Raw genomic sequence first — 288,358 nt, forward strand, 5'->3', positions numbered from 1 at the left:
AGTCGTTTATGTCTAAGCTATCTAGGACAAAAGCATATTTAGTAAATGCACTTTGTTAAGTGGTAAATTTTATACAAATCATAAAAAGTTAGTTTTGCTTTCAAAGAGAAGATCATTTAACTTTAAATAGTCACATGACTTTGCAATGGATTATTTACAGAAGAAACATCATACTCATTTGCAAAGAGAACACAAGGTGAGCATACAATTGCAAGAAAGATAGAATGAATAGAAATGGATACCATCAGTAGATATAAAGATAGAGAAAGGAGGTGTAGCACAGAAAATGAGAAGAAAACAGTGTTACAGCAGCTCAAGACCCTGTGCTTGCTAAGCACATAATATACAAGTAGGTGTATATTCCTCTGAGGGAAACATTTGTATCACAAGAAAAACTAATGAAAATTATAGTAGTTTCATATATATACCTAAATCTGGTAATTTGTAAGTGTGTCTTACGACAAATGATTAGTACAAGAAAACATTCACTTTTTTCCAGTGAAAAGCCTTTTTTCCGACTTCAGATCGTTTTGTGAAGTATCTCTACCCTTTTCCCTTCATAAATAATCAGCCTTATCTTTTCAGACAGGTGTTATATAGTGTGAGTAAGCATACATCACTATATCACAGTTATTTTCCATGATTTCAATATTTTTACCATCCCACCATGTTTTACTTCCAAAACCATTTAATGCTATTAGTATTTTTCTCTTAGTTATGAGAATCATAATAAGTACATTATCAATTTTCAGTTCATACATAAAAACCTTACAACATCTCCACACAGCAAAAATAAATAAACAATATTCTGACAATAGCATATCCATGTATATTACCCAGATTAAAATTTGTCAATATCTGTTTGTAGCTTTTGTCATTTCCCTCTTACGACATTGTTTTCAAATTTTACCTGTGTGGCCAGAAAAGCACTTTTCTCTCTCACATTCATCTCAAAAACTTGGTTGGGATGGATGAAAGGCTATTTAATATGACCTCAGGTTAATGCAAAATACTCTTTATTGATTCAGTTTTTCATAATAATTCTGTTTAAGTGCTGACAACAAACATAATAGACCAGTTCTGACATTGTGTAATTCTATGAACCCAAACAGCAAAGAATGACATTACATATCAAAAGTATTTTAAATGTACATACTATAAAAAGTTTAAGTTTAGTTTGCATCTGCCTATATTTTTCTAACATATGAAACATGACATAGTTTAAAGAAAGCCTACCAAAAAATTCTGCAGCAATATTTCTCATCAAAAACAGTTAATTTGCATATTCTGTTCCAAAATTAGCATACTATTGTTTTAAGTAATGATAAAAATTTATTTCCCAAAGCATTCTCACAAACTAGACAGAATAAGAAGCCATACCACAATATAACTAATTTTTTTCCTACAAATCACAAAAATCATGGTATGTTTTATTTTTTACTACTAATTATCCAAAAACATAGTTCAGATCATGGACCATAGACATAAGAAAAGCAAAAGCATTAGATAATCACTGTACACAGCAACCCTACCATTTTGCAGATTCAAATATTAGTTCATCCACAAAGTATAGTCTGTAGTATCACCCATTTTCTGTCATTTCATTTCTCTTTTAGCGCAAATGTTTATGCATAACTGCACAAGTGATCCATATGGGTCAAAGACTTATCATGACTGTGAGAGATGTATTATCTCTGACTCGTGTTATAAAAACTCTGTGGATATAATGGGGGAACATTAGGTGTACAATGGAGTTACTTACTTCAGATTTAGAATTGTGGAGAGTAACAGAACTGTAATTAGCAGCATTGTTGTAAGCTGCCATTTTTAATACGGAATGTAATTGGATTAATTATACTAACATTTCATCTCATATAAGTAGATGATGTATACTGAATTGTAGCTATGGAAATCATTTTATGAAAAAAATGGCATTACAGAAACACCTGATTACCCCTGTCTGCTTTGACCCCATGACATCATCAATATAGCAGAAATGGCTACTTCCGGCATATTGTTGAGTGGTACTTAAGATAGGTAAATAAATTAGTAAAATCAGTGTGAAGTGAAGTAGAAATTAGAAAATAAATGAAAAACTTAGTTTAGTTTAGAAGAATTACACACTGGCAAACAGCGGGCAAAGTAGCAGTGGCAATAGCCGGCACTTGCAAGTCATCGAGTTCAGGAGAAGCCATCGCCCTTCCCACATAAGCAGAAGCTGTCGATTCAGCTGTCAGGGCATTGCCCAACCGGCTCACGTGTTTCTCAGTTGTCACATGTGATCAAAGGCCCTCGTCTACATTCCAAGAGCTGCCGATTCAGCCGTCAGGGCATTGCCCGACCGGCTCATGTGTTTATCAATTGCCACATGTGATCAAAGGCCCTCTCCTACAGTCCAAGAGCCAATGACCGACGTTAAGAAGATTCTTCAAGAAGCTTTTCAATGTGACAGAAGAGGCAGTGACCATGAAGTCGTTCACCTCCAGTAAACTGAAATGAATAAATACACGAGACACAGTAGACCCAACAGGAGTAGTAGTTTTCAGTTCAGTTTCAGTGCTGAAGACCGTCATACAGGAAGAGACTACATCGTACACAGAAGCACCAAGTCCGCCGCTGTGATGGAATAGCAAGCCACAGCCTCACCGCCAGAAGACAGAAGTTAAAAGGTATTTGAAGACTGATTTTTACGTACCCGGGTGACTCGTGAGGACGGGAAGGAGACGGCCTCACATCAGCAGTCACCTGTGAGCTGGGATGAAGATCTGACAGCCAAAGACTGGCAAGCTGGAGTCTGTTGTTCAAGTCCAGGACTCTGGCCTTCCCACGCCGTGCCGTGCCGCGCCGCGCCGCGCCGCGACGCTCCGCTGGCCGACGCACAACACTAACACACATGGCTGCCTAGAAAAGAGAAACACATTCAAGGTATCACCATCCGATTCATGACTTCGTACTCAATAATTAAACGTGCCACAGCACGATGCATGTCTCCAGTCAACTGGGCGAAACTGTGACATGAGATACACACTGCCAGGCGTAATCAGACGCTGCCACTCACGCAGCATGAAGGCTTCACAAACGACAAAGCTGCCGCTCTCCCAGCCAGAACAATCTAGTAAGAAAACCATTGTACAAATCTTCAATAAAAGTTATCTTATGTAAAAATGCTGTTTCATTCTACCTCAGCCAAGGAAGAATCCACCCTGCCCACATGTTGTTAAGAGAGAAAAAGTAATTTATTTAGTGTTTTTGCCCTGACATAATGCTTTAGAATCAAATGCCCTTTGCAGTAATGCTCATCCTGACAATTGACTAGCATCAAAAGAGAAAACCCAGTTACAATATACAAAACGACAACAATTATGTCTCTACATATACACGTCAACAAAATGCGAACAAAAATAAAAATGACACAGTAACGTCTCACTTCAAAAATAAAATGAAACTAACAGGACAACCACAGAAAATTGGGGATTTATGGCAGGGTCAAGCTAAATATACAACAATAAAAAAACACAGCACTATCCCAAAACAAATAATATCAAACAAAAATTTTAATTAGGGATTCTGATAACCAACAAAACCACAGGAACTGGACATTTTCCTAGACCTACATAGCTCAACCGCAGCTACCGGTACCAAAAACCAAACACCTACAACCCCAAAAAGTTGAATCGGACATTTCCCTTGGACTATACAACTCAACTGCAGCTGTCAATACCAAAAAATCAACACCTACAACTCCGAAAAATTACATTAATTAAAACACAACTGACCTACCACAAGTATACAACATACAAAACATTACAATTCACACATGCTCACAACACCACATCACAAACGTGATACCTAACTTATTCAGCGATAAGACCAAACATCCGCAGAAACTGTATGGCAGACATATCATCATCACCCATCTCAGAATGTAATGATACATTCGTGAACTTCATTGTCACATCTATACCTATAGGAAAAGCAATAAAAAAAATAGCTATCTTTCCACACAACAAACACCAATCAGTCCTAACAAAAATGCCAAACACATAAACAAAAAAGAACCTTAATCACTCACTGAAAACACTTTCAAAACCCATGTTACTGCACCAACTACCTAAACTCAAAAACACATTAGCACATTGACAACCAAAACTCAAATGAACCCAATACCTCAAGTTAAACCCAGCATGTCCACATCCACCACCAGAGGGCACCATAAAATACAATAACATGACACCCACATACACAACCCACTCAAAAGCTCAATGCCATAATGATGTCTCAACCATCCCATTAGGTCATTGGTCAAAGCAGATGGGTAGAATCAGACACTTCTGCTGACCCAAAAAAATTTAATTTCATGAATGGGAAAGGTATGTTCAGTTCTTTGGTTTTTTAACTTCTCTCTCATCTATGGGTCAGAGCATTATTTGATGTGTTGTAGCTCATAGGGAACTTTGTGTCCTGCGAAATCAGCAGAGCCTGTACCACAGTCTTTATGCTCTATTATGAGAGATTAAATTTTGGGTTTTTATCAAAATTAATATATAACTTAGACACTGATTCCCACGCTGGAAGCTGAGTACATCATAGAACCCAAGACAGCTTCCCCATGGCATACAATTGTGCCTCTGATTATTTTAAGAATTTTCAAAACCAACAATCATCGGAATTTTGCAGAGCCACAGAAATTTTATTCCAGATACTGACTTCAACATCTAGGGGCAGACAGAGTATGATGATGAGCTGTATCTTCTGATCATTTTGTTTTATAGACTTGAGAATTAAATTATGAGGAATTAATTTTGTACCTGGAAATGTGGGAGTAGATATTATTCAGTTATAATACTTTAACTTCAGTTTCATGGGGAAAGAACTTAAAAGCTTAACAGGTCAAGTAAATATTCAATAACAAAAAAAGTAAAGTCTTTTTTACTGTCTGTGAGAGGCCTTTTTTTTTATCATAATTGCTTCTCTGGAAAATGACTATCAGGGGACTGCTTATACTTTTTAATTAAAAGAAACTATGGTACTTTTAATTTTATACACTACTACTAATCTTCTCTTTGTGGTTGTTCTTTCACATATGCTATGTAACTTTTGTATATAATTTAGTACAGCTTCACTTTCACTGGTTACAATTAATCTTTTCATAATAACAATTTTCTGTTCAAAATTGCTATGATTTTGGTCAGCATCAATCAAATGTTTGCGTAAAATAATTACAACACTATCATAGCATTGTTACAATGTTGTTCAGAATTATTCCTCCATGATGTTTGAACAGACACTGAAATTTATGTGTTCCAATTGTAAATTTTCTCATCAGAATTGGTGAATTTTACATTGTTTATATCATTACCACAAGTTTGTAGGCTAATGTTTACAAATGTACAAAAAAAATCATTTTGATAAATTATCCACCAATTAAGCTGTAACTGACTGCAAAATTGTAATAGCCTTCCTAACAGTCTTTACATGATAAGTTTGAAACCTCTTAATGGCAAAATTCAGGTAATGTTTCATCTCAGGCAGAGGCTTCACTTCACCATCAGTACAATCAACAACAGTTCAACTCTTTGCATTCTCTCTAATCACAAAGTTGTCTTTCAAAACACAAAAACAATTAACTTCTTCATTATAATTAACTATTTCATTCAAGTCATCAACATTTTCTGCTTCATTAAATGAATTAGTTGCACATGTACTCTCCACATTCTGTTGTTTGAGAAAATTATCTATTTTTACAGAATCATCATCAAATGTTGTATTTTCAGCTTCATCATTACTATATCTTTCTTCAAATTCAGCTATCAATTGTTCAAAAGATCTATCAGATTGTGTCTCTCCAACACCAGGTATACATTCACAAAATTCTGACTTTAATTGTTCAAATGATTTATCCTACTCAATTGTTACATTTAAGGCTCTACATCTGACACTTTTTCACTATTCCCTACTATTTTGCTATTATTTATTGTCTCAAAAATGGCCATTTTTGCTTATTATTATTGAGACGAATGTAAGATAAATATCAAAAAATGAAGTAAAAAATTACTACTTAACTTCAGGTGGCCACTTGTATTTTTTGTTTCAATTAACAATACTTCTGTTTTCCTTGATTTTCTGCACCATACATATCATTTCAGTGCATATCTTTGTTTATTTCTCTCCCAGACATGGAGGCCCCATGTTGTAAGCCACACCATGTTCTGTTAACTACAATAGTCATCAATTAGCATACTTAACAAACTTTTGACGTTTCATGCATTTGGACAATAAATACATAACGGTGCAGGTATAATAATCAAAGCTTATTATGATTACTTAAATTTGTGCTGTTTGAAGTTGAAATTGTTGTTTGGCTGTTTGTTTAGGTGGTAGATTCTCCTTCTTGTGAGATATAGTGTCTTGTACCTAGTGCTTGCAGGAAGATTTCATATGTCTTCCTGGAATAGCACATGATCTTTTTTTTTTTTTTTTAATTTTATGTGGCATTCAAATGAAACACGGTCACTAGTATAAAGTAACGGTAATGATTTTACTAACTCAAAAATGTAGTTATACACAGTATACATACTCAAAAATAGTCGCCAAAACTGTTGACACATTTATCCCATTACGATGCTAACCAGTTGATTCCATCCTTGAAGAAACTAGTAGGCTGCTGTTGGACCCAGGCCTGGACCCAACCACACACTTCATCATCTGTTGCAAATCGATGTTCACGAATAGCTTGTTTTTGAGGTCCAAACACATGAAAGTCACATGGTGAAAGGTCGAGACTGTATGGGGGATGTTCCAGATTTTCCGCCCAAAACTGCTGCAATGTCATCTTCACCACATTGCCCTTGTGTGGGCGGGCATTACCATGCAGGAGGATAATGCCACTGGACAACATGCCTCGGCGTTTCGACCTGATGTCTCATCCAAGGTTCTGTAAAGTGGCTTGATAACGTTGGGCATTCATGGTGGTTTCCTATTCCAGGAACTCAACAAGCAGTGGGCCCTTGTGGTCAAAAGAGAAGAACATCATGACCTTACCAGAACTGATGTACACGGCCTTTGATTTCTTTGGAGGTGGTGAATTCGCATGTTTCCACTGCTTGCTCTGATGCTTACTTTCCGGTTCAAAAATTGTGACGCCACGTTTAGTCACCTGTGACAATACGTGATAGAAAGCTCTATTCCTCCTCATGATAATGTTGCCAATGACTCAAAGACAGTGCCATTCGCTGTTTGCCAGTCAGTTGGTGGGGAATCCACAGCTCACAGATCTTTTTAAAGTTCAAGTGTTGATGCATTATGGTGTGAACAATGCCCACACTAATAACCAGTAACCGATGGATCTCATCCATGGTGACTTTGCAGTTGTCCAAGACTAAAGCATTCATTTCTGCAACCATTTCCGGTGTGATGACATGATGAACCTGTCCAGGAAGAGCATCATCTTCCAGTGACGCGCGCCTCTCAAGGAATCATTTGCTCCATTTCACAACATTTGAACAGCCTTCATCCACTGATACATTTCACGGCCGGCAACTCCCTCCACCGCCAAAAATCAAATCACTCCTCGTTGTTCTTGCTTACTTGTCTACATGTTCAGTAGTGGACGATAACTTGTTTGACCACCTTCTCTTCACCTGAAACCACACAGGTGCTATGCAACATCAAATGGTGTGCACATGTCAGTCTCTGTATACCAATAGATGGCGCCACCATACCTGCAGCTACATGGTGCCATCTTACATCTAAGGCAAAGACAGATGCACTGACCAGGTTTATTTGGATGAACATCATAGATTTAGTTTGTTTGTTAACATCTTCTGGATATTATGATTGCCCATAACTAATCTTTTACAGCTGGTCTTACTATTCAGTACTAGCTAATAATCTTCTTCACTGTGCTCAGATCCTCTTCTCTGAAGATTTCATTAATTTACTGGAAATAGAGCTCGTTTCTCTCCTCAAACAACAAAGTATTCATAACTGGAGTTCCTCATTTCAGCAATATATTATCAAATTAACATAAGTTCCAGGCTGCTCCTTCTCTATGGTCCACATACTACAGAATAAGTGAAATACATTACATTTTACATAACATTCATTCCTAATACTGGCTCTTTGGTTATTCCGTGGTGGTCCACCATAACACCTTCCATCAGCAGCTGCACGGAATAACACATACAGCACAGCAAGTGACAACTTCTGTTTACCACTCATGCCCACAGGAGATGCAACTCCTGCATACATTTTTGGCTCTGTGTAAATAGAGGCCTAGTGACATTGTTTTGCTGCACTCTAGTTCAATTGACTTAAAATAATAGTTTTTCTCACTACATTCACATGAATATCTTTCATTTCTCAAAGGGCCTAAGAGTGCATCATGGCATTACCTAACAAAAAATCATGTTGCACTACAATAGTTTTGTTGTAACTTGAAAATATGTATGTTGAAATAACATTATGATGCAGATTTTCTTCTTCACATCAACTTTTTAATGAACATCAAACTTATTCCGTCATTTCTCAGGTGTACATCTGGGATATTTTTAATTCATGTTATGATATTTCAAATGACAACTTTTCAGCCATTCTTATGGTGAGCTGCACACCTGGAAAAAGATACAATATCTTATCCACTGGGAAAATCTCTCAAGAAACACAATATCAAACATGTTTAACACCAGGTAACACACACTGTACCTTTACAACATTTTTAGTTCACAGATTAAATGTTCTAGCTCCACAGAGCAACCACAACAGACAGACTTATTCTATCACTGCATGACAGACACACTCCAACTGCTTGTTGACAATTCCAAAGATATACTAAGTTTGCTTACAAAACTGTATATGTAAAGTTGATGTAATCAATGTTTCTAAACCAGAGAGATACAGTAAATTAATATTTCATAAACAAAAGCATAATCTACCAATTATAACTTTTTGAATAATTATGAAAGCAATAAGTATTATTAATATACTGAATTTAATCAGTCATAACTTTAAATTAAAGTGTATCGGCTACTTAAATACTTCACAAAAAAGATGTGTAATCAGCAGTTCCGTTAAAAAGCGACACAACTCAGATAGAACTAAAACCAAACATAGTGAAGAACATGCAGCCAGTTAATAGTATGAAGGCTTACTTAGCACAGGAAGGATACAGTATAGAACTATCAACAAAAATGAAGAAGACAAGGAGGGATATGTAGTGGCTGTGATGAATATAGAAACTGGAACAGTCAAGGTACAGGCAGAGATTGAATTGCAGAAGTCAAAATTGTGTCATTTCTCAAAAGCTGTACCAAACTTGCAGAAACCTAGCATTAGTGCTCGTTGTATTAAAATTTTGGATCCAGAGGGATCTAAGACTGGATGCAGATAATATTGCCACAATAACACTGAACAACAAATTTGAAGCAAAAGTGTGTAAATTGCATGATTTTTAGTTAGTTATGTTTATTTCAGTATAAAATGATACAAAATTATCATCTTCATAAATATTTAGCTCTAGTTTTTTTTAAAAAGTAATCTACATTTTTGTAGTAATAACTCGACAACTAAATATGCATTCATGTTCCAAGATTCTAGAATTATGTTATGTGTTATGCATTGATAAATATTGGTGCCATTCTGGAAGTTCAAAAGTAAAATATTAAGAAAAAATGAAGATAATATTACATGAATGAAAATACTTTGTAAGTCTACTTTGTACCAGAACTATGTAAAGCACAAAAGAAAATATATAAATTAACTGGTCACAAATGTATATAAAGGATTACAAATGTTAAATATCCATATATACAGTATATACAATTACGTATTTTGTTCAGAGATAAATTCAGAAGCTGACTGTTTTAGTTTGGCTTGACATTTATACACATACTCAGGAACATCCCTTATGACAGTCCAGCAGTAATCTGCTAAAATAGTAGGGCTCCACTCTCCATCATACCTCTTCTCAAATGTGGCAATATCTTGATGAATTCGCTCCCCATGTTCATCACTTACTGCACCACAATCTTTAGGGGAGGAGTCAAGATGCCTATGTAAGAAATGCATATTCAATGACATGTTGCAACCAAGTTTTCATAACATGACAACATGTTATCTACAGTCTCCTTGTAATTTATTTCTTGTTTGTTCCTTAAGAACTGTAAACAGACTGTCTTAAAACATTCCCATGCATGCTTCTCATTGCCTTGTATGATTCCATCTAAAAGTATGGTCTCCAAAAAGCTCTCGAATCTTTGGGCCTACCGAGATGCCCTCCTTTAATTTGGCATCACCTAAGTAAGGGAATTTTTGCCTTAAGTACTTAAATGCATCACGATCTTTGTTCAATCCCTTAACAAAGTTTTTCATGAGAACCAACTTCATGTGCAAGGGCAGGAGCAGAATGTTTTTAGGGTCTACTAGAGATTCACTCTTAGTGTTCTTTACACCTGGTTGAAGAGATTTTCTGGTGGGCCATTCATGTTTACTGTAACGAGATGCACAAACTTGGCTATCTCATTCACAGAGAATGCAGCAATATTTAGTACACCCTAACTGTATACCTAATAGCAGTGCAACCTCTTTCAAGTCACCATAAATCTGCCATTGAGAGTCATTATACTTGGTGGTTCCTAGTAAAATTTTCATATTTTGGTATGACTGTTTCATATGCACACTATGCCCAATTGGAATAGAAGGAAGCTCATTACCAATATATTAAAGCACTGCTTTTAAGCTCAACTTTGATGAATCAATAAAGAGTCTCTACTCATGAGGGTCGTAATTAATTCTGAGAGTCTTCGTTAGACCATTTATGTCCACACATGCCGCAAGACCATCTTGCATGTTAAAAAAAAAAAAAAAAAAAAAAAAAAAAAAAAAGGAGTGAATTGTTTGTCTCTTCTGTGGTAGAATGAAACATTTACATTGCTTTCCAGAAAATTGTGCTGCTGCAATCTTGATGCTAAAATCTCAGCCTTAGCTTTAGAGAGCTCCAAATCTCTAATGACATCACTTAACTCATTTTGAGATAATTTTTGTGTATCATCAGTTGATGATATATTTGGAAGAAACTCTGGATCTTGTGATGTTCATGGCTCAGGACATTCAGAATCCCCATCAGAAGTAATCTTGTACTCTGTCAGTGGTTTAGGTATTGGCAATCCTTCCCCATATAGAACTGGATGTATGGCAGTTGGAATGTCAGGATAGATCACCATCTGCTTCTCCCTCTTCTTAGATTTCCCTTCTTAATAGGAGGAATCATACAAAAGTAGCAGTCACTGACATGGTTAGTTGGCTCATGCCACATCATCGACACTGCAGAGGGAACTGAACGTCCTTTCCCATGCATCCAAATCCTGAGGTTGCTGGCACAAGTGTTTCAGATCACATCTGGAGCCCAGGGTTTATCCTGATCACCTATTTTGCACCCAAAATAATAACTGTAAGCTTTTTTAATCAATGGAGTTATTTTCTGTTTTTGTGAAGCAAATGTCACTTCTCCACACACATAGCAAAATGTGTCAGCACTGTTAACACAAACTCATGGCATTTTTGTTCACTTCAATAGCAGTCAACTTGAACAACTGGTAGTTAATCTGGAAATAAATGTGCAAAAATTATTACATGCATTAATAGAGTCACTGAAGTTGAAGAGGAGGGAGACAAAAAGATCACTAAAATTGGTATAAAATGTTTCTATCCAAAATATTGTACACAAGTAAGACAAGGACAATAATATAATCCACTGTTACTGGTTAATATGTCTTCAACAATTATTATAATATTTGATTTTAAACTTATCATAAAAATCCACATCTAATTATCTTACCATAATATAACAGTGTACAATGAAAACTAGAGCTAATTTTTAATTTTATTTGTGATATTTGCTACCAGCACTTTAGAATTGATAGGAATTGGCTATTTTCATTCGATTTACATTTTCATTGTTCCGCAGTGTAATTAGGAAGTCTAGTAAAAGTGGTACGGGTACCGTATGCAAGTAGCAAGAGGCAAACTTTATTTGATCTAGCAGAAAAGCTATCGATAAGTGTCTTGGAACAGGATTTCAATGAATATCTAAAAGAAATTTGCAGCAAGAAGAATAAGGCTAAAAGTGATAGGTCAGAAATGAACACTGTTCTGGAAAGTGCACAAAATTAGATAAGTTAAATCACACATTCATACACGGTAGTGTAGCTTACTTTTGCTGGAACAAAGGGATGAACAGAACAATGGACCAGCTGACATCATGGCCATCACACTGAGAGTGGTTTAGCAGTCAGTTATTAAGATGTTTAAGGTGGTATATTTTTATTTATTGTAATATGCACTCCTGGAAATGGAAAAAAGAACACATTGACACCGGTGTGTCAGACCCACCATACTTGCTCCGGACACTGCGAGAGGGCTGTACAAGCAATGATCACACGCACGGCACAGCAGACACACCAGGAACCGCGGTGTTGGCCGTCGAATGGCGCTAGCTGCGCAGCATTTGTGCACCGCCGCCATCAGTGTCAGCCAGTTTGCCGTGGCATAAGGAGCTCCATCGCAGTCTTTAACACTGGTAGCATGCCGCGACAGCGTGGACGTGAACCGTATGTGCAGTTGACGGACTTTGAGCGAGGGCGTATAGTGGGCATGCGGGAGGCCGGGTGGACGTACCGCCAAATTGCTTAACACGTGGGGCGTGAGGTCTCCACAGTACATCGATGTTGTCGCCAGTGGTCGGCGGAAGGTGCACGTGCCCGTCGACCTGGGAGCGGACCGCAGCGACGCACGGATGCACGCCAAGACCGTAGGATCCTACGCAGTGCCGTAGGGGACCGCACCGCCACTTCCCAGCAAATTAGGGACACTGTTGCTCCTGGGGTATCGGCGAGGACCATTCGCAACCGTCTTCATGAAGCTGGGCTACGGTCCCGCACACCGTTAGGCCGTCTTCCGCTCATGCCCCAACATCGTGCAGCCCGCCTCCAGTGGTGTCGCGACAGGCGTGAATGGAGGGACGAATGGAGACGTGTCGTCTTCAGCGATGAGAGTCGCTTCTGCCTTGGTGCCAATGATGGTCGTATGCGTGTTTGGCGCCGTGCAGGTGAGCGCCACAATCAGGACTGCATATGACCGAGGCACACAGGGCCAACACCCGGCATCATGGTGTGGGGAGCGATCTCCTACACTGCCCGTACACCACTGGTGATCGTCGAGGGGACACTGAATAGTGCACGGTACATCCAAACCATCATTGAACCCATCGTTCCACCATTCCTAGACTGGCAAGGGAACTTGCTGTTCCAACAGGACAATGCACGTCCGCATGTATCCCGTGCCACCCAACGTGCTCTAGAAAGTGTAAGTCAACTACCCTGGCCAGCAAGATCTCCGGATCTGTCCCCCATTGAGCATGTTTGGGACTGGATGAAGCGTCGTCTCACGCGGTCTGCACGTCCAGCACGAACGCTGGTCCAACTGAGGCGCCAGGTGGAAATGGCATGGCAAGCCGTTCCACAGGACTACATCCAGCATCTCTACGATCGTCTCCATGGGAGAATAGCAGCCTGCATTGCTGCGAAAGGTGGATATACACTGTACTAGTGCCGACATTGTGCATGCTCTGTTGCCTGTGTCGATGTGCCTGTGGTTCTGTCAGTGTGATCATGTGATGTATCTGACCCCAGGAATGTGTCAATAAAGTTTCCCCTTCCTGGGACAATGAATTCACGGTGTTCTTATTTCAATTTCCAGGAGTGTATATTCCATAGATCCACTTTGAATGGAATCAGTCAAAACACTTAATGCATTGCTATGTTTATATCATTAATGACCACAAAAAAGATTAAGAATACAAAACACTTGTAAATGTGGACGGCACTCTTGGTGCTTCGACATCTTCCGCCAAGGGCAAAAAGAACGAAGTAAGGGGAGTAGGTAAAACTGCTCAATTTGTTCTTATTAATGGGCCTACATTGTTTTGTGGCGCGAGGTTTAATTTTTCTTTAATGAAAAGTTCTACTTCTTCGAGTTTAGGTAATGGATGGATAACTGTTGCTTTCGTTGCATGTAACAGTGCAGGGAGAGCTGGTTTGGAATCATTTGAAACTCGTGAAATTTTGGCTTACCATACTATACCTGTATCTGAGATTATTATTTCAGGTGAGGGTTCTTACCTTATGGCACATGGTAGTTTGTCTTTGACTTGTCGTAGACGTGTAAAGATAAATTCTGATTGTAATATTCACTTATGGGTTAAGGCCAGTGGTTCATCCTCTTTGGAAGATTGTCGCATTGTGGGTGACTGTACTCTGTATAACCATTGAAAGCAGTCCTCAAAAAAGGCCCTTTTAAGGGCCACATACTACACATTGATCTTGCCAAAAGCCGAGAAGCGATTCTTCTTGGTGTTGTAGCTCTCTGGGGCACCCTGGGATGCCCTCTGGGTAACTCTCTGGGTTGCTCAATAGATGGCTGCACAGTAGACGCTTGACCTTGAATGTGCGAGAGAAAATAAAAAACACGATCAGTAAGTTCCAAGTACGATCACATCAGAGGTTAAGATACAATTTTGAGGTATTCTGAACTGTTATTTATAAAGCAAAAAGACCATCTACTTGACTTACAATAAACAGATTAATGAATTAAAGCAGCAAGATACGTTAATGCAGGAATACACAGAAATAGATGGGAATGTCTATCCCTGCTAAGGAATTTGTCTAGGGAACAGAAAATTTTTTCAAGGAAGAACTCCTTTAGCTTGCTTGCAAATAGAATATTATTACCTTGCAGACACTTATTTTTACATGGAAGCATATTGAAGAATTCTGTGCTTGTGTATTTTATACCTTTTTCCACCAGAGATAAATTTTTCAGTCACAGTGTATGTCAAACTTCCTACTTGTGTTATGATGCTGGTATGAATTATTCATTTCATACAGGACTGTGAAGCATGTATGTCATGATTGAAAAAAAGATATTGTGAGATAGCAGTTAGTATCCCTATTTTCTTAAAATGATTATGGCATGCAGTTCTTGGAGGCACTCCATACAAAATTTGGACAACCTTTTCCTGACTTGCAAATACTTTTTTTCAGCAGCAGTGAACTGTCCCAGAAGATAATTCCGTAACACATACACTGAGACAACAAAAGACAGTGGTACTTCCTAATATCATTGTGGACCTCCTTTTGCCTGTATAGTGCAGCAACTCAATGTGGCATGGATTCAAGCAGTTACTGGGAGTCCATTGAAGTGACATTGAGTCACGCTGCCTCTGCAGCCATCCATAATAGTGAGACTGTTGCTGTTGCAGTTCATGCATGAACTGACTTTTCAATTATGTCCCATAAATGTTCAGTGGGATTTGTGTTCGGCAATGTGGGTGGTCAAGTCATTCACTCAAATTGTCCAGAATGTTCTTCAAACAAAACACGAACAATTGTGGCCCAGTGACATGTTTGGGAGGTTTAAGTTCATGAATGGTTGAATATTGTCTCCAAGTAGCCAAGCATAAACATTTCCAGTCAATGATCAGTTCATTGGGACCAGAGGGCCCAATTCAACCCATGTAAACACAGCCCACACCATTATGGAGCCACCATCAGTTTGCACAGTGCCTTGTTGTCAATTTGGATCCAGGGCTTAATGGGGCTGTGCCACACTTAACCCCTACCATCATCTCTTATCAACTGAAATCATGACTCATCTTATCAGGTCATGGTTTTCCAGTCATCCCAATATCATCATGAGCCCAGGAGAGCCACTGCAGGTGATGCTGCCTGATTGCAAAAGTACTTGTGTTGATTGTCTGCTGCCATAGCCCATTAACTGCAAATTTTACCACACTGTCATAAAAGATAAATTTGTTGTCCATGCCAAACTGAATGCTGCGGCTATTTCATGCAGTGTTGTTTGTTTGTTAGCACTGACAACTCTAAGCAAACACTGCTGCTCTCAGATATTAAGTGAAGGCCATCAGCCACTGCATTGTCCATGTTGATGTTGTTGTGGTCTTCAGTCCTGAGACTGGTTTGATGCAGCTCTCCATGCTACTCTATCCTGTGCAAGCTTTTTCATCTCCCAGTACCTACTGCAACCTACATCCTTCTGAATCTGCTTAGTGTATTCATCTCTTGGTCTCCCTCTACGATTTTTACCCTCCACGCTGCCCTCCAATGCTAAATTGGTGATCCCTTGATGCCTCAGAACATGTCCTACCAACCGATCCCTTCTTCTGGTCAAGTTGTGCCACAAACTTCTCTTCCCCCCAATCCTATTCAATACTTCCTCATTAGCTATGTGATATACCCATCTAATCTTCAGCATTCTTCTGTAGCACCACATTTTGAAAGCTTCTATTCTCTTCTTGTCCAAACTATTTATCGTCCATGTTTCACTTCCATACATGGCTACACTCCATACGAATACATTCAGAAATGACTTCCTGACACTTAAATCAATACTGGATGTTAACAAATTTCTCTTCTTCAGAAACGCCTTCCTTGCCATTGCCAGCCTACATTTTATATCCTCTCTACTTCGACCATCATCAGTTATTTTGCTCCCCAAATAGCAAAACTCCTTTACTACTTTAAGTGCCTCATTTCCTAATCTAATTCCCTCAGCATCACCTGACTTAATTCGACTACATTCCATTATCCTCGTTTTGCTTTCGTTGATGTTCATCTTATATCCTCCTTTCAAGACACTGTCCATTCCATTCAACTGCTCTTCCAAGTCCTTTGCTGTCTCTGGCAGAATTACAATGTCATCGGCGAACCTCAAAGTTTTTATTTCTTCTCCATGAATTTTAATACCTACGCCAAATTTTTCTTTTGTTTCCTTTACTGCTTGCTCAATATACAGATTGAACAACATCGGGGAGAGGCTACAACCCTGTCTTACTCCCTTCCCAACCACTGCTTCCCTTTCATGTCCCTCGACTCTTATAACTGCCATCTGGTTTCTGTACAAATTGTAAATAGCCTTTCGCTCCCTGTATTTTACCCCTGCCACCTTTAGAATTTGAAAGAGAGTATTCCAGTCAACACTGTCAAAAGCTTTCTCTAAGTCTACAAATGCTAGAAACGTAGGTTTGCATTTCCTTAATCTTTCTTCTAAGATAAGTCGTAAGGTCAGTATTGCCTCATGTGTTCCAGTGTTTCTACGGAATCCAAACTGATCTTCCCCGAGGTTGGCTTCTACTAGTTTTTCCATTCGTCTGTAAAGAATTCGTGTTAGTATTTTGCAGCTGTGACTTATTAAAGTGATAGTTCAGTAATTTTCACATCTGTCAACACCTGCTTTCTTTGGGATTGGAATTATTATATTCTTCTTGAAGTCTGAGGGTATTTCGCCTGTTTCATACATCTTGCTCACCAGATGGTAGAGTTTTGTCAGGACTGGCTCTCCCAAGGCCAAGGTCTTTCAGTGCTCTGTCAAACTCTTCACGCAGTATCATATCTCCCATTTCATCTTCATCTACATCCTCTTCCATTTCCATAATATTGTCCTCAAGTACATCGCCCTTGTATAGACCCTCTATATACTCCTTCCACCTTTCTGCTTTCCCTTCTTTGCTTAGAACTGGGTTTCCATCTGAGCTTTTGATATTCATACAAGTCGTTCACTTATCTCCAAAGGTCTCTTTAATTTTCCTGTAGGCAGTATCTATCTTACCCCTAGTGAGATAGGCCTCTACATCCTTACATTTGTCCTCTAGCCATCCCTGCTTAGCCATTTTGCACTTCCTGTCGATCTCATTTTTTAGACGTTTGTATTCCTTTTTGCCTGCTTCATTTACTGCATTTTTATATTTTCTCCTTTCATCAATTAAATTCAATATTTCTTCTGTTACCCAAGAATTTCTACTAGCATTGTCCATAGTGAGAGGTAATGTCTGAAATTTGGTATTCTCCACATGCTCTTGACATGGTGGACCTTGGAATATTGAATTTCCTAACAATGTCTGAAATGGAATGTCCCATGTATCTAGCTCCAACTACCACTCTGTATTCAAAGTCTGTTAATTCCTGTTGTGCAGCTGTAACCAACTCGGAAACTTTTCACATGAATCACCTGACTACAAATGACAGTTCTTCCAATGTGCTGCCCTTTTGTACCTTGTGTTTGTGGTACTACCGCCATCTGTAAATGTGCATATCACTATCCCCTGAGTGTTGTCATCTCAGTGTAAGTGAATGGAATTAGCAGATGTAGGTAGATTTTGAGACGTTGATTTCTCCAATTTTGGTAATTATCTGGGTGGCAAATGTTGCTGAGCTAAGCCTTTTCAGGGTTTGGGAATGTGGTGTTCCCAATTAAGCCTGCTATCTGTATGGACACATAAAAAGTTTGAACACTGCACTCTCAGTATCTGCTGGCTCTCATATGTAATTTTTATCTCCTGTGGGCTTTTGTGATCAGAATAGAAATGAATACAATTGGTTTTACTAAGGTTTATTGATAGAAAATTTACTGGTTCAAAATATATCTGCAAGTTATTGGTTGGCATCTAAATCTAGGTCAGTGGATGTTTTATTGTCTATCACAAAACTTATGTCATCTGCAAACATTGTAAATTTGCTTGCTTTGTTTGAAGACAGAGATACGTCACTGATGTATATGAGAAAAGCAGAGGACCCAGGACAGAACCATGTGGAACTCCATGATGTACTGTTCCCCAGTCAGACTAAATACTTCCTACCTGCAAGCTGTTACCACCCAACACTATTTTCTGTCATATGCCCTGTAGATGGGTTTTGAGCCAGTTGCCCATTTGTCCTCATATTCCATAGTGGCGTACTTTCTCTATAGTTTTCTGTGATCAACCTGGTAAATGAAAATAAAGCTTCAGTTGTTGAGATACCTGCTCTGAAGTCAAACTGTTTTTTACTAATTACTGCAAAATTTTTTAGGTGATTTACTATTTTGGCATTTATTAATTTTCCAGGGATGTTGGAAAATGCAGTCAAAAGAGAGATGGGACAATAGTTTGTAGCATCTAAGGCATCACCTTTTTTTTGTAGAGGCACCTTACAATAGCATACTTCAGCCTGTCATGGTAGATATATCATTTGTACGGGCAATGAATATATGAACTAGGACTTTACTCAAATGATTACAGCAGGCTGCCAGCAGTTTGAAGGAAATATTGTCAACACCAATTGAATTTTTACTACTTAAAAAATATGGTTTTTCTTACTTCTTGTGCTGTTATATAGGGTTACACCTATCTGCTATAAAGAATAAGAATTTTCTAAGGAGCTATTGTGTCCTGTTTCCTCAGAAACATTCAAAAAGTTCTCATTAAAGATTTTTGCCACAATCTCTTGATTTTTTACTTGTCCACCTTCATTGCTGAGAACAATGTATTTGGCGCTACTGGTCCATTTTGCACCAGTTATTAATTTTGGAGCGTAGATAAAAACTTTTTTGATATCTGAATAACTTTACGCAATATTTTTATGGTGACTTAACTGGTAGAGGTTGTCTGAATTTTTTGAGGCAATGTACAGTGCTCCACTTTCGAATATCAGTGCCACTTCATTACTGAAAATGTTGTATTGACATGTGGCATTATCTAAATTATATACGTATCTCCAGTCTTACTCTTGGACATGTGATTTAAAAGTCTGGATAATTTTGGTCTTATTCTCTACCTGTGTTTCAAAAAGTAGAACCAAGAATTAAAACACAAAAGGCTATCATCTTCCTAATTTGGTATTTTCTGTGTTGATTTGTATTCTTTTATTTTTTTAAGGAATGATATATCACAATGTGGACATTTCATGTATGCATCACATTTATGTCTGTACATGTCTGAACATAGCTACACCTGCAAACATTATCCAATAAATTAATGACACATGATATATTTTCCAAATTTAAAACTAATGGTGTAAATAATTACCACCCCATCTTGATGTTTTCTTTATTTTTAATTTTGATGGATATCAATCATTACATTAATTTCTATTTACCTAGTAATTTGTATAAGATATAAATGACACAAGACACCACTTGGGGCAGCACAACTGTGATATTTCTGTGCAGGATGTATCACAATTATTAACAACCACTCAGTATGTAGACTATGCATCTACATCCACTGGCACTCAAAAACAGTTAACCTTTCATTTATTAGTGTCGCTTTGGTTTGATGGAAACTCATGACACATAATATTGCAGAGTTGATAAGGCAAGTGCTCTGCTTTGATGAAGTGGCGATAAAAATTACAGAAGCTAAGAGATGTCCTAGGCTATTTTTTCATGTTGGCGCTGCAAAATTCTTGACTACTACTTTCTTTACATGACCCAGTTCTCTTGATTCCAAAACACCTCCAGAACCTTATGTGAAATGTTAAACTAATTAATGTATCATCAACATAAGTAGTAACATTTTGCAGTAATTGCTTTCACAATACCTGGTCCAATGCATGCATTAATGCTGCCAACAAAACTTTTAATCCAAACAGCAACCTCTTGAATTGTTAAGAAACATGGAGTACCTTTTACTCTCCAAATGCAACTATAGCAACCAATAACTGTTAACTACGTCTAAACTAGTTAAATATTTGATCCCTTTAATTTCTTGTAGAATGCCTTTTAGATGTTTGGGTTGATCCTTTTTGACAGAATAACAGTTCTACAACTCTGATGCAAATCATGATTTAACATTCGTATTCAGAGTGCTCTATGTTGGCTTTATTGAACATGAGATGTATTTTTTCATCATCTGCCTTCCTCTTTGCTGATACAATAGGATAATTCTTGTTATGAATGGCGCACACCCTCTGGTCCATAAACGACAGACATTTCCTTTTATTAAGTCATGCTCCCTTGAATTAAAGTCCGAATAACATTTTAATAATTCACCACATTATTCCTTCTTTTCTATAAATAAGTCCATCTTCAAATGGATTACAATGACAGTGTTTTCACTTATTTCTTTGTCTGATTCTACAGCTGAACTCCCTCTTAGTGATATGCCCTTAACGTCCTTTAAATCCTTTAATTCAAGTCCGCATTAGTGATATCAGTGTATCCTTTACAACACATTTTCTTATTGTTATCCCACATACACATACATCTATGACCCAAATCTAATCTGTCAGCCCATTAATACCGTATATCATTCTCACACTTAAATATTCCATTATCAAAAACTTTTGTTGAAACTCTTTCATATGAATCTTTAACTTTAAAGAGTACTTGTCCTTGAATTTGTCACAAAAGTACTACGTTGGCAACAACCAACCAGTTAAACAGCTTTGTTGTGCCTTCTGTTTAGCTTGCCATTTTCATATCATGGCAATGGCACATGCACCACCCATCTGCTGTGCCAGACAGGCTAGCACATAGCAGATGACACACCAACTGATTCACAGAGAATCGAAAACTATATGTAGCATGACCCCCCCCCCCCCCCCCCAATGAACCATGGACCTTGCTGTTGCTGGGGAGGCTTGCGTGCCTCAGCGATACAGATAGCAGTGCCGTAGGTGCAACCACAGCAGAGGGGTATCTGTTGAGAGGCCAGACAAACGTGTGGTTCCTGAAGAGGGACAGCAGGCTTTTCAGTAGTTGCAGGGGCAACAGTCTGAATGATTGACTGATCTGGCCTTGTAACACTAACCAAAGCAGCCTTGCTGTGCTGGTACTGCGAACGGTTGAAAGCAAGGCGAAACTACAGCCATAATTTTTCCTGAGGGCATGCAGCTCTACTGTATGGTTAATGATGATGGCGTCCTCTTGGGTAAAATATTCCAGAGGTAAAATAGTCCCCCATTCGGATCTCCGGGCTGGGACTACTCTGGAGGACGTCGTTATCAGGAGAAAGAAAACTGGCATTCTACAGATCGGAGCGTGGAATGTCAGATCCCTTAATTGGGCAGGTAGGTTGGAAAATTTAAAAAGGGAAATGGATAGGTTAAAGTTAGATATAGTGGGAATTAGTGAAGCATGGTGGCAGGAGGAACACGATTTTTGGTCAGGCAAATACAGGGTTATAAATACAAAGTCAAATAGGGGTAATGCAGGAGTAGGTTTAATAATGAATAAAAAAAATAGGAATGCGGGTAAGCTATTACAAACAGCATAGTGAACGCACTATTGTGGCCAAGATAGACACGAAGCCCATGCCTACTACAGTAATACAAGTTTATATGCCAACTAGCTCTGCAGATGACAAAGAAATTGAAGAAATATATGATGAAATAAAAGAAATTATTCAGATAGTGAAGGGAGACGAAAATTTAATAGTCATGGGTGACTGGAATTCGGTAGTAGGAAAAGGGAGAGAAGGAAACGTAGTAGGTGAATACGGATTGGGGGTAAGAAATGAAAGAGGAAGCCGACTGGTAGAATTTTGCACAGAGCACAACTTAGTCATAGCTAACACTTAGTTCAAGAATCATAAAAGAAGGTTGTATACATGGATAGATTATAAAATGGTAAGACAGAGATTTAGGAACCAGGTTTTAAATTGTAAGACATTTCCAGGGGCAGATGTGGACTCTGACCACAATCTATTGGTTATGAACTGTAGATTAAAACTGAAGAAACTGCTAAAAGGTGGGAATTTAAGGAGATGGGACCTGGATAAACTGAAAGAACCAGAGGTTGTACAGAGTTTCAGGGAGAGCATAAGGGAACAATTGACAGGAATGGGGGAAAGAAATACAGTAGAAGAAGAATGGGTAGCTTTGAGGGATGAAGTAGTGAAGGTAGCAGAGGATCAAGTAGGTAAAAAGATGGGGGCTAGTAGAAATCCATGGGTAACAGAAGAAATATTGAATTTAATTGATGAAAGGAGAAAATATAAAAATGCAGTAAATGAAGCAGGCAAAAAGGAATACAAATGTCTCAAAAATGAGATTGACAGGAAGTGCAAAATGGCTAAGCAGGCATGGCTAGAGGACAAATGTAAGGATGTAAAGGCTTATCTCACTAGGGGTAAGGTAGATACTGCCTATAGGAAAATTAAAGAGACCTTTGGAGAAATGAGAACCACTTGTATGAATATCAAGAGCTCAGATGGAAAGCCAATTCTAAGCAAAGAAGGGAAAGCAGAAAGGTGGAAGGAATATACAGAGGGCCTATACAAGGGCGATGTATTTGAGGACAATATCATGGAAATGGAAGAGGATGTAGATGAAGATGAAATGGGAGATATGATACTGTGTGAAGAGTTTGACAGAGCACTGAAAGACCAGAGTCAAAACAAGGCCCCGGGAGTAGACAACATTCCATTAGAACTACTGACAGCCTTGGGAGAGCCAGTCCTGACAAAACTCTACCATCTGGTGAGCAAGATGTATGAGACAGGCGAAATACACTCAGACTTCAAGAAGAATATAATAATTCCAATCCCAAAGAAAGTAGGTGTTGACAGATGTGAAAATTACAACTATCAGTTTAATAAGTCACGGCTGCAAAATACTAACGCGAATTCTTTACAGACAAATGGAAAAACTAGTAGAAGCCAACCTCAGGGAAATTCAGTCTGGATTCTGTAGAAATATTGGAACACGTGAGGCAGTACTGACCCTACGACTTATCTTGGAAGCTAGATTAAGGAAATGCAAACCTACGTTTCTAGCATTTGTAGACTTTGAGAAAGCTTTTGACAATGTTGACTGGAATACTCTCATTCAGATTCTGAAGGTGGGAGGGGTAAAATACAGGGAGCGAAAGGCTATTTGCAATTTGTACGGAAACCAGATGGCAGTTATAAGATTGAGGGGCATGAAAGGGAAGCAGTGGTTGGGAAGGGAGTGAGACAGGGTTGTAGCCTCTCCCCAATGTTATTCAATCTGTATATTGAGCAAGCAGTGAAGGAAACAAAAGAAAAATTCGGAGTAGGTATTAAAATCAATGGAGAAGAAATAAAAACCTTGAGGTTCGCCGATGACATTGTAATTCTGTCAGAGACAGCAAAGGACTTGGAAGAGCAGTTGAACGGAATGGATAGCATCTTGAAAGGATGATATAAGATGAACATCAACAAAAGCAAAACGAGGATAATGGAATGTAGTCGAATTAAGTTGGGTGATGCTGAGGGAATTAGATTAGGAAATGAGACACTTAAAGTAGTAAAGGAGTTTTGCTATTTGGGGACCAAAATAACTGATGATGGTTGAAGTAGAGAGGATATAAAATGTAGACTGGCAATGGCAAGGAAAGTGTTTCTGAAGAAGAGAAATTTGTTAACATCCAGTATAGATTTAAGTGTCAGGAAGTCGTTTCTGAAAGTATTTGTATGGAATGTAGCCATGTATGGAAGTGAAACATGGACGATAAATAGTTTGGACAAGAAGAGAATAGAAGCTTTCAAAATGTGGTGCTACAGAAGAATGCTGAAGATTAGATGGGTAGATCACATAGCTAATGAGGAGGTATTAAATACGATTGGGGAGAAGAGAAGTTTGTGGCACAACTTGACTAGAAGGAGGGATCGATTGGTAGGACATGTTCTGAGGCATCAAGGGATCACCAATTTAGCATTGGAGGGCAGCGTGGAGGGTAAAAATTGTAGAGGGAGACCAAGAGATGAATACACCAAGCAGATTCAGAAGGACGTAGGTTGCAGTAGGTACTGGGAGATGAAGAAGCTTGCACAGGACAGAGTAGCATGGAGAGCTGCATCAAACCAGTCTCAGGACTGAAAACCACAACAACAACAACAACAACATGTAGCATGAAGCAGTATTGTGCTCGCCTCTTCGCAAAGCATGAGGTTTTTCCCAAAAAGCCACTCAGTGACAGACATTCTGCTAGGCAGTAGTTCGTACAGAGATGCTTAGCAAATTGCATGACAGAGCACCCACTCCAAAGTTTTGTTAGAGACTGTAAAATAATTTCATTCATGTGATATTAAACATTTAAAGGCTATGTGTGTGACTGGTTTGGGTTCAAACCAGAAAATGACAAGTGGGTAAGCCTGGTTGATAAGGTGTGGCAATATATCGGTGAACATCATTTGTCTATGGAAAGCTGGTGCTAGATAAACAAAGGGCTCTAGATGATTTCATGTGGGAAGAAAAATGGTCACCAAGGACTTAGGATTAGGTCCATGGAGGACTCTAGATGCATGCAGAAAAATGCTCGCCAGAGACTGAATTACTTGCAAGGAACATCCGATTGTTGGAGCTGCTGAACTGAACCAATGGTACAGATTCCATTCTAAATCTTGTAACAGTTGGCAAAGAGACAACATGGTAACACATACATATGCCTGCTGTACTAAGTAGGCACCTCGATGACTGCACTGGACAATGACGAATTTAGAAATATAAAGACTAGGAATAATTAATAGCAAAGTAATTTGCTGGACACTATTTCTGAACAATATTATTCTGTGAACAGTATCTAGAATTTGTGTATTAAGGTCAATTAATTACATTGATCATAAAAATAAGAGATCAGCAGTTCCATGTCAGTGTTTATTTCACGACTTACAGGATTTATGAGTTACATAATGCTCAATATACGGTGCTAAACATTTACTTATTCAGAATTAACTTGGATTAGTATTGTCAGCATCAAAGTAGCCAATGTAACAAAGCTGATGGCTCCACTGCACACATTCCTCAGGCAGTATGCACAGTTCATGCCAAACAGCACTGGTGCTGTGCACACTACATCTTCCCTGACCTGGCCAGTTCACGCCATGGTCCACCTACTGCCTTTCAAATCTCGGGACCCCTGGCTGTGGTTTGGCCCCACATGAGCTATTCTTGCAGGCTCTTTGGTGACTAACAACACTAACAGTTTGCTCTGAAAGTCATATAGCACATTATTTTCAACTGAAGAATGCAACAATATGTAGCCCTCATGCTTCTGCAACATTGGCACATTCTGGCCGAACCCATTAGAATACCAAATAACCTGCTGCTCAGGAATTCACATGCAAACCTGCCTACTGTCTTCTGTATGGCACTGGTTGTGCATGACCACCTGCACGTTGATGTGACAGCCATCATTGCCAACACCGTGTTTGAATTATTTGGCACCCTTGCTGTGATCGAAGCTATCCTCAACCCTTACCCCCTCCGATGCCCCCACAGATGGTGCAGTCATGAACTGCACGACATGGAGATGGCCAAACTCACCACCACCCTGGTATGTGCACACCAATCCAACCCCTTACCATGTCTGACACTGCACTTTAATCTCAGTGACTGGCATGCCTAGTGTGACATGCACACCTTCCACCCGCAGCTGCCAATAAATATGCCTGCCAGTCCAGTCATGTCCCCCACCCTCCAACTAGCAACAAACAGAGTGATCCGGATGCAAGTGTCTTGTGCTGATATCATGAGTGCTTCAGCAGCAACACTGCTAACTGCCAAGCACCCTGCACATGGCATCAAACTCTGGCAGTAGCCACCAATAGGTGTGCACGGCAGGTCAGCAGTTTGTGTGTGATCATGGTAGCCCATTCACCATGTCACCCTAACTCCTCCACACCAGCTCAGGCCTCTCTGTTTACCCCTGCTGGTCATTGCCAGCTGCTGGTCACCAACCACCCTCTCCTCCTCACTGCAACAAATGGCTCACCAGTCTCCACTTAATGTTCCCACACCCATTCCATTGACTTTAACATCAACAGAAATTTTGCATGGAACTTTACTGTGGCCGACGATGCAGATCCCATCCTTGGTGCTGATTTCATTACCCACTACAGTCTTCTCCTTAACCTAAACCCGGCAAACCACTGTGCCATCGATAGCACTTCCCACTGCTCCATGCCCTGTGAATTGCCATGTCATCGGCAGCATTTCCCAACACTCCATACTCTATGAGTCCCTCACCACCACCCATTTTGCCCTTAAACAGTTATTCTATTCTGGCCCCTTTGCTGACTCCTCTCTGAATTTCACTCTCACACACCCTCCCACCAGCACTTGCGAGGTATGCCATGATATGCTACACCACATTGCAATGACCCTGGGTCTCCCAGTTTTCTGCCACTCCACAAAACCTCCCACCTGTCAAATGGCATGGTGCACAGGCTAAAATCAAGGCAGCCATTGCTGCTGGGGTGTTATGCCCTCCTTGGGCTTTCACCTTGCACCTAATTCCCAAAAGAACTGGGGCTTGGTGCCCATGTGGCGACTCCCACGCCCTCAATAACAGAATAGTTCCTGACCATTATCCAGTCACACTATTGTATAGCTCCAACGATAGCCTGTTGAGTGCAACTGTGTTCAGAACATTAGCCTTTGCAAAGGCTTTTACATTAATTCTGGACGCCCAAGAAGATATGGAAAACATGACAATAATCATGCCTTTCAGTCTATTTGGAAGTGTCTTTATGCCATTTGGGATGCAGACCTGGCAGTGTTTCCTTGATAACATCCTGTGAGACACCTTGGGTTGCTTTGCATACTTGGATGATGTTCTCATTTACTTGCACAACCCAGCTGAGTACCATTTCCACCTCAAGCACATTTTCTCCCATCTACAAATGGCACGAGTTATAACCAGCCAGGAAAAGTGCATTTTAGGTGTTCCAGAAATGACTTCTTGGGGCGTAGAATATTACCTACTGGTTCCTGCTCACTACATGAGAAAATCCATGCTATTGCCAAGTTCCCACTCCCCAAAATATTTAAGGATCTCCATAGATTCCTTGGGATGGTGAATTTTTACTGAAGCCACCTAAGGAATGCAGAAGCATCCAGGTACCACTCACTACCACTCTTCGGGGCAACTGCGCCAAAGGCAACAGCCCTATTCCCTAGACAGTTCAGATGACAGCTAGCTTTGCACTAACAAAACAAAGTCATCCTGTTGCCACTCTCTTAGCACACCTCCACCTATTTGCCCCACTTGTGGTCACTGCAGATGCCAGCCGACCAGTCGCACCATTGCTGCTGTCCTCAACATGTTGAAGGATCTTGACAGTCGACAGTATTTTTCTCTTCAAAGCTGTCTGAACCGAAACAGCTGTGGGCTGCATACAACCAAAAACCTCTTCTTGTGTATGAGGTTATAAAGTACTTCCGCCCCTCCATCAAAGGGCACACCTTTACAGTGTTCACTGACAACTGCTGCCTTATCACGTTTCTGTCAAAAAGACATCTGCCAAACTTCCCCTTGGCATTACCAGCAACAACAATACACTGCACTATTCATGACTGAAATATGACACATGGTAGGCATCGATAATATTGTCACCGACTGTCTTAGTCGCTCCAGCACCGTTACAGCCCCCCTTGACTACCTCGCCCTCACAGCCACCTAGGCAGCCGATCCTGAATTACAGAGACTGTGCAGCGATCCCAACACTCAGCTCAACCTTTAACTATATACAATCCCAGGTGTGGTCTTATACATTTGGTGCCAGTCCCTGCATGTGTCCTCACCATCCAGATGGTTCTAGTGATCACAACATCCCTACTTACACCCTGACTTCCACCAGCCAACTTTTGAGCACCTCCACAGTTTGTCTCACCCCGGTGTTCAGGCACCTGCGACTCTCATACAAAAACACTTTGTACGACCAGGGGTACTATGGCATTATGGCATTGCACCACCTGGGCACACACTTGCCTTCCATCCAGCATGCCAAAGTAGGTCTACACTTCACCTCTTTCCCTCTGGTTGACCTATGTTTCTCCCATATCCATGTTTACATCATTTGACCCTTCCCATCATCAAATAGCCACAGGTATTTACTCACTCTCATCAATCAGTTACTGGTTAGCTGGAAGCCATACCACTACCCAACATAAAGGGGGATACACTGTTTACAGCTTTCGTGGATACTTGGGTCTCACATTTTGAGTGCTCCCACCACATAACAGCAGACTGCAAATGACAGTTTGCATCAGGCCTATTTAAAACATTAGCTGAAACATGTGGCATACTCATTCATTTCATGACCAGTTACCAACCTGCCGCAAATGGCTTGTTGGTGAGATTCCACAGAACACTGCCAGCTGCCCTCACAGGCCATAATACAACTTGGTTTACCACCCTACCACTGCTTCTCCTAGGTTTGTGTGTGACTTGGGAGAATCCAATGCCGAAATTGTTTATGGTCAACCACTTATCATCCCAGGAGACTTCATCAAGCACCTGCAATGCTGAGCACCAGCCAAGCTTTCATTCAACAGCTCTACAACAGCATTATGTTCCTTCATCCAGTACCCCCTGCATCACCAAGGCAAGCACAAGTCCCTCAAGCACAAATACCACCATGTGTGCCAACCAGCCACCCCTCTGCTCACAGTATTCTGGTATGCACCTGGTACTCAAGAGAGTTACCTTCATGGTAACCCCACCACAGTCCCCACTGACTGTCTACAGCTGGCACTGGACCTTCCCTGCCCATATGCACTATCCAACAGCAAGATAAAGCTAGCTGCCCATGATACCTGCTACTGCCACACCCCAGATGCTGCATCCGCACACTACCAACCTATCTGAGTTATGAGGTGCCTGCACAATGCACCCATCACAGAGTGATGTGTTATCAACTCCGTGACTCCATCCCATGCAAAGGCGACAGCACGTGACCCATCCTCCTGCCAGGAGGTTGCAACAGCCTGTGGCACTGGCACATGATTGCATGTGTATGGGATGCATGGCTTGTTTCCCACCTTATACAACCTACCCAGATACCAGCAGACTGCCATGCAGTCCACAGCCCATCCAACTCCTCTAGCCGGCTGTGACACTTAGATGTCCCCTTCCCCAACTGGTGGTGCAATGTGCAGCCACCCTTAGCCCCAGCACCAGAATATATTCCAGAGGGTGCCTCGTACAGCACCACTTGCATCTGCTGTCACGTGCCTTAGATGCTGATCAACATCAGCTGTGGTTACCATGTCAGTCAGCTGACCATTACCTCTTGCAAGGGGAGAACTGAGAGGCATTGCGCAAATCCATTTTCGCACATGCCAGCCATCTGCTGTGACAGACGGGCTAGCACCAAGTAGACAACATGTAAACTGGCACACAGAGTATCACAGACCATGCATAGCATCAAGCAGTAGTATATCTCACACTCACCTGTTTGCGAAGCATGGGGTTTTTCCCAGAAAGCCACATGGCAGTAGGCATTCCACTTGGAGGCACTTCCTGCAAAGATGCCTAGCAACACACATGACAAAGCATGGCTTCCCAAGTTTTGTTATTGACTATAAAATAACTTTGTTTGTGTGATATGAGACATTTAATGGCTTGGCATGTGATTTGTTTAGGTTCAAGCCAGAAGACGAACAGTGGGTAAGTCAGCTTGACAACACATAGCAACATAGCAGTGCACAGCATTTGCCTGAGTAGAGCTGGTGTCAAATAAAGAAATGGATCTAGATGATTTTATGTGTGCAGAAGGGATGAAGGATTACATCTACAGAGCATCCATTTAATCTGTTGAACTGAACCAATGGCGCTAATTGAATTTTAAACCTTGTATCAGTAGGCAATGAGGCATCACAATAACACACTTGTGTACCTACTGTACTAAGTGCGTCCCTCTATGAATGCACTGGAGACTGATGAACAGCCACCTTATGGACTGGGAATAATTAATAACCGAGTGATTTGGTGGACACTATCTACTGATCATTATTATTCTGTGAACAATTTTTAGTAATTTGTGTGTTAAGGTCAATTAACTACATTGATACTGAAAACAAGAGATCAGTTACTACAGACATTGCAAGAAACCATTACCCAACAAATGTAATCTGAAGCATTATTAACAATGTTGTTTTTTTTCCCAGAGTGAGACATAGCTGTTCCACACCAGTGGTTATTTCAGAACTTATGAGATTTTCAAGTTACATATCCTTTCCTATATGGTGCCAAACATTCGCTGATTCAAAATTAGATGCAGATAATTACTGTCTGCATCAAAGTGACCACTGAAACTTATCTTTTAATTGAATAAAAGATTTTTTTCTGATATGTGGTAAGTTGTTATTTGTGACATATGCCCTGGGTCACTCTATCCCATCCATTCCTGTGCAACATTTATTGTTTGTAAGACAAACTTATGTTGCAGTTTTGGATAATATTTGCACTTATGATTAAATATTCTTCTAATTAAGTTATAAGTGCAATCTGAAGCTTTAATAACCCAGGAAATGCATTCAAATTAATGGCCATCTTTTCATTTCTTACAACCAACTCTATTATTAATGTAACTGCAACTTGAAGATTGCAAACATGGAAGTGACAACCACCAGTTTCAATGTCTCCAGTACCATCTAGAAGAAAGACAAGTAATCTGAAAATACATGGTTTTCTTGAACTAAGAAGGAGCATAGCTGAAGTTATGTAAGGTGTGACGGCAGATGCTAACTCCAGTCAGGATACCAAGCTATTTTCATATTGGTGCACGACCACTATACATCATTGCAGTAAATGATAGATGTCATTATATGTTGCAGAATGCATAAAGAAAATGTGTACACATTTTGAACTGTCATAAAAAATTTATTTTGTGGCCTAAAAGGTTAAATTTCCAATAAAAAAGTAATGTTATGTTTCCACATTTCCTCAACAGATGGCAGCAGAGTTAATGATCTAGCTGTGAAACCCAGTTAGTGTCACCAGAGCAACATCAACATGGCAGATATATGTTTGAGCTTTCAAGTGCAGAAGCAGGTTGTTTAGTGGTAATGGAAGTTGGAGAACATTTCTGCTGTTCAGAGACAGTGGAGAAATGAGTATGGGACTGATATGTCATCAGGGTTAATAATTATACACTATGTGATCAAAAATATTCGAACACCTGGCTGAAAATGGCTTACAAGTTTGTGGCACCCTCCGTCGGTAATGCTGGAATTCAGTTTGGTGTTAGCCCACCCTCAGCCTTGATGAGAGCTTTCACACCCACAGGCATACAATCAGTCAGGTGCTGGAAGGTTTCTTGGAGAATGGCAGCTAATTATTCATGGAGTTCTACACTGAGGAGAGGTATCAATGTTGGTTGGTGAGGCCTGGCATGAATTCGGCGATCCAAAACATCCCAAAGGTGTTCTATAGGATTCAGGTCAGTCCATTACAGGGATGTTATTGTTGTGTAACCACTCCCCCACAGGCCATGCATTATGAACAGGTGCTCGATCATGTTGAAAGATGCAGTCACTATTGTGTCTCACTGTTTAAAGGCACAAAATGCATGGGTGTTTTCAGCTCATTACTAAATGCACATAAGTAGGAGGCCGAGTTGATAGGAGCTGAAGGATTTCCAGGTTGCAATAATATGCAGTATGGCCCACTGTTAGAGAGAAGGATTATTATTCAAGAAACACACAGTACAATGAAATTACTTGCCTTCAGTAGTTTGTAGGACTGCAGCTGCAGCTATGAACTGACAGTCTCGTAACATGCAATACCATGAACTAATACAACATATTCTCAGGGACTAAGCCTGATGGGCCCTCCTCAGAGAATCAATGCAAACATTACAGAACTGGCTGAGGGCCAATTATGAAATGGCGTCTGCCTAGGTTGAAATCTAGCTAAGAAGTGAACGAGGCACACTCCAGTTCCGCCAAGCTGCACAGCCCGCTAGAGTGCGCTGTGCTCGACAGACAACGGGCTGCCAACCTTGTGTTGGTGCGGCATTGTAGTAGTATCTATGGCAATGATACTACACCCCAAAACATCGCAGTTTTGTGGAATAAGGCTTGCGACATCAGGAGGAGGGACCCGGGGGTGGTAGAACTGAAGGGGGGGACAGAGGGATTGCCCGGGATGACTGCCTGCCCGTGGTCCTGCATTCACGCAAGGCAGCGAGGGAAAAACCCGGTACAAAAACCTCCTCAGACCACACACCACCCCCAGGTAGTCCCGAAGGGGAAGGGAAGAGCTAGATGTTCATGGGCAACGGGGATGACGCCGCGGCGGCGGCGTGCAGCAGAGTGACTGGCGAGGTGGAAGCTTCAGCCAGCGGCAGACATAGCGTCACTGGCGGAGGCGGCGGGGGCGGCGTCGGGGGCGGTGTCCGGCAGTTGGCCAGTGTGGAGGCTGTGGTGGATGGCCGACTGGCGGCAGCGGCCGCTGGTAGCAACAGCAACGGCAGCTGAGGCGCATGTGCAGGAGGGGCGCGCAGGCCACGCGCCGAGAGGGAAGGCGCATGCGCAGTGGGTGCACCAGGGGAGTGTGCCAGCCACAGCAGCGGCGCGGACTCCGAGGCGGCTGTGTGATGTCAGCATCTGCCGACAAAGAGGGGGCGTCAGAAATCGGCGCAGGCGGCACAACCGTAGCTGGTTCCTGTGCCGCTTGACCAAGCCGGACAGACCAGAAACAAGATACAGAGTGCGGTCGAGCAAGCGAATGATGTGCCCCTGCTTCCAACGCCTCCTGCTCGTAAAAACTCTGTAAAAGACCATAGCGTGCGGCATGAAGCTGGAAGGAGGTAGAAGCAGCAGAAGTGAGTGGCGAAGGAGGCAGCAGTTACCTGTGGGCGCAACCATGAAGCAATTCAGCTGGGGAGTGAGTACCACATGGCTGTGAGCGGTAGGACAACAAAAAGGTCCAAAGAGCATGCACATGAGAATGCGTAGCATGTAACTTAGTCATCTGTGACTTGAATGTTCAGACGAACTGATCAGCCTCGCCATTCAACTGCGGGTGGAACGGGGCGGTAGTCAGATGGCGAATGCCATTGGCAGCACAAAATGTTTTAAACTCCTTGGAGACAAACTGGGGGCCATTGTCGGAGACAAGCACTTCCGGCAGACCCTGCAGACAGAAAATCGACGTTAATGTCTGAATGGTACTCACTGAGGTAGTGGAAACCATCAGCAGAACAAAGGGGAAGTTGCTGTAAGCATCAATAACAATCAACCAGTGGGCATCCCAGAACGGACCTGTGAAATCAACATGGACATGCTGCCAAGGAGTACTAGGAGTTGGCCACGCAAAGAACTGTTGGTGGCAAGCAGATTGATGCTCCGCGCAAGACTGACAAGTAGTGAGCAAATCTTCAATGTCGCGATCAATACCAATCCAGGCACAATGACATCAAGCAAGCTGTTTCGTCCGCACAATACCCCAATGACCAACATGGAGAAGGCGGAGAATTTCCGACCGCAAAGAACGAGGTACCACGATACGGGATTGATCATTTTCCGTTTGGAGTAATAGAACACCGTGGTAAACTGACAAACCATGGCATTGTACAAAATAATGCCGAACCAGGGGGTCAGGAATTTGTGAAACAGACAGCGGCCATTGCGTATAGATGTACTGTAAAACTAGGCATAGAGAAGCGTCAGTGGCCGTCGCGGAAGCAATACGACAGAAGTTGACCGGAAAACCATTGACAAACTCCACGTCTTGCAACTCAACATAGAGACACAACACTTCGGAGGAGTCAAAGGCGTCGTCTGGACCAATAGGAAGAAAAGACAATGCGTCGGCATTGCCATGTTGAGCCATAGGCTGGTACAAAATTTCATAATTTTAGTCGGACAGAAACACTGCCCAAAGTTGCAATTCCTGCACCATATGGGCTGGAACGGGCTTGGATGGGTGGAACGACGATGTCAAAGGCTTCTGGTCGGTAACCAGATAGAACTTCCGACCACACAAAAAATCATGGAATTTGGCGATTCCATAGACAATAGCTAGAGCATCCTTTTTTTATCTGAAAGTAGTTTTGTTGCACCGAATCGAGCAATTTGAAGGAAAATGTGATCGGACAATTGACTGAATGTACGCGGTGCCAGAGAACCACGCCGATGCTGTGCAAAGATGCATCGACAGCCAAAACCACAGGCCAGAAGGGATCAAAAGGAACCAAACATCGATCACTGAGCAACGCAGATTTGAGCTGGTGGAAAGCAGCGTCACAATCCGGAGACCACACAAAATGCACATTTTTACGCCGGAGGTGATGCAAAGGTGCAGCTATCTGATCAGCATTAGGAATGAAGTGAATATAATAAGTAATTTTTCCCAACACAGACTGGAGTTCCTTCAAATTTGTAGGTGCTGGCAAGTCTCTGATCGCACGGAGATGCGAAGGGGAGGGGTGGATACCCTGTCCATTAATCACATGGCCTAAGTATTCTATCTCAGTCCGAAAAAACTTGCACTTGTTCTTGTTACATTCGAGACCAGCCTGTGAAAGGACACTAAACAAAGTTTTCAAGTTCTGCAAATGTTCTTCAGGGATGCGACCTGACACTACAATATCGTCTAGATAATTAGAGCACCCTGGAACCATAGCACACAATTGCTGCTAATATAACTGAAAAACAGCTGGCGCCGAAGCACAACTGAAAGCAAGTAGGCGAAACTTGGACGGTCTCAAGTGAGTGTTTATGACAAAGTAGCGCTGCGAAGAGTCGTCAAGCAGAATCTGGAAGTACGCGTCTCTTAAATCAATCATAGAAAAATATTTTCCTGCACCCAACTTATCAAATACATCCTCAGGGCACAGCAAAAGGAAAGGTAGCAACAGCAGTCTGGGGATTCACCATGGACTTAAAATCTGCACAAATGCGGAGCCGACCATTAGCTTTCTTAACACACACTATCAGTGATGCCCAGGGTGCGGCAGACACAGGTTCTAGAACCCCAACGTCTTTCAAATGCATGAGTTCCGCAGCTATTGCGTCGCGTTGGGCATGCGGTATCGGGTGAGTACGCCGGTACACAGGTATAGCATTGTCTGTAACTACAACATGTGCAGTGAAATTAGAAGTGCAGCCCAAGCCGCCAGAGAAAAGTTCACTAAACGACGCACAAAGGGAGTCAACACTGTCATTATGGTCACTAGCTGAGACGGACTGGACATTGTCTAGCACCGAGAGGCCAAAAAGTTCAAATGCATCCAGTCCAAAAATGTTTGTAGCATCACGCGATTGAACGACGTGGAAAGTCACTGTTCTGATGGTGGTACCGTACATGGCCTGTACACTACACACACGAAGCACCGAAATTTCTTGTCCTGTGAAAGCAGTCATCTCGGAAAGCAAGCGGCGGAGCGGCAGTGAGCCAAGTAATGCATATGTCTTGTGATTCAATAAAGAAACCGAAGCACCAGAATCTAACTGCAAACACACAGCACGTCCAGCAATGCGGAGAGTCACAAACAGTTTGTGTGCACCGCGCTCAATGCGATTGAGAGTGTCTGAGGAAGTGTGGCTAGGCACTTGACTTGTGGCAGACGCACGTGGCATAGAAGCCTGTTCAAAAACGTCCATAGGTTGTGCAAATTCAGTTCCACGGTGAGAGCCGTTGCGGTGATGCCGCTGCGAATTACGCGAAACTGACATGTGTGTGTGGAGTGAGAGTTCCATTTAGAACACACGGCTAGAACATGACCTGTTTTGTTACAGAGACTGAGCCCAATGGGAAGGGCACTTACCCGGGGATGAGCACTAAAACACTTAGGGCAAGATTTGAGTCTAGGTGCGGAAGCATGGTTAGCAAATTGTTTACGCGCTTGCTTGTGGTGTGGCGGAGCCGGCCACGGCGAAGCGGAGTGTGCGGGCCTGTTGTGAGAGGCACTAAACCGTGCACATGCTTGTCATTGCATCAAACATGGAATTTGCCCTGTCCAACGTGTCCTGGCGATCCAGCAAATCTAACACTTCTTGCAAAGTAGGGTTCGTAAATTTGAGGATCTGTTCCCAGAGGCAATGATCCGTCACATTTTGCGTGATAGCATCTCTGACGATGACATCTGCATAGGACAGTCCGCAGGCACACTGAAAGTCACAGTCAGATGTAAGCCCTTTCAAGTCTGCAATCCATGAGCGGTTAGTCTGACCAGGTTCATGCCACAGGCAGAAACACTTATAATGCACAGTGACGACATTGACACTGTCTTTGTAATGTTCATCCAACTTGCGGAGCACATCGTCATACAACTGTTCTTCCAGGCGGGAGACGGGAAAGAGTTTCATTAACATGCGATACAGTTCCACACCAGTGTGGGCAATAAGGAAAGGTAGCTGCGCATTACCTACAATTTTGTAGGCCTCATAGTGTGCTTCAAGCTGCGCCCAGTACTCGTCCCAACGTTCCGTGTCAGGGTTGAAGCGTCAGAATGGCGGTGCTGGTGTTGGTGGTGGAGGGGCCGGGGGTGCCTGTGGAGTCGTCGTGTTTGCTTGTGCCGCTGTAGTCTGCATGACCACTAGTCCTAGCAAGTAGAAACTACCATACCGCAGACGAGGGCAAACCAGAAAAGTGAGCAAGCAAGTGCCCGCAGGGCGAAAGCACGTCGCCAACCCCTAGGTGAAATGAAGTGGACAAACACGGAAGCAAAGAACCAGAATTGCAGCTAGTTTAGTGAACTCGGAAATAAGGGATCAGACTCATTGCCATTTTATTTATTGTGTGTCACTGTTTAAAGGCACAAAATGTGTGGGTGTTTTCAGCTCATTACTAAATGCACGTAAGTAGGAGGCCGAGTTGATAGGAGCTGAAGGATTTCCAGGTTGCAATAATATGCAGTATGGCACACTGTTAGAAGGATTATTATTCAAGAAACACACAGTACAATGAAATTACTTATCTTCAGTAGTTTGTAGGACTGCAGCTGCAGCTATGAACTGACAATCTCGTAACATGGAATACCATGAACTAATACAACATATTCTCTCTGATGGGCCCTCCTCAGAGAATCAATGCATACATTACAGAACTGGCTCAGGGCCTATTATGAAAGGGCGTCTGCCTAGGTTGAAATCTACCTAAGAAGTGAATGAGGCACACTCCAGTTCCGTCATGCTGCACAGCCCGCTAGAGTGCGCTGTGCTCGGCAGACAACGGGCTGCCAACCTTGTGTTGGCGCAATGTTGTAGTAGTATCTGTGGCAATGGTACTACAATCACCATCCCCAAATTGCTCTACAACAGTGGGGAGCAAGAAGGTGCTTAAAACAACAATGTAGGCCTGTGCTGTGATAGTGCCACACAAAACAACAAGGGGTGCAAGCGCCCTCCATGAAAAACATGACCACACCATAAAACCACTGCCTCTGAATTTTACTGTTGGCACTACAGACACTGGTAGATGACATTCACCGTGCATTCACCATACCCACACCCTGCCCTTGGATCACCACATTGTGTACAGTGATTTGTCACTCCACATAATGTTTTTCCACAGTTCAATCGTCCAATGTTTACACTCCTTACACCAAGTGAGACATCGTTTGACATTTACCGGCATGATGTGTGGTTTATGAGCAGCCACTCAACCATGAAATCCGAGATTTCTCACCTCCCACTTAGTGGATCCTGATGCAGTTTGGAATTCCTGTGTGATGTCACTCCACATAATGTTTTTCCACAGTTCAATCGTCCAATGTTTACACTCCTTACACCAAGTGAGACATCATTTGACATTTACCGGCATGATGTGTGGTTTATGAGCAGCCACTCAACCATGAAATCCGAGATTTCTCACCTCCCACTTAGTGGATCCTGATGCAGTTTGGAATTCCTGTGTGATGGTCTGCATAGATGTCTGCTTATTACACATTACAACCCTCTTCAACTATCAGTGGTCTCTGTCAGTCAACAGACGAGGTCGGCCTGTACGCTTTTGTGCTGTATGTGTCCCTTCACGTTTCCACTTCACTATCACATTGGAAACAGTGGATCTAGGGATGTTTAGGAGTGTGAAAATCTCACATACCGACATATGATACAAGTGATGTCCCATCACCTGACCACGTTCGAAATACGTGAGTTCCGAGGAGCATCCCATTCTGCTCTCTCACGATGTCCAATGACTACTGAAGTCGCTGATATGGAGTACCTGGCACTAAGTGGCAGCAAAATGCACCTAATATGAAAAACGTATGTTTCTGTAAGTGTCTGGATACTTTTGATCACATAGTGCAGGGCTTAACAACTGGCTGGTTTTGAGCGCGAGTACTCGCGTCTGCTCAGGCACGTGCTCGCGAGCAGGTGCAAGGTCGCGGAGTAGGGAGGGAGGGGAGGTAGGGGAAATGCACGCGCACGTTTGAATACGGCCGCAGTGTGCCTATTGAATTCGCGCCGACTGTGTAACATTTAAAGTACTACGATCAGTTCTAACAGTCACTTCGCTCGTTAAGAATCATGTCAAGTCACCGTTGTGTAACCCCAACTATGCTTTCGCAGTTCAACCCCCATTGGGAGGAATTGTATCTGTTTGCAGAAAAAGAGGGTGTTGCAAAATGTTTAGTATGTCACAAAACGCTGAATTCTTTTAGGAAATTTAATTTTGCAGCGACATTATATGTCGTACCACGCGAAAGACTACGGAAGTCGAAAATGTGATGGACCACATCGTGCACAGGAAGTTATTAAACTTAAAAGGAAGCTATCCGAAGAAGATCTGGACGATGAAGAATAATCAACTGAGGCAGCTCTCAGAGTGAGTTACAAAATTGCTTTGCTTTTAGCAAAATCCCTGCGCCCCTTCACTGATGGCGATTTAATAAAAGAATGTTTGGTAGTTGCAGCGGAACATTTGTGTCCATCTCAAGTTGAACAGATTCGGATTGTGCCATTATCTAACATGACCATTACGCGTCGCATACAGGACATGGCAGACGACGTCCAGAGCCAGCTTGCAAATATCTGTAAAGATTTTATGGCGTATTCTCTAGCTCTGGACGAAAGTGTTGATATTACTGGAACAGCGCAGCTTGCCATATTTATTAGAGGTGTTAATAGAGATCTTCAGGTGAGGGAGGAGCTCCTCGATGTAGTAGCCATGAAGAACACTACAACCAGAGGTTATATTTTAAGTAGTGTTGAATAAAGTGTTGAAAATACAGGATTGTCGTGGAATTCTTTAGTTTCAGTGTCTACAGACGGTGCACCAGCTATGACAGGGAAAAAAATCAGGTTTTGTTGCGCTGTTGAAGGAGGAAATGCCAAAACTGACCGTGCCGAATGAAATAATGGGCGTTCACTGTGTGATCCACCAGGAAAACTTATGTGCAAAGAGTATCACGCTAAAAAATGTGATGAGTGTTGTTGTTCGTACAACCAATTATATAAGGAAGCATGGGCTACAACACAGACAATTTAAAAGCTTTCTTGAGGATGTAGAAAGCCAGTATGGTAGCCAGCCTTATTACAGCGTCTGCTGGCTTAGTCGTGGCGAATTATTAAATCGATTTTTTTGCCTATTAGATGAGATGAATATGTTCGTGGAAATAAATAACATGTGTGTTCCTGAATTGAAAGAGCCTTCATGGAAATTTGAGCTCTCGTTCTTGGTAGATTTAACTAGCCATCTGAATGCTTTGAACATTTCACTACAAGGTAAAGATCTGCTAATTACTCATTTCATAGATCGAATACGAGCTTTTAAAATGAAATTGACACTTTGGGTGAGTCAGCTGGAAACAGGAAGTCTAGCTCATTTTCCTAAATAATCATCCATGCGAGATGTTCACAAAGACTGTGAACGTTATTCACATAGTTTAGTTGCCCTTAAGGAAGAATTTGATCAACGCTTTCAAGATCTGACAGCACTAGACAGTGATTTTGATCTGTTCTCCTCTCCATATTCAGCGAATATTGAAGAGATTTGTCCTGAGCTGCAACTAGAAATTATTGACCTGCAGTGTGACAGAGAATAGAGAGAGAAATTTCAGAACAAGAAAAACATTTTGGAATTCTACAGACAGTTCCCTCAGGATAGATTTCCTCGTTTGCACAAACTGGCGGCTACAATAGTATCAATGTTCGGTTTCAAGTATGTTTGTGAACAACTGTTCTGTGCAATGAAATGTAACAAGACGCGCCTGAGAAACGCATTGTCTCATCGAAATTTAAACTGCACCCTGCACCTACAATGCACAAGAACCATTACTCCGAACATAGACGCAATTGTAAAGGGCAAAAAGTACAAGATAACCAAGAATCCCACACTTCAGTGACAACTGTGATTGTGTAACAGTTCACAAATTAATACGAATGTAGAGCCATACACTAAGCTAATAAAATTATGTGGCACCTGTACATTCTCCTTTATTTGTTTCATTTGTCGCAGTAATAATTCGCGAGTGATATCCCTGCAGGTGGCCTCAGATTTACATTGACTGGTGGCAGCTGTTGTGTGCCCCACGTGACTCTCCCCACTCTCCGCTCTGGTCCGTTAGTGGGGGTAGCGTGCTCGCGCATCTCCGTGCTCGCGCCTTGCTGCTTACAGCTTGCTCCGCGAGCACGTATGTTGTGAAGCCCTGACATAGTGTGTGTCTACAAGTAAATTAAAGGTAAATAGAATGGTTTGTGATGTGGATGAAGGCTGATCAGGGTGACTCTGCTTGTCTATAAATGATGAATTTTCAGCTGCAATGCTGGAACACTTTCAAGAGTTTACCAAACAAATCTTTAAGGTAAAGCTCACATGAGAGTGGTGTAAGTGCTGGTAGTATTTTATGGATTGTGAAGGAAGGAAAGTTGTTTGTGTACATTCCAAGGCTGATGCAACAGCTAAGTGACAATGTCCCAGATCACTGAATACAATTTTGTGAATGGATCCTGTACATTATTACACATGCACCATATGTGCCCTGTGGAAGCGTATGGTACATAACTAATGACTATGTACATTTACGCTTTTCTACTAATGAGGTTATTTCAAAATTCTGATACAGCTTATCTGCCAGTGATAGTGGAAGTAATGCAGGAACCAGTGCAGGAGGATGAGATTGATATAGTTCCACTGAGCTTGAGCTAAATCTATCACAACTTGCTCAAATGGAAACAGAATAAGCAGGACTAGGTCAAAGTGCAGGCAGCATTTTTCCATGGTGGGACAGACTACTAGAACAAATTTTTAAAAGGAAAGATTTGAGAAATAGACAGCACAATTTCAAACACACTTTGCCAAATGGATAGCAAACTCTCAAACAACCTCTGGCAAGTAGACAATAAAGTTTCATTAGTGCATAAAGAGAGTGGATAAACAAGTGACAGGATATCAAAAGAACTTAGTCAAATAAATAACAAGATTTCAAAAACAAAAAGTGAACTGAACACTTAAATTGCTTAAGTCAAAAGTGAGCTAGGAGACTGGTAACTACTGTAAGTAAAAAGTAGACAGTTTGAGTGAAAGACTGAATAAGGTACATGACAGGTCAAGTTCTACAGCATCCAGATTGCAATCCTTCGAACTGGAAGTGACTGTAGTGGAGTCTAGGTTTACAAGATGAAATTTCCTCTGTACACTCTAAGTTAAAGTGTCAAACTGAAACAGTCAACAATCAGAACAATATCCATGTTAATATTTTACATGAAAAAACAGAAAAGATAAAGAAAGTCATAACTGATAATGACGACTAACGTAAAAGTGAAGTGTCAACTTTGAGAGAAAATGTTGATAATGTTCAAAAAAGTACAGTAATTGCAAGAGGCAGTTTGCTGAAAAAATATTTTTAATAAGAGGTATAACATGTAGTCTAATAAGGCTGTGAAAAGTTTTCCAGGGCCTAGGAATTTCCCTATGTGGATTTTGTGCAACACTGCAAAGATGATTTGCTTCATGAAATGAGTAATAAAGTAAAATTAAATTTGTAATGTGATTACTTGAGTGAGCCAAAGGAATCAATCATCAAAATTTTACACTTGATGAGTCAGAGCAAGCCCAGACAAAGAGTGAATTCCTGAATGGATCACACTACAGGGAGATGGGGAGAGGCATGAAACAATTTTGCAAGGCTCAGTTAAAATGACTAGTTCATTTGAATCAATTGTTTCCAAGTTAACACAGACAGATACATTAATGACAAGGCAGCATGAAAAAGTACGGGGGCTTGGTGTGTGGATCAGATGACTCCACTGAGCAGTTCTTGAAATATGTAAATAAGACGGATAAGAGAATTTCAGACAACAGACAGACAAAACTTTGACTACGGGAGATGAAATTGGCAGAATAATGTTGTGTACCAAGCAAGAGGTACAAAACAAGTATTGTGAGAGGCTGCCTCCACACGTGCACAACCACTTGCCTTTCATCTCTCACTTCTGTGCAGCAACCTCCAGATGGCACTCACACACCCAGACCTTTTCTTGCTTCTTGTCATTTCCTTCATCATATCATACACATCCGCTGATAATGTGAACGGCTGACAAAGGGAGCACTGTCAACTGCACACTATATTTCTTCTACCTTGTAATGGCAGACATGGAATTCCTTCAGCCAACTGACACCAAAACAAGAAGTGTTGTGGACACGCAGACAGTTACAAACAGCAGTTCAACTGTTAGGTTCAGTGCATGCAGCCAGCACAATAATGTGTTCTAGACTACGTTACAACACACCAGTCACTATTTACAGAGTAACTGGACTACCAAGAGTACCTCTAATCACTGTTATCAGGTGATAGCCAGGAGACAGCAAAAATTATTAGATTTCGTTCTATTAGGTTTAGTGCATCAAGATCCACACATCAAATTGTACCAAAGTTAAGTAGCATTTTTTAACATACCCTTAATAAATGTTACTTGTTGTTTCTTATTCTGTTGCCACATTTCTATTATAGTGATACAGTGTCTCACAAGTATTTAATCAGGAAAGCATACCACCTTCAAGGAACTATAGCAGAGACATGCTTTTCTGGTACCGTCGAAGTTTGGGCTGAATTAACAGTTGCATTCAGTTACTACATTCACATCATATAGTAACTGTAAAATGAGTAATAACAATAATCAGAGGAGGAGAGGTGGCTACAACTGCAGCAATTATTACCTAGAACAGGGACCTGTGCAAGAAAACCAGGACTTCATTGAATACAGAAATGTAATAGAGCATCTGAAGGGAGAGGCAGACCGTAGCCAGAATATGGTCAACCATAACAACACTTTAGACCTAATGAGGGAAAGAACAACAAGTTAATCTAAGGACATCTCTGTTGACAGTTCACAATTTGAGAGCATATGATCATTTCACTGCAGGAAACACTGGTAAAGATGAATATTTAATTCAGAACTGTGATGAGAATGATAACAGAGAAGTGAAAGTGATCCAAATAATTAAAACTCTGATTTATAAGGGATTTTGGAGAACAGAAGTTGATGAGTTTTGTTTGAATGAAGGGGAATTACAAACACTGTTCACTAAATTGGTCCACCTCTGGCCCTCATGCAAGCAGTTGTTTGGCTTGGCATTGATTGATTGATAGCATTTTTGGATGCAGTTGGATATTCTCCTGAGGGATATCATGCCAAATTCTGTCTAATTGTCAAGTTAGATCATCCAAATCCCAAGCTGGTAGGAGGGTCCTGCCAATAATGCTCCAAGCGTTCTCAATTGGGAAGAGATCCAGTGACTGTGCTGACCAAAATAGGGATTGGCAAGCACAGAGACAAGCAGTAGAAACTCGGCCATGGGCAGTAGGGTATTACCTTACTGAAATGTAACACCAGTATTGCTTGCCATGAAGGGCAACAAGATGGGGTGTAGACCATTGTCGATGTGTCACTGTGCTGTGAGGGTGCTCTGAATGACAACCAAAGTGATCCTGCTGTGAAAATAAATAGCAACCCAGATCATCACTCCTTGTTGTAGGGCCATACAGTGGATGACAGTCAGGTTGGTATCCCACCACTGTCCTGGGCATCACCAACCACGTCTTCAGCCTGGAACCTCATTTTCTGGAATAGAACTGTCTTCAATGATGAGTTCCCCTTTGAACTGAGCTCTGATGACCAGCAAAGACATGACTCATTGAGTTGCTGACAGGCATGACAAAAAGACTATTACATATAAGAAGCCTTCTAAAGGAAAGAAACACACTCACAAATTCACAAAAGAAAGCACATCTCCCGCCCCCCTTTCTATCTCTCTCTTTCCCACACACACACACACACACACGCAAAAAAAAAAAAATCCAGCCGGAATGCAACAGAAACACAACATATGGAGACAACAATCCAGGTGGGGAAAGAGGAATTAGTGTGTCAGTAAGGTTTGTGACAGATCTTATTTTGGTGTAGCCATAAAGTATATGTCATTTAGTAAGTATTGGAACACCGTGTGGGACAAAGATGCAATATAAACATTCCTGCCCCTAAAAGAGATATGTACGAAAAGAAAGATGAATGTATATCTGTATTCTAATGTTTCATTAAGCTGATATCAAATTTTTGACACTACAACTATCTCTCTCTGCCCATCCACGATTCTGGGTGGATGTATTGCATGTATGTCAGAAAACAATATCTACTTATGTAAAAGTTTTTATAATGTATCTTCTGGAAATGGAGGCAGTTTCTTTCATTTCTAAATTGCTTCACCCTGAAAATTATACCTGGATACACAATAGCCAGAAAACTTCAGAAAACATGGCAACATTATTTATGATTGTGTTATACTGCATTCTTTATCATGGAGGTGGACAGTGGATCCTTTTCTTCAAGAAAGAAGAGGTAAATATTACTCTTTTCAAAGGAGAGTTGATACATCAATCAATTTAGATTGTTACAGTGGTAATCGTAGTAAGAGACTGTGGAGGTGAGAAATTAGAAGCATGAGTTGCTGCTGGTGAAAGTATGCACCTGCCACACACCTCAAATTAATCCACATTACTTGCACCTCCTTACAACACCAGGACTTAACACCAGTGTAACTGGTGAACATAAAAAAGACGGTGTCAGGTACAGTTAACTGAAATTCATAAAACATGTAAAAATTTTCCCTGTCTGGAAAAAAAATTGTGAAACCCATCAAGAAGATAAGAAAATTCTAACTTATAACCTGCATGGCTGCACTAGGCAGTGCCTCATTTGAATCTAATAATAGACTAAGTATCCACCAGCCACACACCTCAAAATAATCCACATTATTTACACTTCCTCATGGTGCCAGTACTTAAACACCAGTATAAGTTACTAACTTCTAACTAATGATCACCAATTATATCCTAACACACAACTAATTCTCCTTTGAAGGTAAGGTATACAAACAAATCCACCACACAGCCATGGGGAACCCCCATGGTCACCACCTATGCAAACGTGTTTATAGACTTTCCAGAGGAAACCTTCCTGGCTGCCTTCTCTGTTTCAGGTTCGCTGATGATATCTCTATGATCCAGAGTCACGACAGACACCTTGTCCTCTTTCCTTCACAACTGCAACACCTTTTCCATCCACTTCAACTGGTTTCCCTCAACCCAGGTTGCCACCTTCATTGGCAATGACCTCCTCCCCTCTTATGGCTCCATCCACATCTCTGTCCATATTAATCCCACCAACCACCAACAGTTGTTGCATTTTCACATCTTTCATCCCTTCCAAACCAAAAATCCCTCCCATATGGCCTGGCAACTTGGGAATGATGTATCTGCAGTGTCAGGAGCTCCCCTACCCAGTATGCTGAAGGTCTTATAAATGCCTTCACAGACAGATGCTAAATTCAGACCTAGTAAGCAAACAGATTTACCATGTTTTATCCCCACAAACCCCCAAGCCCCCCACTACCCTCAAGAACTAGCAACAAAGATGTGTCCCCCTCGTCACTCAATACCATACCACCCCGGACTGGGAAACCTGAGCACGTCCTTTGTCAGGACTTTGATTACTGACCATCATGCCCTGAAATTAGGAGCATTCTACCCAAGATCCATCGCACCCCTCCTAAAGTGATATTCCCTTGCCCCCCCCCCCCCCATCTTCCAGAACATCCTATTCCATCCCTGAGCCACTCCCAATCTCAACTCCTTGCTACAGGGATCATATCCCATTGCCAACTGTGAAAGCAACCTTGTCATATATCAGCAATGCTGTGAACACTGCACAGTTTTTATATTGGTGTGACTACCAACAAGCTATCCATCAGCATGAAAGACCACCACCAAATTGAGGCCAAGTGGCAAAATTGACCACCCTGTGACACAACTTGTACCTGTACATAATGCACTTGATTTCAGTAGTTGCTTCATAGCCCAGACCATCTGGATCCTCACCTCCACCATCAGCTTTACAGTACTGCAGAGATGGTTACCCTTAGAACACATTCTCCACTCCCAAAATCATCCTTATCTCAACCTATGGTAACATGGCACCCCACATCCTCCACCCTACTGTTTCTGTGCCATCTGTCCTGTCACCATTTCACAATTCACCTCCCTTCACCCTCATAGTGTGCTGCTCTCAGCAAGCACAGCCATAAGTCTTTTCTCCTCCTCTACTCCTCACTTTCCCCTCCTCTCCCTCCTCCTCCTCCTGAAACAGACAGATCTACATAACAGTGATGGCCTACTGTGCAAAACCTTGTGGAAAAGCCCCAAGGTCTACCAAAGCTCAATGAAGGCCAGATAATTGGGTAAAAAAAGAAGAAAGGGAGACAGAGAAGGAAAGGGAGGCAAGGTGCCCCATCTACAGAGCAGCCAGAAGCCCCCAAGACAAGAATGCAATGAGCAGACATACACCGCCACCCATCGCCAGAAATACCCCACAGTACTCAGAAATTGCCTAGGAAAGACTAACAACACGGACAGGGCAAGAGAAGCACAGATAGACATAAGACGAACAAGTTGAACAGACCAAGCAAGAGGAGAAGGGGGGTGGGGGGAGGAAGAGTAAAAGAGGGCAGGTAGGGTGAAGGCCAGGATGGTCCACCAAGTCCACACAGCTGCAGCCCAGTCTGGGCAGAGGCAACAACAGTGTGTTCCGCCAGCTCCTCAATAGGTCGATAAAGTTAAGTGGCTGTCCCTTAAAGAGAGTGGTAAAAGACCCTTCCAGCATTGTCTCCTCATATAGGCACAGCGAGTCAGGGAGATTAAGTGTCCGCTGCAGAGAAGCTAGGTTGTGACAGTCCAGCAAATTGTAGACCAGCATCAAACGTGAACCACAACAACAGAGGGGTGGGTTCTTGTGACAGAGGAGATGACCATGAGTCAGCCAAGTATGGCCGACATGGAGCTGGCAAAGGACAGTAGAGTCCTTGAGAGAGGCCTGCATGGAGGACCTCCACACATTACTAGTCTCCTTTATCATCCATAGTTTGTTTGGTGAAGTTGGAGTGTGCAGTTCTGCATTCCAGATCCTTAAAACTTTACCAATTGGAGGTCTGTTTCCAAAATACTGTTCACAAGAGTCAGCTTACTCGTAGGCAGTTTGGCTCAGTTATCGAGTTCATTCCCAGGGATCCTAACATGGCCTGGGGTCCATACAAAAGTCACTCAGCGTTCACATTGTTGAAGGGCATACAGGGGATCTTGGATAGCCATGACCAACAGATGGTGAGGGTAACACTGGTCGAGAGTTTGCAAATTGCTCAAGGAGTTGCTGCATAAGAGAAAGGACTCACTGGTACAGAAAAGGATATGCTTCAGGGCACGAGAGATTACTACCAACTCCACATGAAAACATTACAGCCATCTGGCGAGGAATGCAGTTCAGTATGTCCCATGTGAGTATAAGCAAAGCCTACATGACAAGCAACCATCGAGCCATCAGTGTAGACTACTTCTGAACCCCAGGATACACCATGGAGGAGAAAAATTGGTGTCTGAGGGCCTTGGACTGAACCGAGTCTTTTGGACCATGTGATACGTCAAGATGAAGCTCTGGCCAAGAGATGCACCGCAGAGGTGTATGGGAAAAGCCAGGATGACAATTCTGATGCTGAGGCTCAAGCATAATGCAGAGCAAAATATTCGGCAGTGGCATCTGGGTCAGTGCAGACAGCACCATTCGATAGAATACCATGTACACCTGCAGGTGCCTGGTGTCCGTACAGGCGTCTGATCTTCACCCAAACCTGTGAAGGAGAGATAAGTCGTCCAATGTTTGAAACACACTGTTCCCACCATTCTCATTTCCATCTTTAAGAAGGTGGACCCTGGCACAGAGCCACTTAAAAGCAATGAGGTGCTACATCGATAGGTTCCGGTTACGGCACTGGAGAGCCCACCTATGATCTCTAAAGGCGTCTGTGACTTCTGTCTTCCGTCGGGGCAGGTCCAAGGAACAAAGGATGGCTATAACAGCTGCAAGAAGAAATGCTGTAGTTTTATTGTGGACTGTCTCATCAATACACCCATGTGGCGTGGAGCCAAGGGTAACAGCAGAGGCAAAAGCACCCCAGTCAACACTGTTGAGAGCCCATCTGGGCCAGCATCGAGAGAAGCAACGCTGAGGGAGGGACAGGAAGTTTGGAAAAGTGTCACTATCACGCAGATCATTGTGGGACTTTCCAGTGGACAGATGAGAGGAGACAAGGGCTGCAGATGGAAAGTTCCGTGTACCACACTGAAGTGTGTGGGGACACCAGTATTCAAGAGGCAAAGGTCAAGTTTTTGAGGCCTTGACCGCAGCCAGCAATCATGGTTCCACCCCACAGAGGGTTATGGGCATTTAAATCTCCGAAAATTAGGAAAGGTGGGGGAGCTGAGAAACCAATGCAAACAAAATGCTCTGAGACACTTCACCATCAGGAAGGTGGTAAACATTGCAAATGGTTATATTTTGAAATGCCCTTATCCAAACTGCTACAGTCTCCAAGTGTATGAAGCAGCACAAATTTGCTGTATACAGTGTCCAGAACATACGTTCAAACACCTCCTGACACCCTGCATAGGTAGCATATTCTTATATTATGCCCGGTATCCGTGGAGGGCCAGTGTCCACATTGCTTGAAACAGTCTCTTGAAAAGCAATGCAGAAGGCATGGGAAATGCTTAAAAGATGTCGTAGCTCAGCCAGGTGGTGGAAAAAGCCGCTGCACTTCCACTGGAGAATATTGGCATCTATGTACTGAGGCCATGAAGGGACCATGGAGAAACATTGTGTTTTGGAGTCAACTGCTGCCACGGGTTGAGGAGTTCAAACATCAACACACGTAGGTTCTAGGTTTTCTCATGTGGTGGGACTGGGCCCCTCAGGGGCTGCCGGAATCTTCACCTCGTCTGGTGGCGTGGGGACCAACGGAATCTCCTTCTTGGAGAACTTTTTCTTATTTTTCCTCTACTTAGAGGATTTGAATGATTGTAAGGGCTTTTCTGAATCAGTTTCAGATGATGATTGCAAAGCCCTGCAACCAGCAGACTATGGCTCCTCCAGCCACCGGCTGGCATATGGTTGTAGACCAGCAGAAGCCTTGGAAGGAAATGTCCCGAAGGCCTCTTCCTGGTGAGAAACACTGGAGGAAGATGATTTTTATCTGGCTGGGAATTGGGGCCCAACCCAACCATCAGGGGGGAAAGCTTGATTCGGCTCTCTGGTCCCATCGTAGCAGGTCTAACAGGTGGGAGTACCATTGCCAAAGGAGGTGGCAAAGATATACCTGCCGCATTTGACACTGTTGTGTATATTGGGTGCCACCATTCATACTACTACTTTGTCTCTTGATAAGTTTGTTTGTCCAGAGTCTTATGTTCTTTATTTTCTTCTTGTTCTAGGAAACAGTGCAATCTAGCAAGTAGTGAGAATGGTGCTTCCCACAGTTGACACATAAGGGGGGAGGGCACAAGGAGCATTTGCATGCTGCAGCCATCCACAACTTCTACAGCTGGCGGCTAGTGTTGCGAAGACATGTGCCTGTTTCAAACACTTGAAGCACATCACAAGGAGGGGAAGGGGTGGAGGGGAAGGAGACAACATATGTCTTCAGGTCGCATTGGTGTGTCATCACCTTAACCTTTTCTGGCAATGAATTGCCCTCAAAGCCCAAGATGAAGGCACCAATACCAACCCTATTGTCCTTTGGTCAGATATGTACACAACGGTCAAAGTGTACATCCCATCGTTCCAAGACAGCGCATAGCTCATCACCAAATTGCAAGAGCACATCTCAGTGGAAATTTATGTTATGAATCATATTTAGAAAACTATGGGGAGTGACAGAAACTGGTATGTCACCCAATTTGTTACAAGTGAGCAGCACCCATGACTGGGCATGCGATGCTGTTTCGATCAAAATCCACTTTTCATTTTAGAGATGGCTGCCACTTCCCCAAACTTGTCTTGTATGTTCTACACAAAGAATAAGGGCTTTGTGGCCAAGAAGGAATCTCTTAAGTCCATTGTGCAAACAAAATATTGCGGGGATTATTTCTCTGCTTGCCATTTAGCTTTAGATTCCACCCTATGTAGCCAGGGAAGGGAACATTTTAATGTCATATCTCTGCATTAAATGAGGACTTTCCTTCCCATTTGCCATGGTGCCACCCACTCCAAATAGGGGCTCTCCCCATGGGTACCACCCAATGCTACCTGGCCAGTAAACTTTTGTTCAGAGTCCTCATGTCCCAGTAACAACACGCACATACTCCTTGGCCTACATGGGGTGCGTTCAGCTCAGGCGCGAGGAGTGCAATCCTTGCATGGTCAGGAGGCTACCATCATGCAGGTATTTGTTGACCTCCCTCTCCCCCCCAAATGGAAGGCTACTGTGCTGGGTTTTAGGTAAAGGGAAGGGTGCAAAGATGGAAAGGCACAAAGGTGGAGCATACACCGCATTGAGCAACCTTCCCTGCACAATCTGCACTTTGAATTTTGAAAATTGGTGGCAGGTCAAACTCAACAATGGGGACCATGCATTTATTTAATGAAAAGTTGTAGGAAACACCGGAAGTGGAAACTCGAATTCCGAATTATAACACAGGTCCAAGCAGAGTCTGCACTAAGAAAACCACCCGATGGAAGGGCATAGGGGGACAGGGGTAGTGGAAGCATAAGCTTGCAGCACGGAAAGGAAATAATCATAGCCCTGTCCTACCACTTCCAGTCCCTGCATGCTCTGCCAGGCAGCATTGATTCCTCTTCTCCCATCCGCACCCTGCTAACCCACCCCCCTTCCCCGTAACACTCCAGACTGTTGCACCTGTTTGACACATTTCTGTTGCATTATGTCCACGGAAAGTGGTTCTGTGTGCGTGTGTGGGGGGGGAGACTCTGAAGAAGGCTTTGGCCGAAAGCTTATATGAACAATCTTCTTCTCGTGCCTGCCTGCAACTCAACATGTAATTTTTACAGTGAGTAGCAATCTATCCTTTTCATAATATTGTAAATTTTTCACTATTACATAAAGTCAACCAGCCTACAGAGATCTTTGCATAGGGTGCACTGTCAATCAGTCTGTTATTGTGAATCAGGCATATTCATCCAATTTCTCTTGTTGTTCCAGCTCCATGAACAAATTTTCTGAAATCCTGCTTAACTGTACCTAGCATGTATCAGTACCAATCCCTTGTACACTGACACTGCAAATGCATTGAGACTCATCCATTGTTGCCCTATTTCACACAGTAAACAACTTATGTCACATTCAGATTAATAATTTATGACAGTAAGTCTCAAGGCCTGTAATAAATATATTCTCCGGTTCATAAGTTTCAGAGCAGTCTCATCCAAAACTACTCAGTGATCCATAATGTCTCTCTCTTCTTCACAGCTGTTCTGAATTTTGATTTGAAACTATTGTCACATTCACACCATTCTTCTTCTAATGCTTTAGGCTGATCAACTACTAGGTAAATTCCTTCAGTGTATTTGTGCTGACTTAAAGCTAACTAATACTCTAACAACAACAATAATTTTGCATTAAAATAGCCACAAGTTCATCATCTTTAATCCTTTCATTCGAATAAATGTTCCACTCCGAGTACCTTTGAAGAAATTCTTCGATCACACAATGCATAATATTCGGTATTAGCAAGGTTGACAACACAGTACAGTGTTGTTCACATAACCAATACTTATTAAGAAAGACAATTTTCAAAGCATTTGAAATTGTAGAAACTGTATATGACACGTCTTTTTCATATATTCATGTCACTCCACATGTAACTCACACATATGCCTACTGCTTGTTACTCCAAAGAACACATTCTCAAACTGGTTAATAAATGTCACCATGTGGATTGCTTTACTGGGTTTCATTTCCTGATAATAACAAGACACTTATTCTCTTATCCACTGGTGAGCTTGGAATTAAGAACGAAAATTCATGACACCCATATTTCAGGGCAGAATCAATTTTATTACATAAAAGCTCTCTAATTTACTCTTGTGAACATGTTTCATGCTTGATAGTCATCTCTTGAATTGTTGTACAGTTGCTTCCAAGATAACATTGTTATTGGACACCACTAACCAGTTATTTTACTATCCTTATTTTGATCATAATTGTCTTTTAAATTAACAATTTGAGCATTGCGATTTTTCAGTAGATCAAATAGGTTTTTCGATCAAGTTCTGTCTTTGTTGTTGATAATATATCCCTCTCTCCTCACCGACAACAGAAATACTAGTTACGAAACCTAGGTAATGAGCTCCTATTACTTTTAGGCACATCTACAGCAGCAATGTACATTTTTCCTCCAGAAGTAAGTACTGTTCTAGCAATTCTGTGTCATAATTTAACATATCAATCATTACAAACCAGCGTATGCAAGTAATTTCAAAAATATTGTTTCTATTAGCAGAATAAAACTCTTCACCAGAATGAACAATTTTCCATCACAACTGTGAATAAATAACCAGCAAAATAAAGCAAATACATATAAAAAGTTATGTAGAGATTGACATCATCAATTATTTGTGAATATTACAAAACTACATCTTACTTCTGAAGACCTAATAAACACTTGTTTGCTGGACAAGCTGAATTTGAGTAACAGAAACATTAACAAGCATTACAAAAATTAGAGGAATTAATATATTTCTGAATAAGGAAGAAGGGATGAAATGAAAACAAATCAAGAATCTCTACAATATAGTGTAATGTACTCTCAACTTTATTGATAATATTTACATATATACAAAATAATACAGTTATAGCACAGTGCCTTCAAGAGTGTTTTTTTTTTTTTTTTTTTGCTAAATAAAACAGCTGTTCCAATAGCATTAACTTTACCTTCCCTTCAAATCAGTTTAAATTAATTGTAGATCTCTCATAACTGAAGCTCACAACAATTTTGAAAGCATAAAATGAAACAATATACACTGACATTTAGCTGACACAGAACAGTGTAAAACGTACATATATCACACAGAAAACTATATACAACAAAATTTCCAACGCAAAACAAATCATAACAGCCTATGTGGTTCAGAAAATATCATTCAAAGGCCAAGAAGAAGAGTAGCAGCAGACGTGCTTTGTGTCTGGGATGCAACTGTTGCTGGAGCGGATGCCTGACGAACACTCATCTCCCATGTATCAAGTAACTGTGACACAGAAAATCGTCCAGGCAGTTTCAGGATGCGTGATGCCAAAGCTTCTCGAACTGCTGCCAGGAACCCCGTGGAGCCATATTCATGTGGGGCCATATGGCATCTAGGGGGTGTTTGGGGATAATCCTCAGGCACTGATAGTGATACAGGTGGCACACATGGTAGATGTTTGTCATCTAGCCAACACAACAACTGCACTGCTCGTGAACCTGGTTGCTGTGTTGGATCAAGGCTAACCTGATAAAAGATTCAAAACGAGTTGTTTTCATTTCTCTTCATTGACATTTTGCACAACTATAACTAATATTAAAAATATTTTGCACCATGTTTATTCTCATCTGTCAAATGCAATGCTATAAAACAAACCAAACTTTTCAACTACATATTAATTTTATTTTTAGAAGAAAAACCACATACTTTCCAAAATATATTTGCCGTATTTTTTAGACCAACAGGCAGGATAGTAGTAGTAGTAGTAGTAGTAGTAGTAGTAGTAGAAGAAGAAGAAGAAGAAGAAGGAGAAGAAGATAATGATGATTATGATGAAGAAGAAGTAGGAGTAATTATGAAATATTTGCTATTAATGAAATCATGACAATCAGGCAAATAATTACTCATAAAACTAGTGTGGGTAGTGAAAATGCCGTTAAACAAATTTGCTAATACTTATTAAAAAAAATTAAAAACATCTAACATCTGTGTCTTCAAATGCAATACTGTTATCTTCTCTACATGTCTGAGGACCAGTGAAACTACCAATTACCCTCTCATATGTGCAAGTAAAGACTTGTAGATACATACATTATTGCTGCCTGGGTCTAAATAACTACACAAGCCAATCAAACTATATTTTTTATTATTACACTGTGTTAGATAATAGCTTAATATCATGGTGTTTTGGACAGTAAATTGATATCTAACATCAGATTTTTCCTATTGCGATTTTGTTATGAACTTACTTCAGAATTAGCAAAACTTAAGTAACTGGAATGAAAAGTAACTTAATTTTTCAATATGACCATAGGTGATAGTGAAATATAAAACTTGGAAACAATTCTTTTTTTCGAAAAACACAAAAATCAAGTTTCCATTGCATTACATTTCCTTTCACTCTACTCCCAAATGCATATGCCACAGCTTTTTCTCTGATGAACTGCTTATTGTAGGTCTTCATTCAATTTAGGTTCTGTCAGTCTCAACCTTGACAGATGACTGAACATCTCCACTACATGGTGAGCAGCAATCTATCCTTTTCATAATACTGTCATTATTCTATTCAGGATTTTCCACAGTTTAAATCTACTGATGAGAGTGCCTACACTATATTTATTCATCCTCATCTGGACCATTGCTCCGTGGCACGAGATGTTTACTAGATAGAATTGATGGAGGAGATGAAGAATTGATGGAGGGGATGAAGAAGTTCAGAGGAGGAGAGCTCATTTTGTATTTTCACGAAACTGGGAAATGAGCATTACAGAAATGATGCCAAACTTAGGATAGCAATCTTTAAAATACGGCATTTTTCATTAAGGAAAAATGTTTTCAGAAAATTTCAATCACTAGTTTTCTCCTCTGAATGCCAAGACACTTTATTGACTTCCACCTACATACGGAGAAATGATAACCATGATAAAATAAGAAAAATCAGATCTCGCACTGAAAGATTTGGATGTTAATTTTTCATGAGTGTTATTTGAGTGTGGAACAGTAGATAAATAATCTGAAAATGATTTTTTGCACTCAGTGCAATATACTTATGTGTGAATTGTAGAGCAATTATGTAAACACAGATGTATATGCAAAACAAATGACAAATGGACACAAAGCAAATATGCTTTGCACATTCAACGATAAACACTCCCATCCAAGCAAAAGTGTGGTATATTTTACAGGCTTTCTTACAACTGTTTTGCAACACACTATAAAATCAAGATAAAATATCTTATCTGATGGCTCTCCATGAGTAAATTACAGTAAATATCTCCAACAAGGTCAGGCACGAGCTTAAGAACATCAACATTACAAAAACAGAGTAAATGTTATGAGACACTAAAAAAATTCAAAATATGAAATATCTCAGTTGTTGCTGTGACTGTGTTATTAGCATTTTCCATTTCATATCAAACGACATTAAAAAAGGAACATTAATGTCAAAAGTGACATGCAATTTCCATCTTAATAGTTGGTTCACTTTAGGGGCAGTCATACAAATTACCAGCAGACACAACATTGAACTCCTGTATCAACAATTAATTATTCTTTATCCTCATAATCCTTATGTAACAAACAATGGAAAATCCACCATATAGCGGAGATGCTGAGTTAGGCACAACAAAAAGACTGTTAAAAGAAGCTTTTGACCGAACAGGCTTTCATCTGCGCATACACACACACACACACACACACACACACACACACACACACACACACACACACAAGACCACAGTCTCTGGCTGCCAAGGCCAGACTCTCAGAAGATTCAGTGTGGTCTTGGCAGCTAGATACTGTGGTCACATGTGAGCGAGTTGCATCTGAGGGGTGTGTGTGTGTGTGTGTGTGTGTGTGTGTGTGTGTGTGTGTGTGTGTGTTTTCTCTGATGAACTTTTTGGACGAAAGCTTGTTTGACAGTCTTTTTATTGTGCCTATCTGTGACTCGGCATCTCCGTTAAATGGTGAGTAGTAACTTTCCTTCTCAGAATATAATCCTTATTTAAATTTCACAAAATAAATTTACATTAACTACAAATAAAAAAAATCTTTCGGAAAGACATAAACCTTAAATCGTTGGTCCAGTCGAGCAATTTCGCCCTGCAGAACATCTGGTATATCATTTGGCTGCTCTTCCACTTTCTTCTTCTTCAATGGTGGTGGCATCATCCTGCAGAAATTATACACATTGTTTCATTCACTAGCAGAATAATTAAGTCAATTGCATAGGAAAAAGAAGATCGTATTATGAACAAATTTATATTTTGCAGTACTATGTGTACACCAAATAATCACTTTAAATGAGTGAAGCATAAAATATTAGTGAAGCAACAGTGCTTTCTGCAAAGTTGTACAAATTAATGGGTATGTGCTAATACAAAATGGAAAAAAATCGTTTTCTTTTTATCATTACCATACTTGGCACGAAAATATACTGTAATAGAGAATGTACTAAATTCTTGTCCTGTTTGCTATGATGTAACAAATATTTTTAATAATTATCTGCTTTCTGTATGCTAACAGAAAATTACAAAATACGTTACGAAATATAACAGTTGCTCCCATATATTCTGAAAGTAATTTACCTGTCAACAGTTCAGTTCTTTATTCAATCGCTTACACACAGCTATTGGTGTGACTGCACTTATAGCTTCCAGTGATCCTAATAAATTATGCACAACATGATACTCTATATACTCAAAGAGACAGGGCAACACACTCACTTCAACTACGGACCACAAATGCTGAGGTCCTCAGAAGACATATTACTAAGCACTGTGCAGGGAAGATTTCATGAAGGTCATATGTATGTATGTGCAGGGACCAGCCACAGATCTACACTCAGCGTTCATCACACAAGCAAATTCCAGTTTAACACAACAATAAACAGTAGCGATGTCATGTTTAGCTAGAAGCCAGCACCAATAATTTTCCATCAAACATCCAAAGAATGTATGCCTATTGTTCAGGCAGTGCCCCTATGTATGGGACTGTATACAAATGGACCTCTATTATCTGTCCACATGAAACTCTGGCTGTGCAGATCTTCAGAGACATTGTCCCTGATGGTTGTGTGTATCCTAATGCTAAAGCAATAGGAGAGCTAATTTGAAGCTGTGCTGGTCTCTGTAGGCCTCTGCCCCAGATCCTTACTGCGCGAATAGGAGATTTGCAGGAAAAAAAGGTGTTCGCTTCCTATAGGTCTCACTGGCATCACCATTAACAGCATCACACATAAGTGTGTTATGGCCCACTCCAGGTACCCATAATTGATACTGATGTCACCCGGGCTATACTAAACTGACATTTCTGATTTTCGTATTAAATGTATATTCTACACTCAAACACGTTTCTTTGTGTGAAGCTCTGTTTTTCATATTTTCATTCTCTTCTTCTTCCTCCTCCTCCTCCTTCTTCTTCATTCAGTTTGTCCAGTTGTAGGCCAATTTATTTCAACCCAGTCTTTCCTCAAGCTTTAACTTGCACCCATGTATTACAACAAATGTTTGCATTTATTTCATGTGAAGTTTCTTTTTCTTCAATATCTTGCCAATTTTCAACTTTGGCTTTTCTTGGAAATACTGGTGTATTTCAGATTCTTTCTTGAAAAGGCCACAATCCTGGTTGTCTTCATTCATGATCCCCACTACTTGACGAACCTTCCTAACTTCACATTTGTCAGATCACAGGAAAAAATTCTACTGTTCATTTTATTCTGGATCATTCATCTTATGTTAACATAGAATGTAGTCCTCATTTTCCACAAAGTGTCAGTCACTTTCTCCACATACAAATGCAGGTCTTTGTTATGCCACCTTCAGGACAAATGAGTCTCTCATCAAGCGTAATACCTTCCACAACATATTTATTTACTTTCTTCTTACCTTCTTATTCAGACATTTCCTATTCATCACAAAGCAGACTGCTGTGTACAGAGCCTCTAGTCAAATGACTGCACAAAAGCAGCTGAACTTCACAAAAAAAAAGCACATGGGATTGTTTGTCATAAACACCTATAGTCAGCTGGTACATCTGTGTTCCTTTCTTTATAATGTCATTTTCTGTCCAGCTACCTAGGAATCATCATATTTGCCTTCCAAAGAAACACAAGAACACTTCTATCATAAGCTGCTTGACCACTGCCACTGATCTCATGAAACTTATCAAATCTCAAAGGCCTAGTTAAAAGCCAAAAAAATAATAATGCAGTAACATATCACGACAAGTGTTTCCTGATAATGCAAACCAACAGATTTCCTTTTTCACAAGACAGCATTTATTGCCCAATTTTCTGCTGATTTTTCACTCAAAATCTTTCACTCACTCATTCTGGTAAGTTCCTATGGGACCAAACTGCTGAGGTGATCGATCCCTAGGCTTACACACCACTTTATCTAACTTATGCTAAGGACAACATACACACATACACACTCGAACCTCCGAAGGGGGTAGCGGCGTGAAGCGTGGCAAAGCCCCTTAGACCACATGGCTACCCCACGTGCCCCCCCCCCCCCCCCCCAAACCCCCTAATGCATGCACATACAGACAGACAGACATCCACACCCACACAAACAAAAGGATGCTACTTGAGTAGCCATGGATACTACATTTAAAATAAACTTAACTGAAACAAAAAATTATATCAGATGTAAGCACTTACTTAATCTCTGGCCCATACAATGCTTCTAAACATGGGCCAAATGTTCGCTGGAGAGTGTGATTTGCAAAAGAACTCTGTAAAGTATTGCTAACTGCCTCCAACAAAGGGTTGAAGAGACTATGCTCCTTCAAAGCACTTATGTGAGTTGGAGGAGGAAGAATTCCCTCACCCTGTAAGAAAACTTCCATTAAGTAATGCACACTTGATTCCATCATGTTTTCAGATTCTGAAAGTACTAATACAAAAAAAAGGGGGGGGGGGCTATACTTAAAAGCAGTTAAAGTGAACTTGGTTTACTTAAACCAAGAAGTAAATATACCAGTATTTGACAATGAATAAAGTGTCAAAAGTACCATGAACAAAAAAATTACAGCAAACCTAAAATGAGACTAGATTGTAAAGGAAGAAAAACATTATCAACAAAACATTTTCATTAGGAACAATCAGATTGGGACCATACACAGTGAGAAAAACAAAGAGCATTATCCACAGGAATAAAATTAAATTACAACTTTAACAAAACAATCACAAGAGGTAGAGTAACAGTAGTTTGATAACAACACTTATGTGAACATAATGAAGTCAAAAGCAAGTATATTTTTAGTGATAGAACTTGAGCACTTCTCAGCTGTCCTTTTCTCTAACACTGCTTCACTGCACCTACCATGTGAATGTCAAAAGTTGTGTATTAACCCTAGAAGTGTACACCAGGAGCTTTCTGTTTGTTACTGTGCATGCACCACTGCACGTACCCAGCCTGCTGTCACCAATATAAATTCAACATTGAGTCAGATCTAGTAGAGGACAGTCATTCGTAGTTGTGAGACATTTTTGTTTAATTAATTTGACTGAAATATTTTTTAAGAGTCACTGTGTTGACACACTGTGCAACTGTTCTGTCACTTAGTATGACGTTCATTTACATGGACGTGGTTTGTGGGGAATGATATTTTACTAATGGAACAAGCTATACGGGGAGCATAGTTGGTGGATCTCAACTGTGAAAATGACATAGATGATTTTCATGATGAAAGTAATTCTGAAGCTGATGCTCCAGCAGCTGATATGGACAATGGTGAAACTGAGTAGCCCGCCGAATCTTCATACAGCAATAAGAAATTACTGTTGTCCACAGTACAAATGATCATTGCTGTCTGTAAGAGAAGGGGCTGGCCTACTGCTGATAACATTGTAGCCTTTATTCCAACAGTGTGGTAATAATGAATGAATCAGGGCGTATACATGGACCAGGAAAAAAAATTCTAGATTTTTTCTGGATTTCCCGGATAAAAAACACACTTTTTCCCGCATGATGATACAGTATATTTTCCCACGGAACTGAAAACTTACCAATCCTTTGAATGGATAACGTTTTATACATCATCGGAGTAGCACTTTCCACTGACACTTTCTGACTAGATTACGAAAGTGTAAATTCGAATTCCACCAAACACAGCACGTTAGTTCCCAAAGAATTGAAACTGAGTTTGCGATGCCCTTTCGTAAGCCAATCATAACTCATGTCAAGTGATCTCACCAGCCAATGACAGCAGATATTCAGAGCATAAACACATGATGTAGTCAGCCAATAACAACATCACTGTTAAGTAGTGCGAACACACAAATAGGAAAAATTAATGGTTTAAATTAATATACACAGTGTAGCTATGAGAAAAACTAAGCTTTTACTTATAAAATAAGCTACAAGAGAAGTTAATCTTTCACACGTAATATTGATCTCTTCTGTGTATGTTACACTGTAAGGTGCATCACACAAATGTGCCAGTAAAATTTAAAATAATGAAATGCGTGTCTGGTCTTCTGGACTTGAAATTCTTCTAAGTGGCCAGACCTCAAAATGTTAAGTTGTAAATGAGAGTCAAACGCTCTGTGGTTTAAGAACTTAATCGCACATTCTCACACTCAACATAAAAGAAAATTTACATTTTCAACACTTTTCAAACCACCTGAGACCTAATGGAAATAGGTTCATTTCAGCAGTTGCCAGAGAGCGCCAGAAAGCAGGCGTTACTGCACTTGCGCAGCTACAATAGCGTAGAAAGCCCATATGTTTGTACATACAGGGTGTTTCAAAAATGACCAGTATATTTGAAACAGCAATAAAAACTAAACGAGCAGCGATAGAAATACACCGTTTGTTGCAATATGCTTGGGACAACAGTACATTTTCAGGCGGACAAACTTTCGAAATTACAGTAGTTACAATTTTCAACAACAGATGGCGCTGCAAATGATGTGAAAGATATAGAAGACAACGCAGTCTGTGGGTGCGCCATTCTGTACGTCGTCTTTCTGCTGTAAGCGTGTGCCGTTCACAACGTGCAAGTGTGCTGTAGACAACATGGTTTATTCCTTAGAACAGAGGATTTTTCTGGTGTTGGAATTCCAACGCCTAGAACACAGTGTTGTTGCAACAAGACGAAGTTTTCAACGGAGGTTTAATGTAACCAAAGGACCGAAAAGCGATACAATAAAGGATCTGTCTGAAAAATTTCAACGGACTGGGAACGTGACGGATGAACGTGCTGGAAAGGTAGGGCGACCGCGTACGGCAACCACAGAGGGCAACGCGCAGCTAGTGCAGCAGGTGATCCAACAGCGGCCTCGGGTTTCCGTTCGCTGTGTTGCAGCTGCGGTCCAAATGACGCCAACGTCCATATATCGTCTCATGCGCCAGAGTTTACACCTCTATCCATACAAAATTCAAACGCAGCAACCCCTCAGCGCCGCTACCATTGCTGCACGAGAGACATTCGCTAACGATATAGTGCACATAATTGATGACAGCGATATGCATGTGGGCAGCATTTGGTTTACTGACGAAGCTTATTTTTACCTGGACGGCTTCGTCAATAAACAGAACTGGCGCATATGGGGAACCGAAAAGCCCCATGTTGCAGTCCCATCGTCCCTGCATCCTCAAAAAGTACTGGTCTGGGCCGCCATTTCTTCCAAAGGAATCATTGGCCCATTTTTCAGATCCGAAACGATTACTGCATCACGCTATCTGGACATTCTTCGTGAATTTGTGGCGGTACAAACTGCCTTAGACAACACTGCGAACACCTCGTGGTTTATGCAAGATGGTGCCCGGCCACATCGCACGGCCGACGTCTTTAATTTCCTGAATGAATATTTCGATGATCGTGTGATTGCTTTGGGCTATCCGAAACATACAGGAGGCGGCGTGGATTGGCCTCCCTATTCGCCAGACATGAACCCCTGTGACTTCTTTCTCTGGGGACACTTTAAGGACCAGGTGTACCGCCAGAATCCAGAAACAATTGAACAGCTGAAGCAGTACATCTCATCTGCATGTGAAGCCATTCCGCCAGACACGTTGTCAAAGGTTTCGGGTAATTTCATTCAGAGACTACGCCATATTATTGCTACGCATGGTGGATATGTGGAAAATATCGTACTATAGAGTTTCCCAGACCGCAGCGCCATCTGTTGTTGAAAATTGTAACTACTGTAATTTCGAAAGTTTGCCTGTACTGTTGTCCCAAGCATATTGCAACAAACGGTGTATTTCTATCGCTGCTCGTTTAGTTTTTATTGCCGTTTCAAATATACCGGTCATTTTTGAAACACCCTGTATAAGGCATTAAGGTGTCTTACATTACGTTATAAAAGAAACAGAATATGAGAGGATACTCCAAGAGCATCGGAAGTTCATAAACATCAGAAGTTCGTAAACCATAATAACTTGTATAATTCAGCTTGAAGTACACCGTAAATTTTCTTGGAGTACCATGTTTGGTTCTTAATTATGGCAAAATGCCATACGTGCTAGAAGTTGAAAATGTGCACCTGAAATTTAGCGAACAGTAGGGGAATGAAACGCTTTGTTTCAAATAAATGGACTGCCTCAACAGAAAAGTTTAATAAAAGCCAAACTTCCTTAGCAAATCAGCCAAAATAACTTCACTGCTCTGCCATGTGATTACTGCTTGACTGCCAAAAACATGGAAATGAAATAAAATCAGAAAACTGAAACTAATAATATATTTCAGCCTTCCGTAATTACGTGAATGTATTTTAATTCATTTGATAGCTCACGGCCACAGAAATCAATTTTGTTTTCATTTGGCATGGGAGCTGTACACGAAGATAACACAGCAAAATCACGAAACGTAAACAAGGGTCATGTGGAGACCACCCCCTCCTACTACAGCTCAGAACGCTCTGAGCATGCGCGAATCTGGCAGCTTGGGCACACCAGAAAAAATTTTTCCGGCTGGCATGTGGCTTCAAGTAGCCAGAGAAGCAGGAGAAGGTACTCATCATATGCGACTGAACTGCACATGCGTATGAGCAAGCTGGCAACTGCTCAAACGAACCTAATGTAAACAGTTGTGACGTCACACTCATCGGAAGCAGTCTATTGTTAAGAAGTACTGCTGCATAGTCTTCGTCCTAAGACCTCCAACACAGTTTGCTGTTGACAGAGGCTTGTGGGTGCACGGTGTTCTGTTGTTGTAAATAATACATTTACTTTGCAATTAAAGTTTTATTTTTGTATTTTTCTCTCATTTATATTTGATTGCTGCGGTATTATTCCGCAGTAGTCGGATACAGTAATATTCTTTGTTAGAGTATCAGTTCTGAACAGCCAAAAAAATAAATAAATAAATAAATAAAAAAACTGAAAATTGAAACCGTGAAAAACTCCTGGAATTCCACATAATTTCCGGGTTTTTCCCAGTTTTCTACAGGACGAAAAAATTCCTACATTTTTCCCGGATTTCCCAGTTGTCCCGAGGCATATACATCCTGTGAATTTATCAATAACTGAGAACACCTCAAAATATTTGTGTAATATATATACTTCATTAAATGAATACCATCTTCATCTAATTAAACTGCAAATAAAGTCTTTAGATCCAGATCATTTTCAAGTATCTTCACTGAAAAGTTTCCCAGACAGTATTTATTTAGTTTCAAATTTTGGATGCATTAACACTAATACTGATTTAAAAGTACACGAGAGACATGAAACAAAATGAGTTTAGTACATGAGAGTCCAATTTCATAATAAAATATTCTATTTTCAGGCAACTTCTCCAATAAATAACTGACGATCACTGTTACTCTGGTACACACTTCATATGACAATTTCAGAGGTCTACAATACTAGGCTTAACTGTTTTGTGATGGGTACCAATCCAACACCCTCAGTGACTCTGATCACACCATAAATGGTACAAAGGGATATGACAGAGGCTTCAGTCACAATATTATGAAAAGGAAAGTTGCCTCTCGCCATATAGCAGAGATGCTGAGTCACAGATAGGCACAACAAAAAGACTGTCACTTTTAGCCTGTAAGGCCTTCGTCAAAAACAAATGACACACACACACACACACACACACATACGACTGCAATCTCAGGCAACTGAGTGTGGCCGAAGATATCTGAGACTACAGTCATTTGTGTGAGCTGCGTTTGCACGAGAATGAGTGAGTGAGTGTGTGTGTGTATCGTCTATTTTTTACGAACGTCTTACGGGCCGAAAGCTTTATTTGTGAGTCGTTTTTTCCTGTACCTATCTGCAACTCAGCATCTCCGTCATATGGTGAGTGGCAATTTTCCTTTTCATAATATTGTTACATTTCATCCTGGATTTTCCATTGTTTACTTTTTGCCAGAGGCTTCAGTCCAGATTTTCAACCAGAATAGGGGAGCTGTCAGAAAAATCTCTTTCAAGGCTGGCATTGCCATGGAAGAGAATGCAAGCAAGCTTGATAAATCTCTTCAAATTTTCACATCCACTACTATTCCCAATGATCTTCATCCACAGTCAAACAACAGAATCATGATCCTCATGAAATTCTTTGGCTATTTCCTTTACTGAACTGATCTCTAGATCATAGGTGATGGCATCAGCCTCATGACAACCAATGCAATTTAAAATGTAAGATGGCGTCCCTGCTATGCCTAACCATCCAATCGCAAACTCAACAGTAACTGGCACTACTGGGACTACATATGTGATGCCCTTTCATAAAGGAATAACACAGTCTTCATAAATGGAAGGCACTCCATCCTGAATTCCAACTTATCTTCTCTTATAACTCACATTGACCCTGGCCATTTTTGATTTCATACACAACGTACACTTTCTAGGATCACTGCTGATTTATGTCACTCAGATCTACACTCCTGGAAATGGAAAAAAGAACACATTGACACCGGTGTGTCAGACCCACCATATTTGCTCCGGACACTGCGAGAGGGCTGTACAAGCAATGATCACACGCACGGTACAGCGGACACACCAGGAACCGCGGTGTTGGCCGTCGAATGGCGCTAGCTGCGCTGCATTTGTGCACCGCCGCCGTCAGTGTCAGCCAGTTTGCCGTGGCATACGGAGCTCCATCGCAGTCTTTAACACTGGTAGCATGCCGCGACAGCGTGGACGTGAACCGTATGTGCAGTTGACGGACTTTGAGCGAGGGCGTATAGTGGGCATGCGGGAGGCCGGGTGGACGTACCGCCAAATTGCTCAACACGTGGGGCGTGAGGTCTCCACAGTACATCGATGTTGTCGCCAGTGGTCGGCGGAAGGTGCACCTGCCCGTCGACCTGGGACCGGACCGCAGCGACGCACGGATGCTCGCCAAGACAGTAGGATCCTACGCAGTGCCATAGGGGACCGCACCGCCACTTCCCAGCAAATTAGGGGCACTGTTGCTCCTGGGGTATCGGCGAGGACCATTCGCAACCGTCTCCATGAAGCTGGGCTACGGTCCCGCACACCGTTAGGCCGTCTTCCGCTCACGCCCCAACATCGTGCAGCCCGCCTCCAGTGGTGTCGCGACAGGCGTGAATGGAGGGACGAATGGAGACGTGTCGTCTTCAGCGATGAGAGTCGCTTCTGCCTTGGTGCCAATGATGGTCGTATGCGTGTTTGGCGCCGTGCAGGTGAGCGCCACAATCAGGACTGCATACGACCGAGGCACACAGGGCCAACACCCGGCATCATGGTGTGGGGAGCGATCTCCTACACTGCCCGTACACCACTGGTGATCGTCGAGGGGACACTGAATAGTGCACGGTACATCCAAACCGTCATCGAACCCATCGTTCTACCATTCCTAGACCGGCAAGGGAACTTGCTGTTCCAACAGGACAATGCGCGTCCGCATGTATCCCGTGCCACCCAACGTGCTCTAGAAGGTGTAAGTCAACTACCCTAGCCAGCAAGATCTCCGGATCTGTCCCCCATTGAGCATGTTTGGGACTGGATGAAGCGTCGTCTCACGCGGTCTGCACGTCCAGCACGAACGCTGGTCCAACTGAGGCGCCAGGTGGAAATGGCATGGCAAGCCGTTCCACAGGACTACATCCAGCATCTCTACGATCGTCTCCATGGGAGAATAGCAGCCTGCATTGCTGCGAAAGGTGGATATACACTGTACTAGTGTCGACATTGTGCATGCTCTGTTGCCTGTGTCTATGTGCCTGTGGTTCTGTCAGTGTGATCATGTGATGTATCTGACCCCAGGAATGTGTCAATAAAGTTTCCCCTTCCTGGGACAATGAATTCACAGAGTTCTTATTTCAATTTCCAGGAGTGTATTTTGAATATAGCCTGTTTTTCCAAAACTTCTAGTCTGATGAATTTTATTGTTAATTCTCTCACAGCAGAATGGACGGAGCTATAGAAGAAAGGAACTAAGAGGGGTATCTAACTGAAATGTAGTCCAAAACTGCTCAACCTGAGCAGCAATAATCTAAAAGACAAGCTGAGCTCTCAACATCTTGTCCCTCAAAGACTTGCGCGATACTTGATAGCTATGACTCACAGGAATTCCTATAGTGACCTATGTTCAGTTTACCCTTCATGTATCTTTCAACATTCACTAATATTTTTCAAGCTCAGACTAAAACCATTTTATTTTCCACCAACCTAACCTGACAGCATAAAACTTTCCTGTGCCTGCAATAGTGGTGAAATCAAATTGGCAAGAAAAAACCTCTCAGAAAATGAACAGGGTTTAAACTAATGTTAGTACACTGTCTTAACGGCTTAATGCACTATATGTTGGCCACATGTCCCGAGTCCAAAAGCACAGGATCCTCTGGATTACCCTCAACTTTATGCTTGCTTTTCCGTTCTCTTAAGAATGCTTTAATAGCATTACAGTCATCCAAGGACACCAAACAATTTAACTTTCCAGATTTACCTCAGATGGGGATTAACAGTCACAAATTCGTCAACTAAACATTTTGCTACACTAGTTCCCAAAACAATTTGAAGTGAAATACCTACTCAAAACTTAGCTTCACGAAGTATCACAGAAATGTAAACAGATCCATCTGCTGTTTTGGCTAACCTTATTCAAAACTTAGTCAAACACAATTGCAACCATGTCACATACAGCAATATTACCCTGTAGTTGTCAAGCAAAAAATGGCCCCAGTACAAACACAATGATGTAATTTATTCTTGACCCTTGAAGTTGAACTTTGGAGGCTATGACACTGTCTGGAAACTCATCCAGTAGAATACTGACAAGGCTGCAAGTGTCACGAGAAAACTGGTGTCCCATAACAGCAGGTGCAAACAAATCTCTGCCTTCATAATGGCATCCCTCTGTACATCAACTAGCATCGTTGACTGTTCCCCAGAAGTTCCTGCAATAGGTGCCTGATGCTCAAAGCGACTGCCTTGAGGTGTGACCTGACTGATGGGATTACACGCAATAAAAATGCACAAACTTATTATAAATATACTTTTCTTCATTAAAATTGGTAATTTTATTTCCCACATCGGTTTTACCCTTTTTATCATCACAGTAGACGATTGGTCAAGTGCATCCAGCACTGGCAGGCAGCATTGCAGAAGTTACATATGATGCAGGAGGATTGGAGCAATGGCTGTTTGCGGCAGTTAGCATGGATAAAGGCAATCTCATCTTCCTAGCAGCCTCAAGCCAAGTGTGCTTCTTTCCCCTTGTATGACTGGACAAGGCCTGCTTGCCCATACTACTGAGGGAGAAGCTTGTTTTACACAGCTTGTATTAAAAATAGAATTTCTCAGATGTGTGTTCTGCGAACCATAAAAATTCTGGATCCTCAGTCCAGCGAACGCTGAATGTACAATTTCAGTTCTTTGAGTGAAGCCGAAGCTAATATAGGCATTATTTATATAGGATCACAGCTAAACAATATAGCAAGATGTATCTAAGAGATCACGAAGACAGAAAGCCACTAAAAAATTTCGTAACCCAGACTACTTTCTTTCCTGTGAGCAACCTCCACCCAACCCCACATTTAAGTCCCTCATAGACTAGGTGCAAAGGAAGGCAACATCTTTCTTGTGTGTATGTAAGTGAAAGTAGTTTACAGAGAATATGAGCCACAGCAGCATCGGAAATGTCAGTGAGCAAAGAGAGAAACAACACATGGAGCTGCCCGTACTGCCTACAATCCCCACTCTCCCTCTGGCCACCTGTGTTGCACTGCTCCCATTGCAGGTGTAAACTCAACATTAACACAACCAATCACCGCATGCCGGAAGCCCAAGACATGCTTATTAGTATTCCAATGACATTATTTTATGCCTACCACTGGAGCTGTATAATAAATCTTATTCGCCCAAAACAGACTCAGTTCTGGCTGAATGTACATACTTCAAGGATAAAGGAGACCACTCACAAAAAAAAAAAGCAGAAGTGTTGAGTTGTCAACAGGCACACACGAAACAGAAAGAAAAACTTGCCGAATTTTGGTATAAATTGAACAACAAAAGAAAAACACACACACACACACACACACACACACACACACACACACCTGTGCCCCTAACAGTGTTGGCTAAATGTGGAGTGTCAGGATTGCTGTTCGACACATGGAATAGGGCGAGGTGGGGATAGGACAGAGGAATGAGAAACTGTTGGGTGGAATGTGCCACTTTCCTGGACATTGACCTCCTCCTCTCTAATGACTTTATCCACATCTCTGTCCATATTAAACTCAGAACTCCCTTGTCCAGTATGCTGAAGATCTCATGAGAGTCTACACATACAAGCACTGTCTCCCAAATTTAGTCCATAAACAGATTTACCATGCTGTATCCTCACAAACCTCTAACCAACCAATCATCCCACGAATCAGCCACAAAGGAACACCCCCCCCCCCCCCCCCTCCCTCCCATCATCCAATATCAGCTTGGACTTTAACCACTTCGCCAAGGTTTGATTATCTATCATCTAACCCAAGATCCTTTCCATGCTTCCTAAAGCACTTTCCATCACTCATCCAACCCATGCAACATCCTTGTCTGTATCTACACCATGCCCACTTCCACTTCCTTGCCAGAGAGATCATATCCCTATGGAAGACCAAGGTGCAATAACTGTCCAGTCCATCCACCCAGCACCTCCTACTCCAGTCCTGTCACAGGCTTATCTTACCCCACCAGCGGCAGGGCCACCTGTAAAAGCAGCCCCGTCATATACCAACTCTGCTGCAATCACTGAACAGCTTTTTATGTAAATATGACAGCCAACAAGGTGTCTATCAGAATGAATAGCCACCGCCAAACTGTGGCCAAGGACAAAGACGACCATCTGATGGAACAACACGCAGCTGAAAACCATCTGCTCTATTTCAATAACTGCTTCACAACCCGAACCATCTGAATCCTTCCCTACACCACCATATTTCCTGAACTATGCAGACCTTCCAGGCATCAATCTCCATTAACCCTCTGTCACCACAAACTCCACTCAACAGTTTGCCCTTCTTCTATCCTATCACCCCCAACTAATTCATGTGTCTACACCACCTTCATTGTGGACCACGCCCCACCAGCTCTGACACCCACGCGCCTAGCTTGTGCACCTGCCACCCCTAACTCCTGCATTCGCCAGCAAACTGGCTGTTTGCTTCTGAGCCATTAGCTACCCATCCCCAATACCTATTCTCGCCTATCACCTCTCTCTACCTCTACTCTACCCAACCCAACCCAACCCAACCCCAGTCCATCTATTGTGTTGAACTGCAACCCTGGCATCGTGCATCCAGCCGGCACGACATAAGGGCAGAGGCGCAGGTGTGTGTGTGTGTGTGTGTGTGTGTGTGTGTTTTATTGTACTACTTTGAGAAAGGATTTCTTCTGAAAGCAAGTTTGTTTTTTTGCCAACTCAGCATTTCTGATTTTCAGTGCATGGTCTCCTTTACTGTTACTTAAAGTATTTACAGTGATCAGCTTAACAACTATGATAGTAATTTTTTAGTATACATCTCAAAAGTGTACTGTAGGCAAACCTATCGTGGCTTATCCTGGTTAAAAATAAATGGATTCAAGGAGTCCACAGACTCCCCTAAAAGGACATATCTGTCATCACATTGTCCAGTAAACAAATCAATATTTACATTTGCACAGGTGTAAATGTAGACCAGATTAAATACACTTCACACAACTTGCTGGTCACACTGCCTCACAAACTGACAAAACAGCAGCACAACAATAAACCAAGGAAGTGTGGCCAAGGTGCAGTGACAGACGTACAAGCAGTCCTATGTCCACAACAAACATTTGCTCAGTTTCATTCGGCACACTCAGTTTGGCCAGTTACAGCCAGAGTGGGCTGGCTGCCTGCTGCATTGGAATGTGCGGGCAGAGGGGATGGGGGATGCCGAAACACTAGTGATGAGTTCTGGCACAGCTCTTACAAGGAGAGGTCCCTAGTGGTGGGATCAAATTTTTGAAACCATCTATACACTTATGTAGGTTACGATCCCAGGTAGGCCCTCATTTGCAAACAACTGACCAAAAAAAAAAAAAAAAAAAAAAAAAAAAAAAAAAAAAAAAAAAAAAAAAAAAAATATTCAGAATTTTGCGTGACATTCAATAGTGTTAAAGAAGTTGTATTACATTGACTGGTTGCACAGTGTAACCCAGTTGGGGTAAGGGCTTTACATGTAGGAGGTCGTGGATTTGAATCTTGTCGCACGCGTTAATTTTTTTTTATTTTTACATCTTTAGCAAAATGACTTTGATCATTTTTATTCAATTAATTGATTTAAATGTAGTTTTTCTTATTTCTATTCCTCTGTCGCATCATTTCAATCATAATATCAACTTCTTCATTTGCTCTCATTTTTCTTCCTATCATACTTTTTCGAGTTGAAATCTGTACGCATTTTTAATTAACTTTTTGTATTAATTTCAGTATAATTTCTTTTGTTTTTATCGTCCTATTTTTTTCATCCAGGTTATTGCATTCATTATATCTATTTCTCATTTTGCTTGAATTTTGTTTTACTTATAAACCCTTCATTCATTTAAATCTTTATCTGCAGTTTTTTGTCCATAGTGCAATAAAAATTTATGCTACGTTTTAGATGTTTCTATGATGATTATCACATAAAAAAATTGCCCATCCTGTAACAAAAAACACATTTCTCACACCACTGCACAGTCAACTAAAATATATTATTTTGTCTTTTGTTTTTTAACCAACAAATCAGAATTTTCAAATGACTGAATATTATAGTATATAAATATAAATTCACACTCACAAAAAGTCCAACTGGAAAAAGAATGATATAAAGATAAAATGAAACAAATGAAAACGTTCATACGGTGATTAATATGTGACAAAGGATAAATATAAAAAATTACATTTAAACCAATTAATTGGATAAAAATAATGACCAAAATCATCTCGATAAAGATTTTAAAAATAAAAAAAATTAACACACCTGACGCGATTCAAACCAACAACCTCCTCCATCAGAAACTCTTACCCTACCCATTACACTGCACAATCAGTCAATTTAATACAACTTTTTTAATCCTGCTGAGCATCACATAAAATTCCGGAAGTTTTTTGGTCAATTACTCTCCAACAAGGGCCCACCAGGGAGAACTGCTGCTGGGTGATACCTGGGATCTTAATCTACATCACAATATATTTGGTTTCAACAATACAATTCCATCGTTGGGGATTCCATCCTTGTTAGCCGAGGGTGAATATTGAACACAATGCTGCACTGAGCCAAGCAGAAGGTAAACAAATGATTCAGCCCAAAATCAAATCAAGTGCTGTGGCTTTCTGAGGCCTGGCACGGAAAATGCAAAAATTTCCAAAGTTTTCCAGAATAAAAAGTTTCCCAATGTTTTCCAGGATGCTGGGATACTTTGTAATTTACCACAGGATACAAACATGTGAACAAATAATAAATATCTTAACATAAAAATCAAAAAATAAAATTAGGAATTATTCACTGAAAAGCTCAAAATCCTTGTCCACCAACACAAATTCCATAGCATTGAAACTTTCAATATTACGCTTCATTTCTAATCACCATATTTTGCATCTTCCACCCTGGAAACATGAGTAATTTATTCTACTCTTTTTGTGTCTACATTTTTCCTTCTCTCCTGATTTTTCACAGTATTGAACAAGGGAACCATCAACTATGCATGTTCCAGTTTTAACTAGTTTTTCTAGTGTTACTGTTGAGCCTGAAATATATTCTCTAGCTTTAGATGGGAGAAATGTAAACTGTGTTACCTAACTAATCAGAGTGTTAACACACAAATTGTGTTTAGTTATACTTTCACACTTTTGTCCCTCTACAGTAAATACAAACAATATTTTTCCAGAATATATATTACTTCTTACCCTCTTAAAATCAAGCTTCTCTAAAACAACTTCACACTTCAGTAGTGTTTCTAGTGGCATTCGCTTGTTAGGATTTGACAATATTTCAAGGAGCTTCTTCATTTTGCTCAACTTTTCAACATCTACAACAAACAGAAACAGATGATATAAAATTTTTCTATGAAAATGAGAGACTATGGCTAAAAATAATTTGGTGTTATTATTTACTTGCAAAAACAAATACCACAGCTGTATACTGATGATATAAAATTAAAGCAAGTTTGCATAAGAGGTAGTACAATTTGTGAAACTTTCAAAAAAAGAACATTCGTTACAATTCTGAACAACCACACAATGTGAGTACCTTTGCTTTTCCGAACACGTGCATCTGATCAATTCAGAACTTTTGTATTTATATTTCATTCTGCTTTACTTTGCTTTTTATTTTAATATTATTTTCTTATTATTTGTTTAATTATTTTATTCCACACACATTCAACTTATTTACAGAAAATTGCAACATAATAACTAATACATAACTGCAAAGTCTGTTTCTATGGATTATTTCCACAAATTATTTTCAATTGCAGTTAATACAAAGATGATATAATTTTACTACTGAAGTCATGTGAGATTTATTTCTTTATTCTCTCAATATTTTAATGAGAAAAAGAGTGTAGAACAAAAGAAAATAGGTCTTTTGGGAGCAGGAGTTACAATGGTGACACAGTTCATCATTCTATAGAATTCCAAATAACTGCTGCAGTGTTTCAAAAGAGATTATTTTTTTTAAAACTACTATTGCATGTGTGCATATTAGGTAAACAGCATCATAGAAGAGTTTTTGTCTATAGCATCCTATCCAAATAATTCATAAAGATGAAGACTGAATGGGATTTTGCTTCGTAAAGAAATAGTTTTCCCATAATGAACTGACTGAAAATTTGTTTCAATGATAGCACCTGAAATATATAATTTTTGGCTCACTATGGTACCAGTATGGTGCAGTATGTCAAGGAAATACAACATGATGTGTGTGTGTGTGTGTGTGTGTGTGTGTGTGTGTGTGTGTGTGTGTATATATAAAGCTGCCTTCAGAATGAAATTTTCACTCTGCAGCGGAGTGTGCGCTGATATGAAACTTCCTGGCAGATTAAAACTGTGTGCCCGACCGAGACTTGAACTCGGGACCTTTGCCTTTCGCGGGCAAGTGCTCTACCAACTGAGCTACCGAAGCATGACCCACGCCCGGTCTCACAGCCCTACTTCTGTCAGTATCTCATCTCCTACCTTCCAAACTTTACAGAAGCTCTCCTGCGAACCTTGCAGAACTAGCACTCCTGAAAGAATGGATATTGCAGAGACATGGCTTAGCCACAGCCTGGGGGATGTTTCCAGAATGAGATTTTCACTCTGCAGCGGAGTGTGCGCTGGAAACATCCCCCAGGCTGTGGCTAAGCCATGTCTCCGCAATATCCATTCTTTCAGGAGTGCTAGTTCTGCAAGGTTCGCAGGAGAGCTTCTGTAAAGTTTGGAAGGTAGGAGACGAGATACTGGCAGAAGTAGGGCTGTGAGACCGGGCGTGAGCCATGCTTCGGTAGCTCAGTTGGTAGAGCACTTGCCTGCGAAAGGCAAAGGTCCCGAGTTCGAGTCTCGGTCGGGCACACAGTTTTAATCTGCCAGGAAGTTTCATAAAGCTGCCTTGTTTTTAAAGTAAATAATGATTCTGGTGTTATCCTGTAACACCTTTTTTGTCAACAGTCAAGTTTTCCACTTAATAAAAGAGTCTCTGGTGGTAACATAACACACAAATGGATGGATTAATTTACTTACCTACGTCAATCATGAAGAGAAATTAGTTACTCACATCCAAAAATATATGGAATGTTAGAAAGACATTAAAATTCAGGGTATTTCGCATTAAACAAGGTAGCACGTTCTACCTCAGGGGTTGCCTCGTCACCTGCTACAGTGTATTATAAAAGATTAGTTGTAATTTCGTCTGTACAAAAATAACTATACAAATGTTGCCCAAGATGATTTTGTTCAGTGTAAACTTATTTCATAAATAATTACTTGTAATTCTTACTTTTCACCATGCTGTGATAAGGAGTAGCAATGAGACTCATTTCCACATTCAAAGGTAATTGTTACTCAGACGGTTCCAACAACGACGACACTACATCAAAAACATTATCTATAAGTAACGTCTAAATTGGGTACTCAACTGTTTTCTGGAAATCATCTTATTTCATTAATTATCTCATTTTATGCTTCTAACATGCTTTTTTCCTCTTGAATTTCGGTGTTATTTAATAAAAAGAAACACAAACAAATTTCAAATCATTTGAATGCCCTTTAAAATGCTCCATTTGAGTTGTGTGATGTCTGTGAAATCACCGGCTGCTTGCTGTTCCTACAGCCATAAAGCTCAGTCACAGTGATAGCTTGTTTCCGAATTTACATTTCAGGAAATGGTTTACAAATAGTGTCTAAGCACACTGTACAAATACAAACACAAAAACTCCTGAAATATTGTTTTTGAGTGTTCCAAAGAAAGAGAAGATGTGGCTGCAATATACCTGCAAAATGATACCATGTTGATGCACTAATTCCCTAACCAAAGATTGTCTTGCACTCTGAAGTTAACATTAATTTATCTCCAAGCTATGCTTTCCCACTGTTAAAAGCACATATGGTGTCATTCAATGAACTTAAAATTGCAGAGAAAATTGGGAAAAGTTACTGTCATTGTATTCAACATTACATGCACAATTCGGTAGTTCAGTTGGTAGAGCAGTGGACTATGACAGTTTATAAACAGCTATCTATTGGTCATTGGTTCAAATCCGGTTTAAAAGAAAATTTTAAGTTATCTGTTAACGACTCAACACCCCTCTTTTGAAAACCAAATCACATTTGTATAATTTCACAACACTGATTAGAAAAATAGCATTGTTGAGTTTTCCCTGCTTCCATTTACACGTGCTCACATTTACCATCACTGTTCACATGTGTAACCTTCATGAAGATTTCTAGTTAAGGTGATCCCATACTTTTTATTTTGTTGGAAACAATCCTTTTTTATATCTTCTTACTGTCCAACTGGCTTCTTACTGTTTAAAGCTTCATCGTCTTACATAAAGATGAAGCAAGTCTCCTTCACACACTGCCGTTTGTTTACACTCACTAATATCCCCCTCCCATATGTTTATGTTACCTAAACCTCATCACCCTACAGCTCCTTGCAATGTGAGCATTTATGTGTATGCAAATTAAATGTATTTATCCTCAGTTGCCTATTCCTCTGACAAATTATTGCCAAGTTATTGAAACAACTGCCACAACGAATTCTTTCTAATGCTATTACCATATTTCATGTAACACTTTTAAATTCTATGACCTTGCAACTTTTACAAATTCATGATGTCATCAGTATTTAAATATGGAATCTTCTAATCCTTAGTAAGATGTGTTACTGATTGCGCCACAGACTTGACCCACATTGAGTTACCTGTGCTAATGTTCTTTAACACAAGGAAATTTTCCTCTGCTTTGGATCATAGTTCATGAATGCAGTGACAATGAACGATGGTTCATTTTATAGGTCAAACTATTCTTAGTTTCTGACAGTTTATTCCACATGAATCTGATAGTTGGCAATCTACATGTAAGATATGGGTCCACTTTTTTAGCGAGTTTAACAATGTTGGGTTTAGCAGCGAAAAGAAGGCCCATCCTTCTACATCTATATCGATACTCTGCAATCCACTTTATGGGGCCTGGCAGAGGGTACCTCATACCACTGCTAGTCATTTCTTTTCCTGTTCCACTCACAAATAAAATGAGGGAAAAATGACTGTCTATATGCCTCTGCATGAGCCCTAATTTCTCATGTTTTCAAACCCACCAGTAACTAACAAATTTAGTAGCCCGCCTCTTAATTGCTTTGATGTCTTCCTTTAATCCAACCTGGTGCGAACCCCAAACACTTGGGCAGAACTCAAGAATAGGTCGTACAAGTGTCCTATATGCAGTCTCTTTTACAGATGAACCACACTTTCTTCGAATTCTCCCAATAAACCAAAGCTGACCACTCATCTTTCCTACCACAATCCTCACATGCTTGTTCAATTTCATATCACTTTACAATATTGTGCCCAGATATTTAAATTATGTGACTATGTCAAGCAGGACACCACTAATGCTGTATCCGAACATTACAGGTTTGTTTTTCCTACTTATCTGTGCTAACTTACATTTTTCTACATTTTGAGCAAGCTGCCACACACCACACCAACTACAAATTTTGTCGAAGTCTTCTTGTATCCTCCTACAGTCAATCAACATCAACACCTTACCGTACAACACAGCATCATCAGCAAACAGCAGCAGATTTCTGCCCACACTGTCCACCAAATCATTTATGTATACAGAGAAAATAGTGCTCCTATCATACTTCCCTGGTGCATTCCTGATGGTATTCTTGTCCCTGATGAACATTTTCCGACAAGGACAACATACTCGGTTCTGTGACTTAAGAAGTCTTTGAGATACTCAAATATCTGTGAATCTATTCCATATGCATGTACCTTTTTTAACAGCCTGCAATGGGGTACCATGTCAAATACTTTCTGGAAATCTATAAATGTCATAACTCTAAATGGGTAGAGCATTAACATATCAATTTTTGGGATGTTCCCACTATAAGTGTTCACAAAATTTCTTTACAGTGTTTCTTTGAAGTTGTAAAAGCATTTTCCATCACTAAATAGCTAAACAGTTTACAGAAAAATTCCGTAAAAACACTAACACTTAAGTAACAGATGTTTAGCTTCATCTTACACCTTGTCTGTGATGTCACCAGAGCTTCAGCCAATAACAGAGGTTTTTGATCATCTAACCTAAACTTGAAATTAGATTACTTTTAAGCTTTAACTGCATAAAAATAACAGGTATTTTGTGACAGCCTTGACAAAAATGCTATTTGGGTGTTATAATCATTTCGAACAACAACAATCCAAATAATATTTTTAATATAAGAAAATAGCCAAATGTTTTCTAGAGTTAACCCAAGTGACAGTCAGGTACATAAGTACGGCATCAGAATACCTAATACAACACTACTATCAAAGCATTATAGATTAAAAACAAGCAGGTTCAAATACTGAAACATTTAACAACTGTCGCTTTTAGTTTGTTTATCACAGACAAAAAAAAAGAAGCTATAACTACATCTAAATGGTTCCACCTAATAGCGGATACATTTTTAGGTAAGCACTAAAAGTGAAGTAGTTCATGAGAAAGCTCACAGCCATCTTCACTAAAATATGTATTTGATTCATAATCTTGTGATTGCTGAAAACTACAGAGAGGAAGATATAACAGATAACTAATAGTATACCATTAGTATGTCGCAATCAAACAGGTGATATTTGGAAATCCAGAATTATTGTATAATTAATGTGGCTGGGTTTACAGAGTAAAAGTAATTAGTGCCACCACAACAATTAGTAACTCTTTAAACTTAATATCAGAATCTGACAGTGTTTAATATATAGGAAAGGAAAATAGTACAGACATACAAGGGCATTGGCAGATAAAAATTCGGACTGAGGTGTCCATTAATTACAGAAATATTAAACAATTACAACTGGTACTTTAATTGCAAAGAAAGAGACATGGGCACAAAGAAAAGGATTCAGAGAGATTCATCCACTGTAGCTGTTGGGTGGCAGGATCAGTAACCTGGCTTCAAAAGGAGGGGCAGCAGTGTCTCCACAATGTGACTGACAGCAAACCATGCTCACCCACGGAAGTGTGATAGGACTGCTACTATTCTCTAAGTACATAAATGATTTGGCAGACAGGTTGGGCAGCAATCTGTGATTGCTTGCTGATGATGCTGTTGTGTGCGGTAAGGTGTCGAAGGTGAGTGACTTTAGGAGGATACAAGATGACTTAGACAATATTTCTAGTTGGTGTGATGAATAGCAGTCAGCTCTAAATGTAGAAAAATGTACGTTAATGTGGATGAGTACGAAAAACAAATCTGTAATGCTTGTATACAGCATTAGTACTCTTCTGCTCGACACAGTCACTTACTGTCCTGCTTGACACAGTCATGCTCTCTAAATGTCTGTATTTAAGGTTGCAGAATGACATGAAACGGAACGAGCATGTGAGGCTTATGGTAAGAAAGGCAAATGTTGACTTTTGTTTATTGGGAGAATTTTAGCAAAGTGTAGTTCATCTGTATTGAAGAGCATATTGTCACGTAGAAGAAGGTGCAATTAGATGAACGATGAACACTAACTTCACTTAACGAAGGTTTATTCAGCACTTGCACATACTAGAGTGCGGAGCGAACTGTCTCTGGGCACAACACATACGGTATATATACAATTACAGAACACTCCAGTACAATGATTCTTGACATATGTGGATACTTCTAGAATGTACTCTAAGTGAATATAGGAATTAAAATTTTACAGCTCAGGTGAGTTTTGAACTCACATCCCTCCATGCAACTGTCTAGTATCGTAACCACTATACCATGGTGACTGTGCTACTCAGCCACTCCTGTGACATTGCTCCCTCCTTAAGAGAACAGCATCTCGGTGTTTGTCCTCCTAGTCCGGGAACGAGTCACCGGTCCTGCATACGACAACTCCCAATGACTGACGTTCGCACTGGCGGCGATCTTCTTAGAACTTCCTTTGCCGCTAGGCTCTTCGTCACCTTTCCGATTGTTGCTTGTCATCAGAACTTCGAATTTACCCTGGGTTGCAGGATCGTTATAGGACTTCATTCGAAGGACGTGGACCGAATCTCTGATCTTTCATCGTCTTGAGTTGGGGTCGAAATCGTCAACTTCATAACTAACATCAGACAACTGTTTTACAACCTTATAAGATCCGAAGTAGAGCCTGAGGAGCTTCTCAGAGAGACCAACCTTCCGGAAAGGAGTGACGATCCACACTAAGTCACCATGCTGGTAGACAACAGGGCAGTGGTTCACGTCGTATCTTCGGTGATCGTTTTCTTGAGCCTGCAGTGTGCAGAGTCTAGCTAACTACCGAGCTTCATTCAGCTCTGATTAACACCTGGCCGATGTAGTCGTTGTCCACATCAACAGGATGTAACAGAAACACAGTGTCCATTGTCGTCATCGAATCTCATCCACACACCAGGAAAAATGGTGAAAAACCTGTGGTGTCTTGTTTGGCAGTGTTGTAGGCAAACATCACGAAAGGTAGCACCTCATCCCAGTTGCTCTGATCAACATTGATGAACATTGATAGCATGTCGGCCAAGGTCTTATTAAGAAGTTCAGTAAGCTCGTTAGTTTGCAGATGGTAGGCAGTCGTCATGTGATGAGTAATGATGCACCAATGGTTTATCTCTGCCACAAGATTCAATTGAAAACCGTTCCCTTGATCCATAATTAACAACCTTGGGGCACCGTGTTTTAATACAATGTCTTCCACGATGAATTTGGCTACCTCGAATGCTTCGGCTGTTTTCACGGCTTTTGTAATGGCATAGCGTGTCAGATAATCAGTGCAAACAATAATCCATCTATTGCCACTAGCAGACGTTGGAAATTGTCCAAGGAGGTCAATCCCAACACGATGGCCCGCCAAAGTGGTCGAGCGGTTCTAGACGCTACAGCCTGGAACCGCGTGACCACTACGGTCGCAGGTTCGAAATCTGCCTCGGGCATGGATGCATGTGATGTCCTTAGGTTAGTTAGGTTTAAGTAGTTCTAAGTTCTAGGGGACTGATGACCTCAGATGTTAAATCCGATAGTGCTCAGAGCCATTTTGAACCCAACACGCTGGAAAGGTGCTTCAGCTGGTGGAACTGGTATGAGTTGGCCAGGTGGTTTCTGAGGAACTGCCTTTCACCTCTGGCACTCTCAACAGTGCAACACATAGTGACAGACACTCCTAAATAAACCTGGCCAGAAAAATCTCTTGCGGATCTTATCGTATGTCTTAACAAATCCTAAATATCCAGCCTTAGGTGTGTCATGGAATTTCGGTAGAACATCTAAGCACATGTGTTTAGGAATCACTGGTAGCCTCTTTCCAAATGGACCAAAGTGTTTCTTGCAAAGTAATCCATTAACTACCTTAAATTGTCCTTTCACATCCCCTGACCGATTTAAGGCAAGCATAATTTGAGATATCTTGGTGTCCTCCTCCTGCTCAGCAGAGAGATCCTGGAGTGCAGCGAGACAGTCACTATCTTCATCAAAGTCTTGATAGTCTTGCACAGGGTTTCTTGAGAGACTGTCGGCATCTTGGTGTTTTCTTCCACTTTTGTACACTATGGTAATGTCATACTCTTGAAGACGTAGTGCCCACCTGGTGAATCGTACTATTAGATCCTTAAGACCTGTCAACCAACAAAGTGAATATTGGTCTGTAACAACTGTGAATGGCCTCCGGTAGAGATACTGTCGAAATCTGCACATGGCCCAGATCACAGCAAGACATTCTTTTTCTGTAGTTGAGTAGTTCCTCTCGGCTTTTGTAAGTGTCCTAGAAGCATAGGCTATAACCCTCTCTTTTCCATCCGAAATTTGCACAAGAACAGCACTGATACCATACCCACTAGCATCCGTGTGTAGTTCTGTAGGTGCTCTCCCATCATACAGACCAGGTATACGGTCAGTCATCAGAGCTATTCGCACCACATCGAAAGAATCTTGCTGAGCACCACCCCAGATAAATTTAGCATCGGCTTTTAACAACTCTTCGAGTGGCCTGGCTTTGATACAAAAGTCTTTGATAAAATGACGGTAATAAGAACATAATCCGAGGAAGCTTCTCACATCTCTAATACTTTTAGAAATAGGAAATTCCATTATAGATCTCACCTTTTCTAAGTCTGGCCGCACACCTTTGTCTGACACAAGGTGCCCAAGTATTTTAGTTTCTTTTGCTCCAAAGAGACACTTTCTCAGATTAAGTTCCAGTCCGCCTTGTAGGAGACACTTAAGAAAGGCCCTCAGTCTTTTTATGTGTTCATCAAATGTCTCTGAGAACACTATAATGTCATCTAAATAACAAAGTCACATCGTCCCCTTCAGGCGCCTTAGAAAATATATCCATCAGCCGTTCAAAAGTTGCTGATGCATTACACAAACCAAACGGCATTACCTTAAACTCATACAGGCCATCAGGGGCGATGAATGCAGTTCTCTCATGATCAGCCTCATCTACTTCGATTTGCCAGTATCCCAAGTACACGTCTTTGATTGAGAAAAACTTAGCCCCCTTCAGACAATCTAGGGTATGGTCAATTCATGGAAGAGGGTAAACGTTCTTTTTAGTTATATTATTAAGCTTCCTGTAATCAACACAAAAGCACTAACTGCCATCCTTCTTCCCGAAAGAACCACTGGTGATGACCATGGGCTCTGCGAAGGCTGAATGATGTCATTCTTCATCACTTTCTCTACCCCATCATGAATTATTTGACGTTCCGTTGCTGACACGCGGTATGCTCTCTGGCTTTTTGGTTGACGGACTCCAGTGCTAATCCAGTACTTCACCGTCAATTTGCCTAATTTGCTCTTCACCTGTGGATTGAAGCATTCAGAGAACTCTTGAAGAATTACAAGTAGCTTCTTCTGTTGTTCCTTAGTGAGATCTGGTGATAGACGAGCTGGAAGATCTTGTCTCGTAGTGGTAGTGCTAATTTTGCCCACCAACTCGGCATGGGAGGTTTCTATGACGCTCAGCTGTTCTGCAATTAATGGCTCAGCATTTGCTACACACATGCTCGAATATTTGGGATCTATACCAGGTAGTATTAAACGGACACATTGAAGCTATTCAGAGGTGAGCTACTAGATTTATTACTGGCAGATCAAAACAACAAGGGTTACAGAGATGGTTCAGGAAACCAAGTGGGAATCGCTGGAGAGAAGTGACATTCTTTTCGAGGAACACTACTGAGAAAATTTAGAGAACTGGCACTTGATGCTGATTGCAGAACGATTCTGTTACTTCCAACATACATTGCATGTAAAGCCCACCAAGATAAGGTACAAGAAATGAGGGCTCATACGAAAGCATATAGATGGTCTTTTTCCCTCATTCTATTTGTGAGTGGAACAGGAATGGAAATAGATAGTAATTGTATGGTGTACCCTTCACCATATGCCATATGGTGTATTGCGGAGTAACAATGTAAATGTAGATGTAGAATTATGTCTTCAAGGCACTGTAATGTACATGCAAGTTTCATTTGATTTGACATGCACTATAGGGCAAGATAGTGCATTGGTGATCGGGTGATTGAACCAGATTGCTAGTTTAGTTTTCATTTCTACTCCCGCCCCCCAGGTAGCAGCAGCCTCCTGTTAAGATTCCAGCCATACTTATGCTGGAGATCAGGCATTACTCTTGTCAATGAGGTGTAGATGGTTACTGCACCTGCCTGTACACAGGAGACCTGGGTTTCAATCCCCACCTTGGAACAAATTTTCATTTGTCGTCAGTGAATTCTTTCAGTGCCCAAAAGTGGCAGAGATCAAAAGTCTCCTTTCTGAACTAGCTTTTTTGTCCAACAGTGGAAATGAATATTTATAAATGACATTAAAGTATTCACGCACAACAAAACTGAAGTACGCCAATTGATGTTCGAATTTTATTTAGATTCTCTTTATTTCACAACATATTCTGCAATTACAGGATGAGTCTACGCAGGCATGTAATTGTGAGAGTCAAGTTAAGACCAGTATTCCGGATATTATTTCACTGTGACAGCAGCAACCCACTGGTCATAGCTGGCATGTTTACCTTACTTGTAGTGCAAAAAGTGTTTCACCGTATTTCCTTTAACACAATTTTCAGGGCTAGATGGTAATTACAAAGTGCGCAAAAAGACATGACACTGTGTTTTGTAATTAAAATTATAAAGTCAAATTAAGATTTGTAAATAATATTAAACTGCATGTCATCCTATGGCTGGCAGGGTAAGGTGGTTCTCATTTTGGAGGAAGGTCGAGGCACAATTCTTCCCAAGGACCCGCACCTAACGAAGCACTTGTACATTGAATCAACCTCTACTTTTTCATATCTGCTCATTTTAACCGGTTAGCATAATTTAACAGTTGTTAAAACCACTTAAGAAAAATGTAGCATATCAATTAGATTTGCAAGGTTTTTTTTTTTTTTTTAAGTGCTGCTCACATTTAAGCTTACACAGTGGAACGAAACTCTGTTGAAGACTATAGTTTTGAAGAAGAATTCAAACCATAGTGAACACGCAAGGTACACAAAGGAAACGCAATATAGTGCCACAGTAAATCTTAAGCCCCAGTAGAATCAAACATGAACTCCCTGCCTTATTAACCTAACACTTAATCAAAATGAGCTACAAAATCATGTTTTATCACTATTAAAACATTCATTTTAGTTTACAAGCAGACTTACCATCATTTCCCATTTTGGCAATCATCCTGCGAAGTGGCTCAATATATTTACTGAGTTGACGTACTTTCTCTATATAAGCTTGATCCTCCTGCTGACTGCAGGGGCTTGGGGTAGGTACTGCAGGGCCAGGAGTGTTTAAGGAACTACTTGGCGAGGGTGCCATTCCTGTGGGAAGGATTTAAACGGAACACTGATATTATTAAACAGAAATGAACTGATATCCAACTATATTACCTTCCTCCCTTCCTTACAGTTATATACATACACTAATGCATACAGTTATATTTATCAAGGGGTGTATGCAATTTACATATTTACATTAAACTGAATGACAGATCATAAAAGCTGTGAAAATGGATACCTCAAAAACTATTTTCCAACAACAAAAAATATTAGTTATTACAAAACAGCAAAAAATTAAAATACTTCATTGCACTCTTGGCCATATTCTTTTTAATAAAGATTGCAGCTGATTAAACATAAAATTAACTACACTGTAATCTCTCCATTCAACAGACAAAGTGAGAGTTCAATATTCCGCTGTCATCAGAATCTGAGGAATGGAGCACTAACATTTAACTGAAGTACTCTCGGAAAACAAACCTGATAGCTGACGAGTATTTGAACTGCCCCAAATGAAATGGAATTCCAGCATCTTAATTATTATCCCATCATACTCACTCTCATCAAAAATTACGATCCAATCAGTAACATCGTAATCACAAACAACAGTTAAGCAATTACTTAGCTTATACAAGGATTGGGATCGAAACAGAGAATGAGCTTGTTTAAGCAATCTCACCCTTCCATTATCACATCCAAAAATTAATAGTCCAGGGAAAGAAAGCACTAAACGAATATACATCACTGTGCAATAAAACCATCTTCGCCACAATAGATGAACTATATAAATAACACCTACCCCAAAACTGCATATAATCAGCTTCTAAAATTAAATTCATTCTCCCCTCATCACACTATTCGCTCACACACAAACGCGCGCGCACATGCGCACGCACGCACACCGCCATAAACATCGACAAAACTTCAAATCTGTGTGCCACATCCACAAAACCATGCCACAAAACAAGTGAACACTACACAGTCACGACAACACATAATAGTGGCGAGATAACTGTTTGGCAAGAAATTGTATAAAATGAATGTGTAATGATAAAAACAAAAGAAATAAGTGTGATATCCAGACACAAAGACACCTCAGCATCAAAAAAAGCTTTACGTAATGCACCAAACAACATGATACATAGTGATTCTTGGTCGGAAACACAGATAAACAGAGAAATAAAATAACGTTTCACTTTTAGCAGATGACAAGCTGTAGAGTGTGTAGCAGACCTAAATCTACAAGCACAGAATCCAGTAGCTCGATGTCAGCTATGTAAACAAATGCATACATCCACTTTATTTCAAATGTACCACAAAACTTGAAACTTTAGACCTATCGTAAATAAACAACACATAACGCCCCAGGTCAGTAATATACGTCTACACTCTGTACTGTATGCAAACTAATGTAAAAACATTTGATAATAATAGCCCATTTTACAAATGTAAGTATTTTGTACCAAAAGTTTCTTTAAAGATTAACACGTAACAGCTTTGCAGAAGGAAAATAAACGAACCCACTAAAGATAGCAAAAATGTGCTGAAACACGACAGGGAGAAGAAACTATGAAGGTGTTTTTGTAAGGTGGAATTCCTCCCCAATTACACATATCTTTCACATCTGTTTTCACAGAGGATTTCAGTCTGAAACCTACTTTATGCTGATTGTTGTTGTTGTTGTTGTTGTTGTTGTTGTTGTTGTCGTCGTCGTCGTCGTCATCATCATCTTCTTCAGTCCAGAGACTCATCTGATGCAGCTCTCCATGCTACTCTACTCTGGGCAAGCTTCTTCATCTCCAAGTAACTACTGCACCCTACATCCTCCTGAATCTACTTACAGTGTTCATCTCTTGGTCTCCCTCTACGATTTTTACCCTCACGTTGCCCTCCAATACTAAATTGGTGATCCCTTGATGCCTCAGAACATGTCCTACAACTGATCACTTCTTCTAGACAAGTTGTGCCACAAATTCCTCTTCTCCCCAATTCTATTCAGTACGTCCTCATTAGTTACATGATCTATCCATCTTATCTTGAACATTCTTCTGTAGCACCACATTTCAGTAGCTCCTATTCTCTTCTTGTCTAAACTATTTATTGTCCACTTTTCACATCCATACATGGCTACACTCCATACAAATACTTTGAGAAAACAACTTTTCCTGACACTTAAATCTATACTCTATGTCAACAAATTTCTCTTCTTCAGAAACACTTTTCTTGCCATTGGCAGTCTACATTTTATATCCTCCCTACTTCAACCATCATTAGTTATTTTGCTCCCCAAATAGCAAATCTCATCTACTACAAGTGCCTCATTTCCTAATCTAATTCCCTCAGCATCATCTGATTTAATTCGACTACATTCCATTATCCTCGTTTTGCTTTTGTTGATGTTCATCTTACCTCCTCCTTTCAAGACACTGTCCATTCCGTTCAACTGCTCTTCCAGGTCCTTTGCTGTCTCTGACAGAATTACAATGTCATCAGCAAACCTCAAAGTTTTTATTTCTTCTCCATAGATCTTAATTCCTACTCCAATTTTTTTCTTTTGTTTCCTTTACTGCTTGCTCAATATACTACCCTTGACTGTTATGACTGCCATCTGGTTTCTGTACAAATTGTAAACAGCCTTTCACTCCCTGTGTTCGACCCCCTGCCACCTTCATAATTTGAAAGAGAGTATTCCAGTCAACACTGTCAAAAGCTTTCTCTACGTGTACAAATGCTAGAAACATAGGTTTGGCTTTCCTTAATCTATCTTCTAAGATAAGTCATAGGGTTGGCATTGCCTCACGTGTTCCAACATTTCTACGGAATCCAAACTGATCTTCCCCAAGGACAGCTTCTTCCAGTTTTTCCATTCGTCTGTACAGAATTTGTGTCAGTGTTTTCCAGTAGGGACTTATTAAACTGACTGTTTGGTAATTTTCACACCTGTCAACATCTGCTTTCTTTGGGATGCTTACTCTAGCAAAACCTGTGACCCGACACTAACAGAACCATATGACTGGTATGTGAAGGAAAAAGAATCAGATACCACTTTTACAATTATGCATTTGTGAAGCCCAATGAATTTGGATATGATGAGAACACCATAGCGGTCTTTCTTCAAATACATCCCACAAAATGCAGAATGATGACACTACAATCAACTGGCACCACAATCAATGCCGTGTCATACATAACTTTTCTCTCACTCTCTCTCTATGACTGAGTGCGACTGACTTCTTTGAAACTATCTATATGGTGATGCTTAAGATCCCATCTATCACACACTGAAGCCATTCACCCTAGTAGGCCCTCGTTTGCGAGTGACTGATGAAGAAAAAATTCAGAATTTTGCATGAGACTCAATAGCATTAAAAAAGTGGCATCATGTAGTCTGATTGCATGCTGTAATGGATAGGATAACGGCTCCGCATGCAAGAGGTTATGGGTTGGAATCTCTTCAGACGTCTTAAGTGTTTTATTATTATTATTATTATTATTATTATTATTAAATCTTTATTGAAATGACTTTAATCACGACTTTTTCAATTAACTGCTTCAAATGTAATTTTTTAACTCCATTCCTTTGTCACATAATTTTAATCATGATATCAACTTTTTCATTTGCTCTCATATTTCTTACTATCATTCTTTGTCACTTGAGATCTCTATTCACATGTTTTTCATTAATTTTGTGTATTACTTTCAATTTAATTTCTTTTTTATTATCACTTCTTTTTCATTCACATTTTTGTCCATTATACCCATTTCTCATTCTGTTTGAATTTCATTTTCTTATGAACCCGTCATTCATTTAAATTTTCATTTGTGTTATTTTGTCCACAGTGATAGGTATTTAGGTTATGTTTCAAATGTTTGTATGATGATTACCATGCAAAAAAATTGTACATTTTGTAACAGAAATACATTTTTCACATCACTGCATAAACATAACAAGACTGTTTCGCCTTTCATTTTTTAACTCATAGATCAGAAATTTCAAATAATTGAATATTATAACAGATAAATATAATTAAATTCATATTCACAAAAATTCTGATTAGAAGAAGACTTATTTAAAGAAAACATGAAACAAATGAAGTTCATAAGGTGACTAAAATTATGTGACAATGGAATAGAAATAAAAAATTACAGTTAATTGAATAAAAATAATGATCAATGTAATTTCGATAAAGATTTAAAAATTTAAAATAAATAAAAATTTAAGCACCTGACAAGATTCGAACTCTCAATCTCCAACAAATGAGCTGTTATTGTCTCCATTACATCATGCAACCAGACTATGTAATGCAACTTTTTTAATGCTATTGAGTGTCACACAAAATTCTGATACTTTTTTGTCAATTACTCGCAAATGAGGTCCATCACAGTGAATGGCTGAGGTGTGTGATACCTGGAATCTTGACCTACATCACTGTACAGATAGTTTCAGAAAGTCAAGTGCACCGCTAAGCTAAGCCTGAAAAATAACCAGAAACTCTTGACAAAAACAGGCAAACGTCGATTCAAATTTTTCAGTTAAGGGGATTTAAAACTGCTTTCCCATTGTCTCAATTACTTTTAAAATTATCTATTTGTCTGTCTGTCTGGCTGTCTGTAAGAGCACCATTATTTATTGTGGGATTTCCTATAGGGTGTATTTGCGGACAAGGAAAAAAAATTCCCGGATTTTTCCCAGATTTCCTGGTTAAAAAATACAATTTTTTATCAGTAAAAATACACTTTTTCTGTGTCAAGTCACATATACATTCTCTCGGAACTGTAAAACTTATCAATACCTTGAATGGTTACGCAACAAACTGTTGCCTCATCAGGAAAGAGGGAAGGAGAGGGAAAGACGAAAGGATCAGGAAAGAGGGAAGGAGAGGGAAAGACGAAAGGATGTGGGTTTTAAGGGAGAGGGTAAGGAGTCATTCCAATCCCGGGAGCGGAAAGACTTACCTTAGGGGGAAAAAAGGACGGGTATACACTCGCGCACACACACACACACACATATCCATCCACACATATACAGACACAAGCAGAGATTATATATATATATAGACACACACACACACACACACACACACACACACACACACACACACACACACACGTATAAATTCAAATTCGACCACACTCAGCACGCTACTTTCTGAAGCACTGAAATCGAGATTGTGATTGTAAACCAATCATGGCTCATGTGACGCAATCTCATCGGCCATTCACAGCAGAACACATGATGCAGTCAGCTAATAGCAACATCACTTAAGTAGTGTGAATACACAAATAGGAAAAGTTAATGGTTTAAATTAATGTACACAGAGCAGGTACATGAAAATCTAAGCTTTCACGTATAATGTCTGTCTTACTTTAAGATACATCACACAAATATGTCAATAAAATTTTAAATAATGACATAAATGTATTCTGGTCTTCCAGCCCCAAAATTCTTCTAAGTGGCTGGTCCTCAAAGTGTAAAGTTTTAAATGAGAATCAAACGCTCTGTGGTTTAGGAGAGTAATCACACATAACATAATTCATCTCGCACAGAACAAAATTTACTTTCAAAGGAACGTTTTTCAAACCACGATTCACTATATTTTCCCGCGACTTTTTAGAAATAGGTTCATTTCAGCACTTGCTATACAGTGCCAGAAAACAGGCACTACTGCATGCGCAGCTACAATGACATAGGAAGCTCGTGTGTTTGTACATAAAAAGCATTAAGAGATCTTACATTACACCATAAAAGAAACAGAACATCGGAATTTCATAAACCATACTAAAATTCATAATTTGGCTTGAAGTGCACATTTGTATGTCCAGATTCACAATAAAGTACACCCCAACTTGATATTAATCTTTTCAGTATGGCTTTCAAGATGTAAATTTTCTTGTAGTACCAGTACTGTATTATCTCATGTTTGATTCTTTATTATGGCGTGATGCCGTATGTGCCAGGAGATCAAAACATGCACTTAAAATTCAATGAACAGTTGAAACTAGCCAATAGTGTGGAATTAAACACATCTGCTTCAGCTGACAAGATTAATAAAAGCCAAATTTCTTTAGCAAACTGACAAAAAGACATTGTTCGGCAAGGCAGTTAATGCTCAAGTGTCAAGAACACAGAAATAAAATAAAATCACAATACTGGAACTAAAAACATATTTTAGTCCTCCACAACTATGTGAATGCTTTTTAATTAACTTGATAGCCCCCAGCCACGGAAATCCGTTTTGTTTCCATTTGACACGAGAGCTGTAAAATGGGGAGGGGGGGATCGGGCAGCTTGGTCGTTCCAGAAATATTTTTTTGATTAGCATCTGACTGATTGTTGCCACTGCCAATCCAGCTAACAGCTACACCAGGGTGTATACGCGGACAGGGAAAAGAAGTTCCCAGATTTTCTCCGGATCTCCTGATTAAAAAATACGTTTTCTCCCAGGTGAAAATACACTTTTTCCATGTTAAGTGACAGAATACTTTCCGTCGGAACTGTAAAACTTATCCTTTTCCTTCAAATGAATATGGTTTTATACAGCAGTGTAGAATTTCCCGGCACTTTAGAAAACGAAACTGCGACATGTTTTGGAAAGATCTTTGATGTGCAGCAACATGTACACTGCATATTTTCGTATTACGAAAGTATAAATTTGAATTCCACCAACAAGAAAAGTTAATGGTTTAAATTAATTTACATAGTGATGCTACAAGAAAAGCAAAGCTTTCGCGTATAATATTTGTTTCTAAGATTAATAAGCTACAAGAGAAGCTAAGCTTTCACATATAATGTTGATCTGTTTAGAGCATGTTACACTTTAAGATACGTCACACAAATACGCCAGTAAAATTTTTAATACTGACATAAATCTCTGATCTTCTAAATGGCTCGTCAACAAAGAGTTGACTTTTGAAAGAGAGTAAACTCTGCGATTTAAGAAATTCATCGTACATTCTCGCACATAGTTCATCTTGCATAAAAGGAAATTTATTTTGAAAATAACGCTTTTCGAACAGCACTTTGCAATATTTTCCCGTGACGTGTTAGAAATAGATTCATTTCAGCAGTTGTCAGAGAGCGCCAGATAAGAGGCGTCACGGCACTTGTGTAGGAAGCCCGTATGTTCGTAAGTGTAAAACATTAGAAGATCTTTCTTACATTATGTCATAAAAGAAACAATAGATCAGAGGACACTCCAAGAGTGTCGGAATTTCGTGAACCATACTAAAATTCATAGTACGCCATACAGTGCACATATGTCCAGATTCCCAATGACGTAGGCCTCGACCTAATATGAAACTTTTCAGTGTGATTTTCGGGACGTAAATTTTCTTGTAGTACCAGTAGTGTATTTTCTCATGTTTGGTCCTTAATTATGACATAATGCCATACCGTGCTAGAAGATGAAAATGTGTACTTTAAATGCAGCGAACAGTTGAAACTAACCACTTTGTTTCAAACAAATTGACTGCCTCAGCAGGAAAGCTTAATAAAAGCCAAATTTCTTTAGCAAACCAACAAAAATAACTTTATTGTTCTGCAAGACAATTAATGCTTGACTGCCAGAAATGTTGAAATAAAATAAAATCTGAAACTAGTAACATATTTTAGCCTTCCGTAATTATGTAAATGTATTTTAATTCACTTGATAGCTCCCAGGCACAGAAATCCATCTTGTTTTCATTTGACGTGAGAGCAGTAAAGAAAAAATAAGTTCATTTTGTAGGGCACATCTTTATGAAAAGTCTGATAAATAAAACATATCTTCGAGGAAATGTAAGACACGTTATTTGGTCTTAAGTGTGCAGTGCAGTGCCACACCTCTTCAAACAACATTCTTATAGCGCACGCCACTGTATTTTGCTCTGTGTGTGTGTGTGTGTGTGTGTGTGTGTGTGTGTGTGTGGGTGGGAGGGGGGGCACCTCTCAATTAATACTGGATAGGATTATTTGTAACCAGGAGAACAAGAATTGTTCAGAAAATCTGGACACTTTATTGCCTATTAGCTAGTAACTTGCTCTTCTGTGTGACATAAAATTAAATACAGGATACCTAAAACCAGTAAAGACAAGAGACAGGCAAAATGGTACACATTTCTCTCTAATCTTGCTACACCCTTACATGGTGCGCTTTCCTTTCTGCAAAAGAACAATTATCTTATCACAGTTCGTCAAACGTTTTGCTACATGAAAAATAGAAATGATGTAGTCTAATACTGACGAAGCTGTTAATACAAATAGTACCCAAGACTGTGTGGTTTCTCAATCTGATTACGTCTATTTTGTTACTGTGTGCTGGATAAAACAAAACAGGTCTTTCTAATATTGCAGTAATTGTAACACACACCAAATAAACGAGACTGTTTTGGCAATAATGATCATTTTTATAATACAACAGAATATAATTCACGAAGTACCAATACAAAATACCTATTTGGCCTACTACAAGCAAACAGCTGTAGGTTAGGAAATAGTTTCACATTTTATTCATACGCTCCAGTTTCTCATGCATGAGATGGGAAAGTAGTAGAATGAAATTTTTGTATAAATTTGGAATCATCATACTCTTCCATAATTTGTGTGATGCCCCCATTTCTTCTCTTTCCTCGTTCTAATGAACAGTCTTGTCATCACTAATTTGTCCTGTCTAATGTAGTGATCTGGGCAAAAATTTTCTGTAAAAATTTCACTTGCTTGAATACACCGAGAAGATAATACGTAATCTTTCTTACCTGTTATTCCTGTTAGACGTTTATTTCCACTCTAGTAGTCTGAACCTACGGATTTCACTAGTAATTATAACAACACTGAACATTCGCAAACCGAATCAACCACATAAACAAGCAGCAGTTTGCATTCACTGGTTCAGCTTTATTCTGCTCAGCTCATATAGTCCCGTCTCGTTTTGTCTGCAGGAAAGTTTATTTCTAGATGTGACGAGGATTGCCCTGGCAGAGGCATCACATACACTATGCACACATTCAAAAATCAACTTATAACTCATTCAGAAATCAACTTCGAATGTGACGAATAATTGATAGACCAACGTGCGCTGGATGCTAAAAAATTTTTCCAGGTACACCATGTGGCTGGTTGCTGCTACTGCTATTTACACAGCCAACAGCCACATTTCTGTAGCCAGAAGCGGGAGAAGCTACTAGTCATATGCGACTCAACGGCGCGTGTGCATGAGCCCACTTGTAACTGATTAAATGAGTCAAATGTAAACAGTTGTGACGTCACGCTCGTCGGAGACAATTTGTTGTTATGAAGCATTGCATAGTATCCCGTAAGCCTTTGACACGTTTTGCTGTTGGCAGACACTTGTACGAGCACTGATATTTTATATGGCGTATTTCCTTTGCAACTTAAGTTTTGTTTTCATTTTTCCTCTCATTCATTCATGTTTTAATGCTGCAGTGTTATTCTGCAGAAGTGGGATACAGTAATATCCTTTGTTAGAGTATCGGTTCTTACCAGCCAAAATTACAAACAATTTAACTGAAAACTAAAACAACGAAAAATTCCCAGAATTCTAAAAAAATTCCCTGAATTCTAAAAAAATTCCCAGGTTTTTCCCAGATCTTCTAGTTGTCCTGGATCGTGTACACCCTGCTACACTCAAGTAGCCAGAAGCGGGAGGAGTACTGCTCACACGCAACTTAACTACACATGCGCGTGAGCCCACTGACAATTGCTCCAAAGAACCTAATGTAAACAGTTTTGATGTCACATTCATCAGAAGCAGTTTGTTGTTATGAGGTATTACATTGTCTTCATCCTAAAGCCTTTGACACAGTTCGTTGTTTGTAGATGCTTGTGTGTGCAGTGAGTTTTGTGTTGTAAATGACGCACTTCCTTTGCAATTTAAGTTATATTCTTTTCCTTGTTTATGTTTTACTGCTGCAGAATTATTCTGCAGCAGTTGGAAACAGCAATATTCTTTGTTAGAGTATCAGTTCTTACCAGTTAAAATTATGAAAAATTTAACTGAAAACTAAAACAATGAAAAATTCCAACAATTCTAAAAAATTCCTGCGGGTTTTTCTCAGATTCCCCACAGCGTATGCACCCTATCCTAAAACTTCTCTCCTTACAGGTAGAGGTCCCTGGAGGTGGGATAGACTTTTTGAGACTATATATGTGGTTGTGTAGGTTAGGGTCCCAGGTTGTATATCACACCCTGCAACAACGTTCCCTGGTGAACCATTGTTTGCGAGTAAACAACAAAAAATAATTTCCTGTGATCAACTAGATAACAACTGAAGCTACAACAACAAAATCAGTTTATGAAACCACACCCCAATATAGTCATTAAGTTATTCAGTTGATATGCTGCAGGTAATGGGTATAAGTCCCATTACATCTATTATTTTTATACCTTTATAAAAATAGTAGTCATTAGCTGCCACTATTCAATTAATTGTGACTGCATGGTGTGATACCTGGAACCGTAACACACACAACAACATGTGGTCTCCAAATCCTTTCAGCTCTTGTTACACCAATGACTTAGTTTTTTGTTTCCTATACATGCAATATGCAGCATTTGACAACTGGTATCACAGCCAACACATGGCAGTCACGGGTTGTTTGCCAAGTAACTCCCAACCACCACCACTCACATCCCTCCCTCAGCAGCTAATGTACTTATAGTAGGAGGGCAGAATTCTTTCACCTCCTTGTTGAAAAGGACCTACACTTTTTGTAATTTACAGGGAACATTCTAAAAACAGATACCATTTGGAAAAACAATGTTTAATTGGCTGTAAACATTTAATATAGTATGTAACTGCTTTTTAATGTGATAATGGTGATGACAATGCTATACATCAAAGAATAATGTGCTTGAAATAAGGACAGGTGAATGTTTTAAAAGAATTGTAGTAGTTACATTGCTTGCAACATACAAGAAAATGATCAGTCTAAATTTTCACATCACCACAATCATCATAGGGGCATGTTACAAAACATAAAATTGTGATATCTAGTTTTGTGAGTTTTACATCATTTTGTGAAGTAATGAATCAAGAAGGAAATTCATAAAATGAATCAACCACGACAAAGATATTTTGAGTTTGGTAAGAGACCAAAGGTAAGGTAAAAATTAAGGTCTACTTACCAACTGATCTTTGAGGCACTGACATTGGTGTAAGCTGAGAACTTGGTGATGGAACCAATGCTGGAGATGCTGCCATTTGATTGCTAATAAAATATAACATAAAATTAATTTCAACAGCGGCTTTTACTATTTCACTGTCCCCTAAATAAAATACAATAGAAATGCACAAATTCATAAATGCCAAATTGCAAAATTTTTGTAGCTTCTCCTTACAGGTCATCATAATACCTTGCAGGCCCTGCAGTGAGTCCTGCTGGTGAAGGAGCGGATGGTGATGGACTTTGTCTTAAAAACTGTCGTGAACCAGCGAAACCACTTGCCTGATTTGCCATCATCATATTATCACTTCCCTGGAACAGACAATTCATATACAACTGCCCCGAACCGAACTGAACAGAACTGGCATCATCACACCACCACCAAAATCAAAAAGGTACACAGTTACAAACTAAACAGACTGAGAAATAATACTAAAATTATGCTGGATTCCCAAACAGTTTGAAATATAGCTCTTACAAAACAGTAATCCACAGAAACCCTTGCAGAAGTTTTGGAGAAAGCAACTGCTTCAAAAGTTTGCAGCAGTACATGTAGACAAATTAAAACTCCAGATTTGATCATTATCATATCCATAAGAGCACAGCACATCCTCGGTCCTCTTCCCTTCTCTTTCTTTCATTACCCAAATAGGGAGAGAAGTCTCTTGGTTGGGAGGATTATGGGGAAATGGAATGGACATTGGGTGAAGAAAGGGGAGGGACGAGGGGTGTGTGTGTGTGTGTGTGTGTGTGTGTGTGTGTGTGTGTGTGTGTGTGTGTGTGTGTGTGTGTGTGTGTGTGGGTGAAAGAAATACAAAAGATTGTGTTTGTGTAATACATGTATGTATATGGCTTACACACATTAAGGAGACAGGTTCAGGGACAGGGACAGCTGTAATGGTAAGATCTGGGACTGCTAGGAGAAAAGTTTAGTGGCTGGTACAAGGCAGGGGGTTGAAATGATCTCAAGTAAGATAGTATGAGGTTATGTCTGGGTGGGGTTAGGGGGGTAGGGGCAGGCCTGTCCTGACTGATCGTTTTGAAAGTGCAAAACGCATTTCTCGGAGGATGAAAACAACTGAAAGAGATTACTGATACGGGCACTAAATGATTTGGTGTTTAGCAGATATACCACATGTTTGAAAATGAATATCGGGGTTTGAAGACTTTGTAGCATTTACTACATTCAACTCACAATAATACATAATACCCTAAGTAAAAGAGAAATTCAAACAGTTTTTCTTACATGTGTTCATTATGAGCATCACTTGTCACATGGCATACATCAAGTCGATAGGTGAGTTCTTCCCAGACCTTGATCATTTTGTCTGCAGTAACTGTTGCAACAACTGCCTCAGTCCTATTTCCATAGTTGGGCTGATCATCTGGTAGCAAAGGCACATACACATGATCCTTTATGAAATCCCAAATGCTAAAATCTCATGCCATAAGATCGTGTGTGAATATGGAAGTCATGCAAAATAACTCGTCATCGAGCCCCTTGTGACCAGTCCAGTGGTCACATTAAATGTCATTTAACCAATCGCATTCTGAGTTATGCCAGTGATGTAGCAGATCATCTTGCTGTCAAATGAAGTTTTGTGTTTCACCTTGTTCCAACTGAGAGGAGAGCCGTAGTTTTAACGCATCAGGATAACAAACACCAGTTACAGTAGTTTGACCAAAAACAAAGACTGACCCTTAAACTTTCTGACAGTATGTTGCACCGATAAATTCGGCTTAAAGGAGTCCTGTTGCAACCGTACCATCTTGTGGGGATTTGTTGACCCTTAGATACACACAATATGTTTGTTCACATTGCCACTTTGGTGAAATGTGAATTCATAACTGAAGCCTACACAATCCAGAAAATGATCGTACTGTTGCAACAGGACTCCACTAGGTTGAATGTTTCTGTGCCACATACCATCAGAAAGTTTATGGGCCAGTCTTTCTTGGTGAAACAACTAGGTGGTGTTCCTTATCTTGCATTAGAGTTATGGCTCTTTCCTCAATTGGAAGAAGCTGAACCACAACACTTTATTTGAAAGCAAGATGGTGTACCACATCACTGGCATAACTCAGTACTGTTTGCAGAGGTAGCACACAAACCATAATCTGTAGGCTTCAAAGCTCGTAACAACTACAAACGGAACGGGCCTAGTTGTAAGCATTTCCTTAACACTCTCCATACAGACGTCACTGGAATTGCTAATTCATGGCTAGTCTTCTGAAATGATTTCTTGGGGCGACGCATGAAAGACTCTCACTTGTTCGACATGTTCTTCACTCACTCTTGGTCAAATCATACTCTTCTTCTCGCAAGACAGCCAGTGTCTTCACACTATGGATGTTATTACCACTTTGAGAGTTACAATGGAACTTAATAAGGAATGCACAGTGGACTGTAACAATAGATTCAGTTCTTGTGAACTATACAACATAAAAAGCTTTATGTTCACTATTCACCATTTTTATTACTAGCACTTTCATAAACAAAACTGTTTGAGTCACTCTTTTATCTGATGTATTGTTTATAGCTCTAAGCTGAATGTAATAAAAGCCAGCCTTAAAACACTGACATTCATTCGGGAACACCTGGTATTTACCACAGATGCCTAAGCTGAAAGGATAGAAACATTTGTTGTGAAAAGCGTACCAGGTATCAAAGTGGATGAATCATTTATAGGTTGGTTTCATCTGGACTGAAGTTTGCAAGTGAGCCCAAATAAAGACTGTCGGGATCCTATATTTTCACAGTCCAAGATATTTGCTAATATCAGTAGCATTTGAGAGTAAATTTATCCGAGCATCCAAGCTGAATGGTTGGGTTGACACTATGCGCAGGCCTGCTCTCAAATTCCTAATTTGTTTGTAATATGATCATTCGTACCACATTTGTTCAATGTGTAAAGGTCAATGTCATCTAGTGCCATACCGAAGGTTACTAAGCTGTGCATATTTAAAAGTGTTCACAAAGAGTACTGCTCTTGACAATAAATTTTATTGTTTGTAATCTACTAACAATAACTTAGGAGTGTTTTTTAATAACTTGACACACACAAAAAAGTAATTTTTTGAGAAAACACATTGTTTATATATCATACTGTAAGACATGATTTAACATTTACACAGCTTTTGTAGGCACGATTCCGAATATGTGCATTCTAATATTTTCACTGTTTATTTGGCAATGGATGGACAAAGTTACTAAGTTTCTTCAAAAGTCGATACATGCAAAGAGGGAAGTTAAGGCCTCACAAGTTTTTTAAGACATACTTTTTCTTTTCATTGTTGACCATATTTTTCTTTTCCAAAGTGGCAGCTTTCCTTGCTGGATGTACTTTTTGAATTTCTGTACCTCAACCTCTATAGGACTTCCACTATAAGTGTCCAGTACGGACAACTATACATTCTTCTTAAACTTTTCAAAAGCCATCACTCACTGAGCAGTTATTTTGAAAGGCATATTTGATCATAGGGCTTTTGCTGCACTGGACTCGACATTGATTGCTATCAATCTTTATTTAATATCCTGACAATGCTATGTTTTCCAGAACTTTATAGTATCCTGTTTCAAGTCATACATAAAAAGAACTCCTTTCCTTGATCTGTGCTGGGGAATGAACCATAATGCACAAATTATACAGCCAAACCTGTCTTGAATAGAATACGTAACCTATGGAGTGCTTTCATCATGAGTGATCTGCTGTCTATCGAAACACACTTTTATCACATTTGGATTTTCCTCCTATTGCTACTGGAAAGAACTCTTTGCGTGACATTCATGCAACTTTTGATTTGTTATTAACTGTTTCTTTTTCTCTAGAACTTGTTCCCTTTGAGACACTGTATTTGGATGTTGCTGACTTTGAAGTTTTGTGGCACAAACAGATACTGACAAGGCCACTTTTTTCCTTACGCTGTACTTCATCGAAACAGTATTCTCCCTTTCTGTTTCTTTCTTGAGAGACAGTGGTCAGGAGGGGGGCAGGGGGGAGGGGAGAGGTGGTGTGTGTGTGTGTGTGTGTGTGTGTGTGTGTGTGTTTTGGCTAATTCAGAAGAAGACCTTTTGACCTAAAGCTTATTTGTTTAGCGGCCTTTTTGTTGCGCCTGTCCACGACTCAACATCTCCACTGTATGGTGAGTAGCAATTTATTATTCTATTCTGGATTTTCCATTGTTTGATACTTTCCATTTAAAGATGTCTGTTCTTAGGATGTTTCGGAAAGCAATGAAATGAACATGTTATTGATGGGAATGTTGTGTTCACCTGCAGAATTTTCTCCAAAAGCAACCAATATCTAGGAACTTTTATGCTGCTTTTGGGTCACTGGATACTGAGGATACTAGATTAGACGAGATAATTGCAAGATTATGGAGAAACATTACTTCATCTCGTATAAGTCTTTTGCATGTATTGGTATTACATGTAAACCATCAACTCTTGCAAAAAAAAAGACACAAGGTTTTAGAATATTTTAGGAGGGGAAAGAAATCGGTACCCTTGCAGGACAAATACATGTAAGACTTACTATGAATGTAATACAGATCCAAAAACAGTGCAAATCTAACAATGGGAAGTCCAGGACATAAATATGTCCACAATATGAATAAATCGGAATTTTACTCCCTCATGAATCATAACACCTATACTGATTTCTAGCACCTTACGCCTCATGGGAATTAGCAGTGTGTCTTTGAGAAATGATAATGCAACAGAAGCAAATCACTTCAATGTACAATATTGTTCTGCCCCAACTCCACTTTACTATTTTGGGATCTTTCGTGCTTCATGTAGTGACATGAACGGAGACTATTAAGACTGGTTTTTGTTCTCGCCAAGTCAGGTATATACCCGAGTTCCTTTAGGGCATCATGCCTCAAAGTTTTATTCACGTAATCTTTTATTGTGAAGTTCAAAGTAATTCTCATTGCCTGTAATCTTCAATAAACTAGAGTGCCCACTCTTACAAGTCAACAGACATCATTACTAATGATAAACTGCCTGGAAGATAGAAACAACACAGAACAAAAGGACACACACTCGAACAACAGCTGATCATAAGTGCCTGTTGTTTGCTAACAAGTGAAAGAGATTCCCCACAAAAGGCAGGAAGCAATTCGCAGAGATACTTTGTTATGGTTTCTATTTCTGACCTACCTTTTATTTAAAATAAATACCTGTATCTGAGCAATGTGAGGAATCTGCGCATGCAACTGGCTTGGTAATTGACCAGCCATCTGGGTACCCATTTGTGTCTGCATTTGGACTTGCATCTGAGCTTGCATCTGGCTCTGCAGTGGCCCAGGAGCCATTTGTACTCTCATCTGTCCTGAAAGCTGTTGTTGCTGAATCTGTGCAGTTAGTTGGGGCCCCATTTGGGCTCCCTGCATCTGCGCCTGCATCTGTCCAGCCATCTGCCCTATAGCACCAACCTTCAAAATGAAAAAAGAAAATCAATAAAGCATTGACAACCATCTAAAAGGAGATAACACCGACAACAATATACTTATTATAAGAGGCAGTCAAATGAAAATGAGACAGATGGAAAAAAAGTAAGTAAACAGTTTATTATTTTAACAGTAATTGCAATAACTGTTAGGGTATTTATCCCACTATGAGACCAGATGGTCAATGTCTTCATGAAAAAATGTCTGCAGACACCCAAGGAACCACAGTTTTACCCGAGTGAGCACTTCTTCATCTGAAGCAAATCAATGACCACAAATATCTTTCTTGAGGGCACCATAAATATGGAAATCACACAGGGAGAGATTGAGACTCTATGGAGCATGCATAAGGGCTTCCCAGAGAAACTTCTGTAGCGTAGTCGAAACAACCTTGGCTATATGCAGGCGAGCAAGGGTGTTTTGACTATGCTGCAGAAGTTTTTCTGCAAAGCCCTTAAAGATGTGTGTCCTCTAGCACATAAACTTCCACAAGTGGCTTGCAGGAGCTACTTCTGCAAGTTATTTGATGGGGAAACATTCCCAGTAAGTCAACTTCTGCAAGCTTCATCAGCTTGCAGAAGTACCTTCTGCAAGTTAGTGGAAACAGTTTCTTACATCTTGCTGCAACTACTCACCAAATTTGCCAGTTGCTGTAAGTTTTTCCCAAAGCTGTAAACGTTGTGTGCTTTCAATACTAGTACAAAAATGTCAGTGTTGGAAAGGAGAACAGCCTGAAGACAGATGGGCCAAAACAAATGGACCATGAGAATCCCTAACATTTAAAACTGACCACCACAGCTAAGGAAGTGAGAAAATCATTTACATATTATTTTGTTTCACCACAAGGAGAAGTATCAAGGCAGTACAGATGTCTTCAACTTTTTGTAGATTATTAATGTTAGCATGAACACAAATGCATTACATGTGTAACAAACGTAATAAATACTGGTACTGTTTGCAAAAATCGATCAGCAATCTAAAAATTGGCTTATGAAATTCCCTGAAAGTTTTTAATCTGAAGAAGAACCTCTGATTTTATTTCATTCAAATTTATTTATAACTGAAATGTGTACACTTCTTTATCCCTACAAACACTTTTTGTTTTCTTAGTTTTGTTTTTTGTAACAACTTTTCTTCATTAATAATAAGAACAACAATAATGCAACAATGGTGGCATCCATTTCTAACTACAACACTGTAAACTTCCACCAGCTCATCTCACGACTCAACTCTAGCAGAATGTATTTGCAATGTAATATCCCAGATAGTTTCTATATGCTGGGCACAGTTGCTTCGCATTGTAGACAAGCGATTTTGTAAACATCCCTAAGGCAATGCTTTCTCATAGCTCTATACACGGCGACTGTTTTCACCTGAAGTCATTTGTGCTTCATAGCTGAAATCAGCCAAAAGAATGCCAGGTGTCAGGCATTTTCTTAAGTTTACTCGACTGCAGGAGTGCCTTTGTCGTAAAGAATGAATGCATTAAAACTTCATGCATGATGCCTCATTTTTTCATGCAGCTCAGTGTTTAAGACATCATATCTCCTGATCTCTGTGTCATACAAAGATATAATTTTGTTGGTACATTCAGCACTATATGCTGATACTGCCTGCAAAAAGTGTTGCGAATAGAGTTAGTAGGACAGGAGTAATAAATTTAAAGACCATGCACAATGCAGAAGTTTTTCACACACCTCACTGTTTACGACTACGTATCTTTTTAACTGTGGTAGGCAGGTGGTTCTTACTCGAACAACAATTGTTCCTTGAGAGTTAGGAGTATGTGCACTAAGTCTGGTTGAAATCAGACCTGCGGTTTACGAGGAGATGCGGAAAACACACACACACACACACAAAATAAATATATAACAAATTCTTTGATCAATTTTATGCAAAATAATTGCCAATACTACCAAAGCACATGTAACGTATCTGTAGGCAATAACAGTCTCCATATCCGACATGGCTAACACTATACAGATACTTTTCAGCCAAGTTTACTGTTTAAAAAAAACTTTTTAAAAAAGTGGGGGAGGAGCGCAAATTTGACTAATCCAACAAGTGAAATTATAAAATTCCCTTTACTTCTTGAACACATCTTGTATCTTCAAATGAGCTACAGAGTGGTGGGGTGGCTTCTGTACCTCATAAAGAGCTGGTGGGTTCTGGATAATATGGCTGCTCAATGATTTCTGTCCACCACTGAACTGACTTGGGGGCAACAGCCCCTATGAACACATTGCTGCTCATGGCAAGTGATCTATGCTAAGAGAGGCAGCCCCATAACTGAGGCACACACAGTACGTAATTAACACAGTACATGTGAAACCACCTCAGATAGCATGCCCCACCTGGCTGCACTCAAATGCACTGACATTGTGTATCTTGCCCATTCCACACTAACAGCCAGTGCAAGGTCTACTGACATCCAGCTGCATGGCACATCTGACTGCTACTTTCACAGTAGCAACAAGAGTGTACTCTGCAATGTTGCAGCTATCCCTAATTCAATTACTCATTAGTGTCGTTCATCAGATGGGTTCATGGATGCAGCATTTAAGGGCTCAATCTTCACAAATATTTTTCAAATTTAGCTGGACTGTCCTCTGGAAGCAATACTTCAGCATAATTATTGCCATAATCAGTATATTCAAGTTCTGTGTGCAAATATTCAAATCAGAACTTAGTACTGGATGCTCGCTAGCTCACTGTCAAAATGTGCTACAATGAACTGTTAGTCAACTTCTTTACACATTTCCTGATGGAATATAATTTCTGAATAATAGAATGTACCACTAACAGTCAAACCAGCATGCCTCACACAAGCTAAACTGTAACAGTATATTCAAAAATTGCATTTAGCTGTAATTTATTTAGAGAACATGTGCCCTGGTTTAACATAACTTAGGAATAAAAAGAACAATACCTGCTGTAAGATGTAGCAAGTGACATAAGCACTACTTTATGTATTTTGAATCTCTGTATTGTGTTTAGCATGTGCAGAGATGTATCCAAAATACTTTCGTGGCTAGACAAATGAAGAATTAAATTATATGAACACGGTATTATAGTAGTTCTGCACAAAATACATGCAAACCAATAGTGGTTCCATGTTCTTGATTCTTATGTACATAGCAGTTACAAAGAGGAGTAAAACTCAAATTCAGTCAGAAAAAGAAATCTAGTACCACTTAATTACAGAAGCGTTCACAGTAAAATCTCTGAGACAGTTACCAATTAGCAGTAACAGGAAACTTTTGATATTTGAAACAGAAACAGTAAGTTGGTTGAAATCAAAAATAAATAGCCATGAAATATTAAACTCAATATGAGACATGCTGTAACAGAATGGACTGGACACCAATTATAGCAACGTACATATTCATTGCTATAAAATATGTTGTGATGTCTGAATGTGAGGTAACACGGGTGAAGTTAAGCACCAGAACAGCCAGCTGTTAATATCACACACCTTTGTAAGTTCTGAAGCAGTGGAATACTTTGGAGAGAATTTGAAAAATATTGTGCATACAATTCCTGACCAAGCCATGGCAATAGGGGGAGATTTCACTCACAAGGAGAGGTCCCCACACCCTGCAGCCGTTAACCGTGGTGGCCCCTCATTTGCAAGCAATTTTGGAGAGGGGGGGGGGGGGGGGAATTTTTACACAACAGTCAATAGCGTTAGTAATACAATGTATTTTAGATTACTTGTGTGGTGGAATGGGTAGGGTAAGGCCACCACATGCAAAAGATCGTAGGTTCAAATCCAATTAGGTGCTTTAAATTTTTTTCTTTTAAATCTTTATCAAAATGACTGATCATTATTTTTATTCAATTAATTGGTTTTAATGTAACATATTTCTTTTCCTTTATCACATTTTAATCATTGTATGATTTTTTCATTTGTTTTCATTTTTTCTTTAAATGATTCTTTTTCAACTTTGAACTTTAGTGGATGTGAATTTAGCTATTATTTATCTATTACAATATTTAAATATTATTAACTGATCTGTCAGTTAAAAAAAAACTTTGAAAATGCCGACTTACAGGTTAAAAAATGAAAGACGACATAACCTATTTATATTCCTGTGCATTGGAGCGAAAAATGTATTTTTTGTTATGTATTTTTTATGGTAATCATCACATAAACATTTAAAACATAGCCTAGATTCCTACTGCACAATGGGCACGGATGAAAATTTAAATGAAATTCAAGCAATCATGGACGAAAAAACTGAATGATAATTCGAAAGAAATTAAATCAAAATTAATAATCAAATTAATTAAAATCACATGAGCAAATATTTCAAACAGAAAAAGAATGATAAGAAAAACTGAGAGCAAATTAAGGTGATATGATGATTAAAATGTGACAAAGCAAGATAAATAGAAAATTACATTTAAACCAATTAATTGAATAAAAATATTGAGCAACCTAATTTTGATAAAAATTGAAATAAATAAATAAATAAATAAACAAAAATAAAGCACCTGACAAGATTCGAAGACAACAATCTACTGTACATGATCACCCTATCCTATTCAATTACACCAACCAACCATACAACAAATCTTTTTTAATGCTATTAAGCATCACGCAAAATTCCAAAATTTTTTCGTCAATTACTTGCAAACAATGGCCCACCAGGGTGAATGGGTGCAGGATGTGATATATGGAATCTTAAGCCACATCATCATATAGATGGTTTTAAAAAGTCAATACTACTGCTGGGGATCTCTCCTTGTCAGCCATCTACACGCTGACAAATAAACACATTTAAAACAACGAAGACAAATAACCTTACAAAGCTGTACTAAGACATATTTTCTGAAAATTATTTGGAGCTGTTAGTGAGCAAGCCCACCTTAAGGAAAACGCATTCATCCGCTGGCAAGAATTAGGCCAATACTTATCAATTCAGTAATTGTATAGCTAGAGATCAGTCACCAAAAGGCTATTTTAACATCATAGACCACCACTACCGAATAAAAAGTCAAGATAGTTTGAATGCAAAAATGATTGGGGTGCAGAGAGTGGAGGATCTCAGCATGAAATAGATAGTGAGTGATGGGAACGAACCACCAGAGTTCAATAATGATGTTACTACGAAAGTGGAGATATAATGAAAATGTTTGGTTTGTGAGGTGTTCAACTGCGTGGAAATAAGTGCCTGTACAAAGTCCCAATTTCTACACAGTCCAATCTAGCCACTTTGATGAATGATGATGACAACACAAACACCCAGTCCCCAGGCAGAGAAAATCTCCAACCCAGCCGGGAATCAAACCCGGGACACTGTGATACAAAGTGGAGAGAGCTCCATAGTAGATTCAAACAGAGCTGAACTCTTGCTAACAAGCAAAAGCTGGATATAGTCAAAACAAACATAAGTACAGTTATGTAAGAACTGTTCAGTTGATTCAGGTGCAAAATCTCACCTCTACACTGTCACAAAAAAAAGTGATGTTATAACACACAACCAGTTAATGGAAGAAAATCATGAAGAAGTGTAATTCATGCATGGAAGAGATAGCTTACAAGAGAAGGCGATCATTCCATCAGTTCTCAAGCACTGATTATCAGTTCAAGATCCTTTCGGAGTTGAGTTTATGGACAGAACAGAAAAGACTCAAAGAAGAATGGCACAATTTGTCATGGTTTGTTTAGGCAGTGTAACAGAATGATCTGAAACTCAACAAACTGCGGTGGAGGATGTTACAAGAGAGATGATATGTCATTGCGGAAAGCCATACTCACAGAGTTCTGTGATGCCACATACCAAAATTAGTGAGAAACATACTACATTCTCTAATATTTATCTCATGTTACGAACACAATGCTTAAATTAGAGAACACTGGGCCCACTAGGATACAGACAGTCTTAATACAAGATTGGAACTGCTGCAAACTGTGCGATGGCTTATAGAGTACAGACCAAGTGTAGACATAATACGAGATTAGGATAAGTCAGTTGGAAAAACCATCTTGGTAGAATAGTATTCAAGCAACAAGTACTGCATAAAATCCTATGAAAAGTCATTGACAGATTGGAGGAAGGTCAAACTCAGAGGTGGCAAGAAAGGAACAACAATTTTTAACTGCAGATACAGAATCCAGAAGGCTCAGCCATCAAGGCCTAGGAGCTATGACAATCACTGATAACTGAGTTCTTGTAAAAAAACTCTAATGAATGGAACCACAACCACATCCAAAACAACTGCCTTTGGTCCAGCCACCAGAAGAGTGAAACCATTCAGAAAGTATTATGCACAGAAGGCTTCATAAGAGTATGTATGGAATAAGTAATGGGTCACATATCTACCATTCCTCACAGAGGCATAGTCTGCTATAAGATCATCACATGTATACTAAATTACAAACTGATGGATGACTGCCCTCATCACATTTTGGAATTTATTTCGCAAAGTGCCATGAGAAACGTTTTAATTTGGAAAGAAAATGAAATTCTTGATCATGCATCAAACAGAGACAACACTAAATGTCTTTGGATGAGGTGATGTCATTTATATGGTGACACATCCTAAGATAGATGCAGAATCTTCCATTACGGCTAACATGGGCATATGACTCAATCTAGAGGGATGATATCCATGAAGCATTTTACATCACCTTCACTTGTGGTGGTTGCAAAATGCAAGATGACAGCCATTCAGGACTGTGTCACGGACAGATACCTTCAACAGTGAGCTATTTGGTGTATGGAGTGGATCACTATCTTCCAAACTTAAAACGACTCTCGAGAGGCATATCTACCCATTGTCCTCTTCTGCCAGCCTCAAGCAAAGAAAAGGAAGAAAGACTGTCCAAGAAGAGAGACATTAAAACTTCTAATGGAATAACATACATCACTAGATGTGTTACTTTTGTACGATTGCTATGCAGTATCATCATAATCTGTATTTTAGAGATGATTTCATGATGTATTTATGCGGTGTCACATATTCTGCATTTTCAGTACAACAAATACAAAATTTTTTGATTTATTGTTATCTTCTTCACTTGAGTTACGGAAATCTGGGCTTTCAGCAGCCCATTTCACACATATGTCACTAGCTCTCTTCTACAATATTACAACTGTGGGTTCTAGGCTTTTTCTTAATAAAAACTGATCTGATTACATTTTAATTGAGACACAACAAACTTTGTTTCTGCTGTAATGGATAATAGGGTAAGGAAAGGAAACTCAAAACCACATTTCCTTTCCCTCACTTTTAACAAGTTAAGGCCGATCCACAAGCAATGATCTGTCTGTGCAGGTACCTGCACAAATATCTGTGCTTACAACACATTGCCACAAATCTGCAATTCTGAAACAAGCACTGAATGAATCTTATCCTGAAGAAGGATTTCATGAAGGCAAGTAAAGTACCTCTATCTGTTACATATCACTTGTACAATTTACAGATAATAATATTTACATTTCTACATGTGTCTGAAATCCAGTATATTCAAATAAATTACAGATGTGGCCAATGAGCAGCAGCTTACTTTGTTTCTGAGTAGAGATTTTTCTTGCAACTGCACAAGTTTTCCAGTAACACAACTCATCACAACTTTTGATAAGAGCACATTGTGATGTATTCTATCCAAAAGCTTTTGAGAGGTCCAGATACTCCTGATGCTTGTAACTTTCCATTTATTTGTTTAAGTACATAATGAACAAATTATACTGCTGCTAATGTGGTACATCCAACTTCTTCCAACACAATGCTGGAAATCAGCTGACATGCTGGCATTGCCGTAATGTTCCAAGTTGCCTTTTAACATTATTTTCTCAATCAGTTTGCTGATTGTTGAGATTCGAGCAATAAGCCTGTAGTCCTGAACAAGCGTTATTTACTTTTCGTGCAAGGGCTTGATTACAGCTAGTGTCAATTGTCAGGGGAATACACAATCTTCAAGAAAACAGTTTATCAGATGAACTAATGGTTTCAATAGCTCATGTTAGCATTTCTTCATCCAATCCAACTGATTTTTAAACACTGGAAAATCCAGGAAGGAATAATGACAATATTATGTAAAGGATAGACTGCTACCGAACACATAGCGAAGATATTGAGTCGCAGACAGACAAAACAGAAAGCCTACTTCTGAAATAGACAAAATACACTGCTGCGGTCAGACTGCAGGGCGGGGAATGGGAGGGAGAGCAGGCTACAGGTGGGCAACAGTAAAGTGCTGTTTGTGGGAGCAAACAGGGACGAGGCGGCGAGGGAGTAGAGCAGCTAGGTGCTGTTAGGAGATTAGATGGAGGGTGGGGTGGAGGAGGAAAATGGAAAAAGTGAAACAGCTGTGAGTGCACTAGTGGAATAGAAAGCCACTGAATGGTAACAGGGAAGGACTAGGTGAGTGAAGGATAATGACTAACGAAGAATGAGATCAATAAGGTTATGGGAACGTAGGATAAATTGCAGGGAGGTTTCCCATCTGCGCAGTTCGGAAAAGCTGGTGTTGGTAGGAAGTATCCAGATGGCACAGGCTGTGAAGCAGTCATTAAAATAAAGAATGTTGTGATGGACAACCCGCTCAGCGACTGGATGGTCCAGCTGTTTCTTCCCCACAGTTTGTTGAAGGCCATTCATGTGGACAGACAGCTTGTTGGTTGTCATGCCCATGTGTAAACCACATGACTGGTTTCACAGGTAGCCCTGCCTTTGATTGGATAGGTGATGCTTGTGACCAGACTGGAGCAGGTCGTGGTGGTGGTGGTGGTGGTGGTGGTGGTGGTGGTGGGAGGAGGATGTCTAGGTCTATTACAAGGGTAGAATTGTTATTATTCCAACCGATTTCTTGTTTCTGAAACTATCAATAAGCTATGCTAAGGGATGTTATCCGTGCACATTGCAGGTAATCTACCACAGTTTTGTTTGTTAGTGACTCAAATGTATGCTCTCGATCCACTTTCATAGCAACATAATCTTCGACAGTATCTATGCAGTAATTATCAAAAATATTTCTAACTAGAAGCAGATCAGAAATGACATTATTCACAATTACACAATAGAAAATCCGGGATGGAATGTAACAATATTAGAGAAGGAAAGTTGCTACTCACCATATAGCGGAGATGCTGAGTCGCGATAGGCACAACAAAAAGATTCCCACAATTATAGCTTTCGGCCATTAAGGCCTTTGTCAGCAATATACACAACCAACTGTGGCTTCAGTCATCCGAGGCTGCAGACGTGTGTGCAAGTTGCGTTTGAGCGGATGTGTATGTGTGTGTTGCTGACAAAGGCCTTAATGGCCGAAAGCTATAATTGTGTAAATCTTTTTGTTGTGCCTATCGCAACTCAGCATCTCTGCTATATGGTGAGTAGCAACTTTCCTTCTCTAATATTATTCACAATTAATTCTACATTATTAATTTTAGTTCCTCGTCCACTGTTTATGACTTTATTTACAACTGACTAGCATGTCTTGTAAACATTGTCGAAGTTTCATATATGTTGGCTATCTCTTTCTGCTTTTAATATCCTGACTGCTCTGTCGAACTGATATTTGTACTAACTTGTAGAGACTTTTAAGAACATGTTCCATTTATTGTAGACCCCTGGTACTAATTACTGATTCCCAATCATCCTTCTCAGCATAGCAATGTTGTCTGCAAATAGTATTCTCTTGTACCAGTACAGTTTTCTCGATTTGAATTTGGTATTACATTTTACCGCTAGTGTATTACCGAAATCATCTGAGAGGTGACCATTTACGATGCCTGCTGAGATGACAGTCATAATTTGTTGCAACATGATCTACTTATATATTATGCATGTTAATTATACTATTGAGTACCAGACCATTTTGATCTTCAGCCTTGTAAGAAGGGATACAATCTGTAAAATATCTGTTTTCCTGGCAGTTACGTAAAGTGCTGCTGTTTACATCGCCAAGTATGATAAAATTTACATTTCTATGACCTGACAATTTACTCAAAACTCCATCTAATGAGTTCAGGAAAGTACCAAAATTTCTAGAAGGGGATCTACATTCACTTATAATAAAGAAGGAAACAGTGTGAGCACGAGTTTGAGAACTGCAATTTCAAAACCTCTGTCAGTGCAAAACTTGTTCACTCCTGCACTTTTTCTGTGGTGGTTGTAAACTTGCATATTCTCAAGTAAATGGCAACACCACCCCTTAATTATTGTTTTACAGAAAAATGTTGCTACGTTACAGGCTTCAACATAGTCAGAGACAGTACTGTGATCATCACTCGACGTCAACACGCAGTAACCATTAGCAAACTGCAGGTGGCAGTACTAGCAGAGGAGGGCACATAAAACAAGTCGGGTCGGATGTGGAAAATACCGCAGTCATTGTTGTAATGTGGAAACTGGGTGATTTATCAGACATCCAAAAGGGTATAATCATTGGTTTTTGAACCAAGGGTGTATTTCCAAAAGTGCTAAGTTTGTAAACTGTTCATGTACCACCGTGGTTTAAGTATACAATGCACGACAAAATGGCGCTATCTAAAACAGGCCTACAGTCAACTGTGGCGCACAATGGACCATGGATGACAGGGGTAAATGACGGCTGCAGAGATGTCTGCTGGCAAATAGACGTACAAATACTGAGCAACTGACCACCCAGATAAATTAAAGATTGTTCAGGGAAAGTTGCTGCATCTTTTCCTCCGCATCAGGCACCTGGTTCTTGCACAAATGTCGACTGCTGTTCTTCAGTGATGAAGACTGGAATTTGCACACCAATATCGCGACTGGGTATCCAGTGAGTGGTGACAAGTGGCCTTTTCGGATGAAACATTTTTGGTGTGACATCACATGAGCTGGACTGCTGTTCAAATCACTTGCCAATATTTTAGAAAGTTTTAGACTTCAGATACTTATTTTAAAGATTATTGGTATTAATATTTCCTGTAACAGGAAGTTATCAGTGGATTTTCATTCATCTCAATCTTTATTTGCCTGTTATTGATTCAAGTTGTCTTTATCGAAGTGTTGGCATTGTGCTTACATTTCGCAGCATGCAGTTGCAACTGTAGCGACTCTAAAGCTAAATGCTGATGAATTTATTTGTGCACTGTATTCAAATATTAAATTTAGCAGTTTTCAATCATTCATCCACATATCAGCAGTGTGTTTGCATTTCAAGGTGTGCAGTTGCAGCTGTAGCTGTAGCTGTAGCTGTTCTCAAGATAAGTACTGACAAAGTTGTTTCTTCACTGTTATTCTGTTATTAAATTTAGTGGTTTTCAATGGTGTCTCATGCTGTTTCTGGCGAAGTAACAGTTTAATAAACTTTCATCCACTGTGTTTTAGAGAGTTGTTTGTGCATGGTAGCCATTTATTAAATTTAGTATGGTTGTTTTCAGCTGATGTTTCTTATATTTTTGCAGTGAAAAATTTCAGTAAAACATTTGTTCACTATGTTTAATTTCCTGAGTGTTCCAATGGTCACTTAAATTTTTGGTTTTAGATAATAAATTGTATGAAGTTTTTGTGGTATTGGTATTAGTTGTGGTTTAGTAGTATTAATAAAAGTAGTTGCTTTCTTAGTAGAGAGTGAAATTCAAGATCACTATTGTTATAGTGTGTACACGCGGACAAGGAAAAAAATTCCCGGATTTCCCGGTTAACAACACACTTTCTCCCACGTGAAAACATACTTTTTTCCCTGTTAATTGACAGTACATTTTCTCTCGGAACTGTGTAACTTCTCAATCCTTTGAATGGTTATGGTTTTATACATGGGCATAGAGTTTCCCGGTTGCTTAGAAAACTAAACTCGGGGGAAAAAACACATTTTGGAAAGATGTTTGATGTGCAGCAACACGTATGCTGCGTATTTTCATATTACGAAAGTATAAATTCGAATTCCACCAAACACTGCATGTTACCTTCTGAAGCATTGAAATCAAGATTGTGATGCGCTTTTGTAAGCCAGTCATAGCACATGATATAAATGTCTGATCTTCTGTGCTCAAAATTCTTCTAAATGGCTCGTCACCAAAGAGCTGATATTTAAATGAGAGTCCCAGATTCCCAGTGAAGTAGACCTCAACCTGATATTAAGCTTTTCAATGTGGTTTTTGGGATGTAAATTTTCTTGGAGTATCAGTACTTTGTTATCTCATGTTTGGTTCTTTATTATGGCATAATGTCATATGTGCTAGAAGATGAAAACATACACTTGAAATGCACCGATCAGTTGAAACTAGCCAATAGTGTGGAATTAAACACTTCGTTTCAAATATATTGACTGCCTGCCTCAGCAGAAAAGATCAATAAAAGAAAATTTCTTTAGGAAACCGACAAAAATAACTTCACTGTTCTGCTTTACTGTCAGAAAGGGAGAAATAAAATAAAATCTGAAACTAGTGATTTATTTTAGCCTTCCACAATTACATGAATGTATTTTAATTCACATGATAGCTCCCAGCCATAGAAATCCGTTGTGTTTTCATTTGACGCGAGAGCAGTAAACGAAGAGGAAACAGTAAAATCACTAAATGTAAACACGGGTCATGTGGAGACAACCCACTTCCGCATTATAACTCAGACTGCTCTGCACGTCAGTCCTGTCCCTCCCTCAAGCGTTTGGGATAGGATGTAAAACTTTTTAAAAAAACTGAATTTTCAAAAATATGTCCATTTTGCAGCACACATCTTTCTGAAGAGTGTGATGCATAAAACATACGTGTTTGAGGACATTTAAGACAAATTATTTGGTCTTAAGTGTGCCAAAGTGTAGTGCCACGCCTCATCACACGGCATTCTTCTATCGCAAATTACTGTATTTAGCTCTGTGGAATTGAAATGCGTAAATTTTGTAATGGATGCCATCAAACTATATTCAGGATAGTGGAAATTAAAATGTCCTGTGGTGCTTCTCCTGCTTCCAGTCGGCTGGTTTTTAAAACTCTTCAGAAAATTTGCACTCTTTATTCCCTATTAGCTAACAACTTGCTGCTTTGTGTGACATAAAATTAAGTATAGGATACATAAAACCAGTAAAGACAAGAGACAAGAAGCAAGACAGCACACATTTCTTCAATCCTTAGCTCCCAGAATTTTTCTCTCTCTAATCTTTCTACAACTGTACATGGCGTGTTTTCCTTTCTGTGAAAGAATCTATTGCCTCATCAAAGTTCGTCAAATGTTTTGCTATATGATAAAGTGGAATGTCGTTGTCTAATACTGAAAAAGCTGTTAATGCAAATAGGACCCAAGACTGGTGTGGTTTCTCGACCTGATTACGTCTATTTTGTGACTGTCTCCTAGATAAAACAAAATAGGCCTTTCTAATATTGCAGCAATTATACCACACACCAAATAAATGACACTGTTTTGGCACAAATGGTCATTTTTATAACGTGACAGTAGGAGGATACAGTAATATCCTTTGTTAGATTAGCAGTTCTTACCAGACAAAATTACAAAAATTTAACTGAAAACAAAAACAACGCAAAATTCCAGGAATTCAAAAAAATTCCTGAGTTTTTCCCAGTTTTCTCCAGGATGAAAAAATTCCCACGTTTTTCCCAGATCTCCCAGTTGTCCCGGGTCGTATAAACCCAGTGTTAGTTCTTTAAATAGCTCTTCTGTAGGCAATGTAGATATTTAGTTTTTACAGTAACTGTTAACGTTTTCCATGAGTGAGAAGTGTGGGTTTTGTTGTAGCTTTGTGAGTAGTGGGTTACGGTGTGAGATTTGTTCAAAGTATTTTCATTGGGGGAATGCAGTGGGAAAGCCAGTGGGCATTCTAGCACGAAATGCAGAATTTGTAGCAGAAATAAGGTGACAGAGGAGGACCAACTGTGAGAGTTTAGTGGAAAGGAGCCACGTGTAGGTGTAGGAAACATGCAGAAGTCCTCAGCATTATGGATCCTAAGTCAGTTGCAAATTCTAAAACTAAGAAGAAGATTCTGCTGCAAGGTAGTTTCCATGGGAGAGGTGTGGGCCAGCAGTTGCAGCAAGTTTTGGTGAGTGAATACCATGTCACTAGCGATGTAAAACCTGGTGCAGGGTTGGCTTAGGTGACTTAACACAGCGGAGTTATGTTGGAATTTTACAAAAGAGGATCAGGCAGTGATTGAGGGTGGAGTTGGTCTTGATAGGGATGGCGAGTATGACATAGGCAGTGACTTTGTAAAGGTAGCTATTCAAACTGGTGGCACAAAAATGTGCACTTTGTGCAACTGTTTCAGCATCATGATCAGCCTCATCTTAATGCTGCTGTTAGGCATATTAACATGGTGCCGGAAGGCATGGCTCACATTGCATTGCTGCTAGCTGAGTCTATCAATAGATCAGGTTTCACTAGGCTTGGCCTGCATTTCAATAGGTATGGAAAGGGGAGGCTGGCAAAAATTACAGGTAACAGTGTAGTGGGCAGTGGTGTGATCAATTGTGGGAAAATTCCTGTAGTAGTTGGTGTTAAGAGTTGCAGCTTTTTTAGATGGAAGTCAGCTGATAGGTATCCCCTGCTTAAAGGAAGTATCTCTAATGAAGGAATCATTTTCAAAGGAGGTTAGGTATCCTCCAAGCAGTGAAGGAATTAGCATATTTCATTAAAATATAAGAGGTATTAGAGATAAAGTTAGCAAACTGCTTATAGATGTTGACTGACATTATAGGTATATCAGAGACCAATTAAATAATCTGACAATTCAGAGGCTTCCTTTACCAGGATACTGATTAGCTGGTTGTTTTTCAAGTAGTTCTTTGCACAGTAGGGGTGTGGCCATGTATGTGAAAAACAGTATTCCATTTGAGTCTGTAAACGTATCATGGCACTGCACTGAACAGATATTTGAATTTGCACTCAGGCAGTTGAATTTAGTGAAATTAAACTTATAATTGTCATTATTTATAAGGTCTCCTAATTCTGACTTCAGAGCATTTCTGCTCACACTAGAGAGGGTTCTTGGTTCTCATTATAAGAAGTACCACAAATTAGTTGTATGTGGTGACTTCAATATTAATTCTGTGTATGACTGTACAAGAAAAAGAATGTTGGAACATCTCCTGAAGTCATATGATGTTATGCACACACTGTTTTTACCAACCAGTGTGCGGGAAAGCAGTAGCACAGCCATGGACAATATTTTGATTCATTCTTTATTAGCAGATGGCCATTCTGTTAGTGAAAGGGTGAACAGCCTTCGTGATGCACAAATTTTAACACTACAAGGTTTTTGTACTTAAATTTTATATATAATTACAAACTATGTATGGCAATAGAGTGTTTCTTAAATCTCGTTAAGGAACAAGAGGGACAGGATGTTTATAGTGCCGATAAAAAAGATGACAAACATGAAGCTTTCCTTAACACATTTCTGATGCTCTCTGAAAGTTGATTTCCATTAGAATTTTCTAAACAGGGTACTTACTAGTAGTAAAAGGCAGAAATTGGGGATTACATCAAAATGTAAAATTTTAGAAGTAGTCACAATCAAGCTACAGTGGCCCATTACAAACAGTATTTTAATGGGTTAAAAAGTGTTATTAGGAAGGCAAAGAGTATGCGGTATGCAAACAGAATAGCTAATTCACAGTATAAAATTAAAACCATGTGGTCAATCGTGAAGGAAGTGTCTGGTCAGCAGCACAAGTTCAATGATGTAAAGTCAGTTCATTGTAAAAATGTTTCTGCTATTGATGAGTCATATATATGTACAATATTTAATGATCACTTTATGAGCATTGCTGGTGAATTAAATAAAAACTTAGTTTCCACAGGGAATCATGTAACACTCTAGGAAAAGGTCATTCAGAGACTGGTGTATGAAATACTCCTCTGTGATACTGACTGACAAGGGTGAGGTTGAGTCAATACTTGAATTACTGAAGACTAAGGACTCTCATGGACACGATGGAGTACCTAGCAGAATATTAAAGTACTGTGCTGCACATATTACCCCTACCCCCTGCACTCAGCCATATTTGTAATTTTTTCTTTAAGAATGGTAAGTTTCCTGAACGATAAAAGTACTCAGTAGTAAAGCGCTTTGTAAAATGGGAGAAAGGGATAATGTAGACAATTTTAGATCTGTTTCTAAGCCATCAGTGTTTGCTAAATTTACTGAAAAGGCTGTGCATGTAAGGATAATTGATCACTTTATTTAACATAATTTGCTAACCAAATGTATAGTTTACTTTTAGAAGTGGTTTAACAACCGAAAATCCTCTTTTCTCTGTGAGGTACTGGATAGATTAAACACGAGATTTTGAACAGTAGACATCTTTTTTGATTTAACTAAGGCACCTGATTGTATTGATCACAAAATATTGCTTCAGAAATGGGACCATTATGTTTTACGGGGAGTAGCTCACAATAGGTTCACCTCTTACTTTGATAGCAGACAGCAAAAGGCCATTCTCCACAGTGTTGAGAATGGCTATGATGTGGGGTCTGAATGGGGCATGGTTGAATGAGGGTATCCCAGGGATCAGTGTTGGGGCATCTCCTGTTCTTTATTTATATAAATGACATGCCCTCTAAAATATTTCTGTTTACTAAAAGATGTTGTGTGCAATGTTGGCACTGTTTCAAATAGTGCATGTCAGGACATAAGTTCATGGCTTGTAGAAACTTAGCTAACACTAAATAACAGTAAGACTCAGTTTTTACAGTTTATGACACACAATTCAACAAAACCCAAAGTTTCAATTTCAAAGAATGGGCATGTGATTAGTGAAACTGAACAGTTCAACTTTCTAGGTGTTCAGACAGATAGTAAACTGTCTTGCAAAGCCCACATCCAGGATCTTTTACGAAGGCTTAATGCTGTCACTTTTATTCACTATTCAAAAGATATCTGAAGTAAGTGATAGTTGGACATGAAAAGTAGTCTACTTTGCTTATTTTCATTCACTCATATTATATGGTATTATATTTTGGGATAACTCTTCCCATTGTCAAAGGGTATTTTTTGGCTCAGAAACGGGCGGTTCGGGCAGTAGGTGGTGTATGTTCATGAATCTCTTGTTGATCCCTCTTCATTAGTCTGAGTATTCTGACATTGGCCTCTCAATTTTTCCTGATAATAGTATCAGCTTATTCCCAAGAATTAGCAGCTTTCACTCAGCTAGTACTAGGCAAAAATCCAATCTGCATTTGCATTGTACTTCCTTGACTCTTGTGCAGAAAGACCTGCAGTGTACTGCTGCATCCATTTTCAATACGCTACCACAAGAATTCAAAAATCTTAGCAGTAATCCACACACTCTCAAATCGAAACAGAAGCGTTTCCTCATGGGTCATTCCTTCTATTCTGTCAAGGAGTTCCTTGAAAAATTAGGCTGATTTCTGTGTTATATTGTTAATTTCATTTACGTGAACTATTGGCTCATCTTTTTTGGGTTTATAAACATTTTATTTTATCTATTATTACTTTTATGTTGCAATTTCATCTACTGACACGTTCCATGACCTAGGTGATTTGCTACTACGGAAATAGATGAGTAAAACAAAATAAAAAAATAATCACATTTGATGCACCATCATACAGTTGGCCACTGATGTATACAGTATGAAACATCTGAAAGCAACCGCCCCACAATTGTCAGAAGAGTCCGGTCCTGGCCGGAGGAGGAAGCTTCATGGTCTGGAGAAAGTTTTCATGGCATTCCCTAGATGATCTCATCATTCAAGAAGCCACAATGGATGACCCAAAGGATACATCTATCCTTGGGGACCATGTCCACCACCACATGCAGTTTGTTTATCCTAAACATGATGGCATCTACCAGCAGGACAAAGCCACAGGTCAGACAGTTCAAGTGTATGTGCATGGTTTTAAGAGCACTTGGATGGTGGATTTAAACCCAATAGAGGATCTATGAGATCACCTTGATTGGGCTGTACACACTACGGATCCTCAGTCATTAAACCTAGTGTGCCACAGAACTGGAGTCGGCATGGCCCCACATCCCTGTCAGTACTTTCCAGAACCTCAATGACTGTCTTCCTGTGTGTCTCACAGTGGTCTGCACTGTAAATGGTGGTTATTCAGACCTCTGACAGGCGGTTACATTAAAGTGACTGGATAGTGTAATTTGAAATAATAAATGCAATCTACTGATATCTGGTGTTCTCTAATAACTACAGCTTATTGTGTCAATTCTGTCACAAACAATTCAAAAATTCATTTTGGTTCCTTGGCCCTGTACTCTATACGGGGAGTGTTCACAAAATTTTGGAACATTCGTAATTTCAAGCCAATAGTGTGTTGGAACGAAATGCAGTTGGCATCCCTGTGCACGTTTGTGTTTAATGTACTGTGTAACTGCTGGAAGTTTCATTGTTGTATATCTGTTAGCTGTGGTTCAGTGCTGTCTTGAGAACATTGTGTCACAAAGTTTGTGAATTTCGAGATGGCAGAGTCAGAGGAGCAATGCATCTGCATTAAATCTTGCATGAAACTCAAAAAACCTTAACAGAAACTCAACAAATGATGCTGGAAGCCTATGGTGATGAGTGCTTAACCCGTACTCAGTCTTACAAATAGTTCACATAGTTTAAAAATTATCAGATGGCAGTTAAAGATGACTTTCATTCAGGACACCTTTCGATGTCTACTGACAATACTCCTGTCAAGAATGTCAACAAAACTGTGCATGACAATCAAAGACTTACTGTCAATGAGATTGGAGAAGAATGTAACATTTCAGCTGGATCATGTCATGAAATCCTGACACAGCACCTTGGAATACATCGTGTTGCTGCCAAGTTCATACCACAGCTCATGAGTCAAGACTATAAAGACCTTTGCCTCACAATCTGTAAAGACCTTTCAGATCATGCAAATAAGAATGAGATGTTCATTAACAGAATCATAACTGATTAGACGTGGGTCTATGGTTATGATTTTGGGACCAAGGTTCAACCTTCACAACAGGTTGGGAAAGGTTCTTCAACACCAAAAACTAAATCACTGTGTTGCCTCATCCTACGTACTCTCCAGACCTGTCCCATTCCAAAGTTGAAAACCCCGTTGAAAGGACGAAGATTTGCAACTATAAATCAGATAAAAGAAAATTTGCAGATGGTGCTTAACATGATACAGCAAGAGACATATCGAGACTGCTTCCAGAAGTGGAAATGGCATTAGCAGCAATGTGTCAATCGTGGAGGAAATTATTTTGAAGCAGACCACGTACAATAAGTAAAAGATAACCATAGAAAAATTTTGTGGCCAAAGTTCTGGAATTTTTTTAGCATATCTCTTAATGCAGAAATGACATTACTCTTGTACTAATTTAAGTCTGTGTGGAGCATATATGAAACAATGGAAAGTCCAGGTTGGAATCTACAATATTATGAAAATGACAGATTGCTACTCGCCATAAAGATGACATGATGAGTTGCATACACAATGGAAAGACTGTTACACATTGAGCTTTTGGCAAAAGCCTTCTTCAGAATAAAAGGAGGTTTTGGCTGAAAGTTCAATGTGTAACACACTTTTCATTGTCCCTGTGTGCAACTCAACATGTCATCTATATAGTGAGTAGCAATCTCTCCTTTTCGTAATATTGTTGAGGAATAATAATCACATTCCCAGTACTGCCAAGGATTTTCACTTGATCGGAGGACTGGTATGGGATGCTCTCAGCCTTGTGATGTGAAATGAGGAGCTAGTGGCTCCACAGTCTGTAAAGTCTGCAAAACGGCCAGGAGTGCCGTGTGCTGACCACATGCTCTTCCGTGCCGCACCCACATGATGCCACAATGCAGAGGGAGAGACAGCAGCCGGTAGATATCCCTTGGGCCTTCATGGCCTACCTGCAAGGAGGTAGTATATATGAATATTATACTTTGGCATTACCTAGTGTAGCACTGGTGGAAAGTTTCACTGCCTTAAAAAGCATCACTCTTGTCCTCCAGAACCATTGGTGCACTGACCTGGCATTCTGTGAGTGATTTTCACAGAAATTTATGATTTCTGTCCTTGAGAAGGTTGACATCTGTAGCATAACACTATACATTCAATTAACTGTTTACTAATTCTAGAACCCATGTTATTACTAAGTCCTTCCCTCATCTGTTGAGCTGTAGACCAGAGGTATGGGGAATCTTCTTTCTATGCACCTTATGTCAACAGATATTACATTTTACAATCCCTTGCATACATTTTGGATATCTTTATTTGCACTTTACATCTCTTCCTTTACAAATGACCGATTCGGTAAGCTATGGCAACATGAGACAGAGAAGACAACTACCTTTAAGTTTATCAGCTCATGAAGTCATCTTATGAGAGAGATCCCTAGGTCTTTTGTTTCTTTTCTTGCTACATCATTTGTTCCCAAAACATCATAATTCACAGAAGTCGCTGCCTGAAATTTTGCATCTGCTTTTATTATGCTAGTTATATTTTGACTGCATCTACACTTGTTTTACCTGTTCTTAATGGTTGGTAGTTATTGTTTTTAGGCCTACCAGGACTTCTGTGTTCTGTTATGACACTGTCTTTTCTTTTTTGTTCATAGTAGCCAATAATGCATCATGATAAAATTCTTAATTTGGTTCACTGTCAGTGAACACACACACACACACACACACACACACACACACACACACAGTCTAGCTCCCCCTCCCCCCGAGGCTGAAAGTAAAGAAAAGATTTGAGACCCTGTTCAAATTGTTTCTTGAACAGCCAATAATCATTTGGCCTTCTGTATGTCATGACCTCCCATATTTCCCAACTCAATACTTAGCCTGATTAACAATGCTTGAAAAACTATAAAAATTTATGACAATATAAATGATGTGCTTTTCAATGAAAGTAAAATTATAATAAAAGAAATTACATCAGTCTTTTCCATGTGGTTTCCATATATCAAGCAACAACTATACACCTATAATAGAAGGGAAAAAAAACAAAAAACAAAGTGTGTGCCACAATAAGTACAGACATGGCACCAAATATTTGTGAGCCAATAAGACATATTTGGAAATAAAACTTTATTGGCCACATTGGCCGTTCACAGTATGCACCATTTGTACTTACAATACGACATAAAAAAGAACAGGTGGAACACATTTTACCTAAATCAAATTAATTTAAAAGCAACAATTTCAAATCCACCACTATGATGTAACTTTTGCCTTAATAAAAAGAGTACCCAGAGATGCAAGATTCATTGCTGAACTTATTTCACTATGTCGGAACTACATCCATTTGTTGAAACTAACAACCAGGAAGTAAATAGGATGCACATTTTGCATTATTGGGAACTTTTAAGAAACTGCATCATGTTTTAGCCCTCTATATTTGAGGTAGCCTCAATCTCAACAACCTTGAAGTTTTCATTTAAAGATTCCTTATTTCCTTCCAACAGTACATCATTGATTAATTTTTGCGCAAGAAGATTTTGTTGGGGGGTGAATGCACGTAACTTGTTTGCCACATGCTGCCCAAATGAGTCAAATGTATCTGGTGCCTGTATTGAATTGAGTTTGTTTCCTGCCGTGGACAATATTTCACTTGTTCTGTCCTCCATTGGACGTTTCCGCTTCCCACAAGGTACTTCAGTGACACTTTTATTTGAGTTGGAGGATCTCAGAGTAGTCGGTGTTACTGGTGTTGATGATGATGATGGAGTAGTTGGTGTATGTGGGTTCAAGTTGGTGTCTTCAATGGCCTCATTTTCCATATTACTGCCCTCCTCAAGCTGGAGAAAAAACAGTGCCTGTTACTGATTTGTGCTGTAATCATTATTATTATTATTATTATTATTATTATTATTATTTATAGGGCCTGTGAATAATTTTGTAATGGATATGCATACTGTAAGATTGTAAGATACAGAATTGGTGCAGTATGCTATGAGACAAGACACCGTACTGTGAAGGTAGATGACTTTATATGATCTAACTGAAACTTACACAGATAAATTGAAATTGTTAACACAGCATGCAGCAACATAATTTCCAGATCCCAAAATGCAATAAAACCCATTTTGTGATCACAATTTTTTATTTTTTTAATACAGTAGGTACATATCTAAAGTTTTGTTTTACGCAGTTTTGAAAATCATATCAGGTAGGTGACACCCCCATTTCCCATAGACCAAATAACTATTTCTGACATTTCCCATGACCCTTACCAGCATAGCAGCAGATATGTTGGCAATTTCTGCCTGGATATTGGCCTTCAGTTCTTGCAGGGTCATCGGACAATTGACGTAAACATGGGATTGTGGGGTGGGGTGGAGTGGGGTGGGGTTGGGGTGGGAAAACACACACACACACACACACACACACACACACACACACACACACACACACACAGATACACAAAATTGCAAAGGATCAAATCGGGCAGGCGGGCTGGCCACTTCAAATGTGACTTCAATTCTCGGAGAAACCCATGTGAAGCACTTCTCAAAAACATTCCTGGGATACAACTGTTATTTTCAATGCTGAAGCCCATTATCACTTGACCGGATGTGTCGGCAAACAGTCATGCACTACTGGGCCAACACCAATCCCCAAAAACTGCACTAAAGGCCTCTGTAGTCATCTAAAGTCACAGTGTGGTGTGCTGTTTCCTCAGCTGAGATTGTTGCATCGCGGGTTTTTGAAGATAACAGGATCACAGTGACTAAATCCCCCAAACAACTCTATGAACTGGACTTGGTGAACATTTAAAGTGCAGATTTTGTTTCAAAAGGACGGAGCAATGGTTCACACTTCAAGGGTGTCAATTGTTTTGAGTGGCCAGCCCACCCTCCCAACTTGGTGCCTTACGATTTTTTTGTTCTGGGGTTTTTTGAAATCGCACATTTCTGTTAATGAACTGAAACATTTTAAACACGATATCTAGAGCAACTGGCAATTTTGTCATTGTTTAGGAGCTACACATGGAATACGAGTCAGAACTGTCTCATCTAAAGGAAGTGGATCACTTTTCTTAAACTAACAGTGTTGTGTTAGTGGCTGCAGCAGATGTGAGCTGTGAAACTATGCCCTGAGATGTAGAAACAAATTAAAGAGTCTCTACTGGAAGTATTCTACAGAAGACAAACACACAAATTTTCCTGAACTAGTTGTCAATAATAAATTGAAAATTCCACACCCTCAATTAATTCTAAATTCCACAGAAATTGAGGAATATGTTCTTGTTGATGATAATGATTTTGCGATGCACCAAGTTACAAAGAAGCCATATCATCATGAAACAGTGAACAAGGAGGAAAAAGTTTTTAATTACTGACCATCAAAGGCACACCATGTTGTAGAAAATACATTTGGAATATTGGCGATAAGATGCTGTACTCTCGACACAACCATCAATTTGAAGCTGGACAATATGGAGACTGTTGCATTAATTTATTGCATTTTGCACTACTCTTTGAGGAAGTTGAATTGTGTGAAAGGTGTAACCAAGAAGTTATGCATCCACGTCAAAGTGTAACGAGAAGACAAATCTTTGACAACACAAAAACTGTTAAGAGACAAATACAAACACTATTTCAATACTGTTGGAGCTGTTCCACTGTAGAATTGATTCGTGTACTGGTAGTTTTTCCCCCCTAAATGTAACTGTACAACATGAACAAGTATATTTATGTTCTTTTTATCGCAGTAATTAACTGCATACAACCACCTTCAACTTATTAAATCATATATGTACGCAACACATATTCCTTTGAATAAGCTTCTAGTGTTGAATTTCCTCTCACACTGCCTCCTCAATTTTATCCTCAATTGTGTTTCTGCTGGGTCTAAATGTTTCTTCATTACTCAGAAAGAAGTGGTGGTCAAAATACGAAAAACTCTGCTTATATATTGCTTCATTTTGACATAATATCAAAAGACTTTTCTTGCTTAGCTCTCTGCACTAAACAGCCAGCAACAGTTTTTATTTTATTTTTTTATTAGGGCTTTCCTGTTTGCCATTCAGGTAACTGATTGTATTTTCTCTATTATAGAATTATAAGCAACTGCTCTCTTAACTCAATGCTATATTTCTTGCTCTTAATTTTCCGCAATCATATGTGACTCCTATACATTTGAATAAATTCAGCAATGAACTCCCTAGACCACTGACACAGATCTGCCAGTTTAAAATCCACAGTGCACATGCAGCCAAGGAACACTAAACTGAACAAATAGCTGACTCAAAACATTCCGCACCAGATTTATGGCAAACTCATGTCCAAAACCTACAATTTGCCTATGCAGATGCGATTGGTACCAACATATTTGAGTAATTTTGTTCAAACTTCCATCATCTTCCATGTTTGCACACATATCATATCTGTGCAAATCACCCTTGTCCAGACACAATGATCTGTCTGCAAAGATGTGACGTATGCAGCACAAGAGATTCCAACAGATTGCATTATTTAATCTTTCAAGTCCAAGCTTTGAATCTATTCTTTTACGTGCACGAAATGACATTGCCATTTTTCTTATGGCCAATACATAGCACTATTGGATAAGCTGACAATCGTATATTTCTATTTGTGCAGATTCAATTAACACCCAGCTTCAGTACTAGGATTATATATTCCTAATTGGATATACACTACTGGCCATTAAAATTGCTACACCAAGAAGAAATGCAGATGATAAACAGGTACTCACTGGACAAATATATTATATTAGAACTGACATGTGATTACATTTTCGCACAATTTGGGTGCATAGATCCTGAGAAATCAGTATCCAGAACAATCACCTCTGGCCATAATAATGGCCTTGATATGCCTGGGCATTGAGTCAAACAGGTGTGTACAGGTACAGCTGCCCATGCAGCTTCAACACGATACCACAGTTCATCAAGAGTAGTGACTGGCGTATTGTGACGAGCCAGTTGCTCGGCCACCATTGACCAGACGTTTTCAATTGGTGAGAGATCTGGAGAATGTGCTGGCCAAGGTAGCAGTCGAACATTTTCTGTATCCAGAAAGGCCCGTAAGGGACCTGCAACATGCGGTCGTGCATTATCCTGCTGAAATGTAGGGTTTCGCATGGATCGAATGAAGGGTAGAGCCACGGGTTGTAACACATCTGAAATGTAACGTCCACTGTTCGAAGTGCCGTCAATGCGAACAAGAGGTGACTGAGACGTGTAACCAATGGCATCCCATTCCATCACGCCGGGTGATACGCCAGTATGGCGAAGACGAATACACGCTTCCAATGTGCGTTCACCACGATGTCGCCAAACATGGATGCGACTATCATGATGCTGTAAACATAACCTGGATTCATCCGAAAAAATTACGTTTTGCCATTTGTGCACCCAGGTTCGTCATTGAGTACACCATCGCAGGCACTCCTGTCTGTGATGCAGCATCAAGAGTATCCGCAGCCACCGTCTCCGAGATGATAGTCCATGCTGCTGCAAACGTCGTCGAACTGTTCATGCAGATGGTTGTTGTCTTGCAAACGTCCCCATCTGTTGACTCAGGGATTGAGACGTGGCTGCACGATCCATTACAGCTATGTGGATAAGATGCCTGTCATCTCGACTGCTACTGATACAAGGCCATTGGGATCCAGCACAGCATTCCGTTTTACCCTCCTGAACCCACCAATTCCATATTCTGCTAACAGTCATTGGATCTCTACCAACGCGTGCAGCAATGTCGCAATACGATAAACTGCAATCGTGATAGGCTACAATCTGACCTTTATCAAAGTCGGAAACATGATGGTACGCATTTCTCCTCCTTACACGAGGCATCACAACAACGTTTCACCAGGCAATGCCGGTTAACTGCTGTTTGTGTATGAGAAATCGGTTGGAATTTTCCTCATGTCAGCACATTGTAGGTGTCGTCACCGGCGCCAACCTTGTGTGAATGCTCTGGAAAGCTAATAATTTGCATATCACAGCATCTTCTTCCTGTCAGATAAATTTCACGTCTGTAGCACGTCATCTTCATGGTGTAGCAATTTTAATGGCCAGTAGTGTATATGCTATTTCCCTCAGCAGTATTTCAATTTTGGTTCAGAGCTAGTAAAATGAAAATGAAATTTAAATTGCACTGCACTCAAAAGTGAAAAATATGAGTATCCATTGCAGATACTGCTTTCCATTACTGTGTGGCTTAATAGCAAACAGCAACAAGTAATGGTGAAATCCAGATATTGGAAGTATTTACTTTAGTTCCTGACAGGTGCATATTTGATTTCAAAGCATTCAGAAACAAAGGCCAACTTTTCCACTGTATGTCCACTTCCATTACTATAAATTTCTGATTTTGCGTGTAACATACAAAGTTAATGAAGAAGTACATCTCACAGAATTGTCAACTAACACAATGTTAATGAACAACAGTCAGCCATACAATGTCAGAAAAACAGAACTGATAATTATTCTAAATAAGTGGAATAAATACCAAACTTCACAGATGTTCTTCTTCATAAATAATTGCTATTAAAAACAGTCTTGATCACAATTTATTTAACAAGGTGACCGGTTTCGACCACTACTGTGGTCATCTTCAGACCATTGAGTAGGAACCTCTTTCTGTTGGAGTAGTGATTCTCCAACAGAAAGAGGTTTCTACTCAATGGTCTGAAGATGACCACAGTAGTGGTCGAAACCGGTCACCTTGTTAAATAAATCGTGATCAAGACTGTTTTTAATAGTAATTATTTATAAGACATTGATCACTGCTGTTCCCATAATGCATTCAACAGTAATTCTTCTTCATAGCATGCAGGACCAGCACTCCCAGAATAAAGGTACTGGAAACATTGCATACCCATGGCATATGTGGATAACTTCCAAAATGAATTTTCACATTGCAGTGAAGTATATGCCGATTTGAATCTTCCTCCATTCATTCTGGAAAATGATGCCCCAGATCACAGCAAAGGCATGTCACCACAATATCATTTCTTCCAGGAGTCCTATTTTCACAAGGTATGCAGAATTTTATTCTGTGAATTTTGTAATTAGGGTACGAGTTACTTGCGGAAGTATAGGTGCGAAGGTGGGTCGCTAGTTGTACTCTGTTAGGTCAGTTGGTAGAGCACTTGCTCACAAAAGGCAAAGGTCCCAAGTTCAAGTACCAGCCAGCACACCGTTTTAATCTGCCAGGAAGTTTCAAATCAGTGTACACTCCACTGTAGAATGAAAATTCATTCTAGACTAAATCAGTTGGTTCCTTTAAGTTTTGTGTATAGAAATTGTTACTCTCTCACTTTGTCATTCGTTGTAAGTGAATAGGGAAGGATACAAGAAAACTAAAACAGACTTAGAAACATCTTCCGTATTACCTATAAACTGATGTCAGCTGTGTAAATGTATTACTTTCGTTAAAGAATTTTTAAATTACACTACGTTGAAAAGCAATCTTTCTTACTTGTGCACCTGGCCCCAGGCCTAGGTCTGGAACTTTATTCTGCAATGAAGTCAGACCACCCAATGGTTGTCCTGGTCTCTGATTCAAAGTCTGTAACACTATATAAACATACAAATAATTAAAACATGATAGAGTCATCTGATACACAGTGATACAATAGCATAAAAGACAAGAAGCATCACTCGTCTATAAACAGCTGCAGCTGAAAATTGAGAAAATATCCAAGTTTACTGCATTCTATGGTTTTCTGCAGTCAAATTTGGATGGGCTTCATCATCAAGTTGAAATTGCTTGCTTTATGACAGAATTTGCAGGAGTCAAGTGCATCTTTAAATTGCAGGTAGTAGCACACAGCTTCACTGTGACATTTTTTCTTACTACAGTACACTTAACCTACTTCCATCATTGTATAGATGACAAGAAACTGTTTTAGAATTTCAATACCAATAAATTATTTGAACCAGATAAAGAGACATATAATATATTTTGGCTAGTACATTTACAACATTAGAAGTAGCAGCAGGCCACATTACTTGGTTAGAACAATTTGCTAATATATTTTGTTACATATTTCAGGGTGGAAACGGAATGTTTGATAACCTCAGTTTGTGTGCTGTGGCAGTTTATTTTTATTTATTCAATTTCTCTTATATGAGTTTACAAGAGCAAGGATTGAATGCTGTAGGGTTTCTTCACAACACTGTAAATACTACTATTAACTGTAGACATGGATACTGACTGTGGCTACTACAGGAACTTAATGGAAGAATTTGCTATCTGCAAACAGCTGCTACGTGCAACAGGAACTGTCCGGTGGCTTCATAATGCAACAGTTTATTGAGTTAAGGGACTGAGGGAAACTGGCTCCTGTGGCGAACACATTGTTAAATTTTAATACTTCCTATGTCAAAAATTCCAGGGCACCTTTTTTTTTTTTTTTTTTTTTTTTTTGGGGGGGGGGGAGGGAGTGCAATACTAAATGGAATAATTGTTGTTTTTAATGCTATCTGGTACATATGTATCCTTGAAATGACCTTGGCCATGTTTCCACACAAACTCGCTAGGTGGCAGGGCTGTGGTTAGCAATACATTGTTTAGGTTCTTGGTGCATTAGTTACAGTGACACAATGGATGCTGACTGTGAGCAGAGAGTGAACATTAAGTTCTGCATTAAGCTTGGGAAAACTTGCAGCAAAACATGGGCATTGATTAAGCAGGCATACGCAGGTGAGGCACTTTCAAGGACTCGTGTTCAAGAAGTCATGTTTTTGAGTGGCACAAAAGGTTTCGTGAGGGAAGAGATTCAGCGCAAGATGATCCCAGAGCTGGTCACCTGCCTACAAAACATACCAATGCAAATGCGGAGCGTGTAAGGCAGTTACTGCAAGAAGATCATCATGTAACTATGCATGTGATATCAGAAGAACTTAATTTGAATTGTGCTGTGTGTCATACAATTTTACACAAGAATTTAGGGAAACAAAAACTTAATGCAAAACCCTAACCCCACAAACTAGCAGATGAACAGAACGAGGAAAAACAAAGAATTTCTGCTGAACTACTACATATAGCCTGGCATTATCCCAAATTGCAGCTGAAGATGATTGCTGGGGATGAAAGTTGTGCAACCAGTATGACTCTGACATGAAGCATCAATTAGTTTAATCGTGGAGATCCTCATCAGTTTCGAAAAAGTCAGAGAGAACCTTCAAGAACAAAGCCAATGTTTATCATATTCTGTGATAGTAAAGGATTAGTTCGCCATGAGTATGTTCCTCTAGGTCAAACAGTGAACCAAATTCTTTACATTAACATCTTGAAACTGTTTGCAAAAAGCAATTTGATGTCACCACCCTAATTTGTGTCATTCTCATGACTTGGTTGCACTGTATGACAATGCAAGACCCCATACTGCTTTATCTGTTATTAGTGAGTATCTGGCCAGACATTCTGTTACTGCCATCCCATATTCGCCCAACCTCTTGCCTTACAATTTTTTCTTATTTCTACGAGTGAAAAGGCAACTGAAAGGAAAGCTTCACCAAGATATCGCAGACATCCAACGGGATGTGACAAATGAGCTTACAAGCATCGCACTTGAAAATTTCCCTGCTTGCTTCCATGACCTAAAGAAATGTTGGTAACTGTGTATAGACAGCCAAGGTGACTACTTTGATAGGAGCTTGGATCATTAACCTCGAAGTGCACTTCTCTAACTGGTAAGTGCAGTTCTCTATTTTTCCTGAAAAACTGTCCTGGAATTTTTCTGACAAAAATGGCAATTTCTACTTTTGTTGAAATGGTCTGGAGAACACCACAATTCAGCATTATATGATAACTCTCAGACTGTAACTCAGTCTGGAACTGTTTTCGCAGGAAAGGGCAAACTTGGTAAATGGGTCGTGGATAAAGACTTCAGTTCTAACCAACAGGTTTCAGACACAGCCTCCCACAGACAATGAGACAGTCAATGGGCCTGGTCTCATTCCTGAACAACTGTCTCTTAGGGAAACAGCTTCACAAGAAGAGGAAAGAATTCTATCTACGTTCTGGCTTCATCGCAGGTGGTGTCATTTACCAGGTAGAAGAGAATATTCAGGGAGCAGTATAAAGCATGGATTATGGTAACTGCAGATTGTCATTCACCTTGGCATCGAAATGGACCCTATTCTCCATTCTCTCCAGATATTGGTAGGACAGCTGAAGATCACTAATCTCATTGATCGAATTACATCACATCACATCTATCTATCTATCTATGTATCTATCTATCTATACCATGACTCAGAGGACTTGCTGGAGTACTCTTCTCTAGAACAGGGCGACATTTCTTGACCAGTATTACATGGTAGAGGGTCTCCCTGAACAGAAGAAGTGTTTTTCAAACAACGGAACAGCAGAGTGCATGTGAAATGCACACTGTCCATTTGTTTGCTCTGGCACAATTTTGAGAGCCACAAGGGAAAAAAAATCTCAGAAACCAGCCAGATAGCTTTCACAGCAATTCCCAATTCTGACAAAATAAGGAATCGATACTGACAAGATAAGTTAGTCTCCCATTTATGATGTGTGTTTACAGCAATGTGCAGAAATGTTTAGGTCTAGCAAGGTCTAAAATGAATCTGAATGCAACAACCACTGCATCCAACAGTCAGCGGTGGTGCAGGTAAACATTTTTTTTTTTTTTTTCCTTTCTACAGAGTGCCAGGGTCAGATGTAGCAATTGTAGAGCCAACAAAATACAGTCTAGACTCAGGAGCACAGAAGTGACTTTACCTAATACTGACTGGGAAACCTATTCTTGCAAGATTGATTGTCTTTTATTGCATTACAGGCGATAAAAGACAAACAATCTTGCAAACTACGTCTGAATGTGCTATCAGACACTGCCTGGAACATCTGGGCTAAAAGCCAACATGCAAAAGAAATAGTTTAGAATACCTATCTACAAGCAGACCTGATCTTTTCAAGGATTTCATCAATGATCAATGATAAGACAACGGAAACTAAAACCAAAAACTTCATCAAGAAAACTATTGTGTTTGGTACATTTAAAAAGTGAATTTAGAACATATACTTCCAACAACAACAAAAAAGTTGTGGTTGCAGCTCAAACATATCATATACTGCACAGCAGATGAATGTGTACCAAGTAGGGTAACAAGAGACAGCAAAAACACATCTTGATTTAATTATACGGTAGACAGAGTGTTGTAAAAACAGAAATGGCTACACTCTTGCTACAAAAAGAATGTACATTATCAGAGAGAAAACATCTGTAAGATGACCTATGTTTGAGGCCTACAATGTTCCATACAGTCACTTGTTGATAAGTCTGGTGCTGAAACTTTACATGAGACAAACATTCAAAATATGATTCCATATTAAAGGCGGATTCACACATCAAGATCTTGCTACTGTGTCATTGTTTGGATGTGTGATATTGAAATAAGCACTCTTGGTTTGGAAAAACATCCTCACAGTGAACAATACAACAAGCAATGACAGGGAATGACAGTGGAATGATTCACTTTTCTAGCTCATATTTACTGTAAATATCTTGTCTAGTGAATGGTCTAGCAAGACTAGAAAAGAGCACACAGGTCACTCTTATTTACAGAAAGGGTGAAAGAATAGATACAAACAATTACAAACTCTGTCTTTCTAGCTCCAAAACCATAGTCTTAAGTTCAAATGTTACGATGTTTCCTGAAGAAAAGAAGCTCGTCTAAAAGAATCAGTACAGAATCTGAAGAAAATATTAACATGAAACACAGCTAGCTTTTTCACACACAATTTCTTGCAATTAATAGATGGAGGTGAACAATTAGATTCTGTCTTCCTTCATTTTCAAAAGACTTTCAACACACTAAGACATTGTTGACTCATAACCAAAATACAATCATTAGTGCTGTGGTCAAGCAAGTCTCAAACAGTTCAAGCAGTTCACATCAAAGCCTTAAAAATCTCGGGCTAGCCCACATTCCCCATCATCTTAGAATTTAGTGGCATCTGTTAGTAGATGAGTCTCAACACTGAAATTTATTCTCACAATTGCAATTCAGTTCGGTTCTCTCAGTTTTATTTCATTTAATAGGAATTGAAATTCTAATTATTTTTCTTCTTTCATCACATGTTAGCACCCTGTTTTCAAACTGATTAAAAGCTGACAAATTTTTGTATGTTGTTCCAGAGTATGAACAGGGTTCAAAATGATCTTTACAGGCAACTTGGTAAATATTATTAGATGGCACACAATATGTCATGCCCTGACATTGTCTTAAGGGAACCACACCGTGGTTCAGGTTGAAAAAAAATCAATTTTCGATTTTCATCATATTTCAATAGATTAAGGTTTTATTTAAGTTCTCTGAAAAGGATTTAAAGAGCATTTTCCTACCACGTGTGTTTATGTGCCATGCCCACTTTTCTGTATATATTTTAGATCTTTATATCCCCTACATTGCACATTAGGGAATTTTTTTTACTCCTGAGTGTGTTGGCTATCCTTGGAATGCTGTTTGTAAATAACACGCTTTCAAACACACAGTTTTGTTCAAGTGTGATTGTGAGTAGTAGTTATAGAAAAATTGCAGGTATACTATGGGCAGGCAATTAGGAGAAATAAAGAAAATCTGGAGGCAATGAAGAGATGTTTGGGCCATATTCTTCCTACTGATGATAAGGCATTTCTTCCTACTGATGATACGGCATGTCATGGATTGTGTCCATCAGGCAACTGGAGAATCTTATTCTTACCAGCATTCTCTTCCTGCTGCTGTTATTACAGCAATTAAACTTATTTTCAGAGACTTGGCTCATCCTGACCTGCTAAGGAAATGTCTGCATGGGCAGGCACAGAACTCAAATGAATGTTTCAACAGCAATATTTTGGAACCGACTTCCTAAAACTGTATTTGTATGCACGCATAAAATGAAACTAGGAGTTCATGATGCTGTTATTACATACAATTGTTGCAATATTGGAAAGTGTTGGGTACTGAAAAAGCTTGGAATTAATCCTGGTGAAAAGATTATCACTAGGCTGCAACACTACGATAAAATGAGGATAACCAATGCAGACAGGTCTGAATCTAATATGGCCAAGAAAGCAAGACAAATATCCAGGAAGGTGAAAAAGAAGCTGGAAGACCTGCTAGAGGCCAAAGAAGGGCCATCATATGCAGCAGGACAGTTTTAATTAACGGTAAGTAACAAATTTCAAAAGTTTTTTCTTTGAAATAAATTTCCCGCAAACTAAAATATTCAGTACATATGCTGCATTATATCAGAAACTTATCATAGATAAATGAATGAAATTTTCAGAGCTTCTGCATAACATTAAAAGCCACCTCTGGTACTGAATGATCAGAAATAAAACAGTCAATGATGAAATTTTTTTTCCTCCAGATGAAATATGTTCAGGCGCTATTAGAAACTTCAGGGCAAAAATTTTAAGAAAACAGTTTGAATATGTTTACGTATCACAAAGAAAATTCACTTGAGAAAAAAATATAAAATTATGAGGCAACAGTGCAATCTTACAATTTCATAAATATGCATACATGCTAGTAAAAGGAAGCTCTAAACTATCACCTAAAGAAGCTTGGGATGTTGTGGTACGAAGTTTTTCAACAACAAAAAGATGACAAATAGACATCAAACAAAACAAAAAACAGACTTTGAGCACAAGTCATAAACATCATTAATTTTTTAAAAAAAATGGCTCTGAGCACTATGCGACTTAACTTCTGAGGTCATCAGTCACCTAGAACTTAGAACTAATTAAAGCTAACTAACCTAAGGACATCACACACATCCATGCTCGAGGCAGGATTCGAACCTGTGACCGTAGCAGTCGCTCGGCTCCAGATTGTAGCGCCTAGAACCGCACAGCCACTCTGGCCGGACATTAATGTTCAAGATATCCAATTTTGTCAACCCTGTTTCCAAATAATGCTGTTTTGTACTGTTCAATGTGTGCCCCATATTTCCATGTATTTGTTCTGCTTGTATAGAACTAGTTGGTCTGGTGCTTTTTAAGCATGGATAACTCTGGATCTCTGCTTTCCTTCTTTTTGCAATACATCAGAAGTCACAAAATGATTTAAAAGGAATTAACTTACCATATGCAAAAAGTAGTAGGTAATAATGTTACAGTTAAAGGATAGGATGAAATTTTTGTTAATTAACATAACATTAGTCTTAGAATGTGAAACATAATAAAACCAGAATGTCACAGTTCATTCTGCATTAAATGTGTGATACATATATTGTATGTTCAGTAAATCATTAATAAATTATAAAGATTTATTTACAAGCAAATAAAACAAATTAGGAAATGGTGCAACATACATGGCTTATTTCAAGTCTGTTCAAATACAACATCTGTTTCTATTTTAGGACACGTGTAAGACTAATAATCCTCAAAAACTGTGATTGGTTATGGTGCGTACTAATAACATTTATGAAAATCACAGAATATGAATCTGCCAATATGACTAACTGTTAACAATTTTGGGAAAAGGACAGATTGCTATTCGCCGTAAAGAGGCCCACTGTGTTGCAGAGAGGCATAATGAAAAGACTGTTACACATTAGAACTTTCAGCCAAAGCCATCTTTAGCAAACAAAACAAAACAAAACAAAAACACACACACACACACACACACACACACAAAGCAAGCACTCTTCATACACACATGACTCCTACTACTGGCAGCTCTGTCCTGATTCTGGTCAGAGCTGCCCATGGTAGCAGTCATGTTTGCATGGTGTGTGTGCGCGCGCGCGTGTGTGTGTTTGTTTTCTTTGCTGGAGAAAGCTTTGGCCAAAAGCCCTAATGTGTAAGAGCCTTTTAAATGTGCCTGTTTGCAACTCAACGAGTATTTCTTACAGGGAGTAGCAATCTGTCCTTTTCCTCATACTGTTGACTAGCAGTTATCCACAGCTGCGCTCATATATCAGTAGTTTTGTTATGATAAATGATGGTAAGTAAGCTGCTGTACATGGAATAATGTCAGAAGGTCTCAATCATCTGCCTCTTGGGGTGAGCATAGCTTGTGATGTGCACCACCTCCAACCACCCCAAAGCATGACGATACAGCACATGCAGTGTCTCCCCAAGCATGGAGGGGTGTGGGCTTCTGTATGTTATGCAAAAATTTAATAATATTTTAAAATTGTTAATGTTCATTGACATAGAAAAGTTCCATTCCTTCTTCACTCTCATAGGAATCCATATAAAGTAGGCTGTTTATTTTTGGAACTCAACCTACAACCAGCTTAGAGACAGAAGTGGTGACACTTTCTGCAGGATCTGACCATCATTTTGCAGGATAACACTCAAGCACGTACAGTGCAAGTGGTTACTGATTTGTTTGACTGATGGGGCTGATAAGTGTTATACCACCTACTGCACTCCCCTGACTTAAACACTCATAAGTTCAACTCTATTTCTGAACTGAAGGAAACACTTCACGGCATTCGCTTCAGAACTGCTACAAATTCATCGGGCAATAGACTGCGCCACTCAAACTGTCAACACAACTAGCACTGCTAAGAGTATCCCACGACTTACATATCACTAGCAACGGGTTATGCACAATGCTGGTGACTACTTTGTAGGTCAGTAAAACTTTGAAACACATATCAATTTTGTACGAGATGTAAATAAATAGTTGCCACTATTAAAGTTCCAACCCTCATACATTTGCCTCTAATGCCAAGGTTGTATGGATGAGAACTTTTGTCATAGAAAGGATGGCAACTGTCAAAATGTAAGTACTGTTGACTGTTAGTAGGTCTATTGTGGACAGAAGTGTGTAGCTGGCCTTCGGTGAGGATGAGAACAACATCAAGGAAAGTAGCACGGGATTTGGAATAGGACCATGTGGAAATTAATTGGGACAAGGCATTTATAGATTCCAGGTATTTTAACAGGTCAGCCTCACCATGAGTCCATATGGCAAAGACATCATCAATGTATCAAAACCAAACCAGGGGCTGAAGGCTTATGGATCCCAGGAAATCTCCCTCCAAGCAACCCACGAAAAAGTTGGCATAGGACGTAGCCATCCTGATTCCCATGGCCAAACCCCTGATCTGTTTGTTTTGTCTGCCCCTTAACACTGAGTCCCCAAGACAATTCAGTCACTGCCCTTTTTCATAGACTTCTGTCTGGCTACCTCAAGAAAGGACACACTGTTTATATGGACAGATACTGCACTTCACCTACTGTTTTTGATTTTCCGTGGGAGAATAAGATGAAGGATTTGGGGACGTGCATGCCTAATCGTAGAGGACTTCCTAAGCAAGGTGCAGTCAGCAAAAAACTGAAAAAAAGGTGACTGTATATTTATGAGGAAGGAACATTTGTTGTGCCTGAAGTGGAGGGACACAAGAGATGTTCTGTGTTTGTCAACTCTTCACAAGATGACCAACACAGCAGAAGTAGAAGTACGTAACAAAACAGGGCTGACAAAGAAAATGAAACCTGATGACATTCTAGACTACAACCTCAACAAGACAGGTGTAGACAGAAATGACCAACTTATATCTTACTACCCTTTCAAGAGAAGACAAATGAAATGGTGGAAGAAACTGTTTTTCCATCTTTTTATAATGGCGGCAGTGAATGCTTTCATCTTGTACTGTAAACAAGAAACAATCAGAACAAAGGCTGCCATTTGGCAAATTTTCTTCTGCAATTAGATGAAGAATTTTCAATGAAAGGTGCTGTACATCAACATACTGCTACTCCCCAAAATGTGTGTAGCAGCAGAGTTTTAGGAAAGCATTTTGCAGAAAAAACAAAACAGTCCAACGGAAAGTCTTCAAGAAATGAAACAGTATGCTGGTGCCCTGACTGTAAAATTCCACTGTGCATGCCAGAGTGTTTCAAATTGTACCATACAAGGGCAAATTATTGTTAAATGTACCGATAAGAATCTGCGCAGAATTTTTTTCACTTAATATATAGTGAAATGTAAATAACATTTGCGTCCTAAATTTGTATTTAAATGTGCTTTATTTTACAAATGGATCAAATAGGAACCTTTTCCTCTAAAAAAATGTTTCCATATCTTTAAATAAGGCTATAAGAATGAAATGGTAGTTAATTAAAGCAATGTCAAAAATGCCCGGTATTCTGTTACATGCATGCTCCAAAGGGTTGGGGACTCAAAGTGTTAAAGGGGAAGTAGTTGTTGGTAAGTATAAAGTTGATTAAGATGAGCAAGAAGGCTGTCACAGGTTTGGAATCAAGTGGGTGCTGACAGAGAAAATGTTCAGCAGCAGACAGACCATGTACATGGGGGATATGTTGGTACAGAGGAAGGTGACATCAATGGTCATGAACATGGTGTGTGGTGGGAGTGGGACAGGCACAGATTTCAGATGGTCTAGGAAGTGGATAGTGTCTTTAATGTAGGAGGGAAGTCTCTGTACTGTGGACTGCAGGTGTTGATCAATGGCAGACATACATTTGGTGGGTGCTTAGACGCCAGCAACTATAGGATGGCCAGGATGATTGGGTTTGTGGATCTTAGTTAAAACGTAAAAGGTGGGGGTTCATGATTTGGGTGGGGTAAAAAGTTCTGTGGTGTTTTAAGGAGGGAATGCAGGTCAGTTTGAATCACAGGTATGGGATCTTGATGGCAGGTGCTGTATGTAGAGTTGTCGGACAGCTCGCATAGACCTTTACTAACATACTCCTGTTGGTCAACTACCACAGTGGTAGACCCTTTGTCTGCTGGGAGGATAATGACGGCATCATAAGCTTTTACGGAACAAAGAGCCTGGAGTTCTGTAGAGGACAGTTTAGGGTCATGTTGCAGAGAACTTAGGAAGTGTAGTGAAGCAACGCTGCACGTGAGGAATTCTCGGAAGGCTTGTAAGGGATGATTTTGAGTAGTGGTGGCGAATCCAGTTGGCATTGTGGTTGGAACTGTTCAAGGCAGGGTTCAAAGTCAGGTTAGCTGTTGTAAAGGTTTTGGGATTGCGTTGCAAAGTCATATTTGCAGTTGACATTACATGTGAAGGAAAGTAGGTCCTTTATCAAAACAGCATGATTAAATGTGGGTTTACGGCTGAAAGTGAGAGCCACGGATAATACAGATAATTAAGGAAGAGAGAGTGCTTTTGATAAAAAGTTGAAAAATGCTATACTATTGTGACTAGTTCCTGTGATCATGAGTTATTTTTGGTCTTGGAGGTAGTGGTGAACCCTGTGGGATATTACAAAGGTTGGCCAAGCTTGGTTTGTAAGAGAAGAGTGGTGGTTGATGGCATGGCTGTTTACAGAGTTGCAGATCGACAGGAAGGAAAATACCACTGTTGAGGTAGTTAGGGAGATGAGGGGATAACTTTTTAAGATTAAGTCTGGCTTGCTGTTGCAATTTGAAGTTGGCTTCTTGGATAATCCCATCCAAGGAAACATGAGAGGCAAGTAATTGCAGAATTTTGTAGGAGACATGTTTGATGGAGCGGAAATTGGCACTTGAGCTATCTCTTGCAATTACTTGACTAATTTGTGACCTATCTGCCTTAAAGCTCAATCTATAAAACTTCTTACCCGACCCAAACCACGCACCCTGTAAAGGGACATCCTCCTTTAGCATTACTTTTCTTCAACAGGATTAGTCGATACCAAAAATAATTACAACATTTCAAACAGGTTAATATTACCTCAGCTGTTTTTCTGAAAGAATTTCACATGATTTTGAACACAATGTGATATATTTCAGGCTATAATCCATAAAAAGAAATTATTTTTGTTGTTACATTCAATATGTACTAGCTCTGTATGTACAGCTAAAATTACTTTTTTTTTTTTTTTTTTTTTTTTTTGGAATATTTGAAGTTACAAAAGATCTGGCACACTTAAAATTTCTAATATTAATTGCGCAATCTGACAAAAGTTATTATGTTTACTTCTGAATTCATTTATAAAATAATGATCTAAATTGGTGGAGATTCATTTCTCAAGAATTTGTAAGTTCTGGAATATTGTTAGTACCGCACAATGGATTAGTAGTGGGCATGCCGCTGATGTTTTTATTTTTGGTAAGAACAAAGTAATTTTTGGTTTTGAAGTGGAAAATGCAAAGACAGTGTGATATAGAAAAATGTGAAAGAATAAAAATTACAGAAACATAAATTATCACTCAGGCAATACTTCAGCATTATTTACATCGATTTAAACTGTAAGAACATACAATGTCAAAAATTTCAGCTTCAAGAATCAGCCCCTAGATGTGATGAACTTCAGAGAACTACGAGAAAAGAAGATAAGTACAAAGTTTATTGTAAATCTTACTCCACTCTACGCTTATTACAAAAGTTAATTACGAAGTCAGTGACAATCAACAAATGATGTGAGGGAGGGGTAGATAACAACCCCCCCCCCTTTTACCTTCTTTCTAAGATCCACAAACCCAATTATCCTGGCCATCCTATAGTTGCTGGCTTCAAAGCACCCACCGAACATACACCTGCCTTGATTGATCAAACCTGCAACCCATAGTACAAAGACTTCCCTCCTCTATTAAAGATACCATCCATTTCCTAGATCGTCTGAAATTTGTGCCCGTCCCACTCCCATCACACCCCTTGCTCGTCACCAATGATGCCACCTCCCTCTGTACCAGCATCCCCACGTACACGGTCTGTCAGCTGATGAAAATTTCCTGTCAGTGTCCAACTGACTCCAATCTTATATCCTTCTTGCTCATCTTAATCAACTTTATACTTACCAACAACTACTTCACCTTCGAGGGGCAGACATACAACAGATCAGTGATACGGCCATGGGAACCAGAACGATTCCTTCCTATGCCAACCTTCTCATGTGTCACTTCAAGGGAGATTTCCTAGGATCCAAAAGCCTTCAGCCACTGGTTTGGTTTAGATACATTGATGACATCTTTACCATATGGACTCACAGTGAAGGTGACCTATTGAAATTCCTGGAATCTCTTATATCCTCTCTCAATTATTAAATTCCACATGGTCCCATTCCAAATCCCATGCCACTTTTCTTGATGATGTTCTCATTCTCACTGAAGGCCAGCTACACACTCCTGTCCACAATAGACCTACTAACAGGCAACAGTACTTACATTATGACAGGTGCCATCCTTTCCATGTGAAACATTCTCCTCCATACAACCTTGCCATTCACGGCAAATATATTTGTTCGGAATGCTAACTCCTTACACCAATTCACCACCATTCTCATCTCAGCCTTCACTGGATGTAATTACCCCACCAGCCTAGTTCGAAAGCAGCCCTGGTATTGCTGGTCCCTCCAAAAATCAACTTTAGAGCACACCATTTGTCACTCAATATACTCTCTCAAAGGGAGATCCACCTGTGAAACGATACATGTCATATACCAGCTGTTATGTATATAGCGTTTGGCCTTTTACATCAGCATGACTACCACCAAGTCATCAGTTAGGGTGAATGGACGAAGGCAGAGGGTGTAAACTGGCAACATACAATATCTTGTTGCAGAACATGCTCTACAACATGACAGTCATGACCTCAGTGCCTGTTTCACCACATGTGCCATCTGGAGTCTTCCCGCAAGACACCAGTTTCGCAGAACTCCGCACGCATTTGGGAACTAGTGCTACATGTCCTTGGTTCTCGCCAGCCACCTGGCCTTAATTTACATTAATTTTTTTCAATCTCAGAATTTCTTCGCTGTAACCAGTCTCCTTTCTTCACTCCGCCTTAGTTTTCTACATCTTTCATTTTCTGACACATCTATTTTTCAACTTCTTCTTCCCACTTTTATTACATACAAAGCACTTAGCTTTTCACTCATATCACTCATATTAACTCATTCATAATGTTTTAGCAGTAATCTCTGTCTTCCATAATACCCTGTCTTCCATCTTTAAGCTCTCGGTTTTTTGAATCTTGTCCAGTTCAGTCCAACAATCAGTCCTATCTTCTCATCCCGTCCCATCAGTCTCCCCTGACCCAGGGTTCTGGATGACTTTTCCAAACTGTACCCCTTTTCCTAAATCTCTCCAGTCCTTTTCTTTCCCTTTCTTCCTTACCCTTCTGCCGGAAGAAGGAGCCACTGGCTCTGAAAGCTTGCATACCTAAAACCTTTTTTTGTACGTATGTTTTCCTGTCACTGCTTTGCGAGTACATTTTCTATCCATCCTCCTTTAATATTGTATTAATAGGTAGAACATACAACACTTTTTTTTAAATTTTGGTTGGGTTGTGAGCAGAATGTTTAATGCGGCCAACCACAGCGTGCTCTCCTGTGCCAACCCCTTCATCTCCGAATTACCTATGTGCAACAGCCCTCAATTGTTTGTTCAATATATTTCAATCTTCCTCTACAATTTTTACCCTATACAGCTCTCTCTAGTACCATGAAAGTTATTCCCTGATACATTAAAACATGTCCTATCATTTCTTATTTTATGTGGATTTAAATTCCGACATCCATCTACAGTGTCACATCTCAATAGTTTCGATTCCCTTCTTTTCTAGCATTCCCACAGTCGACAACTCGCTTCATACAATATAATAATAATAATAATAATAATAATAATAGTAATAATGGCATGTGACGAGGGCCTCCCGTCGGGTAGACCGCCCGCCTGGTGCAAGTATTTCGATTTGACGCCACTTCGGCGACTTGCGCGTCGATGGGGATGAAATGATGATGATTAGGACAACACAACACCCAGTCCCTGAGCGGAGAAAATCTCCGACCCAGCTGGGAATCGAACCCGGGCCCTTAGGATTGACAGTCTGTCGCGCTGACCACTCAACTACCAGGGGCGGACACTTCATACAATGCTGTGCTCCAAGAACACATTCTCAGAAATTTATTTCTCAAATTAGGGACTACAATTGAAACTAGTAGACTTCCTTTAGTGAGGAATGTAAGTGGTAATAAAATACTTTGTTGTTTGCTGAAGACAAGTACTTACGCTTACAACACGATGGGTATGTCATATCACATCATTGCTCGCAGCACATACTTTTCGTCTGATGATTACCACAGGCTGGTCAATTCCAGTAACAGGATTGGGAAATGCTTTTGCAATTGTGCCGTAAGAAAATAAAACACCATAATCAATTAATCAGATACTTCTCGTTAACAATGTCATTCTATCCACAGATATATATTTAATGAAAAAAATTTCGTTGGTCTGTACTTGGATTTTTAGGTTTTTATGTCCAATATACAGGTTATTCATTTTAGTGAAGATATTTAAATACATCGAAAACTACACATCAGATCAAATAACGTTATGATTCCAAAATGTTTGTCTCAGAGGGAGACATCCAATGATATCACATTCATCCCCCAACCCCATCCCGTGTGTGCATGGGTGAGGGGCAACTTTGAAATCTCCAATGGGAACCCCCATTTTTTATTGCAGATTACAATTCTAAGCAAAATCTACATAAGTCTTGTCTGAAGCTTTTTCTTCATTTCACCAGAGATGATGCTGTAATCAGAGGAATAGAAATGGGTACACAACAGCAATTTACAACATGCTATCCAATAGTCCTTGAATAACCAAAAGCACGTGGGATCCAACCTCCAATGCTGCAAGGGTAGGAAAGGCCAGTGTTTCGTAACTTCTAATTGGAAACCCCATTCGCAACATTATATTCTCCAAGATATCAAACAGGGGACAACTCAATGTGCCACTGTGGCTGTGGCTCAAACAAACTTTACTCTACTTTTCCAATTGCAGTAAAGTGTTCAAATATAGTACCACCAACTTCAATACACATAGTGATGTGCTCTTCAAATGACTGTACACAGGACAGAAGCATTTCTGCGGGAAATCTCAGCACAGGCACTTAAGATGCAGTCTTGTTGGCACTTGCCACAGAGAAACAGAGGTCCTGAACTAAAAATTAAATGTCCTTTGCCATATTGCTACAACAGATGAAAAGTGTAACGCAGTTGACAGCCCATGTGGTGTTTGCTAAAATGGTCAATACCTCGGACGGCAAACACATACAAGTAAGTAAGTAGTTAAAAAAAGGGCATTCAGCCAGGAAATGGCGGACCGTCAAAGGTTGAACACAATGAACACAAAGAGGTGGGGACACCGACGTCTGGGGAACATGCACTCTGCCCAGATTTGGTTGCACATATGAAGCAGAAAGTGCTTGCCCATAAGAAAAAGGTGCTGCAACATCTGATTGTGAACACCGTCTGGCCCTGATGTGGAGGATCAGGTGAAGTGAGAGTACAATCTAGCTCCCTCATAGTCAAGGTGGCATTGTAGCACACAATATTCCGAGTAGAGAAAGGTATCACCCGAGCCTCCTCCCCTCATTTCTGATGGAGGAAAGCTGGGTGACAGTGAAGGAGCTCAAAATCTCCACAGAATTGTAGCCAATGTGTTGGAGATACGAGGTGCATTCACGTTCTAAGGCCTCCGATTTTTTTTCTCCGGACTGGAAAGAGATAGAAACATGCGCATTGTTTTAAAATGAGGCCGCGTTCATTGTCAATACATCCCAGCACCGTATGGCAGATGGAATTTTACCACCAGCGGCGAGAATGAGAACTGTTTTAAATACTTAAAATGGCGACGTTTTCCTTACTTGAACAGCGTGCAATCATTCGTTTTCTAAATTTGCGTGGTGTGAAACCAATTGAAATTCATCGACAGCTGAAGGAGACAAGTGGTGATGGAGTTATGGATGTGTCAAAAGTGTGTTCGTGGGTGCGACAGTTTAATGAAGGCAGAACATCGTGTGACAACAAACCAAAACAACCTCTGGCTCCCACAAGCTGGTCTGACGACATGATCGAGAAAGTGGAGAGAATTGTTTTGGGGGATCGCCAAATGACTGTTGAACAGATCGCCTCCAGAGTTGACATTTCTGTGGGTTCTGTGCACACAATCCTGCATGACGACTGAAAATGCGAAAAGTGTCATCCAGGTGGGTGCCACGAATGCTGACGGACGACCACATGGCTGCCCGTGTGGCATGTTGCCAAGCAATGTTGACGCGCAACGACAGCATGAATGGGACTTTCTTTTCATCGGTTGTGACAATGGATGAGACGTGGATGCCATTTTTCAATCCAGAAACACAGCGCCAGTCAGCTCAATCGAAGCACACAGATTCACCGCCACCAAAAAAATTTCGGGTAACCGCCAGTGCTGAAAAAATGATAGTGTCCATGTTCTGGGACAGCGAGGGCGTAGTCCTTACCCATTGCGTTCCAAAGGGCACTACGGTAACAGGTGCATCCTACGAAAATGTTTTGAAGAACAAATTCCTTCCTGCACTGCAACAAAAACGTCCGGGAAGGGCTGCGAGTGTGCTGTTTCACCAAGACAACGCACCCACACATCGAGCTAACGTTACGCAACAGTTTCTTCGTGATAACAACTTTGAAGTGATTCCTCATGCTCCCTACTCACCTGACCTCGCTCCTAGTGACTTTTGGCTTTTTCCAACAATGAAAGACACTCTCCGTGGCCGCACATTCACCAACCGTGCTGCTATTGCCTCAGCGATTTTCCAGTGGTCAAAACAGACTCCTAAAGAAGCCTTCGCCGCTGCCATGGTATCATGGAGTCAGCGTTGTGAAAAATGTGTACGTCTGCAGGGCGATTACGTCGAGAAGTAACGCCATTTTTATCGATTTCGGGTGAGTAGTTAATTAGAAAAAAAATCGGAGGCCTTAGAACTTGAATGCACCTCGTAGTAATAGGGTCCACTATGACATTGACTCCAACTGTCAAGCCGAAAATTGGGAAGTGGATCTTGGTCCTAGAGAGCTGTGGGAGGTTGGCCCACACAACGAAAGAGGGAGTTCTGTTAAAAGAACTAGAGAATGAAATCCAGCTGGTTTTTTTGCCATCCCGAAGAACGCGACGATACTGTGCATGCAACTGTTTATAATGAATCCAGTTTGCCATCATAGGATGGCGAGAGCATGTCTCCGCATGCTAACTACGTCACGGCATGCGTCAGTCCACCAAGGGACTGTGATACAGTGTGGTAAAGAGAAAATATGAGGACAGGAACATTCTGCGGCAGTGAGGACAACGTTTGTAAGATATTCTACCTGGTCATCGGAACTGGGGAAATGTTGTTCATCAAAGATCGCCATGGAGGAGCAAAGTCTCCAGTCAGCCTCAGTAAGCTGACATTTGGGTGTGCACATAGGTGGGGTAGGAGTCAGAAAATAAAGAGTGCACAGGAAATGATCGCTCGAGTATGTGTCAGAGAGAATGGATCACTTGAGATGGTGAGCAAGCTAGGCAGAGCAGAATGGTAAGTCCAAATGGGAATAGGTGTACGTGGAATCTGAAAGGAATGTGGGTGCTCCTGTTCTAAGGGAGACAAGGTTCAGGTGATTGAGAAGGTCAGCCAAAGAGAGCACCTCTCTGACTAGGAGAACCCCAAAGGAGATGGTGCGCATTAAAGTCACCGAGCAGCAAAAAGGGGTAAGTAGTTGCCCAGTAAACTAGAGGATGTCTGCCCTGGTGACATCGAATAATGGAGGGATGTCAAAGGTATAAAGGGAAAGGTCATGTAAGGAAGGAAAAGGTGACCTGCAACAGCTTGAAGGCGGACTATAGACGTCATCTTGTAAGAGCAGGATGACTCCTCCACGAGATCGAATGCTTTCCTTGAAGGGAAGGTCAAAATGGTCTGGCAAGATATGCAAGAGCTCAAAGTGGTTGTGAGGGGACAATTTTGTTTCCTGGAGGCAGAGAACAAGTGAACACTGTGATTCTTAGAGCAGCCGTAAATCCTCTGTTTGATAAAAGGCCATGAATGTTCCACTGAAGGAGCATTATAACGAGAAAAGGGGAAGAGGGAAAACAAGAAGGAGTGCCATCTCGGCAGCTGCTGAGTGCCAGCCTTCATTTCAGACTCACTGTTACAGGGCACAGAGCTCCTGCTCCGTGAGATCTACATAGGCGCTGGCCTTCTCCTTCTTAGTCGATCTGTGGAGTCCAGGGTAGAAAAACAGTTGGTGGTGCGCACCAGTGGTCAGCTGGGCAAGGGTATCACATGGCGACACCATGAAAGAGAAGCTCCGAGCGGGCGAAGGAGAAGACTATTTGCCTTTGTTTGACTTCTCGGAGCCTTTCCAATTGGCAGAGGAAGACTCAGGTGTTTGTTGGCTGGAGGGATATCTAATGTCTTTGTGGGAGTATTCCTTCCATCCTTTCCGGCCAGCTGATCGTGCAGTAGGTGGCTTCACCCCGCGAGGTGAAAGTTTGGTGGCTTATTGCACAGCTGGACAAGGAGATGGCGATGCTACCATGACACTGGGTGTTTCACAACTGCAATGCTGAATTGGGGGTCACATATCTGTGTGGTCATGTCCTTCATGGAATGAGATGTAGCAAGAACAGTACTGTAAGTGCCAGATGTTAGAATGCAGAGTTTGTGACTAGCCAATAACTTGCGAGCGACCAGGTGAGGCACTTTTTCCTTTACCCATATCTCCTGGACAGCCCACTCACCGAGATACACAGGACAATCTCAAGACGAGGCAGCATAGTTGCCATTGCAGTTGATACAGGGAACAGAAGGAGCTGGACAATTGTCCTCATGAACATCCCCACCATTGGTTACACATTTGGCTGGATGTTGACAGGATATTTGAGTGTGGCTGAAATGATGATACTGGTAGCAGTGCATCGTGTTTGGAATGTACAGTTGGACTGTGATAACTTTATAGCCTGCCTTGATGCTGGACGGAAGCACCATTCTATCAAAAGTGAGAAAAAGAGTGCGTGTGGGCACCAAGGATGTATCTACCTTTTTCATCACCCGATGGACTGCAATGACAGCCTGATCATAGAGGTACGTTTGGATTTCTGCCTCGGTCAGACCATCGAGCAGCTGGAAGTATTTGGGTTCTAAGGGCCTCAGCATGAACACGTGGAGAAGCAAAGCAACAAGCAGCTGCTGTTCTTGAGAATCAGAAGTAGTCTCCAAAAGTAAAGTGCCATTGTGTAAACGAGAGCAGGATTTCACAGAGCCGGAAACTGCAAAATCACTTTTCTGAATAAGAAATGGATTTATCATTGCAAAGGACAGACCATCTTCAGTACGTGAAACCACGAGGAACCATGGTGCAACTGGGAGGGTCTTTGAATCAGGAGTCTCATTCTGTTTACTTCTTGTAGACATTGACTGCAGAGATAATGAGTGGCTCATTGTGAGAAAATCCAACACGATTGCCAGCGTCTCTGATGGCATGCCTTCCCACATGGCATGTCGTAAATAAGAATTGTGTAGCCATTTCTATTCCTCCCATTACAGCACCATCTGCGGCAAAATGAAGAAAATGCTTCAGACAAAATGTATATAGATTTTTCCATAAAATCATAATCTGCAATAAAAATGGAAGTCCCCACTGAAGATTTCAAAGTTGCCCCCACCACCCGCGCACAGAGTGGGGTGGTAGTTGTGTGTGACATCATTTGATGTCCCCCTCCAAGATGATAAACGAACTGAAATTATAAACTTTTTTGACCCGATGTGTCTTCACTTAAAATGAACACCCTGTCAATTTCAAAGTGAGAGTCCCATCATAAGAGTTTTGAAGATTCACTTGAGGCTCTTCATCACGTTCTCTTTAAGCAGCTGCGCCCGAATGAAGTTTTGCTATATATAAACAGAAAAACATAAGAATGCCGGTAAAAACAAACTAACTACAATACTTGAGTCTGTACTCAGGTCCCTACCCAATATTAATAGATGACAATTAGGCTGACGATAATTTCATGCAACTGCACAGAATACAGGGTAAATAAAATACTAGAGAAGGTTCATGCATTTGAAAACAACAGGTCAGTTAATAATGGTTCTGAGTAAGCTGTACATATACCTAACAACTGTAGAATAGCATCTCTAGACATAACATATTTATTTTGTAACACAAACACGTAACAACCACCTTAGATATTATAACATACGCCATGCATACATAAAAGAATTTCTGGTTCTGAAATTACAGAACTCTTATTTGTGAGAATTATTACTTAATCACACCTATTTTAAACTTAATGGTACAACAAGTAAATAGTAACAGTATAACTGTGAGCATCAGCTTATCTAGTGTAATAGAAATAATTTTTATAGATATTCTTTTCGCTTGCCATATATGACACAGTAATATTGCTAGAAGGAAAATAAAGACAATAATAAGTAAAAGGTGTTCAGTTCCCAACACGAGAACATTAAATTTGTAGCTCAACTTTAACAAACAAACTGTGAACTTTCTCATCCTGAAGGTTGGCATTTGAAATAACAAATATACCTTTGACACATAAGAACATTACCACCACAGATGCTACTGTTCACAAGACCATCATGCGAATGCCACTCACACAAACTTTCTGATTTCAATGGTACACAGAGTGGTTAAATTATGATATGAAAAAGTAAAATCTATCAATTAAAACAGCCAAAAGAAATGGGTACACTTCACACAAAACAATACCCTCTACCAAAAAATTGTACAAAACAATTTCACAGTGCTGACTACCTGACACACTTCTGACTGTATGAAGAAGATGTTATCACAGTCTTGAATGTGTTGGGAACCTCTCATATATACTAGTTAACGTTTTCCAGCACTCCAATATAAATATTAGGTTTTGTACAAAAATAAACTATTGCACTGGATCCTAAACAAGTCAAATAAAAGACAAACTAGCACATTAAAGATCAACCATTTCTACGTAAGTCAAAGTGGCAACAAGTTTAGAGCGAGGTTTACTGAACATCTTGAAGCTTTACACCTTCAACAAGCAAACAAATTGGCAGAAGCTGCCTACTTGCTTAAGACTGGGCACACTGTTGATAATACAGGAAATGATAAGATCCTCTTTATCCAAAACAAAATTTTAAAAAAAGAGTAAATTTAGAACAGTTACAAACTTTTAGGCACAAAATTACACATTCACACAACACATTCAATGTCAAGACCACAGTTATCAATACTTTCAAGGGACTCTGGCTATAAATAGCTCACCTACTGTAAACTCTTATTTAGTGGTTTCTTCTTCTTCTTCTTCTTCTGTTCCTTGATAAAAATCTCATCATAAACATGTTGTATAAACAGTCTGAACCTAATTTCATTCTAGTTTACATAATTACTAATAGTTTTAAGAAAATTATAGTCTTTGATAGCAGTCTTGTACCTACAATGTGGTGTACCTATGAGTAGAACTACACTGCCTACAATAAAAAAGTGAAGCGTATAGAAGGGAAGGAGGAAAGAAAATGAAACTTCACCAGTTGACAGGGTGATTGGTATTATTTCGGTGATTAACATTACAAGTCAAATTTATGAGGAACTTGGCAGTATGAGCCCACTTGCCAGTATGACATTGTACCCCCTCTGGCCTTGATGAATGCGCTTATTTAGTTACTATGGGGGTCATAAAGCCACTCTATCCTATTCAGACACACAAGGGTCCATAACTGATACAACTGGGCCTTGACATCCTGGATACTGGCTCTGGGATAAAGTTGTTGCCCAAGCTGGTCCCACATATGTTCTACTGGGGACAGATCTGAGGATTTTGCTGGCCAGGTGTGGACAAACATTCCACTGTTGGAAAATGGCACAGTGATACTGTCCTGTGAGAGAAACACATGAGGATGTAGGATGTCCGTGACAGCCATTATCTGAAGTCATACCAGATGGCTCCCAACACCATACACCACATGCAACACTGATGCACTTCATCAAAACATTGAAAAATGAGACCTCACTCTATGTCCTCCCATATTGTGCAGAGCCACAATTCATTGCTGAATACAATGTGACACTATTCATCAACGGTCCATTCTTCCTGGTCACAGTCCTACTCCAAATACAAATGTTTGTGTTGGACAGTAATTCCCTAGTCCAACTGCTACTAGTCTCCGGCCAACAGTGCAGGATGAAACAGAAAGTTGCAGGGAGTCCATTTACTTGTTCTCAGACGGCAGGTGCGGATGTGAAGGAGCTACAAGTTTCTTAGTGCACAATTTGACAATTTTCCCTTGTGGTGGTCAGATGGCATCGACCAGAACCTTGATGACGAGTGTGCTGCCCTTGCATACAGTCCAACAAGGGGCAACTGTCATATCCAAATGCCCCACAAATCTTTATAATCCATGATTTGACCAGCCTGCCAAACGTAAATCCACAACGAGACCCATTTCAAATTCTGTCAGGTTCTGATAATGCAGTCTCTTATGCATATGCGGCATCTCTGTGTACTTCATTGTGATCATTCAACATCTGATGCTGTTCACAGCCCTTATATACCCCACCAGCCCTGAGAACAACACTGAATATTAACAACACTAATGCACTCTGGTTGCTATTCTGTCCAACAGAATTGCATCTCTGTCATTTAAATACCCACAGAGTGTACGTACATGTATGAATTTATGTTGACATTCAAGCACGCCTTATGCGTGCTTCACATTTTTTGTCAGGCTGTTTTAAGTGAACATCTTTGGTCACATACAAGTTCCTTTTCAATGTTTTAATACCACAGTTAGTTGACAACGTGTGTGCAAGAAAACTCCAAAAACTTGGGGCAATTTCACCATAGACTGCCAGTGAAGCAGGTTCTCACAATATGCAAATATTTTACAGTGCTGTAGTTTTTCTTTACTAGCACTCATAATTTTTCACATTTATATTCTTCATGACAGGTTATACATAGACAGGAGAAAGTGAGAGAGAGGCTCATTAACAGTAGCCATCAAACTGGGGCCACACAATGATGATGATGATGATGATATAACACACAGCCTCCCCCAGGTGTGGCTCCTTCACCACACCCAGCTGAAGTTTCAAGTGAATCTCTGAAAACTTGCTGATGGAGCTATTATCACTCCTAAATATGTACAAGAAATAAAAAAAAAATTATGATGCATGCAAATGCCAGTTATTAGTTTCTTACTGATTAAAATACCAAAGTTGGCAGTTAATTTAAGTGTTAACTTGTTGTTAGAGAAAAATATGAGGAATTAACATTAAAATATTTTAAACAAATTTTAAAACTGTTTACTGGGTCACTGTCATACCAAAAATTAATCAATTAATTAATTAATTCAGCAAGATTATGATAAAATGCAATGAGCACCACATGTGGCTAGTGCTATACAGGGAAAATGAACTTTTCAGGCATATACAACCAGTTAGTTGCACATAACACAATTTTAAAGCTTTCAAAAGCTGGCTTAAGAGTTTTCACAGAACACAATACATATAACAGACCACTGATATGTTCCTAAGAAACTTGGCAGGGCCAACTATCACAGGTCGCACACACCCCAGAATGAAACTTTCACTCTGCAGCGGAGTGTGCGCTGATATGAAACTTCCTGGCATATTAAAACTGTGTGTCGGAGTGAGACTCTTAACTCCGGACCTTTGCCCTTTGTGGGCAAGTGCACTATCAACTGAGCTACCCAACCACGACTCACGACCCGTCCTCACAGCTTTACTTCTGCCAGTACATTGTCTCCTACCGCCCAAACTTCACAGAAGCTCTCCTGTGAAGGAAGGAGTGCTAGTTCTGCAAGTTTCGCAGAAGAGCTTCTGTGAAGTCTGGAAGGTAGGAGACGAGGTAATGGCAGAAGTAAAGCTGTGAGGATGGGTCGTGAGTCGTGCTTGGGCAGCTTAGTTGGTAGAGCACTTGCCCACGAAGTTTCACACATAACTCTTCACCCTAAAAAGCTTCAAGATTTGATGAATAAAAAATAGGGGACAGTTAAGAAGATTATTCTAACATTTCAGGTGTTCTACGTAGTGTCTGTCCCCACCCCCTCCCCCCCATATGTACAATGCACAGCATGTTAACTGCTTATACAACCACATGAAAAAGTTGTTCTTTGGAATGTTGTTCAAATAGCCTCCCACACTGGCTTGGATGTCAATAATGCCATCAAAATGTTTACTTTTGATGTGAATTTCTCCAATTTTTGGTTTTCATGGCAGATTAATATTGATAGCAGTAAGTCTGTGATGTAGATGCAGATGATTTTTTCTTGAAAAGAATTGTCCATGTTTTGCATTTCAATGAAGTTATGGCAGTCGTCCACAGTTCGTTTTTATTTGGGAATCGAGTTGTGTGGGACAAACTTTGCACACACTTTTCTCTTATTCAACACATTTTGAAGAATTTATTTAGACATGTTGCTCCATTGTGTTTTGTGAGACAACAGCACTGACACACTATAACCGCAACCCCACGAATTAAAGCTTTCTGTTTTTTACTGTTGTTAGCTCAAGCTGTCACCGTAGTTACTGCACTGGCTTTACTTACATGCTGGGAACAAAATCAGTCTCTCAACTTTCTGGATGAATGGTGACAAACAAGTAACTCAAACAACAATTATTAAAAATAATATATTTTTCTTAAGTTCTGCAAATATTATTTATTTGTTCATGTATTGTACCTGAGCCTCTTAGACCACTGTTTGGTGATAATATTAGCAGAAGGTCAGGAAAGTGTTTCCCTTTTTAATATTACTGTCGAGTTCTGTCAAGCACCAAGAGAAGATTCAGCTATGTCAAAGAAGATACATTTTCTAGTGCAATGCAAAGAACACATCAATATTCCAGGGCAAAACATGGTTGGACACTGTGTCACTTAAATGTGATGCCAACAGTTTGCTAAACGAATGTCAAGAAACTTTTAGCGGTTCAACATGATAACAGTTTCTGCTGAATGAACTCACCAATCCACAGCAGTTAGAACCAACAATGACAACTGCTATCACTAGAACCCCTGTCCAATATGATGCTTCAAAACATAAACGGAGCAAAATATTCCTCCAGTGCCTCAAACTACAGTGTTCATGTGAACACATTTGTGTACAAACTGGTAAATATTCTCACGTTCTTGGAAAAATGTCATGCATAATGACCACGAACGTGTTGGTCAAATTACATATCTGTACAAATTTTAAAGCTTCTTATTGAGCAAATGGTAGGACTAAATGCTGGGTACACCTTAATTAGCATTGTCAGTACTGGCTTCCACAAAATGAAGCAGTGTTGAAAGCAGTTCCTAGACAGAGAAGCCTTAGAATTAATAGCTATACTTTCCCTTTAGCACGCTGAAGGGCCTATATTCAACCATAACAATGCATCAGCATGTTTTGCCCAAAATGTCAAAGCTCTCTTTGCAACATACCAAACATAATTCCTTCCTTGGCATGCCTCTTGGACTAACACTTTGTCAACTAAAAATATACAACAAAGGCCACCTGCAGCTCACGTGAAGAGGTCAGAAGCAGATACCAATGAATTATGGAGCAGGTCGTAACAACGCAGAAAACAGCTCTGTCATCCCACGTTTATACAGTTCTACAGTCAGGAGTAAATTCTGTAGCTTTAAACATCTATTACAGTATCTGCAGCATATAATTTATGTTTTACATTACACTAGTGACGAAGCAAATCAAAGCAACAACTACCATTGTTAAGTCCACTACAAAACATATTTAACCTAACATATGATGTCAGGTATGTGCAAACTTCAGCTACTAAAGAAGAAAGGTAGTCTGCTTCCAACAACAAAAAAGCTTTCATTATGCAAGACAATCATCAACACATTACTCCACACATGTTCAAAACTTTTCTTTTAGTCTTTTAATTTTCTTTGTTTGTTACACTTCTTTACATTTCATGCCATGCACCATCATGTCTAAAAAGCTTGTTAATATTATTGGAGCTGTAACTGCTGCATATTTCAGTTTCCTGGGTTTCATCCACTATCAGACACACAATAAAACTGATTTACCATCAAATACTAATGCCCCTCCCTGACAACTACAAAGATCCTAAGTATATTAGCAACAAAAGTTAGCGATGAGTATAAAATAATTGTCTAATTCATCATTTTAACTGCCGTGGAGATTAATAACTGAATTCATATTAGGTAATACGAAATACTGTACCCTGCCTTACTAACAGATATGCTTATCACCCAGTACCCATGACAAACATTTCAACAAAACTAAACAAACTTATTACGAATAAACTCTTTAAACAGTTCCCCTCTTCCCAATTACAATCATAAAAAACTGATAAATAATTAATCTAATCTTTTATACATTTTCCCTTCTCAACTACAGCCAACCTTCGGTCAACGAGAAAATAACTGCAAAATAAGCAAACAGATCAGTAAGTTTCACTATTACACACGAGTGTAGGTTATCAAATTAACACTACTATTTAACTACGTACCACAACAACGTTTGGAAATGATGAAACAGGAACTGGAAGTTGGGAAGGGAGAAGCGCAGGTTACTGGTAGGAACACAGCCATACTTATCCACTTGTCAATAAGTTTAGAGTTCCTCCTTAGAAGCCCCAATGAAGATTCCTTTACTGTCAACAATGACACAATAGTTACTTCTTCTTAATTTATTTAATGACTGTAATTTCTTACAGTGTAAGTGCTACTGGATGTGGTATTCTGAACAACCACAAACAGGAATATCTACCATCAAGGACACAAAATGATAGCAGAACACATTTTCTGGAAGTTCAAACTCGTACAGCATATAAGCTCACACATGTCTTAAATTAATGTTTTGTTTTCCTACTTTATCCATACGTCACATGAGGTAAACAAGAGTGAACCTAATTTTATATATTTCAGACTGTGGTCTCACATTTTCTTTTTGACCTATAAATAGTTACTACACAGCATTAAAAATTATTTTAAACTGCTCAATAAATACCATTAAGGTGGTCCAGAAAACATTTACTGCCACCCTTATCAAGTGTTTAAAATAACTCTTCAACTTTTTGCATCATCATTTCCAGGGTCAATTATTCAGTCATAAACTGTTCCGCCCTTGTGAAGGAATGTTTTATGTTTCACATCTCTTTGTGCACTCATTGTTTTAGAAAACACTTACTAATCCACCAAAGTTCTCTTACACATAATCTAGCAGACCCTAGTTTTTAAATACAGTTTGTCTGTCAGTAAATTTTTCAGTTCTGGAATTGAAAAAAATATGGGGCAGGTAACTGATTGAAAAACTTCAAAACTCTCACTAAAATCTAGATCATCTTACAGCAAAAATAATGAAGTTTTTTTTTCCACTCAGGTGATGAATTCAAGGGTACAACGAATGTATGATATACAAGAAGTAAGGCAAACAATTCCTTCGTTTTTAATACTAAAGCCACTTACATTACATCAAACTAATCTGGGGCTTTTTCGTATCACACAATGGGAGATGCTGTCTTACTTTGAAACTAATGTAGGCTCTTCCACACAAAATGTTCTTAACACAATTTACAAAGGATACTTTCAAGCCAACATGTTCCTTACCAAAATATTAATAATAATTTGTTTACTTGTTTTTATACAACTGTTTAACTTAAATAAAACTAGGTACAACACTGAAGAAAAATTAATAATTAATGTGACAAAATATATTCAAACTTCTTATATAGCTTCATTAACAAAGCACTGGAAACATTCTGAAAGTTGTAATTACTGCTGACCTGTGAAATTACTGTGATACTGAACCAACACTATTTTATTTTAATATTTCTTTTTCTCCCTTCAGAGTTGAATCCATCACCACATATATTGCTTGATTTCGTACTCTGATTTAAGTTTCTATTTACATTCGTGTAAAACGTATCATCTTCTGAAATTGGATGAATCTTTTCGAAACATCTTGTACAGCTACTCTTTTACCAAGCAATATAAGCAGAACAATTGATGGTTTCCTTCTCTAAATGACACCTTGCTCCTCCCCAAAACCCAATAACCTTCTCCCACAGGATTTGATTTCTTATTTACAATATACAATGTGTCTGTCAGACAGACTGTAAGCAAACAAAAGATCTTCGTGCCTGTTAAATACTAGAAAATGTCAATAAAAATCACCAACCTCACGTTCCCTCAAGCACAACTTTTCCTCTCACCATTTCCACCCATCTTGATGATGTCTGCACCCTGATCCCTAAATCTAACTAATTCAATTTGTAATTGCTACATTATCTGCACTTTTCTACAGTAGCCAGTAGTCATCTGCATGCTGCTATTCCATTTTCCAATATGACCCTACCGGTTCCTTGCCCCAAACATCATTTCCTCTCTCAGCTACCTACCATCACCATCTCAGTTGCTGAAAAGGATGCACACACAATTATTTTCCCTGCCCACCTAAGAAATTGTTTTGAAAAAGATGGATTTTAAGATGGTCACATCTCCTCTTTCTTATGTGGCCTCAAAACATAGAAAAATACAAGTACTCTCACAACACACACACACACACACACACACACACACACACACACCACCAACAACAACAACAAAAGCACAACAGCACACAAATAAAATAGGTACAGCCTGTCTGTAGGTGAACATTTCCTTATAATCTATATGCAGACTTTCAGTTCAAAACTTTGCACCAATGGGTACAAGATATGATTCAATGGAGGAAGAAGAGGATTAGGAGATGGTATAGAGTGAAGAGTTAAGACAGTAAGTTCTTGTCTAATTGGACTTTTTCCACATACAACTTACAGTTACTAGCAGGAATTTGATTTGGCGGCTGTGGTACCATGCCTGCAGCCTGTGGACCCAGTCCAATCATCTGAGCATTTCCAGTGCCTGAAATATAATAGTACACAACCATGTTTTCAAAAAGAAATAATTATCCTTCACAAGACATAAAACAGGGAAGTATTACCTACATTGCCTACTTGACTTTTCTATAGGTGCCTAGTTTTTACAAAACAACACTCGTGCAAATGTGTGAATAATAAATTATTCTAAAATCAAATAATACTGCACAGCACTAACTGAATCAAAACTTCAAGAAAGGTTTTGGTGTTTCGGTCAACAAGACAACAGCATGTTGCTTGTGTCACCTTTCTGCAATGTAAGCCAATTATCCATCTATAATTATCACTGTGCTGACACAACAAATGAACATTACTTCCTTACTTTCTCTACATTCTTTCATCAGCTCTCTGTCAGTCTCACACAATTTATCAAATTTCACTTTTTCCACTTCCTTCTTCCCTTTCCTCATTTACCTGTCCTCAGTGTATGTTTCTCCTTACACCTCACCCAAGATTTTTTCTTTTTTTCCCTCTTCTGAGTTTTCAATGTGCTTGTTTGCTTGTTCTCCCAGTCTAACATGTTAACTGCCCTGGTTGTTATTCCATACTTCCATTTTTCAGCTCTTATTGTGGTAATTTCTTTCACTGCTACCAAGTTTACTGCAGCAATTGTCAGTATTGTACTCTGTAAACACCAGTCAAGGCTGAGTGCTTTTGCTCAAAAGTTGTCAGTATATGCATAGCGAAATGTTCCCTTCAGCTTCAATTATGTTTTCAAATTATCTGAAAGTATCAGTGCTTTATAGTACATGAATGCTATTTTTATCAATTTTACATTGAGTATTATTGCTCAAAATTATCTTTGGATGAAATATTTTGAAACTATCAGTCAAACAATGTTTAACATTGGAGTTCCTATAAAATCTGTTGCACTACTTGGATACATATGGCATCAACTAAGTACACCAATGATATCATATTAATTGTCATCTTTGGTCAGTAGTTCAGATTTCAGACAGAGTGGATGATTATGTTAATACAATTATCAAAACACAAAATAGCATTGAAATATACCATTAATATAATGTTAATTAGTTCAAGCTCAAAAAACACCGAGAAGATTTCTAAAAAATGCTAGATGTACTTGAGAAAACAAGCACAGTAACAGAATTTTGTCATGGAATTACAAGCAGTAATCAGAAGCTTTAACCATCTAGTGGTTTGGTTTGGTTTGTGGTATTAAAGGGACCAGACAGCTACGGTCATCGGTCCCTTTTTCCAAAACTTAATAACACCCACACAGAATAAAAACAAGGAATTAAAATCACACACAGTGTGACAATGGTTGGCCGACCATAGAGACAAAAAAGGAAAAGCCAACCACCTAGAAACACACTAAAAAATAACCCAGTCTAAATTCATAGACCAAAGGCCAGACTCGTAACAAAAAAATGACAAACACTCAGAGTAAGTGGTGATAGCCCCCTGCCTGAACAAATGCAAAACTAAGCCTGTTGTGGCAGTGTCATCTGTTAAAAGGGCAGGGAGGGTATCAGGCAGCACAAATGTCTGCCTGAGCACAGCTAAAAGCGGACAGGCCAACAAAATGTGCACTCTGTCAAAGCCGCCCCGCAGTGACACAGAGGCGGGCCCTTACAGCTCAGTAAATATCTATGCGTCAGCCGGGTGTGGCCAATGCGGAGCCGACAAAGGACAACTGAGTCCCTGCAAATGGCTCGCATGGATGACCGCCACACAGTCGTCGTCTCCTTGATAGTACAGAGTTTCTCGAGTGTGATCAGATCGCACCATTCAGCGTCCCAAAGCGCGAAAACTTTGTGGCGTAAGACTGCTCGCAAATCAGTCTCCGGGAGGTCAATGTCCAGAGTTGGTTCACTGGTGGCCTGTTTGGCCAGGCGGTCAACATGTTCACTGCCCGGGATGCCGACATGACCAGGGGTCCACACAAACACCACAGAGCGGCCGCAACGGGCAAGAGTATGGAGGGACTCCTGGACAGCCATCACCAGACGAGAGCGAGGGAAACACTGGTTTATAGCTCGTAAACTGCTCAGGGAGTCACTACAGATAACGAAGTACTCACCTGAGCACGAGCGGATATACTCTAGGGCACGAAAGATGGCGACCAGCTCAGCAGTGAAAACGCTGCAGCCAGCCGGCAATAAGCGTTGTTCGTAATAGTCCCCTAGAGTGAGAGCATAACCGCACGACCAGCAACCATTGAACCGTCAGTGTAAACAACGCCAGAGCCCTGATACGTGGGAGGGATGGAAAGAAAGCGGCGGCGGAAGGCCTCTGGAGGGAGTGAGTCCTTCGGGCCCTGTGCCAATTCATGCCGAAGAAAAGGGCGGGGCACACGCCACGGGGGTGTACGCAGGGGTGCCCGGAAGGGAGGTGGTAGAGGGAAAACCCCAAGCCCAGAGAGAAGCTCTCTGACGCGAACTGCGATCAAACAACCCAACCAGGGCTGACGTTCTGGGAGATGGACGACCGACTGAGGGAACAGGAGACGATAATTAGGATGCCCGGGCCAGCTACAAACATCTGTAGCATAAGCGACCAGTAGACGTTGGCGCCATAACTGCAGTGGAGGGACACCTGCCTCCACAAGTATGCTGTTCACAGGGCTGGTCCGAAAAGCACCAGTGGCAAGTCGGATCCCGCTGTGAAGGATTGGGTCCAGCACCCGCAATGCAGAAGGGGGTGCTGAACCGTAAGCCAGGCTCCCATAATCCAGACGGGACTGGATTAATGCCTGGTGGCGCCATAAGAGGGTAGATCGGTCGGCGCCCCAGCTGGTGTGGCTCAAGCGTCGCAGAGCATTACGATGCCACCAACACATCTGTTTAAGCTGCCGATAACTGAGCATCAAAAACCACACCCAAAAACTGATGTCTCCACCACAGCAAGAGGTTCGCCATCAAGATAAAGCCGCGGCTCAGGGAGAACTGTGCGTCGTCGGCAGTAATGCATAACGCAGGTCTTGGCAGCCGAAAACTGGAAGCCATGCGCTACAGCCCAAGACTGCGCCTTGTGGATAGTGCCCTGCAGCTGCCGTTCAGCAAGTGCAATGCCAATGGAGCTATAGTAGAGGCAGAAGTCATCAGCATACAAGGAAGGTGAGACAGACGTTCCCACCGCAGCAGCGAGCCCTTTAATTGCAATTAAAAATAGACAGATCCCTGTGGTACCCCAATCTCCTGAACTCGGGGTGAACTATGGGAGGCCGCAACTTGCACGCGGAAGGAACAATGTGACAGAAAATTTCGTATTAAAATCGGCAGCGGACCCCAAAGACCCCAACCATGAAGCGTAGAGAGGATGTGATGGCGCCATGTCATATCGTACGCCTTCCGCATGTCAAAAAAGACAGCGACGAGGTGCTGACGACGGGCAAAGGCCATACGGATGGGAGACTCCAGGCTCACCAGATTGATGGCGGGCAAAGGCCGTATGGATGGCAGACTCCAGGCTCACCAGACTGTCGGCGGCAGAGCGGCCTTTACGGAACCCACCCTGAGACGGAGCCACAAGGCCCCCAAGACTCGAGTACCCAACTCAACTGCTGGCTCCCCATGCATTCGAGCAACTTACAAAGAACGTTGGTGAGGCTAATGGGGCGGTAGCTGTCCACCTCCAATTGGTTCTTGCCAGGTTTCAAAACGGGGATAACAATGCTTTCCCGCCATTGCGACGGAAACTCACCGTCGACCCCGATACGGTTGTAAAGGTCGAGGAGGCGTCGCTGGCAGTCCACTGAGAGGTGTTTCAGCATCGGACAGTGGATGCAATCTGGCCTGGGAGCTGTAGCAGGGCAAGCGGCTAGGGCACTGTGGAATTCCCACTCACTGAATGGAACATTGTAGGATTCAGGATGGCGGGTGTGAAATGAAAGGCTCCGACGTTCCAACCCCTCTGTAATGGAGTGGAAGGCCAGTGGGTAATTCACAGAAACGGAACTCAGAGCAAAATGGTCTGCTAAGCAGTTTGCAATTATGTCTGAGTCAGTACAAACTGCTCCATTCAGTGATAGCACAGGGACGCTGACAGGGGTCCAATAACCATAGAGGTGCCTAATCTTGGCCCAAACCTGCGATGGGGAGATATGGAGGCCAATGGTGGAGACATACCGTTCCCAGCACTTCTGCTTGTGTTGGGGAATGTTGCGGCAGGCCCGCGCACGGAGCCGTTTAAAGGCGATAAGGTTTTCTAATGAGGGATGCCGCTTGTGACGCTGGAGCGCCTGCCTGCGATCTTTAATTGCCTCGGCGATCGCAGGCAACCACCAAGGCACAGTCCTCCGCCAAGGGGACCCAGAAGAACGCGGAATGGCAGATTCTGCGGCATTAACAATGCCGATGGTGATCGAGTGAACCACCGCATCAACGGCTTCAATGGAAAGAGGCTCAATAGCGGCAGTGGAGGAGAACAAGTCCTAGTCAGCCTTATTCATAGGCTATCTGCAAGGGTGCCCACAAGAGTGACGCTGTGGCAGTGACAGAAAGATCGGGAAGTGGTCACTACCACACAGGTCGTCATGCAAACTCCATTGGACAGACGGTAAGAGGCTAGGGCTGCAAATCGAAAGGTCGATGGCAGAGTACGTGCCATGCGCCACACTGAAATGTGTGAAGGCACCATCATTTAAAATGGAAAGGTCGAGCTGTGCCAATACATTCTCAACAGTGGCGCCTCGACCTGTTGCCACTGACCCACCCCACAGAGGGTTATGGGCATTGAAGTCGCCCAGTAACAGGAAAGGTGGTGGCAATTAGGCTATCAGTGCAGCCAGGACATGCTGCGGACATCACCATCTGGTGGAAGATAAAGACTGCAGACGGTAACAGCCTGTGGCATCCACACTCTAGCAGCGACAGCCTCTAAAGGTGTTTGTAGAGGGACAGACTCGGTGTGAAGGGAGTGAAGGACGTAGATGCAGATGCCACCAGATACACTTTCACTTTCATAAGCTGTCCGGTTCCTATAATAACCCCGATAGCCATGGAGGGCATATGTTCGCATTGCCGGAAACCAAGTTTCTTGAAGAGTAACACAGAGGAAAGGGTGAAGGCTGAGAAGTTGTCGGAGCTCAGCAAGATGGTGGAAGAAACCGCTGCAGTTCCACTGGAGGATGATACTGTCCATGGCTGAGAAATGCGCGAGGGGACTGGGGAGGCAGATTACGCCACTGGGTCACCTGCTGCCACCGATTGAGCACCTGTGCTGTCTGAGGGACCAGCGAGATTGAGGTCCTCAGCGGACGCCAGGATCTCCACCTCATCCTCAGACGCAGAGCTCGAAGGTTGCAGTGGGGTGGGTGCCACCACAAGTTCCTTGGCCTTAGAGGTCATCCTCTTGGATTTCTCACGCTGCTCCCTGGGTTTCACTGGCTGGGAGGGCTTCACCGATTCAGACTACGGGACAGAGGAGGATCACGAAGCCCTACGACCAGCAGGTTGTGGGCACTTATGCCACTGTCAGGCATCAGCGTTCCCGCTTTTAGAAACCCGGGAAGGGAGGGACCCAAGGGACCTCTTGCGAGCAAGAGAAGCCGAAGAAGGTGGACGCTTCTCCAGCTTAGAAGCAGGGACGGACGTCCCCGATGTATGTGTGTGTGTGTGTGTGTGTGTGTGTGTGTGTGTGTTGGGCGGGAAGGGGGGGGGGGGGGAGATTGCTCCCAAGGTAGGTGGCGCAGGAGCAACAGGGGGGATGGTGCCCCCTATGGGCAAGGGGGCATGTGTTGTACAGTTCGGCGATCCCACTGGAATTCGTGGAACAGATGGGGCTAAAACAGTTGTTGTTGCAGCGGCGTATGAGGCAGTCATTCGCACAGGATGCAGTCGTTCATATTTCCTCTTAGCCTCAGTATAGGTCAGTCAGTCCAGGGTCTTATATTCCATGATTTTGTGCTCTTTCTGTAAGATCCTGCAGTCTGGCGAGCAAGGTGAATGATGGTCTCCGCAGTTGACACAGATGGGAGGCGGGGCAAATGGGGTATTGGGATGTGATGGGCGTTCGCAATCACGACATGTGAGGCTGGAAGTATGGAAGTACAGCTGGAAGACATATGGCCAAACTTCCAGCACTTAAATCACCGCATTGGGGGAGGGATATAGGGCTTGACATCACACCGGTAGACCATCACCTTGACCTTCTCCGGTAATGTATCACCCTCGAAGGCCAAGATGAAGGCACTGGTAGTAACCTGATTATCCCTCTGACCCCGATGAACACGCTAGACGAAATGAACACCTCGACGCTCTAAGTTGGAGCGCAACTCGTCATTAGACTGCAAAAGTAGATCCCTATGGAAAATAATACCCTGGACCATATTTAGACTCTTATGTGGCGTGATGGTAACGTTAACATCCCCCCAACTTGTCACAAGCAAGTAACCCTCGTGACTGGGCAGAGGATGCCGTTTTTATCAAAACTGACCCAGAGCGCATTTTGGACAATCCCTCCACCTCCCCAAACTTGTCCTCTAAATGCTCTACGAAGAACTGAGGCTTTGTGGACATGAAAGACTTCCCATCAGCTCCGTACAAACTAGGAACCGGGGCGAATAACTTTCACCGCCATCCTGAGACTTACGCTCCTCCCACGGTGTGGCCAGGAAGGGGAACGTCCCGAGAACGCTTAAAGAGGGGTTGGGTTGTTTGGGAAGGAGACCAGACAGCGAGGTCATCGGTCTCATCGGATTAGGGAAGGACTGGGAAGGAAGTCGGCCGTGCCCTTTCAAAGGAACCATCCCGGCATTTGCCTGGAGCGATTTAGGGAAATCACGGAAAACCTAAATCAGGATTGCCGGACACGCGATTGAACCGTCGTCCTCCCGAATGCGAGTCCAGTGTTTAATCACTACGCCACCTCGCTCGGTGATGCTTAGAGACTGCTGGTGGCTGGCCACCAGAGAGAGATGATGTACCACACTTCATTGCGGGTCATCCGCCCTGATGCCACCCACTCCGACCAAGGGCCCTCCCCACAGGCGCCACCCAGCCTCAGCAAGAGCCATCTGGCAGGATGGCCATTGCCGGGAGTCCTGATGCCCCAGGGAGATAGGCATCTACTCCTTGGCATACGTGGGGGGTTAACGGCGCAGGCATCAGCAGAGCGATCCCTGTGTTGTCAGGGGGCTACAACCAACAGGGTACATGGCAGCCCCACCACAACGGACTGGCTACCGTGCTGAATCGTGGGCGCAAAAATGTCCAAGGTCGTTGTCTCAGCAAAAAGCAACACTGCACAATGCATTGTGGAAATCGCACCCAGGAATGTATCCTCGCCCAAGAGGTGGAAAACGAGCGGGACAGCATTGCGACAACGAGAAAGCCGGCTAAAGGTCTCAACACACGACAGATACTGTGCACCATGTAAGGTGCCCTTCCCCAATTGGCTCTCTCTTCGGAATAATTTAGAAAGATGGAGGTCAAACCCTAATGGGGACCATCACATTAAAGGCTGAAACAGTTGAGACTCCTTTTAGTCACCTCTTATGACAGGCAGGAATACTGCGGGCCTATTCTAACCCCCGAACCCGCAGGGGGGTAACCATATAGTGTCGTCAATATATGGAAGCAATGAATTAGCACTGATGGGTTATCTTATCCATAGCAATATGGCAACAATACACAAACAAAAGTTACATTGCACACACTAAAGGTTCCACAATTTGGAGCAAATTTAACATCTTGCCCAGAGAATGTTTAAGGTAACATTCATATGACCCTCTGTATAGTGCTGATATTTTGATTATGAAAGTTTTTGAGCATTGTAAAGAACAAGGAAAAAGCTACAAAATTTAAGAGCATCAAATTTTCTCTCTGCACTGCTCCAGTGTTCCTGTTCCTGAAATTTTTAGAGATATACTTCTCTTCAACAGTACATAGTTTTAAAATTTTCAGTCTGACCATTTTTGAACTTCTGAGACATCAGTTACAGTTTGTATTCTGGGTGGTGATGTACGAGCTGCTTCTTACCTTGCCTTGCCAATGTTTGGAGTGCATTTATGGGATCTTGCATTGTTTGCCCTGCTCCTCCAGCAGGGCCATTCATCCCTTGACCTTTCTTTGCATCTAAAAACAACAATAATCAAATCAGTATCATATTAAAAAGCTACAATAATTTATCAGAATACATACTTTTACTCACTCAGTTCTCTGACATGAAGAATAAGTCTTGCAACAAAGCTCAGATATTCCTCCTGAAACAGAGAGAGAAAAAGTGTTCTGAGAGTGGCTGTTTCACAGTCTCTAAACAGAAATGAATACAATGACAAAATCTGGAGGAACTTATTTTCAATTTTTAACACTGACTTGCGAAAGTAACAAACCTTAAATGTAAGTAATAAGGTTTGTGAAAGTGGAGCATAGCTTACCAGGCTTTAGAATTTATTTTCACAAATCCAGAATTATTTTAAACCTATAAAGCTATCTTTGCACTTAACCAACTTGCATGTTTAGAATATACTCATCTTGGCTTTTATAACAGTTTCTCCATAGAAAAACATTCACACATGATGTCCTAGTAAAACAAGAAAAACTACCCTATTGGCATATTCTGCAACCTTGTTGTGTTCTGTGAACCACAAAATTCAATGTAGGAAACTAAAATGTTATGACAATGGCATTCCTCCAGCAGGGATGGAGTCTTCCCTTCCTAACAGAAATAAGAAGGTTACAATGCTGCACTGTGTCACACAAAAGTATCAAACATCAGACAGAGAAAATATGTGAGGCCCCAAAAGGACCAATACGGTCTGTTCTCGCTTTAACTTAAAAAAATTAATGGTCTTTCCACGCCCTTAAATGACAGTTCAAAATCTGTAATTTTTGCTGATGTCATAGCACATCAAGTGCCAAAATTCAATTTAATCAGACACAGTTCAGATGATATCTGAATGGGCTTACAACTAGCATGCAACAAATGGTTTACGTCTCAATTTCACAAAAACTCAGTTTATGTAATTTCAAACAAGGAAAGAATTATAACCAAGAACTTCAACATGTTCTAACCTTAGAAGTACGTCTTGTATTGTCAACTTGTAAGAGCATTATCTTATTTTTCCATAGCTATCCTGTTATACACTGGTTGCACATTACTCTGAAGAAATGATTTAAACTAATTTCTTTTGATGCCATATAAAATGAAAGAAGTGGAATACATCACCAGTGTGCCAAGTATCTACATCCAGATCTACACCTCACAAGTCACATTATGGTGTATGACGGATGGCCACTAATGTGCGTTGTCAAGATTTTTTTTAATCACTAGTTGAACTTTAATATTTTTACCATTCTTCTGCTTCAATTTTATGTTCATTTCAACACACATACCTGAGCTTTGTAGTACTACTGCATTTGCTACATTTTCACATCTATTTGGAATGTGGTTCATTTGTCACATATATATGCAATTTTCTAACTATCTGATCAGTTTGTCAAGTATTAAAAGATGGAGACAGGACCCGCTAACTTAGAGAAATCATAAAAACCTGTTCAACTTACTATTGTCAAGGATAAGGAATGCTTAAGGTCATGCCTTCATTGTTGTGCTACATCTAAAACTTAAAACAGAGTGTGGCAGAAAAAAGGGGCTAACTCCATCTAAAAGCAATTAAAACTGAAAAAAGACAGCTGGCCAAGGAAGCTGGCAGAAGAGGTAGGGTCTAGGGTCCCTTAGACTCAGCATGTGGCAGGTCATACACTGACCTCAACCACCCTGGCTCCATCCCAACAATAGTTTAAAACATTACACCTGATTTTTTTTTTTTTTTTTTTTTTGGGGGGGGGGGTTTAAGGGCGCTCAACTACTGAGGTCATTAGCGCCCAGTCACAATTGTTAGAGCACATAGAATCTAGTAAAACTCAAGGGGGGGACACCAGAAAGTTCTTACAAACAGGCAGATAAAATAAGTGAAAGAGTTAGATGTCTTTGGACAATCCAGTCAAAGTAATGAAAAAGAACACGAGCAGCTGCTCGAGCGTCATCCGCTAAAATATCCTGTAAAGTAGATGGCAGAGACAGGACAACACGAGATTGACAAAAACGTGGACAAGACAATAAAACATGGCGCACTGTTAATGCATGACCACAAGGGCACTGCGGGGCTGGGTCACCGGAGAGCAGGTAGCGGTGGCTAAACCGGCAATGCCCAATCCGCAACCTGGTCAGAAGGACCTCTTCTCACCGAGATGGTCGGGAGGAGGCTGTCCAAGCAGTTGGGAACGGTTTTACTGCCCGGAGCTCGTTTCCTTGAAGTGAGGACCAAGTATCCCACCACAAGGACACAAGCCTCTTACAAACAACCCCACTAACGTCAGATGACGGGACACAATGGGAGGCTGGCCGTGGCAGGAGGACTGCAGCCTTGGCTGCAGCATCAGCAGCCTCATTCCCAGGCACTCCTACATGGCCGGGAACCCACAGAAAGCTGACGGGAGAGCCACCCTCAGCGAAAGAATGGAGGGACTGCTGGATCCGTTGCACCAAGCGATGGACCGGATATGGAGCTCCAAGGCTCTGAAGAGCACTGAGTGAATCAGATCAGAGTACATACCATGAATGGCGGTGGCGGCGGGCATACTGAATGGCCTGATGGAGAGCAAAAAGCTCGGCCATGAAGCTGGAACATCGGTCGAGGAGCCGGTATTTAAAGGTGACGGCCCCGACGACAAAGGCACAGCCGACACCATCGTCAGTTTTGGAGCCATCAGTGTAAATAAAGGTGTGACTGGCAAGTCGCGCACGAAGTTCGACAAACCGTGAGCAATACACTGCAGCTGGAGTACCCTCCTTCGGGAGCGAGCTGAGGTCAAGATAAACATGAACCGGAGCCTGGAGCCAAGGTGGTGTCGGGCTCTCACCCTCTCTGAAGGTGGTAGGGAGGGCAAAATCCAATTGTCGAAGCAGGCGACGAAAGCGGACTCCAGGGGGCAGCAGGGCAGACACATACAACCCATACTGACGGTCGAGAGAATCGGCGAAGAAGGACTGATAAGAGGGGTGGTCGGGCATTGACAACAGCCGGCAGGCATACCGACAAAGCAGTATGTCACGCCGGTAGGTCAATGGTAATTCGGCAGCTTCAGCATAAAGACTCTCGACGGAACTAGTGTAGAAAGCTCCGGTCGCAAGATGTAACCCCCTATGGTGGATGGAGTTGAGACGGCGTAAGAGGGATGGCCGAGCAGACGAGTAGACGAGGCTTCCATAATCCAGCTTTGATCGGACTATGGACCGATACAAGCGAAGCAGGACAGTGCGATCTGCTCCCCAAGATGAACCACTAAGAACTCTGAGGACATTAAGGGAACGTGTACAACGAGCAGCCAAATAAGAGACGTGCGGAGACCAACAAAGTTTCCTGTCCAGTGTGAGCCCTAGAAACTTAGTTGTTTCCACGAATGGGAGAACAACAGGACCGAGACGTAAGGATGGCGGAAGGAACGCTTTATATTGCCAAAAGTTGGTGCAAACCGTCTTCTCTTCAGAGAACCGGAAGCCATTTGCCACACTCCATGAGTATAGGCTGTCTAGACAACGCTGAAGGCAGCGCTCCAGGAGGTATGTTCGCTGGCCACTGCAGTAGATCGCAAAGTCATCGACAAAAAGAGAGCCTGAGACATTAGGTGGAATGCAATCCATAATTGGATTGATCGCTATGGCAAAAAGGGCTACGCTCAAGACGGAGCCCTGAGGCACTCCGTTCTCCTGGAGGAAGACGTCGGACAATACGGAACCCACACGTACCCTAAACTTTCGATCTGTTAAAAAGGAATCAATAAAAAGGGGCAGGCGACCACGTAGACCCCACCTGTGCATAGTGCGGAGGATACCTCCTCTCCAACAGGTATCATAAGCCTTCTCCAAATCGAAGAACACTGCGACCCTTTGGCGCTTTCGCAAAAAGTTGTTCATGATGAACGTCGACAAGGTCACAAGGTGGTCAACAGCGGAGCGGCGGCGACGAAAGCCGCATTGAACATTGGTAAGCAGCCGTCGAGATTCAAGAATCCAAACTAACCGAGTGTTAACCATGCGCTCCATCACCTTACAGACACAGCTTGTACGAGAAATGGGGCGGTAACTAGAAGGAAGGTGTCTATCCTTCCCGGGTTTGTGTATAGGAACAACGACGGCGTCACGCCAACGCATGGGGACTTGACCTTCAGTCCAGACGCGATTGTAGGTACGAAGAAGGAAGCTTTTGCCTGCCGGACAAAGGTGTGCCAGCATCTGAACGTGAATGGCATCTGGCCCCAGAGCAGAGGACCAGGACAGTGCAAGTGCACGTTCGAGTTCCCGCATAGTAAAGGGGGCATTATAATTTTCCAGATTCAGCGAGTGGAAGGAAGGTCGCCGAGCCTCTTCTGCCTCTTTCCTGGGAAGGAAGGCAGGGTGGTAATGGGCGGAGCTTGAAACCTCCGCGAAAAAGCGGCCGAAGGAGTTGGAGATATCCACAGGATCAACAAGGACCTCATCACCTGAAGTCAGGCCAGGTACCGAGGAGTGGGCCTTAATGCCCGACATCCGGCGCAGGCCACCCCAGACGACAGAAGAGGGAGTAAAACTGTAAAAGGAGCTGGTGAAAGAGGCCCAACAAGCTTTTTTGCTGTCTTTGATGACTGTACGGCATTGCGCTCGGAGTCGTTTGTATCCAATACAATTCGCCAACGTAGGATGGCGGCGAAAGGTGCGTAAGCACGTCGTCGAGCACGGATAGCGTCTTGACAAGCCTCATTCCACCAGGGGATGGAAACGCGACGTGAAGAAGAGGCAGTACGAGGAATGGAACGTTCGGCAGCATTGATGATAACAGCCGTGAGGTATTCGACCTGACTGTCACAACTGAGAAAATCGTGGTCCGGAAAGGTCGCCAGGGAGGAGTAAAGTCCCCAGACAGCTTTCGGTATATTCCAGCTCGAAGGACGTGGGGATGGTGTGTGGTGCAGGAGATGAACGACACAGGGGAAGTGGTCGCTTGAATAGGTGTCAGAAAGGACATACCACTCGAACCGACGGGCAAGAGTGGTAGAACAGATCGAGAGGTCCAAGTGGGAGTAGGTATGAGTAGAGTCCGAGAGGAAAGTCGGGGCGCCAGTATTGAGGCAGACAAGATTGAGATGGTTGAAGACATCCGCGAAGAGGGAGCCTCTCTGACAGGATGCAGGAGAGCCCCAAAGGGGATGATGGGCATTGAAGTCGCCAAACAATAAAAACGGCGGAGGAAGCTGAACAATCAGGTGCATCATGTCAGCCCGACTAACTGCGGATGACGATGGAGTGTAGACGGTACAGACAGAAAAAGTAAAGGCAGAAAGAGTAATACGGACAGCTATTGCTTGGAGTGGGGTGGTCAATGGGAGGGGATGGTAATAGACATCGTCCCGAACGAGCAACATGACCCCACCATGAGCTGGAATACCGTCCACAGGGGGGAGGTCAGACCGCTCCGAGGTATAGTGAGTAAAAGCAATATGGTCAGTTGGGCGCAACTTGGTTTCCTGGAGACCAAGGACGAGCAGACAGTGCAGGCGGAGGAGCAGTTGTAATTCCTCCCGATTAGATCGAATACCTCTTATGTTCCAATGTAACAAAGCCATCACTAGTCAGAAAAGAGGGGGAACGAAACGGGTGAAGAGCTGGTCACCTCGACGGCCGCGGAGGGCCAGGTGTCGAGGGAACAACATTACAACCGGCGGGAGGCGGATCCTGTTCCATCGAGTCGTTGCCAGCGGCGGCCACTTTCCCGGGTTGCGTAGGAGGGGCAGCATCATTCACCGATGAGAGGCCAGCTGAGCGCCTGGCAGCAGAGCGTCTCAGCGAAACTGAGGACAGCCGGGAGCAGCGACTCACGGATGGAGCGTCGGACGAAATGCGCCGGGGTGGAGAGGGGGATAAAGATTTCTTCTTGGAGGCCTTCTTGGAACGCCGATGAGGCACGGGGATGGTGGGCTGGACCCGAAGAAGGTCCTCACACATGGGGTCCGTTTTGGAACGCCGGACCTCAGAAGGCGGGGTCCGGAACGTTTCCCCGATGGACGCCTGAGAAGAGGATCGCTTCTCAGGCGGCGGAGGGGGAGGAGGAGGAAGGGTGGCCCCCGGGGCAGAGGGGGCAGGGGCCGCGAGGGAGGAGGATTGGGAAGGGAGGGATTTGGGAGGTGGAGGGGGGACAGGATAGGGGTGAGGATACTGTGGAAGGAGTGGACACGACTGAGGCAAACGAAGTTGTCAACGTCACGGGATGGAGGCGATCATACTTCTTCCTGGCCTCAGAATAAGAGAGACGATCCAAAGTTTTTAATTCTTGAATCTTCTTCTCCTTCTGATACGCGGGGCAGTGTAAAGATCTAGGCGAGTGGATGCCAGGACAATTGACGCACCAAGGTGGTGGGGTGCATGTATGTTCCTCACGGAGAGGACGTCCGCAATCGCCACAAAGGGGTTCAGCCTCACACCGTGACGACATGTGCCCAAAGCGCAAACACCGAAAGCAGCGCATAGGAGGCGAGACGTAAGGTCGCACGTTGCACCGGTAGCACATCACCTTTACCTTCTCCGGGAGAACGTCCCCCTCGAAGGCGAGGATAAAGGCTCCGGTGTCGATGCGACCGTCTTTGGGGCCGCGCTGAACTCGCCGGACAAAATGCACGCCTCGGCACTCCAGGTTGGCCCTGAGCTCCTCATCAGATTGCAGCAGGAGGTCCCGATGAAAAATAACCCCCTGCGTCCTATTCAGTGCCAGATGCGGGACAATAGACACTGGGATGTCCCCTAGTCGGTCGCACGCCTGGAATGCTGCCGACTGCGTGGCGGAGGCGGTCTTTATAAGAACGGACCCCGAACGCATTTTACTGAGAGCCTCAATTTCCCCGAAGATGTCCTCGATGTGCTGGACAAAGAACATGGGCTTGGAGGTGGCGAACGTCCCCCCATCGGTCCGAGAACAGACTAAATAGCGGGGGAAGTACTTCGCCCCAAGCCGGCGGGCCTGTCCTTCCTCCCAGGGAGTGGCCAAGGGGGAAAGGGCAGGAGAACCAGAACCAGAGACAGTACCTTTCTTTTTAAAAGACTCTGCTGCAGAGCGACCTGATACATGTTGACGTTTCATCTGCGAAACGTCCGCCCCAATACCACCCACTCCGACTAGGGGCTCTCCCCACGGGCGCCACCCAGCCTCAGCAAGGGCCACCTGGCAGGATGACCGTTGCCGGGAGTCCCGATGCCCCAAGGAGACGGGCATCTACTCCTTGGCCGACATGGGGAGGGTGCAGCTCAGGTATCGGTAGTACAATCCCTGTGTTGTCAGGGGGCTACAACCTAAAGGGTACATGACGACCCCACCACAACGGGCTGGCTACCGTGCTGGATTTCGGGTGCCATGGAAAGTCCATCATGACCATAGGTGCAGATGGGGACGCACTATGGGCGTAACTTGTGCAACCCATCAGGCGTTTAGGCCCAATTTGAGGAATAATGGGTGTGGTTACAATGCGGAGTACCAAGGTCTTAGTGCACTGAGGACCAGTGATACACCACGTAAGGCGTCCTTCCCCAAAAGGCTCGTACTTCTGTAGAATTTTGAAAAAAGGAGGTCAAACCCCAAGGGGGACCATCACATGGAAGGTTGAAACGGTTGAAACTCCTTTCAGTTGCCTCTTACGACAGGCAGGAATACCTCGGGCCTATTCTTACCCCCGAACCCGCAGGTGGATCACCTGAGAATAAAAACCACTTTCCTGTAGAAAATGAAGAACCAGTTGTTCAACTACCCATACAGAGTCTGGCAATATTGGAAGTAAAGCATCTGGAAGATCATGCTTAGATGGAGAGCAAGAAGGATATCCACCAGGATGTCAGTGTTACTGTCTCTGAGGCTCCAAAAGTCCAATGTAGAAGCAGCTCATTATATAAGATAAATCTGCTGCTTAATCTGACATGACTGATAAGGAAGGGACAGAATGGTGGACTCCTCCCAAGTGGAACACAATGAACAGCACCATAAAGCATAAGTCTCCTTCATGATGCAGAGTTTATTAGAGGAGACCGCCCATGACATGTTGTTCCATCTCTGAATCTGCATCTGGGATCATCAAAGTGAATGCTGGGTGAGTAATCACTTCTCCAGTCAAATGATCAGCCAGTTAATTTCCCAGGAGACCAAGAGAAAGACAACAGAGCAAGCAATATGACTGTGGTCAGATAAAAGATTGTGAATATCAAATGTCAAAGGGTGACAAGAGTAACTTTGATCAACAGCCTGGAGATGGCCACTGAGACACTACAAACAAAGACTCTTTCAAGAGAGGTCTGTCTAACAAAACATAAGAGCTCCCTTAACAGCTACCAGCTCTGCTGTGAAAACAATAGAAATTTCCAAGCAGAAAATGTTGTTCTACATCTATATCTACATGATTACTCTGCAATTCACATTTAAGTGTTTGGCAGAGGGTTCATCGAACCACAATCATACTATCTCTCTACCATTCCACTCCCGAACAGCGCGCGGGAAAAACGAACACCTAAACCTTTCTGTTCGAGCTCTGATTTCTCTTATTTTATTTCAATGATCATTCCTACCTATGTAGGTTGGGCTCAACAAAATATTTTCGCATTCGGAAGAGAAAGTTGGTGACTGAAATTTCGTAAATAGATCTTGCCACGACGAAAAACGTCTTTGCTTTAACAGCTTCCATCCCAACTCGCGTGTCATATCTGCCACACTCTCTCCCCTATTATGTGATAATACAAAACGAGCTGCCCTTTTCTGCACCCTTTCGATGTCCTCCATCAATCCCACCTGGTAAGGATCCCACACCGTGCAGCAATATTCTGACAGAGGATGAACGAGTGTAGTGTAAGCTGTCTCTTTAGTGGACTTGTTGCATCTTTTAGTGTCCTGCCAATGAAACGCAACCTTTGGCTCGCCTTCCCCACAATATTATCTATGTGGATTTCCAACTGAAGTTGTTCGTAATTTTAACAGCCACGTACTTAGTTGAATTGACAGCATTGAGAATTGTACTATCTATCGAGTAATCGAATTCCAACGGATTTCTTTTGGAAGTCGTGTGGATCACCTCACACTTTTCGTTATTTAGTGTCAACCGACACCTGCCACACCATACAGCAATCTTTTCTAAATCGCTTTGCAACTGATACTGGTCTTCGGATGACCTTACTAGACGATAAATTACAGCATCATCTGCAAACAACCTAAGAGAACTGCTCAGATTGTCACCCAGGTCATTTATATAGATCAGGAACAGCAGAGGTCCCAGGATGCTTCCCTGGGGAACACCTGGTATCACTTCAGTTTTACTCGATGATTTACCGTCTATTACTACAAACTGCGACCTTCCTGACTGGCATGACATTTCAAAGCACATTCCATCCTATCCATTGTTTTACAGCCATTAGTGTCAGTACAGTAGCACCCTCATACTGCTAAAGAGCTAAGAGTAACAGACACCGAAAGAAAACTGGTGTGACTTAAACTATACGTCCTTGAAACAGAGCTGTCCTAATTTGTGATCTGGATACTGACCACGAGAAGGTGTGGGGTCACACATGGGTAACCACTTTCTAAGAGGGCTAAGTGAAGGTCACAGCTGAGGGCCTCTAGGTACAAGCCACACGAGTGAGTAGTCAGGGGGTCTATGCTCTTTGTATGCAAGGACAATTTGGTAAGTTGAATGAACAGAAAATCTTAGGATCATGATTGCAAACCAAATGTAAAAATTACTGACATGCAGCGATAGGGTGAACGCTGGCATGACAGTGGTCACTACCTCATTGACGACAATGAGTCACAGTGTAACACTCAACACAGAGCGCTGCAGGACACCATTCTCTTGGACCTGTGGGGGGCTGAGTAATGTACCAACTGTAACACATAACTGGTGGGGCAAACACTGACAAATAAGCAGGAATGAGCCTCAAGAGCCCCAGTCTTGGAATGTAAGTACAACTGGATAGTGTCAATCAGTGCCGTATGCCTTACGCTGATCAAAAAAGGACTATGATGACATGGCATTTAGATAAAGCCTGTCAAATTGCTGTTTCCAACACAACCAGATACTTCATTGTGAGCTGTCCCTCTCAGAAACCACACTGATAGGATGTCAAATGGTTCCGTGATTCAAGAAAGCAGTGAAATCATTGGGATACCATGCTTTCAAGCAGTTTTCATAGCATGTTGGTGAGGCTAACTGGTCAGCAGCTGTCTATGGACATGGGATTTTTGCCTCATTTAAGAATTGGGGTGGTGATACTATCTCACCATCATGAAGGAAAAATACCTTTTAGGCGAATATGACAGAAGATCCTGAGTTGACAGAATCCTTCAGTAATCATCAGATATTGGCTTATCTGATAATGAATTTAATCAGGGCCTGGTGCCATATCATGTGATATCATGCGACATGTCGAGAGCTTGAAGCTGTTCCCAGGCACTGAAAAGCAATTTGGAAGGACAGAGGTCAGATGAGATAGAGGATAGGTAATTACTTCAACTTTTATTTTATGTGTTTGAAATGTAGACAGGTTCAGAAGAAGATGCCAACACTGTCAAAAAGTGTGTTACGAGGTGTTCACCAAGAACCAATGCATCAGTAGAGATACCGCTGTGAAACAGGAGAGAGCCCAGAACACTTCTGGATCTTTGGAGGCTCAGCAGACTATGGAACTTGGCCCAAATCTGCGATGATGAGCCATACTTTTAGCACAAAGTCGCTTAGAGATCATGAGGATGGTCTGTCAAGGATGATGTTTGAGATGTTACAGAGCCATTAACAATCCTAAATAGCTGTGGCAATGTCTTTGATCTACCATAGCACCTACTAGTAGGGGAGGAGGCCCTGTAGGAAAGAGAATAGTAGTTCCAGCAGCACAGATAAATACAATGAAGATGATTCGCCCAAACTCATCAATGCAATGTGGCAAAGATGAAAGCAGAGATACACAACTGCCAGCTGGCTCTTCGAAGAGCCTAACATGGTAACTGGACTGTCAGTTGGTGACAAATTAGTGATAGAATTACCACTACGTGATCACTGTGACAGAGATTGTCATGTTGTGAACAGTGAAGCAAAGCCACGAGATTACGAGAAGAAATCATATGTTCGATAGCCAAAAAGGTGTCATGGACAGCACTGAGGTGGGTAGGAACACAGTCATTGAGGAGAGAGAGAGTAATAAGATCAGAAAGAAGCAGGTCAATGAGACAACAACAAGGGGTGGTGCACAACGAAATCTCCAAATGGGAGGAGAGGGAGGAGTGTTGTTCCATCTGAACGTATGAAAGTGCCCTGGCTGAGGGTAAATAAACAACACAAATGGCAATCGCTAGGGTCGCTCACACTTGCATAGCTATTGCTTCTGATGTAGTACAGAGGGGAATCGACTGTACAAGAGTACAAACCAATGTACAGACACCTGCGGATGCGATCTTGAGGCCAGTACGTTACTGACAAAATGCATGGTAACCTCAAAGAGTTGGGAGAATGGTCATCAGGTTGGTTGGTTGGTTTGGGGGATTAAAGGGACCAGACTGCTATGGTCATCGGTCCCTTTTTCCAAAGACAAAGAACACCCACAGAGAATAAAAACGAGGAACAGAAGAGATCACAGACGATACAGAACAAGAGAAACTGAGACAAAGACAAGACAAAACGAACTAAAACCACACAGAGTGTGACGGTGGTTGGCCGACCATAGAAATAAAAAGGAAAAGCCAACCACTTGAAACACATTAAAAAATCAGTTTAAAACCGGAGACCAAAGGCCAGAATCAACACAAAACAATAAGATAAAAACAGAAACACTCAGATTAAAGAATAAAAACCCCCTGCCCGAATAAAACGTAAAACTAAGTCAGCCATAGCCGAGTCATCTGTTAAAAGGGCAGGGAGCGAGTCAGGCAGTGCGAACGACTGCCTGAGCGCAGCTAAAAACGGACACTCCAATAAAACATGAACCACGGATAAAACGGAGCCACAGCGACATAGAGGCGCGTCCTCACGGCGCAATAAGTGGCCGTGCGTAAGCCGAGTGTGCCCAATGCGCAGCCGGCAGAGGACAACAGACTCCTTGCGAGAGACCCGCAAGGAGGAGCGCCACACACCGGTAGCCCCCTTGATGGCCCGAAGTTTGTTGCGTGAAGGCAGGCCGCGCCATTAAGTGTCCCAAAGGGCCAGAATTTTGCGGTGCAGGAACGCTCGCAAATCTGTCTCCGGGAGGCCAACGTCCAGAGATGGTGAACTAGTCGCCTCTTTCGCTAGCCGGTCAACATTCTCGTTGCCGGGGACCCCAACATGGCCTGGGGTCCACACGAAGACCGCAGAGCGGCAGCAACGCGCAAGAGTATGCAGGGACTCATGGATAGCCATCACCAGACGGGAACGAGGAAAACACTGGTCGAGTGCTCGTAAACTGCCCAGGGAATCGCTACAGATAACGAAGGACTCACCTGAGCAGGAGCGGATATACTCTAGGGCTCGAAAGATGGCGACCAGCTCAGCAGTGTAAACGCTGCAGCCAGCCGGCAAGGAACGTTGTTCGGAATGGTCCCCTAGAGTGAGCGCATAACCGACTCGACCAGCAACCATCGAGCCGTCGGTGTAAACAATGCCAGAGCCCTGATACGTGGCCAGGATGGAATAAAAGCGGCGGCGGAAGGCCTCTGGAGGGACTGAGTCCTTCGAGCCCTGTGCCAAGTCTAGCCGAAGGCAAGGGCGAGGAACGCACCACGGGGGTGTACGCAGAGGTGCCCGGAAAGGAGGCGGAACAGGGACAAGCCCAAGCCCGGAGAGAAGCTCCTTGACGCGTATGGCGATCGGACAACCCGACCGGGGCCGACGTTCCGGCAGATGGACGACCGACTGCGGGAACAGGAGACGATAGTTAGGATGCCCGGGCGAGCTTAGAACATGGGCAGCATAAGCGGCCAGCAAACGTTGGCGTCGGAACCGCAGTGGAGGGACACCTGCCTCCACAAGTAAGCTGTCCACAGGGCTGGTGCGGAAAGCACCAGTGGCAAGGCGTATCCCGCTGTGGAGAATTGGGTCCAGCACCTGCAACGCAGACGGGGATGCTGAGCCATATGCCAGGCACCCATAATCCAGACGGGACTGGATTAACGCCTGGTAGAGCCGTAACAGGGTAGAGCGGTCAGCTCCCCAGCGGGTGTGGCTCAAACATCGGAGTGCATTGAGATGCCGCCAACACGTCTGTTTGAGCTGCCGGATATGAGGCAGCCAAGTCAACCGGGCATCGAAAACCACCCCCAAAAACCTGTGGGTCTCCACCACAGCAAGGAGTTCGTCGGCAAGATAAAGCCGCGGCTCAGGATGGACTGTTCGGCGCCGGCAGAAATGCATAACGCAGGTCTTGGCTGCCGAAAACTGAAACCCATGCGCTACAGCCCAAGACTGCGCCTTACGGATAGCGCCCTGTAGCTGACGTTCAACAGCTGCAATGCCAGTAGAGCTGTAATAAAGGCAGAAGTCGTCAGCATACAGGGAAGCGGAGACAGAATTTCCCACGGCCGCAGCAAGCCCGTTAATGGCTATTAAAAACAGACAGACACTTAAAACAGAGCCCTGTTGCACACCGTTCTCCTGGACGTGGGAGGAACTATACGAGGCCGCGACTTGCACGCGGAAGGTACGACACGACAGAAAATTGCGGATAAAAATCGGCAGAGGACCCCGAAGACCCCATCCATGAAGTGTAGAAAGAATGTGATGACGCCATGTCGTATCGTACGCCTTCCGCATGTCGAAAAAGACAGCGACTAGGTGCTGACGGCGGGCAAAAGCAGTACGGATGGCCGACTCCAGACTCACCAGATTGTCGGTGGCGGAGCGGCCTTTACGGAACCCACCCTGAGACGGAGCCAGAAGGCCCCGAGACTCCAGTACCCAATGCAAGCGCCGGCTCACGATCCGTTCAAGCAACTTACAAAGAACGTTGGTGAGGCTAATGGGACGGTAGCTGTCCACCTCCAGAGGGGTCTTCCCAGGTTTCAAAACGGGGATGACAATGCCTTCCCGCCATTGCGACGGAAACTCCCCCTCGACCCAAAGACAGTTGTAAAGATCGAGAAGGCGCCGCTGGCAGTCCACTGAAAGGTGTTTCAGCATCTGACAGTGGATGCCATCTGGCCCAGGAGCGGTATCAGGGCAAGCAGCTAGGGCACTGCGAAATTCCCACTCACTGAATGGAGCATTGTAAGATTCCGGGTGGTTGGTGCGAAACGAAAGGCTCCGACGTTCCAGCCGCTCTTTAATGGAGCGGAAGGCCTGGGGGTAATTCGCAGAAGCGGAACTCATAGCAAAATGCTCTGCTAAGCGATTTGCAATGACGTCTGAGTCGGTACAAACGGCTCCATTCAGTGAGAGCGCAGGGACGCTGGCAGGGGTCCGATAGCCGTAGACGCGTCGAATCTTGGCCCAGACCTGCGAGGGAGTGACATGGAGGCCAATGGTGGACACATACCGCTCCCAGCACTCCTTCTTGCCTTGTCGGATAAGGAGGCGGGCCCGCGCACGCAGCCGTTTGAAGGCGATAAGGTGGGCTAAGGAGGGATGTCGCTTGTGACGCTGGAGCGCCCGCCGGCGATCTTTAATCGCTTCAGCGATCTCAGGCGACCACCAAGGCCCAGCCTTCCGCCGAGCGGACCCAGAAGAACGGGGAATGGCAGATTCGGCGGCAGTAACGATGCCGGTGGTGACAGATTGAACCACCGCATCAATGTCATCAGTAGAGAGAGGCTCAAAAGCGGCAGTGGAAGAGAACAAGTCCCAGTCAGCCTTATTCATAGCCCATCTGCTAGGGCGCCCAGAAGAGTGACGCTGTGGTAGTGACAAAAAGAGCGGAAAGTGGTCACTACCACACAGGTCGTCATGCACACTCCATTGGACAGACGGTAAGAGGCTATGGCTACAGATGGAAAGGTCAATGGCGGAGTAGGTGCCATGCGCTACACTGAAGTGTGTGAAGGCGCCATCATTTAACAGCGAGAGATCGAGCTCCGACAACAAATGTTCAACGATGGCGCCTCGACCTGTGGCCACTGACCCACCCCACAGAGGGTTATGGGCGTTGAAGTCGCCCAATAGCAAGAAAGGTGGCGGCAATTGGGCGACCAGTGCAGCCAGGACATGCTGCGAGACATCACCATCCGGTGGAATGTAAAGACTGCAGACGGTAACAGCCTGTGGCGTCCATACGCGTACAGCGACAGCCTCTAAAGGCGTCTGGAGAGGGACAGACTCGCTCTGCAGAGTGTGAAGGACATATATGCAGACGCCACCAGACACCCTTTCATAAGCTGCTCGGTTCTTGTAATAACCCCGATAGCCACGGAAGGCGGGGGTTTGCATCGCTGGAAACCAAGTTTCCTGGAGAGCAATGCAGAAAAAAGGGCGAAGGCTGAGAAGTTGGCGGAGCTCAGCTAAATGGTGGAAAAAACCGCCACAGTTCCACTGGAGGATGGTATTGTCCATGGCTGAGAAAGGCGTGAAAGGACTGGGAAGGCAATTTACGCCGCTTGTTCACTCACTACCACCGATTCAGTACCCGGACGAGAGGCATCCATGGCGTCTGAGGGACCAGCGAGATCAAGGTCCTCAGCGGACGCTAGAATCTCGACTTCATCCTCAGACGCAGAGCGCGAAAGGTGCGGTGGGGTTGGTGCCACCGCAAGTTCTTTGGCCTTAGAGGTCTTTCTCTTGGACTTCTCTCGCTGAACCTTGGGTTTCACCGGCTGGGAAGGCTTCACCGATTCAGTCTCCGGGACAGAGGAGGATCGTGAAGCCCTACGCCCGGCCGCTGGTGAGGACTTATGCCACTGGTGGCCGTCATCCTTGCCGCTGGTAGAACCCTGGGAAGGGAGGGTCCCAAGGGAACTCTTACGGGCGAGAGTAGTCGAAGAAGTTAGACGCTTCTCCGGCTGAGAAGCGGGGACGGACGTCCCCGACGGGTGGGAGGAGGTTGCTCCTGAGGTAGGTGGTGCAGGAGCAACCTGTTGGGTAGAGCCCCCCACGGGCAAGGGGGCAGGAGGAGTCTTACTGCTTATCGAGCTGGCTGGAAGTCTCGAAACTGATGGAGCTAGCACAGTTGTTGTAGCAGCTGCATAAGAAGATGTCATTCTCACAGGATGGAGTCTGTCATATTTCCGTTTGGCCTCAGTATAGGTCAGCCGGTCCAGGGTCTTATATTCCATGATTTTGCGCTCTTTCTGAAAGACTTTGCAGTCAGGCGAGCAAGGTGAATGGTGCTCCCCGAAGTTGACGCAGATGGGAGGCGGGGCACATGGAGTATCGGGATGAGATGGGCGTCCGCAATCGCGACATGTGAGGCTGGAAGTGCAGCGGGAAGACATATGGCCGAACTTCCAGTACTTGAAGCACCGCATCGGGGGAGGGATATAGGGCTTGACGTCACATCGGTAGACCATCACCTTGACCTTTTCCGGTAACGTATCACCCTCGAAGGCCAAGATGAAGGCACCGGTAGCAACCTGATTGTCCCTCAGACCCCGATGAACGCGCCGGACGAAATGAACACCTCTACGTTCTAAGTTGGCGCGCAGCTCGTCATCAGACTGCAAAAGGAGATCCCTATGGAAAATAACACCCTGGACCAAATTTAAACTCTTATGTGGTGTAATAGAAACGTTAACATCCCCCAACTTGTCACAAGCAAGTAACCTGCGGGACTGGGCGGAGGATGCCGTTTGTATCAGTACTGACCCAGAGCGCATTTTAGACAAGCCCTCCACCTCCCCAAACTTGTCCTCTAAATGCTCGACGAAGAACTGAGGCTTTGTGGAGAGGAAAGACTCTCCATCAGCTCTCGTGCAAACTAAGAATCGGGGCGAATAACTGTTACCTCCATCCTGAGACTTACGCTCTTCCCACGGCGTGGCCAGGGAGGGGAACGTTTTCGGATCGTACTTCTGAGCATTAAATTGAGCCCGAGAACGCTTAGAGACTGCTGGCGGCTGGCCGCCAGCGAGAGATGATGTACCACGCTTCATTGCGGGTCATCCGCCCAGATGCCACCTACTCCGACCAAGGGCCCTCCCCACGGGCGCCACCCAGCCACAGCAATAGCCACCTGGCAGGATGGCCATTGCCGGGAGTCCTGATGCCCCAGGGAGATGGGCATCTACTCCTTGGCATACGTGGGGAGTGAACGGCGCAGGCATCAGTAGAGCGATCCCTGTGTTGTCAGGGGGCTACAACCAAGAGGGTACATAGCGGCCCCACCACAACGGGCTGGCTACCGTGCTGGATGTTAGGTGACATGTGGTCCATGGGCGTCGGCAGTGCAGAAAACGGCCCTGCACAATGCTTGGCAGAAAGTGCACGCAGGGGCGCATCGATGCCCAAGAGATGGAGAGCGGGCAAGACTGCAATGCAACGACGAATAAGATGGCGAAAGTTCTCAACGCAACACGGACACAATGCACCAAGTAAGGCGCCCTCCCCCAATCGGCTCGCTCTTCGGAAAAATTTTGAGATATGGAGGTCAAACCCGACAGGGGACCATCACATAAGGCCGAAACGTTTGAGACTCCTTTTAGTCGCCTCTTACGACAGGCAGGAATACCGCGGGCCTATTCTAACCCCCGAACCCGCAGGGGGAATGGTCATCAGGAAAACATGTTACCTGTACAAGGGTTGCCCAGAAAATAATGCACTGCTTTTTTAAAACAATTCTTTATTGAATATAATGAGAATTAAACACAGAGTATGGTGTTTTATCTACACACCCTATTTTTCCATGTAATCTCCACCCCGTTCTATGGCCTTCCTCCAACATGAAACAAGGGTGTGTATGCCCTGTCAGTACCAATCCTTGTCCTCGTGGCAGAATCAGTGCTTCACTGTGTGAATCACTTCCTCACCATTCTCAAAATGTCCTCCCGAATGGCATTCTGTAATGGCCCAAGCAAATGGATGTCCTAACGGGGTAGGTCAGGTTTGACACCACCTTCTGATGACCTCCCCCTCCATGCCCAGCGACTAACTGTACTACTGTCGACAGTAGATGCTCCATAGACTTTGCACAAGCATTTGTGAATATTCCCCACAGTTTCTTTTTCAGTGACAGCACATTGCTTGTAACTTACATCACTTATAGACAACATTTGGAAACTGTCCTGCAGTTCTGGTATCTGTCGGAAGTGACAGAAACTTGACGCACTAACCCAGGAGACTTCAAATAATACATACGTAATGATTCACATTCATAGCATTGTTTTCAGCTGAGAAAAAGATGCAGTGCATTACTTTCTAGGCAACCCTCATAGAACAACACAGATTACTGTACAGCATGAAATTACTAGTTTATTTCTGAGAGGTAACAATGATATCTATTGCAGCTCCACTGAATCATCATAAAAGGGTGTCATAGATAGATGTGGAGCACTCACGACAGTTCATGTCCCAGGTTAACTACATCTCATCAGAGGAGGAGGGGGGAGGAGGACAAGGGGGGAGGGGGGGGGGGGGGGCACACCATTCAATTCATACTGATTCTGAGTATGACTGCGTAGAGGATGTGGTGCCTCCAGGATATTCAGAGTAGCCTTCTCCCATGACTTCTTTATCTCTTTCACTGCTTTTGGCAGCCATGACACATAGGAGTAGAAGAGGAGTTGGCAGCTCTAGGACCTATAGCCCACAGTCTGCAGTTCCTTCAGTTACAGACTGGTGTGTAGATGCCAGAGGAGGGTGTTGCCTCTCTGGCAGGGTAGGGGAATGGCTCCCACAGATGGTGCTGCAGGAACCATAAGAGGAGAATGCCAATAGAACCCCACAGCCAAAATTATTTTGATAACTGCTGGAAGTCAATTAATTTCAGTGACTAATTACACAAGTACCAAAAGTGACCTGGCCACTATTATGACAAAGTCGATACCATGGTGACAGAATAAAAACAATTTTTTTTTTTTTTTTTTTAAGTTTCAAAATATGAGAAGTGATCTGAGATATTCAGTTCCTGTATTCTGAGTTCTTTAATTAGAGAAGAACACTTCACTGGTTGGGGGAGGATGGTCATTCCCACAACTGACACAGACAAGTGGTAACACACATGGTAGATTTTCATGAATTGGTCTCTCTCTCTCTCTCTCTTTCTCTCTCTCTCTCTCTCACACACACACACACACACACACACACACACACACACACACACACACACACACAAACCATGATTCTGACCTCCTGTAGAAGCAAGCTCCCTTCAAAAGAGAGGATGACATTCTGAAGATGAACTTATTATCTGGCAGACCTTGATGTACATGACATACGAAGGATCCGTCACTTCTACAAATGTTCGCATAGTTCTTCATCTGTCCACTATGTTAGGTCCTGGTGAAAATTTAAACCCCTTCCAGGTTTACATTCTTACAGAATGTTATGGTAATACTGCAGTATGTCAGCAAGTTGTTTACAAGGCAGTAATTCCCAAGATTGGGTAGGATTTGTCTTCTCGATTATGATGGAACCACTTTGTAATCTACTAGGGGGGGGGGAAAAAAAAAAATTTCATCAAATACGTTTTCAATATTCTCCGCAACGAAACTTGGCTTAGTAGAAAGAAAGGGTCTTCCCCCTGTTCCGATGCAAACCAGGAACTGAGGGAAGCAAGTGTCTGCAAACCACTTGGTCTTGTTTTCCTTCCGTGGTGTGACCTAGGAGGGTAAATTCTTAGCTACATCATAGACTGCACTATTGCTGTTGTATGAAGGGACTGCCAGAGGCTCACAGTCACTGAGTGATAAAGCCGGTCTTTTCATGACACCAGATATCCACCACAGTACCACCTAGCCTGAACAAGGGCTCTTCCCCTATGTGCCACCCAGCCAGAGGCCATCTGGCTTGATGACCAGAGCCTGCAGACCCAGTTCCCCCAAACGGACAGGCACCTACTCCTCAGCATGCGAGAGGAAGTGACAGCTCAAGCATTAATAGTTTGATACCTACATGGTCAGGATGCTACCACTGTACAGGTATCTGATGATCCCCCATATGGGATGGTTGTTGTGCTTCCTTCCCCACACAGCACACATTTCTGTAAAAAATTCTTCTGTAAATTTTGTTTGGAGAGGTGGAGGTCAAACCCACATGTGAGAACCAAACATAAGTAACCGAAATGTGTGGTGTAGAATAAAGGGAAAAACCATAATCTACATCCTATGAATAAGTTAGACAGCATGGAATCTGCCATACAGGATAAGTTCTAAAAAAGACACAGTCAGAGAATAAAATTGCAATATGTGAAAGGAAGAAGTACTGCAAAAGCTTGGAGTGCAATGCTTGCCGTGCACGTACTCGCAAAGAGCTGCAAGCCCCGTGGGGGAGACTTATCCAATTGCAGCTTACTGTCTGTCACTTTGAGTCTATTTCTGCTGTCTTGACTGTGGTTCTTACAGCAAATAGAAACTGTAGATCATAGGGAGGAGGCACAATGAGGTGCAGGATTTTCCCATGCATATTCACTGACTGGCACATCTGCTAATTTGTTTCCTTGAGGTCTCGTGCCCTGGGACCCAGCAGAAAGATACTTTCTGTACAAAGTCTTTGTACACAGAAGATTATAGCAAATACTTATCAGCTGGAAAGATGCATTGTATAGCTCTAACAGCACTCAAGAGAGTCTGCTAGACAAGGAATTTTGCATCAAGCATGTTTCTCCTTTGCCCCAGCAAGCTCCAGATTACACATAACTGTGTCAAGCGTAACTACTGGTGACAACAATATGAAAAGGATAGACACTACTCATCTCATCATTGAGTAGATGACTGGCACATCAAAAAGGCACTTCTAGCTACAATTTATCAGACTAAGTCCTTCATCAGACGTAGACAAAATGACACACACACACACACACACACACACACACACACACACACAGAGTCATTTCTGGACATTAAGGCCCAACTGCAACTGCACCTACAGACAACTCTCTCTCTCTCTCTCTCTCTCTCTCTCTCTCTCTCTCTGTGTGTGTGTGTGTGTGTGTGTGTGTGTGTGTGTGTGTGTGTGTGTGTTGTTGTTGTTGTTGTTTTTGTTTTGTCTATGTCTGACAAAGGACTTAGTATGATAGCTACACAATTACACAATATTTAGCTGTGTCTTTCCTACACAATATTTAGCTGTCTTTCCAAAGTGCCTGTCTCCCACTCAGAGCCCAATCTATGATGTGAGTAACATCAAATCTTTTCATATTATTGTTATTCCATCCCAGACTTTCCACTGTTTTGACAACTAATGACAAAATAAGTTTGGTAAATCGATCTTGTGAACTGGCACAAGAGAACCTCAGAGCAACCAACAGTGTCACCTAGAACTCGCCTGTTAGTGTCACATAATTGCAGAGCTCATACAAAATTTTACAAACCACTAATAAAGTGCTCTAAAGCTTTGTAATATTGGAGCAGGCATGTCACCCTGGTCTCCAATGCGTGTGACTAAGTTACTTCAGTGTGCTCCAGGTCTCCAGAAGCCTGACCCTCATGTCACTTAGGTATGGTACAGTGAAACCTCTTTATAACGTTCCTCCATATAATGTTTTCCTCTATGTTACGTCCGTGTTTTTCGGTCCCGACTAAAAGCCCATATAAACAATGTTCAATTTTCCTCTTTACTGCGTTTCCTCTATATTACAGTTTCCTCCATGTAACGCTCATATTTTTGGAACCCTGGTCAATTATTACCTCTTTATAACGTTTAAGTGACTGGATGTAGACGCATCGTTTTCCGTTATATGGTTTCACAGTTTGCACTGGCTCGGAAAGCCCGCGCTCAGCATATTTCACATGTCAGCGGCAAAACCCGGTCACGTGACAGGTGACGCACATTCTGCTTGCGATCTTTTTGGCGCCATTTCAGTCGATGCTTTGTATTAGTACTTAGTACTGTAGCGTGTTGTGTGAGCTGAGCAGCAAACAGTTTGTGTGCCTAGTAAGTGTGTGTGTCTTCGATATAACGTTTTTTTAAAGCTTTCATCAGTGGACATGGGTGAAAAGCGGAAGAATATTTCTCTGGAAGAGAAGGTTTCTATTATTAAAAAAGTGGAGGCATCTCCTGGCGTGAGTCACGTGGAGCTAGCGAAGCAATTGCGACTGGCCCCTTCAACACTCAACACTATTATGAAAAACAGATCGTCGATAATGGAAGGGTTTGAGAATTGTGGAAATTCGAAACGTATGCGTTTCAAACAATAGACTTACGACGAAATGGAGAAAGTTTCATTAACTTGGTTTCGGCAAGCACGTGCTGCAAACATTCCTATAAACAGAACTATTTTGAAGGAGAAGGCACTTCAAATATCACTTCAGTTAGGAATGGACAATTTTAAGGCGTCCAATGGATGGATTGATAAATTTCGACAGCGTCATGGTGTTGTGTACAAATCGGAATGTGGAGAAAGTAAAAGTGTGGACGAACCAACTGTAGCTCAGTGGATACAGACTCTCCCTAATCTGGTACAGGGCTACAAACTGCGTGACATTTATAATGCTGACGAAACCGGCATGTTTTTCAATTTAATGCCGGATAAGACATTTACTTTTCGTGGGGAAAATTGCCATGGCGGTAAGAAGAGCAAGGAACGCCTTACCGTTTTGTTGTGTACAAACGCTGATGGCAGTGAAAAACTGAAACCTTTGGTTATCGGGAAGCCAAAAAATCCGAGATGCTTCAAAAACATTTCCACGTTTCCATGCAAATATACAAACAATGCCAAGGCATGGATGACGAGTGAAATATTTTTACGTTTTCTAAGAGAATTTGACGCCAAAATGGGGAGTGCTGCAAGAAAAGTGCTGCTGTTTGTGGATAGATGTGCGGCACCTCCACCAGACGTACCCTTTCTGAGAAATGTTAAAGTAATTTTCCTGCCACCCAACTACACAAGCCGTCAGCAATCTTTGGACTTGGGCATAAGGTTGAATATAGGACAGCCCTTGTAAAAAAGGCCTTGAATTTGATGGACCAAACAAAACCGGGAAGTCAGCAAAGCTCACAACTGAAACTGAACATTTTACAGGCAATAAATTTAATTACGTACTCGTGGAGGGAAGTAAGTGCTGAAACTATTAAAAACTGTTTCACAAAAGCGGGATTCTGTGAGAATGAGATGGCAGCTCCTGTGGAAGAAGTTGCAAGTGATTTGCAAGAGTTTCACCAATTAATAGGCAGTGATTCTGTCACTTTTGAGGACTTTATGGCTGTGGATGACAACGTGGCAACCACAGGAGTACAAAGTATTGAGGAACTGACTGCAGAGAGAAGCTTGGAGAGTAACAGTGGTAGTGAAAGTGACAGTGACAAGGAAGATGACCCTGTGCCCTCATATACTAAGGCAGCTGAAGCCTTTGAAACATTCAGGAGGTACATGATGGCCCATAGACTTGAGGACAGAACAGTAGTTCAACTTGCTCATTTGGAGCATGAAATGATTGCCATAGAGTCTAGGAGAAACAGAAAACAAGCAAGCCTGCTTGAATATTTTAAAAAATCATAGGTATGTTATTTTCAGATTGCTTAGGTTCCTAGAGTTTTGTGCAAATTTAAGTTCCATTTGATAATTTAATTATTGAAGTAATTTTTTTGTAACTAATTCTTTTTTAATCTGTCCCATTTACTGTGTTTTCATGTAATATGTTCAGTATATCATAAACAAAATTTGGCTCATATTCTATAATTGGGTCAACTGAAGAATGGGATACCACCTGTCAGCTTTGGAGAATGATGTCAATCTTAAGAATCTGTTATAACTTTTTACTGTACAAACTGATTCATTTACTTTCACCCATCCACCTACCGAGCCCCATGTTTTAATTAAAAAAACTAATCAGTTGATACATTGATCATTTGCAATGAATATCATATGTTGTGAAAATTTAAAACGTTATCTATGGCACCATTTGTCAAAGCTGATTAGTGGTATCCTGATCTTCAGTAATGCCCTATAATTATTATTTGGACGCCTTCCTCTTTATAATGTTTTCCTCTATAGAGTGTTCAGAATTTGTAGTCCCTTGAAAAATGTTATATAGAGGTTTCACTGTATTAACATGAGCTTTGAGTCAAGTACAAAGACTCAGAAACTTACACAAACCTTTAAATTTTGTATTAGGTTTCCTCATCAGAAAAGTTACATCAGTCAAAAAGTACTATGAGACAGGTTAACACGAAATTTATACACACATGCACTTGCTGTAAAAATAGTTAAAATCGGCAATTTCAACTCCCTCCAATCCTGTAACTGTGAGTTGGAAGTAGTGTGTTTTATGGACTATAAGACGCTACGGACTATAAGACACACCTTACTTTTTAAGCAGTTTTTTAAAAATAACAATTTTACCATTTTTATTATTAGATTGCAAAGCCACACTAAAAAAAGTTTGATAAAACCATTTTTAAATTCCTGAAAACATCTAGTTTTGGCCGTTTTGCATTCAATACTCTATTTGCACATTTAGTGTTCCTATTTCTATCAGTTATTCTAAATCATCGATTTAGGACTTCAGGGAAGACACAGATAACCAGAATCTGAATGGTCAGATGAGGAACTGGATTCTGCACCTCCCAAATGCACGTCCAGTGTCTCGACAACTGGACCATCTGGCTCAATAAAGCCAAGAGATTTGCACAAAAAAACACTTTCCTCATTAGTACCATTATTGTACTCTAATCATCATCTGGGTATCTGAAATAAAATTTGGATAGAATGGACTGTATGGATACTGGCAGGCTGGAGCTTCCATAAACATATATGGGTTGCATGTATTTTCCGACTACAAATATATTTCTGTTAGACGCTGTCACAAATTAGTATTGTACAATTTTTCTACAATCAAAAATGTTTCTTGGGAATGTATGTCACATAGGCCTGACTTCCTAGTAGCCAAATGATCAACACCTGTACAGAGTGGCTAAGAAGTTTTCTAGTTGCAGGTGCACTGACCGTTTGCCACAAAGCCATGAGACCATCCTTCACTTGTTAGGTAATGTGCTTACTGACTGATTAAAAAAAAAAGTGTAAGATACAATGCATCCATGCCAGTATTATGCCCATTTATCCACAGAAACACACAATTATTTAAAACCTGAAAATATTTTTAAAAATTGTCACCTTGCACCCTTTTTTACTTGTGAAATCATATTCAAACTCACTGCACATAGAACTGCCATATCGATTCTTTAAATACTCCAGTGCATGTTCTGAATCGGTTGGGTTACACTTTTAGAGTTATTTTATGCCTTTTGCCTTTTAAGTAACTCATAGATAAAAATCAAATACAGACAAGTCCATCAAACAAAGCACCCGCCTGTCTTTTCTTATAGTACATTCTTCTGTAACAGCTTCATGAATGTTAGATACTATTTAACAAGACATTTGGTATGTAGCTGTAACTGAAGGAGCCACAGACTGTGGGCTATGGATCCTATGGCTGCCAACTCCTCTTCTGCTCCTATGTGTCATGGCAGCTAAAAGCAGTGAAAGAGATAAAGAAGAAATTTGTTTCTGGAAGAAGCTGTACTGTTGTTCCTTTAACTGAGAGTAGAAGTTCTTGTTCTGGAGCTAAACATACGTGTTGTCAGAAGTTGCAAAGAATACTGGAACAATAATTTGATTACCAGGCACTATGCCAACTCAGATTTTTTTATCACATTGGGGATTTTGATGCACAACAAAGGTTTCCAGTGGAAGAAATCCAAAAAAGTGAAACCAAGCTTAACTACTCAATCATAAAGTGCAGTGTCAGGCTAAATTCACTGTCCACAACATTTTTAAGTAACCACTTGCACTACCTGTCCCTCTTTTCTTTAGCCGTAATTTTCTGCAATTGTGGAAAGTGGGAATCGAGCAGGATAAAGGGAAAGGGAAAGTAAGTGACGAATTCAAGGAGACATACCAAAAGTGTATAAAGTCGAGAACAATAATATACACAAAAAGAGGTGGGAGGATGTGGCAGTTTCTTCTATTCCACACTGATGATCACATACCACTACTAATGCATTTGCTTTCATCCATCCACTGATCATATTTTTTATTCATTTACCATTTTTTATGTAACTTTCCCACAGCCTTATGTTCTTCAATCATTTTTCATTGCTGTAGGCATTTCCTTCCTAACAATAAGCATGTACTTAATTGCTCACATTCTAATTCACATACAAATGATTTTCATGTCCTATTTCCCTTTATTAGCATGCAAGCCTCTTCCAATAATTTCACCTTCCATAATCTTTTAACTTACCACTCCAATTAGTTACACTTCTGCTCAAGTAATGACACAGTAACTCACAGTAAGGTCATTATTTCACTGAATCAATTCCAAAGAAATATCAGTAGAAGAATTTCGTAGGGCATGGCACATCTTTAACTTGCTAAAAATTTGTGAGCCATATTTTATAAGGAAAAACTTCAATCTTCACATGAAGGAGTTAGTGATCATACAGCAATAATTACTTATAACATTACTTGTAGTCTTTCAATTGCAACCATCGACGAGACAATGCTGTAACTCTACTTACATACTGCTTACCTTTGTTTTTGCTTTCTGAAAGACATGGTTCTCCATTTCAACACTGTTCTTCGCTGTTGGCATACCAGATCTCTGAATTGCTTCATCTCTGTAACACAGAAGAGTCACCGTCATAGACAAGATCATAGGACAACTGTTTAAAAGATGTGAAGCAGAATAGCTGCAGTGCTTGGGAAGGACAAGAGGCCACTGAATCATAGAACATGGCATAGAACAAATGGAAACAAGAAACACTAGCCGTACAGATTCCATCAACAAGCTTTAACAATGCAAAACAAGTTAAGGTGTTCATGAGATTGAAAACGTCATAGAAACTTAAGCTGTAAACGGTATTAATTAACCATCACTACAATGCTTTGTGATGTTCACGCTTATGTCACCTAAATATAACTGATACAATTAGTAAGGAAGTTCCTACTCTGAAAGCTGCTGCCTCCTCAGTTTTATTATATTATTTGAAGGTCTTTATGGTGTAACAGTGTAAGTCAGATTCTGACAAAAATATGTTAACTACTATGTCCTTAGTGGAAACTTCAGTCTTTTGGATTCCACATAATGTATGTCTTTGTATGCACACTAGCATCACAGATGGCACCATAAGTTCTACTGTGAAATGAGTTATATGATACATGTTATGGCAAAGTGAAGTAAGTCTGACTAGCTCCAGTTTTGTATTATAACATTGTCTAAACTTTTTTCAGGTAAGTTTTGTATGATAACATTGTCTCCGTCATTTTCAGATAAGTTTTATTTTATAATATTGTTATACAAACCATTAACTTAATTATCTGGCAGTTGTTACTGGTTTCTGTCTTGAGCTTCCACTCATGTTAATCTGAATAATTCAGATAAGCTTACAGAAATCATGAACAAAGAGGGAGAAATTTCAGATCTTGCTTCAGAATATCATCCATCTCAAAGTGAGTCTAATGAGAAACAGAAGATGGAAGACAGCAGATAAAACTACGAGGTGCATTCAAGTTCTAAGGCCTCCGATTTTTTTTCTCTGGACTGGAAAGAGATGGAAACATGCGCATTGTTTTAAAATGAAGCCGCGTTCATTGTCAATACGTCCCAGAGATGGCAGCACCTTACGGCAGATGGAATTTCACCGCCAGCGGCGAGAATGAGAACTGTTTTAAATACTTAAAATGGCGACGTTTTCCTTACTTGAACAGCGTGCAATCATTAGTTTTCTGCATTTGTGTGGTGTGAAACCAATTGAAATACATCGACAGTTGAAGGAGACAAGTGGTGATGGAGTTATGGATGTGTCAAAAGTGTGTTCGTGGGTGCGACAGTTTAATGAAGGCAGAACATCGTGTGACAACAAACCGAAACAACCTCGGGCTCGCACAAGCCGGTCTGACGACACGATCGAGAAAATGGAGAGAATTGTTTTGGGGGATTGCCAAATGACTGTTGAACAGATCGCCTCCAGAGTTGGCATTTCTGTGGGTTCTGTGCACACAATCCTGCATGATGACCTGAAAATGCGAAAAGTGTCATCCAGGTGGGTGCCACGAATGCTGACGGACGACCACATGGCTGCCCGTGTGGCATGTTGCCAAGCATTGTTGACGCGCAACGACAGCATGAATGGGACTTTCTTTTCGTCGGTTGTGACAATGGATGAGACGTGGATGCCATTTTTCAATCCAGAAACAAAGCGCCAGTCAGCTCTATGGAAGCACACAGATTCACCGCCACCAAAAAAATTTCGGGTAACCGCCAGTGCTGAAAAAATGATAGTGTCCATGTTCTGGGACAGCGAGGGCATAGTCCTTACTCATTGCGTTCCAACTGGCACTACGGTAACAGGTAAATCATACGAAAATGTTTTGAAGAACAAATTCCTTCCTGCACTGCAACAAAAACGTCCGGGAAGGGCTGCGCGTGTGCTGTTTCACCAAGACAACGCACCCACACATCGAGCTAACATTACGCAACAGTTTCTTCGTGATAACAACTTTGAAGTGATTCCTCATGCTCCCTACTCACCTGACCTGGCTTCTAGTGACTTTTGGCTTTTTCCAACAATGAAAGACACTCTCCGTGGCTGCACATTCACCAGCCGTGCTGCTATTGCCTCAGCCAGTTTCCAGTGGTCAAAACAGACTCCTAAAGAAGCCTTCGCCGCTGCCATGGAATCATGGCGTCAGCGTTGTGAAAAATGTGTACGTCTGCAGGGCGATTATGTCGAGAAGTAACGCCAGTTTCATCGATTTCGGGTGAGTAGTTGATTAGAAAAAAAATCTGAGGCCTTAGAACTTGAATGCACCTCGTAAAAAGGAATCAAGGTGACGCATACAGTACCCAAAAAGGTAAAACAGCTCCTGCCAAAATATTTTGAGATGTTGATTGCCATTGTAGACTACAACATACTTCAAAAATAACTTAAGAAGATAAGGAAAAGAATTTTTGATAGTTATTGGAAAATGGGATCTTTTTAACTATCAAAATCTCTACCTATGTGGACTAATAACATCAGAATCTCCTGCAGCAAGAAGACCACGAACAAGATGTGAACCTCAACCTCCAAAGGCTTGTATTAACAAATACTACTTACATGTTCAGAATTATTCAGTTAAAGTCTGTAAACTATTTTCTGCAAACTTTTTGAACTTTCAATAGCAGAATGACTTCATGTACACAAGAAGCAAAGAAAGAAGAGGAGCCTGATGGTGATTTAAGAAGTCCTCATAAACCTTCCAATAAAGCTCCAGAAGGTACATTTAGTCATATTCACTTCTAGATTAAAATTTTTTCATGTCATCAGTCATATTATTCTCGAACAGAAAACCATAATAGGTGTTACTCGAGTCCTGAATTGAAAATTTGAGTTGTGTCCAATTTATATAAAGAAAAATATGTTGAAGGTAACATTTAATCAATGGCAGAGGCTTTGTATCGAAATATTTCCAACCACGATTTCAATCTAAGATGAAATACAGGCACAACATGTGGCATTTACCAGATGCAGATATTGGTCGCTAAAGATGAAAACAAAAAATAATTACAAGTGCAACAAAAATTACATGTAAGGAGGGCCAAATTTGCATGAAATCCAATGAAAGTGCATCAGAAATTACCAAAATCTAACCCTCAATATGTTTTCATTTTTAAATTTGATTTGAAAAGTGCCCTGGGATTTCCAGAGTTAACGTTAGTGCCACATTACATATACAATTTATACTGTTATAATCTTGGCTTTCATAACCTATTGACTCCTCTTCCATGTTTGTATGAAAGGGGCAAAATTACAGCTCCAAGAGTATTGCAGGAAGTTTCATCACACATAGTGAAATACATAAAAGAAGTAGCTAGTAACAGTAAACTCAAAATAATGTACATTAATGGCTTAACTGGACGAAATAGAAATTTTAAAATGGCACTTTCCCGTTCCAAACTTGTGACAGATCCACTACTTCAAGTTGATGTTCTTGATCATATTTTTACTACAAGTAGCACTTGTATATGCCAAACAATGCTCATTTCTTCTGGGTAAAAGGAAGAACAATCTACACACCATCAGGCTGGTGTGAAAACACAGTGGTACAGATGACGCGAGAAGGATATGTATTAAGATAGTGTTGCAGAAGACAGTAGTTAACTGCAAAATTAATGAATTTATGTGTACAGTATCCTTACTACAAATTTTGTGGTTGCAGTATAGAAGATCTGAACCTACAAAGATGCATTACAAGACAATTTTTAATGCTGATATAGCGTCTTTCACATTGGACATATGAAAAGGAAATAGGGAACCCCAGTCCACCTCATCAGTACAAAACAGGAACCACTATATGATGAAATATGACCAATTAGTAATTTGAATAAAAAGGAATTGTTACACTTGTTACCATGCATCCCTCCGATTCACCATCTGTTTTTTTATTCTATGAAAGAAACTTTGGAGGGAAAACCTGACAGATTTATTTTTATGTTAATTCAAACTGAAATGCATGTAATGTATGGACAATTACGATTATAATGTTAATATTACTGCATTTGATTGTGCTCAAGTATTGTTAAATTCAAAGCGATATTCGCAGAATTTATAATAATTATGGATATAATATTAATATTATTACACTTACTTTATCCTCTAGTATTAATGGTATCCTTTATTAAACTGATTCTCCTTCTGCATACTTCCATTAGGCTTTCCTGATTTTTCTGTACAATATTTCACAAAAGTTCAATTTCCCAAAATAAGCAAAATGGAGTTAAACCATTACGTCATAAACCGCTTCATACAACTGATGTTTATCTACTAGATAAGTAGCTTAATATTTACTCTATCACAATGGTATCTTTCAAAGAAGATATTTCTATGTCTACAAATACATACAGCTTATTAACAAACACTGCTACATGTCACAGAATTCTGATATTCAGTTAATTGTTAGAAAGAATGGCTAATGAGGTATTTTTTTTAATTTTCTTGTGAACTGATAGGGATTCCAAATTTCTTGCTTTAGTTCTAAGTTAAGGCAGATGCTTACTGAACATCTTTCCACCAGGGTACATTTAACTCCCTTCTGAATCCTGGACATGAGGGCAATGTCTACATGAAAATAACCATTGTGTTTTGTTTTGTGACTATGTATGTCGCAGTCCAGTTGGAACAGATTTTCAGTATCAGCAACAAAAATCATTAAGGAGTAAATGTACGAATTCCAACATCCTTAAAAAGATTTAGCTACAAGATGAACAGGGATTTTACATGTTGTACTTCATTCAATGTACGGCCATTAACATCTACTTCTGATGCTAAAGGTCTTCAGCTACCATTTCAGCTGTGTCTACTAGGATTGACTTGGGGACTTTGATTAATATGCTTGTGTCATCAGCAAATGTGACAGTTACTGAACCGCCCTTTAAAATCACTAGGAGCTCATAAATATCGACCGGAAACAAGAATCTGCCCAGTACCAACCCATATGGCACTCCACATGTTATGTTACCCCATTTTGAAGTCATTTTCATGATGGAGATACTGTCTGTTAATGAGGTCTTAAGCTCTCTGTCATGGAAGTTAAGATTTCATACAGGCAAGGGTGATGCCACTAATTCCACAACACATTAGTTTGCCAAGCAGAATTGTGCGATTCACACATTCGGAGGTTTTGGCAAGGCTATAGAACACCCCAGAGGATAACTTTCTTGATTATCTCTGTCAGCATTTCATTTGTAAGATCTTGTATAGCTCTCTGTGTGGAGAATCCATTGAGAAAGCCAGACCAAAGCATTTAACATGTCCTGGTTGATTGGTTGGCTTAAAAGAGGGGGAGGGGGGGGGGGGGGAGGCACCAAACTGCTACGTCAAGAAGACAAATGAGACTTACAACACAAAACAAAAGAAAGGAAAGGAAAGGAAAAACCACAAGAACAACGGAAGGGTAACAAACTCTTAAATGGACAAAAGGGGACAATAAAACCACAGAGACCCAAGAAACAGGGAGAAGAGATTAAAACAAGAAAGCAGGTTACCATGGCTGGCTGACCATAATAAAAAGAAGCCAGCAACACATTAAAACCTCCAACCTGAAAGCTCTCAGGTGGAGGACACATAGGGAGAAAGGACATGTGCTAAAACTTAGATCAAATGGAGAACCACAGAATCCCTGCGAGAGGCCCGAATGGAGGACTTCCACACATTTGTAGTCTCCTTAATGTCACGCAGTTTGTTGTGCATACTGAGATTATGCCATTCCATCTCTCAAAGCTGAAAAAACTTGCAGTGTAATAATGATTGCAGGTCAGTTATGAGAATGCTGATCTCCAGAAGTGGTTTCTGTGTAGCCTGTTTCACAAGCCTGTTGGCAAGTTCATTTCCTGGGATTCTGACATGGCCAGGGGTCCACACAAACACCACACAATGACCAGACCGTTCCAGGGCACACAGGGACTCCTGGATGGTCGCTACCAAAGAATGATAGGGGTAGCACTGGTCGATAGCTTGTAGGCTGCTCAAGGAGTCAGTACACAAATGACTTGGCAGGGCATGAGAAGTTGTGCTCAAGAGCAGGAGATATGGCCGCCAGCTCTGCAGTGAAAACACTGCAGCCATTGGGCAAGGAGAGCTGTTCAATATGTCTTCCATGAACATACGCAAAGCCAACGTGACCATCTGCCACCAAGCCATTGGTGTAAACCACTTCATGGCCCGGTATGTGTCGAGAATCTAGAGGAAGAGACAGCGGAGAGCCACAGGGTTAACGGAGCCCTTAGCGCCACGTGAAAGATCAGAGCAAAGCTTCAGCCTACGTTTATACCATGGAGGTATACGTGAATGGACCTCAAGGAGAGGTGGTAAAGGGAAGCACTCTGGTTCAGAGAGAAGGGACCAGACTCAAACCGCAATCGTGAGCCCTGACCTGGACCACCAATGCAGGAGATGAACTGCCGTGGGTGGGAAAAGGAGACAGTAATTTGGATGCGCAGGTGAACTATGAATGTGTGCAACGTAACTGGCAAGCAGTTGTGCACATCGAATCTGCAATGGAGGGACTCCAGCCTCCAACAGGACACTTGGCACTGGACTCGTTCCAAAAGCTCCCGTTGCTAGGCGAACACTGAGGGCACCACTGAACCACAAACCAGACTCCCACGGTCAAGGTGGGATTGAACAAGGGCTCTGGAGAGCTGCAGAAACGTCGAGCATGGTGTTGCTCAGGCAGCAGAAGGCATTGAGGTGCTGCCAGCTCTTGCACTGAAGCTGAAAAAGGTCAGGTAACCAAGTCAATCGGGCATCGAAAACCAGTCCTAAGAATCGATGTCTCCACTACAGTGAATGGATCGTCATTAAGGTAAAGTTCTGGTTCCAGATGAATGGTATGATGCCGACAGAAGTGCTTGACCCACGACTTTGCAGCTGAAAACTGGAAGCTGTGAGCTAGAGCCCATGGCTGCGACTAGTGAATGGCTCCCTGTAAGCACCGCTCAGCAACACCAGTACTGGAGGAGAAATATAAAATGCGGAAGTCATCTGCATACAGAGAAGGTGAGACCGACGGCCCTACAGCTACTGCCAGACCGTTAATAGCCACTAAAAATAGAGGCACACGCAATACGAAGTCCTGCAGAACGCCATTCTCCTGATTACGGAGGGACTTATGTAAGGCATCAACATGCCACGAAAAGTACGGAGCAACAGGAAGTTTTGGATGAAAATCAAGAGCAAGCCCTGGAGACCCCACTCATACAATGTGGTATGGATATGATATCACCAGGTCGTGTCTTATGCTTTACGTACGTCAAAAAAGACAGCAACCAGGTGTTGGTACCTGCAAAAGGCTATTCGGATGGCAGACTCAAGGGACACAAGATTATCAGTGGTAGAGCGATCCAGGTGGAAGCTGCCCTGACACGGAGCCAGTAGGCCATGTGACTCCAGTACCCAACCCAATTTCCAACACAGCATATGTTCTAGCAGCTGACAAAGAATGTTGGTGAGGCTGATAGATATCCACATCAAGTGGGTTCTTACCGGGTTTGAGCACCAGAATGATGGTGTTCTCCCACCATTGCGATGGAAAGATGCCATCGCACCATACCCGGTTTAAGATGACAAGTAGATGTCGCTTATAGTCCGACGAGAGACGTTTGATCATCTGACTGTGGATCCAATCCAGCCAAGGAGCTGTGTCGGGGCAATGTGCAAGGGCAGTGAGGAGCTTCCACTCAGTAATTGGGGCTTTACAAGGTTCACTGTGGAGTGTAGTGAACAAGAGGACTTTCCTTTCCATCTGCCATTGGAGGGTGCGAAAAGCTGTTCAGGAGGGGGAGGGAGGGAGGGGGGGGGGGGAGTAATCCTCCAACGCAGAGGCTCAAGTATAGTGCACAGCAAATTGCTCGGCAATCATGTTTGCATCAGTACATAACATGCCATTCGTGTTAACACCAAGGATATCTGTTGGGGTCTGGTATGCAAAAAGATGTCTGATCTTCGTCCAGACTAGGGAAGGTGACGTATGGCATCCAATGGTCGACACGTACCTCTCCCAACACTGTTTCCGTCGCTTTATAGCTGGCAAACACGGGCATGGAGCCACTTAAAGGCTATTAGGTGCTCTAGGGAAGGGTGCAGCTTATGTTGCTGTAGAGCTCACCGAAGCTCTTTAATTGCCTCAACGCCTTCCAGCGACCACCAAGGGACTGTCTTTTGTCGGGGGCACCCTAAAGAACAGGGGATCGCGTTTTCCGCTGCAGAAACGACCGTTGTAGTGACCTGCTCAACCACAACACTGATGGCACCACGTGCGGGAGATTCAACAGTGGCAGCAGAGGTGAAGGTTACCCAGTCTGCCTTGTTTAAAGCCCATCTGGGTACACATCCATAGACATGACGCCAGAGTAGTGACAGGAAGATGGGGAAATGGTCACTGTCTCACAGGTCGTCATGAGCTCTCCAATGGATATATGGGAGAAGGCAAGGACTGGAGACCGAGAGATCAATGGCTGAATATGTGCCATGTGCCACACACAAATGTGTGGGGGCACCTGTATTTAAGAGGCAGAGGTCAAGGTGGGACAGTAAATTTTCGACATCTCTACCTCGTCCAATAAACAAAGTGCCACCCCACAAGGGGTTATGGGTGTTAAAATCTCCCAAAAGTAGGGAAGGTTTAGGGAGTTGATCAATCAGTGCAGCCAATATGTTCAGGGGTACTGCACCATCTGGAGGGAGATATACATTGCAGACAGTTATTTCCTGTGTCGTCTGCATCCTGACGGCCACAGCTTCAAGCGGGGTTTGAAGGGGCACAGGTTCACTACATACCGAGTTCAGGACATAGACGCAAACTTCATTTACGTGTCTTTCAAGCTATTTCTCCATAGTTCCACTCTCCAACAGCGCGCAGGAAAAATGAGCACTTAAATCTTTCTGTGTGAGCTTTGATTTATCTTATTTTATCATGATGATCATTTCTCACTATGTAGGTGGGAGCCAACATAATATTTTTATATTCGGAGGAGAAAGTTAGCGACTGAAATTTCATGAGAAGATTCTGCCGCAGCAAAAAGAATTTTTGTTTTAATGATTGCCACCACAATTCACGCATCATGTCAGTTGCACTCTCTCCCGTTTCATGATAATACTAAACAAGCTCCCCTTCTTTGAAATTTTTTGACGTCCTCCGACACTCCTATCTTACGCAGATCCTACACCACACAGCAATGGTGTATGTAGTCTCTTTAGTTGATCTCTTGTATTTTATAAGTGTTCTACAAATAAATCTCAGTCTTTGGTCTGCTTTACCCACAATGTTGTCCATGTGAACATCCCAACTGAAGTTATTTGTAATTGTGATCCCTAATTATTCAGTTGAATTTACAGACTTTAGATTTGTGTGGTTTATCGTGTAACCAAAATTTAGCAGATTTCGTTTAGTATTTATGGGGACAACTTTACACTTTTCGTTATTTAGAGTCAATTGCCACTTTTTGCATCATATAGGTATCTTTTTGAATTCACTTTGCAGTTGATTTTGATCATGTGATGACTTTACAAGATGGTAAATGACAGCATAACCCTGCAAAAAAGCTAAGAGGGCTGCTCAGATTATTCAGTTGAATTTACAGACTTTAGATTTGTGTGGTTTATCGTGTAACCAAAATTTAGCAGATTTCGTTTAGTATTTATGGGGACAACTTTACACTTTTCGTTATTTAGAGTCAATTGCCACTTTTTGCATCATATAGGTATCTTTTTGAATTCACTTTGCAGTTGATTTTGATCATGTGATGACTTTACAAGATGGTAAATGACAGCATAACCCTGCAAAAAAGCTAAGAGGGCTGCTCAGATTGTCCCCTACGTATTTATGTAGATCAGGAACAGCAGAGGGCCTATAACACTTCCTTGGGGACCACCAAATATTACTTCCATTGTGATCAATGACTTTCCGTCAATTACTACGAACTGTGACCTACCCGACAGGAACTTACGAATCCAGTTCCACATGCAATTTGATTAGACGACTTTTATCGAACAGTCCTTTATACCCCTTGGGGAAGTGTGTTGGGACCCTGGCTGTTGATCATATTGTAGACAACATTAATAGTAATCTCAGGCTTTTCGCAGCTGATGCAGTTATCCGCAATGAAGCACTCTGGAAAGAGCTGCTCAAATATTCGGCCAGATCTTGATAGGATTTCAAAGTGGTACAAAGATTGGCAACTTGCTTTGAATGTTCAGAAATGTAACATTGGACACTTTATAAAACAAAAAACCATAGTATCATATGATTAAGTATCAATGAGTCAGAAGTGTAATGTGCCATACACCTCACTGTGGTTTGCAGAGTATAGATGTAGATGAAGAGGTTGAAGGTAAACCTACCACAGCCAGCACAAGACATTTATATCCTATTAGCAACACTACCATTGCTAGCAGAATTACTGCTTTTTAGCTGTTGGTCCTTAGGAGTTGTATTTTTTTAAACTAGTATCTGTCTGTGATGCACCTAGTGTCTGCATAATTACAGTCCACACTACCATGTTAGATTGTTTATTACTCGGTGCAATGTTTGCAGGTAATGTGGGGAAGCAGTCATTGAATTTTGTGGGCAATAATTTGAAAGAGTCACCATTTCTGGCAGATGTATTTTCAGGGAGTTCAATTTCATTCAGATGACTTGTTTTGTTTGTTTGCTAAATAATAATCTCAAATAGCTTTTACTTTATTCTGGGAGCTTTTTTTAGCATAGGATACGATTTCTGCTCTTTTAATGATAGAGTGGAGTCAACAATAGTGGTGGTATTGGAGTTAAAAATCTTGACTACTGCTTATTCTCTGAATTGCATAGAGCTCTACCTAATGTCTGATACTGTAATCCCAGCAGTTATCAATGCTTCTGTTCAACTTTCCCCCATTTTGTTTTAGCACCAAACAAAACTTGAAATACGTTTATGAAAGTGTTATTTTTTTCAGTTAACACTGTCTGCTTTATTAATTTCTCCCCGGTGATCTTTCTGTAACTTCTCTCTAAACACTGATCAAGTCATCGTTCTTGTGTCTGAGGTACCATACCTTAGTGTGACAGTTTGTTGGGATATGCAATAGAATGATCATGTAAGCCAAACATAGGTAAAGCAGGTGGCAGACTTTGTTTCACAGGTAGAATACTAGGAAACAATCACCCTACAAAGGAGACTGCTTACTAATCACTCATGTAACTCTCCCTACAGTATTGCTGAAGTATATTGGACCTATCCCATGTAGTACTAATAGTAGATGTCGAACATATACAGAGAAGAGCATCATGAATGGTCGCAGGTTTGTTTGACCAGTGGGGAAGTGTCATAGCAATGCTGAAAGAACGGAAATGGCACACTTTAACATATAGGCATACTATTACAAGAAAAGAGACTTGGGAAGTTTCAAAAACCAGTTTAAAATATGAATCTATGAATAAATAACAACTCACTCCATACTGATCCTGTACGGATTATGAAAACAAGATTAGATTAATTGTAGCACACACAGATGCATAAACAGTTTTTCTTCCTGCAGTCAATACATGAATGGAATGTAGCCCTAATAACTAGTACAATGGTAAGCACCCTCTGCCATGCACTTCACAGTGGTTTCCAGAGATGGATGTACATTACTGGTTATATAGCTGACTGCAACAAAGTGTACATGAGAAATAGCCTACTGGAGAATATAGCAAATTACTTGAGAAGGCCCAGATCAGGCCACATTGTCGGGAGAATGTTGCTATGCTGATACTGTTTCTTGCAGCTACTGGCACAGAAAGCTAAAATCACATAAACAACAAAGCAGTACTGACCATTGAAAGATTAATTTTCTTGCTCACACTGGATGCTGCACTTCAAGATTCACATTTTGTTCCTACATAAATTTGTATTGTCTTCTCTGCATCATTTAGGGGTCGACAGAAGCGTCCGATCCAACGCGTCGGCTTTGACCCGTGACGTAAGGGTGTTGTCGTGTGTGACGTCATGACGGCGCGGAGTTTGGTTTGAGTGTGGCTGTCTCCAGTTCTGTTTTCTCTTATTTTATTTACTTTTCTGATCTGTTCGTTCTATCTCGTGAGATTTTTTTTTTATTTAAAAACACTTATTACTTATTTTAATTATCTGTTTCCTCGAATTTCTGTTTTAGTTTATTATATTTATCTTTCTGGTCTGTTCGTTCTATCCCGTGAGATTTTTTTTTTTTTTTTTAAGACAAAAAACACTAACCAGCTACTGAAGCATCTTTATCTTCTATGGGTTGCAGGGGTTACGACCCCTGGGAAGGTGGGTGGGTATTCATGCATGGCTGTCTTCACTTACACGTTGTAGCTACGCAAGGCGTCTAAATTTGTTCATATTTAGTTTGCCCCCCACCCAAAACACCCCATTTCCTGCGCTTGTCCCGTTAGTGTCATTAGGCTTCTTGTGGAAAGTGTGTGTGTTTGTTTTTGTTTCCACCATATTTGTGACGTCATGGGTCAAAGCAGACGTGTGGGATCGGACGCTTCCGTATTTCCTCATTTAGTACTGATCTCCTACTCACATCCTATATCAGTTTATGCGAACAGCCACAATCAACATCTCCTCTCAGCTACCTGATAGCTGACATTCAGCTCATCTTATCTGTACAGTGATGCTGAGAATTTTTGCTTGCTTAAGTTAGGCTGAAATCGTACTTTCAGAGTCATTAATTACAAACTGTTCCTAGACTTTACTTCCAGTCTGCACATATAAGGCTGTACAACAGGAAAACTGCTTTTTAAGTCAATCCTATTCCTCTCTGTTCTTGGAGCTGTTTCCCTTTGGGTGTTGGGTTGCTTTGAGTGTGTGTCTCAAATAGCACACATCTTAAGCTACCATCCACACAAAATATATTGTTATTATTCCACTTGTCTCACTGAGGGCCTTTGTATGACACACAGTACCAAAATTGGGCAACTAAGTTTCAAAATGGAGAAGGAAGGATTGTTTCGGTTGTGCTTAGTTGTTTGTAGCCAAGTATCCCACTACAGCGCAACCGGGGTGTTATCAGTATAAAAGTAAAGCAGTGCTTATTAAATGTAAGTCCATAGCTATTCAAAACTTTTTTCCTGTCAGTTGCAAAGACCAATACCTGCCCATAGCAACTGAAATTCTACAGTTAGTAGGGATAAGGTACAGGGAGTGGAAGATTCTACAGTTAGTAGGGATAAGGTACAGGGAGTGGAAGTTTATAAGTTGTACTGGAGTCAGACTGCAGTTGTGGTATGACATGAAAATTGCTCAGTAATGGAGAAAGAAGGGAAAAAAGGAGGGGGGTGGGGGGGGAGAATGAGGGACAGAGTGGGGTAGGCGTAGCTGTACTCTATCCCTCACATTATTCAATCAGTAGTAAAGTAAACTAAGACGAAACTTGGAAAAGAAACTAAAAGGTCTGGGACCATCTCGTAATGATAAAAGATTTTTAATCATAATACAATGCACACAATACCGTCATCAAACATATTGCTAAACAGATAGAAGAACATCTACCTGTCCGTTTAGACTGAAGGTCATTTGCGTAGTACACCTAATGGTCTGATATGTCTTTGTTGAGCTGCAGGCCTAAGTTTCCAATCGACAGTTCCAAAATTTGATACTTGTGTGTAGCAATGTGGTCAATGTTATAGAAACATCTGCTGTTTGGAATTAACGAGTCTTGTGAATACACCAAAAAGAAATGAAAGGCAATATTTCCCTGTGATTTTACAATGCATCTTCGACAACGTAAAAATCGCCAAAATTTTATGGCAAATGTATAAAACTCAGCATTATCTATACATAACAGTTGTCATTCGTGGAAGAATAGGCTTATCCAGAAAAAAATATAGATTAAGTCTGATATATGTGAATTCCATATAATGATTGGCAAAAAAGGTAAGTTCACATGCTCCGACAATAATCATTTGACGAACTTAAACCTTGAAGAACAAAATGGCCATCACGTTCCCCCACATTTAAAACTCTCGAAACTTTCCAGGTGAATAAAAATATCCTAACAGTTGCTACGGAAAGAGCATTCATCGCGTTCCTGAATATTGTAATTGTTCCCTTCGAACGTGCTGTTATCAGAATAGACGATGAACTGTTAAAAACTGAATCTTCATGTAACTAATTGCTAATACTGATAATATAGTCTGTAAGAATAAAGTGTGCTTTAATTGTCTGCCATGACTGGATCATGGACCAATTTCAAAACACACATTACGGAACCAGCACTCCAGGTTACTTCGGTTTTGCAAACTAAATGAATGTAACCTTACGCGCAAAGTTCAAACCGAAAAATAAATTGCAAAGAAATAATCTTTTACGATACTGCAAGTTACTAAATTTTCTCGAAATAGTTATCACGTGCTTGGAACTTACATTTTGGAAACAACACTTTGACGAAACGCTGCTGTGCGCCACGAACCTTCTTCTCCTGCCATGTTTATGTTTATACAATTCACTATGCAACAAAAACACAATTCAACTAGAGCAATACTTTAGCGATCGCAACCAAGTACCATCAGATCTTCCTGTCACGTCTACCTTAGAACGACGTCATCTTAGGAGCTGGAGCGCGCGGCCAGTGTTGCCAGTATCTAGAGATAGCAAATATTGGTGCCGGTCGGTTTCGCTAGGCTGACCTCATGCCTGCAGCTTCCTAGATTGACTAAACTGCGATTTTACGATATGAGAGATTTCTGTGAATGCCGCTTTTCGATAACTGCACTTTGTCTCAGTTAAGAGTCGCAGTTAATGAATTCACAACTTGTATCCCTCCGTTATTTATGCGACTTCTGCTATTCCTGTGACTTAAGCCGGGTTCACTAAGGCAACAAAAGTATCGCCACTGCTAATGGCGAACTGCAGTTGCTTTGTAGTTGCATGTGTGAACTCCTAGTTTTCGGTGGCGCCATTTAAGACGCGCAACTTTTCTCACGCCACAAAAAGTTGAACTTGATTCTACTACAGTCCAACATAACAGTCGCGACACTTCGCCTCGATTTTGTTGCCAGCAGCGCCCCAAGCGGCTGGTAGGTTGAACTGTGAGTTCGGCGCGATCGTGAAAGCAAATAGTGATTGTTTATTTTTTTTATTTATACAATGATTTTTACCATCGAGAGCGTTTGTAGCGCAATAAATTGTAGCAGCAACAGGAAGAAGACACCACAGCTGTTTAGGTTTCCTAAGGATCCTGAGAGGTATATACCATCACGTTACTAAATTGTATAGTCAGGATTCACTTGCAAACTATATGTGTATAAATGATAAATGTTTCGTTTTAGGAGCAGAAAATCGCTAGTTAATAGCAGACGAGAAGACCTTATGAAGAAAGACCCAGTTTACCTGTATAATAATATTAGGTTTTGTCCGCTACATTTCGAAGAAAACCAGTTCATGAACGCAGACAATAACAAACTCGTGTGGAATGCAGTACCCACACTGTTTGACATCCCAAATAAGCCACTTCTACTGACGATGAAAGATTCGACAGTCAATCTAAAGCTGTAGAACAATCGTATGACACAGAAGCAGCCAGTTCAGCTCTCCATGTATCAGTGCAAGATTCGTGCGAATCGTTACCACAGACGTGCTTTGACGATAAAGTGGTTAGATTAAGTGCAGCTGTTCGTGTCTTACAAAAGCTTGTGAAGTGTCAGATTGTGCAGATCGAGCGAAACTATTACGGGACAAGGAAGGTGCCTACAGAGACATTGTTTGAAAATTATTCAAATATTTGGTTTTTCGTGAAATGTAATGTAATCAGCTCATTATAATGTTTTCAGCATATTTCTGCCACTATTTGGCAGTTGCTTGACCCACTTAGAATAATATAAAGATTAAGGTCGTACTTGTGGTGACAATGACACACACAGTAGGCCTACAGAACGATAAACGAGCTGTCGATCGCTTTTGCATGTAGAGGTACATCTCTGTGCTTCTTACATGTGAATCTGTGTGTTTATATTCTTTTGACATCAACGTGGTAAGCTGCAATTCTGTCCAATGTCGCAAGTGTTTCTTCACGAATGTGTTGTAGCTTGCCACTCTATTCATGGTTTTTGTCCATACTCGCGCTTATTTTAGAATCATTAATAGAAACATATTTGCCTTCTGATGCTAAACAAACTCTTGGAGGCAAGAAAATAACTCGAATAATTCGAAAATTACGTAGGAAATGGATGCAAACAAACATTATGCTTACGACGCGTCTGACGTTCACCTTACCCGCCGCTTGGAGCGCTAGTGTCGCTCCATCTGTCAAACGGCAACAACTTTTACAGCAGTAAGTGTCGCGACTGTTATGTTAGACTGTGATTCTACTTTGTTGCGCTATTTTGCCTTCTCCACAATCGAATAACGTCATTCGATTGCTACCTCGCGGCTGGATTCAAACCTTCCTAGTGCGTATTCGTTCGTAGATAGTGCTTTTGTTTGTGCGTTTGCTATTGTTGTTTGTTTGTTGTGGTCTACAGTCCTGAGACTGGTTTGATGCAGCTCTCCATGCTACTCTATCCTGTGCAAGCTTCTTCATCTCCCAGTACTTACTGCAACCTACATCCATCTGAGTCTGCTTAGTGTATTCATCTCTTGGTCTCCCTCTACGATTTTTACCCTCCACGCTGCCCTCCAATGCTAAATTTGTGATCCCTTGATGCCTCAAAACATGTCCTACCAACCGATCCCTTCTTCTTGTCAAGTTGTGCCACATACTCCTCTTCTCCCCAATCCTATTCAATACCTCCTCATTAGTTACGGGATCTACCCACCTTATCTTCAGCATTCTTCTGTAGCACCACATTTCGAAAGCTTCTATTCTCTTCTTGTCCAAACTAGTTACCGTCCATGTTTCACTTCATACATGGCCACACTCCATACAAAGACTTTCAGAAAGGACTTCCTGACACTTAAATCTATACTCGATGTTAACAAATTTCTCTTCTTCTTTGCTATTAATATGTCGAAAAAGTGGTCAACAGCGACAATAATGAGATTCTTGGAGGTGTATCAAGAACGAGAATGCCTTTGGAACCACAAAAGCGAATCATACAAAGACAGAAATTTGAGAGATGCTGCATTAATTGAAATAGTAAACAGTATGCGTGAATATGTACCTGGAACTGATGTAACTACAACAAAATTAAAAATTCGAAGCATTCGAAATGCTTACATGAATGAACATAAAAAGGACTGAAATCACTTAAGAGTGGTGCGTCTACAGACGGTATTTATAAACCCAGCCTTGCTTGGTTTGAAGCTGCAGACCGGTTCTTAAAACATGTAGTCGAGACAAGAGAGACGAGAAACACTTTGGTAAGTAATATTTTACATTTATTACGTTTCCAAAAATTCTTGTTTAGTAATATGTACAGCCGTTTAATCAGCTGAGACAGGTGACGCCATTTTGCAAACTGCGCAATTACGAAGAATTTGTGGCGTCCTGTGTGGACAGAAGCTCACAACACCACTCCAGAATGACTTTACTTGTGGCGATACTTTCGTTGCGTGTGTGAACCCGGCTTTACGCGATTTCTGCGACTTATGCGATTTCTATGACTTTTGTGATTTCTGCGCTTTACACGATTTCTGCGATTTATCACCGTAGATGTTACACTGTCATTAGGCACAAGTAAGAAGTGAACTGTGTCAAAGCAACTGAGGAATATGTTCTCGACTGTATAGGCGATTATTTATGGGGGCCTAATGTAATGTTGCAGTAACCCAAATAACAAAAAGTTATCTGAAATGGTATTATTAACACTTTGCCGCCCGCACGTCTCGTACAAATCTGTTCGCTTGGCGCTGGCAGCGCTAATTTGGATAACTTGGCTTGTCGCTAGCCGTTCTTGACATTATCGGGACATTATAAATTGTTAAGTTTTACTACTCTCATCATTAGTTCTCATAAGTTCTCAACCCTGTTCACCCATTTTCATGAAATTTCAAAGATTTGAATACATTAATAAACACAAAATTTGTTTGTTTCTTATATTTGTTTATTTGCATTGCCTTTGGTGCTTAGTATTTCTCTTTCATATTATATGCAGCAAAACAGTCTCCAAGACGTAACGCAATTGCACAAGACTTGTAGATTAAGTATGTTGTCCTTCTTTTTTTGTTTTTTGAACAGACATGGCAGTGTCTTCGTTTTCGTTTATTCGTTTCAGAAATAAGTATTAGTTGGTGTTGCTTTATGTGACCGGAAAGTCTGTCAACCTGATGAGACTATGCGATGTAGTGGCAAACTCCAAGTTCTCCTCAGAAGCAGGTATATGGTCTTTTATCCACGAATCAGACACTATCAATAAAAAATCGTGAAATCAGAGACTCTCGTGTTCCATGTTGAAATATTGACATGTACGGAATGCATTAAATAATGCACAATTAAAGAGGTAAATGCTAACCTTTTTTGACCATTTAATAGTTTTTCTGTATATAGGGTAATATCTCAAATATTGGTCTGCTCGATCCACTCATTTCGTGTATTTGTTGTAGTCTATTACACTTTCAGGTTTTTTTTTTTTTTTTTGCTGTGTAATTGGTTTTTTTACATTTTCTCTGAGAGTCAGTCAAAGTGGCATTATGTATTGTAGAGATCCTTTGTATCGTTTTAGTTTTCGAAGCTTTCCATACCTTTCCGTTGAAGCTTCAAACACGTTGACTTTTGCGTGCTTTAATTTTTCTGGAAATCCTCTGTTTTGCCGTATCATTCCACAAACTCAAATTTTCTTTTCATGTAACTTCTCTGCATGTTCTACAGTGCTATAGAAATTATCCACGTAGAGGTAATGCCACTTTCCACATCAAGGTGCCAATAGTTCCATCACTGTTTTTGCTAAAGCCTGTCCTGCGCCGGAATATATCTTGAATGAGGAGATGTATCCCGTACTCGAATCAAACAGCATCCAAATTCGTATGCCATATTTCGTAATTTTAGACGGATTGAAAACTTTAAAATTTAACCGTCCACGCCATGCCACGGTTCATCAATTAGATGTTTTGACTTAAATTAAAAGTTTCTTTAAACTTTTTGGAAAAATAATCAATTACGAATTGCACTTTGAAAAGCCAGTCGGAATTATCCACTGTATTGTTGTTTGTCGGAAAAAATGTAGAACTGATTATATTTGTCTGACCCGTTTTGCAAAATATCGGTGTGTCTATCAACGGATTCCCCCCCATGAACCATGGACCTTGCCGTTGGTGGGGAGGCTTGCGTGCCTCAGCGATACAGATAGCCGTACCGTAGGTGCAACCACAACGGAGGGGTATCTGTTGAGAGGCCAGACAAACGTGTGGTTCCTGAAGAGGGGCAGCAGCCTTTTCAGTAGTTGCAAGGGCAACAGTCTGGATGATTGACTGATCTGGCCTTGTAACAATAACCAAAACGGCCTTGATGTGCTGGTACTGCGAACGGCTGAAAGCAAGGGGAAACTACAGCCATAATTTTTCCCGAGGGCATGCAGCTTTACTGTATGATTACATGATGATGGCGTCCTCTTGGGTAAAATATTCCGGAGGTAAAATAGTCCCCCATTCGGATCTCCGGGCGGGGACTACTCAAGAGGATGTCGTTATCAGGAGAAAGAAAACTGGCGTTCTACGGATCGGAGCGTGGAATGTCAGATCCCTTAATCAGGCAGGTAGGTTAGAAAATTTAAAAAGGGAAATGGATAGGTTGAAGTTAGATATAGTGGGAATTAGTGAAGTTCGGTGGCAGGAGGAACAAGACTTCTGGTCAGGTGACTACAGGGTTATAAACACAAAATCAAATAGGGGTAATGCAGGAGTAGGTTTAATAATGAATAGGAAAATAGGAATGCGGGTAAGCTACTACAAACAGCATAGTGAACGCATTATTGTGGCCAAGATAGATACGAAGCCCACGCCTACTACAGTAGTACAAGTTTATATGCCAACTAGCTCTGCAGATGACGAAGAAATTGAAGAAATGTATGATGAAATAAAAGAAATTATTCAGATTGTGAAGGGAGACGAAAATTTAATAGTCATGGGTGACTGGAATTCGAGTGTAGGAAAAGGGAGAGAAGGAAACATAGTAGGTGAATATGGATTGGGGGACAGAAATGAAAGAGGAAGCCGGCTGGTCGAATTTTGCACAGAGCACAACATAATCATAACTAACACTTGGTTTAAGAATCATGAAAGAAGGTTGTATACATGGAAGAACCCTGGCGATACTAAAAGGTATCAGATAGATTATATAATGGTAAGACAGAGATTTAGGAACCAGGTTTTAAATTGTAAGACATTTCCAGGGGCAGATGTGGACTCTGACCACAATCTATTGGTTATGACCTGTAGATTAAAACTGAAGAAACTGCAAAAAGGTGGGAATTTAAGGAGATGGGACCTGGATAAACTAAAAGAACCAGAGGTTGTACAGAGATTCAGGGAGAGCATAAGGGAGCAATTGACAGGAATGGGGGAAATAAATACAGTAGAAGAAGAATGGGTAGCTTTGAGGGATGAAGTAGTGAAGGCAGCAGAGGATCAAGTAGGTAAAAAGACGAGGGCTAGTAGAAATCCTTGGGTAACAGAAGAAATATTGAATTTAATTGATGAAAGGAGAAAATATAAAAATGCAGTAAGTGAAACAGGCAAAAAGGAATACAAACGTCTCAAAAATGAGATCGACAGGAAGTGCAAAATGGCTAAGCAGGGATGGCTAGAGGACAAATGTAAGGATGTAGAGGCCTATCTCACTAGGGGTAAGATAGATACCGCCTACAGGAAAATTAAAGAGACCTTTGGAGATAAGAGAACGACTTGTATGAATATCAAGACCTCAGATGGAAACCCAGTTCTAAGCAAAGAAGGGAAAGCAGAAAGGTGGAAGGAGTATATAGAGGGTCTATACAAGGGCGATGTACTTGAGGACAATATTATGGAAATGGAAGAGGATGTAGATGAAGATGAAATGGGAGATATGATACTGCGTGAAGAGTTTGACAGAGCACTGAAAGACCTGAGTCGAAACAAGGCCCCCGGAGTAGACAATATTCCATTGGAACTACTGACGGCCGTGGGAGAGCCAGTCCTGACAAAACTCTACCATCTGGTGAGCAAGATGTATGAAACAGGCGAAATACCCTCAGACTTCAAGAAGAATATAATAATTCCAATCCCAAAGAAAGCAGGTGTTGACAGATGTGAAAATTACCGAACTATCAGCTTAATAAGTCACAGCTGCAAAATACTAACACGAATTCTTTACAGACGAATGGAAAAACTAGTAGAAGCCAACCTCGGGGAAGATCAGTTTGGATTCCGTAGAAACACTGGAACACGTGAGGCAATACTGACCTTACGACTTATCTTAGAAGAAAGATTAAGGAAAGGCAAACCTACGTTTCTAGCATTTGTAGACTTAGAGAAAGCTTTTGACAATGTTGACTGGAATACTCTCTTTCAAATTCTAAAGGTGGGAGGGGTAAAATACAGGGAGCGAAAGGCTATTTACAATTTGTACAGAAACCAGATGGCAGTTATAAGAGTCGAGGGACATGAAAGGGAAGCAGTGGTTGGGAAGGGAGTAAGACAGGGTTGTAGCCTCTCCCCGATGTTGTTCAATCTGTATATTGAGCAAGCAGTAAAGGAAACAAAAGAAAAATTCGGAGTAGGTATTAAAATTCATGGAGAAGAAATAAAAACTTTGAGGTTCGCCGATGACATTGTAATTCTGTCAGAGACAGCAAAGGACTTGGAAGAGCAGTTGAATGGAATGGACAGTGTCTTGAAAGGAGGATATAAGATGAACATCAACAAAAGCAAAACAAGGATAATGGAATGTAGTCTAATTAAGTCGGGTGATGCTGAGGGAATTAGATTAGGAAATGAGGCACTTAAAGTAGTAAAGGAGTTTTGCTATTTGGGGAGCAAAATAACTGATGATGGTCGAAGTAGAGAGGATATAAAATGTAGGCTGGCAATGGCAAGGAAAGCGTTTCTGAAGAAGAGAAATTTGTTAACATCCAGTATTGATTTAAGTGTCAGGAAGCCATTTCTGAAAGTATTCGTATGGAGTGTAGCCATGTATGGAAGTGAAAGATGGACGATAAATAGTTTGGACAAGAAGAGAATAGAAGCTTTCGAAATGTGGTGCTACAGAAGAATGCTGAAGATTAGATGGGTAGATCACGTAACTAATGAGGAAGTATTGAATAGGATTGGGGAGAAGAGAAGTTTGTGGCACAACTTGACCAGAAGAAGGGATCGGTTGGTAGGACATGTTCTGAGGCATCAAGGGATCACCAATTTAGTATTGGAGGGCAGCGTGGAGGGTAAAAATCGTAGAGGGAGACCAAGAGATGAATACACTAAGCAGATTCAGAAGGATGTAGGTTGCAGTAGGTACTGGGCGATGAAAAAGCTTGCACAGGATAGAGTAGCATGGAGAGCTGCATCAAACCAGTCTCAGGACTGAAGACCACAACAACAACATCAACGGATTTTTTAACAATAATCATTGAACATTGCTTTCTTTACAATTTCCATAAGGATAGCAAGCCCAAACCATTTTCTGAGTTCGGGCCCTGTAACGTCGACAAATTTTTTTTTATCCAGTTTTCTTCTATTGCAACTTTGACTGAAGTACTCGTTGGTTTCGTTGCTAATACAGTTAAATAGGTCGTTCCCAATATATAATTCTACCATATCCTCGATGCTCTGTTTATCTTTGGGAAATATGTTTGGACCCGCAGATCTTTCAAATTTATTGTTGCTCCTTGGAACATCAATGTCTGACCACTGTACACTGTCATCTTCGTGTGATTCGTCCGATTCAGTTAGAGACCGTAGCGTTCGCCGAATTCTTCTTGGACGTATTTCACTACCCTCCGACGATTCTGGTTCACTTTCCATTTTTTAACCCAATGTCTTCTTCCCAACTGGCCAAGTCGTCCGGAACGTCAGACAAGACGTCTGAGCATTCATCGTAAATAATCGTATCGTCTCTTTCGTCTGCCATGATGAAAGGGCACAAGTATGTATAAATTCAAAAAACTTTTCGAGGTGTGCAACTTATTGTTACCTAAACAAAACACCAACATAATGCAAACGATACTAAAGTGCTGTCGCCGGCCACTGCACGATACTGTGCTCACGACACCACTGTCATGTCACCGGCCACTGAGCGATACTGTACACACAACACCACTGTGGTGCCGACGGCCGTTGAACACTATTTCGCTCACGACACCACTGTGGTGTCGCCGGATGGCAGAGTGTTAATATTTCCAAGGATTCTTCCTCAGTTGTTACATGATATACGAAAGATACGCTTGCCCACAGATAAGATTTCGTCTTAACAAAACAGTCAGTAGTAAGGCGTCTTCGTCAGATTAGTTTCTAAGTTCGTGATTAAACATAGGGGCATCGGTTAAGAAAAGTGTGTAACCTCCCCCCCCCCCCCCCCCATATAACTGTTCAGCAATTGTATAATGTGCATTATGTTGCTAGTAATTAGTAGCAGTATAAAAGTTTAATAATCCATGTGATTTTCCAGACGTAGTTCCCACTTCAATTACTGATTGCTCTATGTGTTCATCCACCTCTAGAAGAGATAATCGTGAAGATTCGAAACGACCCTTGAAGAATTCGTCACGTATAACAGCCATAATTGATAACATAAGTATGCAAAATGATTATTGGTGCAGTGTGTCATTGAGGAGTCATTGTGTGGTTTGACAGGGATGATAAATTAATGTGAACTGCACTGTGAGTGAATAAAGAAAATGCATTCTGATCTTTCATCCCATACTCCAAAATTTTCTGCTATGTATTTAGTGATAAAGACTGGCTAGAGTGTGATACCGATCAGTCCCCCTCTCCCACCTTAAATCTTGGTTGTGATGACAGACCTGTAACGTAGCCCACGGTCTAGGTTAGGTTGGGAGGTTTTGTGTTTCTCTTGCAGTTTATGCAGATTAACACAGATAAATGGCAAGTAACAACTCTTTAAGGGACAAAATAAACATTTGCTTTATTTGCACCACATATATAAATTCATTTGGCTGTGCAAATATATTATGTTGCCTTCAACAAACACAGAACATGTATATTCCACAGAGTTTAATGCTCTCTGCACATCATATCTTGTGCACCACTATGCATGCTGGAAAATGTTTGTTCACATATCCCCAACACTCTCCCTTGAACAAATATTTTTCAGATATTCAACACTATTCATCCCAGGTTGAACCATAATGTTTCACCAGCTTCTGAAATTTGTCCTTACTGAGAGGCTTGGTTAGGAGATCAGATAACATTTCTTCTGTGCATAGATAACTGAGGATTATATTTCCCTGTTCCATATGATGTCTTATAAAGTGATGCCATATGTCAAAATGTTTGGATCTTACACTGGTGACATTATTTTTTGCAAGTTTAATAGCCCCCACATTGTCACAAAATACCACAGTTGGATTTAAGTATGTGGATCCAAAGAGCTTCTTGTATAGTGGAGGACAAGACCATATATTCAGCTTCTACAGCACTCAAAGCAGCAGTTCTTTGTCTGTTATATGACCATGATATCAATCCTCCCATTAGGCCAAAACAACTTCCAGTGATGGAGTGTCTGCTTTCCAGCTCATTTCCCCATTCTGCGTCATGTAGCCTTCCAAATTTACATTTCCATTTTTAGAATATTTTAACTTACAATCAGCAGTTCCATTTAAATATCTGAATATTCTCTTGACTGCCATCCAGTGCTTTTCTCTCAGATCACTACAAAACTTACTTGCTGCATTTGTGACAAATGCAATGTCTGGTCTGGAAATCTGTGCTAAGTACAGTAGACTTCCTACAGCTTCAAAATAGTGTACACATTCCTTACATTTCTTGTCATCATCAGTTATTAGCAGTTTTGCATTATTTTCTGTAGGAGTAGAAGTAGTGTTACAATTTTCCATATTGAACTTTTCTAAGATTTTCCTTGTGTACAGAGATTGATCAGTCCATAATTCTTCTCTGTTGGCACTTCTTAGAATCTTCATGCTAAGTATTGATTAATTTCCCCTAAATCGTGCATATTAAATTCTGACCGTAACTGTTTTCTAAAAAAAGTTCATCTGGCTTTCACTATTGGTTAAAATAAAAAAAATCATCTACCCATATAGCCATGATTGTAATTTCTTCATTGCTCCTTTTATCATATATACTTGGATGTGCCTATGACTGTAACATGCCTAGTTTTATCAAAGTTTTAAGCAAACATTTATACCAGGAATGGCCACTTTGCTTTAATCCATATTTGCCTTTCTTCAAATGCCAGATTCTCCTTTTCACTTGATAAGGTCACTTAACTTCATCAGGTGGAATCACATAAATTTCCTCTTCCAGCCTCCCATTCAGGTAGGCTGTTTTCACATCCATTTGATGAATTAATAATTCTTGCCTTACTACAAGAGCTAAAAGGTATCTTAATGATGAATACTTCACCACTGGTGAGAAAGTTTCATTGTAATCTATTCCTTCTTTCTGGGAATATCCCTTAACTACCAATCTGGCTTTGAATTTTGGTACTGAACTCTCAGGATTTTTAATATTAAACACCCATCTTGTTCTTAGTTACTTTTTATTTTCATGCATGTCAATCCATTCATATGTATCATTATGGACAAAAGATTGCAGCTTCTTTTCAATAGCCTTTTTCCAATCTTGAGCATTTGAACTTGCTAAAGCTTCATCAACTTTGATTGGTTCATTGTTGATTGTTTGGGCAACATACATTTCATACTCTGGATATTCTTTTGGTTTCGCTATACATGAAGACCGCCTTGAACTGACTTCCTCTGTTGAATCTTCTTCCTCAATTTGATTCTCGGCTAGCACATAAGCTTCCTCTTTATTCTCATCTTCCTCTATTTCAGTTTCCATCTCTGTTTCAGCACTATCACACATTATGTTTGGTTGCATTACTGTATCATTTTGACTACTTTCCTTTATTTTCGGTCTATAATCCTCTAAAAATATTACATCTCTACTACTTATTATCTTGTTATTCACAGGATTATAAATCTGCAGCCTTTTGAATCCGCACAGTAGCCGACAAAAAAATATTTTTGAGATTTTGCATCCCATTTTCCTCTTAATGGTTTTGGAATCTGAACCATGGCTTCACATTCAAAGACTTTTAAGTGCTTTAGATCTGGTTTCTTCACAGTCCATACTTCATAAGGTGTCTTGTGTCTCACAGTTTTGGTAAGTGATCTGTTAATTAAATACACTGCTACTGACACAGCCTCTGCCCAAAAACACTTAGGTAGCTCAGCATTGCTTAACATACTTCTTGCCTTTTCTACAATGATTGTGTTGGCTTGTTCTGCATCTCTATTTTGAGAAGGACTGTATCGAATGGTAGTCTGATGCCTAATACCCATTCCATTTAACTGTTCCTTAAACTGTCTGTTTACATATTCTGATCCATTGTCTGATCTAACAATTTCAATTTTCTTCCTAATCTGTCTTTCGACCGTTTTGCAATAAACAACGCATACATCATTCACTTGATCCTTGCTACGTATAAAACAAACATACATGTATCTAGAAAAATCATCTATGAATGTCAGGAAACAGAAGCTACCTTCTAAGGATTCATTCTCCATAAGTCCACAGAGATCTGAGTGTGTGAGTTGCAAGACTGCTCTGGCTCGATTTAAATGGCAATCTAGCTTGTTTCCCTTGTAAACACACCTCACGTTGGACATTATTCATTCCATAATTTTCCATCCCAGTTGCCATATTCTTCAGTAAAGTCATACTCTTCCTATTCAAATGTCAAAGTCTCCTATGACACAAGAAACCTTTTGCAGCATGAACAGTGTGATTTCCTGTTTCTGCAGAATTTTGAACTGTATTCACTTTGTAAATACCTCTTACATTACTTGTAGTAGCTACAATGTCACCACAAGAGTGTATCACTTTGGCTCCCTCTATATCAAAGGTAATTTAATTACACTTCTTTTCTATTTCACTTACTGAAACCAAATTAGTTACAATATTCTTTACATAATGTACATCATGAGCAGTATCAATTACATTTCCCCCCTTCACAAGCAAATTAAGATTCCCTTTTCATGCGAATTCACACCTTAACTTACATCTGTCAACTGTGGAAATTCCAATGTCAGTCCCTGACTGAACATCATACAAACCTGACGGAGCTTTGGTAATGTGCACAGATACTCCTGAATCTAGGAACCATTCTGCATGATCGTCACTCGCTTCATTAAAACAGTAAAAAACAAAAAATGCCTTACCTTTATGGGTAGTCTTTCTCTCAGACTACTAGAATTAACATGCTTCTTTTCTTTTATACTTAACTTTTTCGTTACACTGTGAAGCAATATGTCCAATTTTCTGGCATCTGGAACATCTTATTGGCTTCTTCTTCTTGTACTTAGAGTATAAAGGCGATGCTGTTTCCTTTTCTGAAGCATTAGAATCTGGTTCATTCTTCACGTCCTGTAGAATATTTACTTTAGCACTAACCGCTGTAATGGGTATTCCCGAACTTTCCAAGCCCATAATCATTGGCGAATATTTCTCTGGTAGTCCAACTATCAATAAAGTACCAATCCATTTATCCTCAATTTCAAAACCAATATTCCTCAGACGATTGGAGATTGAAATTATTTTATTCACATATTCATCCACGCTTTTATGCTTATTCAATCTTGTGGTTATCAGCTCACAAAGAAATCCTACTTCTCTGGTTAAACCACCATCTTCAAATGCGTTTTTCAGTATGTCCCATACCTCCTTTTGCTGACACAGCCTTTTCTATGTGAACATAATCGACTGGATCAATCAAAAGGATTAGTTTTGATTTCGCCTTCCAATCCTTTGTAGCAAAACGTGATTCCATAGGTTCCAACTTACTGTTTACGACGTCCCATAAGTCATACAAGTGTAAGTACGCGTCAATGGCAAATTTCCAGGTCGCATAATTTTCGCGCCCTACAAGCTGCTCTATTTGCGGTATCTGTGTTGTACTCATTTTACGCAAAAATATTACGTTGCCCATCAACAAACACAGAGCATGTATATTCCACAGAGTCTAATGCACTCTGCACATCATATCTCATGCGCCACTATGCACGCTGGTGAATGTTTGTTCACATATCTTCAACAGATTCAAGGTTGATGATGTGCAAGTGAAAACAATGGAAAGCACTGATCTTACAGTTACGAGTTGGTATTGGGAATAATACTAATGCAATATTTGAAAATACAGACAAAAGTTCAACTGTGTATTGTACTGTCGGAAAAAACATTCGTTTTGTGAATAGAGCTGTTAAACATTTGGTAAAACTTACATAGTAGATACCAGATAGCATTTTTAGCAGTTTATGTACTATATATGTGAGTAATATGCATCAAAATACTCGTCGGCGACATATCCATTATCTGTTTTTGAAATTACGTTCCAGTTTTTGCTGATGACGAGCGTGTTTAAATATGTCACGAAAATCCCAGGCTATGCAGTATGTCTGTTTACTATCACAATCTTTATTCGGTCCTCACATTTCACAGCTGCACCAATTCTTAACCTTGCATAAAACTTTTCTCAGAGTAAATTAGCTTCTTGGTTCTTTTCTTCCCTCATAAAAATGTAACACATCCATATTGTGAGAAACAAGGTTCTTAGAATGAGTACGACGTAGGACAACAGATGGCTTCCAGCATCTAAAGTTAACTGCGCATTTTAGTTGCTACTTGCGACTTCTAGCTGCGACTTGTCACGGAAATCGCAGGTAGATTCGATTGTGTGTCACAAAGAAAAACAGTAGCACGAACTTGGGCCGTCAGATGGCACTCGGTATTTAATGTTAACTGTGCTTTTTAGTTGATATTTGCGGCTCCTAGTTGCGACTCGTCTCTGAAATCGCAGCTAGACAAGAGGTTCACAGGACAAAGGACGAAATTCGGCCAACAGATGACACATGGCATAGAATGTTTAAGGCTACTTGCGACTCGACTCCTAGTTGTGACTGAAATCGCAGCCAGATTCTGTAAAATTGTTATAGTGATATCCGTGACTTCTCAGTCACTGTGATTTATGAGAGATACGCTATTTCTTACTCACTCTATGGCAGACAGTGAACAGGGCCTCTGGGAGCAGGAGTGCAAGGCATGCGGCACACGCTGACGGCATGCCTAGTGGGTGGCAAATTCAGCCAATTTGCTTTGATTGGATTCGTTTCAATGTCCCCATATCTGCATACAAAATTATTTAATCCTCTCCTAAGAATGCAATGTATAGCTGACTGTTCGAATTAAAATACGAAACGTCTGTACGCCAGAACCACATTAACAACAGCAGGTATTCCTACTTGCGAAGGAACGTACCCAATGGGGACACTACTAAGTAGAAGCCAGCAGAGCCGGCCTCCAGTTGCCGGTTCCCCCACAGGGAACTCCCGTACCTTCTCGGCGGGTGCATTTGACTGACGAGACTTCGCTCTCCATTCACTTGTTCCAAACTGTTAATACGGTACACAAAGCCACATGTTGTCCGTTGATTTCTGTTGCAACGTAAGAGTGCTACCAGTGCATATTTTTTCTATCATGATCATCATCAAATCGGCGATCGAAGACCCTGTAGATCATGCGCCGACCTCACAATGCTCCTCCATAGAAGGTGATCTTGTGCACTTTGGATCCAGTTGTCATGGACTCCTAACTGGCAAAGAGCTTTTTGTAGCTCACCCCCCCTTCATTTCCTGGGTCTTCCGATAGGACAGGTACCATCAGGTCTTCCCATAAGTACGGCTTTTGCCCGAGAGGTGTCTTGTCTCCTAGCAATGTGACCTGCCAAGCTTATTCTGTGCGCTTTCAGTTTTTGAAAGATGTTTGGTTGCCTCATCAGCTCATACAATTCTTGGTTTTTTTCTACATCTCCATGAGCTCCCTTCCTGGACAGGTCCAAACATCCTCCTCATAATTTTTCTTTCAAAGACCAACAAGTTTTCTTCATCCTTCTTTGTTATGCTTAGGGTTTCTGTCCCATACAACAATACTCACACTGTCACGGCACTATATGCTTTAAGTTTGGTCTTAGTTGACAGATTCTTAGATGACATTATCTGCTCTAGACTAAAATAAGCTTTAGACCCATTCACAATGCGTTGGTTTATTTCCTGTTTTAAATTATTCTGCCTGTTGAATCATGTACCAAAGTATTTAAAATTTTCCACTTTACCAAATTTCCATATCCCTTCCTGTAATGGGCTGTCATTAGGGGCTTCTCTTGGTACCTCCATTACCTCAGTCTTTTCCGCATTTATCCATAACCTGACCTTACTAGCATTTTGCGCTAGGTCCTCTAGCACAAAATGCAAGTAAGGCCGGGTTACGGATTAATTCTTTTTAGTTTTAAAAAATATAGGTGGAGATAGAAGTGTCCATATGGTGAGTACTGTTTTCTATTTTAACTGTACTAATTTCTAATTCTAAATATTCCCTGTTTTACAGTCGCTGTTTTAACACCATAATTGCTGGCAGCAGTGTCTACACAGAACTTTAAACCATCGATCAGATATAACATTCTCCCAAAGTGGCCACAATTCACCTTTGACATTAGAAATCGAATTTTTGCTGAAGTTTATAACATTTGTGCAGCGATCAGTTAGGCTTTCCTATTGCCTTTTTGGAGTGATAATATTTTTATTAGCAAACGTCATTTACATTGAATAATTAACTGTATGAAAGAAGGACTTTTAAACAATAATAGCACAGTTAGTTCTCAAATTAATGTAGGCATTTTTATCTCCTTTTAAGGAAGGAGGATGCAATTTTGTGCCAACACACATTTGATTCTTGCGGTAAACTGACTTTATGAAATGTGGATCGATACCCAAGGATTAAGAACACCCTAGTCACATGACTTTGCAGTCTGTGAAGAGACTAGAGAAAATACTTCACATCGAAGAGTTGGACCACTCCAAACCATTGCAGTTGCTATGCCGACACAGTTATCGACGACATTCTGTGAAGCATTTGGCTGTCACGCCTGCCGCCTGATGTCCAAAAGACTTTAATTGTGGGCGCCATCGATCTAGATGCACCGCTGATAGAATCTGCGAAATGTATCAGTCTGTGTGTGTTGCAACAGATAGCCCACAATTGCAGACAGACAGCAGCTTTGCTGTGCTACAAGCTCAAATCACCGAACTTAACAACACTAGTCGCTGCACTGGGAACTCAGAACAACAGTCACTGACGTCATCGCTATCATTCATCTGGAAAAAACAGCTGCTCCCTTCTGCTACGAAAGTATTTTGGTACAACCTCCGATTTGGATCCGAGGCATGAAGTCTAGCCCAATTTGTGGACAGGATAAAACAACATGAGTTCTGTGATGATCGTCTCTGGCGCTCTGAATGGCAGCTGTCAATTACAGTTCTTAGTAGACATGAGTGCAGCTGTATCAGTCTACCCATCCACCCATCCGTCATCTCGTAAGAATGATGATTACTACTTCTTTACAGTCAATGGGTCTACAATAGCTACATATGGCTGCTCCGCATTAGCGTTAAACCTAGGCCTACGACACAGGCTTGAGTGACAGTTTGTCATGGCAGACATCACACATCCTGTACTAGGAGCATATTTTCTATCATTTTGTGGACTTGTGCATGACCTCTGAAATCTAATTATAATTATGATTTCAAAATATATTTTTTTGAGTTGACATGCCAAGTCTGATCAGATGGAAGTCACTAACAAATGAAGGGTGAGTCAAATGTATGAGTTCTTCGAAGCTGGACTGAACCGTTCTTAGACTATGGTCCGCAGCAGACTAGTAAATAGTCAACGATATGTGATATATCTCTGGTGTGTATTCATGTTCTTTGGAGACTATTCTGTTGCTTCTTGTTTAAACATGTGATTCTCTGTTTTTCTACAAGCAAATAAAGTATTTTACATTAAGAATGCATCCAAGCACACATAGCAAACTCCAACTTGGTTACTCCAAGTTTGAGTGAATTTTTTTAAATTTTTGTCAGTGTACTTATACGTTCTTGTGCCATGACTAATCCACCACACATAGTGAATACCGAAAAGCAGAATTTGCTGCTATCCAGATCTGCTCGTTAACCTACTGTTGCTGCAGTTCTTAACAATACTTCTAATGGGGGCAACACCTCGAGACTGGTAACGTAAAAATTCCGTCTTCCTGGCGAATGAGGCCTAACTTCTGGCTGGCTCAGAAAGAGGTCATTTTCCAGCTTCACGGCATCGTCTCTGACGCTGACAGATTTGCTGCAGTTATATACCAGTTGGACCTGAATTTTATTGAATAGTTGGGCGATATTTTATCACATCCTTTTGCTGTTTTTAAAGATATCATTTTACAACGTTTTTTGATACCACCTGAATCACGTCTGAATTGAATTGTGGAAATTGATTTCGGGGCCGGCGGTTCCCTGTCTCTACTGCTGCGTCATTTCATGCTTTGTTGGGAGCTGAACTTATATCAGATCAATGTGGGAAACTTTTTTGGCTGCAGCGATTGCCTCAGGATGTGCATGCAATATTATCTGCTTTCTCTGACCTATCAGTTGATGATTTAACAAAGAAAGCAGACATGATAACAATCACTATGCTAGTATTAGTAACTCATGTGTTGAAACGTCCCCTTTGAACTGTTTATACACGACTGTGCTTAACCTGACACACAATATTTTTAGCGCAACGCAATCTGACTTTCAAAACTCCCTACTAAAGAATGGCCCTGACAAACATTAAACTATACCTTTCACAAATCACTTACCTCACAAAAATCTTCGCTGCTCAAGCTACTGCAATACAGCGAGCGCCACTACTGCCAGCTAAATAAAAGATTCAAACTACTGAAGGCACTAACTACTGATAGGGGTAGTTAGCAAATGAAAGATATTAATAGAGAGCAAACAATGTATTTACCTTAATATCATCACAAATCATAATATATATATATCAGTTCATGACAAATTACAAATCTCTGCCATCTCTCTCCCCACATCCACCAATGCTGGCGGCTCACCTCCAACTGCGCAACGCTACGCGCTGTTCACAGCCAGCTGCCTAACACTACAATGGCGAGTATTACAACAATGCAAAGCAGCCACAGACTGCACACAGCACAGCCAGTGATTTTCATATTGAGCGCTACGTAACGTTGCCAATAAGAAAACATAAACAGCCTACTTACATAGAGAAAACATAAACAGCCTACTTACATAGCCCCCATGCTCCCCACAAAAATTTTTACAAATTGGATGGGGCAGTGGCCAATACAGATTTGAAAAAATTTTTCATAATTACAATAACAAAGAAATCAAATGCACACACTTATTGATATTATGTTGGTCAAAAGCTAAAATTGTCTCACAGTCCATAAAGACAGTCCTAATCGTACATCATAACAGTAATTACAGGTTTTTTTTCACAAAGTCTCATTAGTAAAAGAAATTGCACACAGAAGTAGTGGATTTCCATGCAGTCTTGAAGAAGCAGTGTTGTCCTTCCAACGGAAAGACAGTGCTGACTCTTGACATGCTGACAGATAACGGGCCACAACAGAGCAAACCCACAGCAGAGTCAGTCGTAGTTTGGAAGAATATTGGTAGGTAGGTCATCACAGAGCAGACCCACTGTAGTCCTGGTAGAGAGTATGGTAATGGTGGGCCACCAGAGGTGCAGACCCACTGTAGTCCTTGTAGAGATAATGGTATTGATGGATCATCAAAGATGTAGACCCACTGTAGTCCTTGTAGAGATAGCAAGCAGCCATCTGTTGTGACTGTGCAGGTGCACAATCACCATTGAAGAGTCTTGCGGATAATATAGCAAGTCCATAAACCATCACTTGTGCACTCACAAAGTTTTTGGAATTGTCCTTAGAACCAGCAATGCTGTTATCCAGTCCCTTGCAGAATTATTAACAAACGTGCAAACACTAACAGTCCCTACTTCTCACATATTGTCCATGTACTATGACCAACAGAAACGTGTGCAGTGAAATGTAACTTACATGTTAATAATATCATGAACTGGTGACAATTACAATTTTGTAACATAAGAATACAATAACAAAGGTACAAAATACATTATTAAAAACATAACAATACAGATAACATTTGTAGTAAAACAGGCTTTACAAAAGAATAGAAATAAACATATACATCAGTGGAATTATGACATGAGTACATACATAAAAGATCACAATAACTTTTGAAACATCAACTTCACACATGAGCATTAACACAAAACAGAATAAATAATGTCTAACATCTTTACAAAGTAAATAACATATTATTAATGCCAATTATATTCGAGGATAACAGTATTCCTCATCATAGTGAATGTAGCTTAATATTAAAAGAAGAAAAAATTCTATGAAACTACACAGAGACAGGAAGAAAACAAATACACAAGGGTACACAAACATATAGTGGGATAACACAAAAGGAAAGGACAGGGTTTGTTTTACTGCAGTATTTTGCAAACAAAACTTTCTTTACTTCTTGGAGATCTCCCTTCATTCATCATTATTCCCAAAAAGTCCTATCTATACCTGCTTTCTGTATTCTATTCATATTTCTTTCAATATAATTATTTCTCAGTGTACAATACTCATTTTGACCCAAATCTTTTTCATATTGTCCATAGTCAGTTTCTTATATAGTCTACCTCCTCTTAAGCTAACTTAAATCTACTGAGCTCAGATGCTAAACTAAGGGACGAGGCAATGCAGCAGCACGTAAAACAATTAATATAAACAGCAATGAAAAAAATGGAAAATTGCAAAGCAAGCTACAGTATAAATTAGCAAAAGTCAAATTCAATAACACTATGCCTGGCAAACAGCAGCAACTTATACCTAAACATGACATAGCGCAAGCAGAAAAAATATTACAGTAAAAACAACAATGCAGATAAGGGAAATGTGTATTCACATCTTAATATCTATGTAATTAAAGTGGTGCACCACAACAACTGATTGTAAAAAGAAATATTACCATGTACTTGAAAAGAAAATTATGTGTTACTGTTACTAGATCCTTCTTATTGTTCTTTCCTTTCCAAGTGCTCCTTTTTTAAAGAATGTGGATCATAAAATAATTATTTAATAGATCTGTTGACAGAAAGTGTTCACATTAGCAAATGCATTTTATTTTATAAAAGCAATGCTGCAACACAGCTGGAAAACAGATGTCAAATGAAATAAGCAACTATGAAAAGCAAAGCATAAAAATATCATTCAGTAGTCATGTGACATTTCATAAGTTAGTAGCTCTCAACTCTCGTAGAAAGACGCTTGTCGTAATCAGGTGTGCAGATGTAAAAATATTTCTTGTCATTTTATTAGGCATTTCAGTAAATATCGTAAATTAAGAGCTAGTGTAATCATATGTTTTCAAGTTCGACCGTGTCGTTTTTGCGATGCTTTCTCTAAAGGGATGACAATGGCCAGGATAATGGCCTTCCCTTTCTTTTTTTTTCTTTCTTCCTGTGCTCTGAAAGGCACGCGCTAATGACTTTTTCTCCAGGCGTCTGACACAGCTGGGTGCCCGCGACGCATTACGTGCAGGTGGTCACTTAACTTTCGTACGGAAATATTTACGACAGCAATTTTCGCTAAAGTGACAGTCTCACATAAAAATACTTCACAGGTCAAGAATTAGCGTTGCAAATCTGTAGAAACAAAATCCTATGAATATAACAGTGTCCAAAAAATGTTCAGTGGCATTGTGATACATTCACACATGATTCACACATGTCATAACTCTTAAAGTACGATTCTTGGTTTCCAACATCCTTTTTCACAAGTCAAGAGTCCCTACCCACTATTCATTACTCCTTACCTCATTATACATATACATATTCGTCGACACTTCTTCAATATTTCATCGTGAGAAATACGTAGCATAATAAACATTCCTCAACAACATAATACACATCATCGTCGTAATAATATCATAAAACTTCAGTCAAATCTCAAAATCGTCGTAACTTCCTCCAATAATTTCTAAGCCTAAAAAGAATTCTCTGCTCATTTAAATAATGTCATCTACCTCAAACGTACTTTAAAAATCATGAATCCATACCAAATACATCATTCAAAGCTCTCATAGTATCACAATGGTTCCAAAAAAATATGAACAGTTTCACAAAGTACAGACAAAATACAGTTTCATAAGTGTGAAGTTATCCAGCTGTGTAATTACGTAAACATCTGTCACTGATATAGTAAAAACGTTTGTCTGTCTCAGTTAAATGATCAGATAGCTGTGTAATTATGTGTTGGAGAAATATGGTACCGATGTGTAAAGTTGTATAAGCAAATACCATATTAGCTAGGGTTCCTTGTGGTTGCCACACACATGGTACACAAAGTAAGCGTGTACCCCCCTGAGGATAAATGTAATTATGCCCTCAGGTGTTACAAATTACAGCAATGGAATGAAATGTATCACGGAAAACTTTCTTTGTAATTAAAAAATCTTTAAAAATAAATGTTTCAAGTACAAAATTAATCACTCAAATACGTGTACTGTAGCGCTAAATGTGCGTCTTGTTGCAACATAATCTGTGTGGAAGTGTCGTAGTTATCGTCCTCTGAAAGCTAAGTTCTGCAGAAGCCAATGTACTTACCTCATGATAAACAAAAGTGAAATGCTTTGCGTAGAGATATCTTAGTTATTACGCTTATTGTTGTGATGATGAAAGTACTGTGCTGTAACGTATTGTTGTGCTATGGAAAACGCTGTCTCCTTGTAGCTATACCACAAAAGTTACTAATAAAACATGTTTTGATTTCCAGAAGAATTCAGAAAACTGTGCAGATATAAAACAGATACACCGCAAAAGCAACATTGTAAATTGTCACTCATTAGTAGCGTCGTGATAAAAATCGTGTAGCTGTCACATAAACTAACCTCTGTGTCATCTGGTATCTCTCAGAAAGCACTTTAAATTCAGAATGTATTTTCAAATAAACCAAAATGTTGCATTAAAATCTCATTAGCAGTACTGGTAAATGTTCTAAGTATGTGAGCCTTATAGTCGTTACGTAATCGTGCAACAAACAAGCAAGAATGTACACACACAATAACACTGTAACGTCTGTTCACTACAACAATGCATTCGTCATTTCTGTTTAAATAAGTTCTCTTGGTTCTTGATTGGATATTTAACTTCAAACATTGTTGCATGTTAACAGTTTCTTAAGTCTGACAAAGCATACTAGAAATGTGAAGTGAAAAGTTTTATGGCAAAGACAAAGTTAAAAAGCAGATTATCTCTCAGTAAGCGGTTTTACATGTGAAGTGTGGTGCAATCCTTTACTCTTCCTAGTACGCAGACTTTCAGCTTCAAAGCAATTATCATGTTGTTTACATCGGTAAAGAATGCTACATCTTTTCTCAAGGCTAGCGTCTTTGTTATTTTTCCCTGAGCCAGAGGCCGCACGCAGCTGCCTGCTGTGCGAGTCATTGTCTGTCTCTTTGTTGGCGCGGGTCGTTATTGGGATTAGGAGACCTAACTTCTACAAATTCGCCTTGCCGAGAGGGCCCAGCTCTGTTAGAATCCCGCCAGTTCTGATGAAATTCACGTCTGTCGTTTTGTCGGTAGTTTACATAGTTTCTTGTTTGTCGGTCATGTGGTGGAGAATTTCTCCCTGAATCGTAACTCTGCGCCGAACTGTTGCGTCTGAAGTTATTCTGCCTCCCTTGATAATACTTGTTTTGGTTCCCATATTGCCTGTTTCTCTGATTGTCTCTGTGATAGTCATTACTACGGAAATGCGATCTTTCTCTGTAACTATTATTACTTTGCCAGTGGTTGTCATATGGGTGGTGTCTGTTTTGGTCACGATTTGCGTTGTAAGAATAGGCTTGTCGTGTCCAGTTATTGCTTCTGTCGTCACGAAATTGTGACGGATGTGACCTGTAGTGATTGTTTTCCTGTTTTCGCATCCCGCGACGGTCTGTGTCAATTTCCAGTTCTTGTAACAGTCCCTGAAAGGCTTCAATGTCGTCTTTGCAATGTCCTGCTAAAATAATATGCCGTAAATGTTCAGGCAATTTGAGTAAGCAAATGCGGATGAGTTCTGAGGGGCTGTATGGGTTTGAAAGATACTGATTCTTATGCAACATGTCTTCAAAATATTTGGCAAGACTGGAAAATTCAGATTGTTCAAAGTGTTTCATCATCATGATGCTATGTTTTACACGGTCTTGTGTGGCTTGAGACCAATATGCTGAGAGGAAGGCATGGTAAAATTCTCCCTCACTGTGGCAATCGTGAATGACCGATCGCATTCTTACAGCTGTTTCATTCTCTAAATAGCCACACATGAATTCTAATCTGTGTTCTAACGACCAGTTGGGAGGAAAACAATGAGAGAATTGATGGAGCCGTGCTTGTGGATGAATGTCGTTGCCAGAATTCTTAAATGTTTTGAATTTACGTGTAGTAATGAACAGCTTATAGTCAAAATCATCATGTCGGCGAGTCGCATATCGGTCATTGTTAGGTCGTGTCGGCCGTTCCATCTCAAAATTCGGTGCACATTGCCAATTTCTTTCATAACTTCCGAAATGCCCTGTGTTATTATTTTGCGGCTTTTCCGTGTTTCTAAGTCCCTCTTCCCGTGTTGGAGCGCGAGTGTCTTCTGAAATACGTAATTCTTGTATTACCTGTGTCAGCTGATCTTGTACTTCCCGGATTTCTCTTTGGTGTTGCGTATCAATTTGATTCAGATTTTGTTTCAGTTTCCTAATTTGTGCGTTCTGTTCTGTGTCATTAAAGACTACCGGTTTTGCGTCATTCAGATTATCATCTACCTTCGCAGATAAATTATTTAGCTGATCCGAAAGTTCAACTACTTTCTCTGATAATGAACACATTTCCTCAGTGTGTTTTTCTGAACCAAGTTTCAGAGTGTCCATTTGTGTTGAAATCGAATCTACTGTGTCCTTTAAGTTATCCTGAGTTTTTGCAAGTTGCGTAACCGAATCGGTAGATGCAACTGAGTCAATTTTAGCTTGCAAGGTGTTGTGATTTTCATGAACAATAGTTTGCAGTTCTTTTATGGCTGCTTCGTGATTCTGTAATGCATTTTCATGACGCGAAAAAATAGGTTGAAAATGCTCACAAATTTGAGTTTTTGCGTCATTACAGACTTTTTGACATTTCGATTCAATGTTATGTAACTCAGCAGTTAAATCCTCACGTGTTTGTTCGAGAGTTTGTTCCAATGAGTCTAACTTTTTGAGATTTTGTTCCACTGTGTCTAACTGTTGCTGTGTTTGTCTCTGGTGTTGTTCCATTGTGTCTAACTGTTGCTGTGTTTGTCTCTGGTGTTGTTCCATTGTGTCTAACTTTTCAAGCTTTTGCTGTGTTTGTCTCTGATTTTGTTCCATTTGTTGCATTAATTGCAATAATAATGTATTAGTGTCTGGAATCTGTTTCTCTACGCTTTTCGGCAGTGCATTTGCACCGGCAACATTCACATTTTGACAAGCAGAAAATGCGTCTTGACTTATTTGAGAAAACAGTGATAACCCAAAACCTGAATCTACAGTATTTGCGAAATTGTGTCCTGTCATTTCGGATTCCTGAGGCGAGCTGTTGCCGACCGATCGATCGATAATGCTTCCCTGTTCACTACCTGTTTCACTGTCTACACCATTGTTTGCAGCCCGCTCCATTTCCCTATTCACAATTACCAAATTACTACTTTGAACATCAGTTAATTCATTACTCTGCGGCGCTAACACACTGCCTTCGTCTTCACTGTCATTTCTCAGTTTACTTTGGAGCCTAGTATTACGTTTTTCACACGCCATTATTGTCACAGTATTTCACACGACAACACAGAAAAACACAATTTGAAGATCAAAAATAAGAGAACACATTAACATAGCACTGAAAATAATATCTAGTTAATTGCAAGCGCAGCTGCGAAATACTTGCTGCAAATCTACATGCATGCCACAACTGTTTTACTATACAACAATGAAAGACTGCAACTACAAAGGAAATTCTCTCTACAATTACGCGCTAGCAATAAACAAAATCTACACTAAATACACAAACTACAAGAAAAAAATCAGAAGATTCCAGTGAGGTATCCTAGGCTAAGGGTCGACATATGAAACGTCCCCTTTGAACAATTTTACACGAGACTGTCCTTAACCTGACACACAATATTTTTAGCGCAACGCAATCTGACTTTCAAAACTCCCTACTAAAGAATGGCCCTGACAAACATTAAACTATACCTTTCACAAATCACTTACCTCACAAAAATCTTCGCTGCTCAAGCTACTGCAATACAGCGAGCGCCACTACTGCCAGCTAAATAAAAGATTCAAACTACTGAAGGCACTAACTACTGATAGGGGTAGTTAGGAAATGAAAGATATTAATAGAGAGCAAACAATGTATTTACCTTAATATCATCACAAATCATAATATATATATATCAGTTCATGACAAATTACAAATCTCCGCCATCTCTCTCCCCACATCCACCAATGCTGGCGGCTCACCTCCAACTGCGCAACGCTACGCGCTGTTCACAGCCAGCTGCCTAACACTACAATGGCGAGTATTACAACAATGCAAAGCAGCCACAGACTGCACACAGCACAGCCAGTGATTTTCATATTGAGCGCTACGTAACGTTGCCAATAAGAAAACATAAACAGCCTACTTACATAGAGAAAACATAAACAGCCTACTTACAGTGTTGCTTCAGGTAAGGTTATGCAGGGCATACCAGGTTGGAGTAGTTGAGACTCATGCATTCTATGCGCTATGTGCAGAAGTTTCATTGAACTGGCTAGGCTCAATGCTAAGTTCGACGACAGCAGCAAGAAGACAGCAGTACAGGAATATCAACATTCCCCTCGCCAGTGTGAATGGTATCGGTACCACAGATGTTTTGTATGAAGAGCAAGACAGTCTACAAAGCCTTGTAACTTCCCAAACTACACTGATTGATACGTATATGTGCAGAAGCCCACTTAAAAGTTCCAGAACGCCTGCCTTGTTTAAAAAACGCTACAGTTTCGGCAGTAAGTGGTTCAGCAAGTCTTTTAGTCACTGACAAGACATCAGGATTATGGTTCTTGGTTGATAAGGGGGTCGAGGTGTGTGTGATTCCAAGAAATGCTGATGATGTGCCTCAAGTTTGTAGTTTGCCAGTATTAACACAGCTAACAACTCCCACACTTAAGTATTTGGCAGAAAGATGGCGACGTTTGGTTGAGAACAAAATTTTTTTCTGATATGGTCTTTGTAGGTGGCAAAGATTATGGGGCATATGCTAGGTGTTAATTTTCTGACTTATTTTTCCATAGCAGCAGCAATAATTCCACAGGAACTTTCATGGCTGTTGCAAATATTTAAGAAAAAGGATATATCATGGTGTTTATGCTGGATTACAGGAATGAAAGAATAATTCTACATGTATATCCAGTTCTGAATCTTTTAGACTTTACATAATAACCTGAATGGATGCAAGACACTGTTGCCAACTTTTAGTTGCCTAACTGTGTAGCCATCAAGATTAGTCACTGACAAGACATCAGGATTATGGTTCTTGGTTGATAAGGGGGTCGAGGTGTGTGTGATTCCAAGAAATGCTGATGATGTGCCTCAAGTTTGTAGTTTGCCAGTATTAACACAGCTAACAACTCCCACACTTAAGTATTTGGCAGAAAGATGGCGACATTTGGTTGAGAACAAAATTTTTTTCTGATATGGTCTTTGTTGGTGGCAAAGATTATGGGGCATATGCTAGGTGTTAATTTTCTGACTTATTTTTCCATAGCAGCAGCAATAATTCCACAGGAACTTTCATGGCTGTTGCAAATATTTAAGAAAAAGGATATATCATGGTGTTTATGCTGGATTACAGGAATGAAAGAATAATTCTACATGTATATCCAGTTCTGAATCTTTTAGACTTTACATAATAACCTGAATGGTGATACTGTTTTCCGTGTCATAGACAGTGCTGAAGCATTTGTACAGTTACCCATGTTCCAGACAAACAAGTGCAAGACTGTGATTATGACCGCATTCGGTTTGTTGCAGCATAATGCAGTGCCTTTTGGGCTTAGAAACGCAGCCAATATGTGCTAGAGTTTCAAGGATGAGTTCTGCAGAGTGTGGACTGTGTATTCTGCTGTGTTGATGATGTTTTGGTTTTCAAAAGGAATGTGGAAAGTATGTCTCCCATTTGCAAGAGTGTATACATCGCTTAAATGATTACGACATACGAATTATCAAAAATGAATGTGCATTCAGCAAAGGTGAGTTCCACTTTTTAGGTTACATAGTTCCCCAAAATGACATATTTCTCGACTCAGAAAAGGTCTAAGAAATTTTAAATATGCCTTTACATGTCATATACGAAGACCTTCATAGAAATGTAGGCATGATAAGTTATTAAAGCCGAAATTTGCGTCATTTGGTCAGTCAGTGATATGTTGAAAGGAAAGAACATTTCGTGAAGCAGGAAGGTCCCGTGTAACAGTGTTGCTAAGGAATTTTTTGAGGCTCTTAAGATTGCTTTGGTGGGCTACATTTTTGGTACACCTTCTTCATGGAGATCCAGTGTCATTAATTGTTGACACGAGACACTCTACATTAGAAGCTGTATTGTAAAGAAGTCCACTAGCATTCTTCTCCAAGAATCTTTCTCCATAACAAATGGGTTGCAGTGTTATTGATAGGAAGTTGCTACCTACTTACCTCACAGTGAAGCATTTCTGCCAGTACCTAGAAGAGCAGCAGATCTAGATTTCATGGCCTACAAACCTTTACATTGGATTCTCCAAAGAATATCTGTGCTAAACTCGCCCCACTAAGCATGGAATGCAGATCACACTGTCTTATTTTCCGTTTATAAAAACCACCTTATTTTCCACTTATGAAAACCACCTGCTGGATGCAAGACACTGTTGCCAACTTTTAGTTGCCTAACTGTGTAGCCATCAAGATGATAGAATGGGAGGCAGTGGCCACAGAATAGGAATCGATCTGTTTCTTCTGAAGTGCTGTGCAAAACTTGCTTCCAATAGGTTATGACTGCAATGACTGCAGCTTCATAGATCTCCAATTTTCGTCTGGTGCGACATGACAAATGGTAAGATGTGGCCATTCATCCTAGCATGTTGGTGATGTGTGGTGTTCAACACACTCCAGGATTTGGCACATCCTGGAATCACTACATCTGCCATACCAGTATCAGACAATGTTCTGTGGATGGAGATCAAGCAGGATTGACGATACTGGGCCTCTTGTTGCAATGTCAAAGGTACAAAATTAGTTCCCATATATCGGCCCCTGTGGATGCATTCCCCTTTCCATCCACTAGATTTGCACATATGTATGTAGACGTTGTAAGTCCCCACCATTCTTCTTATCGCCGTTTCCGTTTTGTCTTGACTATGATCGACAGATTTAAACAATGGCCAGATTCAATTCTAGTGCAAAAGGCTTCTAGCAAGACCAGGCATTGCCAACAGGGGGAGCGACTGTTAAAACCAAGTTCTTGAAAACAGCCACAAGTCGCACATTGTATTTTTTATTTACCGATTTCGTTCTTCAAATGAACAAGAGCATCATAATAATATACACTGCAAAACTGAGATAATACTAAAGACTTACACTGACTTTACATAAAGTACTTATTGTATTTCCAATTTGGTGACTTATATTGAACTTTGGCTGACAGCATTAGTAATTGCATTTAAAGTTGGCTGGCAGCCCTAAAGATTAAACTGGCCATACTTACATTTAAAGTTCAGTAGTAAATCATGACATTGACAGCGCCAAAGATGAAACTGACTACACAACAGTATTGTAACCTCCATGGTATAGTATATCCAAAAATAATTTACAACTACAGAAACCAAAATTTCCGTTTTAATTGCCTTTTTTATTGGCATGTGCATGGACATCTCACATCTGTACATATCTGTTTATCTTTCAAAAAATACGAGAATGTCTGTAAAAATTAAGATATCTTTCAAAATACATTATAAGGAATTACATATTTAAAATGTCTTTACAGACATATATTAAAATCTACCATTATTTTAAAAAAATATTTCTGTTGGTATAATATGACATGTATTACATATTGGTTGCTTATCTACAGCAATTCATAAAATAACTGAAAGAGTGGATGTAAATTAAACTCATTTTGTTCATTTAATAAATTTCGTGGGTTTTCTTCTTTACTATGAAAACTACCAATTCTTCCAAAACATTTAACAGCTGACCTTTATGTGCAGTGTGGATAATTACTGTACTATCTTGAATCTCACCTAATGTATGTTTAGTTGTTCTCAAATGTTCACCCAATGCTGTATGATTCGAATTTATGTTGTAGTGTTCCTTATAACGGATTTTCAATGCTTTTACAGTTTGGCCAATGGACATGCTCTGACAATTTTGGCAATTCATTTTATATAATCCAGAACAACTCTATTTGTCCTTATGTACTTTCTCTTTGTGTATTAGCGTGTGTCTAGGGGACTTACTAGTTCGAAATGCTACTTTAACCTTCTGTCAGGAAAAACATCTCACTATGTTATTGGGCCTTTGTCTGTGAGTGTAATATGCCTTTTATTTTCTACTGGCTTGCCTATACTACTTTTCCTTTCATTTAATAGTTATCTGTATAGTGTGGTAATATTTTACTATATCATGTTCTTGATAATAGTTCCTTAATGCTAACTTGTCTATTTTAGTCTGTGTGTGGTAACTGTAACATTCTGTGTAAAGCTGAATAGAAATATACTTTTCTTGTGCTGGTTTGGAAGATTTAAATCATTCCCACTAATTATACCTGAATATGTAGGCTTCCTGCAAACTTTAAAAATATGTTTCTCATTCGATCTACTAATTGACAAATCGAGAAAAGTGATGCTACTATCAGCTTCATGTTCAAAATATGCTTAGTTCCTTTAAACAGAATTACGCTTTCGTCAGCATACTAGTGATAGTATGGTATTGGGAATTTATCAAAAATTCAATTTCCAAGTCATTAAGACAAATTTCTGATATGAGAGTGGACAAACTATTACCTGCCACTAGACTGTCTCCCATGAAGTAAATTTTTCCATTAAAAGTAAAGTACCTGACATCAAGTTAAATTGCGAATGTCTAGCATCTCCACAATCTCACTTTCTGCCATAGTTTTATGCTGTAGTGAATGACATTTAATTAATTCTAATGTTTCATCAATCAGTATGTTTGTTAACATATTGGGATTGGCCTATGAGGCGAAAAAACTCGCATCTTCTGGACAATTCATATTTACTACATTGTTTGCAAATTAGATGCTATTTTTAAAGCTGAAAGATGGGTCAAATATTTACATACTTTTAAATTTTTTATCGAATATGTAATTTAGCTCACTATTGTGGGCATATTCGCCATTGTTATTAACTCTAACTGTCTTGTCAGATTTATACATTTTAATCTGAGCTCTTGCAGCAGACATCCACCGTGTTCAAATACTCCATGTGCATCTCCTTCCATTTGTGTCATCTATGGAGAGCACCACCTGCTTGCCAGAATGCACAGTACTCTAAAAGGAGAGGAAAATATGGAGTACAAGACCCTGGACTGGCTGAGTTATCAAGATGCTAATCGTAAATTTGAACAGTTGCACCCTATGTAATGTAACATATTATTGTTTTTTTTCTCCCTCATTCTTTTTTTATACATATAAGATATATATATTTTGTACCAGCGATACTATTGTGTCACAAACAAAACAAGTAGAGATAAGCTCTTCAATTTTTTTAATGTTCATTTATTCAGCTGTTTGTCTCTGTAAGTGGTAGCCGCTGAACATATGACGAGTTCTGCCGAGCTAATATTGTTAAAAAAAATGTGTATTCCAATTGTACATTAAAAGGTGTAATAGATACTGATCGAGATAGAAAAGTTTATTCATACATTCATGACAACTGTTCATCATTCCACGACGTGCCGAGAATCCTGCATCAAGAGGATCGAAGCACACAAGATTAATTTCCGTGAGCAGAAGAGGAGCGATCCGAAACCAGTATTGTCATACCAAGCTCTATGCACAATGGCGGTAACAAGATAAAGAAGTACGTAAATTTAAATACTGAATATATGTATTGAATATTGAAGATGTGTTGATATTAGTGCCAGTTAAAGTTCACTCAAGATATGTGTATGTCCCAATTTTTTTTCGATTATTCTTTCAAAATTTTGTATTTTAATTATTTAAACAGCAATTACTAATCAGTTTCCACTATATATTACATTTTACGAGGTGCATTCAAGTTCTAAGGTCTCCGATTTTTTTCTCCGGACTGGAAAGAGATAGAAACATGCGCATTGTTTTAAAATGAGGCCGCGTTCATTGTCAATACATCCCAGAGATGGCAGCACTGTACGGCAGATGGAATTTTACCGCCAGCGGCGAGAATGAGAACTGTTTTAAATACTTAAAATGGTGACGTATTCCTTACTTGAACAGCGTGCAATCATTCGTTTTCTGAATTTGTGTGGTGTGAAACCAATTGAAATTCATCGACAGTTGAAGGAGACACGTGGTGATGGAGTTATTTGTAGATGTGTCGAAAGTGCATTCGTGGGTGCGACAGTTTAATGAAGGCAGAACATTGTGTGACAACAAACCGAAACAACCTCTACATCTACATCTATACTCCGCGAGCCACCTTACGGTGTGTGGCGGAGGGTACTTATTGTACCACTATCTGATCCCCCCTTCCCTGTTCCATTCACGAATTGTGCGTGGGAAGAACGACTGCTTGTAAGTCTCCGTATTTGCTCGCACAAGCCGGTCTGACGAGATGATTGAGAAAGTGGAGAGAACTGTTTTGGGGGATCGCCAAATGACTGTTGAAGAGATCGCCTCCAAAGTTGGCATTTCTGTGGCTTCTGTGCACACAATTCTGCATGACGACCTGAAAATGAGAAAAGTGTCATCCAGGTGGGTGCCACGAATGCTGACGGACGACCACATGGCTGCCCGTGTGGCATGTTGCCAAGCAATGTTGACGCGCAACGACAGCATGAATGGGACTTTCTTTTCGTCGGTTGTGACAATGAATGAGACGTGGATGCCATTTTTCAATCCAGAAACAAAGCGCCAGTCAGCTCAATGGAAGCACACAGATTCACCGCCGCCAAAAAAATTTCGGGTAACCGCCAGTGCTGAAAAAATGATGGTGTTCATGTTCTGGGACAGCGAGGGCGTATTCCTTACCCATTGCGTTCCAAAGGGCACTACGGTAACAGGTGTATCCTACGAAAATGTTTTGAAGAACAAATTCCTTCCTGGACTGCAACAAAAACGTCCGGGAAGGGCTGCGCCTGTGCTGTTTCACCAAGACAACGCACCCGCACATCGAGCTAACGTTACGCAACAGTTTCTTCGTGATAACAGCTTTGAAGTGATTCCTCATGCTCCTAGTGACTTTTGGCTTTTTCCAACAATGAAAGACACTCTCCGTGGCCGCACATTCACCAGCCGTGCTGCTATTGCCTCAGCGATTTTCCAGTGGTCAAAACAGACTCCTAAAGAAGCCTTCGCCGCTGCCATGGAATCATGGCGTCAGCGTTGTGAAAAATGTGTACGTCTGCAGAGCGATTACGTCGAGAAGTAACGCCAGTTTCATCGATTTCGGGTGAGTAGTTAATTAGAAAAAAAATCGGAGGCCTTAGAACTTGAATGCACCTCGTATTCCCCCTGCCTCTATTCAACGGCGACCTTTCAAAGGGCGGCGCCGTGCAGAATATGAACAGACCTACCAATTGTTGAGATAAAAAAAAATTTTTTTGAGATAAGTGATCCATTTTATCGATACAAGAGACTAATGAGGCCTTTGAGGCATTTGTTACATGCCCGTGAGACTGGAACTATTAACAGCTTGAAGGAGCAAATTGAAATTAAATTCTGCCTACAAACGAGACGCGCTGGGAATGCGGCTTTCAGTTGTTAAGATAGGAAGCTGCTACGCTGTATGCTTATATGGCCGAGCTTGGCGCCGTCTCTCTCGCAATAAATAATCTCTTTTCCTTCCAATTAATATCCATTATAGAAAGTGCACTTCCATAGGAAAGACTAAAATTTGTGTAAAGTCAGTATTAAAGTGCAATATACTTCATGCAAATTCTGTAAGACTGTATCAGAGAATATCAGGTTCATTAACGAATATACATATAAAACTGCTTTAATTGAAAGATACCAATACAAACAAACTTTCGTTTTTGAAAATCATTCTCTTTTCATAATTTTGTCAAACACTGTTGACAATGGAGTCTAAGGAAATGGCCATTGTGGAAAACTAATTACAAAGTGCAAGATGTGGGATATACGAGCTCGGGAACAGTTGAAAGTAACATGCCAACTCGTGAACTGCTAGATAGCTACCAAAACAACTAGGGTGGCGTCTCACTACTAAAAAAATGATGACACTGGTAATATAACTAATCATGATGTCACTTTTATGACGATTGATGAGGCAATTTCTCAGTTCTCGCCGGGAAACATTTTTTTCAAATAGTGAAACTGAAGCGCGCGACGGCGAAAATTCCTTTGATTATTCGCTCACGACGTCGGGAACGCAAGAGCAGGAAGCAGTTCGAAAAAGCATTGTAAATACTAGTGACACCCACAATTTGACACAACTCATGCAACTAATAACACAACAGCGTACAAGACAACAGAAATTTCAAGAAAGTGTAACACAACAGCTTAGGAGTGTAATACAGCAGTTCACAAAACATCAGGAAAATATAGGGCAACAGCTTACACAGCAAAATCAGGCATTTAACAATTTCAAGATTGATGTTAGTCAACAGGTCAGTGTGGTGAGCAAAACTATACACACTGAGTTATCTGACAAACTATCTGGAAAGCTGACAGGGCTCGGTAAACAACTAAAACAAGAACTAATTACCGACATGTCCCACAATACAAATACATTAACGGAAAAGGTAACATCTGTTGATTGTAAACAGGGAAAACTTGCAGGTGAGTTGCAAAATGTCACTGAAGCATATTTTCAAATACAGGAGACGCAATCCCAAGTGGATGTGTCTGTAAAAAATGTGACGAATGCAGTCAGCGAGCTGCAATATGTATGCAAAAACCTACCTACAGAAATATACAAGTTGAGTCTAAGAGTAGATCAGTTAAGTTTAGAGTCAGAATTTGCCAAAAAACAGAGAGATAAGTTATGTGCAGATGTAAAGGAAATAACTGAAAAAGCTGAAGCCAGGATGTTGGATAAGGGCAGCACCCTTGCTGAATAGGTAGTGTCAGAATCAAAATTTATGTAGATACTGTAGAAGAAGCTCTAAAAGACAAAGTCAACTTCTAGCTAAAATAGACTCGGATTTAAAGGGAGTATAGGAAAGATTACGAGGCAGTGCTGCTAAAAGTACTGACATTCCAAAATAACGTATGACAGAAAACAACCCCTTGCTTTTAGAGAGAATAGGTACCTTCACTGGTTACACACAATACAGAGTTAGCCCGTCGAAGGAAAATAGCGAAGGATGCACAATACAACACCACTTGCCAGCAGTTGCACGTGTCGAGCAAGTGCAGTTGCCATGCGCTGCGCCACAAGGAAACATAAACACGCCTGCCACTGACGGCGCTGCGTGTTTGTGAACATCACTTGCAGATGAGGGATTACTGAGGCATAGACAGTTTCCGATATTTACTTCTGAAGGGAAAAGAACACACCCTGTTGTCTCTGTCAGAGCATTTCTAAATGTTTTACCTCGTACCTGGACCGAAGCCCAGAAAATTAGATTTCTTGTTGGATACACACAGGGTGACCTTCTGCTATGGGCTACGGACATGGCGGAACAGTTTGAGACAGCATTTCTGGATAAGCATTGGTCTGAGGCTGTACAAGAGAGACTCAGATTTGAAGTATTCAACCCAGTTCCGTTCAATAGCAAGTATGGAAGTTTAAGGGGATATTTTCAAGAAATATTTTAATAAAACCGATACTGGACACACCTGGTACTCAAGGAGACGTGCTGAAAATTTTAAAGAGCCGTCTTCTGCCCACTACCATCCCGGAACACGACATTAAATACTTTATATCTGTAATGTTAATATGCCAATAGCGACACAGAGATTTATGGACCAACAAGTAAACAATGGATTCGTAGTACAACACGGATGGCAACCTTACCCCACACATACAGGGTGTTTCAAAAATGACCGGTATATTTGAAACGGCAATAAAAACTAAACGAGCAGCGATAGAAATACACCGTTTGTTGCAATATGCTTGGGACAACAGTACATTTTCAGGCGGACAAACTTTCGAAATTACAGTAGTTACAATTTTCAACAACAGATGGCGCTGCAAATGATGTGAAAGATATAGAAGACAACGCAGTCTGTGGGTGCGCCATTCTGTACGTCGTCTTTCTGCTGTAAGCGTGTGCCGTTCACAACGTGCAAGTGTGCTGTAGACAACATGGTTTATTCCTTAGAACAGAGGATTTTTCTGGTGTTGGAATTCCAACGCCTAGAACACAGTGTTGTTGCAACAAGACGAAGTTTTCAACGGAGGTTTAATGTAACCAAAGGACCGAAAAGCGATACAATAAAGGATCTGTCTGAAAAATTTCAACGGACTGGGAACGTGACGGATGAACGTGCTGGAAAGGTAGGGCGACCGCGTACGGCAACCACAGAGGGCAACGCGCAGCTAGTGCAGCAGGTGATCCAACAGCGGCCTCGGGTTTCCGTTCGCTGTGTTGCAGCTGCGGTCCAAATGACGCCAACGTCCATATATCGTCTCATGCGCCAGAGTTTACACCTCTATCCATACAAAATTCAAACGCAGCAACCCCTCAGCGCCGCTACCATTGCTGCACGAGAGACATTCGCTAACGATATAGTGCACATAATTGATGACAGCGATATGCATGTGGGCAGCATTTGGTTTACTGACGAAGCTTATTTTTACCTGGACGGCTTCGTCAATAAACAGAACTGGCGCATATGGGGAACCGAAAAGCCCCATGTTGCAGTCCCATCGTCCCTGCATCCTCAAAAAGTACTGGTCTGGGCCGCCATTTCTTCCAAAGGAATCATTGGCCCATTTTTCAGATCCGAAACGATTACTGCATCACGCTATCTGGACATTCTTCGTGAATTTGTGGCGGTACAAACTGCCTTAGACAACACTGCGAACACCTCGTGGTTTATGCAAGATGGTGCCCGGCCACATCGCACGGCCGACGTCTTTAATTTCCTGAATGAATATTTCGATGATCGTGTGATTGCTTTGGGCTATCCGAAACATACAGGAGGCGGCGTGGATTGGCCTCCCTATTCGCCAGACATGAACCCCTGTGACTTCTTTCTGTGGGGACACTTGAAAGACCAGGTGTACCGCCAGAATCCAGAAACAATTGAACAGCTGAAGCAGTACATCTCATCTGCATGTGAAGCCATTCCGCCAGACACGTTGTCAAAGGCTTCGGGTAATTTCATTCAGAGACTACGCCATATTATTGCTACGCATGGTGGATATGTGGAAAATATCGTACTATAGAGTTTCCCAGACCGCAGCGCCATCTGTTGTTGAAAATTGTAACTACTGTAATTTCGAAAGTTTGCCTGTACTGTTGTCCCAAGCATATTGCAACAAACGGTGTATTTCTATCGCTGCTCGTTTAGTTTTTATTGCCGTTTCAAATATACCGGTCATTTTCGAAACACCCTGTATCTATGGTAATGGTAATGGTAATCACAATGGCAATGAAGAAAGCCCTAAATACAAAGGTGGATATAAAACAAAAGGGCAAAAATGTAACAAAAACAGTTACATTGGGCGAATAGCATAAGGCCAGCCTGTACAATATGTTCAGACACAAACTACCGGCAATAATCAGTCGGTCACTTGGCAAGCGCAAAACAATAACAGACAACTGAAAATCCCACAGCCAGCGGAATTTGGCCAGCAAAAGTACACACATATGCCGAATAACAAGCAAAGGCAAAGAGAATTTCAGTCGAGAGCCTCACAGGACACTAATTGGCGTAACCAAACACCAATGTTCAACATAGTGGAAGTTACGCCTAACATAGAGACCGATACCACTGCGACGCTGGATAACTTGAAGCGCTAATGATAGGCCCTCTTCTGTGACCTTGGAGGGGAGTGGGGGCACAAGTTTGATTGAGATTTGGTTTATTAGATACGATCATGGAAATGATGTGAGAGTTGATCTGTATCAAGGAAATTAGGGTACGCAGAAAAACTTGACAGAGAGCAAGGTACAAGCTACTATTAAAGCCAAAATATTTGACCTTGATGTGCCCATTGTGCTTGACACAGGCGCTATGACTAATTTGATGTCACAGGGATTCTTTCAAGAACTGAAGAAATGTGGACGTATACCCACACTGCCAGTGCAAAATTGCAAGGTACAAACTGCAACTGGTCAGAAATGGAAAGGAGTCAAGATACAAGCCCTAATTCCTATACAATTAGGACAGTTTTCTGTATGATGCAATTTTTTGATAGGAGAGAAATTAATAGTTGATTGTTTATTCAGCATGGATACATTTAGGACATACCAAGTACAAATTTATATAGGAAAGGGCCAATGTCATTTCACTGTAAATAACCAATTATTTGTAACAGACCTAATCAGAGGAAGTACTAATGGATGTGAAACTGAATTTACTCACGTCTTTGAAGCTCAATTGCTAAATCCCATAGCTATTTTTCTCAACACATAAAATGACAAACAGTCGTCAGCAGAAGAAATAAACGTTGACACAATAAGCACAAAGGTAAGTGAATGAAAGTGCTTGTCTAAAGAACAGCAAGTGGAATACATATACATGTATTTGAAAAAAGACCAGGTATTATTAAGGTTGTTGTGTACAAAACGGAAGTGTATCCACACGAACCTTTTTGTCCTCCGTCATACCCTATACCATGGTCAATGAGGGAAGCAGTAGGAAAAGAAATTAACAGGATTCTCGAATGGGACATAATACAACCATCATTTTCACCTTATTGAACTCCTATCTTGGCTGTGAGTAAGACAGATGGCAAGGTGCACTTGGTCCTCAACGCACATAACATTAATAAGATTATTGTGCCAGTCTGAACTCTTCTGGACTATTTAGAGGAACAGCTTATAAAATTCCACAATGTTAAATTTCTTACTATAATCGACCTCCGGTATTCATATTGGCAAATAAAACTACATGAAGAAAGTCGAAGTATGCTGTATTCATCTTTGGGGGCAGGAGCTTCGAATTTCCAGTATTACCGTTTGGATTGAACATAAGTACAGGTATATTTATCTCTGCACTTGACAGAGTGCTAGGGTCTAAACTTTTGAGTAAGATAGTAGTATATGTGTATGACCTTTTAGTCACTACACCCATGGGTAGAATATTTAAGATTAATTGAACAAGTATTGAGCCGTTTTTCCGAACATAGAGTAACAGCAAATCTCAAAAAAATGGTTCAAATGGCTCTGAGCACTGTGGGACTTAACATCTGAGGTCATCAGTCCCCTAGAACGTAGAACTACTTAAACCTAACTAACCTAAGGACATCACACACATCCATGCCTGATGCAGGATTCGAACCTGCGACCGTAGCGGTCGCGCGGTTACAGACTGAAGCGCCTAGAACCGCTCGGCCACACTGGCCAGCAGCAAATCTCAGGAAATCTAGCTTCAGACAGGAAAAGTTAGAATTTTTAGGACACGTAATCTCTTCAGAAGGCATACTGCCAGATCCTAAAAAACTTAATGCCATTAGGAACTGACCTATTCCACAAAACAAGAGACAATTAAAGGCATTCTTAGGCCAAGTATCTTTTTCAGGAAATTCATCCCTAACAAACTTGTGAACAGTGCTGCTCTACTCAATCTTCTCCGGAAAAACAGAGCTCAGGTGTGGGACAAGCAATGTCAAACGGATTTCGAAAGCATCAAGGGAGCCATATTAAATGCTAATATTTTATCCCCACCATACATGAAGATAGATTTTTGTTTATGCACCTATGTGTCTTCTCATGGTCTGGGTGCATGCCTTTAACAAATGGTAGAAGAAGAGGGAAATCTCATCCGTAAAGTAATTAGCTTCACCAGTTGCACCTTATCCAAAGTGGAGCATTCTTATTCAGTCACGGAGTTAGAGGGTTTGGCTGTAATTTGGTCCTTTAAAAAATTTGAATAATTCCTTTGTGGTAAACACACAGAAGGGTACTGTGACTATCGTTTTTGTTAATTTGTAAATTACTACACTGACGGATAGCCAAGTGGTGTAAGTAGTAGGGCAAACTGCGTGTCACCCCAAGTACCATAATCCAAGATAGTGGCATCACCACAGGGAAGGCGTCACCCCAGGGAAGGCATCAGCACAAGTACCATTATCCAAGATGGCGACCGTGGCGTCATCTGATGACGCAAGTACCGTTGTCCAAGATGGCGGTCGTGTCGCAAGTACGTGATGTCATGCGATTCACGTCAATCAAGATGGCAGTAAGTTTGAATTTTGGAAGGAAGATAGGTCAATTGAGCTACTTCTCTTAACATAAGTCACCCGACCGCCACCTATTCTTAGGAAGTGGTGGGAAGTTTGAATTTTGGCGGGAAAGAAAGGGCACTTGGGCTACCTCCACTAACCTAAGTCATCCAACCGCCACCTCTTCCTAGGAACTGACAAGAAGTTTGAATATTGGCGGGGAAAGAAAGGGCACTTGGGCTACCTCCACTAACCTAAAAAAATTGCAGAAAAGAAAGGTTAGTTGGGCTACCTCAACTAGCTTAAATCGCCTGACCCCATCTCTTCCTAGGAAATGGTGGGAAATTTGGACTTTGGCAGGAAGATAGGTCAATTGGGCTACCTCTACTCACCTAAGAAAATGGCCAAAAAGAATGGGCACTTGGTCTACCTACGGTAACCTAAGTCACCTCTTTCTAGGAAATCGACACCAGTCTTTATTTAAACAATTAAATCCAGTGCTACCATCAAGTGTGTTCACTATCCTCTTGGAAAATGGGTGTGAATTTTGCTCTAAGAGCTTACTCCTGCACTGAGGCGAGTTAGTATAAGAGGCTGCTCATTCAATTCGAATATAATTTTTATAAATTTTTTTAAATTTGCTTAAATTTCTTCAAATTTCTATAAATTAGTTTAAATTTATTATCTACCTTTAGCATTAGTATCATGTTATCGCGACAAGAGGCTGAGATATAGGAGGTCCACGTTATAGTAGCTGTATTACATGCACTCGTTCAGCTCTACACATAATTTATTTAAACAATTATAGGCAGTACCACCATCAAGTGTGTTCACTATCCTCTTCGAAAATGGACATTAATGTTGGTCTGAGAGCTTGCATGGGGGCTTATTTAAATTTACGTGATTGAAAATACTTTTGTAACTGTCTGTCCGATTACGTAAGTCTCGTAATCGGTTGGCCCTGACTAGAATTGTTACGCTATCTGACTGCAGAGAACAATGTAAGAAAATTTCAGTAAACACAGTTAATTAATTAAGTCCCCAGCAACTAAAAAACCAACAAAACCAATAAGCACAAAAGTAACTGTTCTGTATGTGGGAGTGTGACTCAACGTCCACATCTGGCACGGTTCTTCTCAAACAAGACAAGAATTCTTAAATACCAATTATACCGACGTGACAAAAGAAATTTAGAAAAACTATAATTACGCAAGAAAACCAAAATTCACTCTAATACAAGAACACGAGCCAGATGCTTTGTTGACTGAACCTGTAGTGACACATTATTTCAGATACACAACTAATAAAGGAACATTATAAATTTTACCTTCATATATATTGACGAAATGCACTCATTACAATAACATCTGCTATCTCTCCCATCAAATAACTGCATAAAACAAGGAACAACACTTTTTACTACAACATATCCTTCCGATTTCACGACAAGCAGTGCCTGCTACGAACTCCCAACACACACTGTCCTCTCCGATCTCCTAACAAGCACTGACTTCTACGATCTCGTAACACGCACTGTGGAGGCGGCTTAATAGTACTCTTTGGCGCACTCTCTGGCGCAGTGGCACAGTGTAGCCACCTTTCATATGCCCCTCCTCCACAGGCCAGAATTTGATGGTATTTTTGCCAGCATTGGTGGTGAAAATACCACCAAATTCGTCCAGAAAAATACAGACAAAAATAAAAGATAATATTAATACCTAAACATCACATAACTAGATAAAAATTTTGGCTTTGCACTGACCTTTTACTAACCTAATATATGAAATACAGTCAGCAATACAACTTCTTTTCATACATGTGACTTTACATAATAGTTTACACAATATACAAAAAAAATCAGTTTATACAAATGTTCACATAAAATGTTTTCAATGATTAGTTTATACAAAAAAAGACACCAACAGGTTACATGTTTTCCGTAGAAGCAGTCCATCAGTTGCACCCAATAAAGTTTAGCAGGTACACCCGGCAACAAGTCACATTAATTCGGTAGAAGCAGACCATCAGTGGCCCCAGTAAAGTTCAAGAGGTACACACAGCAACAAGTCACATTAATTCAGTAGAAGCAGTTCATCAGTGGCACCCATCCATGTTGAGCAGGTGCAGACACCAACAAGTGACCATCATTTCAGCAGAAGCAGTTCCATCTGTGGCACCCAGTAAAGTTGCAGAGGTACACACAGCAACAAGTCACATTAGTTCAGTAGAAGCAGTTCATCAGTGGCACCCAGCAATGTTGAGTAGGTGCAGACAGCAAAAAGTAACATCATTTCAGTAGAAACAGTTCTAACAGTGGCACTCAGTAATGTTGATCAGGTGCACACAGCAACAGGGGACATCTTTTCAGTAGAAGCAGTCCATCAGTGGTACCCAGCAATGTTGAGCAGGTGCAGACACCAACAAGTGATATCATTTCAGTAGAAGCAGTCCATCAGCTGCACCCAGCAATGTTGAGTAGGTGCAGACACCGGCAAGTGACATCATTTCAGTAGAAGCAGTCCATCAGTTGCACCCAGCAATGTTGCAGAGGTACACACAGCAACAAGTCACATTAGTTCAGTAGAAGCAATCCATCAGCTGCACCCAGCAATGTTAAGCAGGTGCAGACACCAACAAGTGATATCATTTCAGTAGGAGTAGTCCATCAGTTGCACCCAGCAATGTTGAGCAGGTGCAGACAGCAAGAAGTAACATCATTTCAGTAGAAACAGTTCTAACAGTGGCACCCAGCAATATTGAGTAGGTGCAGACAGCAACAAGTGACTACATTTCAGTAAAAACAGTTCATCAGTTGCACCCAGCAATGTTGAGAGCAGGTGCAGACACCAACAAGTGACATCATTTCAGTAGAAGCAGTCCATCAGAGGCACCCAGCAATGTTGAGTAGGTGCAGACAGCAACCAGTGACTTCATTTCAGTAAAAACAGTCCATTAGTGGCATCAGCAATGTTGATCAGGTGCACACAGCAACAGGGGACATCTTTTCAGTAGAAGCAGTTCCATCAAATTCACAAGCACTGATCACACAGTTCATCAGCAGAAATTAAACACGACCAAATGTCACACATCATGTTGAAAAGTGCAGGTAACAGTTCAGAATATTTATCTTCACTAATCAGACAGTTCAGGCATGAACAATAGTTTGAATGCACATACAGATGCTTTTACAGTAACATACAAATCACAACAAACACACAAATGATATCAGATAATTATCCTATTAACTATTACAATACACAAATACCAGTAAACCTATAATATTTATGGGTGTCAGTGCAAGCCACTACAAACAAATAAAATAATATTTAGGAGATAGGTGGGTAGGATTAGGAAAGGAAAACACACAAAACACACTCACGCATCTCTCATCCACATTAAATACTACTGTGTAATTGAATAGTGTTAATTGTGTAACTGAAATTCTGTCTAAATCTGATGTTCATCATGTGTATCAAGTAGTACTGGCAGCAATGTATAACAGTCAATAATAGTTAAGTCAACGTCATAGTCATCATGTCAAGACCAATGTTTGCCAAGCCAGATCAAAATGTACTGTTGTTGAACAACTGTCAGTGAGCCAAGATATGCAATTACTTCCTCTCTCCAAAAAAAAGTATATACTGCTTATTGATTTAACAAAGTGTGTATAGACAATCATCCTTCTATTTTAGTGTTCTAGTCTGCTATCTTCATCCTCCTTGTTCCATAAGACCAACAAAAAAAAAAAAAAAAAAAAAAAAAATATGCTCCTCACTTACTTTACCTCTTATACACCAAAACTCCAATAATCATCAGCTTCACACAATCTCAATAATACCTCAATAATACCTCTTCAATACGTCTTATCATCAATATCATTTACCTTACCTCTTGTCCACAAAAACTCCAATAATCAACAACTTAATATACTCTCAATACCTCAATAATACGTCGCTACATATAAACCTCAGCACCAATATCATTTCACTTCCATAACAACTCTTTCCTCTAGTCAGTCTCCTTGAACAAGTACAGATAAAATCCTAATGCAAACCTCATCATCTCATACAATCCGAAGACACATTGTCAACACACAACCTCTGTGTAATCCATCTGACCCAAATTTTCTACTCATTATAAATTATAAGATACATTTTGGTTCCTTGTCCATCATTAAATAAAAGAAATGCATACCTGACCTCTAACAGACTTAGTTCGAATAACTCTCAGTAATTAAGTACGATTACGGAGTGTGAATGATCATAATATTTCACAGTGTGTACACCACTTCAAGAATTATGGCAAACAGAAGCAAACATGTGGAGTATTTTTGTGTCAAGTGTCACTTCCTATTTCAATTGCTTACGAAAAATGCAGTCTAATAATTGTTAATGGTCTAAACCTAGTTTCGGTCTGTCATGTCGTTAGCCTCCTTCCTATTTGCATAAATTTATACAGCTTCCATAAAACCTCAGCTCATGTGACTTCTATGACTTTCTTGTACTAATGTCGTTCGTCGAATAATAGCAGTTAATTTTTTTATCTTAAAAATATAAGGCACTGAGCGTAAGCAAAACAAGCAATAGCGAGTAAATAGACCAGTAGAGAACAGAATGTCAAAAAGTGGATGCAGCACAAATCCTACAACGAGGCTCTGCCAAGTGAACAATCTATAATTAATACAGTAGTGTGACCTAAACTCTATGTTTATACACTGTACATCAGCATTGCTATATACCAAATTAAAGAGCAGTTATGGCAACAAAACAGAAATGTGTAAATATGTAATCCATACGCATAGCAGTAAACATATATCTTACGTAATAAACATGTCATTAGTATCATATCAGCATAAGCAATTAAATGTTCATATGTAATCTTAATAAGTAAACATGAAGGCGCAAGCAGATAAATCACAAAGTATAACTTACATACCTAATCACATCAGCACAATAAATCAGGTGACAATTATAATTTAAATAGATAAGCACAGCAGGCACATAATTAAAAAAAATATGACATCAGTGAAAAAGCAGTGCAGCCAAGCGATGCATAATATACACAAGTTACAACCCAGTTCATTAATCAATAATTGTCAAAATCAGTAAATGTACGCAAGCACGTCGCTTCACAAGTAAATTCATAGAACATGAAAGTAGCACATCACGTAATCGCGAGCAGCAAATTACGTCTAAAGTACGTACCTAAGTGGAAATATGTTACCTGAAAAATAAACTCCATTAATAGTTACCTTTCTAGTTTATTAGTTTCTTCTTCGAAATTACATTCTTCCTGAAAATTTCTCGATAGCAGGTCGTCTTAACGTCGGAGACACACAGAGTTTACCTGAAGTTCTTAAATATTTTATAGAACCGTATCCTGCAAAATACTGAATGTTAATAACACAATTCAACAAGTCCTTATAGCTTTATACTGAATTTAATCGGAGAAATTAGACTGTGTGTTTGTTTACGGCTGTCAGTGCATTCGCACTGAGCGCTCGATCAGCTGTGGGCGCGTGACGTAGGAAGTCATTGTTCGCGGTCAACGACTGCCTTGTGCGGCGCGCAGACTTGACTGTTGCTTTGAGTATGTGCCGCCGCCAAAACACAGCGCGGTATCCTTGTACTCTCTGCGTGTTTACATCTAGCTGTTAGTTTCTCACAAGTATGTCATTCTACAAAAATTTTTACGTTAGATATATGGTGTATTCCTTTAGAGCGTCGAGATTTAAGAGTTTCTACTTCAACAGTGTTATCATGTATAATTTTGCGAATTCTGTATGGACCGTTATAAAGCAGAAAAAATTTGCGACATAAGCCTTTTCCTTTATGAGACAAACGGTGGGACTTAATTAATACCTTCTGACCAACTGACAAATTTTTTAAACGACCAGGACGTTTCGCCGATTTCTTTCTTCTAGCAGCCGCGGATGCAATATTTCGTAGAGCCATGTTCACAACTTCAGAATGCCGTAGTTTCCGTGAAGGTGGAAAAGGAACTATTTCAGAAATGCGATTTGTCGGTGCTTTATTTTTTAATATCAATAGAGGCGGTAAAGAAGTTGAGTCATTAGGAAGTTCATTCAGAATGTTTTGAAAAATATGAAGATACTGATCCCAAGTTCTGTGATTCTGATGACAATAAAGACGGCACAATTTATTGATTTCCTTCATCCATCTCTCTGAAGCGTTAGATTGAGGGTGAAAAAGTGAAATGAAGATTGGTTTAATTTTACGACGCTGTAGAGTACGAAGCCAAATTTTAGAACGAAACTGTGATCCATTATCTGATATAACCTTATCAACATGACCAACTTCTTTAAGAAAATGTTTGATAAAAGCATTAGATACTGAACGAGCTGTTGCTTTGCGTAAAGGTGTAAAACACACATATTTTGACGTCAACTCCACTGCTACGAAAATGTACGCAAAACCATTAGTAGAACGAACCACTGGACCAAACAAATCGACTGCAGCCATCTCCTTTAATTTCGCTGGAATGACAGGAAACAACGGTGCTCTGTGAGAAATCGTTGGAGGCTTAGCCATTTGACATAATTTACATTTGGCAAGAACAGATCGAATACGTTTTTCCATATTATTGAAGTAACAATTTTCTCGTAATTTGTGAAAGCATTTTCGGGGACCAAAGTGTGCATAACTGAGATGCGTATACCAAATCAGTTTATTGACCCACTCATCAGGAATACAAACTAACCAAACAAAGTTGTCGACGGATTTTCGTTTAAAAAGAATGTCATTGCGAACTAAATAATGCTGTCTAATCGCCACGCTTTCCTTTCTCCTCCACTTCTCCTTAATGTCCTTCCAGATTGGATCCTTATTTTGCTCCTTAGCGATGTCCTGGAGCGAAGACGAAATAAAGTTCTCAAACGCAACACCTTGAATATACATCAAACAAAAATTGTTTTCCTTGCAGTCCTCTTCAGCACTTTGTTTCAAACCCATAGGTGCACGTGATAAAGCATCGGCAACAATATTAGAAGAACCCTGTATGTAAACAATACTAAAGTCAAATTCCTGTAGGTACAGCGCCCATCGTGACAATCTGCCGTGAGTTAATTTCGTTGACATAAGAAATTCCAGAGCTCGATGATCGGTGTAAACCTTAGTATGTCTGCCAAACAAAAATGTGCGAAATTTTGTGAAAGCCCAAACAACAGCCAAAGCTTCAAGTTCCGTAATCGAATAATTCTTCTCTGATTTAGAGAGAACGCGACTTCCAAATGCAATAGTCTTCTGTACTACAACGCCGTCTTCTTCTATCTCTTGAAATAAATGTGCACCTAGGCCTTTGTATGATGAGTCCGTCGCCAAACAAAATTCTTTCGATAAATCCGGATGTGAAAGAAGTGGAGCAGCAACTAAAGCATCACGAAGCTGTTCAAATTCTGACTGAGCTTCCTCATCCCAACACCAATTAGATTTCTTTCCGGATAGTTCACATAAACGAGGTGTGGCCAAATCGTCCAATTTAACAAAGCGTCGAAGAAAATTACAGACACCAAGGAAACTACGAACATCACGTTTTGTAGTAGGAACAGCATAATTACGAATAGCATCTAATTTCTCTGGATCAGGGAGAATACCTTCTGTAGAAATAATGTGACCGAGAAATTTCACCTGAGAACGACCAAATTCAGATTTTTCCAAGTTCACTGTCATGCCAACTCGTGCAAAAATACGTAATAATGAATCCAAAATTTTGTTGTGCTCACTCCAAGAACGTTTAGCAATAAGAATGTCGTCAACATATGAAGTAATGTTGTCACGAAGATAAACAGGTAAAATTTCATTTAAACTACGAATGAATGCTGCTGAAGATACAGTAAGCCCAAACGGTAATTTCCGAAATTGGTAACAGTTACCAAAAGCTAAAAAAGCAGTATATTTTCTACAGTCAGGGTGGAGTTCTATTTGCCAAAAACTTGCGCGCATGTCAATCGTGGACAAAACTTTAATTCCATGGAAATGTTGAAGAAGTTCATCTAAATTTTGTGGGCGGTCAGTTTCAGGAATAATGATATTGTTTATCTGTCTGGAATCCAGAACCAGACGAATTGATCCATCCCTTTTTAAGAACAACGTGTAATGGGCTAGTATAAGGACTGACTGCAGGCTCAATAATGCCCTGATCTAACATGTACTGAAGCTCATTCTTAACCTTGTCTCTGTAAGCCAAAGGAATAGCGTACGTTTTCCCGCGAAATGGTGTGTGTTCTTTCACTTTAAATAAATATTGTAGGCCTTGTATAGTTCCTGTGTGATGACTAAACACTGTAGCATGTGAAGTCAAAATGTGGTGCAGCTCTTCTCTTGCAACGTCATCTGGCACTTCAGCTTTCTTAACCTTCTCTTTAATTAACTCTTCGCTATTAATTATCTCATCCATCGCGTCTCTGTATCTATTGTCATTATCATGAATAAACACATTGTCGTCATAATGCTCAACGAAAACATCAGAAGTAAGAAACCTTAAACATTTTGTATCTGACTCAGATCTTGTTAAACACACGAAGAATTTTAGACATTTCGGCATTCCAGCAACAGTCAAATTTACACTTCCTTCTTTAAAGTTCAAAATTGCCTTATGTGCGTTAAGAAACTCCATACCTAAAATAATTTGTGTACTGAGTAATGGAACAATAATAAAATTAGCAGAAAATTCGTATCCTTGACAAATGAAATTTAAATTGGTCTGTTGTCTGACCTCCACACTTTTTCCAGAAATCGCACCTCGAATTGTAGTTTTAGAAATAGGTAACACAGGACAGGCAATAGTTCTTTCACATATACGAAAAACTGATTCACTAATGACATTCAGTGGGCTCCCAGAATCTAATACTGCAGTGAACTTATTCTTACCCACACATATTTCAATAACAGGGTGTAAAAATGCGTCTACATTATTTTCCTTTTCGTCTAATAAAATATCTCTCATGTCTTCCAGGCGTACGTAGTGTAAAGTCGTAGTGTCATTACTTTCTGAACCGTCTATATTGCTGCCAGAAGCCGAAGCTACAAGTCATTGTCGATTGTTTGCGTCACGTCTTTGAGTATTCGCGTCATTTCGCGGATCAATTTCTACGATTTGCACTTGTCTCTCTGAAGTTCTGTCACGTGGAGGATGCCAATTAGGTCCTTCCTGTCTGTTAGATGCAAATTCTTGGCTGTGTCTGTTATTAAAATTTCTGTTTTCCTGTCTGTCTGCATAACTACTTCTTGTGTAATTTCGACTGTCATTTCTGAAATTATTGTTGTATCTACTACCCTGATTATTTCTGTAGTAAGAATTTCTATTACTGTATGAATAATTTCTGCCCTGATGATACCGATTACTGTTCCCGTATGATTGATCATTCCGGTACGAATTACCGCTATTGTCTGTGTAATTTCTGTTAGAACGTCTGTTATTGTCATAGGGCTGGTATCTATTGTCGTGTCTGTTACGTCTATCGTTCTCAAAGTTACTCACATAACGCCCGTTCCGATCACTATCTCTTTTCTCTGGAAATCTATTGTAAATACTGTTACTGAAAAAGTTACAAGAGGTCCCGTCGTCGTTGTCATACTCAAGTTCTTGCAACAAAGTCTTAAAAGTCTCGATGTCGTCTTTACATCTTCCAGCTAAAGCAATTTGTCTTATGGATTGTGGCAACTTAGTTAAACAAATGCGAATTAATTCAATCGGGCTATAAGGGTTGGACAGGAACTGATTCTTTCGAATCATGTCTTCAAAGTACTCTGCCGGCGTGCGGAACTCAAGACTGTTTGAAATCACGCTGCATAATAAGACTGTGTTTAACTCTGTCCTGCGTGTTTTCGGACCAATATGCCGATAGAAATGCATGATAAAAATCATTCAGATTATTACAATCTCTAATGAGTGCGCGCATCCGCGTCGCCGGTTCGTTTTCTAAATATCCACACATAAATTCCAGTTTGTGACTTAGTGGCCAATTTGGTGGAAGTGCGCACATAAATTGATCTAACCATGCACATGGATGTATGTCATTCTTAGAATTACGGAAGATCTTAAATTTCCGGACAGTCAAAAAGTGTTTATAGTCAAAGTTTTCGCCTCGTGGCGACAAAGACCTACCGCGTCTGTCCCAGTCCGAATGTCGATTATTGTCAAGTTCACGCGCCTGGCGCTCTCTTGTTGCTTCTCGTAAATGAAATAAATTACTTTCTTCATACCCCTCTGCTATCTGTGAATCTAAGTTCCTTCTACTATCCTTTCCTACTATTTCGCCTTCAATTTGTTTGACTTGCTTCCGTAATGCCTCAAATTCCCTTTTCACACGTTCATTAAATTTTCCCTGATTTTCAACATGCTTATTTATGTTCTGATACTCTTCGGTTTCTGCAAATGGTAATGGGGCTGTATCATCCGAATCTCTGTCCCCATGTAAACTAAGATTTGTCAATTTATCTGAAATTTCCTCAACTCTTTCCGATAAGTCGCCTATTTTTTCTTTCTGTTTGTTTACATCTTCCGTAAGTGTCGCGACTCGCGTTTCAGTATTGACACATTTGGTAGTTAACTGTTCATATTGTCGTGTTAGATTACTTATTCTGTCATTTGGTACGGATTCCTCGATCCTTTCAAATATTTCTTCCTTATCCTTTGCACGTTGTAAATTTAACTCTGAAAATTTTTGTACTATCACGCGATCTCTTTCTTCCTGTTCTCTATCCTGTTCCCTTTGTCTGATTTCTACTGCAATTAATCTATTATTGTGAGAATTCAGAATCGGTTGTACTTCCTCTCTGATTTCTTTCTTTAATTCATCTTTCATATTTTTGAAACATGTCCCTATTCTTGAATCTAACCGTGTTTCCATTGTTCCCATCTCTGTTTTAATTGTTCCTATCTCTGTTTTAAATTCAGATCCTAAAGTTTCCATTCGTGTTTCCATTGTCCCTATGTCATTTTTAATTTCAGATCGCAAAGTTCCCATCTCTGTTTCCATTTTTCCTATTCTTGATCCCACGGTTTTTAATTCAGATCCAAACCGTGTTTCCATTTTTAATATAGCACTCATCAACTGCCCCATGGTAACTGTTTCAAAATTATTTTCGCCCCTAACATTTCCCGCAAAACCAGTTTCCTTCGTCATAGCTGTAAAGCTATCTGTGTTCGATACTATTTCAGAATCTTCTATCGTTGATCTCGTATTCTGTGAATTTTCTGATTGAGAAAAATTTTGAAATGGTTCCGGACTATTTTCCCGACTTATCACATTGTTTTCAACTCCATTATCCACCATACTGTCTTCCTCTGTTGGCGAGTTCGCCATGTCAACAATTTCGTTATACTCACTATTCATCATTTTTACTTTTTTCATCGATCGCGTAATCATTTACAAAATATACAAAAGATTCGTCACTGTACGAAAATCACACACAATGACCCCTTATCTCCAACAATACTATTCACGCGCAATGTCTCCCTCAAACACGATCAATCGAACAATTGAAATAATTGCACAAGATTGTCAAACGCGTATACAAGGCAATAAAATTTAAATTTTGAAAAATATCATTAGAAGAATGCCAATTACCAAATCTACACATGCAAAACAGACTACAATTACTATACTACAAATGACTACAACAATACTACAGTCTACAATTTTCACAATCAGAAGAATCCAAGGGACGATCCGAAGCAGCGGTCGCCACGTGCATGGGGGCTTATTTAAATTTACGTGATTGAAAATACTTTTGTAACTGTCTGTCCGATTACGTAAGTCTCGTAATCGGTTGGCCCTGACTAGAATTGTTACGCTATCTGACTGCAGAGAACAATGTAAGAAAATTTCAGTAAACACAGTTAATTAATTAAGTCCCCAGCAACTAAAAAACCAACAAAACCAATAAGCACAAAAGTAACTGTTCTGTATGTGGGAGTGTGACTCAACGTCCACATCTGGCACGGTTCTTCTCAAACAAGACAAGAATTCTTAAATACCAATTATACCGACGTGACAAAAGAAATTTAGAAAAACTATAATTACGCAAGAAAACCAAAATTCACTCTAATACAAGAACACGAGCCAGATGCTTTGTTGACTGAACCTGTAGTGACACATTATTTCAGATACACAACTAATAAAGGAACATTATAAATTTTACCTTCATATATATTGACGAAATGCACTCATTACAATAACATCTGCTATCTCTCCCATCAAATAACTGCATAAAACAAGGAACAACACTTTTTACTACAACATATCCTTCCGATTTCACGACAAGCAGTGCCTGCTACGAACTCCCAACACACACTGTCCTCTCCGATCTCCTAACAAGCACTGACTTCTACGATCTCGTAACACGCACTGTGGAGGCGGCTTAATAGTACTCTTTGGCGCACTCTCTGGCGCAGTGGCACAGTGTAGCCACCTTTCAAGCTTACTCCTGCGGCTGACGGGAGTTAGTATTGTGTTGCCCCCACAAGAGGCTGCTCATTCAATTCTAATAGAATTTGTTTAAATTTGTTTAAATTTATTATCTACCTACAGCAATAGCAACTTAGTTCGACGTTACCACAAGAGGCTGATATATCAGTGCTTATTGAGCTGTCGGTGTTCATGTAGGTAAGAAAAGGGGTTTGTTCCACATTCAAATACCTAGTTCCAATTACTTTTCAAGGTCATTCAACCACATTTCCTACATATATCGAGGGACGAATGCCACTGAGTTTATTTATTATGCTGATACAAAATACTCAGGCTGCCAACAGTCTGGAGGGGGGCAAATTGGTGTGAAAAAGGACTCAGCCTGTTGCGGGCTGTTGGAGAGAGGAAGGAGTGAACTTTATTTATTTTTTGAACAATTTATTTAACCACAGGTTTCACCTAATTTATTTATTTATTACACTGATGCAAAACGCACACCCTGACGTGCTTGGAGTCACAAAAATATATAGTTTATAGACCTGGAAACTACTCCTAAATAATGCATTGCGCTAATGTGCAGAGACACAACAACTTGTAAATTACTCAAATAATCCAGTACACACCTTGCAAATGTGCAAACTACTCGTAGATCACCGAAATAATGCATGCAAAGACGCTCACAACGCTTAAACACCTGAAAAATAAATCAGTGCACAAACACTCAGTGCAAGTAAAAAAACGGAACTCATCATATAGGTACGAAAAAGTGTTTGCTATGCTTTCAAATACCTAGTTTCAACTACTTTTCAGGGTCATCCAACCACATTTCCTACATGCATCAAGGGATGGATGTCACTGAGTATATTTATTAAGCTATTATAAAACACTCGCCCTTCCAGCGGTCTGGAGGAGGAAAATTGGTGTGAAAAAGGAATCAGCCTGTTCTGGTTTGTTGGAGAGAAGAAGGAGTGTATTTTGTTTATTTGTGAAGAATTTATTTAGTCATGGATTTCTCCTAATTTATTTATTTATTACGCTGATGAAAAACACACACCCTGACGTGTTTGGAGTCACAATATATAGTTTACAGATGTGGAAACTACTCATAAATAACACATTACGTTGATGTGCAGAGACGCAAATTACTCAAATAATCCAGTACAAACCATGCAGACATGCAAACTACTTGTAGATCACCAAAATAATGCATTCAATCACGCTCACAACGCTTAAACACCCGAAAATAATTCTATACAAACACTCAGTGCAAATAAAAAAATCACAACTTATCAGCCTGATTCTACTGGATGGAAAGCCTAAGTCCTCCCCCTAACACATGGAAACTGTCCAGATGAAGTAGAGGAAGGTTAAGTTGAGAGGTGGCATGCCTTTAGATGTATACAGTGACTTGTCCCCTGTCATATTTATATCTTACTCTGAGTAATTCGATTTGGGGAAGTATGGCCGAGTAATGTCATTACAAGGCTAGTATTGAGAACTCAGAAAATGTGAATATTTTCCTCTCTAATTGCATGTGGTGAAAAGTTGCTATTGCTTCACAAGCGGACTTCCAACGCAGCGTCTCTCGTCATCTGGGTGGTCTGGTGACAGGTGGGTTCTGCCGATCTTGAAAGGGTTATGCCGACGGGTGTGAGGGAGTCGAGTGCATGCTTTCCAGACGCCGACATTGTCATAAGAGCGGGAGCGACACGCCCACAGGGGCCTGAAGGAGCGGCTCGGGCTAGAGATTCCATTACTTCGCAGAAACTTAGTGGAAACACTTTCTGACGGACTTCCAGCGAGGCATGGGAATGACTTGTGTTCCCAGGCAGTCTTGGAGGGAAAATTTCCGCGTTTTCTGCAAAATCATAACTGTGATTGGCTTGCTCAGGGGATAGCTCCGTGACGTAGCAAAATCGGCACAGAAATTGGCGCCAAGTATCTCCATTGGTGGAATAGTAGTACTTCGGAAATAGACTGGAATTTCCCGCCGGTTTCCGAGTTGTTGATTGGCACGTTTTAACCACGGCCACTGTCGTGGGGGCGGGAATGTTCTGTATTCATCTTGTACGGGTGCTCTTGAGGGAGTCGGCTCTCACCTTTCGGACGCAGTAGGTTACAAGACTGAGCTCTTGCTGCTCTGGACAGCCTGCCTTCCGTTGGCTGTCTAATACACTTTCATTTAATTGTAACTGTTTGATGAAGTGGCTGAAGTTTCGACTTCAAGGTAACTTTCCGAGTACAGTTGGCAATTGAGCGTTCTGCGCACAAGCGTCAGTCTTAACAGTTTTGGCTAAAGTTGACTGTATCGCAGTTACTGTGTGACTTCGCTTGTTAAAATCAATCACTGTACCGTCAGTGATTGTGTAGCGAGCCTTCTTCGACTCCCTCAGAGGCGCATTTGGGTTGCTAGGAAGTCTTTAGTCTGGAACAACCAGACCAGGATAATTTGTTTCAGGCTATACTCGCGACATTATCATCACCACGAGGGGACGTCGAAGCAACCAGCCATCGCCTCCGGTATGCCAGATCGTGTCCCTGCAGTTAAGAAGAGAGCTTGGTAATATATGTCCGCAGCACTGGAAGATTAGGGAATTTAGCTATGTGACAATCAGAGCTCAGCAGAGCGCACCTGTTCCCGTCTTTTCTAACGTGGTTCTGTGTTCGGTGTTCATTGTCTGAGTTCTCATTACAGGTAGCAGCGATTAATGTTGGGTTGGCCAGGTGTTTCTCTTAAGATCTGAGTTGCAAGGAATTGGTTCCACATACCACTTGATCATAAATGTCACAATCTAGTTTATGGACAACTTCACCTTCACAGCATTTATTTGAGTATCCAATTTCACATATTGTAAATGTTTGATGTGTTTTGTTTATTATATTGAGTTTAGTCATAATAAATCAAATTGTTATTTTGGACAGAACTTTCATTCTGTTGATCAGTAGAGCAACCCTTTCATTTCTCACTACGTTAATGAAACTTTACTTCATCAAATTAATTTCTATCAAATTAAATTATTGCAGGTGCCAAACTCTTTTCTACTCCACTTGCAGGGTCGATTACCATCAGTTCGTGTTTCTTCTTAATACATGTGCAACAGCAAAGTCGGAGTTCGAAGAAGGGGGGGGGGGCCTTAAAGCATCATTTTCATATGAAGATTGTAGGAGAATTTAGTGTTAAATACAATGCTAGCCCCGGCACCTCGCAAAGTTAGTGTACTTTATTTATTTTGCTTGGGAAACTGACTCAATTATCCATCCTAATTACTTAATTAATCACAAAGATCGGTCCTAATTTCACTATATGCATAGCACTGCACAAGAATGGCTTAAAATCGCAAAAACTAACTATACCATACAACTGGCCTTATCCGGCTTGTAAAATAAAATTCCCAATACCACTCGAAACTGACGCAAATATCCATCCTAATTACATAATTAATCACAAAGATCGGTCCTAATTACACAACTATATGCATAGCGCTGCACAAGGACGGCTCAAATCGCAAAAACTAACTATACCATACAACTTGTGTTATCCTCTTGGGGAAAAAATTCGCGATACCACACCAAACTTACTCAAATATCTATCCTAATTACGTAATTAATCACAAAGATCCGCCCTAATTACACAACTATATGCATATCACTGCCCAAGAACGGCAGTACTGCGCAAAAACTGAAAAACTGACAACTAGTCTTATCCTGCTGGGAAAAAAAGGTCGAAACCAGCGACAGAAACACTCAGACTCTACCCTACACCTACAAGTTAGGGGGAAAAACGTTCAACCGACTACATCCTGGTGAGTTTAAAAAACGTGTATTCCTTGCAAGCATATAGCATCTATCCCTTTTTGACATCAGATTTCACTACACATGCCTACCAAAAAAAAGTCGCCCTAACCGAAACCAATACACACTATCAGAGCTGATGGAGAAAAAAGCATCACAGTACCAGGGGGAAATTAGACCCGCCAGGGTAGCCGAGAGCGCTAACGTGCTGCTTCCTGGACTCGGGTAGACGCGCCGAGCCGGCCGGAGTGGCCGAGCGGTTCTAGGCGCTACAGTCTGGAGCCGAGCGACCGCTCCGATCGCAGGTTCGAATCCTGCCTCGGGCATGGATGTGTGTGCTGTCCTTAGGTTAGTTAGGTTTAATTAGTTCTAAGTTCTAGGTGACTGATGACCTCAGAAGTTAAGTCGCATAGTGCTCAGAGCCATTTTAGACGCGCCGGCCCCGGATCGAATGCCCCCATCGGATTAACGACGAGGGCCGGTGTGCCGGCCAGCCTGGATGTGGCTTTTAGCCGGTTTCCCACATCCCGCTAGGTGAATACCTGGCTGGTCCCCACGTTCCGCCTCAGTGACACACGTCGCAGACATTTGAAACATGTCCGCACTATTTCTCGTTTTACACTAGACGCAGACAGTTGGGGTACACTGATTCTGTCCTGGGGGGTACGGGGTGGCAGCAGGAAGGGCATCCGGCCATCCCTAAAACTAACATTGCCAATTCTGTTGTAACCACGCCGACCTTGCGATCGCTGCGGGACTATGGCGTAAGCGAAAGAAAGAAAGTACCAGTGGGAAATCCTCATCCTAAAAGACTGCATTCTCATCCATATACAATCACAAAGTACGAGATGGAGCTACTACGCCGACAGTCTCGCGACCCGGGCGGCTCCCAGCCGGAGGCCTCGCCAAAATGCCTCGCGGTGCCAAGGCGAAACTCCCGCTTTCCCCCCAAATGCATCCTGTTCGTCTAAAAGTATACTGACGCAGCCGTCCCTAATGGCTACAAAGAACTGCTGTCACAGGTCCCCAGCGCCTCTTCCGGCCATAATAAATATCCTCTTTCCACGAAAACAAAGTCCAGTTTGATTTAGTTTTATGAGTATAGTTTTTTCATGTTCGACAGAGAAAATTGACCCATCTGCGAAGACATTTACGTGGAAACCGATATTTCCACTCGCTAATACAGATGGTGATTAAGCAGATTCTATAGCACCCCCTATAATTTACAAAGTCAAGTATGGTCTTTCTCATAACTAGAGAACCGGCAAACGTGTCTTCCACCTGCTAGATGCACACAGCACAATCGATCTCCTCTCAACTAAATAAAGACGTCAAATGCGAAGAAGCAGTCAACCGAACAATTTACATTATAGGGGAATAATGGCCCAGCACAAACACACGTCCATATTGAATCTCGTCAGATTTCCACATAATGACGAATCCTGCCCAACACATACTAAGCATTAGTTCGCTATTTGGTCGTCTAGAGGACTACACAGTTAAGTCAACTACATTCCTGCTTTGCAACAGCCCTCTTCATTTGGACGGTCCCCACTGTTGGTGGGAAATGTGAATCATTCCCACCACAGGCCACGCATAGACAGAATCATCCTACGAAATCGACCACGTATATATATTTGATCATTATACTGGTGTGGGATGCGTCACCAATAGCCTCTCCCACACAAATGTCAACCTCTCCGGCACGTGGTATCCCCTGCTACGCTAACGAGGCTCTGGCGACCGAGTTTCTCCCGGGATAAGGAGAACCCTCTACTAAGTCAACGACCTTCTAGAGGGCGGATGAGCTGGTAGAGCAAGGGCACCCTCTTGTCCTTGGAGTGAGAAATCACTCCTAAAGACGGAAGAATCACCAAGGGTGGTCAACGGCATAGGATGCTGAAGGCAACGGGAAACCACAGCATTAAAGATCCAATGGATATCCCCAGGAAAACTCATCATGGCAGGGTTCAATGTCAAATTATCCGGAGTGTCAACTCCCCCACTCGGATCTCCGGGGGGGAGAGCCTTGAACAATGCCACAAGTAAATACAAAAATAATGCAACAATAGCAACTTGGAATGTAAGATCATTATACCAACCAGGCAAAGTAAATAATGTTATACAAGAAATGAAACGCCTAAAAATTAACATTTTGGGTGTAAGTGAAACAAGATGGCCTGGCTCAGGAGAAATGACCATTGACAACATGAAAGTATATTACTCGGGAAATTCTGATAGCCAACACAGGAATGGGGTAGGAATAATTTTAGATGAGTATGCTAGTAAATCTGTCAAAAGCATTTTACCAATCTCAGATAGAGTAATCAGTCTACATTTACAAACGAAACAAACAAATATTAATTTAATCCAAATCTATGCTCCAACAGCCGACAAAGACCAAGAAGAAATAGGAAAATTTTATGAAGAATTAACACAAGCAATAGGAACCTCAAAAAGCAGAGACATTATTATCATCATGGGAGATTTTAATGCCAAAATAGGTGAAGGAAGTGAAGGTGATCTTATTGGACCTTTTGGTTTAGGAACAAGAAATGAAAGAGGAGATTTGCTGTCACAATATTGCCAGGAAAACAATCTGTCTATTACAAACACATTTTTTAAACTCCCTAAACGAAGACTTTATACTTGGAAATCACCAAGAGACTGTAATGAAGAAGTTTGCAGAAATCAAATTGATTTCATACTTATAAACAAGAGGTACAAAAATTCTATTCATGGTGTGAAAACATATCCAGGAGCTGATATATTTTCTGATCATAACCTTTTAGTAGCAAAGTTCCATGTGAAACTGAAAGCCATACAAAAGAAACAAAAGAAGGACTATATAAATACAACTATTCTAAGAGACCCCTTGACTAAACAAAAGACTTCTGAAGAGATTAATATAGAATTAGTTAGGATAAAGAATAATCAAACAGAAGACATTGATGGCAAATGGGAACTTATAAAAGACACATTAAATAAAGCATGTAAAAACACAATGGCGACCAAACACGACAACATGAAAAAGAAGTGGATGACAGAGAAGATATTACAATTGATGGAACAAAGAAGAATACTTAAAAATAGAGATGAAAGTGAGTATAAAAGATTACATGCAGAAATACGAAAAGAAACACGGCGAGCAAAAGAAGAATGGTACAAGGAACAATGCTCTGAAATTGAGAGTTATGAAACAAGACATGATAGTTTCAACTTACACAAAAAAGTTAAAGATTTAGCTGGACTTAATAAAAAGAAAAGTACAAGTTTATTGTTAGATAAAAATGACAAAATAATTCCTGATGTTAAAGGTAAACTGGACAGGTGGACAGAATATGTCAAAGAACTATTTGAAGATACAAGAAAAGATCAAAAATTTTATGATAACATGATCGGAGAACGAGGACCAAGCATATCGAAAGAAGAAATATTACATGTTATCAACAAATCAAAGACAGGAAAAGCCCCTGGACCGGATAAGATACCAAATGACATCCTGAAACTCATAGGAATAGACCATATAGATATATTTGTACAATTGTTTAATGATATTTATAATTCGGGAATTATTCCTAGGGATTGGTTGACATCTACCTTTGTTACATTACCCAAAAAGGCTAATGCCAAAACTTGTAATGATCACCGTACAATAAGCTTAATGAGTCACACCTTAAAGATATTTCTAAAAGTTATACACCAACGAATATACAAAAAAGTAGAAGAAGGTATAAGTGAAACACAATTCGGTTTTAGAAGTTCCCTCGGTACAAGAGAAGCATTGTTTGCTTTTAACATATTAGCGCAACGATGTATGGAGGTTAACCAGCCACTATATGTGTGCTTCCTGGATTATAATAAAGCATTTGACAAAGTTCGTCATGATCATCTCATAGAATTGTTAGAAAAGAAAACACTTGATAAGAAAGACATCCGCATTATATATAACCTCTACTACAATCAAACCGCAACCGTGAAGGTAGAAAATGAGTTATCGAATGATATAGAAATAAAGAGGGGTGTGAGACAAGGTTGCGTTCTCTCACCCTTATTGTTTAATATGTATTCAGAAGACATAATCCAGGCAGCTCTATCAGATGAAATAGCTGGCATTAAAGTGAATGGGCTAAACATTAACAATGTTAGGTTTGCTGATGACACTGCACTACTAGCTGGAAACCTCAAAGATCTACAAGTACTTCTTGACAAAGTCGCAGAAAAAAGTGAAGAATTTGGCTTGACTCTTAACGTAAGCAAGACTAAGTTCATGGTGATATCTAAAACACACCAACAAGAAAATCTTACAATCAATAGGGAAAGAGTCGATCAAGTACGTAAATTTAAATATCTCGGAACAATTGTAAATGAGGAGATTGAAAGCTCAGAAGAAATTAAATCGAGAATAGGACAGGCCAGAGGTATCTTTAATAAGATGAAAAATGCATTCTGTTCGAGAGACATTTGTTTAAACACAAAAATGAGGTTGCTAAGATGCTATGTATTCTCAAAATTATTATACGGAATGGAAGCGTGGACATTGAAAAAGAAGGACATGAACAGTTTAGAAGCTTTTGAAATGTGGGCATATAGAAGAATACTTAGAATTAGTTGGGTGTCGAGGATTACTAATCAAGATGTCCTAAGAAGAATGGGAAAGGAAAAAGAATTAATTAAAACTATTAAAGTAAGGAAGCTACAATATTTAGGCCATGTTATTAGGGGAGTAAATTACAAAATATTGCAAATAATACTAGAAGGGAAAATTTGTGGGAAGAGAACGAGGGGTAGAAGACGAACATCCTGGATTGACAATTTAAAAAATGGGTACAACTGTTCAACGTCAGAACTCCTTAGATCAGCCAAATCAAGATCAGAAATTGCCATGATGACAGCCAACCTTCTTAGAGGAGACGGCACATGAAGAAGAAGATACTCACAATTAAAATATTACGGTTGTGGTTTCAGTTGAATCACATTCGACAATGAGTGAAGTATCGGTAATACACCCTGCTGACAGCTGTGACTCTGGAAATAGAAATATCTCTACCATTCTTATGACTTTGCTATCACAGTATTCCACGTCAAATCAATACCTTTGTAAAGGCAACAGTGATGAATCTAAATGGAATTTTTATATTTTATGAAGTTGCCAAGACTGTTGATAGTTATAGTTCATTACTGATAACGTGATGTAATATCTGTAAAATTTTATTTATTTTTTGTTTATTTTTTGGTAGCAAAGTTGTGATGATTCTGGGATAGCTGCTAAGTAAGAAGTCAATAAAGAAGTTAAGCAGGCCAAGTGGCGTGTGTTCTTGGTGATTTAAAATTAGACTAAATATCGTCAAGCAACATCTTTTGGGAGCTGCCGCAAATATTACGTTACAGCAATTATATTTGGTGACCCCGACGTGATAATAAGAAGATATGACGACAAACTGGAGCGTTTCCGAAGATCGCCTGGAAGCAAACAAGGTTAGCATCAAAATTCCGCCTTTTTGGAGTGAAAAACCCGAAATTTGGTTCTATCGAGTAGAAGCACAGTTCAGCATTTGCAAAATAGTCACAGAAGAAACTAAATTAAACCACCTAGTGTCACAGTTAGAACCAAAATACATCGTGAATATTTGGGAACAAATGCGAATAAATAATCGTTGGCTAAGGAATGTCTATTGAATATTTTCAAAGAAAGTGAAGATAAGCGTATTAAGAGATTAGTTACTGGAATTGATTTGGGAGACCAAAAACCTAGTCAGTTATTACGCAAAATGTAAGCTTTGGCAGGTGTAGATGTGTCAGAAAAAGTGCTAAAGACACTTTGGCTAGAAAAACTTCCGGATTCTATAAGGAACATTCTAATTGTCAGTGACGAGGGACTAGAAAAGGTGGCTATAATGGCTCATAGAATAACAGAAATAGATCCCCGTAACGAATTGTTCGTCACAAAAAGTGGTGCTTGTAGCCAACAGGATGTTTCGATAACCATGAGTGACTTGATGACAAGAATTTTGGGGCTAGAGCAACAAATGGCCGCGCTGTCAACTGGTTATCGAGGCAGGTCTCGTAACAGAAGCTGTGAGCATCAATGTAAAAGAAGTCGTAGTAAGTCTGGAAATAAATACAACCCCAAGGGCAAGTACTGTTATTCCCACTTTCGCTTTGGCCAGAACTGCAAGCCTGAAAAATACACAACTACATGTAGCTGGACCGAAAAGGCAAACGCGACCCAGCAGCTGAATTAGCGGCAAGTTCTGCTGCCCAAGTCCATTGCCGCAAAACCCGCTTATTTGTAACCGACAAAAAAACGGGATTGCAATTTTCAGTCGACAGTGGGGCGAATGTTTCTGTAATTCCCGCTCACGCAAATGTTAATGGTGAGTCACCATATAAATTGTATGCTGCAAATGGTACCGAAATTCCTACATACGGAATCGAACTTCGTACTATTGATCTGGGACTGCGACGTCAATTTCAATGGCCATTTATTGTTGCGAAGATCAATAAAGCTATATTGGGTGCCGATTTTTTGAATAAATTTCAATTATTAGTAGATGTCCATAATAAAAGATTAATAGATGATTTAACCAAGCTCAATGCTGAGGGTAAAGTTATGTCAATCTCAGAGGAAAACGTCCTGAGCACCATGAGTCAAAACACAAAATATACTGATCTACTGTTACAGTATCCAGACATAGCAAAACCTAATTTGGTATCTAGCGAAATGAAACATGATGTCAAACACTTTATTACTATATTTTCTAGGGCAAGATAATTAGACCCAAAGCGCATGGCGATGGCAAAACAAGAATTTAAATTCATGTTAGACAATGGCATCATTAGACCATCTAAATCTGCATGGGCAAGTCCTCTCCGTATTGTACCTAAGAAGGATGGCTCAATACGTCTGTGTGGAGATTATAGACGGTTAAATGAAAGAACAATTCCAGACCGTTATCCTGTACCTAGAATAGAAGATTTCCATTGTATTCTTCAAGGCAAAAACATATTTTCTAAAATCGATCTCTTTGAGGCCTATTATCAAATACCTATTGCTGAAGAAAATAAGCACAAAACAGCTGTAATCACACCATTCGGGCTGTATGAATTTAATGTCATGCGCTTTGGCCTGCGGAATGCACCTTCAACATTCCAGCGATTCATTAAAGAAGTTATGTTTGGGATAGATTTTGTTTCCTTACCTCGATGACATTTTAATCGCCTCATCCAGTATTGAAGAACACCGAACACACCTGAAACTAGTCCTGGGGCGATTGTCTAATTATGGACTTCGAATCAACATATCAAAATCATCCTTAGGAGTAAATGAAATTGAATTCCTGAGGTACTGGATAACATCAGAGGGATCCCATCCACTACCTGAGAAAGTGCAAGCAATTTTAAAATATAAGTTACCTGACAAACTGCATGAGCTCCGTAGATTTCTTGGCATTGTCAACTACTACCGTCGCTACCTTAAAGATGCGGCACAGACTCAAGCTGTTTTGCATGACTATCTTAAGGGAGCAAGAAGGAAGGATAATAGACAAATTCAGTGGACTGAAGAAGCAAAGAAAATGTTTGAGAAATCCAAACAAGATATAGCAAATGCTGCATTATTGGCTTTTCCTAACTCAGAGTTACCCCTATCATTATGTACAGACGCATCAGATATTGCTGTTGTTTCTGTGCTCCAGCAGCTAACAAAATGGAAATTGGAGACCTGTTGCATTCTTTTCACAGAAACTGAGTAAATCACAGAAGGGTTACAGTACCTATGGCCGAGAATTATTGGGAATTTACCTTCCTGTAAAAAAGTTTAAGTATTTACTGGAAGGAAGAGACTTCATAATCTTCACTGATCATAAGCCACTCACTTTCAAGCAAAACAATGAGAAGGCAGCTCCTCGGCAGATGAGTCAGTTGCAGTACATTTCACAATTATCGACCGATATTCGTCAGATCAGTGGCCATAACAATATTGTTGCAGATACCCTATCCAGAGTTGATGAAGTAGTAATACTGGACTATGATTAAATTGCCAAAAACCAGCAACAACTCCGAACAGGGAACAACTTCGTAAACTTCAAGTCATATCAACTTCCATCAGGGAAAACATTGTGGTGTGACACATCCACTGCAAATATCAGACCTTATATTCCTCAACCTTTTCGTTATCAAATATATCTTCATTTTCGTGGTTTAGCTCATACTGGCATAAAGACAACAGTGAAACTGTTGAGTAGCAGAGCCATTTGGTCAAACATTAAAAGTGATGTGCGACAGTGGACTAAATCCTGTGTCAGTCGTCAGAAAACCAAGGTCACTCGCCACACAAAATCACCGCTAGAGAAGTTTGAAGAACCTGATGTGTTGTACACATTGACATCATCGGATCTTTTCCTCCTTCTAATGGCATGACTTATTGTTTAACTTGCACTGACCGTTTCACATCTTGGTTGGAAGTCATACCACTTGAAGATATTTCAGCTAAAAAACTGTCAACACCCTTCTACTGGCACTGGATTGCAAGATTTGGTGTACCATCACAGTTAATCACTGACCAAGGAACACAGTTTAGATCGCAGTTGTTTAATAATTTGGACGTAGTATGTGGAATGCAAATTCAGCACACAACGCCATATCATCCTCAATGCAATGGTAAAATTGAGCGACTACATAGAACTCTGACGTCTGCAATCAAGGCCCATAACAGTTCTAATTGGACAGAAATTCTGCCTACTGTTCTATTGGGGTTGCGCACTGCAGTACGAGAAACATCGAACCATTCCATTGCACAGATGTTATATGGAAAAACTATAAGACTTCCTGGTGAATTTTTTGAAGAGCCCACTACAAAGATTGACCTTGATTCATTTGCATCTAATTTGCAAAAGCAAATGCTTCATCTGAAACCTAGTAGGCCTGCACAAAGCAAAGCAAGATCAGTATTTGTTCCAAAAGATCTGCAAACCTGTTCCCATGTCTTCCTGAAATGTGAGAGGGTTAGAAAACCATTAGAACCTACATATGATGGTCGCTTTCCTGTCACTTCAAGACATGAAAATTAAAAGGAAGTGCAAACACATAAATGTGTCAGTGGACAGACTTAAACCGACTTATCGACTGCAAGAAAAATGGGAATCAGAGAAGGAACTTCCAAACTTTTCCAAGGACACTGAACCAAAACATCCCACAGAGGAACCATCTGCAAATATCAGAGTGTCGAAGTCAGGACGGATTATAAGGTTCCCACCTCGATTCTTAGAGCACTTGTCTCTGTGGAGAATTAATCAAATATCATACCAGACATTGTAAAAAGTTTTTGTAATTACTTTGTATCATATCTTTTGTCATTCCAATATGTTTTTTTAATTGTTTTATGTTAATGTTGTGCTGATTTTTTTAAGAAAATTCCTTCATCACCATATATTAATTCGTAACCATGTTACTGGTGGGGGAGTAATGTAAAGGCAACAGTGATGAATCTAAATGGAATTTTTATATTTTATGAAGTTGCCAAGACTGTTAATAGCTATAGTTCATTACTGATAACGTGATGTAATATCTTTAAAATTTTATTTATTTTTTGTTTATTCTTTGGTAGCAAAGATGTGATGATTCTGGGATAGCTGCTAAGTAAGAAGTCAATTAATACGTTAAGCGGGCCAAGTGGTGTGTGTTCTTGGTGATTTAAAATTAGACTAAATATCGTCAAGCAACATCTTTTGGGAACTGCCGCAAATATTATGTTACAGCAATTATACCTTCCTTACGACTGGACATAGTCATCTCGTTTACACATGTAAGAGCACAAACACATATTTTATAAACCTGATGCTCATGAAGAACCTACCACTAAGTATAATACATTCCCAATAACTGACTGCTGACGATACGAAATAATACTGACCGAATATCAACGATTGGCGGGCATGTCTCATGATGTCTCATAAGTTTTTCTTGCGAGTGATACCACTGTGTCTTAGAAAGAGAGGCGTAATCGTCTTACAAACCATCAAATGTTAAAAAGCACACAACCGTATTACCATCGCAAGTGGTATTGGTTTTAAAGGTGCACACAATTACCCATGTCAGAAGCTATACTCGCTTTATAAATCGTGGTACGACATTACCTCTGAATGAGGTGCTTTTTGCCGAGACAAATACTGTGACACTGAATATAGTGGATGATGGCTGGGATTTGGAAACAAGTCCTTCCATTCAAGCACATACCTGCGTAGCATCCTATGGAGAAGTCCTTTATTGATTAGAACTACTAGTGAATCATATTTCTAGCACTCTCATATCTCGAAACGAGTCACCTTTCTCGAAACTATCTGCTACAGTAAAATTCTATCCTTGTTTTAGGTAGCCCCCCCCCCCCCCTCCCAAGCATCGTGTAACTGCTGCCATTTCTCCAGCTTTACGCATGTGATCGTTCCAATTTAAGTCGGAAATGAATAGGAGTCGGGGAAAATATATCTACCACATTCTGCAACCCATCTAGAAACAGGCTGTGCTGCGTTACTGTGAAACAACTGTGTTTCGACCATTCGATGGAAATGGGAACTGCGAGAAGGACAACGATTTTAGCTACTGCACTGTCGTGCATTCCCAAACTAGATACAAGTACTATAGATCCGTGTCCATTCACATCTATCTTCCCAACAAGCAATCTTCGTTATTCTGTACTATCCAACCGAGAAAAATTACCAACTATTAAAGCTCCACCAAGTTCATCTGATCGAGAACTCTCTCCTCACTTATATCGAAAACAAATACTACATGCATGCAGACATCGATCACATGTGCCGATCCTATTAAATATACAGATTTTGATCAATTACACAGACGAGTTTAAAGTTTCATCACACGTACTGTAGGAGGATGATCGTATCCTGAGGACTATTCTGTAAGTCGCAAGAGACGTGCCGTGTGACCATGTCTTGTTGTTTGAAACATTGTTTTTTTCTGCTCTAATACGCCTTGTACACCGCCAAACATTTTGGTTTTCCGCCACGACTTCGAGGTCTGCGTCAGATTCTAAACTGACGTTAACACGTTCTGATCCATGCCCTCTCGCAGAAAACTAGACCTCAGATGGTGATGCAATTGACGTCAGCTGATGAAGCGACTGATGTCATTCAAGATGGGAGCCATGATGTCATATGATGACGCGATTGACGTCATTCAAGAAAGGGGGAAAGTGCTAAGCCCCTCTGCCAAGTCCCCCTGGCGGGAAGTTTGAATTTTGGAGGGAATGTAGGTCAATTGGGCTACCTCTAAACGTCGCACGGTGTAAATAATGTTGTTACTGCTGTTGCTATAACACACCACACACACTGGATGATTTTAAATAAAAGTCAGTTACCACGTGAGGAAATTGGAAGAGTTTTGCGGCGTTGGCGTCGGTTTCCAAACTACAGTCCTAATGTGATTACGAGATCTACATTTAAACTCATCTGTGATGGCTCTGCGTTTCCTTTCGACTGGTTCCTCATATTGCAGTCATGTTATGCGATCACTGTTTCGGTGCTAGCCATCTCCAGAAGGTGCCACCCCTCCACAAAACTCCTTCTCCAACTCAAACAAGCGTTGTCAGTCAATCATTATGTGGTAACCAACAGTGTGCCAGTTGACAGATGGGATGGAAAAGACACTGCCAATGTACTGATATAACAAACATTACAGTTGATTGTGTGAACAATTTTAGTAATATTACAGTAATTTCAACATCGGCCAATGATGTGACAGCATGTGTCCCAATTACAGTATCGTAGCTAAATCACCCCTTCCCCACTTTGCGAGTACCATCGCGAATGTGGATGGATGACTGTGCAGTATGTCCATTCATTGCTAATTCTCGAACACATATATCATCAAGGTATATCAGACAGTGCTCTACATATTTCTAACACCTCGAGCATAGTGCTTAATTTATGATCTATCTCCATGCTGATGGGAATCACAGAGCATTCTCGCTGTCTTAGGGTAAAATTAGAGACTGAAAGATCCCCCCCACACTGTCATTGACCAACTCATCCTGCAGCACTGGTACCTATTTAATCTGCAAGCGACCAGAAGTAGACCGCTACATATCACGTCTCGTGAATGGATGGAGCGTGCAGAGTTCTTGCCCATCCAAGTGCACAAGATTTCTCGAGATGCACCCATGTCGAGGAGGTTAGCACTCCTTATCGATGTATAGTAACAGATTTGAAAGTGTTGTGATGTAATAGCAGATGGCTAAGAAGAATAAGAAGTGGGTGATTTTTATGTGCGATGGAGCTCCAGATGGATGGAGTTCGAAGCATTTTTCCGTAAATAAACCAAGCTATGAATTTTAAAGAATTATTCCAGAGTCTAAGATCAGTATCTGGAAGGTACTGTTAAGAGAGAACATAAACACATGCGCTCCTAAGGCTACAATGTTCTGCACTTAAAAACGGCCTTTAATGTTAGATCGCTTGAGTTTCCGACCTATTAGTCATATGGAATGTAGTGCTGTTAATATTCCAATGTAAGAAATATACACTCATGGAAATTGAAATAAGAACACCGTGAATTCATTGTCCCAGGAAGGGGAAACTTTATTGACACATTCCTGGGGTCAGATACATCACATGATCACACTGACAGAACCACAGGCACATAGACACAGGCAACAGAGCATGCACAATGTCGGCACTAGTACAGTGTATATCCACCTTTCGCAGCAATGCAGGCTGCTATTCTCCCATGGAGACGATCGTAGAGATGCTGGATGTAGTCCTGTGGAACGGCTTGCCATGCCATTTCCACCTGGCGCCTCAGTTGGACCAGCGTTCGTGCTGGACGTGCAGACCGCGTGAGACGACGCTTCATCCAGTCCCAAACATGCTCAATGGGGGACAGATCCGGAGATCTTGCTGGCCAGGGTAGTTGACTTACACCTTCTAGAGCACGTTGGGTGGCACGGGATACATGCGGACGTGCATTGTCCTGTTGGAACAGCAAGTTCCCTTGCCGGTCTAGGAATGGTAGAACGATGGGTTCGATGACGGTTTGGATGTACCGTGCACTATTCAGTGTCCCCTCGACGATCACCAGTGGTGTACGGCCAGTGTCGGAGATCGCTCCCCACACCATGATGCCGGGTGTTGGCCCTGTGTGCCTCGGTCGTATGCAGTCCTGATTGTGGCGCTCACCTGCACGGCGCCAAACACGCATACGACCATCATTGGCACCAAGGCAGAAGCGACTCTCATCGCTGAAGACGACACGTCTCCATTCGTCCCTCCATTCACGCCTGTCGCGACACCACTGGAGGCGGGCTGCACGATGTTGGGGCGTGAGCGGAAGACGGCCTAACGGTGTGCGGGACCGTAGCCCAGCTTCATGGAGACGGTTGCGAATGGTCCTCGCCGATACCCCAGGGGCAACAGTGTCCCTAATTTGCTGGGAAGTGGCGGTGCGGTCCCCTACGGCACTGCGTAGGATCCTACGGTCTTGGCGTGCATCCGTGCGTCGCTGCGGTCCGGTCCCAGGTCGACGGGCACGTGCACCTTCCGCCGGCCACTGGCGACAACATCGATGTACTGTGGAGACCTCACGCCCCACGTGTTGAGCAATTCGGCGGTACGTCCACCCGGCCTCCCGCATGCCCACTATACGCCCTCGCTCAAAGTCCGTCAACTGCACATACGGTTCACGTCCACGCTGTCGCGGCATGTTACCAGTGTTAAAGACTGCGATGGAGCTCCGTATGCCACGGCAAACTGGCTGACACTGACGGCGGCGGTGCACAAATGCTGCGCAGCTAGCGCCATTCGACGGCCAACACCGCGGTTCCTGATGTGTCCGCTGTGCCGTGCGTGTGATCATTGCTTGTACAGCCCTCTCGCAGTGTCCGGAGCAAGTATGCTGGGTCTGACACACCGGTGTCAATGTGTTCTTTTTTCCATTTCCAGGAGTGTATTTCAACCGCATGACATACATCCTTCTTCCCAATTTCTCTACGATAAACTATGTCATCGAATGGTAAAACGAAAAAAATACTTTCTTAAAACATTGGCTCTGTGTGATACAGGCACAAATAGCTTTCCAGAGATGTACAGCGTCCACTGGTCACATCCTCTCACGGTTCAGAAATTATATTATGGTTCAAATGGCTCTGAGCACTATGGGACTTAACATCTATCGTCATCAGTCCCCTAGAACTTAGAACTACTTAAACCTAACTAACCTAAGGACATCACACAACACCCAGTCATCACGAGGCAGAGAAAATCCCTGACCCCGCCGGGAATCGAACCCGGGAACCCGAGCGCGGGAAGCGAGAACGCTACCACACGACCACGAGCTGCGGACAAAATTATATTATGCCTGTATCGGCCCTATATATAATGATCGTTAGTAACAGAGAATATCTCTTGCAAGGAAACAGATATACGCATAGCAGCAGCGTCCGAAATGTGAAAGTTACAAGTCATTCCGCGACTAATTCTGTAAACAGCACACATGTATACATGGGGATTGCAGTACCTCACAATCACCAGCACCTATCGCTAACTTAGTTATGAAGCTGTAGTCTCGATTTTACACCCAACATGCGGCAGGAGGGGGGGGGGGGGGGATGGTGTACATCGCATAAATCAAAGTTCGTGTAAAGGAATGTGTCACGTTTGATCACAAACGAGATGGAACTCTTCTGATGGCCGACAGGTTTATCGTTAACGATCGCAAGTAGACAGTGCTTGAAATCATATGCAGAACACATGGCTGTACACGAGTCGAACGCTGGCTATGGCATGCAACTGATGCATCCTGACAGTGGAAAAACTGACCAGCAGCAACTTCTCCCTGTCTAGAATGCATCATCAGTCTAGCATTAAATCGTACCTCACTACAGCTCAATCATCAACCCATCCACTCTCTGTTATCCTTTAAAGCAGATGCATGTAAGTTTAGAGGCGGATGGTTCTCTGTCTTCCTGAAAAGCGTCAAATACAGCACTCACCTCGCATGTATCACTGATACCTTACTAGACATACAGTATAATGCTACCTTGATGGAAAAAAGTTCATTGCTTCCCCGATTCCCTTCGCTACCATGTCGCCGGATTCCTCTTGCTGCCACATACTTATTTCCATATAGAAATTGTTCTGCGCATTTCGGTGTATATTCGGTCAATTTATACCTACTCCCCCCATCATCCCATAATTAAGGGACAGAAGCCTCTTGCTGCAGGTAAACAAGCGACTACAATATAAGTGACAAGCTGAATAAGTGGTCACACCACGCCTATAATAAACTTTATCTTTCAGATTTATACGGTAAGTAGAGAGGCACACATGACATTAAATGAGGTTGTGATAGTACGACTACACACTAAAGTAAATGAATACAAGCTGCCGGCCGCGGTGGTCTAGCGGTTCTAGGTGCGCAGTCCGGAACCGCGCGACTGCTACGGTCGCAGGTTCGAATCCTGCCTCGGGCATGGATGTGTGTGATGTCCTTAGATTAGTTAGGTTTAAGTAGTTCCAAGTTCTAGGGGACTGATGACCACAGTAGTTAAGTCCCATAGCGCTCAGAGCCATTTGAACCATTTGAATACAAGCTGAATATATGAAAGAGGTATTAGTGACCATCGAGTCATTGTACAGTTATCTATAAAGATTTAGTTTTAAGTTAGTATTAAGGAACGATGCATCGATTCGTCCTAAAGTGGAGAAAGATAAATACTTGTCGAGTTTGAGGTAGCATATAAACAAAAGAAAGGGCCGCACCACAAGTAAATGTAGTTGTAAGTTTATGACATATATGAATGTGGTAGTGTGAAAATATGTGTAGAAGAATACAGTTGCAGTACGTCGCATATCACGATGCTGGACTAGGGTTGAGCAAATACCAAATAATCAAAGGGTCGAAACCTAACAACTGTGAGCGTCGGCTACTCATGAAAGTGTCAAACACCCGATTTACATTCAACTTCTTTTGCACATATGTTACTTACATGAACACTATTATGTTCATTGTACATAACATAAAGTATTGATGATAGAACTCTGTATACCTCATCAGATGAAATGGTTATCCTTTATACAGTGGACATAATAAGTAAATATTGAGATGCACCTTAAACACTGAATAAGTATTCGATACAATTGGTATCGTAAGGTTTGCATTGTGTTTGTAAGAAACAAACTACTTTGTTCTTGGGAACACAGCTAAGACCAGCAATGAGACGTAACTGAGCACATAAATGCCTTTCTGTGAAGTTTCCTCAACCCTGTAGTGTGTAGATCCTTCCTGGAGAATGATAGAGAGGCGATGCCATGCATAGTTATTTAAACAGCGCGTAGAAGCTGTTGTAGCGACTATTTTTCTTTATTCTTTGAACTTGATAAATTTGCTCCAACAAGAAGTCACAGTAAATTGAATGAGATGTATGTCAATTTATGCCGTAAAGGAAAAACTAATCTATTATTGTATGAATGTTATGTAAAGAATGTAAAACCAAATTAGAGTAAAAAGTGTACTCATATAATTGGAACTGAACAATGTAACGAAATTATAATTTAACGAAATGTACTAAAACAAAATGATTATCAGGCTACAATGCATATAAGTATTATGAAAACAGCGTGTCAGCAAATGAATAGGGTAAGTTTATTCTTGTAGTTTTATTTTTTTGTTATGTGTGTATTATGTGGAAAGCACACTACAGAAATTTTGTACCATACAACGGTATGAAAGACACTAGTATTGTGGTAACCTGCATTCTGAGCCACTCTGCATTGTTGCCAGATTTATCCAAGATGGCGGCGATGACGTCATTCAAGGTCGCGGCATGTAGACTTAGCAACAGTGCATGATGTCGTCCAAGATGGCGGCCATGACATCATTCTAGATGGCTGATTTTGGCGGGAAGTTTGAATCTTGGCGGGAAGATAGGTCAACTGGGCTGCCTCCACTAACCTAACACGCCTCCCCTCCCCTCTCCTAGAATAATTGCGGGAAGTTCAAATTCCAACAGGATAATGCATCACACCATGGTTATCTCTGCTAACCTAAGAAAATCGTGGGAAGATAGGTCACTTGGGCTACCCCCAGTAAATAAGTCATCCGACTGCCACCTCGTCCTAGGAACTAGCACCAAGTTTGAATTTTGGTGGTAAAGAAAGGTCAATTGTGCTATCTCTATTAACCTAAGAAACTGGCGGGAAAGAAAGGTCACCTCCACTAACCTAAGTCACCCAATCACCAGCTCCTCCTAAGGATTCGTGAGAAAAGGACTCAACCAGTGCTGGGCTGCTGGAGAGAGGAAGGAGTGTACTTCATTTATTTTGGCACAATTTATTTAGGAACGGATATTGAGAGATAGCATATTTATTACACTGATACAAACCACATGCTCTGACATGCTTGGGCCGGCCGGAGTGGCCGAGCGGTTCTAGGCGCTACAGTCTGGAACCGTGCGACCGCTACGGTCGCAGGTTCGAATCCTGCCTCAGACATGGATATGTGTGATGTCCTTAGGTTAGTTAGGTTCAAGTAGTTCTAAGTTCTAGGGGACTGATGACCTCAGCAGTTAAGTCCCATAGTGCTCAGAGCCATTTGAACCATTTGACATGCTTGGGGTCATGCCACACAGCCTAAGGAGCTACAAACCACTGGATGACTCGGCAAACAACCTTACTAAATGTCAACTGTCGAAATCATGGACCAGTCTTTATTCAAACAATTTGAGCCACTGCCGCCATCCAGTGTGTTCGCCACGAGGACCAGAGCCCAACTAACCTAGTAGACAGTGCTACCACCACAGGGCGCAGTCATCCGTTCTGTGACATAATCAAAGACGGCCTTCTGAGGTTGGGGAAAATGGCAGGGAGACGACTCTGCCTGTGCTGGACATAAGTCTTTATTTTGGAGACAGTGTCTCCACCACGAGATCTAGGCTCCTACTGACCTAGTACACAGTACTGTTACCAGAGGGTGCTGTCATCCCTCCGTTTGATGTAATCCGAGATGATGGTCTGGAGGGAGAAAATAGCGCGAAAATGACTCAGCCTACGCCATATCGGTACCCATTCTTATGACTTGACATACTCTTCCCATGCTATCACACCACTCCACGTCAAATCCATACCTTCCTTACAACTGGACATAGTCATTGCCATTGCACATGACGGAATATAAACACATACTTTCGAAGCCTGATGCTCAAATGCGAACATATCACACACTCCCTACTACTAAATATAGTACTTCGTCAATAACTGATCGCTGGTGATAGGAATTGATACTGAGAGAAAATCAACCATGGGTGGACATGTCTCATACGTTATTCCTGCGGGTGCTAACACCGTGTCCTAGAAAGAGAGGTTTAACTGCCAGATGTTAAAAAAAAACGACCCAACATCTACTGTATGTTACTGTCACAAGCAGTCTTGGTTCCACAGGTGCATACAAGTATCAATGTTAAAAGTTATACACACTTTACAAATCGAGGTACATCATTACCTCTGAATGAGACGGTATTTTGTCCAGACAAATACCGCGACAGTGATCGCAAGAGTATATAGTATCAGACCAACAGCGCACTTACACATCGCCGACGGTACAACCTCGTAATAATATTACCCAATTTAGAAAGTGATTCGGCTAAGGATCGTGGAATGAAAACGGTATCGGCAAATTCCGCACGCCACAGGATTCGTAGTGCATTCTGTCTCGATCCCATGTCATAGGTTCGGTGATATATCCACTGAGCTATAGGCGATGGTTGACTGAGAAGGATCACAAACAGTAGTAGATGGTGCGCTGATTGAGGTCGTAAGAAAATGTACACTAGCTTTTCAGATCTCTAGTTTTACGCTATCTGCTAGAAATGATGTCTATGATTTGGAATCAGGTCTTTCCCTTCAAGCACATACCTGCGTTGGATCCTATTGACAATTTCTTTAATGATTACAATCACTACTCAATCATATTTCTGGCACTCCCATATCTTGAAACGAGCCGCCTTTCTCGAACCTGTCTGCTACAGTAAAATTCCAACATGGTTTTAGTCACCCAATATGCATCTTGCAACAGCTCCAATTTCTACAGCCTTGTGCTTGTGATCGTTCCAGTTTAAGTCGGAACTGAGCAGAAGTCGGAGAAAGCCATACCCATCACCTTCTGCAACCCATGTAGAAACAGAACGACCTGAGTTAGTGCAACAGGGCATTTTATAAGTTCTGATACAGGCACAGTATAATTTCCGAACTGTGATCGGATGTGAACAGTGGGCGCTATACATCTCTGAAAAGCTGTATTGTACACGTATCGCACAGAACCAATGTTTTAAGGAATTAGTGTTTTCGTTTTACTGCTTGATAACATAGTTTATGGTAGAGAAATGGAGAAGAAGGGTGTATATCCTGCGCTTGAAATATATTTATTACACTGGAATATTAACAGCACTACATTCCATATGACTGATAGGTTGGAAACGCAAGCGATCTAACATTACAGACCGTTTTAAGTGTAGAATGTTGTAGCCTTAGGAGGGCGTGTGTTTATGTTCTGTCTTAGCAATACCTTCCAGGTACCGATCCTAGACTCTAGATCAATAGTTCTACCTTGGTTGATTCACATAAAAATGCGTCGAACTGCATCCGTCTGAAGCTCCATCGCGCATAAAAATCATTCGTTTGTTGTTCTTCTTAACTGTCTGCTATTACATAACGAGACTTTGAAATCTGTTGCTGCTCATCGATAAGGAGTTTTAAGCCTCTCGGCATGGGTGCATCTCGAGAAATCGAGACGTGATATGTAGCGGTCTACTACTGATCGGTTGCAGATTAATTCGGTAACGGTGCTGCAGGGCGGATTGGTCAATGATAGTGTGATGAGGGTCTTTCACTCTCTAATTTTACCCTAACACAGCGAGAATGCTCTCTGACTGTCATACGCAGAGAGATAGATCATAAATTAAGCACTGCAGTCGAGGTGTTAGAAAAATGAAGAGCGCTGTCTGGTATACTCTGATGATTTAAGTGTTCGAGAATGGATGTACTGCGCAGTCATCTATCTAGATTCGCAATGATACTCGCCAAGTAGAGAAGGGGCGGTTTAGTTATGATAATGAAATTGGGGAAACATGCTGTCACATCATTGGCCGATGTTGAAATTACTGTAAAATTGTTAAAATTGTTCGTGCTATCAACTGTGATGCTTATTATTACAGTACATTGGTGGTGTCTTTTCCATCCCATCCATGCATTCGCGCGCTGTTGGTTACCGCATAATGATTGACTAACAGCTCTTGTTTGAGATTGGCTATGAGTTTTGTGGATGGGTGACACCTTCTGAGAGTTGCAAGCACTGGGACAGTGATCACGTACTTGAGTGCAATGTGAGGAATCAGTCGAAAGGGAACACAGAGCCATCATCTATTCCGTCACTGTGAAAGATGAGTTTGAATGTAGAGGCCGTCAATCATTTTTGGACATCAGTATGGAAACTCTCCACAACGCAGCCAAACTCTTCTAGTTTCCTTATGTTGTAACTGTCTTTTATTTAAAATCATCCACCGTGTGTCACGTGTTATGGTAGCTGCAGTAACAAAATTATTTACACCGTGCGATGTCTAGTTTTCTGCGAGAGGCCGTGGATCAGAGCGTCTTAATGTCAGTTTAGGACCTGACACGCACCTCAAAGTCGTAACAGAAAAAGAAAATGTATGGCAGTGTACAAAGCGTGTTAGAAAATAGTGTTTCAAACAACGACACATAGTCACAGGGAGTGTCTCTTGCGACTTACAGTATACTCTGTGGGATGCGGTCATCATCCTACAGTATAGGTGATGAAACCTTAAACTGCCCTCTGCAGTGAATGAAAAGCTGTATATTTAATAGGATCGTCCCGGATAGACAGCAGCAGCAGTTTGACAGGTAAAATCGATGACAGACAGGGTGTCCCATTAGGAATGCTATTCTGGGGAGCATCGCACAACACTCTCTCTCTGCGCTGGATCCACATCGCAGCTATGCGTCATTGCGCCTGCAACAGCGCCTAGGTGAGTTCTATAGCGGATGAAGTTAGTAGAGCTTTTATACTTCGTAATTTTTCTCTGCTGGATAGTGCAGAATAACGATGATAGCATGCTGGACTGATAGATATGAATGGACGCGGATGTGCATCGGACTGTAGTATCTGCATCTAGTTTGAAGACGTACCGCATTGCACGCATTTCCACCGAATGGTCAAACACGGTCCTGTTGCACTAACTCAGGTCGTTCTGTTTCTACATGGGTTGCAGAAGGTGGTGGATATGTCTTCCTCCGACTTCTGCTCAGTTCCGACTTAAATTGGAACGATCACAAGCGCAAAGTTGTAGAAATGTGAGCCGTTGCAAGATGCGTATTGGGTGACTAAAACCACGTTGGAATTTTACTGTAGTAGCCAGGTTCGAGAAAGGTAACTCATTTCGAGATATGAGAGAGCCGGAAACATGATTGGGTAGTGGTTGTAATCATTAAAGGACTTGTCAATAGAATCCAATGCAGGGGTCAAAACACGTGTCCTGTTACACTAACTCAGGTCATTCTGTTTCTACATGGATTGCAGAAGATGGTGAATATGGCTTCCTCCGACTTCTGCTCAGATCCGACTTAAACATGACTGATCACATGCGCAAAGATGTAGAAATGGGAGCTGTTGCAAGATGCGTATTGGGTAACTAAAGCCACGTTAGAATTTTTCTGTAGTAGACAGGTTAGAGAAAGGTGGCTCGTTTAGAAATATGGGAGTGCCAGAAATATGACTGAGTAGTGGTTGTAATCATTAAAGAAATTGTCAATTGGATCCAACGCAGGTATGTGCTTGAAGGGAAAGACCTGATTCCAAATCACAGACATCGTTTCTAGCAGATAGCGTAAAACTAGAGATCTGAAAAGCTAGTGTACATTCTCTTACGACCTCAATCAGCACACCATCTAATACTGTTTGTGATCCCTCTCAGTCAACCATTGCCTATACCTCAGTTGATATATCACCGAACCTGTGGCATGGGATCGAGACCGAATGCACTACAAATACTGTAGAAATATCTAGCCTCGGTGGCGTACAGGATTCGCCGATACTGGTTTCATACCACGTTCCATAGCCGAATCACTTTCTAGATTGGGTAATTTTATTACGAGGGTGCACTGTCAGCGAGGTGTAAGTGCACTGTTGGTCTGATATTATATACTCCTGCGATCACCGTCATGGTATTTGTCTGGACATAAAAACCATCTCATTCAGAGGTAATGTCGTACCTCGATTTGTAAAGTGTGCATAGATTTTAACATTGATACTTGTATGCACCTGAAGAACCAAGACCGCTTGTGACAGTAACATACAGTAGTTGTTGGGGTCGTTTTTCTTAACATCTGGTGGTTAAACCTCACTTTCTAGGACACGGTGTTAGCACTCACAATAATAACTTATGAGACACTTCTACCAATGGTTGATTTTCTCTCAGTATTATTTCGTATCACCAGTGATCAGTTATTGACAAAGTATTACACAGCTCTACAAAATAAAATTTTTTTTTCGTTGCCAGGGAAGTTTGAACGAAAATGGGATATTGTTATGATACTCATTCCGAGTATATTTGTACTTTTTCCAAATTGGCTCTGGTTTTTGAGATATAGGTTATTTGTGGAAATGAGAGTTTCATGTGGATAATATCGACTGCAGGGTCCATATATGGTGTAATGTATTTGCTACCTGTTTTTTAATTAGTGATATTGTACTATCTTTATTAAACAATTGTGCTCAGGGAGTGCATCTGTGTGGTTGAGGATTACATCATGCAAACATCACACTGTCAGCATGTGTTCAGTCCTGTTGTGCGGTGCGTGTGTTGAAGATATTGAGGGTTGTGCAGATTTGAATTCGGCGGTACTCGACATTCATTTGTTGGCCGAGGTAATCCCCGCAACAGCCGATAGGTAGCGTTCAGTGTAAACAAGAAAAATGGCGATGGTCGAAAGTCACACACATGTGCAGTGCAGCTTCAAGGAGATAGAACCTTTTCATCGTGACGTAGCAAATAAGAGGTGAGTATTCATTTCACACAAAACAATTAATGATGTTTGTTGGATGCGATTGACATGCAAATACAAGAAAGTTCTGCATAATATGTAGTATTTGTGCAATTTTGTTTTAGGAAAACATGAGTTCTTCACGCCGTCTTTGCGTGAACCATCCAGATGAGTTCTGCTACATTTGTGGTGAATACGTTCTTCAAAAGAACAGGAAGCATATCACTCATTTTGTGAAGGAAGCGTATCTGGCATATTTCGGAATTAAACTTGGAGATCAAGACAAGGCGTGGGCACCCCATAAAGTTTGTAAATGCTGTGTGGAGTGCTTACGGCAGTGGACAAAACGAAAAAAGAAAAGCTTAAACTTCGGAGTGCCTATGGTATAGCGAGAGCAGAAGAACCATACAGATGATTGCTATTTTTGCATTGTTAATGTGAAAGGTTTTAATAGGTTCAAAAAACGAAAGTGGGAATATCCCGATTTGGAGTCAGCAAGAAGACCGGTGGTGCACAGGAACGATGTTCCTGTACCAACCTTCACAACATTACCCACGCTAACATCATCAGATGACGATGTGCACGGCGAGGAATGTACAAGTAGTGGTTCGGAATACGAAGGACGTGAGACACAACCCCAGCAGTTCGACCAGAAGGAGCTCAGTGACTTGATACGAGAACTCAATCTTTCAAAGCAAGCATCAGAACTCTTAGCATCCAGGCTTAAGGAAAGGAACTGTCTTCATCCAAGTGTTAAAATAACAGCTTACCGGACGAGAGAAGAAAACCTTCTTCCATACTTCAACCAAGAAGAGGTTATAGTGTATTGCAGCAATATACCTGGACTTTTACTTGAATTGGGGCTGCCGGAATATAGACCAGAGGACTGGCGTCTCTTCATAGACAGTTCCACTAGAAGTTTAAAATGTGTTCTCCTACACAATGGCAATCGTTACGCATCTATTCCAATTGCCCACTCAAGAAAACTTTGTGAAGCATATGCTAACATCAAGATGGTTCTGCAGAAAATTCAGTATATGCAGCACCAGTGGTTGATTTGTGTTGATTTGAAAATGGTGAACTTCTTGTAGGACAACAAAGTGGATACACAAAGCACTCATGTTTTATCTGCATGTGGGATAGTAGGGCAAAGCACGAACATTGGAAGCAGAAAACATGGTCTCCAAGGGAACATATGGCTGTTGGTGAAGCAAACATAATTAATGAACCTCTGGTTAGTAGGGACAAGATTGTTCTTCCACCATTACATATTAAGTTAGGACTAATGAAGCAATTCACCAAAGCTTTAGACAGAAATGGTAATTGCTTCACATACATCTGCAATACGTTCCCTGGACTCAGTAGTGAAAAACTTAAGGCAGGAATATTTGATGGTCCTCAAATTCGCAGGCTCATCAACGATACCAATTTTACAAGTGTCATGACTGTCACTGAAGCATCGGCCTGGAACAGTTTTGTCGCTGTTGTAAAATGTTTTTTGGGCAATCATAAAGCTCCCAATTACGAGGAACTGGTCAAAAACATTCTCACTAACTTTCAAAACTTAGGAGCTAACATGAGCATAAAATTGCACTTCCTTCACAGCCACTTGGATCGATTTCCTCGTAATCTAGGTGATTTCAGTGAGGAACAAGGAGAGCGGTTCCATCAAGATATGAAAGGAATAGAGGAAAGATATAAAGGAAGATGGGACAGGCATATGATGGCAGATTATTGCTGGAATCTGCAACGTGACTGTTCTGAAGTGACCTATAAAAGGAAAGCGTGCAGGAAGCGGTTCGTCATGGACGGAAAATGATATACTTACAGAGAAACTTTTCAATTATGTTTTATACGTGGACAAATGCCTATCAGGTTTTCATAGAAGCTATTTATAAAGATTATTTTCTTTTTTCATTGTAGTTTGTAGCGCTCGAGTTCAGTATTAGCAATTTTTTCTATTTTTTTGAATAAATCATGCATTATCTCAAAAACTAGAGCCAAACTGCATAAATGGTTGCTATATTCGTCCTCAGCACCACTAACCCATCCTAAAGCCACTCAAATATCCTTGGCAAGAAAATGAGTGTTGACCAGTGTTATAGTTAGTAGTAGGGAGTGCGTGATATGTTCGCATTTGAGC

The 288,358-nt window shown here is 40.8% G+C and overlaps 1 protein-coding gene across 3 annotated transcripts; it reads right to left on the minus strand.

The window, feature by feature from the left end:
- Positions 1 to 53,656: 53,656 nt before the first annotated feature.
- Positions 53,657 to 206,915, minus strand: LOC124612463 (mediator of RNA polymerase II transcription subunit 15). Of its 3 annotated transcripts, none has more exons than XM_047140691.1 (14): positions 206,729 to 206,915; positions 192,353 to 192,440; positions 165,928 to 165,979; positions 165,756 to 165,851; positions 157,712 to 157,798; positions 128,652 to 128,749; positions 101,055 to 101,309; positions 96,061 to 96,182; positions 95,833 to 95,915; positions 84,587 to 84,751; positions 73,155 to 73,276; positions 59,488 to 59,657; positions 56,895 to 56,997; positions 53,657 to 54,353 (listed from the first exon to the last, which is right to left on the minus strand). In XM_047140691.1, exons 1-14 carry the CDS (start codon positions 206,788 to 206,790, stop codon positions 54,006 to 54,008), a joined length of 1,851 nt encoding a protein of 616 aa, XP_046996647.1. In that variant the 5' UTR covers positions 206,791 to 206,915; the 3' UTR covers positions 53,657 to 54,005. The 3 variants fall into 3 exon arrangements, with proteins under 3 accessions (XP_046996647.1, XP_046996646.1, XP_046996648.1); XM_047140690.1 differs by having other exon boundaries at positions 96,046 to 96,182; XM_047140692.1 differs by having other exon boundaries at positions 96,046 to 96,182; positions 206,775 to 206,885.
- Positions 206,916 to 288,358: the final 81,443 nt, after the last annotated feature.

The sequence above is a fragment of the Schistocerca americana genome, chromosome 4 (assembly GCF_021461395.2).
Source record: "Schistocerca americana isolate TAMUIC-IGC-003095 chromosome 4, iqSchAmer2.1, whole genome shotgun sequence".
Taxonomy (NCBI): domain Eukaryota; kingdom Metazoa; phylum Arthropoda; class Insecta; order Orthoptera; family Acrididae; genus Schistocerca; species Schistocerca americana.

Bases quoted from the DNA above. Each gene is read 5' to 3' on its own strand.
- LOC124612463 (XM_047140690.1), bottom strand. From the start codon at position 206,790: ATGGCAGGAGAAGAAGGTTCGTGGCGCACAGCAGCGTTTCGTCAAAGT. The intron at 101,310-128,651 runs GTAAGAAAGATT...TTCATTTTGAAG, and splicing joins GCCTGGGGCCAGGTGCACAA to GTTGGTGCTATAGGGCAGAT. The intron at 73,277-84,586 runs GTAAGTCTGCTT...TGTTTGTTGTAG, and splicing joins TGCCAAAATGGGAAATGATG to ATGTTGAAAAGTTGAGCAAA.